This window comes from Leucopleurus acutus (genome assembly GCF_964270905.1).
Source record: "Leucopleurus acutus genome assembly, chromosome: 8".
In the NCBI taxonomy this organism is placed as follows: Eukaryota; Metazoa; Chordata; class Mammalia; order Artiodactyla; family Delphinidae; genus Leucopleurus; species Leucopleurus acutus.
In genome coordinates, this window is record NC_139151.1 from 11,401,255 (window position 1) to 11,689,612 (window position 288,358).

General features: G+C 42.0%; 1 protein-coding gene across 2 annotated transcripts; it reads left to right on the forward strand.

The window, feature by feature from the left end:
• The first annotated feature begins 12,104 nt into the window (after window positions 1–12,104).
• On the forward strand, window positions 12,105–222,943 carry LOC309965672 (uncharacterized protein). Of its 2 annotated transcripts, XR_014326404.1 has the most exons (5): window positions 12,105–12,598; window positions 97,298–97,415; window positions 177,229–177,380; window positions 197,670–197,732; window positions 222,060–222,943. XR_014326404.1 is itself a non-coding variant. In XM_082845313.1 (4 exons), the coding sequence occupies exons 1-4, from the start codon at window positions 161,074–161,076 to the stop codon at window positions 222,076–222,078; spliced, it is 378 nt and encodes a 125-aa protein (XP_082701439.1). In that variant the 5' UTR covers window positions 161,016–161,073; the 3' UTR covers window positions 222,079–222,943. The 2 variants fall into 2 exon arrangements, 1 of the variants encoding a protein (XP_082701439.1); XM_082845313.1 differs by lacking the exons at window positions 12,105–12,598; window positions 97,298–97,415 and adding an exon at window positions 161,016–161,217.
• Window positions 222,944–288,358: the final 65,415 nt, after the last annotated feature.

Genomic DNA, 288,358 nt, shown 5'->3' on the forward strand with positions numbered 1-288,358 from the left:
GAGACATACGAAATGTTTGCAGGGGGACTGACATTTTAGATGGGGGACCAGGAGAGTCTCCCTGAGAAGGTGGCCTCTGGGTGAAGGTCTGAAGGAAGTAAGGGAACAAATCCTATGAGTATCAGAGGTGAGGAGGCTTTGAGTAGAGGAAACAGAAAGGGCCAAGTCCTGAGCTAGGGGCAGACGTGGAGTCTTCGAGGGATACAAAGGAGGTCAGCATGACAAGAATGGAAGGATGGAGTGGAGGCTAGGAGGCAATGAGATGAGAGAAGTCAGGAGGAGGCGGATGATTTGGACTCTGTGGGTCACAGTAAGGACGGTGGCTTGCAGTACGAGCAGATGGAGAACGATTGGAGGAATCTGAGCAGAGCGGAAAGACGTCTGACTTAGCACTGCTCCGGCTGTTGTGTTGGGAAATGGCTGCAGGGAGTCAAGGGCGGAAACGGGGGGACTATTTAGGAGGCTATCTTGACAGGCCGGGTGAGAGATGGAATTGACTTGAACCGCAGTAGGGTAGTGGGGGTGGTGAGAAGTGGCCACTTTGTAGATTTATTATGACGGGGAGCCACAGAAGTTCACGACACTTTGGACATGAGGTGCGAGAGAAGGAAGAATCAAGAACGGCTCCAGGTTTTTAAGCCTAAGTTGCCGTAAATTGAGAAAGGAGAGGAACTGGTTTCGGGAAAAACGACAGGAGCTCAGTTTGGGGGCGTGTTAAATTGTGATATCCAAGTGGTGATATTAAATAGGCAGTTTTGGCTATATGGGGAGAGATCCAGGATTCAGGTTGAAGAAATAACATTGAGAGGCGTCATTACTAGGTAGAGAGTCACCCTAACTATATAGATGGCATTTAAAGTCATGAATCTAGAAGAGGTCATGTAGATCATAGATGACATTACATAGGCAATAAGTATAAATAGTAAGAAAGAAGACATTCTAGAACTGAGCTTTGGGGGAATCTAACGTTAAGAAGTCAGCGAGATGAGGACAAACTGGGGAAAGCAGGTAAGGAGGGGTAGCCAGGAATGAAGGAAAACAAAGATGATGTGTTGTCCTGGAAGCCAAGAATATGAAGTGTTTCAAGGAGAGCTTTCACTTGCGTCAAAAGCGGCTGATAGGTAAACAAAGATGAGGACTGAGAAATGACCTTTGGATGTAGCAGCGTGTGGGTCATTGGTAGCCTTGTGAAGAGCCATTTCAGTGCAGTGATGGGGACAGAAACTTGCGTGTGTTTAAGAAAGAATGGGAACACATAAAAAGATAGATGCTCAACATCATTAGCCATCAGGGAAATGCATCAAAACCACAGCGAGCTACCACTTTTCACCCACTAGGATGGCTATAATAAAAATGACAGATAATAACATGAATTGGCAAGGAAAGGATTTGGAGACATTGGAACCTTCATGTACTGCTGGTGAGAATGTAAAATGGTGCTGCTGCTTTGGAAAACAGTCTGGCATTTCCTCAAAAAGTTAAACATAGAGTTACCGTATGACCCAATAAAGAATTCCGTTCCTAGTATATACTCAAGTAAAAACATACATCTACACAAAAACGTGTGCCTGAATGTTCATAGCAGCTTTATTCATAATAGCCAAAAAGTAGAAATGACCCAAATGCCCATTAACTGATGAATAAGATATGGTATATCCTCACAGTGGAATACTATTTGGCAATTAAAAGGAATGACTCATTGATACATGATGCAACAGGGATGAACCTTGAAAACATTAGGCTAAGTGAAAGAATCTAGTCACAAAAGACCACGTATTAATTCCCATGTAAATGAAAAGTCCAGCATAGTCAGATCTATAGAGAAAAAGTAGACTAGTGGTTGCCTGGGTCTGGGGGTAGGAGACAGGGATGGGTAGGGAATGACCTGCTAATTGGTAGGAGGTTTCTTTGGGGGTGATAAAAATGTTCTAAAGTTATATTGCGCTAAAGACTGTGCAACTCGGAATACTAAAACCGTTGAATTGTATACTTTAAATGAGTGAATTTTATGGTATGTGAATTATATCTCAATAAAATTCTCTCAAAAAGTCATACTATGAGGGAAGGAGAAAAATAAGTAGAAGGAGAAAACTGGATTAAGGAAGGAATTTTTTTAAGATCAGAGAAATCTCAGCATATTTTATGATGTTGCTGTTGATCTAATGGAAGGGAAAAGTTTGATGATACAGGAAAGAGAGAAGAGTTGATGGAGCAAGAGAAAATAAAGATTTAGTGTATAGGTGGAGGGAGTATGGCAAACTCATTCAAAATAATAACAGAGAAAGTGGAGTATATTCACTCTGATTCTGGTAGGTGGGTAGATACGGAGTTGTAGGTATTTAAAATTCTGTTCTAATGGCTTCATATAAAAAAATTATAGTAGAAAGCAAGATTGACTAGCTGAGAGTGAAGCGGGGGAGGGAGGTGTTGGAAATCAGAGAAGAAAATCTGAAATAGTTGTCCTGGAGAGAGTTAAGAAAGAATGGATTAGGGACGAAAAGAATGATTTCTGGGGAGTGTTAAGGACCCATATCAGGTTGAGTGAGCACGAATGTAAGATGAGACTAGCTGGCATGCTTGTGTATTTTTCTCCAGCTATTTTCAGTTTCATGGGTTCAGGCATAGAGTAAGTGAAGAGTTGGATTTAGCCAGGGTTCTGATTTTGCCAGATTAGATTGGGTTTCCAGAAAACAGACTCTGAGATGGAATTTGTGTGCAGGAAGTTTATGGAGGAGTGCTCTCAGAAGCAACATCTGTGAAGAAGGGAGGGAAGGAGGGCCGGGCAGAGGAGAGGTTGAACGGTGATGCAGGTGTAACAGAGTCTCAGGGAGCCATGAGGCTGGGATACCTTCAGAGTTGTCCCAAATTGAGGCAAGGAGCGGGGGGTGGTTTGTGCCCCTTTGTAGATACTTAGATATGGGATTCCCCTGGAGAAGAGGCACTGCCTTGGGCAAGGAGCCTTCCTTTGGGTGAAGGGAATTCTTCAAGAAGGACTTAGCTGTGAGATGGAAGCCATCAATACTGCTAGGAACGGAGGTAATAAGTGCCTCAGTCCTAAGGGGAGGTAACATGTGCAAGACCACACAACCCACTACAGTTCACCCTGTGCGCTGAGTGCTTATGTACTAAGTTTACCCCTGCTAGGAAGAACTCCTCTAATCTTCTGACTGATCTCTTTTCCCAGGCAAATTTGCAAGAAGAAGATTAGTGGGACTAATCGTACCTTTGTAACTGGTTTGGACGCTGTCACTGATGTTCATTAGCTCTGTATTCCTTACCCATTCTAGATTCTCTCCTCCCTTGGCCGGCACATCTGCTTATCTGGATGGCTTACCTGGTTTTCATATATGAGGTGTCTGAGCCCCTGGTGACCAAGCCATTCCCAGGTTTTGGCTGTTGCATTTGTCCATTTACCATCCAAATTGGGCAGGGATGTACCAAGAGATGCCACATTGGATTACCTGGTTGCCAGACACAGTTTTCACTTCCCCCTTATGGAAGAATCATCCTATCTTCTAATGATGATCAGGGTCCATTTCTTCTACCAGTATGGTGACACCTTTCTTCAACTGCTGGTATTTTGGTACAAGGAGCTCAAAGTGACCAGGTGACAGGCATAGTTAAGTTTAATGGGAACATAATGTGTTTCTTGTTTGATTTCCATTTTGGGAATGAGGAGCTGTAAATCTGTGGCGACAGGAAGCACATATTCCCAAGTGGGTCACTGGGAGTGCTAGTAAGAAGGGCCACCTGGTTCCCAGACCCATGCATTATACATACTGGGGACATGGGATCATAAAGTAGTCATGGGATTAAGGTGTACACTGTGTCCTGGAGGATAGCACCTCATCCTTTCAGAGTCTCATCTCCAAGCTGGTGCCTCAGCTACACCTTTGAAAGGTCATTCTACTGCTTAATCAGTTGCATAGATTGGGATGGTGCACAGGATATGATGGGACTAGTGGATCCTGTGTTCAGGTGCCCTCTGCCACACCTACTTTTACGTAAAGTTTCGTGACGCAGTCAGCGTAATATGGCATTTCATGCCGGCGGATCAAACATTCTGAATGCTCTTGGATAGTAGTGTTGGTCAAGACCTTTTGGGCAGGAAAGGCAAACCCACACTGGGTTTGGGTTTCCTGTGAAAATGCTGTTCCTTCCAGCGTGAAAGAGATTCAACGTAATAAACTTAACCGCCAATGTCTTGTTAGTCTGTTCTAGTGACAGGGCCACTTCGGGCTGACTGTTTGTTTCTGTTGCTGTAGCAGGTTGAGCATTTGGCAGCATCAGGAGGCGGCATCAGTACCTAGATGCTGCGTGTTACCAGCATCATTGGATACCACCCACTGTTGAGTGGTATTCCATGCTTTTGGGTCCATGAATAGCCTCTAACCCTACTACCATGGCTACTCTGTTCAGAAGCCTGTTATGCTGGCCCTGGGGTGACAAATAACAGTGGCTGGATAAATTATTCTGTCCATTTGGTTGTTTAGTGCTTATTCCATGGCATAGCCACCAAGAAAGATTCTCGTACTTTGTGATTCCTCCCACACTTCCATTCACATATCCTTTCCCCTGACCTCTTGTCCACAGTCTTCCAAACTTCCTAGGTTCTGACCAAGCCACGTCCATTATCACTGCCCACGAGTCCATGTATATTTAAATCTCAGGCCATTTCTTTCTCCACACAAGTAGATGAACAGGTTTTTCACCTGAAGTCTGCCCTTTGGGAGAACGTCCTCTCACCACTGTCTTTTGGTGTCACCTTTGAGCGAGGCTGTAATACAGCAGCAGCCCTCATTTGTCTTGTAACTACGTACTGAACCAACACAGCCATGATCTGAACTTAAACTTTTTCATCCCCTGCCAGAGTGATCCTTCACCCCATGCAGTCACAGGTATGAGCTTAGAGACAGGCATTTGGTGCAACTGTGGTGGATAACACAGGGGGCGGGGCTGTCTGCCCCTGCAGCTCAATCCTGCTTATGCCTGATGCTGGTGTACCACGTCCATCTTACAGTAAGCTGCCGCTGGGCCCTCCTGACCTTACAAAACCTAGATCTCTCCATTCCTTACAGATGGCTAATAGAATCTTGCCCATGATGGGTGGTTCTTGCCATATGGCCACTTAATGTTCAGTGGTCAAATTCTTTATCTCTACCAGGGTCCAGTAGCAATGCAAGGAACATTATGCCAAATAAATTATAGTTATCTGTTAGCAAAAGCATAGCCTTGCTTCAGATGCCTAAGAGTTTGTGTTGTGATTCTTCTACCAAAGCTTGGTATAAAGTCCATATGATGGAAAGTCCATGATTCTGCTGGGTCATATGGCCCAAGTGGTTGATTTTCCCTGCATCGTGGTCTTGATTCCTGTTCGAGACCTTACTTGAAGCTGGAAGACTTTTACGTTTCTCAGTAAGTGGGCAAGGGCAGCATCCCAGGAGTGGAATAAGCTGCCTCTAGAATGTGAAGAGGTTTACCAGGCACTTCTTCCTTCTTAGTGGTGGAAGGTACAATATACAATAACGTGTGCTTTAATTTAGACGGGTGTCTCAGCATGACCCAAAACCGAACCCCGAAAAACTTCACTGATATGGTGGTCCCCTAATTCTTTGTAAGATTTATTTCCAACTGTCCTGTATGTGTGTCTCACTAATGTACTTGCCACTTCTTATTCATCCAGTCAGACTAATGAGATATCATCCGTATAGTGGAATGATGTGATGTTCTGTGAAGTGTCCAAACTGTTCAGGTCCTTTTAGACAATACTGTTAAAGAGGAAGGGTCGCCTTGGGGCAAATGTGTATATGTGTACTTTTGTCCATTGCACATGGATGCAAACTGCTTCTGGTCCTGCTTTTTGATAGGGATGGAAAAGAGCACATTTGTCAGATAAGTGGGTGCCTGAATACCATGTGCTTAAGGCTATGTGACCAGCAAAGATCACACATCTGGAAAAGTGGCTGCAACTGGGGTTACTACTTGTTCAAATTTGCTGCATATCACTGTCATCCATCACAATCCATCTGGTTTTTGTAGGGGTCAGAATGGTGCATTAAATGGGATGTGATGGGGACCATCACCCCTGCATTCTTTTGGTCTTGAGGGTGAGCTATCTCTGCCATTGCCTCCTGGGATAAAGTATTGTTTTGATTTACTATCTTAGCCAGAGGATAAGATTTAGAGGATTCCTCTTGGATTTATTTCTCAGTTGATAAATCTTATTCCACAGTCCAAGGAACCATGTGTGGCTCCTGCCAATTTTTAAGCATGTTCGTTTCAACTGTACATTTTGGGTATCAGAGAAATGACCACTGAGTGGGTCTGTGAATAAGTGGTGCCACTGTAATTTGGACCTGGGACAAGACTCCATGTATTACCTGGTTCCCGAAGCCCCCACTCCAACAGGGTGACCATGAAGATCTCAGATTTCAGTGTGTCTTCACAATACCTAGTCATTCCCCTTTTCTAAATAAATGACTGTCTTTCACTTTGCCTTTTCTGGAAGGATTGGGAAAATTATTTTCACATATGCTTTCTGTGTTCCATAAATTTTCTTCATGGGAACTCAGCCTCTCTTTCAAGTAATGGGCTCTGGATTTGTTCCAGAAACTGCTCAGAGGATTTTGACTCTTGATTGGAGTGACTGCCTTCAGTTTCCTATCATCCACGCTTGATTTCTTTCGGTTCTATGAATTACGCAACTTCCTTGTTAGCTGCCCGTCATGTTTCCCTAAGGATTAATAAGAACCATCTTTTATTAATCATCTGCATGGCAGTCCTGCAGGAAGTGGCACATATTCTTTTGCAAAGCCAAGACCTAAGAAAAGGAATAAATGTCCTTAAAAAAAGACATAAATACCAGCTTAACGAGGAGGAGTGGGCCTGGACCTGCTCAAGTTCATCAACACAGATGTCCCAGTTCTCAGGGTTTCATTTCTTCCTAATCAGGGTCCTAATCTTGGCGTAGCAGCTACCCGGGGTCTGAGAATTCAGCCTCCACTGGGATTCTGCTACACCTATCATTAAGTGGCCCTGGTCCTCGGCTTTCTGATTCTTTAGCTGCAGAAGAGGAGGTCTCTTTAAATACTGGCTTTCACACTTAACCTTTAATTGATGATTAATCACCCACAGCCTTTCATTGTCATTCCTCAATGCATCAGTAGCCCCCAACAACAGTTATTCAACTTCATAGTCTGTGTCTTTCAGGTTCCAGAGATATCCTTCCTAGTGCATTTCATTACACGCGTATCCTATCCAGTTTACCACTGGTGGAAGTTATAACAATTGTACCATGACAGCATGCCAGGAGCTACTCATTACCTCTTACCAGCCGGTGATGCAGTCCTGATTGCCAGCTAGCTGGTGTGGCTCCAAAACTTATTTTAGAGTCTGCTTCCAAGAACGCATGGTACCACTCGTCTCAGGTCAGAATTACTTTTTTTTAAAATTTTTATTTTATTTTGGAGTACAGTTGATTAACAATATTGTATTAGTTTCAGGTATACTGCAAAATGATAGTTATACGTGTATCTATTCTTTTTCAAATTCTTTTCCCATTTAGGTTATTACAGAATATTGAGCAGAATTCCCTGCACTGTACAATAGGTCCTTGTTGGTTATCTGTTTTAAATATAGCAGTGTGTACGTGTCAATCCCAAACTCCCAATCTATCCCTCCACTCAACCCTTCCCCCTGGTAACCATAAGTTTGGTCTCTAAGTCTGTGAGTCTGTTTCTGTTTTGTAAATAAGATCATTTGTATAATTTTTTCTAGATTCTTCATATAAGCAGTATCATATGATATTGGTTTTTCTCTGTCTGACTTACTTCACTTCGTATGATAATCTCCAAGTCCGTCCATGTTGCTGCAAATGGCATTATTTCATTCTTTTTTATGGCTGAGTAATATTCCATCATACATATGTACCACATCTTTATCCATTCATCTGTCGATGGACATTTAAGTTGCTTCCATGTCTTGGCAATCGTAAACAGCGCTGCAAAGAACATTGGGGTACATGTATCCTTTCGAACCATGTTTTTCTCCAGTATATGCCCAGGAATGGGATTGCAGGATCATATGGTAGCTCTGTTTTTAGTTTCTTGAAACACACTCTGAGGTAGAGATTTGCATGTAGGAAGCTTTGGGGGTTGTTCTTGTGAGAAATACCTGTAAAGGAGTGAGGGTAGCAGATTGGGCAGAGGGGAGGTAGGAGTGTGGTGCTATTGCAGTAGAACTGGCAGCACTGTTCCAAATGAAGCCAAGGGGGCTTAGCTCTTATGCCCCCCTCAGGGACCAATCAGTGGATGTGGGATGTCTCCAGGGATAGGGCATAACTTTGGTGAAGTGGCTCCCATTGGCTAAGGACAGGTCTCAGGGAGAGACTCAGCTGCGAGCCCTCAGCAGCAAATGCCCCTGGCTTGGGTATTGTACTGGGGGTCTTTGGGACTGAAGGACTCTTCCCGGCCACCACAGCATCCCCTCTGCTTGATGAGAATGATAACGTGAAAGGGGATCAGGAGAACCGAGGGTGTGCACAAAAGATAACTGATGGTTGCCCATGCCTTTAAGTTTCGTCAGGAGAAAAGTTGGGGTGAGGATAGTGAAAGAGTGGCAGGATCAACAAATTGTAGGTTCCTGAGGGGTTGAAGGATTATTGGAGTTAGAGCAAGTGGTAGAAATTAGTCTGAAAAGATAGTTAAGGGCTAGCATGTGAAAGGCCCTAAGCGTCCAGCTGAGGAATTTGGCTTGTGTCCCATAGAAAATAGGTAAGCGATAGAGATTTAAAAACACCAGTTTGTCTTAATCATATGTGATTTAGAAAGCTTAAACTTGCAGTGGCTTAGACACACATATAGTCTAGAACAAGGGCAGCCAATTAAGATGCTTTTGCAATAATCCAGGGTTAGTCCTGGCTTCACATGCTAGATATTTGTGTCAGAGACTGCCAATTGCCTATCCAATTCTATTCTCCCTTATTCCATAGGAAAGGCCTCTATATTGTCAAATGTAGTGTTGTGTGTAGCCTTCCTTACAGATAGAAGGGGCCATTGAATGTAAGAGAAAGGCACTGGATACAGCTTTTGAGAAGTCCACGTTGAGGTAGTTAAATCAGCTGCAGGCAAGTGTGGAAAGCTGACTAATGCCCCCCAAAGATGACCATGTCCTAATCCCTGGTACCTGTGAATATGTTAACTTACATGGAAGGAAGGATTAAAGTTGCAGATAGAATTAAGGTGGTTAATCGGCTGGATCCTAGATTATCCAGGTCGGCCCAATGTCATTACATGGAGAAGGATAAGTGAAAGAGGGGGAAGAGTTCAAAGTAACGCAACATAAGAAGGACTCAACCCGCTAGAGGAAGGGGCCCAAAGCCAAGGAATGCTGTGGCCTCCAGAAGATGGAAAAGACAAGGAAATAGATTCTCTCCTGTAGGCTCCAGAAGGAAATGCTGCCCTGCTGACACCTTGATTGTACCCCAGTGAGACCCAGGTCAGATTTTTAACCTGTAAAACTGTAAGGTAATATACATATATATATGTGTGTATATATGTGTGTATATATATATATATATATGTATATATATACACACACACACACACACACACACACACACACACACACACATATATATATTTTTTAAGCCACTAAGTTTGAGGTAATTTGTTACAGCAGCAATAGAAGACTAATACAGCAGTCATTTTTACTTTTTACTTCACCCTTGCTTCTTTCTAACTTCTGGAAAGCAGATGTGATGGTTGGAGTTCAGCCGCCATATTGGACTATAAAGCAAACCTGAGGATGGACAGTGTGCATTAAAGATGTTAGACCAAAAAGATAGAGAGACTTGGGTGGCCAAGTTTTGGACTATCAACCTCTGAATTTCTTTTAAATGAGAGAAGAGTACTTAAGAGACTGTAATCAGGTTCCTATTAACAGTTACCTATAATTCCTGACTAAAATAATAGTGTAGGTTGGAAATCCTTATCACCCTTACACTCAACATACTCAGTCCAGTAAGTGTTTGAGCTTACCATATGTTAGACATGATTTTCTTTCCTGATTTCTGCTAAAGGTACCACCATTCTCTTTAAACACATATTGGATTGGCTAATAAATAGTTTCCCATATATGCCTCCCATTTTCCTGATTCTGTGGCTCCGAGCCCCGGACACACCCACCCATACACACCCACACACACCATGGTTTCCGTAACTTATTCTCTCTCATCATTTCCCTTCTGTTTCCTCCCTTTCACTTACATTCACTGTTTATTCGTTTTTACATAGTTATTTATTTATTTACATTGTCACCACAATGTAAGCTCCCTGAGGATAGGAACCATGTCCATCTCAGTCACTACCCAATTTCTAGGGCCCAGATGAGTGTCAGAGTAGAGGCTCAGTAAATATTTGTTCATTGAATGGATGAGTGTGCTGTCACTGTAAAGACCCTCTTAGCTTCGCATAGAGGCGTCTTAAAATTCAGGCTGGAAAAGACAATGACTGTTTCCGTCAACACACCCTTAGATTCAGGATGAGTGCTCAACCTCATGGGAGAAGACAAACAAATCCACTGTTTCGTGATGGCAGGGAGGCCAGGCTGTCTACAGGTCAAAGCACCAGCCTTGATAGAGGGTCCCTCCCCTCTGTGTCCTGGGGCTTCTCTGATCTCTAGGCCATCTCTTCAGATCAAATGAGTAAACGTCCTTCCTATTTTACTGTACGGCAGGCTGTGAGATTATTTCGCTGTTCGAAATTCCATTTGTCCTGAGCGTCATCTAACTGCTGGAAACTTAGTTTGCTCTGTTAACAGGACAAATAAACACTTGGAATAGGGAACTAAATCTTACTCTTCCCTTAGGCAAAGCCTGAAGCAAACAAAACACACTCCCCCCCATGTCTAAACTTACCCCAGACCTCATAATTACAGGAAGGAAAATATGTCTGAGGAAATTTTATTTATTCAACAGCAGGCAAGGAAATATTTTATGCTGCAGGGGTCTTCGGTAAGGGAAGTGTGTCCTAGCAGCTCAGCAGTGGCTGCTGAAAATGTTACAGGTGTGGAGAAGCAATGGATTGACTCATAAGATACACAGAAACCCCTTTTATTAATCCAAGGAATCAATGCTGGCTAGGCAGGCTTTGTATTAGAGGCTGGACGCACCATATTCCTCTGTACACTTAGAGAATTTCTATTTTTTTCATCCTCTGTGACGTCATTTCTTTTCAAACACAGATTGGTGCGTGTGTGTCTAGGCAAATAAGTACTTTAACTCCAAATGAGTATTTAATAATATTTATAATTTGTAATTTGATAAAGAACAGAAACTTATAAATGGTATCCTGAAAATATCAGAAGGAAAACAAAAGACATTTTGTTATTATTAATTTTAATTGTAAAATGCCCTTTCATTACTATGCTGTCTATGCTAGGCCCTCTCTGTCTACCTTTCCTCCATCTCTTTTTACCCCAACCCTTTTCATTTGCAGGATAAGAATCCTGCCTTCTCAGACTGTCAGAGAAATAGTCTATTTTTAAATTTCCAGAATGTCAGTCCTCCCGTCATGAAACATGACAGAGGGATTTAAAGAAAGGGAAAGCATTGTTTGAAAAATCATTTTTTTGGTGTGACCTCGACAGCACAGCAGATTAAATCTGAATTTTGAACATATTTTCAGACTGTCTACTGGCATGTAGCAGTTCAGAGAGAGATAACATGTAAGTTATCAGAAAGGATCCATTTGGGGTAGAAATTAGAAAAAAAATTTTTTAGCCAGAAACTAAGGATCCTCATGGTGTGTTCTAATATGTAGATGACCCTTATTCTGATCTGGGTTTGGAAGCTTGATCCGGAAAGGCCTTTAAACTGGCATTTAGGACATGGTGTTCTTTAGGAAAAAAGCGAGTTTTCTTTGCTCCAGGGGAACTGCAGTTTAGGACAGACACAAAGCTGGGAACACAACTAAGGGCAGAAAAAAATTCACCCCCGTGTTCTATTTGTCAAACTGACCTGCAGGTCACAACCTGAAAGTTTATGGATCGGTGAGGCCTTGTCTCTGCATAAGCATGTTTTCTGGACTTTGGCTGGAGCTAAATTCCTGACTTCTGAAAGCGGAGTGGGTGTGGACTTCCAGCAGGAATAGCCAGTGGGAAGGAAGTAATATTCATTAAGAGTGTCTCATGCAAGCCGTGCAGGGCTAAGCATGCTCAGTGTGAATTCTCCTGTAGCCTGTCAAGCTATGTTTGAACCCGTTCCAGAATACTGGATTTACTTTTTTTTTTTTTTCCACGAGGAAGAATGCTCGATTAGACTGCATTTTGCCCTGCTTTTCTCTCTCTTTCTTCCCTTTCTTTCTTTCTCTCTTTCTTTCTCTTTCTTTTCCCTCTCATTTCTTCCTGCCAGAAGATTGGAAACAATATCCTTTTCCGATCAGTTCAGTAATACAATGTCCTTCAGTGTTCACACGAGCATTTCAGTGGAGAAGAAAAGAAACTTTGCTACCTGGGAACAGAAGACTACTTAGGTCTGTGAATGCTAATAAAGTCCTTAAGGACTTCTGGAGCCAGGAGTTAACTTTTCTCAACTGTTAAGGTAAAATCTACAGCGAATTTAATTGCCTTTTCAACTAAGTGGGTGGACATCAAAAAATTTTTTTTCCCACACAAAAAGTATGTTTTTCATATGTTGGAGTGATTTTCCAAACACAGGGAAAATATGTCTTTTGGTTAATTTGCATTTGAAAGAACCTCTTTTTGTATTAGAGGTTCTCTCTCTCTACCACAAATTATGTGTTTTTCAAACAAATATTGTGGTGAGCTGATGTAGCCATAATGGTCTGAATGTGGATGTGTTCTGTGTTATATTAATTCTTGGCGTGGGTCGGTTTGGTGAAAGTTATTGCTTTTGTTGCTGCCAAAGATGAAAGAGAGTTTGTTTTTTCATTGCTGTTGTTTTTGGAACTTTTGGTGGGCTTTGAGGCTGCACTGGGAGCCCCTTATAGAGAGGAGAGCCATCGCTTTCTACGTTTAATGTGCATTTTTCTCAATGTTCAACTTTAACTCTGAGAAAAGGGGAAAGGGATACAGATTTTATTTTAGAATCTGTGTAGGAGTGGAGTTTTTTTTTTGTGTTTTTTTTTTTTAATGTAGTTTTGGAGGGAAACAGTATTTAGAAAGGCAGAAACAAGGTTTGTAATGACGGAATTAAATCAAGACCTTCTGGGTGAAAATAAGCAGGGAATGCAAAAATATTGCCTGCTATAGACTCACTGATTTAGTTTAGGTTAATAAGTTTAGCTTTTAATTCAAAAAGTAGATCAGACTTTAAAGTGCTGTCTTTATACTGTCAATGGATAACACAGAAAACTCAGGTTAGAGAGATGTTAGGATCTCAGAAATAGCAAGTTAGCAAAGGCGGCCCCTTTAAAACATCTGAGGACTGAGGTTATGAAACCACATGGCTTCACGTAGGAACAGTGCATCCTGGGCTAAAGCAGTTTAATTTTATTCAAGAATTTTAAGAGTAAAAAGGGGATTTATTTCTTTTCAAAAAAGAACAACCAGGCGAGGATTATTGATCAGTCAGGGATTAAATATTTGCTGGAATACAAAGCGTCACATATTATCAATGTGTAAATCAGACTGGCCAGCTATTCAGGGGATGTAAATGAAAATACCATAGCTTCATACGAAATCAAATGTATCAGCACCTCTGCCCTTCATTCTCCATCTTTATGTCCCAGAAAGGAATGATAGAGGTGGGGCAGCATGTGAAATAAGACATAGCTGAGGGGCTGACCTTGCTCTTTTAACTTCTGTCCATCTGTTCTTACTGGGCAGCTGAAGCAGTGAGCAAAGTGGGAGGGAAGGGACCTCAGGGGAGACGAGGACGAAGAGGCCAGACCCCGCCAGGGCTGTGATCTGCTCCCCATACTGTGACTTAGACATGAGTAGAGGGGCTAAGTGGATGCATCTAAATCCACTTCCTTCTGCTCCCCGGGCTTTGATTTAGTACCATTGCTGCGGTTCTGCACCTGCCTCTGTTTTTCATAAGTAAAAGCTTCTCCGATGCATAGATGGTGGATTATATTTGATATAGGTCGATCCCCAAGGAAATAGCCAAAGTCATTCAGTCTTGTTTTGGTTATTCCTTTCTTCTCTAACATGTGGTGTAGATCTTGATGGGTTTAATTGAAACAACAAATCCTCTCTGGGATGGGAGAGCACAGTTCTCCATGAAAGTGTGTGTGTGTGTGTGTGTGCGTGTGCGCGCATGCACTCTGGGCTCTGGGACAGCGCTGCCCTGGGAGGCTTTGTATGGCAGAGGGCATTTTTCTGGAGTCAGGGGCCCTTTCCCTGTCTTGACTCTGTCTGTGTGTAGAGAGAGGAGACACGCATTCTGGAGCATTCTGTAACTTTTCTCTGACTCCCCTTTTCTATCGCTGCACCCCTCTCCAACCCTGTCCCCCCCCCTTCATGACCTGTGTCTTAAAGAATAGCACTGAAACCTTTTGAGGCACAAAGGAAAACCAAAGGGTATGCATAGAGGCAGAGAACAAAGACAGGCCTCTTCATGTTCACATCTGGATAAAATTTAGATTGTGACAAGGGAAAGTGAGTGGGAGGGAAAAAAAAGGCTGACATCACATTTAAAAAAATGCATATAATTGACTACCTAGAGGTTTTCTTGTCTCAAGTGTTCGAAGTGTTTTTGTATCCTGCCCACACCCTAACAACTGGGCTTGGGGAAGGCAAGCATCATATCCTTATTTCACAGTGGAGTCCAGTGGCTTGTCCAGAGCAGTGGCCGAGTTAGAACCAGCACACAGAGCCCTCAAGCTCCAGTCCAAGACTCTACCCACATAAAAATAGGAGTAATCTGGGGTCAGTTTCTGTATCTTGGACTCAGTTTCCCCATTCACTTTGAGGTTTTGGACGAGAGTTATTTTGTGCAACAGTTTCTCAGACTGACTCCATTGCTGTGATGGTTTCTTAACTTGGAGAAGTGCCTGAAACCTTTCAGGGGACTTCTACACCTTTCCTTTTATCTTACCTTGAACACCACCCACTAAAATAGATTGGGCCAGTGTTGACATTTTCCTTTGACAAATGATGAAATCGAAAGATTGAATGACTTGCGGCCTGAGGTCAGATAGAGGATGGGAATTCAGGTTGCCCAACTCAGGACTTGAAGTTCTAGACCATCCTGAATCTGGGTGGGAACCTCTGGGCTCCTGAGGAAGGGAGGATATAATAAGAGGAGTTCCATGATTCATGAAGGTGAGAAGAGTGGCAGTGCCAGGGACTTTAAATATGGAAGGAGAAAACTCAGGCTGGAAAAGTGACGTGCGTCAGCCACAGTCACGCTTGGGGTGCTGGGGAGCTGGCTTTGAGTCCTGTCTGTGGGACTCCAGGGTGTGTGCCATCCGGTGTAGTGACAAAGCACATGGACTTTTCTGGGTTGCTTTGTGTCTGTTTCCTTGCACGTAGAATGGGGATACGTAGCACAGGGTTGCTGTGAGGGTTAGATGAGATGATGCTCCGTGTAGAGTAAGCCCTCCGATGTTTTGAACAGTGCGTGCTCTTATTGTGGTTTGTGTTCTGTGTCTCCCAAGCTAACGTGTCAGCTCTTCTTACTGGGATTCCCAGTTAGCTCTTAGCTCAGCTCTCAGCTCCTCGGGACGCTTGTGATGGTGAGTTAATAACCTCATCAGATGAGCGGCACCTCGGGCATATTGATTGAAGACTTGGAAGCTGTGCTGGATGGTCTAAGGAGATAAGTGAGACAAGAGCAGGGGTCACCTTGGTCTCTGTCCAGGGAGAGGCTGGAGGGAGGCCATAGTCTGAGAGAAGTGGTACTGTTGGGTCAGCTCTAGTTATCTCTGGGGGCCTTCAAGTGCTGCAAGCAGGCTCCTTGCATGGAAGGAATCTGCATGAGGGAAGAATGGCTAGTCCGCGTTATTCCCCGACCGTGGGTCTCATGGGTCTCATAGAAAGAAGAGTGAAGGCACGTATACAGGCAAGCCATGGAATTGTCAAGAGTTTGTATTTCTTGGCCCTTCTGAACAGCACCAACTGGGCTGTTGACGTTGATGGAGTATGTGGGCTCTGAAGCTCCTGGCCTTAATGTGGCATTGTGTTATCAGGATCCCCTTAGAGAACTCGAGGGCCCAATTCTGACCAAGTCAGTGCTTACCCATTGAGTATTCTCTGGATAGAGAGGTGTAAGCCCACTGTCACAGGGCTGCAAAACGAGACGGAGGGCAGGGCCATTTCCCTCAGAGCACGTTCAGTCTCGCTGAATAAATGGTGCCTATAAAGGCACAGAGCGTTGAAGTGTAGACCAACAAAACAGGTGTGGAGAGGCAGAAGCACGAAGCACACTTCAGGAACAGTGGAGGACGAGTAAAGACTTTAAATGTTGATTTAATACTCAAACGCTTTAGAGTTCAGTGTTCTCCTTCATACGCCTCACAGTGATCTTCAGCCGCTTGTCCTTGCTGGGAAGGGAAGGTCACTCTGAGGCGATGGGGGTAGATGGGTGTTGGTTTCTTGAGTATATACTATGTACCCAACCCCAGATTTTATGCTTTACCAACGTTCTTTAAAGTTCACAATATCTCTGGGAAGTTTCAAGGGAGGAAATCTGGTCTGACGGGAGAAGTACACAGTCGGCACTCTGTATCCATGGGTTTGGCATCCGCTGATTCAGCCAACCATGGATGGCCTGTGGAGGCCAACGGGACTAACCCATTGTACATAAAACTTGAGCATGCGTGGATTTTGGTATCTGTGGGAAGGTGGGGGTTCCTGGAACCAATACCTTGTGGATACTGAGTGTCAATTGCGTATGGCAAAGAGGATTCATGTGACCCGCCCACTGGGCATACCATGTGTAATAGGGAAGTCTCCACAAAGCATCTGAGGTGGAAAACGATGGCTGTGATCCAATAGACTTGGCTATTGAGTAGTATTTCTGCAGGTTTCTTAGATGGGGGATACCCATGTCTTGTGTAATTCCGGATCCATCTACGTGTATGGTCCAGAGTTGGGCAAGTCTGGCCCCAGGAAGAGTGGTGCTCAATGCTCTGTGCACTGCCTGCCTTTGGAGAGGTGTTCCATGTGAACAACAGATTCAAATTATCTTCCTCCCCAACAATTAGATCCTTAAAAGTTTTGCAGCTTCAGAAGTGAAGACCTCAGTACTCATTAGTATCATGTAGTATCATGATAGGTAGTATCATGTAGTTTAAAAACAGTTTGGAGTGAAATGACTGGGATTTGGGTCCTGACCCTGAAATTTTCTAGCTGTGTGACTTTGAGTCAATTATTTCACTTCAGTGTGCCTGAAATTTTCATCTGAAAATTGGAATGTAAGCGAGAATTTCCTCAAGTGGTAAGAGCAAATGTTAACGTGATTTTTAAAAATGTAGCCTGCTATGCAAATACCTGTTATTACTCTTGTCCCCTGGCTGTTATCTCAGAATTCTAGTGTTTTCACCTTTTCTGTTCTCTCTCACTTACTTAGATGGAAGTTGGCATGATTAATGGAGCTGCGCAAACTGCTTTGGATCAGTGTACTAAAAACTTTTTATTTTTTCGAATGAAGTATGGTTGACATACAATGTTACTTTAATTTCAGGTGTATAACATAGTGGTTTGACATTTGTATACATTACGGTATGATCACCATGCTAAGTCTAGTTACCATCTGTCACCATTTAAAGTTACTATAATATTATTGACTATATTCGCTATTCTGTATATTACATCCCCATGAATTATTTGTTTTATAACTGGAACTTTGTGCCTCTTACTCCCTTTCACCTATTTCACCCATACCCCAACCCCTCTCTCCTCTGGAAACCACCAGTTTGTCCTCTGTATCTATGAGTCTGTTTCTGTTTTGTTCATTTTATGTTTTTTAGATTCTACATGTAAGTGAAATCATCTGGTATTTGTCTTTGTCTGACTTATTTCACTTAGTATAATACCCTCTAGATCCATCCATGTTGTCACAGATGGTGAGATTTCATTCTTTTTTATGGCTGAATAGTATTCCGTGTGTGTGTGTGTGTGTGTGTGTGTGTGTGTGTGTGTGTCTCACATTTTCTTTATCCATTCATCTATTGATGGACATTTCAGTCCTTTCTACTGAAATCTCTTTAATTGCTCAAAGTAACTTTACATTTCCTAAATTAGTGAAAGATGGAAGACTTTGAAAGGACAGGAAAACTAGATTGAAAATGTAGCCAGAGCAGAATTAGGTTGAGCATGCGAAGTTCCAAGAAGTTGCAATGAGAAATGAACAACAAACTAGGGTACCAAACAAATTGTTGACACACATATATTTCCCCCATACTCTCTGAGGAGATGAGAGAAATGCCACACCCATTAGGATGGCTACTTAAAAAAATTTACAAATGTTAGCAAGGGTGTGGAGAAATTGGAACCCTGTGCACTGTCGGTAGAAATGTAAAATGGTGCAGTTGCTATGGAAAACAGTATGGCAGTTTTCTCAAAAAGTTAAACGTTAGAATTCACCATAGGATATAGCAGTTCTGCTTCTGAGTATGTAATCAAAATAAGTGAAAGTGGGGTCTCAAAGAGATGTTTTCCCCCCCTGTTCATAGCAGTATTATTCACAGTAGCCAAACGGTGGAAGCAACCCAAGTAACTATCGACAGATGAATGGATAAGCAAAATATAGTATATACATACGATGGAATATTATTCAGTCTAAGAAAAGATGGAAATTCTGTCACATGCGACAACGTGGATGAACCTTGAGGACGATATGCTAAGTGAAACAAACCAGGCACAGAAAAACAAATATAGGTATACCTCGGAGATATTGTGGATTCGCTTCCAGACCACTGCAATAAAGTGATTATAGCAATAAAGCAAGTCACAAATTTCTGGTTTCCTAGTGCATATGAAAGTTATATTTACACTATACTATAGTATATTAACTGTGAGATAGCATTATGTCTACAATAACAATGTGCATACCTTAATTAAAAAATACTTTATTGCTAAAAAATGCTAACCGTCATCTGAGTCTCCAGTGAGCTATAATCTTTTTTGCTGGTGGAGGGTCTTGCCTCGCTGTTGACGGCTGCTGACTGATCAGGGTGGTGGTTCTGAAGATGGGGGTGGCTGTGGTAATTTCTTTTTCTTTTAATTTAAAAAATTTTTAAATTACTTTTTATGGAGTATAGTTGGTTTACAATGTTGTGTTAGTTTCTGCTGTACAGCAAAGTGAAGTAGTTATACATATACGTATCCCATTTTTTGTATTTCCTTCCCATTTAGGTCACCACAGAGCATTGATAGAGTTCCCTGTGCTATACAGTAGGTTCTCATTAGTTATCTGTTTTATACACAGTAGTGTATGTATGTCAATCCCAATCTCCCAATTCATCCCACCCCCTTGGTATCCATAAGTTTGTTCTCTACATCTGTGTCTCAGTTTCTGCTTTGCAAGTAAGTTCATCTGTAGCATTTTTCTAGATTCCACATATGAGCGATATTATATGATATTTGTTTTTCTCTTTCTGACTTAACTTCACTCTGTATGACAGTCTCTAGGTCCATCCGTGTCTCTGCAAGTGGCACAATTTCATTCCTTCTTATGGCTGAGTAATATTCCGTTGTATATATGTACCACATCTTCTTTATCCATTCCTCTGTTGGTGGACATTTAGGTTGCTTCCATGTCTTGGCTACTGTAAACAGTGCTGCAGTGAACACTGGCGTGCATGTATCTTTTTGAATTATGGTTTTCTCTGGGTATATGCCCAGGAGTGGGATTGCTGGGTCATATGGTAGTTCTATTTTTAGTTTTTTAAGGAATCTCCATACTGTTTTCCATACTGGATGTACCAATTTATATTCCCACCAACAGTGTAGGAGGGTTCCCTTTTCTCCACACCATCTGCAGCATTTATTGTTTGTAGATTTTTCGATGATGACCAATCTGACCGGTGTGAGGTGTGAGGTGATACCTCATTGTGGTTTTGATTTGCACTTCTCTAATATTAGTGATGTTGAGCATCTTTTCATGTGTTTGTTTGCCACCTGTATGTCTTTGGAGAAATGTCTATTTAGGTCTTCTGCCCATTTTTTGATTGGGTGGGTTGTTCCTTTTTGATACTGAGCTGCATGAGCTGTTTTTATATTTTGGAGTTTAATCCTTCGTCAGTTGCTTCATTTGCAACTATTTTCTCCTATTCTCAGGTTGTCTTTTCATCTTGTTTATGGTTTGGCTGTGGCAATTTCTTAAAACTAAGACAAAATGAAGTTTGCCGCACTGACTGACTCTTCCTTTCATGAACACTGCATGTAGCACGCAATGCTGTTTGATAGCATTTTACCCACAGTAGAACTACTTTCAGAATTGGAGTCAATCCTCTCAAACGCTGCTGCTGCTTTATCAACTGAGTTTATGTAATATTCTAAATACTTTGTTGTCATTTCAGCAGTCTTAACAACATCTTTACCCGGAGTAGATTCCATCTTAAGAAACCACTTTTTTTTTCCTTTTGCTTGCTCATCCATAGGAAGCAGCTCCTCATTCCTGAAAATCATATTATGATATTGTAGCGATTGTCACGTCTTCAGGCACCACTTCTAATTCTAGTTCTCCTGCTATTTCTAACACATCTGCAGTTACTTCCTTCACTGAAGTTTTGAGCCCCTCAAAGTCATCCAGGAGGGTTGGAATCAACTTCTTCTAAACTCCTGTTAGTGTTGATATTTTGATCTCTTCCCATGAATCACAGATGATCTTCATGGCATTTTTTCATTTCCAGAAGGTTTTCCATTTACTTTGCCTAGATCCATCAAAGGAGTCACTGTCTATGGCAGCTATAGCCTTATGAAATGTGTTTCTTAATATAATAAGACTCAAAAGTCAAAGTGACTCCTTGTTCCATGGTCTGCAGAATGGATATCTTATGAACAGGCATGAAAACAATATCAATCTCACTGTACAACTCCATCAGAGCTCTTGGGTGAACAGGTGCATTGTCAACGGGCAGTAATATTTTGTAAGGAATCTTCCTTTCTAAGCAGTAGGTCTCAACACTGGGCTTAAAATGTTCAGTAAATGACAATATACACAGATGTGGTGTCATCCAGGCTTTGTTGTTCTATTTAGAGAGCACAGGCAGAGCAGAATTGGCATAATTCTTAAGGGCCCTAGGATTTTCAGAATAGTAAATGAGCATTGGCTTCAACTTTAAGTCGCCAACTACATTAGCCCCTAACGAGAGAGTCAGACGCTGTCCTTTGAAGCTTTGAAGCCAGGCATTGACTTCTCCTCTGTAGCTATGAAAGTCATAAATGGCATCTTCTTCCAATAAAAAGCTCTTTTGTCTACATTGAAACTCTGTTGTTTAGTGTAGCCACCTTCATTAATTATCTTAGCTAGATCTTCTGGCTAACTTGCTCCACCTTCTGCGTCAGCACTTGCTGCTTCCTCTTGTGCTTTTATATTATGAAGATGGCTTCTTTCCTTAAACCTCATGAACCAACCTTTGCTAGCTTCAAACTTTGCTTCTTCAGCTTCCTTGCCTCTCTTAGCCTTCATAGAGTTGAAGAGAGTTAGGGCCTTGCTCTGGATGGGGCTTTGTCTTAAAGGAATGTTGTGGCTGGTTTGGTCTTCTATCCAAACCACTAAAATTTTCCCCCAATCAGCCATAAGGATGTTTCACTTTCTTATCATTTGTGTGTATGCTGGAGTAGCACTTTTAATTTCCTTCAAGGATGTTTACTTTGCATTTGCAACATGGCTAACTGGGTGTAAGCAGCTTAGCTTTTGACATGCCTTCATCAGTAAACTTAAATCAGTTCTAGCTTTTGATTTAAAGTGAGAGACATAGAGGAATGGATAAAGAAGATGTGGTACATATATACAGTGGAATATTAGCCATAAAAAGGAATGAAATTGGGTCATTTGTAGAGACATGGATGGACCTAGAGAGTGTCATACAGAATGAAGTAAGTCAGAAAGAGTAAATCAAATATCGGATATTAACGCATATATGTGGAGTCTAGAAAAATGGTATACGTGATCTTATTTGCAAAGCAGAAATAGAGACACAGATGTAGAGAACAAACGTATGGATACCAAGGGGGAAAGGAGGGGTGGTGAGATGAATTGGAGATTGGGATTGACATGTATACACTATTGATACTACGTGTAAAATAGACAACTAATGGGAACGTACTGTATAGCACAGGGAACTCTACCTAATGCGCTGTGGTAACCTAAATGGGAGGGAGTCCAAATGGGAGGGAGTCCAAAAGGGAGGGGCTATCTGTGTGTATGGCCGATTCGTTTGGTTGTACAGTGGAGGCTAAAGCAACAACACTGTAAAGCGACTATACTCCAATAAAAATTAATAAAAAATAAATAAATAGAGACATGCAACTCTTACTTGAACACTTAGAGGCCATTGTAGGGTTATTAATTGGCCTAATTTCAATCCTGCTGTGTCTCAGGGAATAGGGAGGTTCAAGGAGAGGGAGTGAGATTGGGAAACGGCTGGTCGGTGAAGCAGAATGCATAGGAGGTTTATCGATTAAGTTTGCCATCTTATTTGGGTGCAGTTTGTGGCACCCCGAAACAGTTATAATAGTAACCTCAAAGATCCCTGATCTCAGATCACTGTAACCAATGTAATAATAATGAACAAGTGAAATACTGTCAGAGTTATCAAAACGTGACACAGAGGCCCTAAGTGAACAAATGCTGTTGGAAGAATGGTGCCAACAGACTTGCTTGAAGCAGGGTTGGTGTAACCCCTCAGTGTGTAAATGACACCATATATCTGTGAGGCGCAGTTGAGTTGAAGCACAATAAAACTAAGAAAATGCAGTACGTCTCTGTTATATGACTCCACTTTCCACTTACATGAGGTACCTACAGAAGTCAAATTCATAGAGACAAAGTAAAATGGGGGTTGCTGGGAGAGGGGAGAATGGGCAGTTACTCTTTAATGGGTACAGAGTTTCAGTTGGGGAAGATGGAATATTCTGGAGATGAAGGGTGGTGATGGTTGCACAGTAATGTGGATGTGCTTAATGCGACTAAACTGTGTATTAAAAAACAGTAAAGATCGTAACTTTTTTTTACGTATATTTTAGCATAGTTACAAATGAAAAAGAATGGAGAATATAAAAAAGTCAGTATATCTGATAGTTATGAGGGCTTAGACACTGGAAGTATTTGTTTCGTTACTGAAATTGAGCTGTGTATGAGGAAGAAGATTAGGCTCAAACTGAGCGGCAAAAGAGAATAATGTCATTCAATAAATGCAGTTCGTGGGAGTGAAAAAATAAGGGAGAGAATACAGGAGAAAAATAGGCTCTTGGGACAGAGCAGAGGAAATTCCAGAATTTCTCTCCATGATGTGCTTAGGGGTAGGGTTTTGTTTCGACACTGTGTTCACATAACAAGCATGTCACTTTAATTTAGACTGTTTATTTGGGGTGGCCTTTAGTAGCGGACATGGGGAGGTACCAGAAGCCTTCTTGAGCCTCCTGTTTTTGGTAGGCCCTGACTTTGCTCTCAGATTAAATTTTTATCAGGCCTCACCTTTGTGAGCCATCCGTGGTGAGAAAATTTACAGAACTCAAGAGAAATGAAAAAGCTACTCAATGATGAGGCTCAGGGAGGGAGGAAAAGTCACTAGCATCTGCTACATGCCTATTTTGTACCAGCTCTTTATGTGTATTATCCATTTAATCCTGTCAGTTGCCTCTAAGGTAAATTTCATGTTGGCATTTGGTAAAGGTGACTTTCCTAAGATCCTTTTGCTACAGAGTGGTGAAGCCAGGACTGGAACCCAGGTCTGTGGGAGCCTAAAGCTTATTGTGTTTCATCACACTTTCGGCTTTAGGAATTACATTTCCTTAGTTAATGATCTAGGTGTTCCCTCCCTGGCTTTGCTGTTAGCAGCCGGAGAGGAGAAGATTTCCTGGAACAGATACACGTCTCACACACTCAGCTTAGAGCCGTCCGGGGGGGGCCCAGCATTAGCATTCACAATCTGAACATCATTTTTTTTTTTTTTTTTGCCGTACGCGGGCCTCTCACCGTCGCGGCCTCTCCCGTTGCAGAGCACAGGCTCGGGACGCGCAGGCTCAGCGGCCATGGCTCACGGGCCCAGCCGCTCCGCGGCATGTGGGATCTTCCCGGACCGGGGCACGAACCCGTGTCCCCTGCATCAGCAGGTGGACTCTCAACCACCCCGCCACCAGGGAAGCCCTGAACATCATTTTTAATTTTCACAAATACCCGCGGAGCAACATTTAGCCTTCCTGAGGCAAAAAGCTCCAGACGCACAGGTGTCTGGGAAAGGTCTTTTCTGCAGTGCCATCGCGGGTTCAGGTGTTGGGATGAATGAACCTGAGCGCACTGGCCCCTCCCTGGAAGGCTGTTCTCAGGCTCCTTTGTTTGGTTTATGTATAGCCATCAATGCACCATTCCTTCTGCTTCAGCTGTTTGAGAATCCCATCTTCTCTATTGATTTCCCACAGAACGTTTACTGCTCTCCAAGGTGTGACCTGTACCTCTAGCTAATTTATTTCTGTCATGGCTGTAGGATTTAGGAATGAAGGGGGAGGGGAGGGAGGGAGGGTGGCGAGAGAGCGATGTGTCCAAGATGTGGGAAATAAATTCAGCCCTGGAACCCCCGACAGGCAGGCCTGCAGCTTGGGAGGGCAGTTCTGTGCCCGCAGCAGCAAGGAGACTTTGCTTGAAAATCTGCTCAGTAAGATGGAGGCTGCAGCCACCGGGTTTCAGGAGGCCAGGAATGATAGCAGGGCCCCATGGGGATGGAAAAGCAAGGGAAGAATGTGTTTGGAAATAACACCTTGACTGTTCAGGAGCCAGTCACCATATTGAGCGGGATGTGGTAGGTTTTTTTTTCTCTTTTAATGAAACAATGGAAAACTCTTTTAGAGGCAGGGGGGCACCTCATGAAGTCCTATTCTCTTCTTCATTATGGGATTTTCAACATCAGGACATTCCTGTATCAGTCCTGGAACTGTGATTACAATGACTGACGTGTGAGATATCAAATCGAACCACGTTAACATAAACCTTCCTTTCCCTCCGTGCCTAGAACATACTGAGTTACCCTTTCCATGGTATGATTATACTAGATAACTATTTGAATGCCCACTTCATTTTTTTTTTTTCCTGTGGAAACAGCTTATATCTTCTTAGAAAATCTGGTTATCAACTTGCACAAGGAAGGATGTCGGTTATTTGTTATTTTCACCTGGACGGTGACTCACATTTGTTAAGCAAGTAGGTACGTTATATGTGAAGGGCATTTTTAAAGTTTTCAAATTTTTTTCATATACTTTATTTCATTTCCATAACAATGCTAAAAAGTAGGGGTTATGTATTATTTTTTTTTTGCGGGACGCGGGCCTCTCACTGTCGTGGCCACTCCCATTGCGGAGCACAGGCTCCGGACGCGCAGGCTCAGCGGCCATGGCTCACGGGCCCAGCCGCTCCGCCGCATGTGGGATCTTCCCGGACCGGGGCACGAACCCGTGTCCCCTGCATCGGCAGGCGGACCCCCAACCGCTGCGCCACCAGGGAAGCCCAAAAAGTAGGGGTTATTATTTTCAGTGCATAGTTAAAGAAATGCTGGCTTCTTAGCTAAGGTGATACGGCTAATAAATAGCAAATACAGGATTCAAGTCTAGGGTTTCTGGTTCCAGATTCAGATTGCGATATACGACACCCCAGGAGTGCAGGGTTTACTATATTCTACCAACATCACCCCCTGAGTAGCAGAAGCTGGAGAGTGAGAGGCCACCTGTTAGACACTGATGGAATGAATTTGAATTGAACCAAACATGCAGCCTTCTAAGCTTCTACTTGTATGATTTATGCCTCAGGTCAGTCTGTCTGAGGTGTGAAAGAGCCTTAGGAAGGAGGGTAAAACATTTACTAGTGACTGTTTTCTCCCTCCTTCCCATATACCAGCCTCCAGCCCCACCCCAACTCACATACAGATTCTTTGTCACTCTTTATAGGGAATAAAATAAGTCATCACCCCTCCATGTATTACCATCCATTGTAATGTACCCCGGGCTGGGCGTTAGAATAGCAGTTATTTGTGAGGCTGGCTCGTGCAGTTCATGCCTGTAAATCCCAGGCACTCTGAGACCCTCTCCCTTTTTCCCAGCGTGATGTACGAAGGGGCTTCTGGGAGTTAGTAGGAGAGCAAGATGATGGGGATGGTGGGATGGTGGGTCTTTCACACTTTGGACCGAGTGTACCTGGAACCGTCTAACTGTGGGGCAGAGGAACCCACTTCATCTTGGAGACGGTGGCCAAATAAACCAACTCCGTGCTACCTCAGAGGCTGACAGAGCCTCAAGAGCCTCCATAAAGAAGCCCCCGACTTGAGCTATTCCATTTTTATAAACATAGCACGATAGTGTTATGGAAAAGGTTTCTATCCTCAGTAAGTGCCTGTCATAAAAGAAGAAGGGCTCTTCTTGTAGGTAAATAAAAATGTCCAGTGTGTAGAAATGAAACATAACTGTGAATATCCCTGGAATAACTGAAATTATTTTGGTTTGAAAAGATCTGGACTTTGAAAAGAAACTTGTATGCTTTCTTTGTAGTCAGCAAATTACATTCCCATCATCTCTGAGGTAACCTTCACCTCAGGACTTAGGATTTGGGGAAGGGATGAGTAAGGTACAAAATAAGAAATGCTCAGAAAAAAAGTCATATTTGCTTCCACATCAACAGTGTGTGATGTGTTTTGCTGCTTCTCCTGCCTAGAGCAATTTTTATTTCTCCACTCCTTTGCTTTTTGCAGACTGATGTAGGATACTGGTACCTTCCTTGAGGTCAACCTGAGGTGGCATGGTGTTGCAGACAGAACTCAGGACTTGTAGATTTAAAAAGCCTGATTTTTTTGAGTCCTGTTTCCACAGATTAAATTGTGTGCTGTGTGGCTACAGGGTTTAACTGTCATGATCAATTTCTGCATCAGTAAAATGGGTATATTAATATCTATCCTAACTCACAGGGTCGTTATGAGGGCCTCAAGCAACAATGGGTGGTAGAGTGTTTCATAAACTCGAAAGCATGGCACAGGAAAGAATTTATCCTCTATTTTGAGTTCTTAAAGTGTATGTGCAATCGGTATTATCTCCACTATCCATGTGATCATAATGGCATCACGGCATCCAGAATGTTATTATTTAACATTAGAACTTATTTGGGGCTATGATTTGGAATCAGCCTACAGCTCATCACCAAATATCAAATGCACACCTTCTCCATTCTCTGCTCCACCTCTCCCCACACTTTCTAACTATCCTGCCACTTTGCTTTGGGAGTTTATTCAACCCTCATATCTGCCCCTGTTCCTCTTTGGAGGTTCACCTGGGAACCTCTTTAAGCCTCCTCATCACTAGGAGTCCATCTCACTGCTGCTGGAATTTGCACACTTACTAGAGCACAGTGGGCTGGGCTGGGCTGGACAGGGTGCAGAGAGAAGAACCAGTGCGGGGAGGGTGTGCTGAGTTTCAGACATCTCCCTTCTCAATTTGGAATGGGTTTTCTAATAAAAATAACAGGACACATGAATTTTAAATCTGATGATGCAATAATAATGGAGTTCTACCACGTGGTGGATTAGCTTGTTGGTGGGCTGATATGAGAATCTAAAAACCATTTATACAATTTTTTATTTGGGAAAATGTGAATTATAAGGACTGACTTACAAACGTATATTTAGAGCTAAACCTAGTTGTGACTTGAGGCTTTTCTTGTCCTGAATGTGAGATCCTTTCTTCCAAATTTAATTTGTATAAATACTTTATACTCAGTGTAGTGAGTAGTGACTGGGTTAGTGGGTGCAGCTGGATGAACACTGATGCTGGGAGGGATGGAAAAGGGAGGGGTCCTACCCTGGCTTTGCCGTTTGCCAGCTGTGGCACTGGACAGCTACTTAAGCTCTTTACTTCTCAATTTCCTCACCTACAAAATAAAGAAAAATGGTACAGATGAACCTGTTTGCAAGGCAGAAATAGAGACACAGACGTAGAGAACAAAGGTATGGACACCAAGGGGGGAAGGGAGGGTGGTGGGATGAATTGGGAGATTGGGATTGACATATATACAGTAAGATGTATAAAATAGGTAACTAATGAGAACCTGCTGTATACCACAGGGAACTCTACTCAATGCTCTGTGGTGACCTAAATGGGAAGGAAATCCAAAAAAGGGGATATATGTATACGTATAGCTGATTCACTTTGCTGTACAGCAGAAACTAACACAACATGGTAAAGCAACTATACCCCAATTAAAAAATAAAACCAAAGATGTTGATAATAGTACTCAATTCTCAGGGTTGTTGTTAGAAATACATCATAGACAATAACAGCTTATATGAAGAGGGTTGTTATACCGACTTAGCGCATTATTCAAACAATTCTCCATTTTGTTGAACAGGTGATGACTGGCCTCTGAGTGAGGACTTTATTTTTTTTAATATAAATTTATTTATTTATTTATGGCCGCGCTGGGTCTTCGTTGCTGTGCCTGGGCTTTCTCTAGTTGTGGTGAGCGAGAGCTACTCTTCATTGAGGTGCACAGGCTTCTCATTGCGGTGGCTTCTCTTGTTGCAGAGCATGGACTCTAGGCACGAGGGCTCAGTAGTTGTGGCACTTGGGGTCAGTAGTTGTGGCTCTTGGGCTGTAGAGCACAGGCTCAGTAGTTGTGGTGCATGGGCTTAGTTGCTCCACGGCATGTGGGATCTTCCTGGACCAGGGCTCGAACCCGTGTCCCCTGCATTGGCAGGCGGATTCTTAACCACTGCGCCACCAGGGAGGTCCTTGAGTGAGGACTCTTAAGACTGTGTTCATTGATGTTAGGGAGATCAAAAATTACCATGAATTTTTTTAGGTACACATAAGCAATTGACTAAATTGTGGTATGTACTTACAATGGAATATTATTCAACCATAAAAAGAAACGTGATAGTGATACATGCTACAGTGTGGATAAACCTTGAAAATATTGTGCTAAGTGGAAGAAGTCAGTCTCAGAAGCTTACTTACTGTATGGTCCCATATATATGAAATATCCAAAATAGGTAAATCTGCAGGAAAAGAAACAGAACAGATTTGTGGTTGCCGTGAGCTTAGGGGAGGGAGAAAATGGAGGGGGGTAACGTAATGGATATGGGGTTTTCTTTTGGGATGACAATGTTTTAGAACTAGATAGAGGTGATAGTTGCACATCATTGTGAACGTACTAAATATCACTGAATTGTTCACTTTAAAATGGTTAATTTTATGTTACGTGCAGTTTTAAAAAATGCTATGGAAGAATAAAACCACCTAAATAAGTTGACTGTGTAGAAAGCCTTCCTGACTCCTTATATGGTCTTGGTCTATATAAAGAGTTTGTGAGTTTGTCACATGGAGGCTAAACAATAAACTACTTAATAATGAAGTAATCACTGAAGAAATCAAAGGGGAAATCAAAAAATACCTAGAAACAAATGACAGTGGAGACACGACGACCCAAAACCTATGGGATGCAGCAAAAGCAGTTCTAAGAGGGAAGTTTATAGCAATACAATCCTACCTTAAGAAACAGGAAACATCTTGAATAAACAACCTAACCTTGCACCTAAAGCAATTAGAGAAAGAAGAACAAAAAACCCCCCAAAGTTAGCAGAAGGAAAGAAATCATAAAGATCAGATCAGAAATAAATGAATAAGAAATGAAGCAAAAGATAGCAAAGATCAATAAAACTAAAAGCTGGTTCTTTGCGAAGATAAACAAAATTAATAAACCATTAGCCAGACTCATCAAGAAAAAAAGGGAGAAGACTCAAATCAATAGAATTAAAAATGAAAAGGAGAAGTAACAACTGACACTGCAGAAATACAAAAGATCATGAGAGATTACTACGAGCAACCCTATGCCAATAAAATGGACAACCTGGAAGAAATGGACAAATTCTTAGAAAGGCACAACCTGCCAAGACTGAATCAGGAAGAAATAGAAAATATGAACAGACCAATCACAAGCACTGAAATTGAAATTGTGATTAAAAATCTTCCAACAAACGAAAGCCCAGGACCAGATGGCTTCACAGGCGAATTCTATCAAACATTTAGAGAAGAGCTAACACCCATCCTTCTCAAACTCTTCCAAAGTACAGCAGAGGGACGAACACTCCCAAACTCATTCTACGAGGCCACCATCAACCTGATACCAAAACCGGACAAGGATGTCACAAAGAAAGAAAACTACAGGCCAATATCACTGTTGAACATAGAGCAAAAATCCTCAACAAAATACTAGCAAACAGGATCCAACAGCACATCGAAAGGATCATACACCATGATCAAGTGGGGTTTATCCCAGGAATGCAAGGATTCTTTAATATATGCAAATCAATCAATGTGATACACCATATTAACAAATTGAAGGAGAAAAACCATATGATCATCTCAATAGATGCAGAGAAAGCTTTTGACAAAATTCAACACCCATTTATGATAAAAACCCTCCAGAAAGTAGGCATAGAGGGAACTTACCTCAACATAATGAAGGCCATATATGACAAACCCACAGCCAACATCGTCCTCCATGGTGAAAAACTGAAAGCATTTCCACTAAGATCAGGAACAAGACAAGGTTGCCCACACTCACCACTCTTATTCAACATAGTATTGGAAGTTTTAGCCACAGCAATCAGAGAAGAAAAGGAAAGAAAAGGAATCCAAATCGGAAAAGAAGAAGTAAAGCTGTCACTGTTTGCAGATGACATGATACTATACGTAGAGACTCCTAAAGATGCTACCAGAAAATTACTAGAGCTAATCAATGAATTTGATAAAGTAGCAGGATACAAAATTAATGCACAGAAATCTCTTGCATTCGTATACACTAATGATGAAAAATCTGAAAGTGAAATTAAGAAAATACTCCCACTTACCATTGCAACAAAAAGAATAAAATATCTAGGAATAAACCTACCTAAGGAGACAAAAGGCCTGTATGCAGAAAATTATAAGACACTGATGAAAGAAATTAAAGATGATACAAATAGATGGAGAGATATACCATGTTCTTGGATTGGAAGAATCAACATTGTGAAAATGACTCTACTACCCAAAGCAATCTACAGATTCAATGCAATCCCTATCAAACTACCACTGGCATTTTTCACAGAACTAGAACAAAAAATTTCACAATTTGTATGGAAACACAAAAGACCCCTAATAGCCAAAGCAATCTTGAGAACGAAAAACGGAACTGGAGGAATTATGCTACCTGACTTCAGACTATACTACAAAGCCACAGTAATCAAGACAGCATGGTGCTGGCACTAAAACAGAAATATAGATCAATGGAACAGGATAGAAAGCCCAGAGATAAACCCACGCACATATGGTCAGCTTATCTTTGATAAAGGAGGCAGGAATGTACAGTGGAGAAAGGACAGCCTTTTCAATAAGTGGTGCTGGGAAAACTGGACAGGTACATGTAAAAGTATGAGATTAGATCACTCCCTGACAGCATACACAAAAATAAGCTCAAAATGGATTAAAGACCTAAATGTAAGGCCAGAAACTATCAGACTCTTAGAGGAAAACATAGGCAGAACACTCTATGACATAAATCACAGCAAGATCCTTTTTGACCCACCTCCTAGAGAAATGGAAATAAAAATAAACAAATGGGACCTAATGAAACTTCAAAGCTTTTGCACAGCAAAGGAAACCCTAAACAAGACCAAAAGACAACCCTCAGAATGGGAGAAAATATTTGCAAATGAAGCCACTGACAAAGGATTAATCTCCAAAATTTACAAGCAGCTCATGCAGCTCAGTAACAAAAAAACAAACAACCCAATCCAAAAATGGGCAGAAGACCTAAATAGACATTTCTCCAAAGAAGATATACAGACTGCCAACAAACACGTGAAAGAATGCTCAACATCATTAATCATTAGAGAAAGGCAAATCAAAACTACAATGAGATATCATCTCACACCCGTCAGAATGGCCATCATCAAAAAATCTAGAAACAATAAATGCTGGAGAGGGTGTGGAGAAAAGGGAACACTCTTGCACTACTGGTGGGAATGTGAATTGGTACAGCCACAATGGAGAACAGTATGGAGGTTCCTTAAAAAACTACAAATAGAACTACCATATGACCCAGCAATCCCACTACTGGGCATATACCCTGAGAAAACCATAATTCAAAAAGAGTCATGTACCAAAATGTTCATTGCAGCCGTATTTACAGTAGCCTGGAGATGGAAACAACCTAAGTGTCCATCATCGGATGAATGGATAAAGAAGATGTGGCACATACATACAATGGAATATTACTTAGCCATAAAAAGAAACGAAATTGAGCTATTTGTAATGAGGTGGATGGACCTAGAGTCTGTCATACAGAGTGAAGTAAGTCAGAAAGAGAAAGGCAAATACCGTTTGCTAACACATATATATGGAATTTAAGAAAAAAAATGTCAAGAAGAAACTAGAGGTATGACAGGAATAAAGACACAGACCTACTAGAGAATGGACTTGAGGATATGGGGAGCAGGAAGGGTAAGCTGTGACAAAGTGAGAGAGTGGCGTGGACATACATACACTACCAAACGTAAAATAGATAGCTAGTTGGAAGCAGCCGCATAGCACGGGGATATCAGCTCGGTGCTTTGTGACCAGCTAGAGGGGTGCGATAGGGAGGGTGGGAGGGAGATGCAAGAGGGAGGAGATATGGGGATGTGTGTATATGTATCACTGATTCACTTTGTATAAAGCAGAAACTAACACACCATTGTAAAGCAATTATACTCCATTAAAGATGTAAAAGAAAAATAAAATAGTTTGTGAAGACAGTGTCTCTTACTTCTTCCCTACATTTTTTTTTCTACCTTTTGTAGTCCTAGCTGAACTCCTTGGTTTTCTGTCCCTCCACGAGGACTCAAGTTCTGTTTGAGTCACTTCTTTCATTCATTCCCTGATTCATTTCTTCACCTGGTGTCAAGGAGAGCGATAATTAATATGTGATCTGGGACAGAGGCTAGGCAGCCCTGCTGGGTTACTTTGCAGGCATCTTAACCTCTCTGGTCTTAGGGAGACATCAACAAGATCACTTCTTGGGTTTCTTTCAGCTTTAAAGTTCTAGATTTAAGAAATAAGAAATGCATTATTAGGTTTCCTTTAAATATTCTGCCAGCTAATTTCTCCACTTCTTTTACTTTGAATTCATTTATCAAACCTAGCTAGACAGATAGAAAAAAAATAAATTACACTTTGAATTAGCCTCTTCTTTTTCATTAGACCTCAGTAATGAGGAGAAAATTCATCTCCACGTCTGTGGTAAAACTTCTTTGACCACAGGAAACCTTTCTTCATGTTTTTTTTTAAGATAAAAATGCCCAAAGCATGAAACTGATATACTTTTAAGGTTTGAAAAGTGTAAAAAAAGATTTTTCTCTTTAATTATAATATGTAACAGAAAACAAGACACTGCAATAACTTAATAGCCCATCAAAACACTATCTTCAAGGGTAATTTAGCATTTCCATGATAAATTGCTATTTTTAGAAGCTTATGTAACCAAACAAAGAATGTGTTCTTGGCTATGGCCATGAAGACAAGTTATTATTGTGGGAGGGACAAAGGAATCTGAGAGGCTCATGAGAGACAGAGCCAATTGCAGAGAACATTTTATAGAGCACCCTTTCTCTTGAGTCTCCATTTTCTGCAATCAGGATAATGCAGTGCCTTTCAGAGCCATTTTCATTTTTGAAGTGCTCTTTCATCATTAGCTAATAAATACTCATCAATGAATTTTCCTCAGCGTCTTGCAAGTTGGAGGAAAAAGAAAATCGCTTTCTATTTCGTAAGTATTATTCCCCTTGGAGCCTCCCTTCTCGTGCTTCTAATGGAAACAAGAAATAAATTATACCTACTTATTTGAAAGGACCAAAGACCACCATTCCTTCCACACAGAGCACCTGTAAATTTGCATCAGATATTAATGACCTTCTATAACTACCTCACTGTAGTAGCAGGAGTACCTGTCTCCCATTACCAAGCTCTGTTCTGTTTAGTGTCTCATGAGGACGGTTAACTGGAAGGATGCCTTGGGGGGTCTTCTTGGGGGGTCTTCTCAGGGAGCTGAGCGTGGTGAGTCAAGCTGAGAGAAGGTGGTGTCTGTGTGAGCATGCGTGTCCAATGGACTTCATATCTCTAATTTCTAGGGTCAAAAAGTTACGGTTTTGGAATTTTCTGTTCTTTTGTATTATCCATGTTTCTTCTCCCCTATATCATCTTCTTTGCATTTGGACTTCGCTCTGACTTTCACAGTTTCTGCTGTGGTGAATTGCACTGCACATACTTAAAGCCACTCCAAGACTTTTCTAGTTGCACGTGTGTTTTGAGGAAGACCATTTGGTTCAGAGCATGAGCTATGTCTTACTGGGTTTCTGCTGCGTGTTGTCTAAAGTAATGTTATCCAACAGACATAGAATACAAACCACACCATGAGCCATTTATAATTTAAAATTTTATGGTAACCACTTAAAAAAGTGAAAATAAAGAGGTGAAATTAATTTTAATAATATATTTTATTTAACCCAGTATATCCAAAATTTTATTACCTTAATATGTAATCAATATAAAATTGTTAATGAGATATTTAACATTCTTTTAAGCCAAACTGGTGAATTCTAACGTGTATTTTACACTTACAACACATCTCAGTTTGGACTAGCCACATTTCGTATGCCTCATGGCTGCTGTATTGGACAACATGGCTCTGTAGGCATAAGTAGACAATATTTGAAAAAACATTTTAAAATTAAAAAGCATTTCTGAATTATTTATTACACAGTCGAGTTCTGATATAAATTGCTGTAAGTTTTCTCTTCAAGGCTCTCATAAAGAATGAGGGCATGTTAGAGGGTTCTGGGGTTTATCAGCAGGGAAAGGGTTAATGTGTGTTTTCTCAAACCTACCCTTCACTCTGGAATTAACATAGCATCAGTGAATTAGGATCTCTCCCTCCCCTTTTACTTTATGTTTTGCTGTACCTTGAGCTCAGATCTACCTAAGAACCGAGAAATGACAAGACTGTTGATTTTAGATAGTGATTAGGATTGGACCATTTTTTTTTTAATAAATAATTTTTTATTTATCTTAATTTTAATTTTGGCTGCGTTGGGTCTTTGTTGCTGTGAGCGGGTTTTCTCTGGTTGCAGCAAGCGGGAGCTAATCTTTGTTGCGGTGCGCGGGCTTCTCATTGTGGTGGCTTCTCTTGTGGAGCACGGGTTCTAGGCACGTGGGCTTCAGTAGTTGTGGCACTTGGGCTCAGTAGTTGTGGCTCACGGGCTCTAGAGTGCAGGCTCAGTAGTTGTGGCACGCGGGCTTAGTTGCTCTGCGGCATGTGGGATCTTCCCGGTCCAGGGCTCGAACCTGTGTCCCCTGCATTGACAGGCGGATTCTTAACCACTGTGCAACCAGGGAAGCCCAGGATTTGACCATGTTTGATGTAAGCCCAGTCTTACAGTAGCTGCACTTTAAGTGGTTTCCACACAGTGTTAGTTTTTGGTGCTATCATCCTTGAAAGTAATGTTCTGTGCTTATTTTCATGTGGTTGTGTTCTCATGAAGAAAAAGGATACTTTTTATACTTGTAGCTTCTTACCTGAACTCAACTGAAGGAATTCTCAGGGCCGATAGCCATGACCAAAGGAGCCAGAGGCACCAAAAACCACCTCTCAAAGGCTTGGCACCCCCATTCTCAGGCTAAATATCTCATTCTGGGGGAGAGCAGTATCACAGATATTTGGTGCGTCTGTCATTCCGTTGACGGGAACTTTAGTCATTGGCACTTCCACATGTTTATGAAAGAATGATGTTGATAATTATTTATCATTGAACATCAACTATGAACGAAACACTCTGGTAGGTGTGGTGAGATACAAAAAGGAGATGCCATTCTCTCTGCCCCCGAAGAGCTTAGCCTGATGGTGAAGAAGATACAGGTCCTAGTTGAGGTTTTAAAGTGTTAGAGCAGAGCTATCAGCTGGGTACCAGATGACCCTGAGGTCCTGTAAGATCCAGCGAACGAACCTTTGCCAAGGACTCTTTCATGCCAGGAGATAGACTAGGTGTCAGTGACAACTAAGGTGAAGACAGTTTCTCTTCCTACTGATATCCTAATCTACTGTGAGACATGGGTGAAACACCACCTGCAGTGCCATGTGAGATGTGACATAATGGAGAAACAGAACTCCAGAAAGGCAGAGGAAGGAGAGACTAAGACCTCCAGTCCCAGTTGGGGTCATATCTTCAGAGGCAATGATGATGCGGCTGGCTTTCAAAATAGGAGTTCACGGGGAGGAAAGGGAGATGGAAGCAGCCTGGAAAGAAAGGGGCAGGAGTGAAGGCGAAGGTGGTCCTGGGGCTGGTGAGCCCTGGAGAAGGGTCACACCTGAGCAAGTTCTCCCCAGATCATCTGATCCTGTCTTAGGGCACTTGATTCAAATACTGATTGTGTTATGTTCTCTACAGTTCATGGATGTTTAAAAAATTATTAACAGTTACTAAGAATGGATAATTTATTGTTTTCACTATTATTTAAAAAGTACCACATCAGTGACTATTTTGGTTTAGTTGCTGTGACCGTGAGGATCCGCGTCATGGTGGTGAAGAGCTGACTCTGGAAGACAAAGTGCCTAGATTCAAATCCCAGCGCTGCCACTTAAAACTGTGCTGTTTAGCCCTTCTGTACTTCAGCTTCTCCATCTGTAATGTGGAAAATAATAACAGCATCTCCCTCAAAGGTTTTTCTTAGTAATAAAATGAGTTAAGATTTGGGAAGGGCACAGAATAATGTCTGCTTCATGGTAAGTATCCTAAATGTTTGTTAAATTAAATGAAGGCGGTACACAAAATTCTAGTGCCCGGTGATGGCAAACAGCTTTCTGTGTCACTGGCATGTGATGAGGACATTGATGATTTTTTTTTTTTTTGAAAGGGTTAATTTGCTTGTTGTCCAGCTGGTCTGAAGTCATCAGTGACGCTCACTGACATGAATGAAGATTGCGTAGGCATCCCTGCAGTGGGATTGTACAAGCCTTATATTTTATTTTAGTACATGCTAGAAACACTTTTAGTTGTTCAGAATATCTAAATGATCCACGTCAAAAAACTTGCATATGAAATATCCAGAAACGCAGGTCTCAGAGAATATGTGAGAATGTGTGTACCTCATTGTTGGATCATATATGAAAATAGTACTTTTGTAAGTAAAAGCAGAACCTTGTCATATTGCAATGGATGATTGATTTGTGTTCATGTAAAATTGTTAAGAAACATTACAAATAGGCATAAAAGTAAAGAGAATAGTATAGTGACCCCTCATATACCCATCATTTAGATTTTAACAGTTTTTTTGGTTGAGGTATTTTAAAGCAAATCCCATAAATCATGGCATTTGAACCCCTAAATATTTGATTAGAAATTTAGGAAGTTTATTTTCTTGTATAACTACATTATCCCACCAGCAATAATCTCTTTTTGATACATCCCATCTATATTCAGAATGCCCCAGTGGACCCCAAATGGCTTTTAAAGAGTTTGCTTGAATCAAGACACAAACAAGGCCTACCAGTGTCCAGTGTATTTGGTTATCAAGACCCTTACGTTTCTCTTAATCTAGGATGGTCTGAATTTCAGTGTTAGTTTGAGAGGGTTTTATTGTGTGATGGGCTCCAGGTCTGAGACCTAGTTGAAACCAGGTGTTGGGTGTGGCCTCATTCACCTTAGGTAGAAACACTTTTATCAACAAAGTTAAATTATAATTATCTCCCAACCGGTTTTAATGTCAATTTTAAGTATTCTAGGCACGGAGGGCAGCACCGAAGGCCCAGAAATGAATGCGATATGATCCCTGGGCTCAGAAATCAGGCAGAGAGTTTCTGCACTTTGACCATGAAAGTTTCTGCTGTATGACCCACCAGAGGATGAGATCTTGAGGGTGAGGGAGGAGGGTGGCTGCTTCTGGGGAGCAAAGTGCAGTGCTGCAGATTCTGGGTCATGGCTTTTCTCTACATCAGACAACTGAGAATGCTGGTAATTTTATAGTCCAGCTGGAAAGGGGCCTTCCTAGTGGTTAGAGACGGGAGACTCTGAGGTCTGTCCTCCATCCTAACAGCCTCTCTCTTAGGGCCGTACTGTCTGATGTTTCCTTCCTCCGTGGGTATAAATCGTGTCGAGTCTCCACAAATAGCCAGGCCCTGGAGAGCGTTTGAGAAACGGTTAATATCCCCTAGGAAGCGTCATTCTAAAGAAAGCGCGCACAAAATACTTTCCGCCTTGGGCCTTTGCTTTATATATGTGTTCTGCCTTCTCATTTGGAAGGAAGTCCTGAAGGTCGCAAGTTTACTGAGAAGAAAGGAGAAAGTTTTTTGTTTTTTCCTTCAGGAACATGTATGTTAGGGAGAAAGCATGTTCCAAACACCTCAGGTGGACCAGGAAGGCGTGGAGAGACGTCTGTGGGAGTGCAGAAGGCCTGGGCGGAGAACGGGAAGACCTGGGCTTGAATTCCTCTCTCTTCACTCAGCAGCTATTTTAGCTTGAACAGGTCTCAGAACTTGCTTGAAATCCAATTTTTTTAATCTACAACATAGGTGTAAGCCAGTTAGAATGGGCATCGTCAGAAAATCTCCAAACAACAAAGGCTGGAGAGGGTGTGGAGAAAAGGGAACCCTCTTGCACTGTTGGTGGGAATGTAAATTGATACAGCCACTATGGAGAACAGTACGGAGCTTCCTTAAAAAACTACAAATAGAGCTATCATATGACCCAGCAATCCCACTACTGGGCTTATACAGAGAAAACCATAATTCAAAAAGACACATGCACCCCAATGTTCACTGCAGCACTATTTACAATAGCCAGGTCATGGAAGCAACCTAAATGCCCATCGACAGATGAGTGGATAAAGAATATGGAATATTACTCAGCCATAAAAAGGAATGAAATTGGGTCATTTGTTGAGATGTGGATGGATCTAGAGACTGTCATACGGAGTGAAGTAAGTCAGAAAGAGAAAAACAAATATCGTATATTAACGCATATATGTGGAACCTAGAAAAATGGTCCAGATGAACCGGTTTGCAGGGCAGAAATTGAGACACAGATGTAGAGAACAAACGTATGGACACCAAGGGGGGAAAGTGGTGGGGGATGGTGGTGGTGGGATGAATTGGGAGATTGGGATTGACATGTATACACTGATGTGTATAAAATTGATGACTAGTAAGAACCTGCTGTTTATAAAAAAAAATGGGTGTAAGGATGCCTTTTTCATATAGTCCGTAATGAAGATGAAATAAAAGATTATAGTTTTGAAATTTTCTAGGTTTTGCAGCCCCCCTTTACAGATAGGAAAGGACTACTATCACTGCCATTAGGAGGAGGAAACCTGTCTCAGTTCTTTGGAAGAACAAATAGTTGTGAGAGTGCTGTGTAGACTAGAGGACGGTCAGCCAAGGTCTTCAAAACTCAGAATGAAGAAAGGTTCAAGATCATGTATTTATTTATTTCCAGAATAAAGAATGATGGGAGGACTGAAGAATTTTTAAGAAATGATATAACTTTGTCTCTATTAGTTTAGGAGCAAGAATAAATTTAAATTGACCTTGCAGACATTGAGGTAGGCGGGATGCCTTCACTGGCAGTGTTAATTAGGAGAGCCTCTGCTTCACTATGAAACAGGGTTATAATAATGAAAGATTGGCCTTTTGAACATAGGTCTGAATTGGATAGATGACTGGCTCTTGTATAATGTAGAGAGGGCAGTGAATTTCTGGTTCGATAGTGAGTTGATGATTTGCACAGAAATCGTGACTTCAATGCTAGTGAGAAAAAGAAAGGGGAGATTAGACTCTCTGACCCTCATGCAGCTGGGAGTCAGAAAACTTCAGGAGGGTGTGACAGAAAGGCAGATTTTAGAACCAGAGGAAGGTTGGAAAACTATAAATCCTACACTCAGATATCCCGTGGTGGTTTAAATCATTTTGTTTTGTTAGCATTTTGGGTGCTCGATCTATGCCATATTACAACACGTGGTGATGTCAACCTTGTATTGATGGCAGCCCCCTTCTGTGTTCTAGGCATTCTTGGATGGTCATTAAATGAACCGAGCATATGCTGACATGCTCAAATGAGCACTTGTGGAATCTCCAGTAGAAAGCCATGGAATTGGAGGATGAAGGGGGAAGGTCAAGAAATATCAAATAAGTGGAGGGGTGAAATTCAGAGTAACAAAGGATTGCTTGTGTAACAGCACATCACACACATCTATTTTAATAGTGTTAGTGTACTGTCCAAAATAAAGGACGATTAAAAAAACTGAGCACATCACAACTACGTCACATCGCCACCATAAGAAATGACCGTTTCTATTTCTTCAGTATCATCTATTTCTGTATCACACATTATATTTGTTGAACATCTGCTGTGTGGGAGCTCACCACAGTGCTGAGTGTATGTGAAGAAATAGTCTTCATTAGCCAATGAGAGAGTAAGATCAAGCAAGATGAAAACGGAACAGTAACCAGGGCTCAGTAAATACTAAGGTGTTAGTGGCAAGATCCATTTCTGAAGAATGGGAAGAGGATTAATGCAAATAGTTTTTGTTGTGTTTCTTTTCTGGCGGTTTGGGTGTCACAGATATACTCAGACCTTGCACGGATTCCAAGTTGCAAGCATTGAGGTTGTCTAGAGAACTAGAGATGTTGAATGGGTTAGCTACCCCATCCTCTGTCTCTAGAACTTGCAGACTTTCTATCTCACTGACAGATTTGTAACAAACTGCCCTTAAGACACAATCTTAAGACTTTCTCAATAGAGTATTATCCCCATGAGTGCCGGACTGGCTCTGTCTTGGTCAACTGTAACTCTAGACCCTCCTATTGTGTTTGAAACAGAGTGGGAATTCAGTAAATAAAAAGCTTCATCATTTTTGGAGAAAGGTCTTCCCTAAAGCTAAAATGTATATCATAAAACTCTGAGGCCATTAGTTTTTAATCTGAAAAAGCGTTGGAAATAAACACTTTTAGAACCATTTACATTTCTCCCAATGGACAGGACCCTCACCATCACAGGAGCGCCCATATGCTTTCTGTCTACACACATGCATACCCACATACTTCTGTCCACTTCTTAGTCCTCTGATCTTTGTTATCTAGTTTAGAAGAAGAAGTTAGGGGAAGTGACATGAGTTGAAAGTTGTCCATTATAGGTTTTAAGCCTTAAAAGACAGTATATCATCAAAGAAATACATCCTTTCTTCTGAGATGCCTGTATGACTATTATTTTGAGGGGGGCAAGTCTTCCCTCTCCTTTGGCAACTCTACCTCTTCCTTTCAGTTTCATCCATCATCTCATTTCTTGAAATGAACTTCCTTTGGGAATGAAAATTTTGGCATAGCTGGGAGCTTTTAACGGAAATAAGAGAGAAGACGTCTCTGACATATATAATATGTTCAATATGTTTCCATATATTGCACAATCTCTGATGTGTTACCCAAGATTCATAATGACAGATGGGCCGAGGAGAAGAAGGAGCGCTCCCCAAGTGGGGATGTCTTTAGAAACCAGCACTCCTTCCAGGGTGCTTTGAGCTATTCTGAGCAATTGGGGTTCAACACATTCACCCCCAGCAGAAACAGGTTTCTGCCAGCACACTGCCTGTGCGAGGTTTGTTGCCTAGCATTTTGCTTCAATCAAGAGTCAAGCCAGACAGCACAGTCCTAGACTTAGAGCAATCTAGAGCCGGAGGATTGAGTTCCTGTTTTCAGCTGTGTGACGAGTTACTTGACTTCCTTCAACCTGTGATTCTTCAGCCATGTAATAGGGGTGAGAAGTAGCTTCTGTTCACTTCCCAACTCTGAAATAAGCGATGAGAACTTTTTGAGATAATAGTGCAGATTATGAAAGTCTCGATGTTCTTTGCAGCTATCCTTTTTACACGTCTAGAGTGGAAACAACTAGGAGGGATGTGTCTTTTCCTTTAGTTTACTCAAATCTAATGTAATCATTTGATGACTCAAAATTTCCTGAAATGCAAACCATACATTGCAGAATAATGCAAAATTTTATTTTAGGGTAAGAGGGATGAGAAGTAATGTGATTTGACCATGTATTACGGGGTTAAGAAAAATTTTAAAACATCTTTTGTTTTTAAATTTTAAAAAGTGTTTTTAAATTTGACATCTTTTGTGAAAATGTAGGGTCAGAACAATAGCTGTGCAGTCATTGGCAATGTTTCCCAGTGTAGTCACTCTAAGAACATCTTCTACCTTCTCTTATTTTATGTTTCAACCCAGTTTGACTCATGCTATAACAGATCTGAATTTATGGAATATTTTATATGCTGTCTTTCTTAACTGTGTTCTGTGAGCTTGAGTTGTTTATCAGAATCTGCTTTTTTTTTTCTGATCACTTTTTTTATTTGACTTGCACACAGTCTAATTGGTTTTTTTTCGCCACACCCATACATTGTGCTGACAGAGCCTTTTTTTTTTTTCCGGCATAGTTTTTCCATCTAGGACGTGTGCTTGTTATTGTAGTAAGATAGATAAAATACCTGCGTAAAGACAGACTTGGGCTGAACCCGAGTATATTCCCAGATTTATAGTTTGCTAGAGTAGAAGAGAACTGAGCTGTCTTTGGAATCAATGCCTTAGCTTTGCAGATGAGGCAAGGAGGACTTAAAGAAAGTACCTGGATATTACAGAATTCGTGATTCATCAGGGGAACAACTGCCTTTGGAAGGGAATAACTACCAATGACAGAAACCCTAGGATGTCTCCCTGGGTTAATTTAGGACTTTTTTTTTACTGGAAGTAACTGGGGCCATTGGAAGTACAGAAAATTAAGCATATTATCTTGTTTCTCTGAACTAAAAAGAATATTCTTCAAATTGGGAAAACATTATCCTATTGCAGATTGCAAATCAGAAGGTAACTATAACAGGCAGCTCTACTGGCTGTTCACATATCTCTGGAAAGTGTTCAGTAAAATGACGATAAATCATTTTTTTCTTTTTTGCATTCTTCACATGCCTACCATGCTGATCACTCCCTGCTTCCCACTGCATACCTTCCCTGCCTCTGCCCCTCCATCCAGCCTAAACACCCATTGCAGATGTGTCCTCATGAGTTGTTCTCAGCTGGCTTTTGTTCTGGTCTGATCTCAGCCCATCTCCAAAGGCTTGGCTTGGCAGTCTTACACTCCATTCTACCTCTGGTGTTTAGACTTGGTGTTTGGCCTTGGCCTTCATGGAGTCTGGATGTTGATCTGTTCAGTAGATGAGGAAACAGGGCTAAGTGAGAACAGCAAGCCTGAGCTCCCAGCTGGAGGCAAGAGCTCTTCCAGTTGGGGCTTCTTGATGCAGGGACGATGCCATTCATCACAGAATCACAGTGACAAGATGTGACCACAAAGGGTGGGGTGGCTCCTCTCTGTCAGGGCCAGGATGTTCTCACCAGCTTGCCTGCATTAGGGAATCCTGCAGTAACAGTGAGATGCGTGGGACTTCCCTCAAAGGAACACCCCACCATGTGTCCAGAACTTGTTATTTTAGGTCCTGAGCCACTCACCATGCCCCAGCCATTGTCTAAATCCTCTTCTCCACCGACCTTATTGTCCACACCTGTGGTGCACGTGCCTCACTCTTGAACGAGCACACTATTCGCCGTCTGTATGACTTGGGTTTTCCTCTGGCTTTACCTTTGTTTCTCCTGTTCAATGTGAGCACCAAGCTTTCAGGTAATAATCCATTCTTTTGCTTCTAGAAACTTCTTCTACAACACCTCCCATTCAGGTGACATTTAACTCCACTCCTTTTGGGTGGATTCAAGAAAGTGTATAAGTTGTTCCTTAATCAAAATGTAGATACGCTTTAGAGGGGTGTGTGACTGTGTGTGTGTGTGTGTGTATGTATGTGTAAATACAACTTCAGAATAGTCATTTAGCTCCTGATTCATACAAAATAGGCATAGAAGTCTCAGCATGAGGTAGTGGACAGAGTCCTTGACAGGGATCAGCAGACCTGAATTCTATACCTAGGTCTGCTACTAGCCATTGCTGTGTGACAGTGGACAGTCACAACCTTTATGAAATCTTAGCTGAAAACTCCAGAGTTGAATCATTTGACACTGGCTTCTTTTACAGATTATGGCCATGTGAGACAGACCAACTTAGCATAGATTTGGGGTAACACATGTATGGGAATTTATTAGAGAAGTAGATTAGATCTTTTAACCATCAACTGCAGTGGTTTTGGGATACCTGCAAGACTGATTCAGTGGAAGGGGTTGTACATGTTCATAGCTGGTAAGTAGAGGGTGATAGAGAGAATACCCAGAGGAAATACATCATTAGCTATTATTCCAGATTCTCTGCTTGCATCTGTCATACTGTTCACATGACTTTCTGAGAAAATACTCTTCCTGCAGCACTTGACCGGCATGGGCTATATTTTTGTTTAAGATATTTTGCTCTTCTCACATAAACCAATTAACTGTCATATTTTATCCTTCCAGGAGGATCCAGATACAAGGTTGGCTGACAGCCAGTTGGCTAAGTCCTAGAGGATAATAGCTTATTGTCTATAAACTGCCTTCTTTTAAAGTCTCTCTATTCAATTCTGGCAGTACTTGTGATACAGAAAATATTTATAAGGCTGTGAAGAAAGGTCATATGTTGGGTGTGAGCTGCCCTGAGTAGCCCAAGTGATTTTATTTTTCCGTTCAACAGCTCTTGTTGCGGTAGATGACCAAAACATCGACTCGCTTTTCACTGCTGAAAATTTCACCACTGTCTGAAAGCTTTGATATCGACTTGCTGAGTGGTTTGGAATGGCTCACTGCAATCTTAGGTATATCCTGAAAATACAGATAAATAATAGGAAGATGTATTTAGTCCAATTTGATAGCTCAGATTCGCAGGCAACAATATCTTGGTATATTTAGGTTTCTCTTCTGTAAAAAATGACCTTCATATTTAAGAGGAAAATCTGCTTTCAACAACTTCAATGAGAGGGTGATTTTTCTCATCTTAAAAAGCTCATTCAAACCAGCATATTAATGATTTATGAACAAATAAAGGGAGAATATAAGGGATTACATTTCTTTTGAACTGTACAAAGTTGTAAAAAGCTTAGAGAAAAAGGACTCGGTTCAAGATAAATGTTTGTTGAACTGATTTATTGAGTCTTCTAAATGCTCTTGGATGAAAAATTCAAATCTGAACTCATTTTTTTTTTATGTTGCTAAGCTTTCTAGAAGAAGGCTTTGAAATTTGAATGAGCATAGGTTTAACCATAATAGTCCTTGATAATTCCAGTTGAGGATGTGGATACTATAACTTTAGTGCAAGAAAGAATGGCAATCAGTTAAGCATCACAACACCCTAAGAAAAAAGGAAGACCCATGTGACCAGTCTTCTGTTTTGAATCCACTTTTATTATCTCACAATTCAATGAATATTTACTGAGTACCTTCTACGTGCTAGCACATGGCTGCATGTTGTAGCTACAGTAATAAAGGAGAAATGAAGTCCCTGCCTTCAAGGAGTTTACAGTCCAGTGGAAGGGTCTGGACAAGAAAACTGAAACTTATAAGGCAGTGTCGTCACCAGAGACAAACAGGGTGCTTTTGGAATTCGTGGAGCCCAGTCAGGAAGGGCAGGGTGACTTCCTGGGAGAAGGGTGGTCTGGGCTGAGCCCTGAATGATAAGTTCTTGCAGGTGAAGGGTGGCAGTGGAAGAAGATAGTTGAAAGCAGAGGGAACAGTATGCATGAAGGGCTTCGATGACAGAGGACAAATGGAACGAGAGCAGAGAGGGCAAGGGGTGAGGGATCTTTCCTCAGCTGCTTTTCATCATCCCGGAAAGAGCACATTCACTGTGGGTCAGTTGTGTGGCTCTGTGAGCTGTCATAGAGTGAGTGCTTATGAATGGTTCTCTGCTTGCAAAAAGTACCTTCATTAAAAAAATTTGCTCACATATTATCTCATTTAATTCTCACAGTAAACCTGTGAAATGGATCACAGTATCCTGATTTTGTAGATGAGGCTTAGAGATGTTGTAACTTCACCAGGATTACTTGAGTAGTGAGCTAGAATGGAGTCTCAAAGTATTCTCCATTCTCCCTGCCCCCCCATCATCATCTTCTCCATCTTCAGCTTCTCTATCATCATCTTCTCCATCTTCATCTTCATAATAATGGCCACCATTGTTGAGCTTCTACCATTGGTCACATACTACAAAGCACTCTACAGATATTCAGTCACTTAATCCTCATAACAACCAGGATCATCTGGAGAGGAGGAACCCATGTTCTTTTCACTCATCGTATCTCCTATTTTGTGAAGAACTGGGCTCACCCCTCTTCCGCCTTCTGTCACAGTTGGAAAACATTGATTTGTGGGGTGAGGGGAGATTATTTAATAACAATTCCTTTTATATGAAGACTACTGAGGTGTTTTATCTTCTGGATACTGTGAAGTGTATAAGTGATCAGATTTTCCTCTTTGACTGCAGCCAGTTTTTTTTTTTTTTAAATAAATTTATTTATTTTTGGCTGCATTGGGTCTTTGCTGTGCATGGGCTTTCTCTAGTTGCAGCGAGTGGGGGCTACTCTTTGTTGCAGTACATGGGCTTCTCTTGTTGCGGAGTATGGGCTCTAGGTGCGTGGACTTCAGTAGCTGTGGCATGCGGGCTCGGTAGTTGTGGCTCTCAGGCTGTAGAGCACAGGCTCAGTGGTTGTGGCGCATGGGCTTAGTTGCTCCACAGTGTATGAGATCTTCCTGGACCAGGGCTCAAACCCGTGTCCCCTGCATTGGCAGGTGGATTCTTAAGCACTGCACCACCAGGGAAGTCCCTGCCAGCCAGTTTTGAGCTAAATTTTTACCCGCCTCTCCACATGTCCCCTGCAAATCCATAGGTCTTTTTGGTATGTATTTTTATATTAGCTCCACTCCTGTTTCCATTTTATGGTATTATCCTTATGTTTCTCTCCCACATCTAGCTTATCTTACTGTTTCTGGAATAAAGCAGGACATAAATAATTAAAATTTCATTGTTACCTGAGCATAGCATGAAACGTCAGTGTTTTGCTTTGTTGTTTTCTGCTGCTGGAAGGTAAATTTGTCCACATAATTTCACTCATTCTTCCCTAGGACCACAGCTTTTGCTTGTGAGTTGGCAGACCCGGATTTAGGGTGCTCAGGGGGCGGAGGACAGAGACTTGCCTTGTAGTCCTCCCCACATCTCTGCCAATCACCTTAGCCTAATCAGCCTTGTGTTTCTTTCCTCTGAAGCTCACTATTCACTCACTCTTCAGGTTTGCCTTGTCTTCATAAATCACAGCAGCTTTTTTTTCTTTTTAAAGAGACGCTTAAGGAAGAAGCCAAGGCTGTGGCATCCTGTGTGCTTTCACCCCAGAAAGATGTCATTTACTGTAACTTAGAGTGAAGTGATAGAATTCAGTTTAGTAGATTTCTCCAGAAGTGGAGCATCAAAAATGTACTGTATCGGATGGAAAATAAGAAACTTATATTTCTCGGAGATGTTTCTCTAAATCAGTCAAATAATACTGTGCTTGGGGCAAAGGATAGTTTAGTATCAAGAGCCTGGGTCTTGGCGCCACGTCTGACTCTGCCACCAACTCTGTGACTTTGGGCTGATGACTTCATTGTGCGTTTTTTAAAAAATCCTTATTGGTTAAAAGAGAATAGGAACTGCTTAGTCTCGTGAAGATTAATGTGATGCCGTGGAATTGCATGGTAGAATGCCTGATGCTCAGTAAGTGTTAGTTATCATTATCCACACTTCTGCTTATCCCTTGTATCTAAGCTTAGTTGTTCCATCTCCTGGAAAGATTTTTTTTTTTATAGAAATGATAGTTATTATTATAATAACCACCATGGGGTTATTTTATTATATATATATACAGTTAGAGTATCCTATATATATTCATATATATACATGTATATATCATAAATTATATAAATAGAATACTCAATACACACTGTATATAATATGTATTGTATGTGTATATATATATATGTATAGAGGTCCAGTGTTTTTGTTATTTCTTGGTGTATTTTGCCATTTACAAGAGCTCACTTGCCCTCTGCTCTCCTGGTCCCTCTTCTGTTCTTTTTGTTTCTCTAAGCATTTCTCACTATCAAATTTACTACATATTTAACTTCTTTGTTTACTGTTTGTCCATGCCCTGCTAGAAGGTACACTGCAAAAGCTCATGGGGTGTGTGTGTGTGTGTATGTGGGTTTGTTCATACTACAATAATCCTCAACATCTAGAACATTGCCTGGCATGCAGTAGTCCCTTGAATCTTGAATCAGTGAATGATCTTCAAACATCATCAAATTTTCATTAACATGAGTTTTGATGACACTTGAAAAAGAAAAGGTACTTGTTTGGCTGAGGGCAGAAGCTCTTCCCCATGGAAGTGGGTGCTTGAAAGGCCAAGGGAAGATATGGGTTGCCTGATTCTTTAAAGTGGTTGGTAGCTCAGAATTCTGTAACAAATTAGTTCCAGTCTTTTTGTCATCAGCGAATTGAGTGCTGACTGTGAGCTAGAGAGAGACCAAATAGGAAACCTCCAACATGCCTTCAAAACACTAGCCTTTTTTCTATTTATACACAAGTGTATTTTGACAGGACCAAGACGTATAAATATCTTAGTTGGAATTCACAGATGACAAATATTTTTCTTGTGCAGTGTCTGGTCTACTGACCCATCTGGGGTTGTGGAAGTTGACCATTTTGTATCCAAATACCCTATTATTAAAAACAATCTAAGTCTTGATGAACACAAGAATTCTAAGATAAATTCAGCTCAACGAATATTCACATAGCACGTATTATGGGCAAGGATTTTTCAAGGCACAGTAGGGGACTTGGAGATATGGTACTGTGTCCACCCTTTAGGAACTGACAGTCAAGTAGAGGGAATGAAAAGAAATGCCAACACCCTGGGCCAAAAACAGTCAGAAAAGTTGTTTTCTTGTCTCTGTGCTTTGTGGAGATTTTAAATTCTTCTGATTATATTAATGAAAAACTTTCTGAAAATGCCTCTCTCTTTATGAAAAGGCTTGAGTATTGTTTGCTGCCTATCACAGGTAAAGATGAATATTTTTACATTCTGTAAAATTTTCTGTATGAAAATTTTCTGTATGTTTCTGTATGAAAGGAGAGTATTATTTACCAATACTTCCTCAGTGGCCGATAATGTGCTAGGCACTGTCCTAGCTATTATCTTATTTATTCCCTAAATTTCACTGTGAGTCAGGTCTAATTATGCCCACATCGCCAATAAGGAAGCTGAAGCAGAGAGATTAAGTGATTATCCCCAAACCGTGGAGTTAATAAATTCAGTTAGTAAATGGCAACTGGACTCCAAAAACACTTCTGTGACTCAAATCCCATGCCCCACTTTTTTTGTTTGTTTGTTTACACTATAAATCATGGGATATAGAGGCTCTTCTCTTTGAGAAATAAGTAATATTATGTCATTAATTTTCCTGGTTAGGAAAGTGAGAATATTACCATATACTATTACATACACAGAAAACCTGCGTTTTAGCCTATAGTAAATGTTACTGTGGTATATGAGATTTTTTAGGGTAAAGTTTCACTTGAATTATTCATATAAGAGCTGAGTTACTTAGAAGTTTTTCAAATATGAACTATAAATTGGTTATGAAGTAGCAAAGAGGCAAGTAGTAGCCAGCAAGGAATGTCATTCCATGACTGTTAGGACCCCCTAGATGCCAGCTGCAGAGATGGTGCCACAGAAATGAACAAGATGAGAAGAAGGAGGGTCACCATCATCAAACGGTGTTTGGTTTGCTGGTCTGTTTGTGCTCAGAGCAGCACTGAAGATAAATCTATTCTTTTGGTCAACCTGTGTTTCAAACTGCATCCTGAAAGATGTGTATGTAGTATAACAAAATCTTGTTAATTTGAATTAATTGGTGGGAACGACAGTCTAAATAAGAAAATTTGAACCCAATCAGAGATCTAAAAGAAATACATTTTTGTTATTTACAAGAAACTTGCACCAGAGAAAACTGGAGGGCTCAAGAAAGGTCTCTGGTCCTTGGGTAGCACAAGACTGAAGTGTCCTTTTACAGAGAAACCACGGAGACCAGAGAGGTCAAGTGATTTTCCCCAAACTCCCACAGCTGGATGATGGTCAGAGAAATGCCAGAATCCAGTCTTTCCAGAACAGGGCTGTCTGCTCCCATCCGTGCTGTATTTAGACTTAACAAAGTGTTGCCCTTTTCATGTAACTTTTCATGAATGGATTAAAAAATTATGATATTTATTTATATGTAAGTGGCTGCTGTTAAGGTGCTTCAAACCAATTCTGGTTTTATTTTCTTCTTGTTGGTACTAATTGACTTTTTTTAAAAAAAATTGAGATATAGTTGACAAATAACACTGTAATATATTTAAAATATACAACCTGATGATTTGATATACATAGACATTTGAAAAGATTCCTGTTGTCAAGGTAATTAACACATCATATATTTACCTTTTTTTCTGTGTGTGAGTACACAAGTTTTAATTTCTTAGCAAATTCCGATTATAACCTACAGTATTATCAACTATAGTCATGTTATACCTTAGATCCTCAGACCTTATTCCTCTTATAGCTGAAAGTTTGTACCTGTTTACCAGCCCCTCCCTTTTTCCCTCGCCTTCCTAGCAGCCACCATTCTATTCTGTTTCTGTGAGTTCGACTTCTTTTTTCCATGTATAAGTGATACTATGCAGTATTGTCCTTCTCTGTCTGGCTTACTTCTCTTAGCATAATGCCCTCCATGTTCGTTCATGTGGTTGCAAATGACAGAGTTTTCTTCTTTTTTAAGGCTGAGTAATATTTCATTGTGTATGTGTATATCACATTTTCTTTAACTGTTCATCCATCAGCAGACACTTGGATTGTTTCCATACCTTGACTATTGTGAATAATACTGTAACGAGCACGGGAGTACAGATATCTCTTTGAGATAATGATTTTGTTTCCTATGAATCTGTATTCAGACCTGAGATGGCTGGATCATGTGGGAGTTTTATTTTTAATTTTTTGAGTCATCTCCTTACTGTTTTACATAATGGCTCATTCCAGTGAACCGTGTCTAAGGGTTCCCTTTTCTCTACTTGCACTAGCATTTGCTGTCTTTTGTCTTTTTGATGAGAGCCATTCTAATGGATATGAGGTGATATTTCACTGTGGTTTTGATTTGCATTTCCCTCGTGATTAATGATGTCAAGCACCTTTTCATGTACCTGTTGGCCATTTGTGTATCTTCTTTGGAAAAACATCTATTCGGGTCATTTGCCCATTCTAAAATTGGGTTATTTGTTTTTTTGCTATTGAGTTCTATGAGTTCCTTGTATATATATTTTTAATTTATTTTGTATTTTTTACATCTTTATTGGAGTATAATTGCTTTACAATGGTGTGTTAGTTTCTGCTTTATAACAAAGTGAATCAGTTATACATATACATATGTTCCCATATGTCTTCCCTCTTGCGTCTCCCTCCCTCCCTCCCACCCTCCCCTCTAGGTGGTCACAAAGCACTGAGTTGCCTTGTATATTTTGGATATTAATTCCTTATTGGGTATATGGTTTGCAAGTATTTTTCCCAGTTCATAACTTGCTTTTTTTCTTTTGTTGATGGCTTCATTTGCTGTGCAGAAGCTTCATTTTGGTTTTTTTTTTTTAAGAGACTTGGCAGTATAGAAGTAACTTTAGCTGTCTGGTTTGAATTATCCTTAATTTGAATTGGTGTGACACCAATTAATGGGATTTTATTTTGACTCTCTTTAAAGAGGTTAGAATCACCATGAAGAAGATGTTCTGTTTGATATTATGCTGAATTCAAGGGAGGTTTCAAATAATGCTTTGATAATCAATTTTCCATGTCCCTTATAAAATTGTTCTCTTCTTTTTTATTACTTACATATCCTGTGACCTTCTGAAGAACATTCATTTAGTATTTTCTTATGGAATTGAGGATTCATTTACAGTGAATGTCTTTTTATTTATTTATTTTTAAAGCTTTTCTATTGGGTCTTATACTGTTTGCAATGTTCTGTATAAAATCAAGAAAAAATAATTGATAGCTATAAATGTAACTTTGTAACGGGACCTGTTCAATTGGGTTGAACAATCCCAAATGTGTGAACTTTTTTGGTTTACAGTATTATATAAGTTTCAAGTGTATAACGTAGTGATTCACAATTTTTAAAAATTATACTCCATTTTTAGTTATTATAAAATACTGACTATATCCCCCATGCTATACAATATATCCTCGTAGCTTATTTATTTTATATGTAGTAGTTTATACCTCTTAATCCTCTATCCCTATCTTGCCCCTCCCCACTGGTAAACACTGGTTTGTTTGCTATATCTGTGAGTCTGTTTCTTTTTTGTTACATTTGCTAGTTTTATTTTTTTGATTCCACATATAAGTGAAAACACACAGTATTTGTTTTTGTCTGTCTGATTCACTTCACTAAGCATAATACCTTCTAAGTCCACCCATGCTGTTGCAAATGGAAAAATTTCATTCTTTTTTATGGCCCAGCAGTATTGTGTGTGTGTGGGTGTGGGTGTTTAATTTAGTTATTTATTTTTGGCTGTGTTGGGTCTTTGTTGCTGCGCACAGTCTCTCCAGTTGCGGTGAGTGGGGGCCACTCCTCTCCACAGTGCGTGTGCCTCTCACTGCGGTGGCCTCTCCCGTTGTGGAGCACGGGCTCCAGGCGCGTGGGCTTCAGTAGCTGCGGCACGTGGGCTCAGTAGTTGTGGCTCACAGGCTCCAGAGCACAGGCTCAGCAGTTGTGGCACGTGGGTTTAGTTGCTCTGCAGCAGTGTGGGAACTTCCCGGACCAGGGCTCGAACCTGTGTCCCCTGCATTGGCAGGTGGACTCTCAACCACTGCACCACCAGGGAAGCCCCGAAAGTGACTTTCTTTTAATTTCACTTTGTAAAGGGCTATTAAAATGAGATTAATACTCAGCTCTTGGGCATTGCTTAAATACTATAGCAAAGTGCTGGGTGCTGACCTGGATTATTATTTTTTTTCCAGTTTTATTGAGAAATAATTGACATACATCACTGTGTAAGTTCAGGGCATACAGCATGATGGTTTGATTTACAAATACTGTGAAATGATTACTACAGTATGTTCGTCTAACACCTATCTTCTCATAAAGATACAATAAAAAGAAAAGAAAGAAGAATAAAGAAAATAATTCTCTCTTTGTGATGAAAACTTAGTATTTACTCTCTTAACACATTTTTGACTGGAGACGTATTGCGGCCGCAGGCATTAGTTTCTGCAAAAGTCCCCTGGTCAGTAATGTGTTACTAACTTGCCTGTACATCTTACAGCAGTGTTAGCTATAGTCATCACGTTGCACATTACACCCCTCATAATTATTTACCTTACAGCTGGAAGTGTGCACCTTTTGACCATTTTCAGTTCCCCCTCCCACCACCCCCACCTCTGGTAACCACAAGTCTTATCTCTTTTTTATTATTATTATTTTATTTTTTAGTTTTTTAGTCTGATATAGTCGCATTTGTTTATTTTTGATTTTCCTTGTGCTTTAAGTGTCACTGGATCATTTCCTAAAGCCTTTTCCAGCTCGAGAATTCTGTTTCTATGATCTACTGTTCCTCAGTTTCAAGGATTCTAGCATTTCAGCTGACAGCGTTGTTTGCACTTGAAATAGTCTGTCATTTGAGGGCTTAAGCCGATGGGGACTCGGTGCCAATGAGAGTACACAAAACCACAATCCTCATGAATGTAGGGAGTGCCTAAAACCTTCATGTATTCCTACCTGGATTTGAAGCCAATTGTGGCTCAACAAAACCTGGTTAACTCTCCCTGGACTCTTCCAGGGAAGATGTCAGTATGCAGTTGGGTCCCTGGGATTTTGTGCATGCACGTTTCCCCTGATATGAGGTTGCAGATGATGGAAAGCAGCCCCTTGGAGGTGATCATTTTTCTCAGTCTGTGTTTTTCTTGGCTTGGGTTTGGAACACGGAGGCCTCCAAGCCTTTGGAAGATGGGCCCCGTGCACGTACTGGTCAGCTCCCAGGCCCCCGTTGATGGAAAAAGTTCTTAAAGAAACAGATTGGAGTTGAATAAGCTCAAGTATTCACTTGTGGGTTTCCATGAAAGTTGTTTAAAAATTTTTTTCCCCTTCACTAACTTGTGGAAATGTCTCAGGGCTGCCTCATCTGAAGAGATGTGCACATTAAGCAAAAAAATTTTATAATTTATATCCCTTCCTGTTCTCCCAGGGCTTCAGCACACAGCCAGTCTTATTTGCATTCTTCAGCATTCATCTCCCTGCTTCCTGTTTGTTTCAGGACTGTCTTAGGGAGTTATAACATCCCTTCTCTCCAGCCCTGCAGCCTGGGTCTGTTGTAAGTCAGATATTTGATTGTGCTCAGAGTGGAAGGAAACTGCACTTACTCACATGGAAAGTATCTTTCTGTACATCCACTATCCTTTTTCTGTGCATTTCGAATTCTTGAATTGAGAGCCAGAAGAAATGATAGGAGGCTGAAGAATTCAGTAGCAAAGCCTTAGAACCAAGTACCATTCTTTTTTTTTTTTTTTTTTTTTTTTTTTTTTTTTTTGCAGTACGCGGGCCTCTCACTGCTGTGGCCTCTCCCGTTGCGGAGCACAGGCTCCGGACGCGCAGGCTCAGCGGCCATGGCTCACGGGCCCAGTCGCTCCACGGCATGTGGGATCTTCCCGGACCGGGGCACGAACCCGTGTCCCCTGCATCGGCAGGCAGACTCTCAACCACTGCGCCACCAGGGAAGCCCCAGAAGTTATTCTTAGCATGATGATTCTTCATAAACACTGGCCTGAGTGTACAGACAGATTCCCCCACTGTAAAAGATGTTCTTCTAAAGGAAGTTAATTTCCTTTAGAAGCAATGCTAATTCTTTCAGATCAAAGAATGTTCTTAAACATTCTCAAACATCCTAACTAGTAAGTGGAAACCTGTTACTCCGAACAGTTTTGAGGCATTGAGAGGTATTTGAGGGAATAATTTATGTCCTGGGTAAGTCTAGATAATCAAATGCTCCGCTAAGAATGATTCCTCTTTGTCTCCACATCAGTGAAGAGCCAAACATCAAGCCCTCCTCTGGTATTGTCCCAGTGAGTCCTTTACTAAGTCTGATGGTGAACATCAGTCCACATCTCGTTCAGTCTAGACATCAGGGCCAGAAGGAGAGACGATACTGCAGTCAGTTCACTAACCGTCCTTCTGTTTCTGGGTTGCTGCTATATCTCGGAAGAAGTATGGTATAGTACAGTAGTGCGTTAATTAGTCTATTCATTCATTCAATACACACTGTATAGGTGCTTATAGTATGTGGGATGCTAGGCTAAATCAATATTTAAGAGCTAAGAGTTCACTATTCAAGATAGACATGTACACAAGTAAATGGACTGAAGCATTATACATGCTATAATAGAATATATGTAGGAACAATGGGTAGAAATAGAGGACCTCTGGCTTGATGAGCGATGCTTGAGATAAGAGCACACTTAGCATTTCTCTTGGCTGGCTTCACCAAGGAATTACCATAAAAATGGAAAGTTTGGTGTTCTCTGAGAAGCAACTTGCACTTTTTCAAACATTCTTGTAGTGCTTCCTAGAAACTGTTACGAAAAGCCTACATCCAACCCAGCCTGACCTCCCAGTGCTGGTGGTTTAGGAGCACCTGATGCTGGTGAGGACTACTGGTATAAAAATATGACCTAGACAAAGTCTGGCTGCGTGTAAGAATTCATAATGAATTTTACAGCACAGATCTCAATATGAACAAATGAATCAGTGACATGGGTCCTTTTCTAGCTTTGTTGCTAACTCATTGTGTGACCTTGGGTTTTCTGTTTAACAGTTGTAAAAATCATTGCTTTGCTTTATTTCATGGGGGCTGATGTAAAAGATCAATTGAGAAAACCAAGGAAATATTTTGAAATGTGTAAAGTGCTTGAAAAAACTATGTACATGTAAGGAAATGCTATTTATCATTGTCTTTTGGGAAAAAAAACCATGACACAGTGAAGGTGGGCAGGAGAGAAGGAAGGAAGGAAGGAACAGAGGGAGGGAGGGAAGGAAAGAAGGATGGAAGGAAGCAAAGAAGGGAGAGAATAGAGGGGAAGGGAAGGAAAAGGAACAGAAGAGAAGAATAAAATGAAACACATTCTTAGACACCCGAATCCAGGCTGTGGTCTCTGCATAATGCCAAGGTGTATGTAGGAGGTATTGAGAGAAATGGAGAATATGGTCAGGAAGGATCTCATAAACCTCAAAGGCTGTAACCTGCTAGGTTTGTTTGGACTCCTATTCAATGACTGGAGTTGATCTTTGCTGCTTCTACTTCTACTGTAACAGCTGAGGAAAACATTTTTGGATAAATAAATGACATGAAACCAACCCTCAGAAGATAAAAAGATGTAAGATGTGACATCAAAAACATAAAACATGGAGGGGAGATTAAAAATGTTGAGCTTGAGAATGGGATCAAACTTAAGTTGTTACTAAAATAGACTGTTATAGATTTAAGTTGTTACCTGTAAGCCTCATGGTAACCACAGAGCAAAAACCTATAGTAAATACATCAAAGATAAAGAGAAAGGAATATAAGCATACCACTACAGAAAGTCATCAAACCACAAAGGAAGAGAGCAAGAGAAGAAGAAAGGAATAGAGAGGAACTACAAAACCAGTTAGGAAACAATTAACAAAAGAGCAATAAGCACATATCTGTCAATAATTACTTTAAATGGACTAAATTCTTCAATCAAAAGACAGAGTTGCTGAATGTATTAAAAAACAAGACCTATCTATATGCTGCCTAAAAGAGACACACTTTAGATCTAAGGAGACCCACAGACTGAATGTGAAGGGATGGAAAAAGTTCCATGCAAATGGAAACCAGAGAAAGCTGGAGTAGCTATACTTATATCAGACAAAGCGACTTTAAAACAAAGACTGTAATAAGAGACAAAGAAAGGCGTTATATAAAGATAAAGGGGTTAATCCAACAAGAAGTTATTACATTTGTACATATTAATACCCTCAACATGGGAGTACCTACATATATAAAGCAAATATTAACTGAATTAAAGGGAGAAATAGACAGGAATACAATAATAGTAAAGGACTTTAGGACCCCACTTACATCAACAGGTCAGTCATCCAAACAGAAAATCAAAACAGTAAGGAAACATTGGCCTTAAACAACACGTTAGACCAAAAGGGCTTAACATATTTATAGAATATTCCATCCAAAAGAAGCAGAATATACATTCTTTTCAAGTGCACGTGGAATATTTTTCATGATAGATCATATGTTAGGCCACAAAACAAATCCTAATAAATTTAAGAGGATTGAAATCACATCAAGCATCTTTTCCAACCACAAAGGAATAAAACTAGAAATTAATTACATGAAGAAAACTGGAATATTCACAAGTATGTGGAGATTTAAAAACATGCTATTGAATAACCAATGGGTCAAAGAAGACATGAAAAGAAAAATCAAAATACCTTGAGACAAATGAAAATGGAAATGTAGTATACCACAATTTATGGGATGCAGCAAAAGCAGCTCCAAGAGGGAAGTTCATAGCGATAAATGCCTACCTCAAGAAACAAGAAAAATTTCAAAAAAACAACCTAACTTTACACCTTGAGGAACTAGAAAAAGAATAACAAAGCCCAAAGTTAATAGAAGGAAGGAAATAACAAAGATTAGAGTAGATATAAATGAAATAGAGACCAAAAAGACAATAGGAAATATCAATAAAACTAAGAGCTGGTTCTTTGAAAACAATAAGCGAAACTGACAGACTTTTAGCTAGTCTCACCAAGAAAAAAAGAGAACTCAAATAAAATCAGAAATGACAGAAGAAATGTTGCAGCTGATACTGGAGAAATACAAAGGATTATAAGAGACTGCTATGAACAAGTATATGCCAACAAATTGGACAACCTAGGAGAAATTGATAAATTCCTAGAAGCATAAACTTACCAAGATTGAATCATAATGAAATAGAAAATATGAACAGATCAATTACTAGCAAGGAGATTGAATCAGTAATCAAAAACTTCCCAACAAACAAAAGTCTAGGACCAGACAGCTTCACTGGTGAATTCTACCAAACATTCAAAGAAGAATTAATACCAGTCCTTCTGAAGCTCTTCCAAAAAATAGAAGAGTGGGAGAACTCTTCCAAACACATTTTATGAGTCCAGCATCACCCTGATACCAGACAAAGAGGCCACAAAAAAAATTCATAGGCCAACATCCCTGATGTAGATGCAAGAAATCCTCAACAAAATATTGGCAAACTGAATTTTACCATACATTAAAGGGATCATACATCATGATCAAGTGGGATTCATTCCAGGGATGCAAGAATGGTCCACAAATAAGTCAAGTGTGATATACCACATTAACAAAATGAAGGGTAAAAATCATATGACCATCTCAATAGATGCAGAAAAAGCATTTGACAAAATTCAACATTCATTTATGGTAAAAACTCTCAACAAAGTGGGTATAGAGGGAACCTATCTCAACATAATAAATGCCATTATAACAAGCCCACATCATACTCCATGGTAAAAAGCTGAAAGCTTCTCCTCTAAGAGCAAGACAAGGGTGTCCACTTTTGCTGCTTTTATTCAACATAGTATTGGTAGTCCTAGCCAGAGCAATTAAGCAAGGAAAAAAAAAAGCACCCAAATTGGAAGGAAAGAAGTAAAACTGTCACTATTTGAAGATGACATGATAATATATATAGAAAACCCTAAAGACTCCATCAAAAAACTGTTAGAACTAATAAATTCAGTAAAATTTCAAGATAAAAAAACAATACACAATCAATAAACAAAATCTGCTGTACTTCTTTATGCTAATAATGAACTATCAGAACAAGAACTTAAGAAAACAGTTTCATTTATAATTGCATCAAAAAGAATAAAGTACCTAGGAGTAATTTAACCAAGGAAGTGAAAGCTCTAAGACACTGATGAAAGAAATTGAAGAAGACACAAATAAATGGAAAGATATTCCATGCTCATGGATTAGAAGAATTAATATTGTTAAAATGTTCATACAAAAAGCAATCTATCAGTAGATTCAATGCAGTCCCTATCAAAATTCCAGTGGTATCTTTTACAGAAATATAACAATCCTAAAATTTGTATGGAACCACAAAGGACCCCCAAATACCTAAAGCAGTCTTGAGAATGAAGAACAAAGCTGGAGGCATTTCATTCCCTGATTTCAAACTGTTTTATAAAACTGTAGTACTTAAAGCAGTATGGTATTGGCATAAAAACAGACATGTAGGTCCATGGAACAGAGTAGAGAGCCCAGAATTGAACCCACACTTATATAGCCAATTAATTACAAAGATGAGAATATACAATGGAGAAAGGACAGTCTCTTCAATAAATGGTGTTGGGAAAATTGGACAGCCACATGCAAAAGAATGAAACTAGACTACTATCTTACACCATCCACAAAAATTAACTCAAAGGGTTTAACAGACTTGAACATAAGACCTGAAATCATAAAATTACTAAAGGAAAACATAAATGGTAAGCTTCTTGATGTAGGTCTTGGTGATGATTTTTTGAATTTGAAACCAAAAGCAAAAGAAACAAAAGTGGAAGTTAACAAGTGAGACTACATCAAACTAAAAGGCTTCTGCACAGCAGAGGAAGCCATCGGCAAAATGAAAAGGTAATCTACTCAATGGAAGAAAATAATTGTAACTCATATATCTGATAAGGGGCTCGTATCCAGAATATACAAACGACACACAACTCAACAGCAAAAAGCAATCTGATTAAGAAACGGGCAGAAGATCTGAATGGACATTCTTCCAAAGAATACATACATATGATCAACAGGTACATGAAAAGATGCTCAACATTAGTAATCATCTGGGAAATGCAAATCAAAACCATAATGAGATTTCACTTCATGACTGTTAGAGTGGCTGTTATCAAAAAGATGAGAAATAACAGCTGTTGAGAGGATGTAGCGAAAAGGGAACGCTGTGCTCTGTTGATGGGAATATAAATTGGTGTAACCACTATGGAAACAGTATAGAGGTTCCTCAAAAAATTAAAAATAGAACTACATTATGATCTAGCAATTGCACTTCTGGGCATTTATCTGAAGAAAGTGAAAACTAATTCAAAAATATATCCATACCCTCAAGTTCATTGCAGCATTTTTTACAGTAGCCAAGATATGAAAACAACCTGAGTGTCCATTGATGGATGATGAATAGATTAAAAAATCATGGTATATATCTATACAATGGAATATTATTTAGCCATAAAAAAGAATAGAATCTTGCTGTTAGCAACACCATGGAATGACCTTGAGGGTATTATGCTAAATGAAATAAGTCGGACAGAGAAAGACAGATACCGTATGATCGCTCCTGTGTGTGGAACCTAAAACCGAAAAAACAACAGCAACAAAACCCCCCCACAAAACAAAACAAAAACCTAACAAGCCAAGCTCATAGATAAAAAGAATAGATTGGATGCAAGAGGTGGGGTGAGGAGCAGGGTCGATGGGTAAACTGATTTTTTTGTTTCTTTAAATAAATTGAATAAAATTTTTTAAAATGTTTGACAGGTGATTGTGTTACTTGAGCACATGCTGTGCCCTGAGAACCGTATCAGGTTATTGGGGGCTGGTGAGAGGGTTTGGGATAGGGACCAGGGACAGGAGAAACACTTTAAAGGTACAGAGAAGTCATTCTCATTCCTGGTGCAGTGTACTGTTTAGAAGGGATTCTACAGTATGCAGAGGAGGAAAAAAACAAACAGTAAATGCCACGTGATATAGTGGAAAGAAGATCTGGGAGTCGGTAGGACTCCTACTCACTGTGTGGATGTGTGCTTTTTAAATGAAGAAACAGATTCAGAAATTTACAACACTTAACCACTGCACCATAACAGTAAAAATACCAGCTGGCATCTGCATAGAGCTTGTGATGTGCCCAGCACTAGGCCAAGTATTTTGTGTATATTAACTCCTTCAGTTTTCACAACAAGCCAGTGAGGTAGCTACTGTACTATTACGATCTCTGTTAGACAGCTGAGGACAGTGAGTCACAGCAATTATAAGTCACTGGCCCAGTAAATGACAGATCTGGGGTTATATCCAGGCAGACTGGCTCCAGATATCAAGCTCCTAACCATTAAGCTATCCCATCCTTTATTCTGTACATAACTGCAGAGCAAGTGTGGCATTAATGTAATGGCATTACATTCCACACTCAAAAGTGTGTGTGTGTGTGTGTGTGTGTGTGTGTGTAGTGGGATATCATAACAAAGTCTTCCCCAGAAAAATGAGTCTTGAGTATGGCTTGGAAATCAAGGAAGAATGTGATTTTACAGACAGGAAGCAGGAGGGACAGACAGGAAGCAGGAGGGGTTGGCCATCACCACAGCAGGACATGATAATGTGTGGGGAACACGAGGTAAGAGGCTGCCGGCCATGTGCACAGACAGCAAGGTGGCAGAGGGCTTCGATAATCAGGCTCCTTGTCAATATTGAGTAGGACAGATAGTGAAAGAGCGCAAATCTTGGTCACGGTTATTCTGATAGATTTAGGAAGAAGGGAAAGATTCAGGGTGTATGAGTAGGAGGCATCCGACTGGTTAGTAGGAGATGCCATTATCCAGGGCAGATGTCCGGAGGAAGAATAAGACCCCAAAGGAAAGGCTGAATGACTGAGAATTACTCATCTTGGGAAAGAAGGCTGAGGAAGAAAATAAGAGATGGATTTCTTTTTACTAATCAAACTTGTGAGATCCTAGAATGGCTTTTTATGAGACATGTTTTTCTTGTCTGGGGGTCCTTAAAGGAAGCTCAGATTGTGTTATCTGTCTTAGTTTAGTTTAACCTTGTTCCAAGGGAAGGTGGGCTGGCAGTCAGAAATTACAAATACACAGCCCGCCTGTCACCAGCCCCCCACGTCACACCCGCAGCAGACAGTACGAAGCTGATCGCTGTGGCACTTTTTCCCCTGAAGCCAGGTCTGGCCCCAGGTATTCAGGAGAGAATTTTAGGAAAGTCTGGGAATTTTCAGATGCTTGAAGGTGACACAGAACTTAGAAGGTGTTTGTCCTCTATGGTTCGTGGATTTTGCGACTTCCCTTAAGAATAGATGATTCTTCCTCCTAAGTATCACCCAACCACTGCTGCTTCTACGGCCGTGTCTTCTCATTCACTTTTGCCTAGATGACTGATAAATGTCTCCTAACAAACTCCCTATCTCCAGCCTTGATTTCCTTCTCATCCATTCTCTACACTCTTATCAGATTTGCCTTTTTAAGACAGAATCCTGATCGTGCCATTGCCTTGCTTAGGTGCTGTGATGTCCCACTTCCTTTTCAGAAGCAACCCCAACACTTTAATGTGGGCAGGAAGGCCCCTTCTCATTGTCCTTTTCCTGCTTCTCATTTACCCAAATTTACCGTTAACACTGGATGATCTCACTTATATGTGGAAACTAAAAAAAGCCAAACTCATACAGAGTAGAAACCCTGGTGGTTGCCAGGGACTGGGTGGGTTGTAGCAGGGGAAACATGGGGATGCTGGTAAAAGGGTACAGACTTCCAGTTATAAGATGAGTAAGTTCTGGGGACCTAATGTACAGCTTGGTGACTCTACTTAACAATACTGTATTGTATACTTGAAAGTTGCCATGAGAATAGAGCTTGAATGTTCTCACCATTAAAAAAAAAAATGTAACTGTGAGGCAATGGATGTGCTAACTAACCTTACGGTGATAATCATTTCATAATATGTACGTATATCAAACCATCACAATGTACACCTTAAATTTACACAATATTATGTGTGAATTATATCTCAGTAAAGCTGGAAAAAAGCCCACAAATTCACCATTATTCTAGGCTTACCAGATTACTTGGAATTCTTAAAATTCACTGTGCTGTTTCTGCTTTAATATCCATATACTCTCTCTCTCTTTCCTTCTCAACAAAATATACTCACTCCTTTTTTCCCGCCTGCTCACGCTTCAAGACTCAGCCCAAGTTCTCAATCCTTCTATAAAACGTTCCCTGACTTTTCCCCAGGACAGCTGGTAGCTCTTTCTTCAGCTCCTCGTGGCGCTTTCAGAGGCAAGGACTTGTCTTTTTCACCTCAGTGTCTTGCTGCTTAATCTAGTGTCTGGCACATAGTTCATTCTAAAATTTGATTAATAAAAATATACATCGAATGACATGTCAGTATTAGTTTTCCCCAGCCCATCTGGGAATGAATACAGTAAAAGAGAGTTGAAACCAGGTTTTCTGACAGGCACTCCCTTTGATTTTTCTCCATTTCCATCATTAGGTCAGGCTCTTATTACGTAGACCCCTGAAATGGCCTTGGAACAGGTTTCCTAGGCCCAGAGTTTCCACCAAACGATTCTGCATCCAATCTGTAAGCAGATTAATCTTTCTAAAATTTTTATTTATACCACTTTTCTGTCTAAAATTTTAACCTCTCTTTTTCTACCCAATGAAGTTCAAACTCCTTAGCCATGTATTTAAGGTTTCAAAATCTGTCCCTGAACTTCTTCTTTTTTTTAAATATATATTTTTAATTTATTTACTTATTTATTTATTTTTGGCTGTGTTGGGTCTTTGTTTCTGTGCGAGGGCTTTCCCCAGTTGCGGTGAGCGGGGGCCACTCTTCATCGCAGTGCACGGGCCTCTCAGTATCGTGGCCTCTCTTGTTGTGGAGCACAGGCTCCAGACGCGCAGGCTCAGTAGTTGTGGCTCACGGGCCCAGTTGCTCTGCAGCATGTGGAATCCTCCCAGACCAGGGCTCAAACCCGTGTCCCCTGCATTGGCAGGCAGACTCTCAACCACTGCGCCACCAGGGAAGCCCCCCGAACTTCTTTTACTGCTTTATCTAACACGACTTCCCAAGCAGAAGCTTCTTGTTGTAGCCACCTGCACCACTTCCTGTGGCCGATACGTACCTGGCCAGTCTCTTGTTTGAAATACCTGCCTCTTCATGTCAGTCGTCACCACTACAGCTCTCTCCCCATCCTTGTGCCCGTCCTTCCTCTTCTTTTTTCACATCTACTTTGTGATTCCTTTTTGTACCACACCATTCAGAAGTAATCCCACAATTTCTAATCTTCCCCTGCAACACGTAGGTCATTTATACCACCCACTTGGAACTTGTCACATACTGCATTATCTTAAAGACCTAGAACATTTGGGTTCTAATTCTAGCTTCACTATTGGTTAACAAAAATGACTTATTCATCTTTGAAATGGGAATGGTGATGGGTACCTATCTCACCTTTGTTAGAGTATGGCAGAGATCAAGTATGAAAATGGTGTTTGTGTGAAAGTACTATAAACGGTAGGGGGCTCTTGTTATATTTTATCTTTGATATTAGGTTGCAATTCTTTTTTTTTTTTTTTTTTTTTTTGGTTGTGCCACATGGCATGTGGGATCTTAGTTCCCCGACCAGGAATCGAACCCATGCTCCCTGCAGTGGAAGCGTGGAGTCTTAACCACTGGACCACCAGGAAATTCCCTAGGTTGCAATTCTTATGAAGACCTGCATCTTATACACAGGCACTTTCCCTTTGCATCCTGAGCACTTTGAAGCCTGTGTCTTGCACATAGCGGGTGCTCAGGAAATAGCCCTCGAATGAATGATGAATCATCTCCACAGGAAAGAGAGGGAGCCAGCTCCTTGCCCTCGTAGGGTTTGTTTGTTGACAAATGAGACCAGGGATATCTAGAAATGTGAGATCATGGAGATTCTCCTTTCGAGCTTCTCTTCCCTCAAACCCCACCCCCACGGATACTCACACTCACAACTACTTATTCTCCTTTTCTCCCTGCTGTCAGTGTGCTTTAGGAAGTAAATAGCAGAACCACGAACACCTAACACCTGCTATTCATTTTACTTTGATGCTTGTGCTTAGGTGAGCCCCTGGACGCTTTGCCCAAGCAGAAGACCTAGGATGTGTTATTGGGCTGAGTGTCTTTTCTTGGTTATGATAAAAATGACAAAGGCCAATGAACTATTCCACCATGTTCTGGAGAGAGAATAATACAGTCAGAGTTGGAAACTGGATACAGATAGCTTTGTGCTTCTTGATTTTTAGTGTTTTATTAAAGTCGTGATCTAAAACCTGTCCTCGAATGGACACCGCTGCAAAGATTAAAGAACCGTTCTGAACGTTATTTTGAAAATGACTCATCCTCAGAATGAAGGGCCAGTGATGCGTCTGGTACCACTGATGCAGCTGAGGCCCCTGAATAAGAGCTTAAATTTTACCTTTGGAATAAAGGTGGAATTTTACCTTTGGAATAAAGGTGGAATGTCTGAGGCAGGTGTCTGCGTGTCACTTGAGTGCTATGCCAAGCCACATTGAAACCTAAGTCAAAAAGAAAAGTCAGTAACACTGATCCTGTCTTTAAAAAAAGGTATTGCGTTCATCATGGATTTTTTGGCACTGATCTTATTTGTACAATGCTGCATTAAATATTTATCTTGATTACTGAGATTTTTGGCTCTACCTTTAACTCTGTGCCCAAGGCAAGTGCCTCACTCATCTGACCCTAGTTCCAGCTCTAATTCATTTGATTTTAATGTGTGTGTTTGTATATGCACCGGTAACGAATGAAATAGTTTAAAAATTGTCTCAATTACAAAAACTGTGCGTGCTTCCTTAAGGAAGCATAGATTAAGAAGGTAATGAGCATAGATAGTTCATATGTATAGCCTGCAAAATCATGGAATAATCATTATCCTTATAATAACAATGATTGTTTTTAGATTTCTGCTAGGTGTTTTCCAGAAGGCTTTGGTCACATGTGATAGCTCTCTTCTTGGAATTTATAATCTAGCAACATAGATATACATGCAGGGAACATTTAGATGTGGTTGACACTTAGTGAGCACACACAATGTTCTAGATGCTCTCTGAAGCCGGTTTACATGCTTTATCTTCTTTTATCTTTTTCATAGCAGTCCTGTGTGATAACATTATACCCATTAAGAAAGAGACTTTTTTAGAGTACTTTTTGGTTCACAACAAAATTGAGCAGAAAATAACAGAAAGTTCCCATATACCGCCCCCCCCACCCCCCCCGCCAACATCTCCCACTGTCATCATCCCCCACCAGAGTGGGGCATTTGTTACAGCTGATGAACCTACACTGACGTATCAGAGTCCACAGTGTATATTAAGGTTTACTCTTGGTGTCGTTTGTTCTGTGGGTTTGGACAAATGTTTAATGACACGTATCTACCACTGTAGTATCATACAGGATATTTTCACTGCCCTAAAGATCCTCTGTGCTCTATCTCTCCATCCCTCCCCAACTCCTCACCACAACCTCTGTCAACCACTAATCTTTTTACTTTCTCCATAGTTTTGCCTTTTCCAGGATGTCATGTAAGTGGAATCATACAGTATATAGCCTTTTTCAGATTGGCTGCTTTCACCTAGAAATATGCATTTAAGGTTCTTCCGTGTCTTCTCATGGCTTAATAGTTCCTTTCTTTTTTAGCACTGAATAATATTCCATTGTCTGGATGATGATATATCCATTTTCATATGAGGAAAACGAGGCTCTACACCGAAGTCAGAGTGAGCAGAGGGCTGAGATTTGAGCTCCAAATCTCCTGATGCCAACTTGAGTGCTGTATTCACAAATCTACAGTTGCTTCAGATAAGAACGCAGAGGACATTGTCTAAATATGTATGGATGCAAAAGGAGAGTGCATTGATAGCACCTCGGATAAATGGTGAAGTCTTTGGAACTTCCTTTTTCCATAAGGCATGTTTGGGACAAGCTGCCATTCTTCCTTTGGTGGTTCCAGGAATGTTTCATGGAGTGAAGGGTCCTTAGGAGGCTTTTAAAAGGCTTCTTAATGAAAGAAAGAGACTGAGATTTGGAAATCTCCCAGGCATATGATGTAAATTGAGAAATGTAGAAGGACATGTGAGTAAGTCAACTTCTTGAGAAACTCCCATGCAAAGCACATATAGTCTTGTATACCAGTTATCAAAGTAGTACAACTAAAGGATGACAACAACAGAACTCTTTCAACAGAATCAAATTTACATTTCTCTTATTTTTATATTTTTCTTCTCTACTGAACAATGGATCTAAAGTAGGTATTAAGTTTGCATTTATTAAGTACTTACTGTGTGTCAGGCCTAGTGCTAATTGCTTTATATGTATTGATTTATTTAATTTTCATATGTTTATAAAGCAGGTTTCATTGTTCTGCCTGTTCTACAGATAAGGAAATTCTGTGTCTAAAGAGAAGAGACTTGCCCGAGATCAGACAGAAAATATTTAACGGAGTGAAGTTTGAACCCATGTTGATCTGATTTCAGAGCCAGACTCTTATTTACTATGTTTTGTAGAATCTGGCATCCAAAGTGTATTAAACTGATGTTAATTATCCTTCATCACATTTGATCATCCTCTCTAGACTTCTGAAAAGAGTCATGCAGGAGAACTTAGCATCAGTAAACAAGCACTAAATCTATCATTCAATAAGGATGTGCTAAGTACTTCAAGTTGCCCAAATGTAGCCTCGATACTCGTGGTAAGAGAAAGGAGAAACATGTTTTATGTCTTTGATATATCTGCAGTTATGTGTAGTTACACCAAACATTTCCACTTCTTAAAAGTAGAGAAGTAAAGTTATATTGTGAGTTGGCAAATTGGCCAAGTCTCATATATTACATCAACAGCCCTTAATGAATAGAAGAGAAGCCAACATTTATTGAACACCATGGCAACAATTTTATTCCCTCAGTGATGAGGCATCATTTTGTTCATTTTAGAAGCAAGAAGACCAAAGTTCAGAAAAGTGATTCATTCAATTACCAAAGAGTCAGTAAGTGGTAGAGTTAGGATTTCCACTCACGTCTGTTTGGCTCAAAAGCCTTTGCTCTCTCTAGTACATCCTAATGCTTCTTAATAAGCTCACTTTTCTGGATAAATGTTGCTTCTGTTTTTTACACGTTGGCCGTGTTGAATGTGGTACCGTTGGGTGCCTTGTAAAGACAGACACGGTTATTAAAAATGCCTACGAGGAGAAAAAATGTCAGGACCATGATGTGAGTTTAATGGTGGCTCTGAAATACTCAGGTGCTCTGTTAAGGGAACACTCAGATTTATCGGTCCTATTCTCTAAACTTCATTTTCTCTTTCTACAAGGTGAGTGGAAAAATAGTGTAATAATGACTCAGAAGTCTTGCCTTATCTATAAATTAGCTGTATGGCTTTTTGCAACCTTGGACATTGGTTTTCCTCAGTTGCAAAATGAGAAGGGATTGGACACGTCACGTTCCTCAGCCTGTGATTTTATAACACACCTCTGATTTGAAAGTGTGCTTCAGCTGAATCTTCTTCACTCAGGTGTGTAAGCCTGATCTTCATCTTGTAAGATCTTATTTTCTTATTTTTCACTCTAATCGCAAAGCATCAATTACACTTAGACAGCCTTCAGTGCTTTCCGTACTTGTGGTGACTTATGTTTGTGTAGCTCTCAGTGGTTTCTAAGGTTCCGTTACACACTGTGTCTCGTTTTCTCTCTCAGTAACCTAGATGAACAGAGGCAGCATCAAACATAGGTTTGAGTTACTTCACTTCTTCATCTGCAAAATGTGCATGATGTTAGCGTCTGTCTCCTCAACTGGCTGTAAGGAAAAAAATAAGATCACACACACAGCATGCTTAGCAGGGGGTCTGCCAGCATAATCAGTGTTGAGCATGTGTCGGCTATTTTTTTGGTGTTTTCCTCCAGATCCACATGTTCCTGATGACAGGGTTGGTCTAGAACCTCAGTGCTCAACTCAAAGAGAAGTGCTGTTACTCATACACTCCGCTGTTTTTCAAGGTCTGGGAGAGAAACTAGAAGGAAAATGTCTTCTGGGCAAAGAGTGAACCATTGGCTTTAATCTTGGGGCTGTAAGTGCTGATATATCCAGTCAATATGTCTTACAGTCTCCCCCTCTGGGTTAGGCACTGTGCTAGGGGCTGAGGATGCTAAAATATAAGGATGGCCCAGTCTTTGTCTGCAGAGAGCTCACACATCGTGTGAGAGACAGATATGTAAAAAACAAACAGTGTGCCAGGCTTTCAACAAATGTCATTTTAAATGAATAATGAAAGCAAGTGCAGGGTGCCTTGGAGTGGATAAAGAAGGAAGCACCGGGGCTTCCTTGGTGGCGCAGTGGTTGAGAGTCCGCCTGCCGATGCACGGGACACGGGTTCGTGCCCCGGTCCGGGAAGATCCCACATGCCGCGGAGCGGCTGGACCCATGAGCCATGGCCGCTGAGCCTGCGCGTCCGGAGCCTGTGCTCCGCAACGGGAGAGGCCACAACACTGAGAAGCCCGCGTACCGCAAAAACGAACAAACAAACAAACACACACACACAAAAAAGAAGGAAGCGCCTAGGTGCCAGGGGAATTTGGCAAAGTTCTGCTTGAGCTGAGAGTCCTGACTGATGAGGTGGTGTTAGCAAGACAAAAGGCTGGAGGAAGGAAGGACATTACAGATAGTGGGAATGGCGTGTATAGAGGAAAGAATGTGAGAGAGCAGGACACACTCGGGGAATGCAAGTACCTCCCTATGCCTGGAGCCTAGCAAGTATAATTTACAGCGAGAGTCTGAGGGGTTGACAGAAACTGAATCTGAGGAAGAGGGTAGGAGTCATACTGCAAAGGGGCTGTATACCATGTAAGGGGTTGGACATTTATCTTGAAAGCAATGGAGTAACATTTCATGATTTCGAACAACCGAAAAATGGCACGTTTGTTTAGTTTAAGAGAGTATTCTGTATTCTGGTGTTTATGTGGAGAAGGATTGGAGATTACAATGACTGGAAGCAGGGTTTAGATTACTGCTACCGTCTAGGCAAGAGAGACTTTGGATACAGATTAAGACTTCAGCAGAGGCCTTGGAGAATTGCCTAGGTCGATGAGCTATTTTGGAGTGATTTGGGAGGATTGGTTATTGGGAGTGGAGAGTAATTTCGAGGGAGGAAGTGGAGTTGACTCCCAGGTTTCTAGCTTGGGTGACAGACAGAGTGAATGGTTGGCCATTATTGGCAAAAGGCAAAGAATGTCGTGCATTGGGGGAGAAAAGGGTGTTGATGATAGCTCTTTTTTAGCCATGTTGAGTGCGGGTCATTGAAACAAGTCTTGGGGGACTTTGAAAATATCTCTCTGGTGTTCTGGAGAGAAACCTAGGCTAACAAAAGGAATATGAGTGAGCAGTGTCAGGAAAGTGGGTAGAGGTTGAAGCTTCAGCTATGGGATGGCCCAGGGAGAATGGGAGTGAGAAGTCGTTTTGCTTTGCCCGTGTTTGCAGAGACCAGGAAGTTTCGCTACATGAATGAGATTGTTGGAGAAAGCTCCTCTAAGAACCACAGGTCCAGGCATATCACTGGGTCAGCAGAGTAATCAGGAAGCGATGAGGCAGCCAGGAGGTGATTTAGGCTTCCTCCTCCCACCCCTACTCACCTCTGCCGTGTCACTGCTCTCCTGAGGCTGAATCAAATAAAGGTAAGGAGAAGGGAAACGAGAGAGTGCACTGGGCTACATGTGAAAGACCCATAGGTTATTAGGACTGGAGATGAACCCATTAAACTGTTGGTTGTCACGATGCTGTTGTGTTATTTTTGAGTGTGTGTTCCCATTCCCAGATGCTGTTAGGGATGGTGGCAAATTGACCATCTTAATTATGGTCAGTATTCTTTTATGTGTGAGGCATGTTTTATAAAATTTAGTTGTTTTATTAAAAAAAATTAAAGACTCTTCCCTCCCTCCCCCCACCAAGTTCCTTTCTCCAGAAAAGCTTCTCCAGAGTCGGTAGTTCTCTGCATATTTTCCTCAGAAGAACTTCTCTTTTCAGTCCAGAATTTTATCAGCAATTCTTATGCTAAGAGGGGTCAGAAGATGAGGCATTTCTCACGTTACCCTCGAAGCTACTCATGAATAATGGCCTATATCACCTCCATTGTCTGCCCCCCAAACATAAGCAAACAGACAGAAAGGCAGAGGAGAAATGAAAGATCGCTGAATGAGCCGGAGGGGCAGTCTAAGGCTGAGATCGTAGGAATAGGTGAAAAATGCAAGATGGGGCAGAGGGTGACGCAGGGGTAAATGTTTGAGTAGATTAATCAACAGATAGAGAATAAGCCAGATTCCCTGGTTTAAAAGCAAGCAAGAAGAACAACAGAAAAGTATTGTGAAATACTTCACAGTGAGATTAAGGGCATCCCTACCAAACAGTGATGTAGCTGAAATAAATGAGGCATCATTATTCCGGGCTGAATGCATAATGGATTAAGAAGTTCACAGGGCTTTTCACCGCCCCTTCATACTGGTACTGGTGGTTTATACTGCAGTTTCTGCTGGGGGGCGGGTGGTGGAATCTGTCTCTCAAAATACTTGCCTCCTTCCTCAGTGAGTTGATTTCCTTGGGCTCTACTGGGATTTTAGGTTTGTAGGGGTTGAGGAGACAGGAGAAGGTACTAAGAGGGACGACAGAAATCCAGATAGTTCCACACCGGGCTGCGGGGCCAGTAGGACCCATCCTGGGACACGCAGTTCCGTTGCTTTGTGGGAAAGCTGTGTGTATTTTTTTTTGCTGCCTACAGGTGATGCTATGTGTGAAAACGGTGCCTTTTCCTAACTTGAAAGCATCGCACCTGCCTACCAGAAAACTCACCCAGGACTCTCAAGAGAGAGGCAACATTTAAAATGAAAACTTGGCTGGGCTTCAGTGCCGTGCCGGCTGAGTCATTCTGTGGTGAGGGGAGGCAACAAAGAACACACCAACCGAGGAGGTCACGGAGTGTGACGAGGATCCGTGAGAAGGCCCGCCGTGCTGCCGCGCGAGAGAAAACCAAGCCCTTTGTGCTGGGGCTCGAGTCCAGGGGGTGATGGATGCTTTAAGTGCAGAGGAGGCTCAGACCATCCTGTCCTGTGGCCTGGCTCTTGCTGGGCCCTGTGAGATGACTGGCCAGGGGGCGGGCGTCTGGCCTTTTGTTTCAGTGTCTTCCAAGCAGTGACATCAGATTTGATGGGGTCTTGGCATCTTCCGAGAGGCAAATTTTATGCTCCTGTGTTTCTTATTTAAGCTTGTTAGAAGTAAGTAGAAAGGAGCCCTTTAATCCTAACGGGGAGCGAGAGACTGAGACTTTTGCGTGAGAGTAAGGATAAAACCACAGTCAAATCACTGCAACCCTCCAAGCCTTTCTTAAAAGGTTACCTCATGCAATAGCACCATGAAAACAGGAAGAGAGTAAAATAGCATTGCAGTCTGGCCTGAATCTTCCTTGTTTTGTTTTTAAACAAGTATTTTAAGGCAACAGTTTCTTCTCCCTAACCCCCCTTGTCAGCCCAGCACTAGCGAATGTAAACCAGTGGCTGCACTCCGGGGTCCTTTGAGAATATGCTTTGAGTTAGTGGCAGTGGTGGCAGTTATGATGGTGGTGGAGGGGATGGTCTTCCGTTCCAGAGCTGAGAGGGGTCTGATATGTGCAGAGTATCTCTCGAGTGACGTGGTTCAGGACTGTCCTAAGGACTGGCTCATACTCACATTGTGGACTCTTTGGATTAAAATGGTAACAAATCAGAATCTACCGAATCAGAATTAGATGTGGAAAGTGCTTTGTAAGGTCTTTCTTGTCCATCGCACATTGCTGGGCTGAGAAGCCCTTCAATTACCGTAGACAGATGAAAATCTCCACCATTGGACCCTATGTCCTTCCTTTAAGTAAGAACCAGTATACAGTATTAAACAGTCTCCTGAAATGACTACCTAGCCCTACCTAGCCGAATGGCTCAGTTCTGTTATACTCAGAGCACTTTCTCTCTTTTTCTTAACCTACTGAAATCTTACAGATATATGGATGAATTGAATCATTCATTTAGCCAACAGGTATTGATAGTTTAAGTGCCTAGAGTGGGTACAATGCTAAACGGAGCACTGTGGTGAATACAAAAGAAATAAAGGAATAATCCTAGTCCTTGAGGAGTGTGTCATATTGAACAGGCAAGAAAGTAATTCCTTAAGTGCCTAGAGAACAATGCAGCCCAGTGCAGTGGAAGTATGATCCTGGGGGAGAGGGAGGCGGTGAGCAGGGGCACGACACAAGCTCTGGGAAGGAAGGCAGTCTCATGGAACAAGGTCCGTCTTGGATTGGCTCTTGAGGAATGGATTTAAATTGGTAGAAGGATGAAGGTTTGGGAGAAACATCTTAACTTTTGTGTAGACTGTATAGGAATTTAAGATTCCTTTTATCCTTAGCGGCTGCTCCTATCCAAGCTGTAGGGACCATCTCATCTACTTTATAACCCATGCTCTCCATCCTTCCCCAGCCAAGGCTTCTATCATTCACACTGGTAGTGCTTTGTGCTGGTTGCTCTCCAAACAGGACCCTGTCTGTGAGATGCAGATTAGGTGCTGTAGAGGAATTGGTTCCATGGAAAAGGCTCTATGAATGCCCACCTTGCCATTCTTTCCTAGTGGTGGGTGGTACTAGACTGGTGTTTCTTTCCACCTTTATCCCTTTCAACGAAGGGCTGGTAAACTTAAGTAGTCAATTGTTCTTGCATTATAGAGCATGGGGCCCACTAATTACAGCATAATTTCTGCTGGTCAATATCAGTAATTTCTTCAACCTCATGGATTGCTTCCTTCAAGTCAACGTTCATGAAAATTTTATACTCGAAGCTGGCATTGCATCTTTTATATCATGATCATGTCAGCTTAAATACCACTTCCTCAGGGAGATCTTCCCTGCAAATCCACCTAATCTTTTTCTCTTCTCAACCATGGTACTTTATCACAGTTGGTGATGATGTATTTACCTGTGTGGTTACCAGAGTAGCGTTTGAGTCTCCCACTAGAAGGTAAGATCCGTGAGTCAGGAACATAATATGCCTTGTTCGCTACTATACACTTGGCCCCTACCCTAGGTACAGAAATAAATGTTTGATAGCTGGAGGAATGAATTTAAAAATAAAAGCGTGAGTGGGTAGAGATGCATGGTCTTGGGAATTAGGATACCTTGGGATGATTATCAGAGGCAGGGAGGTTTCTGGCTGCTGGCTCTGAAATCACCCATGGGATCTCGAAGAAAGCAGTTGAGAAAGAAGCCTGCTGTGACAGTCTAGAGAGATGTCATCCCTGTGCCCTCTGCATGAAGTCAGCAGGTCCTTGGAACTGGCATCCCAGCTGTTGTAGAGGTGTTACCTTTTCTGTGATTACAGGCTGGATGCCTCTGACATTGCCACAGGAGTCCATTTTATTGTAGTGTGGATTTTCCATTAGGGATGCGGAAATCAGCTCGGAAAAATCAGGTTTAGTTATAGCATATTTCCAGAGGAAAAGAAATTTCCTGTTATCTTATGTTTTCAGTTTCTTACGGGCTTTTGACCTGGGGAGCCCAGCCGTGCATTCTGAGTATGAAAACAATAACAATAACAGCTAATTTTTATAGACAGGCACTGTTCAAGTGCCTGTGTATATAATCTCATTGAATCTTCAAAACAGCCGTATGGAGTAGATATCGCTGTAATCAAATGCCCATTTGGTAGAGGAGGTATAGAGGGAGGCATCAGAACGAACAAGTAACAGGGCTGGCGTTTGAGCCCAGATTTAATTCTCCACGTTATGTTCCCTATCTGCCTCCTAACACAGGCTAATATTCAAATGCTACCCATGTATCAGACCCAAATATATGGACCAAGTATGTTTTCTTATTTAGTTTTATAACAACCCTACGAGGTGAATACAACTACTGTGCCCATGTTACAGGTGCAGGCACTGAGGCTCAGAGAGGCTAGGGAACTTACTCAGGATCACACAGCTAGTTTTTGGCACAGTTAGACTCAGGCTTCGATTGGCTTCCCTCTAAAGGCCATATTTCCAGCCATTGTACCTTGCTCCCTACACTGTCCCAGAAATGCCCCGTGTGGACCATTCAATGTCGTGGCATTGAGGGACTAGTTAATTGTGTGCCAGGCAAAAGCAGTAGAAAGCTGACAAGTTTTGCTACCATTATGCCACAGCCTTCCTTTCCCTGTACCTTAAAAAGGGGGAAGCATTCTTTCTTTGGACTACCCTGCACCATCAATTGACCTGTTCTCCCTAATTGGAAACCCTCACATTTCCAATACTAGCACACTTCTGGTAAATGAGCTATTTCAGTTTTCATCCTTTCCACTTGAACTGATGCTGGCGTTGCAAAGGGAGAAGGTGACCCGAGGCAGGTGTTCCTCTCCTTTTATTTCAGACCAAACTCTATCTTTGTACCTATGAAAAATAAGGAAATTTAAATGATGCAAGACAGCTGTCTATAATAAATTCATCATGTATTTCTTTGGGGAAATCTAAAGCGTAGTTAAGTTCCTGCAAACTAGATGCCCAAATGAATTTGTGCTCCTTGGCCTTGACTCAGTCTGTCATCCATGCATCGTCCATGTGCTAGCTCAGGCAGGGATTCCCGATTCCCCCACCCTCTACACCCCCATGTTCTGTCTTCTTCTCTTCAAGATGCTTTGGCTTCTGTCATCATCTGGTTCTATAAGGATGAGCTCAAGCTTGGTCTGATCTCTTCAAACTTTAATTTGTAAATGCTCTTGTCAGTACCTGGGTCTTGACTCTCTCCTGCAGAGTTTTACTTGATTAACCCCTATGACTCCTGCCTTCCCCTGTTGCCTTAAGGTAGAATCCTCTGCCTTAATCTCAACCCCTCTGAATTCAATTTCAGCCCTTTGGCCATCAAGGCCCATCCAGAGACCCAGCTAGTTTTAGCAGCTGTCTTTATCACCCCCAACATCAGCAGTACAACTTGGCCCAATCCTTAATAATAGGATATTTTTGTCTCACTGTGATAGCAGAAGTCTTTCAGTCCTAGGGATGATGAAATAGAAAAATGCTTTGACAGTTTCATTTATTAGAAAGAATTTAAATACAAACATCTGAATGGAATAGGTGGTCCTGAAACAAGTTTGAATATGTATACTTTATTATACTTAAAATATTAGTGGAGATCAGGATGAAAGGTAGGGAAATTGCCGGTTGAAGGGGAAAAGCCCCCTCAGGTTATATCCTTATCTCACAAGATGCACCAAAATAAAGGTTAGTTATATTACATGCAAAAGTTCTTCACATAAAATAACTTGAAGACAATACAGGTGAATATTTGTGAGTGAAAAGTACTTCAAAGTGTAAAACCATCTGACGATACCACAAAGGAAAATACCAATAAATTTGCATATATAGAATATAAAGGTTCTACAAACTAAAAATAAAAATCATAAACAACTTAAAAAACATAGTTCCAGTAGTTGATAAAGGGTATCTATGTAGATATGTGTGTGTATAAGATATATGCATGTATGAACCTTATGACTCAATAAGAAAAACAGTAGCAACACGGTAAGGAAATGAAAAAAGGCCAACAGGTAACTAATAAAATAAAAAAGAATAAGTGGTCAGTGAATTCTTAAAAGATCAGTCTGATCTCACTAGAATTCAAAGAAATACAAATTAAACAGCACTACTAAATATGTAGTAGGTATTAAAATAAGTAAAACAACTAGTGAGACTAGACTGCAGAGAAATAAAAATGTCCTCCAATAGTTAAGTATGTAAATTGGCAGAAACTTTCTGAAAAGCAATTTAGCAAGATGTAAAAAAAAAAAAAAAAAAAAGAAAGAAAACACTTTGATCCAATAATCCCACTTTCTATACTAAGAAAAGTAGTCAAATAGTTATATAAAAAGATGTCTTTTACAACCTTCTGTATAATACAAATCCTAAATACATCCTAAATGCCCAATATTGGGAAAATAGTTAAATAACATATCTATCGAATAGAATATTACATAATGTTTTAATATGTTTTGAAGGATATTTAAACACCACAAGTGCTTCGGTTATGGTGTTAAACTGAGAGTAGGAAGCAAAATTATTTACATTTTGATCCAAATGCTGTAAAAAAAATACCCACATATTAATACATAAACACCCACATTTGTGAAAGATAAGAGGGAACTCTATTAAAATACCCAAAGTGGTTATCTTTAATTGCTATTACCATGGGTAATTTTAATTGTCATCTTTAAATTTTTTTTTTCTAAAATTTTGGTAGCGACTGTGTTACTATTATAATCAGGAAAAGTAATAAACATTATTAAAATGTGTGTACCTTCTTTACTTGAATTTTGTTTTGAGTGTCTGTTCAATATGAGGAGAGAGAGGCAGACAGGAGGGTGTCTTCCTTCCTTCCCTTGTAGGATCTGGGCCAGAGAAGGTTGTTTGTGAAGCAGGGAGCGTCCATCTCCAGGGCAGTAGACGGGAGTCCTGGTGAGTTGCATATGTCAGCATATGTCACACAGGGCCAGAGAAAATAAAGACCGATATCAAAAAGAGTGTTGCTAGGGCTTCCCTGGTGGCGCAGTGGTTGAGAGTCCGCCTGCCGATGCAGGGGACACGGGTTCGTGCCCCGGTCTGGGAAGATCCCACATGCCGCGGAGTGACTGGGCCCGTGAGCCGTGGCCGCTGGGCCTGCACGTAAAAGAGTGTTGCTAGCGTTAAACCAGATGAAAAGACTACTGAAATCTGTTCCTCTCTGAGAAATTTCTGGATCCAGACATATCTAATCTCATGAACCTGCTCTCCTGAAAGCTGTCCTAGATACAAAACGAATATCTCGTTTTTCAATTCTAGATTTTCTAGCAAAGCACTCACCTCCCTGTATTGTAATTGTTGTGACGGCAGACTCTTACACTAGTCTGTAAACTTTTTTTCCCCGCTGCGGAGCATAGGCTCCGGACGCGCAGGCCCAGCGGCCGTGGCCCACGGGCCCAGCCGCTCCGCGGCATGTGGGATCCTCCTGGACTGGGGCACGAACCCGCGTCCCCTGCATCGGCAGGCGGACTTTCAACCACTGTGCCACCAGGGAAGCCCTAGTCTGTAAGCTTTGATGGGGGTAGGGACCCGCTGTCTGGTAGAGTCGTGCTCAGTAATATTTGCTTAACTGAATGCGTGAATGAATGGACTTGGAAACTAAACTGTAGAATAAATAGAAGGGCAGCTTTGTAGCAGCTTCACACTGTTAATATTTTCTTTCCGGCTACAAGTTTTACTTGACTATGTAGATTTTGTGTCTCTTTCTCTCACAGTTTACCCATTGCTGATTTAACCTGTTGGCCATTTGGTCCCACTTTGAACTGAAAATCAGAGTTGATAAAGATCTAAGGGGAAAAAAAAAAGGATGAGAGGCGATTGGATGTAGTGGTCAGGAGTATGGGCTCAGGCATTAAATTGCCTGGGTGTGGAAGTTGACTGTGCCATGTGCTAGCTCAGTGATCTTGGGCAGGTCGCTTGACCTCTCTGTGCTCTAGTTTCTTCATCTGTAAGGAGTGATGATGACACTAGAATGTACCTCATAGGGTTGCTGTGAGGCTTAAGTGGGTTATTATGCATGAATCATTTAGCACATTGCTTGGCCCAGTATAAATGCTATATAAGTGGTAGCTGTTATTTTTTTTTTTCTGAAAAGCAACAGACATTCTCTTCAGTTAACTACAACTATCGAATTAGTATATTTTGGTGTCTGTAAGCCTCCCAATGTTTCCTATCCAAACCATGCAAAGATAATGAACTTGATGTCTTCACAAAGCTTGCTATTTTGTAGCAATTATTTTAATCTCTCTCATCTATCGTCTCCTTTCATTAGGTAATAATTATCATGACAAAGTAATAAAAAGGGTCCTTTAAAAATAGTTCTAATATTTCAGATGTCAAACAGCAATTACCACAAAAAGTTACTCCAAGACCTGCAGTATTTTTCTCACTTAAATGCTTTGTAATTATTTGCATTTTATTGATATGATTTAAACATTTTCTTTTCTAGACTCTAAGCTCTTTGAGGACAAACATTGTCTTACTACCCCTCCTATCTGTATTACTCTTCATGAATATTTTACTGACCTACAAATATTTCTTACATGAATAATTAGGTTTTTTCTCCTTTTATTACAAACACAGGGGACTCTCAGTAGTGATATTCTTACCTCTTAGCAAAGGTGTCTCTGACACTTTAGTAGATGATTCCTTGTAATTTCATCTGGGAATTTAAAAGTTCTGTTTTCTACCCTCAAACAATGATATCTGCAACGAAGAGAAGATCCAGCGGAAGACTGGTTGGTGGTGACCATTACACTTGACACACCTCCTCCAGTAGAAATGACTGCTCTGATCTCCCCTGTAGGTCTGAAATATGTAACTGTGCACACAAGGAGGTGCTGGAGCATATTACTCATCCTCTATTTCTTTCTGTCTTTTTAAAATAAATTTATTTATTTAGTTTTGGCTACATTGGGTCTTTGTTGCTGCATGCGGGCTTTCTCTAGTTGCGGTGCGTGTGCTTCTCATTGCAGTGGCTTCTCTTGTTGTGGAGCACGGGCTCTAGGCATGCAGGCTTCAGTAGTTGTGGCTCGCGGGCTCTAGAGTGCAGGGTCAGCAGTTGTGGCGCACGGGCTTAGTTGCTCCACGGCATGTGGGATCTTCCCAGACCAGGGCTCGAACCCATGTCCCGTGCATTGGCAGGTGGATTCTTAACCACTGCGCCACCAGGGAAGCCCTCATCCTCTATGTCTTACACTAAATAACGTATTCATTTTTAAAAGCATTATTGTTATGACAGCAATAATACTCTTCTGTTATATAGTGCTGAAAAGTTTATAGAATGTCCTGTATACATTATCTGATTTAATCTGTACAGTAAGCTTGTATTTTTATTGCTAGTTTATATGTGGCAATCTGAGAATTGAGAGGAGGAGGGGTTAACTGGTGTGTGCCATGTGCTTTACATACATTATCTCATTTAACCGCGTAGCAGCCCTTGAGGTAAGCAGTAAGATCTCTGTTTTATTAATAGAAATCTAAGTTTCAGAGATGCTTAGTAGTATATAATACAACTGAGATTCAAACTCTTGTTTGTCTGGCAACAAAACCTATGCTCTTCCCACTATACCAGTGGTTGATATTGTAACCTTCATTCCATAGAATCTACTTCTTAGGACTGAAGTCACTGATTTCCTTCCCCCCCCCCCCCCCAGGTTTATTGAGGTATAACTGACAATAAAAATTGTATGTATTTAAGGTGTTCAATGTGATGATTTGTCATATGCATACACTGTAAAATGGTTACCCCAGTCAAGCTAATTAACACACCCATCACCTCACATAGTTACCATTTTTTGTGTGTAAGAGCACTTAGATCTACTCTCTTAGCAAATTTCCAGTATGCAGTACGGTATTGTTAACTATAGTCACCATGCTGTACATTAGATCCTTAGAACTTATAACTGAATACCCTTTGACCAATGTCTTCCCATTTCCCCTAACCCCCCAGGCCCTGGCAACCAGCATTCTACTTTCTGTTCCTGAGTTCAACACACTGCCCACCTGTAGTAGCACTAAGATCTGGCCATGCACATGATTCCAGAGAACATCCTGGGACAGCCTTTCTCTGCTTCCTTCTTCCCACAGAGAACTTGTACTTGGCTTTCGCAGTCTTCTGTCTCTGGTGATAAACATGGATGATTCAGACACCATGTTGCATTGTTGTCTGGCGCTGTTTGCATTGTCTTGAACCAAGGCAGTGATTTGGGAATGGGCCAACCTTCTTAGCATTCTCTTCATTCTTTCCCTGCCCCCCTCTTTCTAAACCTAATTCCTTTCTACAGAATGTCCTAGAAAACTAGGATCACAAATTTGGCGATTTGGCTGGAGTAGGAAGCAGAGAGCAATGGCTGCCCTGGCTGATCCTCTGACTTTCATTTCAAGGACGTTTGTTCCAATATTCCCCAAAATGACCGATTTAACTAGATCTGTGACGATGTGAGAATACTATAGAGAATCTTGCAAAAAAAAAGATTAAGCTTGCCCCTGACAAAGCAGTCTGATCTCTGGATCCTAGTAACTCTGGTTGGAAGGTGGAAACACCAGTGTTCATTTTTGGGTCAGGGAGTCCTTGCTCAGTATGCTAAGAATTCATTTTCCTTGAGTGTTTTTCCTTTCAAGTCACGTTTTACTGCTGGAGTTACTCAGCGAATTAATAGGTATAGAAATGCAAAGCTCTTTTCTTATTACATTCTATCGATCTGATTGCAGTGTCATTAATTGAAAGACTAGGAAAATGTGATGGATAGTTCGGCTCAGGAGTCTACATTCGTTTTGGCTCAGATCTGTTGGAAGAAAGCTGCAGGAAACTGACTGAAAGAAGCCGTTTGGTCTGACGTGAATTCTTCTTTCTTTGTCAGTCCTTGGGAGAGCATTCAGTCCTAGCGAGATTTACCATGTGTAATTATAAACTGTTTTTACTCTTAAAGGGGAATCAAAACTTAGGATGCTTATTTGTAGAGTTGGAAAGAATCCATTTTGTACCTGTCTTTTATAGGTGACATATATATGACATTAAAAAAAAACCCCAGTTCTGACAGAAACAAATTCTGACTCAAAAATAAGGACGTAGGCATTTTGCTCCTTAAGTAATTTCATTTGGAATATTGTGGTTGTGAAACATTATTTTCATTCATCACCATTTCAACCATCTCATTTTAGTGGTGTGTGAAACTTCAGAGATTGGTATGTGGTTAAGGATTGTTTTCTGGAGTTTTTTTCTTTTTGGATTGTTTGACCTATAATCCCTTGGATTTCCCCCATAAATTTAAATTAACTTGAGAATTTTGTATATGTATGGATATGCCCATATATATTTAATAAGTGTACTCTAATATGAAAAGTTTAAAGGAATCTTTTAAAATATTTTAATCCTCTATGTGAATGAAAAATTCCCAGGCTCGAACAAAACCGTGTCAGATTATGTCTAATTTGTTTGCAAAGGCCAAGCTGGACTCCTTACTTTCTGCTTATGCTTTAATGAGCTGGGCTATTTTTCTCTTGTGTTTATTATTTTAAATGTTTGAAGCTTGACGTGAATGGGAGGAATACTAAAATTCAAAATTCAAAGCACATCCATATGACAGAAGACATCATTTGTCTCTTGCTTTTAATAAACGTTGTTTGGAGACGTTTCGAAGTTTAAGACATGTTACTAATAATACATGGCCTGCCAAATATTTTTTTATCTTTAGTCTGTGGTGTTGGAATGGTCTTTCTCAAGGTGTGATTACTTCTCCTGGTTGTGCTTTTGGATGGTAGAATAAGGCATCTGTGGAAACATAGGAAGTGAGCGAATTGCCACGCGGTGTGACCTCATTTTGGAACACATCTTGAAAACGTATTTCATGCTTTCTGAGCCCAGAGACAATGGATTGTGGTTTGGGGTCCTCTTAACGGACCTTTGGCTTGGAGAGAAACGTGGGCTGCTTCCTCTGATCATCGGCTCCTCTGAGAGTGCGAAAGAGGCTGCTCCCACGTTAGGCTGTGAGCGCTGCAGCTGAGCGGACAGGCTGCCTCACCCCTGATATTATGTCTAAAAATACATCCTCGGAGAGGCAGGCATGTGCTTGCGCCTCGGTACGGAGGAGCTCTCGCCTGTGTTCCTTGCTATACCCATCTAGATGCTGGAGTGAGAGATTAAATGATCCCAGAAGCCCTGCCAGTTTTCGATTTGCCATTGTCTCTGCTTCTTCGCCGCCTGTGAATGGGGACCCTCGATGCAGGGCTTTCAGAGACCAGCCGGTGCTGATGGGGTCTGTGACTCGCCGCCTGTGCTGATGGGGTCTGTGACTCGCCGCCAGCGCCTTCTCCTTCCGTTTTGCTCTGTCCCGGGCATGCTTTTCTTGCCTTTTTTGGGAGGCAGAGAGCACGGGGCAGAGGTTGCACTTGCACATTTCAGCTCCGTTGTCACTGCCGTGGCTGTTACTCCCCTCAGCAAGAGCCAAGGAGCAAACAGGACGGTGGGTCACCTCGCCAGCTGTATAGCACCGTTCCCCTTCCCCTCTCGACATGGTTAGGATTTTTTTCTGTCTTAAGTGACAGGGTTTGAAGGGTGGCGGTGGCGTGTGTGTGTGTGTGTGGGGGGGTGGTTCCTGAGCCTCCCTCTCTACCCGGCTGTATCTTGTTAGGGACCTGTCTTCTCCTGATTTCTACCACCTCTCCTCATTTTGAAAGCTTGCTAGATTCTCCATCCCTGTCCCTGCAACTCAGTTTTTAGGGTCTGTTGTTGGAGTTTTCTCTTTGAGTGTTATCTCCAAATTTCTCAGCTTCTGTAGTTGCCTCAGAGGTTAAAAGGGGTAAAATGGTTGTTGGAATCATTTTGTCCAGGAAGAAGGAAAGCAGCATTGCTCTTCAGAGTGACAGTGCTTAAGAAGAGGGAAATAAGGTGGGTCTTTTGCAGCCCTTGCCACAGCTTGGCTGTAAATGCATGGCTTCAGGGAGACTTTCTGTCTTATTTACAGAGTTAGGAAAATATATTAACCTTCAAGATATCTCCCATACCTTATTAGAAAATAACTTCAATTCTAACAACAAGTGCTGAGGAAAGAAATGCAGCTTTTTATGCAACAGAAAAGAAGGGCAAAATCACAGATCACATCAGAAACTAAGTACACCATTCCCTTTGCAATGATCCGTATTCAAAAGTGAGTAAGATCCGCTGTTACTTATTCCTCCCTCTTTCTTTTGTATATTCAAGTTAACAGTATTTTGATGGCCTTGAAAACTGAAGGGCAAAGCCTTGTTTTTCAAAAGGATTGATTCTTTGAGGTTTCTGCGAAGTGAGATAAAAGAATTCTTTATATTGTTTCAGATGGTTTTCAGGATATATCTAGTGCAAGTTACAACAGATACATCCAGTGTAAGCTGGTATTCACAACATGTGCAATTAACAAATACACACACACACACACACACACACACACACACACGCTTAGACACACTCCAGAAGAAACCCACCTAATGTTAAATAAAATCCAGACTTGAATTTAAACCAAAATAGTTTCATCTATTGTGGAGAAGAATTAGCCTTCTATATGCTTTTCTACGGCTGAATACTTCCTTCTCCTTTCATCATTATTTTATTAGTTTCTTTCATAAGAGCCACTGAAATGGACGAAGAACTCCGTAGTTAATTTAAGTTCTGGTGGCAGTTCATTACAATGGAGCATGGATCAAATATGTCATAAACTCTTATCTGTCACCTGGTATTTCCTTTCAGTTCAGCTTAATACATTTTATTTCCACTGATGCCAAAGAAACATATATGCCTTTAGACATTCCGTACCTCATTATGCAGCTGGATACATTAACAGCCTGTAATATTACGTAGGTTTGAGCGTTAAACAGGAAAAGGCACTGTTATTCATAGCCAACAAGTTCCCAGGATCCAGCAAGATCCCGGCGCTGGAGTATTTGCTTGTCTTTCTACCTTTGATCCTTCAGAGGCGGTGAAGGTCTCAGCTATTGCTGACTAATTGATAGTTGTAGTAACCGCTATAGGCTCCTTAGATCAGAATTGCATGCAGATGGGTCTTGATTCAAACACTAAGGAATGCACACTCTCACTTACTTACATGGGCAGAAAGTCTTCATACTAACAGAGGTGTGATGGAGACTGCAGGACATAGAAGAGAGAGAGAGAGAGAGAGAAAGAGGGGGTGGGGGGAGATGGCTGGTAGCAAGTAGACCCCTGCAAATAGTTCTAAAATGCGTGTGCAGATGCAGAAGCCTTTAGAACCATCCAACAATTCAGACACCCTTTTTTACTTCTTCTCTGCGGGACACCTCCATACAGACTATTCACACAGACACACACACACACACACACACACACACACACACACACAACCAAAAAAAAAACAAAACAGGAAAAGGTGAGAGCCCTGCCATCTTAGCTCAGAATTCATCTGGTTTCCTTTTTTCCCCCCTGCCTTGTATTCCTCCATCCATTGTCCATGCATCCGATGGCAGCCGCCCTTGCTATTGAATGCAAGTGTCACAGCAGGAGCAGAAAGAGGGTCGAGGGAAGGCTTTGTCAAAGCCACTGTTGTCTACTGTTTCTTTGCTTTCACTGCTCTGCTTTTTTTTTTTTCCTGAGGCTGTCCCTTACTAGTGGCCTCTGTCCAGGAGGAGGGAGAAATTGCAAGAATTGGAAGAGTAGTAGAGGGTAGCCGTTTTTCTTGCACACTGTTTTGATAAACAGCTCAGCGATACGTTCCTGGAAATTAGGAAATACAGCAGGAGTGGGAGGTTCTGGTGGGAGAGTGAGGGGCAGGGGTCTTTGGATATTGCTCCAGCCTAGATGCCAAGGGCAGTTTCTTTGCAAGGACTTTCGTGGTTGTATTTGTTTCCTGCTGCATTTTCAGTTTTAAAAAATCATGAGAAAAGTCTCATGCCTCTCTCAGGTTTTCCATTTGTTTATTTCTTGTTCGGCTCAACAACTGGATGGAAATTTTAAGCCAGGCCAGATCTGCTGTTTGTGATTTGCTCAAATGTTGAAATCAGTTCAGCCTGAATTGGTAGTTGTCTTTTTCAGATCATTTAAGCTTGCATGTGAAATGTGTGTGGTAACTTTCCAATGTACGTTACAAAAAATGGTTTTGACTATCATTTGTATGGCTATAAATCTTAGGGTTATGCTGTTTTTCACCTAACCTAACCATAGCTGTTCTTTGGGGTGACATTTATGCACAAGTGATTCTCTTCTGTGATCAGGCCAACTTCTCTGATAAATCTCAAAGCTGTCAAAGGTTACAGAGGCACACTCTCAAAATAGATTTTTAGGAGAGTATTTCAGATGGGCATTTGACATAAGTGTGAAAATACTGGGACTTTTTCTCAGTGACTTTAACGTCATATAATTTGTATTTCTTCCAATAAATAAAAGTGATTAAAACTGATTCTATATAGAAGGAATCAGAAGGCAGATTAAATCTGAATTCCGTTTTCCAAAAATTTTGCTAAAAAACAAACACATTTGCAAATTTTCTAAGCTTTTAGCTTAGAAAAATCACATACCTATATTAGTTCTCCATAGATTTTTTGTTTTTCCTTCTAAATACTGTTCTATCTAGAAAAAAGTTACTCTAAGTTGGTAATTTTTTTCTCAAGCTGTCTAACTTCCGGCACGAGCCCAGTGCTCCTGGTTATTGTCAGAATTTGCTAAGATTCAGCATTTCAATTCCAAAATGTATTTTAAGTCAAAAGGGGGATATGTCTGCATGCAAAGGAAGAAGTTTTTCCTTTTGAGGAGCCATTCCATTTTATGACACGTGCTGTTGGGTTGATGTTCAGTATGAGCTCATGATTTCTTTCTTTTCCAAATAATGATTGTAGTCTGCATGTGAATTATAGGGGTAGAATACCTTCTCGGGTCCGTAAGAAAACACCCTAAATTGGAAGTATAAGATCTTCACTATTATGAGCGGCCACTTTGGCACCCTGCAAATACATTCTCTTCCTTTCCATTTTCATTGCCTTGATTTAGGGGACTTGGGCCCAGCCACCCTGCCTCCTTCTTTTGTGAAGAGACATTCTGAAATGTCTATAGAAAGCAAACTTCTCCAAGAAATGCAGAGCGGGCCATGGTTTGAATGCAGGTCTGAATTTAATTGTGGCCACCCTGGTAGCACACTGTTTAATTTCCAGCACACATCTACATGAACCTACAGTAACTCTAGGCCAGGAATTGTGAACAAGGAAAATTTATCTGTGATAAAGCATATCTTTTCCAAGGAGTAGTCACTCGGGGTTGATTCAAAAGTCAAATTTAAACAGATGTTTCCATGCCTTTGTGTACTGGGAAATTGGCATTGCTAATTTGTTCAGAGCATTTTGGACAGAAAGAAATGGAGAGCTCCAACTTTTGACCAATTCTTCTTTGGTAAAGGGTGAAAGGAGGGGAAAAGGAGAGATATCGCAAGGCTGGCTAGTATTTCCACTTGAAAATACTAAAGACAAAGAGGTTAATGAAAGGCTCAGTGTCTCTATGACTGAAGTAGTGTATAACCCAGTCCCTTCTGCATGGCAGAACAGTGTAATTCTCCACGGAGCTGGGAAGGATGCTCATCCCCATGGGAGGGCAGACTTGGAGGGAACCCCATCTCTCAGCCTGTGCCCCCTGCAGATAGCTAATTTCTGCTGGATCAAATTAAAAGGAACAGCTAAGCTTGTGGCCAAGGTCAGTCCCCAGACATTTTAAAGGAACAGGTTCATGTTCAACCATTAATCCAAATATTTCACAATATGGTTGTTCCAGTTGATATAAAACTTCCAGTTGATAGAAAAATCATGCAGAAGCCCCAACCTGGGCTTTTCTTGAAAATGGAAACCCTACCTCTAATATTATACGTATTGAGCACAGTGTGATCAAAATATTATTTGTGCCTTAAATCTCCTGGGCCCTAAAATACAAACATCTTTAAAAACAAAAGGGAAAAATAGCATCTTTGGCATGTTAGAAGAACAACTTAACCAAGTATGAAGCAAAAGGTCACAGGTGTGTGTGTATGGAAGGTAGGATATAGCTCTTCTACTTCTCTTCACCCATATGCCCTCAGGCTGATTTAAAATAACCACTAAAGTGGCAGGGTATGGTCCAAAATGCAAAACTCATGTTCAGTCCTCTCATTCATTGAAAACAGTTTCTTTTTCAAAAGCATATACTCCATTGAGATGCTACAATTTAGTAGCAGACATACCTTTCAAGGGTTTATTGCTTTGTAAACTCTTTTAGATTTGTATTTTCCCCTCCAAATTGGGAAAACAAAGTGGAGCTGCCCCTTTTTAAGTAAATAGCACACCTTCCCCTACCCAACTGTATGAGGCCTCCAGAGAGAAAATGCTATTTATTTATTTTTTTTAAAAAAATTTATTTATTTTTTTTGCGGTACGCGGGCCTCTCACTGCTGCGGCCTCTCCCGTTGCAGAGCACAGGCTCCGGACGCGCAGGCTCAGCGGCCATGGCCCACGGGCCCAGCCGCTCTGCGGCATGTGGGATCTTCCCGGACCGGGGCACGAACCCGTGTCCCCTGCATCGGCAGGCGGACTCTCAACCACTGTGCCACCAGGGAAGCCCGAGGAAATGCTACTTAACTTCCTTTGCAGTGTAGGGTTCCTAGTCCTCAAAAGAAATACGACACACGTTAGCACTGGAGAAAGTCTTCATTTTCCTAATCAACCAGCACAACAAACTGTCCTTTTGATATTTTGGGAGGCAAACAGAAAGCTCCTAATAGTTTGGTAAATTAGCAAAGAGGTGGCATTTGGATGTGGTGTTACATGTTCAAGGAGTTGTGTTTTAAAAGAAGCAGATCTGAAAAATGAGGATTCCATCAATAGAGGGATGCTTTGATGAAGCTCTATTTTCTCCCCAGATTTATTTTTCTAAGGCAGGGGGCATGTAGGCACTAGTCCATTTATATAAACTTGCTAGGCTAACTGTACATGTTTAGGATTTCCTTGAAAAATAATTATCTTATTTTGACAGTTGGTGTTTTAAGGATAGCATAAAACTCCCAAGAATATTCTAAGAGAAGTGATGTGATAATCCAGGGCTGGATATTTTTCCATATTCATTTAATGTAAAATTCTGTGGAAGAGAAACAGTGATGATTTGGCAACAACTCCTCCTCTACTCATTTCTCTGAGTGTAGATCTGGAAGGGTGGAAGAGGAAGTGTAAAATGCCTACCCCAGAACTGCTAACAAGAAAGTTTGTGGGAGGGTATTAAAAGGGAATCTAACAAGGAACGATATTCAATATCCTGTAATAAACCATAATGGAAAAGAAGATGAGAAAGAATATGTGTATTACTGAATCACTTTGCTGTACAGCAGAAATGAACATATTTTAAATCAACTATATACTTCAATAAAATAAATTAAAAAAATAAAAAAGAATCTAAGATTAGGTTTCCTTCAAAAAGTGAGCGATTTTGTAATGCCTCTCAAACCTTCAGTCCCTTTACCTAGAGTCCCCATCCCTTCGGGTGTTCTTATCCCCACACTTGGCCCGGCCACTGGCAAGGTGGAACTAAAATAAAGCCCAACAGGAGTCACAAGTGCCTTGACCCCAGTGAAAGCAGCTCACCGAAGCATAAATCGAGGACTCATAGAATAATTGGTCAGCATTTTGGGGGAAACAGGTTACTGTCACTGCTGCAACATCTTCTCCCAAAAAGCTAAAGTCGTTTGACCGTCACAATCTAATTCATCTTCATACCTTTGAAAAAGTTTTGTTATTTTTTTCCCCCGACATAAGGGGACACTGAGGGCCAAAGGGAGTTTTGGCTTATCCAGCGTTAAAAAACACATGGTGCTGAATCCTGAGACAAAGACCTGATCTTCCTAGCTCAGCTCCTTGGGCCAGCATGCATCACTTTTCAAGGGTACCCTTGAGATCTCAGAGGAATTCAGTGGCTGCTCTGGGTTGGTTGGTGGGACCCTAGTACCTTTCAGGAAGTTAACAATCAAAAGGAAAAGTTGTTTCAATATGATGCACCTGGCTGGAACCAATTTCCTGGTAGAGAGAATCAACCCTTTTGCCCACTTGAAACATTTTGAATAATTTAGAGCTTTCTTTACACATAAAGCATTAACCAGGTAGGACCTGTGGACATTAAGATGGTTAAGGCTAGAAGTGTTGAAACTTCTCAAAATGTTTCTTTTCACTCCTTGCAAATCTGAGAAATGATCTGAAATGGCAACTCAAGTCTGTAGCGTGGTGATCTCAACTAAGACCTATCCTTTCTATATTAGGACTAGTTATTTTGGATATTCCAGACCACTCCATCTTATACAAGTGAACTTCAGTTGTAGGGATAATCAGTCAGAATCATTCAAGCCCAGACCGATCTTTTTTTCTAGTGTCAGATTTCACAAAACTAGTCTGTACTGTTGCCTCAGTTCTTGATTTCATTTTGTTTTTCTTGAAGCCTTAAAATACTGCATTGCAGCTAATCATACAAATGACCTCACTGCAGAAGGAAAATGATCTATCCCAGATCATAGAATTTTAGAGTAATCATGATTCTGGGGACGTTTAAATACAGTGATAAAATGTGAATTAAAGTTCACTTATATCCTGTGTCAGGGTCATTATTTTCTGCCTCCAAGTAATTTCATACCTAAACCTACCTGGAAGAAACTCTAAAATTTTTTGACATCTCTGCTATTGTGATATATGATGATGGTGGCCATGCTTTGCATCCCTCCTCCTAGTTGATGTGCTATGATCAATGTTGAGCTTGTTCTTTTTATTTAACTCAAGTTAGTGTAATTTCCCAACTTCTAGGAAAACTATTTCCTCATTGGTTGCTCATTACCTGACTTAATGTTTTGGATGATGGTGTCAGCTAAGTTGTGCCCAGGCATTCAAGAATCGTTGGGTAATTTATAAACTTGTAGAAGCATATTTGTGTTGTTTTACTTAAACAGTGGAGAAAAAGAGAGCTTTTGTCATGTTTGTGCTTTCTAAAAGCATGGTAATTATTATTACTGTCTAAAATAAAACCTACGACACAGTGTCTTCCTAACTTTTATTTTAATAATAATGTGAGATTGGATTTATTTTCATAAATATCATGATATTTTAGTTTAGTTTTTAAAAACAAAATCCCAAAACCCTTCAGTTGTGGATAAAGCAGTGTTTTTCATTATCCAGTAGGCCTGTGTATTATGAATGCATTGAACAGTGATCCAACCCTCAGCTTTGTTGGACTAGAACTTATCACATAAGTAGACATTATTTTTACTCCTGGTTGAGGTTAGTATAGCACATGCCATTCTGGTGAACACATCGGGACAATTGGAGAGGAGGGAGATGGCTGGTCCAGAGAAATAAGCTGGGAATTGCAAAGTGACAGATGCAGCCTTTCTAGTGACGTGACAAACCATGCTGAAAAGCAAGATATATACAGGATGACAGTTGGAGTTGGGGGATGGCCACTGAAAGACTAAATCCCTCCTTTCCTGGAAACACAGCCGAGACGGACACTGCATTCTCTCAAGGCAGGCCTAAACTTATTCAGGAATATTCAATAAGCATGTGTTGATGGACAAATATTTTGTTGAATGTTTGCCGTCAGTCCAGGACTGGAGGAGATGTTGTTGAAATTGTCAGAGGGGTAAAAGATGTGGTGAGGGTCCTTGAAGAGCTTATCATCTGGAAAGAAACCACCAGGAAATTCAGTTCAGTTATTCCAGAACCTTGGTGGGTGGAACTATTTGTAACGCACTGTGCAGCATGCTACAGGGCAGAAAAAGATAAAGACATAGTTCCCAGCCTTAGTGTCCTCACAGTCTTAGGTGAGGATATGAACTCAGAAACAGGCTTTTGCAGTAGAAGGTGGTATTGGCAGTGTGCTGTGGTGGCAGAAGAAGTCACTGCTGCTGCTTAGAGCTGGTAAATGCTTACCGAGGGGACGAGATCTGATCTGGGTCTTTTTTTTTAAATTTTTGTTGGAGGATAGTTGATTTACAATGTTGTGTTAATTTCAGGTGTAGAGCACAGTGAATCAGTTATACATATATCCACTTTTTTTTTTTTTGGATTCTTTTCCCATACAGGTCATTACAGAGTATTGAATAGAGTTCCCTGTCCTATACAGCAGGTTCTAATTAGTTATCTGATATTTGGTAGTGTGTTTATGTCAATCCCAGTCTCCCAATTTATCCCTTCCCCCCTTATCCCCTGGTAACCATAAGTTTGTTTTTTACATCCGTGATAATCGGGATCTTGACTGAAGTGTTATTAAGTGCCAGTAAGATTCCAGACTCTTGCTTGAGGCTGCAAGAAGGATAAGATGGTGTCTGTTTTTGAGGAGTTCACGGTCTAAATTAGAAGACAAACGGGTTATGACCCCCCCCCCCACCCCGACACACACACAGAGTAGAATAGGGTGTAACTATAACAGAGGTATAAACAGTTACTTAGGGGACCACAGGAGGGACCCATATCCTATCGGAGGGAGTCAAGAAAGATGGCCTACCTGAACCGTTACTTAATAGATGAGCACTGTGAATAGAATGAGATGAAGGTGTAGAGAAGGGGATAACTAACTCTGCCTGGAAGAGGGTGAAAATTGGTGACGACTTTGTGGGGGAGATGGCATTAGTCTGGACATTGAAAGGCAAGTGGGATTTTCCCAGGTAGGGATAGACAAGAGCAGAAGGGAATCCCAAGAAGATGAGGTGGCGTGAATCAAGACCCTGGGTTGTGGAAGGGTGTGGTATGTCTAGAGGTACAAGGTCAAGTTTGGTTTGGCTGGAACCCATGGGGCATGGAAGGAACGGGGGGAAACCCAGTCAGCAAAGTGGCCTGTAGCCAGAACGTGAAAGCCAGACTAAAGAATCTCTTGTCTGTTCGCTTGTTTCTGAGAGGGAGTGAGGAGCCATTATAATTGGAAAGTAATTTGGGCAGTAGAGGGGGAAGGGACTGGAGAGGAGAAAGGTTAAAACAGTGGTTCTCAGCAGTGATGGGCAGTGTATCAGAATAACCTGGGAAGCTTTTGCAGGATACACAAGCCCAGTTTTTTCCTTAATCTTCTGTCTTTTCCTTCAACCGAGTTTCTGATGGCATATGAGGTGATGGGAAGGTAAATAGGGGTATTTTGAAAAAGCTTGAGGGGTGATACTGATACATTCTGCCCTTTGCTATTGCATTACTCTTACTCTTAAGTCAAGAGATGCTCTAGGAAGGCTGAGACAGTGGAGATGAGAAAGGCTGATTTGAGGGATGCGTGAGAGTTGGAATTAATAGGATGGATTGGAGGAGGCTGTGGTGGAGAAGAAACATGAAAAATACTTAGGTATCTAGTGCGAGCAACTGAGAAACTGTAGACTGAAGTGAGCTCACAAAGAGGAGAAGGTTTGACAAGATTGTGGACTCTACTTGAAGTATGTAGAATTTGAGGTCTCTGGAGGCATTTGGTAACATATAAGCTGGAGTTCAGGAGAGTTTAAACCACACACACCCAAGTCAATTATGCAGCAGTAGAAAACACCACATCAGTGTTTTTAAAAGGCAACAGAAAACCAGAGACAAGGGAGATTGTGTTGGCTGGAGCAGACAGGTATGTCTTTGTGGAAAAGTGGAATATGAATTGCATCTCAAGGCATTAATAGAAAATTCAGCTTCAAGCGATGAAGAGATTAAAAATGGAGATTATGTGCCAAAAGGTATGGGGTAAGAAGAAGAATGCTGTTTCAAAAGGGCAGGACAGTAATATAAATGACTTAATAATAGAACCTAATATACCCTCATTTATTTTTCACTCCTAGAACGAGCCATTATTATTCACAATTTATAGATGAAGAAATGGGTTCAGAGAGGTTAAACAAATGACCCACATGAGGCCAAGTGGAACAGTGGATCCTTTAACCTAGACTCTTGTTCTGATCCGTGAGGTTACGTGTCCTTGAAGGCAGTGTTCATTTCTTATATGTTGTTAAATACCTCCTGGCTCACGTGTAGCCTGAAAATAGAGTAGACCTGCCAAAGATATCTGTTGAATTACAGAAACGAATCAGTTCTTTTGTGCATCAGTTTATAGTTATTTGCCGTCTACACTTAAGACTAAATGTGGAATGTAACATCATAGGACTGAACAGTACCTTAGTAATTTTCCAATCCAACCAGCTCACTTTATAGAGGAGGAAATTCATTCTCAAGAAAGGAAGTGACGTACCTGAAATCTCACACCCAGTTATTAGCAGAGCTGAGCCAGTACCTTGACCTCGATTTCTGTACCCAAGGCTTTTCTCTTGTAACATTCCATACCAGGGAACCGTAACACTTCTCCCTCTTCCGAGCTCTCCAAAGCTCGATGGAAATGAAAAATGTGGATAGGACATAAGAGGTGATTTGATAGGTGAGAACTTTGTCTTTGTAGCCATCCCATCCAATCTTGTATTTAATGGCATGAATAAGAGAAGGCTGACACAGAAATCAGATGCAGGAAGTAATGAGCAATTCCGATGAGAGAAGAACAAGCGTAACAGTGACAAACGAGGGTTAAGTGAGGTAGAGACTTCTTCCACCTGTTGTCATGGAATGCTGTGGAGTCACCTGTGTTTTGTTATCTTTTAAGTGCAAAACATGGTCTCACCTACCTAGGACAGATGAGAAGAAATACCATCCCAGGCTACAGAACTGATGAGGGAGCGGTGCAAGGCATGGTGGAAAGGGTCCAGTGCTGGGAGTCAGGACCCCTGGGGATGCTCATGAGCTGTGTGATTTGGGGGACTTTGCTCTTTCAGGTTTCTTATCTGTGAACGGGAGGGTTAGATTAGGTCTGTCTAGCTTTTGTCTGTCACTGGAGCTCTCAGCTAAACCTCTGCCCACAGCTGATGAGCCCCTCCTTGCCAGCGAGTGGGTTGGGGCAGTGACTTGGGGCGGCTCTGCAGTGTCGTGGATGCGGGCTCCTAGGGGTGAGCAGAACCCCTGGGGCTGCAGGAGCATTGAGCGTCAGCCTCTGCGTTCAGTCAACACCGTGTGGGTCCCCTTGGCTCCTCTGTTACCTTCAACTTGAGCTGCTGGTGTTCAGCGGAAACCCCACCTCAACCAGTCAGCAGCGGGGAGCCCCGTCTTCTCACCGGATCCCCGGCAGCCTGTCCCCGGGGGCTCAACTCTGCTTCTGGGCCTCTGCCCTTCACCTACATTCTGGCTAAGGACCATTGCTAGATCTCACTCTTTATCTGCGTATCCCGTCCCGCCTCTCGAGTTCTACCCCTTTGACTATTTTTATGGCTCATTTTTTTTCTTTTAAAAGATTTATTTTTTTAATTAACCTACAGTGAAACTGACTTGCTTGCACAGTTCTATGGATTTTAACACACGTATCCATTCATGTAATCATCACCAAAAGCAGGGCACAGGGCAGTCCCGTCAACCGCAGGAAATTCTTTCATGCTCTTCCTTTGTAGTCATCGCCTCCCCTCGCCCCCAGTCCCTGGCGGTGCTGAGACGTTGAACGTGTTGTACAAATGGAATCAGGCAATGGAACTTTTTCTCGAGAACGTCTTCTTTCACTCAGCCTTCGAGGTTCATCAGTGTTGTTGTATGTATCCATAATTTGTCCTTTTTAAATTGCTGAGTGATTTTCCAGTGTATGGATGTAACACATTTGGTTTATCCGTTCACTGGCAGAAGGACATTGGGATGGTTCCCAGTTTGGGGTGGTTATAAATAGAGCTGCTATAAATATCCATGTACAGGTGTTTGTGTAAACATAAGCTTTCCCTTCTCCGGGGTAAACGCTGAGAAGTCACAGTGCTGGGTTGACCCCCTGAATTTTGATCACTTCCCACCTTTGAACTAGGTGTGCCCCTCCCGTCGGATTTCTGATACTGGACTCACTCTGCTGCCTTCCCTCTTCCTCAGATGAGCGGGCCCATCTACCAGTGCATTTCTGGTTCCCTCTCTTCCCTCCCATGGTCCTCCTCTTTCTGGCTAGGAGCTGCCAGCACATAATAAAACGGGAGCCCATTTTGATTAGTCTAAATCTTTTTCAGCTCTGAATTTGTGGTGATTTCATTATTGCACCAGTTTTGTAGTGCCCTCTGCTGGCTGATTCACAAAGCTGGCTTTAGGCCTATGCTAGGGGAGAACTTGTAGGTGCCACGGGAGAAAGAAAAATAATTGGGAAGGGACGTGGTTGTGGCGCACTAACGTTGTCGTGACAGCCTGACGGGGACTCTTCCTGTATTTGATGCTACACATATAGAGAAATGCTGTAATATTTTTGTGGAACCCTACAATATTGTGCCTGTCTTCTCAATTGTGGGCAAAGATGGGCTGTCTGGAAAGCTGGACTCAGCCTGGAGCCTGTTACCCACATTGCTATTTTGTGAAGATATCCGCATACAAATGACTCAGATCTAAACATTCAAAAATGCTCTTGGAGGGCCATCTGGTTCTTGTTGGTTCTAAAAGCCTCGTTCAGCCTGGTAGATGGATCCAGTACAAAAGATAGTGAGGGCTCTTCATTCAGGTTTAAATAGGTTCCACTGACCAAGAAGAGAAGCAGCCTTTATAAAATAGCTGGTACTGATGCTCCCAGAGCCGGGGGATGAGGATTCTGCCTCGTAGGTCAGCGGGAGTCTGATAAATATTTAATTGACGATCATGCACTTGCATGGAGGCTTTGGAACACACACACACACACACACACACACACACACACACACACACACAGAAACACAATTTGGTATCATCATGGAACACGTGATAATTTGTTTGGTATCTGAGACAGGCTGGGAATTAGGCTGACCCAGCATGTCAGGCAGTGAGGTCTGTCCGAACCTCGGGGTCCTCGTGATGTGTCATTTAATTCGTGAAGACAGCGCTGCCAGCCTTGCAGTTTGAATGGTGGTGCTGATGGACTTGCCATTTGCACTCGCTAGCTACTGACCTTTCTGATCAAAGGTATGGCCGTACATTCTGTGACCAAGGGGCAGGGGGTGTCTCCTCTCTGGGAGGCTGACAGGCTTGGAAAGGGAGGGAATCCTGTGCTCTCAGCCTCAGCTTTGCGCTCCGGCCACCTCCAGACAGAGACGGGGCCTCTAGGGAGGAGGATGCTGGGCACCGGGGAACACGAATTGGGGGCGGCCGCGTCAGGAAGCAAAGCGCGCGGCATGGCGCTCGCCCCTTGATTAACCTTTTGTCTCTCTGAGCTTTGCCTCCCTCATCTGGAAGTGGCACCAGGGGAGGCGTGCTGGCGCTTGTGCTTTCTTTACTTTATGCAGACAAAACCACAGTATATCCTGTACTATGACGGTGTAATTCATACTTGAAGGCTCTCTCACTCCTGAGGATGTCAAGTTATCGGAAGCAGGGATCGCATCTTCCTTCTCTCTACCCCCCAGCTCAGCACAGCACTTGGCCCAAAGAAGAGGCAAAAAGGGAGCTTGGTGAATGCTGTGGGGAGAGGTGTGGCTTTTGAAGGGCGTCCGTGAGTTTCATGAAGTCTATAAATGTTGGGACTTTGGGAAAATCATTTCACCTTTGCCTCGGGTAATCTGTCTTTCTCGTCTGCCCTCTCAGTAGAGACGCCGGTGTTCCACATCCTGTTGGACTCATCCCTCCAGGACGGTAGCACTCCGGGAAGAATTCCCTACCGAAGGGGAACCAAGAGCCTGGAGGATCTCTTAGAAAGAAACCGGTAAGTCCTTACCAGCCATTTTCTAAACAAATAACTACAAAGTTCACCTCAGTATCCGCTGTCCTCATCTGAGAACACCAAGTGAAACCTCTTAACAGTCAAGAGTAAAAGTTAATGATGTGGAACTTTTTAGTTTGTCCCACTGTGTCTCTCCTGTGGCCATGGCACTTAACATGATTTCTAACTGTTAATGGAGAAATTTTGCGTGATCGGTTTTTATAAACCATCTGGTGAGGCTTATGGTCTGCAAGGAAGACTTGGCAGGACTCTGCAGGTGACCAGCTTTCTTCCACACGGGCTCCCCTCTCCTCTCAGTGTTCCACACTGTCACAGAGTCTTCACATTTTTGTGAGTGGTTTCTATTGGACCCTAAACCTAGCCTGGTCTCTTGCGGTGTAGCTGGGGCACCGGAGACTTAAGTTACCTCCTGATGAGTTTACGGATGATGGTGACTGCAGTGCCTGTATTTTTTAAAAATTTGGTAAAATATATATAGTATAAAAATTACCACCTTAACCATTTTTAGGTGTTCAGCTCAGGGGTATTAATTGCAGTCACATTGTCACGTTACCATCACCACGGTCCGTTCACAGAACGGTTTTCATCTCACAGAAGTGAAACGCTGCACTCGTGGATCAGAAACTGCCCATTCCTCCCTCTCCTGCCATTCTACTTTCTGCCTCCGTAAATGACAGGTGCTCTAAGTACTTCATAGAACTGGAATCATATAGTATTTGGTTTTTTGGTGACTGGATTATTTCCCTTAGCATACTGTCCTCAGGGTTCATCCATATTGCAGCGTGTATCAGAACTTCCTTCTTTCTTGAGGTTCAGTAATATTCCATTGTATGTATATATCACATTTTTTTTTCAGCCATTCATCTGTTGATGGACACTTGGATCACTTCCACCTTTCGGTTATCGTGAAAAATTCTGCCATAAGCACAGATGTACAAGTATCTCTTCAAGACCCTATTTTCAATTCTTTTGGGCATGTACCCAGAAGTGAGATTGTGAAATCAAATGGTAGTTCTATTTTTAAGTTTCGGAGGCACCACCACACTGTTTCCCACACTGGCTGCATCGTTTTACATTCCGCCAACAGTGTGCAAGAGTTTTGATTTCTCCGCATCTTTTCTAACACTTCAACTTTCGGGGTTTTTGATAGTATCCATTCTAATGGGTGTGAGGTGGTATTTCATTGTGGTTTTGATTTGCATTTCCCTGATGATTAGTGATGTTGAGCATCCTTTCCTGTGCTTATCCGCCGTTTGTATGTCATCTTTAGAGAAATGCCTATTCAAGTCCTTTGCCCATTTTTGAACCGAGTTCTTTGTTTTGTGGTTGAATTGGAGGAGTTCTTTATATATTCTGGATCCCTTCTCAGATGCACAATTTGTAAATATTTTTCTCCATTCAGTGGGTTGCCTTTTCACTCTGTTAATCGTGTCATTTAATGCGTAGAAGTTTTAAATTTTGATGTAGTCCAATTTATCTCTTTTTTTCTTTTTCTGTTTGGCTTGTGATGTTACATCCAAGAAATCATTGCCAAATCCTGTTTCAAAACTTTTCCCCTACATTTTCTTCTAAGAGTTTTACAGTTTTCGGTCTTACATTTAGGTCTTTGATGTATTTTCTGCAGTGCTTGTTTTTACCCCTTCCTAGACACTGAATTTCTTGAGCACAGAGACTGTGGCTGTTCATCTTTTTCTTCTTAGCACTTAGAATATACCTGGCACATAGTAGGTGCTCAGTAAATTGTAGTTGAATGAAACAACTTTATCAGGCACGATGAGACTAAATCAAAGACTATATTTATAGTGATTTGCCATTTCCATAATAATAATTATAGCAGACTGTCTTGGGGACCCAAAAAGAAATCTCTGAAATAAAAAAATGTCATACTGGTTTCAAGGGCTTTTTGGCATTTTATTTATTTACGTTTTCCTGAGGATGTTTAATGGCATATTTGAATATTTGTCACACTAATTGTGTTCTCATCACACTTGACCCCGAGTGCCTTTCTCGTGAGCTCTGTGCACAGTGAGCCTTCATCACGATGAAAACGATTGGTCAGGGTTGTTCTACCGTGCGTGTGGGTCCCTGAAACCCTGCATCAGCCAGTGGAGGAGGTGGGCACTGGATTGCTAGCTGGCCTTGGGAAACTTATTCCACACCTCTGTGTCTCCCTTAGTTTCCTCATTTATAAAATGAGAGTGTCTACAAGTTTCCTTCTACTTCTAAAAGGATGAAAGTTTAGGTATTGGTGATTGATAGGACATTTCAAATAGGAATAGAAACTCAGCCACTTCTGGGAAGAAGTAAAGACAAGATTCACCCCCATCCGGCCTCTCCCCGAGAGCCTTCCTGCCTCAGAAACGACCTGAGAGTTGGGTAGAGAGACCGCTGTGCCACCTTTGCAGTTATGTTTCTGCTTATGCCACACGTGAAGGCAGGGAGGGCAGGGGCTGAGTCGAAAACAAAATTCCTATTATAGCTGCTGCTGTTGTTGAATCAAGGACGTCTTCTCCGCATCTCAGCGATTCCAGAGCCAGTTGTCCTGTGCCTGTATATGTGTGAGGCACAACCGGCTGGAAAGATAAGAGAGCTCTTGTTTACACTATTGGCTGAAACCAAACCCCATACATCCCACACGTTTCCTGGGTGGGTTTCTGCCATGGGAGAGGCAGTTACAAGTACAGCCTCCCTGGTGGACGCCCTTGCAGGACGTCGCCTGAGGTGTACCAGTGTCTGGCTCTGAGGCCTGCCTCTGCTGTGGCCATCATTTGACCTTTCTGAGTCTGGGTATCGGGTCATCTTTACGGTGCCAATCAAACAGCAAGGCCTGGCGAGGGCATCAGGGAAATCTGGGCTCGCACCTCTACTATTTCCACCGGAATGAGGTTCGGGAATGTGACTTACCCTCACTGGGAATGGGTTTCCACAAGTGTAGGGGTTTTACCTGCCGTTTTGCATAGAGAATTGGGTTGTCAAAAGAAGGGGCAAAACTAACTTCTACTGAGCACCTTCTGTGTGCTGGGTCCTGTGTTATATGTTTACAGAAATTATCTTGTTTAATGCTCAAATGGTTCCATGAAGGAGCCATTGTTAGGCTCCTCTTAGGATGGGAAAATTGGTGCTTGGAGCGTTGAAGTGCCTTGTTCAGAGCCACACAGCTGATACACAGCAGGAGCAGGACTCCAGCGCACATCTAAGTGATGTGGGTCTGAAGCCAGTGCCTTCCCCACATCATTAGACCTGGACGTAGAGTAAAGTGAGTGTGTTCTGCACTCATGGGGGCCCCGTCTCCCCCTCCTTCCTCTGCTCATGGTGCTAATTTGCTTCCCTTTCGGGCTCCTGAGAAGGGGAGCTCTCTCAGCCTTTGCGTCTTCTGGCCTTTACCTTTGCTGAAGAGCAGATACCCCCTATTTTCCCCAGAAGCCATGTTTTCAAGCAAATGAAGTAACTTTTGGTTAAATTTGGGGGGTGGGGCCAAAATGATCCCCAGTACAGAGATCCAAGCACAAGTAAAGTGCATCTACCCGTGCTCCTGCCTTGAAGTCATTTCCTTTCCTCCCTCTTCCTTTTCCTAAACATATTCTTCAAAACCTCGTTTTCCTTGGGGGCCCTGGTAAGTGTGATCGTGTCCAGATTTCCGCGCTGGGGCCTGGGGTTCACAAAAGGCCAAGTTGACGTCCATTCTGCGTCTGGCTTATTTGATGCCAGAGGACTGCTGGGGTCTCCTGAGAAGCCAGGAGAGATTTGCTTCCTGCAGAGGTTTGGATAAGCCCCAGCTAATCTCCATGGCTTCTTAAGGGCACACCTGCTTGTCTGCCAGCCAGCAGCCTCCTCGCTCATTTCCCGTGGGACAGCTGGGGTCAGAGGGCCTCCGGAGAGCCTTTTATCCCCCGCCGACCCACCAGGCCCCCCTTAGCAGCACCTGGGCCCACACAGAAGACTTCCTTTGAGGGGAGGTTGAGACGTCCCTCCCCGAATGGGATCTGGTGCCCTTTTCCTCCCTTCTAAAAAAGCATTTAATTCAGGCTTTATCGTGCCTGGCTCAAACTTTATCTCACTGGGGTGAAGCTGATCTGAATTAGTTTCTGGGCTGCTGAGCTGTGAACACGTAATAGGTGCTCAGTAAATAAAGATGATGATGTCTGATTATGATCTGCTTGGCATCCGGGAAAGATACACTGTCAGCTTTCCCTGTGTTTCATCCCCGGAACGTAATAGTAACACTGATAATATTAAAACGGCAGAGAATTCAAAAGTCATTTCTGTTTAGCTGTGGGAGTTAGAGGATCTCTCCTCCCTCTTTTCCCAAAGAAAATTGCAGAAAGTGAGAATCAAAACAATGGATACTTCGTTTCCTCCCAAGATGGACTCTCCCCTGGACCAGCAGTGGGCACTGTGCATGCCCTCACCCCATCTTATTCAAGCACAGTAGACAGCTGTATCAATAAACAGCTATATCAGAAGGGATTGAGAAAGAAACTGAGCTTTTCGTTTCTAAAAGTTTAAAATTTTAGTTTCTAGTTTAGTTTCTAGTGGGTATGTGTATGTGCCAAGCTTTCTGTGTAGGTCATCTCAGTTGGTCCTCACAGCACCACTTTGAGGTTGGTAGCATCATCCTGATTTTAAAGATGAAGAGACTGAGGTACAGAGAAGGGAAAAGACTTGCTCAACTTCACCCAATGGTGAAGTCATGGTTCTTGTTCAGATCTGGATGGCTCCCGGGTCCCAGCTTTTTCCCTTTCACTCTGTGTTTCCCAGGGGTGGAACAATCGTGAACGCATTACATCTGCTCATCTGAGATCCTTTCCCAAATAGCCATTATCCACAAAAAGTTCTTTGGACATGAAAAGCTTCTCACTTAAGTCTGGAAATGTGGAATCAGCTAACCCAAACCTTCAAGTAATTGGAATGATTCTTGTATATTTCAATTTTAGTTGAAAGAGAGAAGGAGTGGCGACCCACTTAGTTTAGGAGTTTAGACAAGGCGTTTACTTCTCGGATGCACATTTATTTCAGTAGGGTTTTTTTCAGCTCAATAATAATATACCTTCTGCTCTATTGAACTATGACTTCTAAAGTTTAGAAGGATGACCCAGAGGTGTGGCAAGGGCATACATCATTAAAGAGGACCGAGGAAGAGCATAGAAGGAAAGAGTACTGATTTGGAAAGTCTTAAGAACATTGGCTTGAACCCCCATGCAACCCATAGGTCCTGGCTCTAGGCAAGTCCGTCACTGGAGCCTTCAGTTCCATCAGCTGCTAGTAGGCATGTAGTGCCTTAAAAGGTTGTGAAAAGTCAACGAGATAGCGTGTGTATCAGTCACCTAGTGCAGGGAACGTGCATTGTCCCTGCTCAGGAAATGCTAGTTTTCTTCCTAAAGCAGAAAGTTAATATTTAACCACAAGTAAAACAAAATGGATATTGGTCACTTCGAATTTTTCCATTTTACTCTTTGGGTAGCATCTGTGAAATGGGTCAGGAGGGCTGGGGAGACTCAAGACCATTTCCCTTGGCAAAAGCGCCCTGGGAAGTGTGCTCCTGATGTGGAATTTATATCCTGGCAGTCAACCCTCTGGCTCCTACATTATTCCTGCTTCCGTCAGCGTAGGTCCTCACAGTGATAGGCCATATATTGAACAACAGCAAATGACAACAAAGATGTCGAGGTCTGGTAACCCACAGTAGAATTTTCCAGTTTATTGCTTTAACTCAACACCCAATTTTCTCTAAGCAGACTCAGTCACGGGAAGCAAATGGTGTAGCACTAGGCTGAGATCTCCTTGCTTTCTACATTTCTCTATAATCCATTGTTTTATGCCTCCACTCTCTGCCTAAGTATCTCACGCGCCTTCAGAGGTATTTGTTCTTGTTCCTGTGAATCCAGACAGGCCAAGTGTGCGCCAGGAACCCTGACACCATGAAGAACGTGAGGAAGAGGATGGCCTCGAAACATGTTGTATTTGCAGATGAGTCCTTAACACTGGGGTTTAGGTTACTGTCTGACTTTATAGCGAGGTCGACCTTGGTGTGAATCCTTGACTTACTGCTTACAGTCTTTGAGCTTTAGTTTCCTTATTAGTCAGATGTATCTGGCTCGTGTAATAAGTTCTCAATACATTTAAGTCATTAAATGAAATTTGCTTTCTGTTTATCCTACTGTTAATAACCTCATTTAGCTACCTCCCAGTCTCTTCTGAGACTGACGTGTAGTTTATCCCCGTCATTCTAAAAATAGTTCACATTATCAGTGTTTTCTCCTTGGATTGGCCAGATGGGCACTGCACTCTTTGGGGCTTCTCGGTTGAAGACAACACAATACTGTAACCATCCCTGGCTCCTGCTTTTTCTTTCCTTGCCTCTCCCTCATTCTCTCCCCCCAAGGAGGTGGGGGAGTCCCAGTGACAAGGTCGACATGGCAGATGTAGGGCTTCCATCAGGAGTCCTGCCCGTGGAGGACATTTTATTTAAATTTGCAATGATTTGCTTCCTACTGCAGATGCTTCTCTTTAGCGTTATTGATCTCCTCTTTCTACTGAGCCACGTCAGATGTCTTTGACCCTGGTTTGCACCAGGAGCAGTGGAGGGGCCGCCCGAGACCGTCTGGCATTGTGATTGAATTCAGTTCCTCTTTATGTTTGCATAGGCCTTTTTCATTCTGCCTTGAAATGGGTTGCGCCATTGCAGGTGGGGTCCAGAGTCTGCATCCTTTGTGTCACGCCTCTCAATATAGTAACGACTTCTCTCAGGATCAGAGTCTCTTTCCTGGATGGATCAGCCTGTCCCAGGGTGGGAAGGACTCTCAAAGCTTGGGTTTCTCCTTTAGGAAATTGGCCAATATAGTTTCTGAATAAAACTAGGAGGGGCCTGGAGGAGACATTATTTAATGAGCACATATAAACAGAAATGATAGCATGAGATGGGAAGGAAAGGGGAATAAAGACTACAAGTAGGGACGCCATCTTCTTTCTTTTTTCTTAGAGTTGAAAGTTTTCCTGAATTATCTCTAGGGCTTTAGCGAGAAAAGAAGTCAGGGGAATTGTGTCTTTACTGTTTTATATGACCCATCCAAAGAACAGCTAAAAATATTAGTCTCCCCAAATCTCTCTGGCCCATCACACTGCCCTGGTCCAGCATGTCACAGCCCGTGAACTCAAGCCCATTTCTTTTCTCTTTTATTCTGGATCCTGCATGATAACCCAGGACACCTGCCGTTTGTGCTGTCTCACGATTACTGCTTCTGGACACGTTGAAGCCTTGAGATCCCTCAGAGAGAAGAGTAATAACCCTGGGGGAGATAGAATAGCCCTGCTTGAAGCGTTTAATTTTCATAAGAGAATGATGATAACTTAAATCAGTAGCAAATATATTGCAGAGAAATAGGCCCCTGGTCCACAGAGAAGGGATCAATAAAGGCTCTGCCAACATGGTGAAGTAAATCAGGGAGTTGGGGTAATTACTTAAATTTTCTCAAGAACCTCTGCTCAGAAGGGGTTTAATTTGATTGCTTGCTTTAAATTTATTGTCCCCTCAATTCATCAACTTTATCAGATTTGACTTGTGTAGGCCCAATCTCCTCTCTCTGTCCATTTCTCTCTCTCTCTTTCTCCCCGCCCCCTTTCTGTCTCTCTCCCTCTCTCTTTTCCTCTGTGTGTGTGTGTGTGTGTGTGTGTGTGTGTGTGTGTGTATTTTTCTAGGCAGCCGGAAATTGAGTGATGATCCTCTACCAATAATCTCATCCTTAGTCTAAACTTCATTTCCTTCCAGGACTGACAATATTATCAAAATGGTTAACAAATCAGTGTGTTAAATTACGGTTCCTAGGAGGTGAAAGACACATAATTGACTATCACACCATTACCTTTAGTACAGTTCTTTCTGTATAATATAATTATTTTATGTTTTTGCTGGCATGGCTAGCACCAAGCATCCCAGTACATCACATACACTCTGTTGCTTTAATCTGTTGCCATGACAACCTCAACATTCTCCCACAGCAACAAAATTTAAATATGTATCTATGAATCTGAAGAAACAACTATAAGATTAAATAAAGTTCTACTAACATCAGTCTGTTTCATATAGCATTCAAGATGATTTCCATAACAACAATTATTGGATATAATTGCATGCGATGTAATCCATAATTAATCTTTCCTGGAAAAGTACAAAGTAATCAGGTTCTTTCATAGGCAAATGGGTGAATGCCCTATTCAGTTATTCACCATCTTTTGAATGTCTATGTATGCCACTGTGTTAGGCTCATGAAATTAGTTAGGGTACACTCCAGTGACAGCCCAAAAATATATAAAGATTTCTTTTTTAAATGGAAGTATAGTTCTTTCTCTTGTAATAATCCAGTACATTGTTTCTAGTCAGTAGTAGCTTTCTTCAGTGCAGTGATCCAGAGACCCAGGTCTTTCCATCACATAGCTCTGCCAGCCGCTGAGCCCTGTTAACTTCTGCATCTAGCTAGCGGCAGGCAGAAGAGAGCATGGAGATGTGGTGTGCTGCAAACACCTCGAAGGGACATACATCACTTCTGCTCATTTTCCATTGGCTAAAACTAGTCACATGGCCGCCCCTAGGTGTAAATGGACCTGAAAAACCTAGTCCATGGCTTGGTAGAAGCTTCTCAGCAGCAACTCTATGAGAGCAGGAGAATCATGAATTTTAGTAGATAGCTGGCTTGCTCTGTCACCGTGCAGGTAGATAGAAAGAAGAGGAAGGTGTGCTTCAAACACATGAAGGGCTCACAGCTTGCCAGGAGAAAGTCATATGGTAGTAAAGGAGTGAACTGAGTGCCACCGGGAGAGCCTGCTTCTGCTTGGCAGGACTGGGGAGGTTGGTGGTGGTGCCTTCACCGCAGTGGTACCTTGGATTGCCAAGGAGACGTACCCGATAGTAATTGTAAAATACTGGACTTGCTTAATGGCATGTGTGTAGGAGTGGGAGGCTAGAGGAGATGGGAGTGAAGAGGAATAATTAGATAATGTAGTTGTCTCTGTTGATTCTCAAGTGATAAGCCTGTATTTCTCCCTCACTCTCCACTTGCCTTATCATGAGTGGGTGACCTTGATGAGACATTTTCAATGTGGTATCTTTGGTTTCTTTTAATCTCCTGTCAGTTGCTGTCACTGTCAGCATGACCTAGCTCCAGTGAAACATTCAGCTTTCGTTTCTGCCTTAGAAGGAATGTTAAATTATGAGGAAATGTCAGGATGGGAGGAAGCCAAACACATGGTGGACACATTACTTGAGGGGGTCACTGAAGGACACTGACCTCTTCTCTCAACGTTACAAGGTTTAAGGAGGCCTGTATTTTGACCTTCCGGATTCTTCTACAGTTGGAGTTGATATAACTTGTCGCTTAAGCACCATCTGTCTCGAGTGCTGACTGCCATTGTGTTCTAGCCAGGTGAATTGTAATGGACACCTACTTGCCTGGAGTGAGAATGACCAGTTATCAGTTTACCAAGAGGCTCCAAGGCTCTGGACATAACTCTCATTGGTGGGTGAGGTGATTGTCATTGGATTTGTGGTTGTAATGTTCTTTGAGGTATGCTCAGGAAAGAAATACCAAAATGCGATGGCCACTGTAAAAATGCTTTGAAAAGTTATAATGACTTCAATACAAATGAAAGAAGGTACAGAGTAATGATTTCAAATGGAGAATTTCCCTAGTGACACTTACGTGAAGCACTGTTCAACTAATCTATCGTACCTAAGGAAAAGCAGGAGTCGGGTTTGTGTGAAGCATTTTAGTGACTCTTTGGGATGCTCGCCAACCATAGCAAGAGATTAAGATGGATAAAAGAAAAGCCTTCAAGTATTTGGAGATTGGTTTGGGAGACACAGCCAACAAGCATGAAATAATTGACAAAACGTGAATTTAAATGCACAGACAGGCAGGAGAAACAGAGGCAGTTATTTGGATAATTGGATCAAAACCCCTTATCTATGAATACTGTGCATTTTTATACATTTTGCCATATAAGAGATTAGTTTTCTCTCTTTGAAAGCCTTTTTGTGTGTGTGTGTGTGTGTACGCGGGCCTCTCACTGTTGTGGCCTCTCCCGTTGCGGAGCACAGGCTCCGGATGCGCAAGCTCAGCGGCCATGGCTCACGGGCCCAGCCGCTCCGCGGCATGTGGGATCTTCCCGGACCGGGGCACGAACCCGTGGCCCCTGCATCGGCAGGCAGACTCTCAACCACTGCGCCACCAGGGAAGCTCCTGAAAACTTTTTAAGGAAAAAAAAGAGGAGAATTTCATAGTTTAACTTGGTTTTCAGAAATTGGCCCTTAAGTTTTGGTTGTAGCTTTGCTTCTCCTTCACTCTAAAATAGTTAGTATTTTAATAAAATAAAAAAATGAAAGTCATAGACAAAAAATAATAAATACAGGCTTCCCTAAAATGATCACTTTATTTTCTGCTTTTCTAAAAAATAAAATAAAAGTCAGCCACTTAGCAGCCTGAGCCTGCGTATCTATACATCTATAAATGTATAAACATCTCATATTTTTCTAGAGGTCTTGGATTCTAAGAAACACATTAAGTGTTTCTACTTTTCATTATGGTTGCTTTTGATATACCCCACATTTGATTCGTTGAATAATGGAAGTTTTAATCATGATGTAGCCTGTCTGCTCCCCTCCACTTTTTCTCTAAGCACTGGTCTTCCTTTCACCCTATTCCTTATTTTCTCTGGACTTGAATCTCTTCAGGTTTAGTGCTTGGACTTCAATGAAGTTCTAGACCTCAAAAAGGCCAGGTGCCTCCCAACTCTTCTAATTTATATCTGCAACACTGATGACGTGTTGGTTAAACAGTTTACTCTTTTTTGTGAAGCTTTATGTTCTCTGGTGGGTTGTTGATGGGAGAGGAGACCCCAAATGGCTAAGATGTGCTGAGCTCTAAAATGTCTACATTGACTTTGGCCAGAAAAGGACACAAGCTAAGACCCACTACAGACAGGTGTGTCTGAGTGATGAGCTGGGGCCAGGGGAGTTTATCCTCAAGGCACATAGTTAGGCCCTTGGGGCCCAGGCAGCATAAAGGAACACTGCAAAGTGTTTGAGTGAGAGTAGAATTGACCATTTTCAGCAGTTTCTCCCATGTAATGCACAAGAGGGCTTTCCAGCAGGGATGGGAGGTCCCAGTGATGTCCACATTATAGAATAACCTTGGTGATCTTCTTCTGAGGTCATTGAATCATACAACTTTCCAGTTAGAGGTCGTATTTGAAGTCTTTGGCTCTAACTTTCCAACAGCTGAAAGGCTTCCACATACAGTACTCTTGACTAAAGGCCGTTCAGCCTCTGTGTGGACCCCAAAGTTATATCAGTAATAAGAAAATGCCATCATTTTTTCTCTCTCCCAAATAATTATAAGTTTCAAAAGAGCTCTGAGTGGCTAACATGAAGATCAGCTAGCTAATGTAGATCCCAACCAGAGTTTTAATCATGGTGGTAGCAAATATTCTGCATTTAATATTGGGGAGTAACTGCTGACTGTTAACTGCTTTGCTAATAAGAAAGCAGCCCGCAGTTTTAGAAAATCAAAGCATCTTCAGCATCAGGTATATAGTCATTTAAGTCCCTCCTCAAACCTGAGATGCCCCTACTCTGGCAGTGTTTGAATAAGGATTGATGACCAGTATGGGAGGGAATTGGGACCACTGACTGAAACCCACTAATACTAAACTACTAATACTTTCTGCTTCTTATCCGTCTTTCCGCTTTATGTTCTTTTCCTCCCTTCTAGTCCCATTTTTTTCCCCCTCCTGTTCTTTACAACTCGGATCTGTTCTCCAGTGTATAGATACCTTGTGATTAACTGTGACAATTAAAAATCCCAGACCACCGTTTACCCGTTTTTATCACAGGTACTGCGAACCTAGAGTGTGCATACTGGGAGGCAAACTAATTATGAATGTATCTTAAGCAAAGTCAACTTCAGAGGTAGGTTTACGTGTGTGCGTATTTGTTTATTTATGTGTGTAGAGGGGAATTATAATAATATATAAAACAGATGTTTAGAATTACCGTCTCTCTAAACTTTTCCACAGCAGTGCTCCTCTGCATGAGGACCACATCATGTCTTAGATTTCTGCAGCCTTAGAAATAACTAAAAAATATGTCAATCATAAATTTTTTTAAATCCTCAGAACACACCCATATATCAACACATCTTACTGTTCAGTGTCTATACTGTTTTTGCTCAGTTGGACTATATTGTATCACACCTTGTGCACGTGGGCTGGTGGCTGCTTCCGGGGTTTAGCACATACCTATTTATCTAGCTAACACTTGGTAAATGGCAGTGATAAATGATCATGTACTTCCCTGGAGCACAAGTGTATTTCCAAAGGTCAAGGCATTTGAGTGATCTGGTGACGCTCGGAAGGTGGAAATCGGGAGCCACAGGACAGAACAATAGGAAAGGCTGCAAGTGAAGTGGATCAGGGAGCGGAGTGGCCCCGAGCTGGGGAGCGCTGCATGGCAGGACTCTTGTGCTTTCTCACAAATACTCTTTCACAACAGTTCCCGAACTCGGTGAACACATAACCTCGGGGCCTAGTGATGCTAGGGCCTCTGAGAGGGCCCTGCGTTCTCTGTAACTGCTTGTGTTAGAGTGAAATGTGGTGGAAATCCTGGAAGGAAGCTGCTTCATTGTCTTGGAGACACATTTTTGTCATCCTTCTCCCTCAGAGGCATTTTCTGTAATCATCTGCTTTGCCACTTAAAAAGCCCTTTACTGGCATTCACTAATGAAGCTCACAGTTCCATGGACTGTGGTTCCCGTTTTTCAGAGCCTGGGTTATTAGATACAGAGCAGTTAGGGTAATTTCCCAAGAGCAGACTGTTTTGATCTGAAATGAACCTAGACATTTAGGATGCTAGTTCTAAAATGCTATTCCCCAGCCTTTCTGGATCTGAATTGCAATTCTTTTATGTATGACTTACTGAGTAATTTGTTTATTCATTCAACACACATTTACTGAATGCCATTTTGTACTAGGTTAGATGTCTGAGAAACTAAGACAAGTAAGATGTGGTGTCTACCATGGAGGGCTTCAGTCTAGAGGGGGAGAGAGACATAAACAGAAATAATTGCAGTATCACGTGGCTGAGGCATCAGAGGGGAGTAACTGAACAAGTGCAGATGACAGAGCCCCCAACTCTGCCTGGGCACATCGGAGGCTAGCGGGGGCAGTTTGAGATCTGACGAATTCGTAGGAGTTTGCCAAGCAGCCCGAAGGGGGCAGTGGTATTTTCCATTCTGACTTACCTAGGTAAGCAGCATCCTCGCTTCCTTTCCTAGAACCCTCCTTGCTAAGAAGGTTGGAACCACCTGACTGATGTGAGTTTCCTCAACTTCTTTCCATATCCAAATTTCTCCTAATCTTCGCCTTGCTTCCCTTCCCTCTCCTTGAATCAGAGGAGGAAGCCTCTTCCTCTTAGCTGACCCTAGAGCTCCCAGCAGAGCCGCACGAGCCCTCCAGATTCTCTCCGCGTTCACAGATCGGCTACAGCTCTCTCCTGCATCTTTATTCTTCCTCTACTTATAAGAGCCACTCTGATCATGAACAAGAGACAACCTCGTCTGGAAGGGGGGACAACGCCTTTGAACTAACATGCATCTCTCGCCTGCCTTCTGTTACCAGCATTTTTGAAAGGTAAGCCGGCGCTCAGTAGCCTCACTCTCTGACCATCCCTGTGACTTGGCTTCATCCTGCACCCTTCATGGGATCTGTGTGCTCCCTTTATAGCACTCCCCGCTGTGCCACCACCTAGTGGCTCTCTAGCTCACCCTCCTTTACATCCCCGGAGCGTGTGGCGCAGCAATGACTCACCTGCTTGCTTTAAAACTTCCTTTCCTCGTGCTTCCACGACACAGCATTCTGCTGCTTCTCTTTGCTGTTCCTTCTCTTTCTCACCCTTGCTACTTGTTCCTTGATTTTCCCATTTGGATTCGGTAGCGCTCCTCAGCTCTTTCTTCAATCGTTTTATGATTTTTGTTTCCCCTGAGTCTTATCATAGGCCGGCTTGCTTTATAATGTCCTTTTCAAGGACTGTATCTTACTCATGATGACAAGAAGCAGCGCTGCAGAGTGGTTGGGAGTGCAGTCGGAGCCAGGCAGCCTGGGTTTGAATCCTAGCTTTGCTGCGTGACCTGGGGTAAATGACTTAACCTCTCTGTGCTCGTCTCCTTACCTGTAAAACGAGGGTAATAAGACCTTTCTGACAATATGATTGTGAGGATCAACTGAGTTAACACATACGAAGTGCCTAGAACAGTGACAGGCACATGGTAAGAGTCTAAGAGTGTTAATTCTCTGCATTTACATCCTCCACAGCACCCAGCTCATGAGCGATATTAATATTTCTTATATACATTTATTTTAAATAAACAATTAATTATAAGTAATCAGCATTCCATAAGTTCATTATTACCATCGAGACTTACCCTTGGCAGACTTTGGCCCAATCATTTTCTTGCTGTACCGCATTTCATCCTCAGTTCAACCCTAGAAATAGATGCCATTTTATCTCCATTTTGCAGGCGAGGTAGCGCGGTCTCTGAGAGGTTAGGGGGCCTGCCCAAGTTCACACGGCTTGTGGTGGAGCCGGTCTGTGGTGGAGAGTGATGGCTCTGAACTACTGTGCTCTTAGCAGGTGTTCCCTAAGTGCCAGCTGATTGACACATTCAGGAATGTTCCTCAGCCTCCTCCTAACGGTCCAGAGCCATCAAACATTGCTCTGTGGTGAATACCCACTCTGTGTTGCTATGTGGAGTTTGAGCATTTCGGCGTTTTATAAAGTTACAAAAGCCAAACTTGGAATTGCATCGCCTTGCATTCACCTGGGTTCTCTAATTACTTTACCGATGCTTCTTTGGATTCACTGTCGCATCTTACGTTCTGAGGGCAAGGGATACTGCCTTCTACTACTTTCATGTGTCCTCTGTAGCGTCTGGGGCAGCCCTGTGTTCAAATGTTTCTTACTCTTACACGCAACAGACCAAAAGTTTTCTTTTTTTTAATACTTGAATTCATTTTGGCCGCACTGCACATCTTGCAGGATCTTAGTTCCCTGACCAGGGATCAAACCTGCGCCATCAGTAGTGAAAGCGTGGAGTCCTAACCACTGGCCTGCCAGGGAATTCCCCAGGCCAGAAGGTTTGACAGAAGCGAATTCAGCTTGAAGGACCTTAGAGACAGGATCCCTCCCCCTCACCCCTAACCAGCAGCTCCTCTGAAAAGACTTCCTGGGTCCCACCCCCTTCCACCACCCTACCTCCTTCTACCTTCAGGTCAGAACTGGTCACCCCTGGTCTGCCCAGCCCACTCCCAGCACTCGTGACACCTCCCCATTAAACGACAGAGCACCCTGGCCTCTGCAGTCTAGAGGACTTACTCCTGTTACAGGTCAGGGACCTATCAACCTGGTTCATTTTCTTTGTGCCTAGCTGTGCTCAGAAAGTAGAAGGTTCTCAGTAAATACTAATCCGATAAAGAAATGAAGGAGGCTTTTTGATGAAGCTTTCTGAGTCTCCCTAAGAATTTGCAGGTGGCAGTAGCACTTGATTCCTTGGGGGCTTCAGGTAGGAGTGGGGGAAGATTTAGTCCCTGGGAGTGTGTATTTTCTGAGCATGAAGGGCAGTAGGCACGTGGTCAGGCATTCTGCAGTTGGCTCGCTGGGCTGTCTCTGTCAGCGTTCCTTCCCTGTCTCTCTGGCTACCCCTGAAACATCACCCACATCTCCACTCCCACCCAGCTAAGGCAGTCAGGATACCAGTGTCTCTAGACCTTTCCGCCATACCCCTTGTCTGAGCTACCGCTAGAAACGAGCCCCCGTTCCCGTACCCCTTCCTTCTCTTTATTCCCCCAGAGAGTCCTGTTAAGCACAGTTATCTCCAGGGAACTTTCGGATCAAGAAATATCGTGAATTTTCCTGTGCGCCAGGTCAAGTTGTCGTAATAATTTTTTATTTGTTGGCTTTCATAAAGCCCTTTCCCTTCTTGAAGCATTGTTGCATATACTCTTTTTCATTTGGACAGAGCAACATAGGGAGTTTAATAATAATGTCGGCGAAGTAAAATGAACGATCCCTAATATTTCTCAGTGTCTGGTACCAGAATCAATACTTTATATATTATTCCATTTCATTCCTAAGTGGTGGCTAACAGCGCTCTAGAGCTTGGACTGATTAGATTTGAATCTTGGCTTCCTTACCAGCTGCATGACTCTGGATAACTTACTTCAACTCTCTACGCCTGTTTCCTGATAAGAAAAAGGGTCATTTAATAGTAACTGTTCCATGGAGTTGTTGTGGATAGGAAATCAGATAATGCGTGTCAAGTGTTATGTACAGTGTTTCGCACATAGTGAGTATGTATAAGTATTATTTCTCACAGTAAACCTCTTATAAACGATTTTAACAGATGGGTAAAGGGAGGCTTCAAGTCTAGAGTCAAGCTCCGTGGATTAACCACCACGCATCCCACCTTTTGGGTATTGACAATCCTGCATTCTTGTTAGATTGACTTGAAGACTTGGGCCAACTGGTCTTGAAAAGGAATGAAAGCTCCGACATGCCACTGTCAGATAATTTTGAATTCTCTTTTTCCCAGGTGGTAGGTGCCAGGCCCTATCATCTTTTTCCCTCATTCCTACCCCCACCAGACTATAGGAATAAACTTTTCTGTTTGCAAGGGCCGTGCAGTTCCCCGCTATGGTTCAGTGGTCACATCCCAGTCACTGACCTTCCCACCAGCTGTCACGCCCTCTACCTGCTGCCAAGTGGCCCTGGAGGAATCATCCGAGTGATTTCCTGCCCCTGGAGACATCAAAGCCGGCCCTCTCCCTGTCCCCATTCTTCTTAGTGAATGCACCGCTGCTCGATATAAATAGGGACAAGTGCTCTGCAGCCTCGATGACTTGGGGAGAATTCAGGTTCACAGGAGGGGGGCTCGAGGGCCAGGGTGGGGAGGGGAAGTCCGGAACAGCAGCCAGGGATACAGCCAGGCACTCAGGTCCTGAAAGCACCCATGAATGTACCGGCAGTTGAGGTGTATCGTCATATACCCGACACCCTGTGTGGGTTTCCAAAGAGAAGGCTGCTGCCTTGAGTTCTTATTTCTATATTGTATAATAATCGGGCCACTGTTTGGAGATCATGTCAAAGATATCAAAGCCTCAGAAGCCTCTTCTGCCACTGAAGAACCAATCAACCTAAACTAATACTTTAATGACCACTTTTCCCAACGAGGAAACAAATTCAGGCAAAAAAAAAAAAAAATTGAAGGAGGTTTGCTGAGAAGAACCTTGTCTGGTCAATGAAAAGAAGAAAGAGACGTCTGGAGCCATGGCAATGGAGTAGGGATTACTTTGATCTGGAAAATAGGTTTCTTTCTTTCTTTTTTTTTTTCCCTCCAGTGGTTTTTCTCAGGCAGCCAAGAGATGCTATTGAGTTTGATGAGGGAGGCCCTTTCAGAACGAAGGGGCACCTCGGACGAGAATTGAATGACCGCTTTCATGGGCAGCTACTTTAATAGTCTCATGTTTGAAAAATATGCAATTAAAGGAATACTATTACAAACAGCCCCTATTTGTTGCTTTAAAAATGCTATCGATTAACTGAAAAATGAGAGCGAGGTGTGCAAGATTATTACATGAAGTGTAAACTGCAGATCGTAGGAGGGAAACACAAACACACAGGCACACACGACCCATGTCTAACACCCAAGGAGCCGGAGAGAGGGCACCTGTAATGAGTCAGAAGCTCTTTATTTCTTTACGTATTGAAAATGACTTGCAGAGAAAGTCTTGCCCACCGGAGTTTTTAATCACTTTCTTCGCGTCAGTACTGTTAATAAAAATGTGTTATCGGTTAAGAATTCAATTTCTTGTAAGCGTAATCTGCAGCAATTAGGGGTCTTCATGCGTGAGAATGACGCTTTTTAATGAATGCTCCTTGAGCATTTTAAATGAAACAATGGGGATCCCTGGGCAGTTTGATCTTGCATTTTCCACTGATACTGCCTTTACCTTACAGCTCCCTGCCAAGTCCCTCTCCATCCCACCACCTGCCTGCGCACCACATCCTGACTCCTCTCAGATCTCGCCCTGCGTTAATTGGGAGATATTCAGCAAACAAGTGGATGTTTGTCTTTAGCGGAGGATAAAGGAAGACTTTGTCCTTCCCAAAATAGACAGAAACATCTCTGGTTATTCTTTTAAGAGATTTCCAAAATTTTTGTCCAGGTAACCTGCCTCGTTGTCATGGCAACTGCTGGATGGTTCCTGTCTCTGCCATCTTGTCTTTTTGCCTTCCTGGATTTACTTAACAGTTTTGTAACCGATATATAGCTGCCATTTAGGAGTGGATTTCTACTCTCCTGCATTACCGGTGGAAAATAAAAAGACTCAAAGTGTAGTTACTATTTTTAGGCATTTGATTTTTTTTTTTGTTCACCCTGGAAAAGTTGACCAGAGATTTGTGTGGCCCTATATTGTGTACAAATTAATGCAACATCCAGGTGAAATTAGTTATTTATTTTCTTTTTTAAGCTAAATTTTGATAAGCATTTATGATGAGCTAGGCACTGTGTTAAGCCTTTTAACTCTATTTAATCCTCAAAACAAATTCATGTGTTGGCCCTGTTATTGTGCCCATTTTACAGGTGGGAAGCTGAATCTCTGGAAGGTTGAGGAATTGACCTCATGTCACGTAGCTCCCAAGTGATAGAGCTGGGAGGTAAATCCTGACTCCACGGTCCAAGTGTGGCTATGTCACAGGTGTTTGAAGTCGTCTCCTCAGAGATGACCTGTTGTCCAACCACGCAAGAAGGCAGAGCTGGGGATACAGGCCTTGTTAGCATGAAGGGTTTATATCAGACCTAAGTAAGTGTGTCTTCATGGACAGGGCCATCTGACATGGAAATGGGAGACTGTGAGTCAGGGAATCTTCTTAAGAGTCTGACAGTATAGAAGAATCCTGTCTGGAAGCAGAGCGATGAATTAAAGTAGCCCTTGGGATCTTTCAGGGTCCTCTGATTTCATGGGGTGGGGGCAGGCTGGTGTTTCAGGGACAGTCTGCTTGCAGGGAGGACCTCCCCAGCCCCTGGGGCAGGTGGGCAGGGGAGACAGTAGAGTGCAGTCCCTGGGGACCCAGCACACCAAAGGCTTCTGTGTAGCAGAACTACAAGCCCCCCTTCACGGACAGGCTGGCTGCCCCAGGACTCAGTCACTATCCTACACCCCAACTGGGGAAAGTCCATCTCAGAGTAACGAGAGCGCCGCCTGGACCTTTAGAGCCCAGATTAAACTCCTTCAATTTATCTACATAGCCTGCTTGAACTCCGCACAAGTCCTTAATATCCACGGGGACTTCGACTGGACCATTCTTTCACTCCCTTTTCAACGATTCGTCTACTTGAGAGGAAGGACAGGATACTGGTGAAAGGTGTGGTCTCTGAGAGCCAGGCTGCCTGGGTCTGGTCTTCCTCTTACCATTTACTAGTAACTTGGGGCAAATTCTCCTCCGTCGGCCCCAGTTTTCTTATCCATAGAATGGAATAATGAGAGCATCTGCTCCATAGAGGGAGTGAGAGCATTAGGTGAGGTGTTCCATTCAATAGCTGTTGATAGTCATTATTACACAGTTCTTAAAATTTCACGCTAGGTACCAAACTCGCCAGATAACTGTCTCATCACCCCATAGGTCAGGGTAGCTGCTGCTGCTTTGTGCTTCTGTGGTACCTGTGCTTCTCTTAACCTAACACAGTTGCTTCTTTGTCTGCCTTCCTTGATAAACTGAGCGGATTTGGGAAGGGAGAGACCCCGCGTTGCTCACCAGCCCACAGCGTAGTGTCTGTGCGTGCTGTTTGCCGTGGAATAGTATCAGGAATGGGATAGCTAGCCTAGACTCAAGTAGGGCAGGTTTTGTTAATGTCTCCCAGCAATTATTTGAGAAGTTTTCTGTTGACCTACTACTGTCTCGGGCACTGGTGGGGAGAGAGAAGAGATGCATTTATGTATTCTGTGCCTTCACAGGAAAGCCAAGCAGTATATTATGGTTCTAAGACATGACTGACCAATGGATGCGACAGTAGAGAGCGATCAGTATGAAACGGAATCTTGTTAGAGAGACATACGTCAAAGGCAGGGCTTCCGGTGAGCCAGACAGGATGCAGACGAGTCGGTGAAGCAGAGGGGACTGATTCAGGAAGGGAGAAGAACAGGAGTAAAAGTGCAGAGCTGGAGACAAGCACTGAGCAGAGGCGGGAGGGTGGGGTGGGTGGAGGGTAGACTGAGGGGCTGGGTTCGTGAATCCGCAGCTCTGAAGGCCATCAGCTCCAGAGTGGTTGAGAGCATGGATCTTACAGTAGGCAGGGTTTGAATGCCGGCTCGGCTGCCTACTGGGGAGGTGACCATGGGCAGAGAGATTGGACTCTTTAAGCTTCGGTCATCTTTCCTGTAAAATGGGAGTAAGAGCATCTGTCATCAGGCTCCAGGGAGGAGTCCGTGAAATGATGCACGAGGGGGTCCAAGCCTGATGTATAGTGAGCGCTCAGCTGTTATTTGCTTTGTTACCAAACATACCTCTCTGAATTAAAAAAAAATTTTGTTTTTTCTCTTGACTCTGGAGGTTGATGAGACATGTTTCATTTCGAGGTCCACTAGGGAGATTTTACCTATTGTCCCAATTTTATAATCAATTGAACATGCATTCAGCTACATGAATTGAAGTTACAGTTTGCAAAAGGATGATCGTATTTCAGTAATCTGACAGCCTTGTGAGGTAGACTGGGGGACTGTGCTTACTCTCATTTTCTAGTTCAGGCACCCGAGGCATGGAAAGGTTAGAGAATTGTCCCAGGGTTGTGCAGCTAATGAGCAGGGGCACCATGGATCCACTCAGGACTCCTGACACCAGTGTAATCCTCCCCCCTCCCCCCAGACCAAATGGGCGTGTATTTCCGGTGACTGGATTTGATGAAACCCAAGACCCACTGATGTCTGCCAAACCCTTTTAGAATTTGTATCACATAATTTATAAAACTTGCTAAAGTGAGAATGTATGAAGGCATTTCAAGGGCAGCGATTTTCCATTCATTATCTCTAAAGGACTACTGAAAGAAGAATATAAAGAAGAAATCCATTTACTGGATATTAGCTTCAAAAGTATCAGAAATCTATTGTACCAAGTGGATAGAGCTGGCAGGGACCTTGTGCTCACTGCCTCTAGACAGACCATAGGCATTATATATGCCACATATGCTCTGGCTCATTGTAGAGATTGTTGTTTATTTTCAGCTCATGGAGTTGATGCTATGACATATTTTAGTTTTGGTTTGGAGTACTTGGCTCCATTAAGTGATGCTCGCAGAAAGCCTGGTCCCCATCTTCCAGCAGTCGGAAGGGAACCTTTTTAGGAGAGATTAGGGCAGGTCCTGATAGTGTAAATTCCTTCTCAGGTACTACAAGAGCAATTGAATGCTTCTTCCATCCTGGAAACCTAGTACATCCTGTGTTTGAAATGACTTCTTTGGAGACTGCTAGAGATTTCTTTAGCCTGATTTCTGGAATGCATGTGGTGATACGCTACTTTCATTTTGTCTTGAAGCAAATACAATAAAAGATCTGAAGCACAAGCATGTTTAGCTTCTGATGGTCTCTGGGATATAAGCGCATGTACCAGTGGTTATCTGTCATTGATCTTGCTTTATCTGGGACCGAGACGTTTGATAATTTGATACACTAGTGGGATTATTGAGCACTTTTAAAAAAAATCCAAGAGCCATCAGTCATTGTTCAGAGACAAATTTCACAAATGAAATCAACAGTCTAGTTAGGACATTGGTGCTCGTACTGCATAACCGAGCCATCTGTCTCAAATTGCAAATTTGGGAATTTCTTTTCCATTCTATTGTGGGGGAAAGGGTGGTATTTTTTGGATGAATCTTCAGAACACATGGTGCAAGGTGATAGAATGATAGAATGTTGGAACTGAAGGCCACAGAATAACAGATATCCCTGAGGTCCTGATTGTTTCCTACCAGAGAATAGTTTATCTACATACAGAATCATAATTCAAATTGATGAAGAACCCTTGCTTTGATTATAGGATTTAAGAAATTCCACGTATACTGTTACTGCAGTGGCTATACAGTTTATACTAATTTACAGTCCTCCTTGGGGATTTCCTTCAATGATAAGTTTTAGTATTTTAAGCACATAATCAAACTTTGCATTTGAAGACTTTGTTTAGTATGTGTCTACAGACTTGGCTCCAGGTCTAGAAATGTATCTGATATTGATGCCCTGAGTCATCAGTACCACTCCCAGGTTTTGTTGTGTTATCTATATCTAATATACATTCTCCATACTTCGGGTATGTTGCAACGTTTGGTTTTGGTACCCTTAGACTCACCTCTTCAAGTGGATAAAACTTGTGTCACATATTTAAAAGGATCTAAGATTGATTTAAAACTTCAACCAAAAAAGGGGGTAGGCAAATGAAATTCTGTGAAGAACGGAAGTTACAAGCAGTAAGAATGATTTTTATGCACCTAAAGGACGGTGGAGAAACTGCATTACTATAATATATTAGAGGGTTGTTCATCCCTACGTTGGCTGAGCTATATAGAGGCGGCTGAATGAATCCTAATGAGAGCATTAATAGATACCATGTCTATTAATGTATAACTGATTATGCCATTGAAAATATTGTCAATGAATGTAACATATTTCGAGCTATGTAGCTTATTTTACCAAAGATTGTTTTTCTGTGGGACTGAATGGAGAAACGTTTGTCAATAAGCCATATTAGTTTGTGGAATTTTTGGAATATGCTTATAGTAGGGACTCAAGATATATTTTTGGAACAATTTTGATAGACTCTCTCAAAATGGATTAAGATGCTGTTAGTTCCATTGCAAAGTCCTGCTGAAAAGTCACAAAATGGAGCTAGGGTATTAGTTTTCTGTTGCTACACTTATAGTGCAAACGGAGAAACTTTTTTTTAAGAGAAGGAATACTTTTTGGAGCAAAGCATCACTACATCCCAGGAAGAAATTATTGTGAAAATTAACATCTTTTAGGTTACTTTAGGCAATTAGACACTTGTTTTATCCCTAAGTAGTCCCCCTGGAAAATTCCAACATCTACGTATAAATATGTCAGGGCTAATTAGTCCTAAATTAACATGAAATTCTTACTAATATCTTACTGAAACCCTCTTTGTGTGTTTTGGTTTAAATCGATGTTCCCCTAGAACTATACTCAATATCTTCTAATAATCTACAAGGGAAAAGAACTGAAAAAGAATATATATGTGTGTGTGTGTGTGTGTGTGTGTATGTGTATGTATGTAACTGAATCACTTTGCTGTATGCCTGAAACTAACACAACGTTGTCAATCAACTATACTTCAATAAAAAAATTTAAAAAAATAAATCAATGTTCCCCTAATATGGACAAGGGTAGCAGCCATCATTTTTTTCCTGTATAATCAACTCTACCTTCAAAATATATCCCTAATCCTTTTATTTCTCTCTGTCTCTATTGCTACCACCCTCGTTCACGTCATCACTGTTTCTCACCTGCACCACTGTGTGAGTACTCGGTGACGATGGGACTGCTAGATGGCCTCCGAATTGGTCACCTTGCATCTTCTTTTACCATTTCATGATCCAATCTTCACATTGTAGCCAGAGTTGCATTTTTAAAGGCATGGCAAATCATGTCACTCTTTTCCTTGACATTCTCCAATCATACTTAGAATAAAATCCAAATTCCTTACTTGGTCTACACAGCTCCATGGCATTCATGTGTGTGCATTCATTTGATTGTGTGCTGCCATCTCAGATCTGCAATGACCTGCTTGAGATTGGGAAACTTGATAGGATCTCAGCGATCAACTGGCTGGGAGAGGGTAGATCAGAGCTAGAATAAACACAGCTGTAGGAATGTAGTCAGGTCACAATATCAATAGGGCATGGCAAATTTGGGTCCAGCGTAGGCTGGACTCAATATTCTTAGAAGGTCAATCTGGGAAGGGGATATTACAACGAGGTTCTCAAAGCAGTCACAGTACTCCCTAGGCTGGTGGTAACAGGTAAGGTCAGAGCACTGCCTGGCAGGGTCCAGTCCCCCTGTAACAGTTTGCAAATCACCTGAGTTCGGAATAGGACTCCGGTCCAGGAGGGGATGGGTTTATGTTCTGGAAACCAGTGGTTGGGGAACAGGAAAAAGAAAGGAAAGCTTCAGCTTGGTGGACTGAAGTACACCCAGGGTGGAATGACCCCTTGTGGGCTCCACCTGCTGTGGGCCTCCTCAGAACTCTCATTCAGGGCCACGCAGTTTCAATTTTGGGCTAAGGCTGCAGCGCTTCCCCAGTGTTCTTATCTATGATAAGCCTTTGAAGGTGACAAGAGAGTCTACATTTTCCTTTGAGCTTAGTAGGGTCATTCCCATAGTTTCTTTAAGCATCTTCTGATTGGCTCGCAGAATCACCTCTTCACATTTCTTTCTTTTTTTATTTCTTTCATAAAATACAGTAATCTTTTTTTTTTTTTTTTTTTGGTGTGTGTGTGACGCGGGCCTCTCACTGTTGCGGCCTCTCCCGTTGCGGAGCACAGGCTCCGGTCACGCAGGCTCAGCGGCCATGGCTCACCGGCCCAGCCGCTCCACGGCATGTGGGATCTTCCCGGACCGGGGCACGAACCCGCGTCCCCTGCATCTGCATCGGCAGGCGGACTCTCAACCACTGCGCCACCAGGGAAGCCCACATTAATCCTTTTAAGATCCTCACATCGTCCTTAGGGTTAATCTCCAGCCCCCTTAATACAGCATACCCATCCTAGTTTGTCTATTAATTTTGTTCTTGCTGGGCTATGGTAATGCTTTTTCTGCATTTTGATTTTCTGTTTTCTTCTTAAAAAGAAATTAAACTTTCACAAAACTCTGAGGTACCAAAGACTGTTCCTTTTTAATATCTAATTTCCTGGTGGAGAGAAAGACATGAGTGTTCCCTGGGAAGGTGCATCAGATAGCCTTCAAGAGGCAGGTCTTATTCTGGAGGCAGGCAACAATAATGAGCATAGCAGGGGGTGCAAGGTGATGCAGCGCATCTTTGAGAAATGAGAGTTTTATTGTCTTGAGGCGCTCTCTCATCTGAAAACTGGATGTCAAGGCAGAGGAGGGAAAGGTAATTAGATTGTTTCAATGGGAACATTTTCAGTTGTCAACAATAAAGACAATTTGTAAACCATCAGCAGAACATTAGCATCGGTTACCAGTTGTAAATGTGGGGTTCCTAGAAATCATTGAGGAAAAGGAGAGCCGGTTGGGCACCTGCCTAACTGGTTTTGGCAGTGTGCTACCTGCAGGTAGGTGGATGGGATGTGCTGAAGATACAGAACAAAAACGACTAACAAGAGAGGGGATTAGGTGTGGAACAGAGGCTATGCTGAGCATCTTCTGGACAGGACAATCAGTTACTGTCACCCTCCTCACCTCCCTTGCACCCATATCCAGCATGTAAAGATTTTGAAGTGTAATTTTATTTAGATTTAGTTAATCTCAATGACTCTGTGTGGCTAGGGGCTGTCATATTGGAGAGAACAGGATAATAGGTGAGCACAGTGCCTGGAACTGGAAGCTATTCCACAAATGCTCATTGACTGACAGAATACATGAAAATACAAATGAAAAAAAATAATGAAAATAATGAATGAACATGACAAAATAACTGAACACCTATCTACTTGCCTCACAGGGTTGCTGTGAGGGTTGAAGGGTTTAATAAACACCCAAGAACTTTAACAGACTTTACAAGCTGCCATTCTTCAGTAAGGTACTATTTGGAAATGCATTACTTGCAAATGCACACGTGAGTGAATTTTATTTAAAATTCTTTGCGGATGGAAATCTGAAAAATGTGGCATGTATTTTGTTATCGTCTGAAAACTTAACTCCTCTTAGATATCACTTATTTCATCCGAGTGAGGGGGGCTATAAGCAGGTTGGATTTCAAGTTGTATTACGATGGTTAACTGCCAAGAGTAGCTGTGTGCCTAATGCCAGTCCTTTTTGCCATATTATCAACTTGTACTTCCGTTGTCATCACGTTTGACGTAAAGGCCTCTTTCACCCTCCGTCTCCTTGGTTGTTTCCAATCTCTAAGTATATATCCTCTAAATAGATAAATAGATATACTCTAAACGATCAAGTAAATAAGCTGTTAAGAATTATATGCCAATGAGTGCTGGGAAGGCTCTGACTGACCCGTTGTATATGGTCAACACATACAGTGTGTGTGTCCACCGTGTCTTTACATCCAGTGGACAAAGTGGTCAGGAAGGCATTTTCTTAACAGTTAACGCAGAATTCAGATACCGTTCGACGCTTGTTTATTGCTGGGCTAAGGCTTTAACCAAAAGGCAAAGCATTGCCTTTTATAGGATTGTGATATGATTGTTTATTTGTTTTATTTCTAGGTACAATCTAAGTTAAATTCTTTCTAACTTACAGGAATCCGATGCTTTATACAGGCTCGCTCTTGCAAAAGGATGGAGGGAGGGCTAGATTAGATATTAGGCAATGTTAGCTCCATCCATGGCTTAGACAGAAACCTCTGTTTGACTTAGAATGAAGGATATACATGCTTCATTTGGCTACTTTATTGTGCCGTTAAAAAATGAAATAATTTGGACAGTCTTGTTTTATTAGCAAGAATTGCAGCCTGTAGGTTGTTCGGGAAAGGTTCTGACTGATCCATGAGAACGTACAGGCATGGTCAGAATTGGCCACTAGCCTTCAGGCTTTGAGGTGGCCAGGACAGTGGGCACCCAGCACCAGCGACACATGGGCACAGATTAGAACTCCATAAGTAACTGTTGAGTGACTGGTGAATGAATGATGGGTGAAAGAATCAACGTGTGTATGAAAGAATCAACAGCGCATATAACTTGCCATTAGCTTTTTGTGGAATGAGATATGTCCCAGCTCTTCGTTAGGCTGGGGAATTTGTGCTACCTTACTCGATTACCTGGGAAGGCTTTCCCTGGCACACTCAGACACAGCTGTCTGTTCAGATATGATCCAACAGCAGTCTGCTTTGTCAAACACCAGAAGCTGGTCAGCTTGGTCTTTTTCACATCTTTAAACAACATGAAATGAATATTACAGAGCTGTTCTGAGTCACCTGCTGGCAGTCACTGTTTCCCCAGGGCCAGCTGAGTCAGAGACAGCCACTAGCTCCAGTTCAGTTCCTCTGATGTAATTGGCAATTTTACTGGGTAGCTGGAGGGGGCTCGCCTTCACCTCCAGCAGATCTGGCTAAGTCGGACACAGCAAAGGGTCTGGACAGGACTTCTCGGGGACAGTTGGGCCCGGCTGGGCAGGCTGCAGGACTCTCCTTCTCGGCATCTCATAGAGGAGTTGTAGTGCCAATGGCGGCCCTGCAACTGGAAGGGGCAGCCCCTGCACTCTTCTTGTCCAGGGCCCCTGGTTGGTGGGGAGCAGAGAACCTTGGTCTTGGGGGTGGCCACAGCCTCTGACCCTGAGTCAGAGGCAGCCAGTGGCCAGTATTTATTTTTATTTTTGTTCTTTGAGGGATGTAGTTTTATGAAAGTAACTAAAAATAAAATCAACTGAAATAATTTTCATATCAATAAGTGACCTCGAAAGAATGGCATTTTGTTTGGACTTAATGAAACTATTCTCATGCTGGGGGAGTAGTACCTTCTTCTTCCTCTTTCCTTTCATCTCCACCCCAGTCTTTTTCCTTGTACATTTTGTAGTGGTCCAGAGCATATAAGGGCCAAGGTGACTGCGGAATCAGGGGCCTTATAAAAGAGAGCAGCTTAACAACAGTGGTTGTCAATAAATGGAATCAGCAAGTCCCAGCACAGCCAGAATGCAGGGCATGAGGCAGAGAGACTGATGAGCACCGTCGGAGGGGGCCTTGGACACGTGAGCTGTCCAGAGGCCCAGAGGTAGTCCTGGAGGAGCTGGGGTTCCAGCCAGTTTGTCAGGGGCACTCAGTGTATACCCCTCTCCCCTCTTTGAGTTTAACTCTCTGAACCTTTGAGGTCTGAGAAACAGAGTTCTGTTTAACTACTAATTCATGTGACTGCATGTCACCTGCAGAGAATACGCATCTCAACTTAACATGTTTCCTGATGCATTTGGGAGACACAGAGTACAAGATGAAAGGAAAAAACGATACACCATCACTTACTACCTTTGAGGAATTTCAGTCATGTCACAGAGGCTGTAAGTACAGTGTTGGCAGAAGTGCCAGGCACATCAATCCTAACAAAGATGATTGAATGAAAAGCTTCACCAGAAGCCTGTATGAGACCCTGATTCATATCAGCTGTTACTGGAGGAGGGCTTCTTTGTAAAGTTATGCCGTGGCACCCCTGAGGAGCATGTCTTTCAGGAACATAGACCCAAATATTCATTCGTGTGTACCTTCACATGTTTATGGCTGAATATGAAACCCCACAAGTGCCCCACAAAGAACCGTTTCCATAAGATACGGACAGAGCAGGTAGAGGTCTTACACAAATGCTCTAGGAAAAGGACAGGAGCATTAGACACCAAGAGCTGACTGAAGGAGTAATCGTGCTATTAAGCAGTCACCCTTGACTAGTTGCAAGCTGATGAATAACTGGATTAAACAAAAGAAAAAGCATTTAAATGCACACACACACACACACACACGTGCCACTTGGCTAAAAGATCCGTTAGCTTCCCCTTATTGGGAAGCCTTAACTGATCAATCCATGCCGATCAGATGGTGAAATAGATGTAAGAGAAATTGATTTCATGCATTTGACATCAGAGATAGATTGAGCAGCAGTCACCTAGGTGTTGGTACTACCGACAGGTCTTGGGATATCAAATATATGATCCTCAAACCAAGAATGAACACCATGCTTTTGGAATAGTTCCTCACATATTGGAACCATTGTTTGTTTCATGTTGACTGAAGCATTCCAGCAAAGCCAAAAACAATGCTTTTGAGACAAAAAAGCAAAGCAGAGGTTCTCTAACCAAGATGTGGGCAAAAACCACCTGGGAGTTTATTAAAATTGCAGATTCCTGGGGCTCACCAAGAGAGACTGGAATTCAGTAAGCCTCAAGTAGGGCTTGGGAATCTCATCTTTTAACAAGTCCTCAGATGTTTTGGGACCATATTCTGAGAAACACCAAACTACGGCCACCATCAAACTAATGGGAAACGTTATACTAGCCAACTTTTAAAAAAATTTTAATTCAGACTGATTAATCAGAACCTCACACATGCCAAGTACAGTGCCCGGGATCCAGAGACAAATATTAACAGTTCCTGCCCTGAAGAAGCTCAGAGGTTAGTGGAGCTTAAAAATCCTACAGGGTAGCTGAGTGCTTATCACCTCTCATCCTATGTTAAATGATATTAATACTAAAGCAAACCAGTTCATGCTCTAATCAAGTTTCTTATATGAAAAAAAGTAGGGCTTCCCAGGGTTTCCCTGGTGGTGCAGTGGTTGAGAGTCCGCCTGCCGATGCAGGGGACACGGGTTCGTGCCCCGGTCCGGGAAGATCCCACATGGTGCGGAGCAGCTGGGCCCGTGAGCCATGGCCGCTGAGCCTGCGCGTCCGGAGCCTGTGCTCCTCAACGGGAGAGGCCACAACAGTGAGAGGCCCGCGTACTGCAAAAAAAAAACAAAAAAACCCAAAAAGACTAGGAAAAGGTTATAAGCAATGTTATTGGGAATAAAGCAATCAAACGTTAACATTATATGACATAATCTGTAATCTACACCCACCGTCTAGTATAGCAATTTTTCTAAAATAATGTAGTAGCTCAGAGGTTAATCTATTTGGTTATTTATGCCAGAATCCCATTTCCAAGGAATTCCAAATCCCAGTCCTAGCCTAGGATCTGTCAGGTCTCCTTGAATTCTTTTTCAAGTGGAAAACTGCAGTTGTTGCCTGGAATGGGAAATGGAGACCTCTGACCCACCACCTACTGGAGGAGATAGTGCCTGGATCCTAGAACAGAGGTTTTGCTTAAGCTTGATGGAATCTGATAATCCAGGTAGCTACGAAAGTTACTCAGCTGTTGGGTGGACAGGCTTAAAGCCTCATCTTGGTGTCAGAGAGAGAGTTATTCTCCATTTTGGGGGTTATGGAATCCATGGCACAGATAATTTTAAGTGATCTTTGAAGGTTGTACTGAAAATGAGTTGCAAAGCTAGGAAGTGAATTTCCACTCCTGTGTCCTCTTCATTAAGAATCTGAGATATAAAGTCCTTTATGTTTCCTCTTGATCATGTTTCCTAGGGGAGGTGGGGATGACTAAGATAGATGTCTATGAAAGAATGAATATTGATGATATATTATGTAAGGCTCAGTGCTAGTTGTGAATCCACCAGATGCTTGGAAAGTCAGCAGCTTCTCTATTATGCATTTCCTTGGCCTAAGCTTGGATGTTTTCCAAAAAGCAGTTACAGAAGCAAGTGGAAGGACCTGGTGGGTGTGCTTGTGTGTGTGCATGTGTATTTGTGTGTGTTGTTAAAATGAGTAATGTGTGAGCAACTTTCCAGTCTTCCTTTAACTGAATGATGAGCTTAGATTTTATAGGAAATCAAATTAGAGGCTGAGAAAACCCTGATCCTTACTTGTAAACAAGCTGGCCTCTAGGCAGTCATTTTTACAGGAACCAGGTCCTTACCACTAAGTTTGCTTAGCAACACGTTTTCTTGATGACGGTTCTCAAAGCAGAGGAAAGTGAATGGAGGTCTGATTAACCACAGGCCATAATGGCTATATCAGTTTCTTTTGTAAGTGAAAGATTGTCTTTGCATATTCATAAGGGGGGTGTCTCAGCAGCACTGCTGGAGCTGTCAGGGCTGCTAAACTGTGCTGGATTAGTAAGTGTATGGGAGGCCTCCCAATGGGTGGCCCTGGGGACATTTTTTCATGATCGAAGAATTCAGATTGTACAGAATTTACTCACTGTAAAAGTTGTCAGGCATAGAAGGAGGTTACAGAATTTATTTTTCCCATAGATCTTCAAGGACAGAACAGAAACTCACTGAATAGGTTGGGTTCAATACAATCCTGAAGCCTTTGAAATTAACTATTACTAGGTTGGAAGAGCCAGAGGAAACATAGGAACTGAGAAGCATGAAAGTCAATCCAATTATCTCAGCAGCTGGGGGTGGAGGCTAGTATATAAATTGGACATTGTGTGGGATGAAGGATACATTTTGTATTTTAGGATAACTCAGATTTTCCTAATAATATACCACTGTAATGAGCTTGGCCAAATGGCTCTAACCTATTAAAATGCATGTATATACCAGAGTCATCTGAATTAGGAAAATAGAAGGCTTATATCATTTATACTAGAGTCAACCAATTGCTAAAGATAAGACATTATTTCATTTATATACATATATATAATATATGTACACACACACACATATATATATATATGCCTTTTGAAGTTACTTTTAAATGCATTATCTCATTTAATCCTACAGACAGGCTAAACTAAATGACGAGGATCTGGGTTAAGTTACTTACATCCTGCCTTGGAATTACTGACAAGGCTAAGATTAGAATCCAGTGCTCTTTCCACTAAAGCACATTGCTTCCTTCTGAACACTTATAATCTTGGCATTGTCCAGTTCTGCAGTTTTATAAAAGTGTCCTTATGTCAAAGATTATTCCCTTCTAGAGCCTCGAATCTAGAGGGGCGATCACAGCTACCTAAGAGTAAATCAGAAATAGATTTCCACACCACGGTTCCACTCCAGCCTACATTTCACAAAGTCTAGGAGTGAGGAACGTGTCCATGGACATTTTGTGGAAGACAAAGGCAAAGTTAAGACCTAGACTCTCACAGCAGCTTTAAAACAATTCCTACTCAAGAGGCTGACTTAGCCTAGTGAATACACACACTGAACAGTAAAGACATTTCAGGGAATGGGTGTTGCCTCTGAGCTCCTAGAGACCATTTTTGGGTCCGTAAATTCAGCTTACAGGAACCTTTAAACAAATGTAGGCTGCATTATTCTCATTATTCAATTATGACGGTCTTTCCCCCAGCATTTTAATTAGCACTCATTTACTGAGAATTAAACTGTCATTTTAGCTGAACTCAAAGGAGTACCCCAGGGACAAGCATTCCACAAGATAATAAAAGCACCGTATAATTCCGAAACTTCAACAGTTTAGACTAGAGTCACGACAGGGTTTTTCTGCCAGCCAGTTCTGATGGGACTTCGTCATGACTCTTTACAGGGGTTGGGGGATACCATCGTTCTCACCTGAAAATTTGAGGCCTAATCATCTTGGATCAAGAAAAGCTGATGTTTGATTCCTGTGTGATGATATTACACAGAAAAGTCAAAAGAAAAGCTGAGCATGTTAGTGTTAGACGTTTGGGTTCCAACCCTGGTTTTGCCCCATGACTGCTGTGTTTTCTAGGTATGAATTGGCCCTGTTTTCCCACAGGTGCCATGGGTACAGGAATAGCTGGTTAGCACATGGGGCTGTGACTGTGGCTTTAACTGCTTCCTAGATCTGTCCTCGTCTCTTCAGATCCATCGCTTTTTCTTGGCATTTACACTGTGAAATATTTCATGTCTGAGTGTAGCAGGAAACTCTGTCAAGACCATGAGATGGAGAAGCCCTGTAGAATATCCCATTGTTACGTCTGAAAAATGCCATTTCCTTTCATTTCTGGAGGTTCAAGGGAGAACCAGTGGGTTTTCTTTTAAGCTCACTTGAGACATGGGTCAACTTACAGACTTTCATGCCTTCTGTGCCAGCAGCCAGGTGCTTCACCAGCTTTGAAAAGCTGAATGACCTTAGTTCGTTAAAACAAGCGTAAATCACAGGGGGCACAATCAAAATGTACAGACTTCCAGTCATAAGATAAATAAGTCCTGGGGATGTAACATACAGCCTGAGAGCTATGGTTGACAATACTGTATTGTATATTTGAAAGTTGTTAAGAGAATAGATCTTAAAAAATTCTCATCACAAAACAATTTGTAACTGTGTGAGGTGATGGATGCTAACTAAACTTTTCGTGGTGATCATTTCACAATATATACAAATTTTGAATTATTATGTTGTACATCTTAAACTAATACAATGCTATATATCAGTATATCTCAGTAAAACTGGAAAAAATGGTCACAGAACCACAGGATTGTAGAAGAGACACGACCTTAGCAATCCAATAGCATCTGGTGTCCCCATTTTACAATTGGGAAGACTGAGGGTCAGAGAAATTAGGTGACTTTTCCAGGATCGAATAAATTAATTTGTGGGAAATGAACACTGGCACTCAAGTATCCTGGTTTCCATGTATTTGTTTTCTCTACACGTCCACGAGGCAGTGTATTGTAGCAGGGAGGACCAGGAACTCTGGAGTCCACATGCCTGGGTATGAATTCCAGGTCCATTGTTTCCTACTGGGTCACTTTAGGAAAATGTCTCGATTTTCATGCAGGTACTTCTCTCAGTGTCTAACATATAGTAAAAGCTCAAAAATAGTATCTGCTGTCATTATTGTATCTCCCTGCTTTCCACAAGTCCTTACAGCCACCTGAGAGTAGGAAGCAGGCGTCCATGTTTTGTCTGACTGTCTCCTATCCCTTACCTTCTGCCATGCCTTGTACCAGCTCTTTGTGCTTTATATCCAAACCTCACAACATCCGTGTAAGGTAAGTGTTACCCATCCATCTTTAAGAGAAGAAAAATGGACACAGAGAAATAATTTGCCCAAGGCCTGTGGCCAACAGATCAGGACTCTCATTAATTACAAAATCTAGACACCTTCCATTATGTCAGGTTGATATCCCTTGTAGTTCGAAGTCTAGGCCATTCAGATGTTGGCTGCTGTCTCTGAGTTTTCATTGCTCTTGTTGAGGGGCAGGGTGCAAGTGTATGCATCTTCTCAAAACATGTTTTGAAAGTACATTCTGTTTGCCGATGAGACGGCTTCACGTCTAAACCTCTTCCCCCTCAGCAGTAAAGATTCATCTTTTCTTACCTTGGCTGCCCTGAAAGTCAGTTAGGTGGAGAAGGAAGTTTAGGAGTCCTATGAGAAGGGAGGGTGAATTTCTAATCTAAGTGAGACTGTCTGTCTTTTTTTGTTTCTTGAGACTGTTTGCTTTTAACAAGACAGCGAAGAAAACGCCTTCTTTTAAAAACCAGAGGCAAGAATAACATGAGAGAGGAAAAAGTAAGAAAATTCTTTTTTTTCCTTCTCACAAAAATCTCTAGTAACATGCGCTCTGCTTTCATTGATGTTCTACCACATTGATGTTCCCCACACAGAAGGATGCTTAAGTCCAGAGCTCTTACAGCGGTTTCCATTAAATCCTCATTTCCTTTTAGTTCGAGTTCTCTTATTCTTGTGTGTGATGCTGAATCTTCTTGGCACACCTAAGGGGGAAGAAAAACCTATCCTGAACAGATGAGCATCTCTCCTGCTCACATCGATTTGTGAAAAGGAGCTTCTGCTGCATGCTTTCATCAGGACTGAAGAGTTCTGACATCTTCCCTACAGGTGCGAAATTGCAGGCAATAGGAAGGACTGAACGATGGTTTCCCAGAGGCCAACCTGAAGCAGGCATTGGCCAGTTATTCTCTTGAACATAGAGTAACAGTCAATCGGTCAGTCAACACTGATTTGTTCTAGGTGCTGGAGTAGTACCAGTGGACATAATGGTATTATTGTCCTTGGAGTTTTAACCTCTTAATGAGAAGAAAAGCAGGAAACACATAAATAAATTCAAGATCAGACAGTAAGTTAACAATTCTGCATATTAAATAGTAAGTTGTAATTCACTAAATGTTTGTCTGTGCGTTATTGCACTGAGTCCTCATGAGGATGGGTGGTGGTTTTCTAGGTAGACCCTAGAGTGGGAGACACGTTCTCTCTGGCTGTCTCTCCCTGTTCAGTTCCTTTCACTTTGGGATGGCCCCGTGCCTTGAATCACCCTTTCTTCCTTCCATGAAGGTAAGAGTCTCCTCCTCTATTCGAGCTCTTTGTCGTCCTCTTGTCTTTGTCACTACTTTCTGCCTAGGTGAGCTCATCCAAACCAGTGACTTCATATATCGTCATATATCGTCTGATGTATATATGTATGTATATATGATACATATATCGTCTGATGTATATCTTCATATATCGTCTGATGATGCTCCCAGATTTGTATCTTCATCCCTATCCTGTCACTTGACTTCCAGATTCTTATATTTAACCACATAACTAAGTAGATGATGCCTTTCATTAGATCCCTCATAGGAATCTCAGTGTAAAGATATCCAAGATGGAGCTTTTGATTTTCTCCTGTTCCCAAACTCCTTCTCATTGCACCCAACCGCCATCCCCGCCAGTCTTGCCTCTAAAGGAAAAGGGAATCACCAGCCACTCGTGGGATCAGGCCAGAAACTTAGGAGTTACCCGTCATTTCTGTCCTTCCATCATTCCTAACATCCAGTCTGTGCGCAAGTCCTGTTGACTGTACGTCTACAGTGTACTTCAAACTGTTTTCCTCTTCTCCTTTTAATACCATACCAACCCAAATATTCATTATGTGCTGCCCAGGTTACTGTAGTGGCTGTCTAACCTAGCTCCCTGCTGCCATTCTGCCCTTCCATCCCACCCCTGAGAAGTCATTCCCCTGCTAGGATCTAGAAGGATCTTTAAAAAACCAAACCAAACCAGCTCATGTCCTTCCCCTGCTGAAATCTTTAAATGACTTCCAATTCTACTTAGAAAACATCTCAGCTCCTTGCCCTGCCTTAAACACCATGTGGCTCTGACTCTCCTCCCAGCCTCATTCCAGGCTCCTGTCCCCTCTGTCAGCATTTCTCAGCCCTCCCTGGCTTTCTAGCACTTTCCAGAGCACTCCAAGCTCTTCCCTGCCCTATGACCTTTGCACCTATTGCTTTCTTTCCCTCTCTGGCTCTTAGCTGGGCTGCCCTTCATTTTCTGTGCTTCAGTTTAAATTGAACCTTTCCTGGACACTCCCTCCCTTTACTTCATTGTCCATCACCACAGCTGGTTGACTTTCTTCTTAGAACTTATTTTTGTCTGAAACTATTTACCTCTGGAGGTGGAGTAGTCCCTGTGTTTCAGGCTAGTTTCCCAAATTTCTCTGCCTTGGGCTTAGATGCTAAGCCATCTACAGCCTTTTTATATCAATAGCTCCCACAGTGGCATCTTCTAGAATCTGGTCTTACCCTGATTTCCAGCAAGGTTAATGGATTTATCCAAGCCACATAAGAGGCAAGTTTTCTGTTTGCCAATCAAAGCTCTTTGCACTTTACTTAAGCTTCAGGGACAGGGGAGGTTAATGGGTGGGTGGGTTTCAGAATAAGTGAAAAAGAATATGACTGGCAACTGCCAATTATTGAGGCATTTGCCCAAGTGAATTTCGAAACCACCTATCAGTGAATTTCGCTTAGCTACTATTTGTGTCTCTTCTCTCTTTAGTAAAATGGAAAGAAAACTCTGCTCACCCTCATGGAGACACAATATAAAGACTAATGAATTCTTTGAGCTCAGAAAGCACACTTGCTACCTCTCTGAGCAGTTCATTCCGGTTTTATTCCACAATGATTTTAAACCCACCAGAGGCAGCTTCTCAGAACAAACATTTTGGGTTTCCACTTGCTTTATTTCTTGCCCATAACATTGTCATCCTTGTTAGGTGCCTGCTGCAGAGTAACCTTTGCTGGAGAGAAAATAAATAAGACAAAGGAAGAAAGACATGACACTGAAAGAAAGTGGTTGGGTCAGAATGCAAGAGAGGCCAGTATGAACAATCTCCACTCCTGCCTGTTTTAATTATCTCCCAGTTTAGTTCAAGGCTAGCTTCCCGGTGGCTGTCATGAGCTGTGACTTCAGCTCATGGTATTTGAATACATTGAAATTTAACACCACCGACATCGTAATGATGCTCAGTACCACACGCTAATTAAAGCCAGCCAGCGGCAGTCATATGACTCTACGTGCAGGAGATAATGCAGTGAATCTGATGCTTAAGAGAGACAGGAGCAGAGCAAAGAGGGAATCAGGAAGAGTGAGAAATCTGAACTCTACACAAGGAAGGTAATTTCCAAGTATTGGCCGTTGTCTGCTGCTCTATCCTTGTAGCTCTTAGGAGATACCTCTGCTCTGTTTTTGATTCTTCAGAGTGAGGAGAGATGATGTGGTTCAGTTGGGAAATACTTAAAAGTGAACACACAAAAATGCTTCATTCCACAGGGAGGAAAACCAAAGCCTAGAACACGAGTCCAGTGAAAAACCCAAGCTTCAGCCAGATCATTTTTCATGCAACCACTTAAAATGTGAGGCTTAGCAAATGATCAGTGAATTGATAATTAATCTGATTAATCTGAAATATTGAAGGCCAGGCACCGGTGGCTTTTCTCTACAGACGGGCTTCTGCTGGCTATGCCATGAAGTTTGCATGAACTCTACTGATACACAGAGACACAGTTAGGGGTAATGTCATCTCTGCTGATTCTCCCCTCCTCTCCTCAGCCCCAGCTGGTCACAATAAATGGTACCATCCCACTCGGTTCCTTAAGTTGAAACCCTCGGTTTCATCCTTAGGTTCATCGTTGAGCCTCTCATTCTTTTTGTGCTGACATTCAGTCCATCAGAGGTCCTGTCCACCTGCCTTCACGACAGTCCCATTCAGCCATCTCAACCACCATCTTAGTCCAAGCCTATGCTCTCTCCCCTGGACCCTGGGCAGGACTCCTGACCAGCCACCTGCTTCCACGCATGCCGTCCTACCACCAGCCCCCTCAGAGCAGCAGAATATTGTTGTGAATGTAAATCACACCATGTCACATCCCTGCGTCAAACCCCGCAGTGGTTTCCCATTGCATTTAGAGAAAACCCAAGTCCCTCACCCTGGCCTGTAAGTCCTTACGTGAGTGCTTGGCTCCAGCGCATGTCTTTGACTTCATCTTGTCCCTCTTTCCAGTTTGCTTACCACACTCTGTTTTATTTTCTCTGTGGCACTTACCACTCTCTGAAATTATTTTATCGTACCTTGTTATTTGGATCCCTCTCTCTAGAACATAAGGCGTACGTGAGCCGAGACACTGTCTTATTACGCATTTTATTCTCGATGCTGGGAACAATACTGAGTGCCCAGAAGGGTCTTGCTCAGTAAATAGTTGTTAAATAAATGAATGAATGAAAAGATGAAGCTCGCCATTAGCGTCACCACCATGGCAGGTGTCGCTTTACGTGGACTTGTCACATGCCAGGCGCATTACCTCAATTCATCTTCACAACAACCAAATGCTAAAAGACTACTGTTGTCAGTTTACAGGTGAGGACCTGAAGCCCCGAAAGGTTACGAAACTTCCCCATGATCACAGGATATAAAGAATGAAATGAGTCTGTCTGGCTCCAAAGCCTCTGCTTTTCCAATCTCACACTGAGGTTCACTGTACGGACAGTAGAGCTTCGTGGGGCATCGGTCTGAACGCGTTCGCTTGTTCTTCTATCCCGTCAGCTACTTATTAAGTATCAGGTGTGTGTCGCGTGCCATAGGAGGTGTTGTGAGCATCGCAGTGCATGGGATAGAATCCTTGCTTTCATCTGTCTTGGACTCCAGTGGTTATTTGGTTAATGCTCATAAGAGCATTATTCTGACTATTAATCTGCTGGAGCCGCCATAACAAAAGGCAGACTGGGTGGCTTAAACAACAGACAATGATCTTCTCAGACTTCTGGGGGCTGGAAGTCCAAGATCAAGGTGCTGGCAGGGCTGGATTCCTCTGAGGCCTCTCTCACTGGCTTGCAGATGTGCACTCTCTTGCTGTGTCCTCACATGGCCTTTTCTCTGTGCACATCTATCCCTGGTGTCTTGTCCTCTTCTTATGAGGACACCAGTCATAGTGGATTAGGTCTCGACTGCTGTGACTTCATTTAATCCTAATGAACTTTTTAAAGGACCTATAGCCAAATAATATTAGGATTAGGGCTTCATCCTGTGAACTTTGGGAGGATCCAGTTCAGTCCATAAGACTGATCACCTGAAAACATAAACTCTTTCTTTAGAGGCATGAATAAAATCTGAATTTCTAACTGAATGAGTGTTGGTGTTGTCTAAGTCCTGGATTGAACTCATTGGTATTAGTATGTGCTGCCTGTGTTAATTCAAAGCCCAAGACTACGTTTTATTAAGAGGTACACAATCAGTTATTCCTAAGAGAGAAAGACCTGGAGAAATCTTACGGTAAATAAGAAGGGTACTAGCACATGTGACGTTCACAGTAGCATGGGATGGCCAGAGAGGAACAGGTTTACCTTGGATATAGTAGCAAAGGCTGTTTCTGCCACCCATGTCTTCATAAATGTGTGAGAGACTTATGTACATATTGGATTTTCATATCATGTCTTCTCCTGGCAAAAATGTACAGAGATGGTTCTGAAGGGATTGTGACTGCAGACATGAGGTGTGTTCTAGCTGGGTTTGAATAACCTCTCCTAACTGATTTTGCAGAACAGTGAGCTTAATGGTTGGCTGAGACCTGGCTATTTTATGATGCCTTGCCTGGAATACCAGCATGGGTCATTCACACGGATGAAGGGGTACAGTGGTTGAAAAAGACTTAAAAAATAGTATATAAGCAAGAATATCCTTATATTTGAGTTCAAAAATAGTTTTTGACCCTTTGCCTGTATTAAAAACATTTAAAATTTTTATTTTCCTTAGTACTTCACCAGTTAAACCGATAAAAGCTCTAAAGATCAGGGCAGAGTGTGTTTACTTCTCTTTGTCTATCCACAGAATGTAGTAGAGAGGCCCGAACAGGGTCTGCCCAAGAAATTTCAGATTTGTGGACAGATTTTTGGAAAGCCTAGTTAAACAATACAACTACAACAATAAAAAAATGTATTGCATTGTTATTAGAGAAACAGCATGGGTAATGGAAAAAAAAGTGGGTATAAACCTGTTTGAATTCTGTCTTTAAGTTGCTGTGAGGCTTAAGAACACGCCTCCCACCCTACCCCTACCCCCCATCCCCAAAAAGCTCTGGATCTTAATTTTCTCATCTGTAAAATGGGGCAGTAGGTCTGGTTCCAAGTTCTTTCTAAGATGTCCTGTTTTATGGTGATGGGTGATGATTACCAGTTGGACTAATGGCAGGGTTGCCAGACTTAGCAAATAAAAATACAGGTGTCCTGTATTTTATGTCAACCTTAATATTAGAAGTTGTACTGAGAGGCCCCTGGAGAATCCAGAGTCATCATCAGGAGTAAGTGTCGTGTGCGTGGTCTGCACGCCACCTAGTAGAGACCTGGCTGCTTATGGTAAGTTTTGGAACTTGTAGCATTTCAGAGTGGTTTTGGATTGGTGGAAAATGTTCCTCTCCCTATTAATCTAGCCCAGGATCCAGAACTTAGAGGAAGTGAGGTGACTAAGCAGAACAGACACAACTGTAATGTATCCCCAGCTCTGTGGTGGTTCCCTAGTGGGGCAGGAGCCTGCTGGTAGCACTTGCTTTGCTAGAGGCTGCCAAGTTCATGCTATGCCTCTGCCCTTTCAGACTCAGGCTTCCATTGGCATTCCGGAAGAATTTACATTCATAACTAGGTGCTTTCATGAAAGAAAATACAAACACATCAGGTTCTCTTCAATCTAGAACCAAACTCACCCCCAGCCTGGCCACATTCTTACAGGATGGGGAAGAAAAGTGTTCTGGGTCAGAGAAAACCACCTCCTTGAAGAACGTTAGAAATGTTCTGTGCACAAGAAGTCTTTATAGAAATCAGCAATTTATTTGTTCTTTATACCAGGATAGGGTTGCCCTTCCAGCATTTTCAGAACTGACGTCTCATGGTTCGGGTCAGATACTGTAAGTAAATTAGCCAAGTTATCCAACACCATGGCAAAGAAATTCTAAGTGTAGCAAAACAAGGCATGTGGGTTCTGGGTTTTGGGGTCGTAAATACAGGTTAGGAGCTTTATACCAATTACGTCTATCCCTTGACACATTTCCTTTTTAAGGTTAAGTAGGTTTAATTACACAGCTCCTTTTCCCATCTTTGCTTCTTTTTGACATTACATAAGATATTTTAGGAACAGGGAAAGGTTAATGGGCCTATGATGGGGCCTAGAATTAACTTCCTTAATTAAGCCTCCAGAAGACATCTTCTCATTTCTTTTAATGACCTGTCTTGGTTAAAAAAGACCCAAAGCTCCTGCAGTTTTGTGCGGGTCCTGTTTGTGTAAGACCTGGACGATCCAATCATGGGGTCAGAGCTTTGTCTTCGGTGGTGTTCCTGATTCAGGGAACTGCTGTCACCAGCAGGGGGGCCAAAGAGAAGAAGCATCTGGTCAGTGTTGTGACTTTGGAAAACTTGTTTTTGTGGATTTGGACATTTACTGTCCATTATCAGTTTATTTTCGTAGAATAGATGGTTAATAAGTCCTTCCTCAAATTATGCTCAGCAAGTAATGTAAATTAAATTATACTTTAAAGGTACCAGATCAGTAACAAACATCTCCATAGTTAAACACCTTGCCATGAATCTTCTCTCAAACTCATTTTCATACTCTTAATTTCTCTTGTTATTTAAGAATTGTTAGCATGTTTGTCTTAGGTGAGGGTCAGCTGTACATTCATTTCTTCCCTCGTTTTTCAAATTAGATCTCTTTGAGGAGCAGTCATCACTGGTGAGATCTTTACAGAGCCCATTTCAACATGATCGGAGTGCCCCAAATTTAAGGACACTTTCTGTATTCCTAAGTCTTTTGGATTAGTTTATCAATATCTCACTTATATTTCTTGATATCACTGGAGCAAAATATATATGCTATTAGTGTTCTTGCTTTCCCCAGGTGATAATTCTAGTGGTATTTCCTAATCAGTAATATGTATTAGGGTCTCCTTTTAAAATTATGTATCTAAATCTCTATCTACTTCTCCAGGCCATAGTGGGCAGGTTCTGATTTAGAGAGATGTAGTAGCACAATGACATCTAATCTGTGTTTTTCAGAGTGCCCCAGGGGGTATTGATATGCACCCCTCTATGTACACGTGTTTGGAAATGCAGGCTGCTTTCCAGGTCCAAGCCCAGGGACAGCTTCTGTTCCCTCTTCTGTGAATCCGCTCTCCTACCTGATCACCTAACTGTCTGAAATGGCAGTCATTGCCGAATAGCTTCTTGTGACATTGACCTCAGCGCTGAGCATGAAACAGAGAGCTGTTATTATCTGAACTATACAAACGTGAGAGTAAATGAGTGTGCAGTTCATTGAAAAGGCTTGTTAGGGACAAAAATCCCGAATCTTGTTCCAGGTGTTTCCACTGATGCCCCCTCCCTGGTAATGGAGCAGTAATGATTTGTGTCTTGTTATGCAAAGCTACTTCAGTTTGTCAGTGGACATCCTGTGTTTTGTTACAGAGAGCGCTTATGGAGCCTAGATAGATGTCTAGGGAAACGTCTGCAAAGTGATGCACTTTTTGTTTTTAACTTTTTTTTTTTTATATTGGAGTATAGTTGATTAACCATGTTGTGTTAGTTTCAGTTGAACAACAAAGTGATTCAGTTACACATATACATGTATCTGTTCTTTTTCAATTTTATTTTTGGCTGTGTTGGGTCTTCGTTGCTGCGTGCGGGCCTTCTCCAGTTGCGGTGAGCGGGGGCTACTCTTCGTTGTGGTGTGCGGGCCTCTCACTGCAGTGGCTTCTCTTGTTGCGGAGCATGGGCTCTAGGCGCCCAGGGCCTCAGTAGTTGTGGCTCGCGGGCTCTAGAGCGCAGGCTCAGGAGTTGTGGCGCACGGGCTTAGTTGCTCCACGGCATGTGGGATCTTCCCGGACCAGGGATCGAACCCGGGTTCTCTGCATTGGCAGGCGGATTCTTAACCACTGCACCACTAGGGAAGCCCTCACATTTTTTTGCCAGTTGTGTTGTTCCATAATATTGAGTAGAGTTCCCTGTGCTGTACAGTAGGTCCTTGTTGGTTATCCATTTTATTTATTTATCTATTTATTTTTGGTTATCCATTTTCAGTATAGCAGTGTGTACATGTCAATCCCAAACTCCCTAACTATCCCCCCCTTGCTTCCCCCCAGGCAACCATAAGTTCGTTCTCTGTCTGTGAGTCTGTTTCTGTTTTGTGAATAAGTTCATTTGTATCATTTTTTTTTAGATAGCACATATGAGCGATTCTCTTTCTCTGTCTGACTTACTTCACTCAGTATGACAAACTCTAGGTCCATCCATGTTGCTGCAAATGGCATTATTTCATTCTTTTTAATGGCTAATATTCCATTGTGTATATGTACCACATCTTCTTTTCACATTCCTCTGTTGATGAACATTTAGGTTGCTTCCATGTCTTGGCTATTGTAAACAGCACTTCAGTGAACATTGGGGTGCATGTATCCTTTCTGACCATGTTTTTCTCTGGGTATATGCCCAGGAGTGGGATTGCAGGGTCATATGGTAGCTCTATTTTTAGTTTCTTAAGGAACCTCCATATTGTTTTCCACAGTGGCTGCACCAGTTTACATTCCCACCAACAGTGTAGGAGGGTCCCTTCTCTCCACACCCTCTTCAGTATTTATTGTCTGTGGATTTTTTGATGATAGCCATTCTGACTGGTGTGAGGTGATATCTCATTGTAGTTTTGATTTGCATTTCTCTAATAATTAGCGATGTTGAACATTTTTCCACGTGCCTCTTAAAAACAGCACCGTGTCTTTCCTCTTTCCCTAATTCAGATATTATACAGTGCGGATGCCTGTCGTCACTCAGCGTTTTATTCATATGACACACCCTGAGTTTAATCGTATCGGCATTAAGTATCCATATTAAATAGAGTGGAAAATAAATGAGCCTATGACTGTCTTCTGCTCTCTTCTTCAGGACAGGACTAGAATTAGCAGATTAATCTGTAAAATAGGATGGCCAGACTGGGAGGTGTCAGGGGGCATGTGGCCTGGGGACGGAGGATGTGTCGATCCATCTCCAAGTTCAGAGCATATTATGTGAGGTGTAAGGAAACCCAAAGAAGTGAAATCATGGAATCTACAGTAAATAGCCCAGGATCAAGAGAAACCAAGAAGCCAGAAATAGGAGGAAACTTCTCTGGGTCTCTACTTCCGTCACCTGTAAACTAATTCAGTACCTTGTAAATCGGTTTGTCGTGAAGATTAAACTTGTTAATACACATGAAGTACCCAGACTGGTGCCTGGCACATAATTAGGTTGTATTAATGTGTGAAGTAGCATTATTATTATTGTTTTCATCAGCAGAAACTGGAGGATAAGGTGGGTTCTGGACCTCAGCAGCTGGAGGGGTAGGTGGAAGACAGGGTAGGGGTATGGCTTGAGCTCTGAGCAATAATGCTTAGCTGGAGGTCCTGAAATCTTCCCCGCTCAAGGGCCTCATTAATCTTGGAGACCAGTTGAGCTGAGCTTGAAGCAGAACATCCTGTGAACCCCAGTGTGGGCATATGGGGGAGCTCGGTCTGAGACCCAGTTTCTAGAACTGTCTTCTCCAATTGAGCTCACATCTTGTCTCTCTCCCCTTTTGGGAACTCCATCGGGCCTCAAAGAGAAGAGCTCTGTGACCACCAGAGAGAGTGGCTGGTGTCCACGTTTACTGTCAGCTCTGCTTTAGGCTGTAATTCTGCTGATCTGTAGATGACACAGGTGGTTAGGTGTTTAATAAATGATTTGAGATAGATCATTTCCCTTTAGGGTGGTGGCAGAGCTAACATAGCTATTTTCACTAATAACATCAGTTCAATCCCTTAGCATCCATCATTGGAGAATCTCAAAGATTAATCCACTGAAAATCTTTCCACAGCTCTGTGGTTGCTGTGTATTTTTCACAGTTCCCAGAGATGGGTGATAACTATTTTCCACAGCGACTGTATTCATTTAATCATGTAATTCATCAGACAGTCGTCGAGTGCCTGCTGTATGTTGACAATGGCACTTGATTCTCAAGATACAGAAGAAGGATGTGACGTGGTTCCTGGCTTCAAGGTCTCGTGGAGCAGTGCAAGGACAGAGACAAGCTGGCAAACACCGCAGTTCAGTGCAAGCGCTGATAATAGAGCAAATATGAAGTGCCGTCGGGCTCCAAGGATGATCAGCTCTCCCTTGGTGGTAGAGTCATGGTAAGGAACAGCCTCACAGGGGGGATAAAAGGAATTATTTGGTCTTAAAAGATAAGTAGTGGTTTATCTGGCAGAGAGAGAAAAACGAGTATTCCCAGTAGAGAGGCAGCTTGGGCAAAGGGAGAGGCATGGAACACGTATATTAGGAGGTGGGCATAAAAGTGGGGGAAATAGGATGGGGCAGGTACAGAAAAGCAATATCACCAAAGACCTTGCTTCAAAAACTTGGAAGTATTGACTTCATCAGAAATCGTTAGAGGACTTTAAACCAGAAGATAACATGATGAGGTTTGCCTTTGAGAACGTGCTTTCTGATGACAGTTTGGAGGATGCAATGGACGAGAGCAAACATACTACATAGGGAGTTGAGGGATGCAGTTGAGAGACTAGTTTAATGCCCATGTTATAGATGATAAGGACCTGAGCTAAAGCGGAGCAGTGGGGATGGAAGGGAGGACTCAGATGAAAAAATCTTTTAGAGATAAAATCAAAAGGACTTGGTGGCCAATTGGACGCCTAGAAGTGAAGGAGAGGCACTTTAATACCAAATATATTTACTCTTGGTTATCACAATCCACAATGCGTATTCCTCCTCCAGATGGTCCAAAGCATATCCATTTTTTGCTCTTAGAGGGAAAAAGTGGAGGTGATCTTGCTGCTGGAGCAAAAAAAAGAATTCATTTTAAGGAAGTACTGGATTTTATTGGGGTCCTTTCTCCATTTAAACGCCCAGAGAACCTGAGGTGGTCCCCTTACTGAAACCTTATAGACGGAGCTAATGGAGAAGGCAGAGAGGCAAGGTCTTCATCTCTCGAACAGTGCTTCCTGCATTTAATGTACATACAATTACCTGGAGATCTTGCTAAAATGCAGATTCTGATGCAGTGGGTCTGGGGTGGGGTTTGGGATTCCACGCATTTAACAGAGCTCCCAGGTGATGCCAGTGCACTTGACCTCAATTTGAGCAGCAAGTCTCTAGATTATTTATTATTCTCAGAAATACAACTTGTTAGTGCAATGAGACAGCCACAACCAGATTGCACCAATAGAGGAAAACAGCACACGCCCCAGATGATGCTGCCGCTGGTCTTTCAGGTCTCGTCTTGGTGGGGCCTCTTGGGAATGGGGTCTGTTCCAAGAAGAGAGCTGACAAAGTCATACACAGTCATAGATAGTCTGAGCCAATAGGTGTCCTGGTGTCTTACAAAGAGCCACTAAGAATCTTACCACCATGCTGCCCCTGGCAAGTCTCACTGAGTAATGAAGTCCTGACTCAAACCTGAAAATAACTCCAACCCACTGGCCTGCAAACAGTCCCACCTAACCAACATGGGATAACGTAAGTTTTGTTAAACTTGCCGTGGGTTGAGGAATATTTTGGGTGAAGTTATAAAAGCCTCTTTTAAGCCATTGCAGTATTTATGTCCCCGTCACCAGAGACAAACAAGACTGGAAATCTGCAAACTGGTTCCTTCTTATGAGTCAGCACTCGTCCACATTAGGCCTCTACTTGCCAGCCATGTCGTGCTTAAGTTACAGTTTGTTTGTATATGTCATATGTCGACTCTTTAATCACAAGAGCATAAGTGCTAGGGACCAGGACCAGATGCCAGGGTTGGCATGGCCTGGTGGGAGACTGGCACTGACAAATGGCCTTGGGTGGCTCAGATCCAAGCTGGCCTGCTCTGCTTGCCTGAAATAGGGAGGAAATTTTGCCGTAGAGAGACTGCAGTAGGCTCTGAAATGGAGAGGTGTGTGGTGTGAGAGAAAGGGCTGTCTTGGGAACCAGCAGTAAGCGGTAATGTGATTCTGGATGAGGCGCTTTGTCTTTCTTGGTCTTGATTTCTCTCTCTGAGAAAGGAGGAGGTGGGCTAGGTCAGTGGTCCTCCAACTTTCCTCTGCAGAGCCCTGCAGTCCTCCTGGAGGAGCCAAGAGCATCAGGCAGGACCTGCCCAAATCCTTTCCAACTCTGAGTCATGGGAGTTGGTAGGTCCCCAACATGTCTCTGCCTTTGGTTCTCGGGGTCATGGTAATCTCTTTCCAGTCCGCAGAAGTGTTCTCATTTGTGAGGCCTTTGATTTAGATTTTGGACTTCCTACAAGAGTCCTATCTATACTCAGCACTGATAAAAATTCTAGAGGATAAGAAGGCTTTGGAAAAACTTAGCTCTAATGCTGCCCTCAGGAATTCCATGAGCATGGATCACACATGTGGAAAATACTTACAAGAAGAGATATTAACAATACAAATGTGATAGCATGTATTGTATCTCCAGAGTACACCTCATCTTAAGAAAATGGATTGATTTTTGAACAACCAGCTGCAAAATTGATTTTAGTAAGCCAAACCAGAATTAACCTACTTTTTGAGAAATGCATTTATTTGGGTTCCTGGACCATGAGCTGGAGTTCCATAGCCTGTGCAACCACTAGACTTACCTTTGTCTCGGAATATTTCTTCTAAGCAGCCTAGAATCTTAGCACCTCATTTAAAAGAGATTGGCTTCTTTTCATTGTCTCCGTTGTGTTTATATACGTTTCAATTCGTTCTGTGGACTGCACTCACACGCATAGCTACTATCCTGATTTTCCCAGGGTGGTTGTCCTCTAGCAGGATGTACAGGTATGCAAGTGCTGAAGTGCCTAGAGGCAAAGTTCAAAGTGGCTCTGTAACATACAACTTGTAAATACAAGGGACCATTTCACAAAGGATTTCCCTTTGTAACACTGACAACAGCACCTTAAAGGCAGCAGGCATACTTGTTGAATGACTGAATGGCCATTCTTTGGTTTATTTGTTCCATGGAGTTGACCCCTTCACAGAGCTTTGTGTGAATTACTGTTTTCTTCTTTGGAGAACTGAAATAAAGCTCTGCTTTTCCTAATAACTGAACTCTCATTGTGATTCACTTAGCCAGATGGGGCTTCACGGTTACCTGGCTTTGATTGGTAGAAGCTATGCCCTGTCATTTTATTCTTCTGTTTCCCTGAAAGGGTCCCCCTCTTTGGCTCTTCCCCTTGAGCACAGAAGAATCACTCAACACAGAGGCTACTGACAAAAAGGGGCATTTTGGGTGTCAATAGGGGTAAGTCATGATTAGTTAATAGAAGCTTGATTCTCAAAAATCTAGGGGATTTTTATCACACTCAATATGGTTTTCTATTGGATTGTGTCAGAATATGCAAGTTCATGTGCACAGAGTTTGAATTCATAGATTTTTTTCTTACTACAAACAAAAACCTGATTGAAACATGACATTAGAAGGTTGATAAATTGGACTCTGCTTCCGATGGGCCTCAGAGCATCTCTAGAAAATAGTATTATGTTCCTAGGGAATTGGCATCTTAAAGCATGGTGTATGAGAAAGGTGGTTAATAAACTATAAAAATTATGGGATTATAGGCTCCAGGGAATCCGTTCTGGAACTCAATGGGTAAATGAGAAAAATATAGGTAAGATAGCATAAGACATGAGTGCAGACATACTGGGAGAAGGGAACAGAAGACGGGACTTTTTATCTCCTTGCTTGACCTTGAGCTTCTTTGGAATCATCATGTCCATTCATAAAGAAAGGACAGGAATATCTGCCTCTCACTTTTCAGTGATCTTTGGAGGTTTGTTGAAATGATGATGGGAATATGATAATGTCAAGTGTCGTAGCTATACATGACTCATCGCGATACGGCTATGGCAAAAGCATAGACACTGAAGCCACCCAGACCATTGTTCAAATCTCAAACCCTCCCACTTATTATGATACCTTGAGAAAGGTATTCAACGTTTCTGAGCCACAGAACTGTGACATTACCTTTAAAATGGAGAGAATAAAGTTGTTGGGGTAAAAATGTAATGTAAATGTATAAGATGCCATACTTTACACAGTAGATATTCAAATCACGGTTCTCGTTATCATCGTCATCACATCACAGGCAAGAAATAAGAAGTCCGTTTCCTAAGCATTCGTTTATTCAACAGATGTTTTGAGTGTTCACCGTGTACATTGGAAATTAGTTATGATTTAATGTCAACTTATGATGTCAGTGGAGACAAAATGAAATCATGTGAGTGCACATACAGGGAACATGCTGCCCTTAGATAAAAAGTTAATGTTCATAACTGACCAACAAGGTTTACGTTGCACACAAACTATTTGTTTGTTGTTGTGTTTGTTTTTAGATTTGTGTAATAAATCATTCCTATCCTTGCCCGTTCTTCCTTATTTGCAGTATGGTCACGTAGTAGATTAAAACTGGAGCCTAGTTAATAAACTGTGGGCTCCTTTTAGTGCCTGGGTACAGCGCATACAGACTTTAGATTTTATTCTGGAGGAGATAGAAGCCATTTGAAAATTTTGAGCAGAGGAGTAGCATGAGCTGACTATATTTGCAGAGACTTATTCTGCCTCTCCGTGGAGAAGAGATGGTTAAGGGGCAAGGGTGAAGGCAGGGACACCTTCAGGTGGTCATTGCAATGATAAAGGGGTAAACATGGTCGTGATTTGGTGTTGAGTGGCAGTAGTAGGAGGCAGTGATACACGGTCAGATTCTGAATCTGATTTGGAGGTAGAACTATAGAATTTGCTGGTGGATTGTAGTGTGATGTGAGAAAAAGAACTCAAAGACTCAAGCCTGAGTGCAGAGATTTTGGACTGAGCGATGGGAAGAATGATGTTTCCACTTAATGGAGATGAAGAAGACTAGGTGCAAGTGGGACCATTTTCGGTGAAGATGGAGAGTTGACAATTGGATGTTTGAATCTAGACTTTAGGGGAAATGTTGAAACAGGATGTAGAAATTTGACAGTCATTGGAGTTTAGATGGTATTCAGTGTCAGAGGACTAGATCACCAGAGACTGAATGTAGAGAGAAAAGAAGGTGAAGCCCCAAGACTGAGCCCTAGAGCCTGTCATTGTTTAGAGGTCAAGAAGGTGAGAAGGAACCAGCAAAGGAGAACAAAAGGCAGACTGATGGGGACATAGAAAACAAACTTATGGTTACAAAAGGGGAAGTGGGGGGAGGGATAAATTAGGAGGTTGGGATTAACAGATACACAATACTATATAAAATATAGATAACCGGGCTTCCCTGGTGGCGCAGTGGTTGGGAGTCTGCCTGCCGATGCAGGGGACGCGGGTTCGTGCCCCGGTCCGGGAAGATACCGCATGCCGCGGAGCGGCTGGGCCCGTGAGCCATGGCCGCTGAGCCTGCGCGTCCGGAGCCTGTGCTCCGCAACGGGAGAGGCCACAACAGTGAGAGGCCACAACAGTGAGAGGCCTGCGTACCGCAAAAAAAAAAAAAAAAAAAAAAAAAAAAAAAGATAACCAACAAGGACCTACTGTATAGCACAGGGAACTATACTCAATATTTTGTAATAACCTATAAAGGAAAAGAATCTGTAAAAGAATATATATATAAAACGGAATCATTTTGCTGTACACCTGAAACTAACACAACATTGTAAACCAACTCTACTTTAATTAAAAAATGCAAAACAGAAAAAAAAAAAAGGCAGATTGACGGGAAGGAGGAGAACTTGAAGAGAGATTGGTGCATCAGAAACGAGAAAGTTGGTAAAAAAGTAAGATGCATTTAAGGGGACAAAGTGGCCAACTGTGTGTCAAACGCTGCTAATAAGCTAAATAAGATGAAGACTGAGAACTGATTTTTGGATTTGGCAAAGTGAAGGTTCAGTGCTAACCTCGGCAAAAGCTGTGATGCCGGAAAGATTGGAAAGTGACCTGATTGGAATGTGTTCAGAATAAAAGAGGAAGAGAAATAGAGACAGTGAGAATAGACATCTTTGCTATGAAGGGCAAGAAGGTAACGGGGGAGGAGGGGAGAATGATTCAAAGAAAATGTAGGGTCTAAGCAGGCGTGATATGAATAAATATGACCCAGGCTCTGATGGGTCAGATTGGATGCTGGCTGCGGGTCTGGAGCAGAGCCTTGGTGGGCCTGCTGATCCAGACTTAAACCTTTTGGTTGCTGGACTACGGAATGTCCAGGAGGTCCCAGGGGAGAGGTTGGGTTGGAAAAGTAGGTGAGGGGGTACTTGGGAAGCTCAGTGTAGTGGGTGTTGATCAGCAGGTCCAGAAGCGTTTCAGTATTTTCATAATCAGGGTGGTAGTGCCAGTGTGTTCCAGCTGAACATCTGCCTTGGATCCATAAAGAATTTTTTTTCTTTATTATCTTCATTTTTCAAGTTGAGGGTATTGCAGCATATTTCCATGATGATGAGAGTGACCAAAAAAGAGGGAAAATTGGAAAATGTGGTGATGTCCGAGAGCAAGGTGAGAATTACAGGACCTCCTTGAGTTGGGGAGTGAGGATGGGGCTAGTGCATAAGCGAAAGGGTTGCTTTTGATTGAAACACATTCTCTTTGTTCCTTAGGACAGGAAGGTATACAGAGGAGAGGGCCACAGGCATACGTTAGCTGCCAAGTGGTGGTGGAGGGCGTGTGGGATTTCTTTCACGTTTGCTTCTGTTCTCTCTGTGAGAGAGGAAATTTATTGACACCCCACATTTTTCTCTTCCTCAGAATGACTGTGTACCTACACTTTATCTGAGATTTATGTAGAATTCTGGGGAATCCTGGTTATTAGACCAACTTTTGATTCAGAATCTGCATCTCCCACTAAGAGACATCAAACCGCGGAACTTTGGTCCTCTTCCAGTGGGCGATTATTAGAGCTCAGTTTCCTTTAGAGCCAGTTTGTTTGGAATGTGATGAACCCTGGCTGTCTAGTGCCCTGCTTTGCTATGGAGTGGCCCAGAAAGGAAGCATTTCTTGCCTGGCACAGTGCTGTATCCAGGGCCACCACTGAACCTGACTCAGAGCAGGTAGGTGTTCAATAAATATTTGTTGAATGACTACAGGAAGGAAGGAAGGAAGCAAGGAAGCAAGAAGATAATATTCAGTTTGCATCAAGAAAAGACACACTAATCCAGCCTAGTAACATATGTTTCTGCTCAGGAGATTTACATCTTGTTTATAACTAATTCCTCCGTCGCATGTTTGGCATTCCAAGATTTTTGCCTCGACTCAGGAATGCATCCAGAGTGGCTGAAGGATGGCAATGCTTGATTGCTTTTGCGTCTCCCTCTACCTCTGAAGTTAATCTGATGCTATCTGAGTGCAAAGACACAGACAGGGAGGAGGTTAATGCAAATTTAGCCAGGAGTCTAGTGCCACTTCACAAAATATTGATTAGGTGTCTGATTTGCTCTCCCCTGACAATGGGCCAAAGGAATGAACCAATGAGGTGGGCTCAACGCCAGCTCGTCATGGTCATTCGATAAAGCCAGGCAGCCAATGAGCAGCTGCTACCTTTTGATTGGGTGAGAGGCCAGAGAGGGGGGAAACCATCTTAGCAACAGCAGGAAGGATTGCACACGCCCTTGCACAGACCTGATGCCTTACCACCCTGCTGCAGGGAACGGTTGCCGATTGTGTCTCTTAAGGCTTTTGTTCAGCCACAGTCCTAGCTTCCAAAGGACCAGTTTCTTTTCACAGATCACACTGCTCACCTGGTCTGTCAGCTCATAATCCCTTTTTAATGGAATGAAGGGGCGACCTTCCTCTCTCTGCCCCCTCCAACGCACATCTTATTAAGAGCCAACTTTGATCTGCAGGTAAACGGCACAGGCTTTGTTCTCAAAATGGGCTGTTCTGACCCCTGTCGGGGAGCCGACCCCACCACTGCCCTTCCCGACACCACATGCAGATGGGGAGGGAGGTGGCGTGGAGGCCAGGCCCACTGCCCACCTGTTGTTTCCTGTGCTTTCTGGAAGAACCGTAGAAGGGGTTTCCCCAAGCCAGCACAGGCTTCTGTGTCGCTGTTATTTTCCGTACAGGCTTCCCCTTCATTGTTCCCTGGCCTTCACAGCCAGGGCCCAGGAAAGCTTTCCTGTTTTCAGCATGACACTTGGCAATGCCTTTCGTAGCCACTGGGTTCCCAACATTTAACACTGTCATTTGAAAGGCTCCCCTCTTCTGGTCTCCACTGGGTTTTAATGTTTTCTGAGCAGCTGCCCTTATTCCCCAGGTGCCAGGGCCTTGGGGGCTGCCTGCCAACCCTTGGTTTCCCCAGATTAGTAGCTGCCGTGGCCTCCTCGTCTCCCTTCTGTCCCCCCCCCCCCACCTCATATCCTGGCTCTGAGTTTATCTTGAGGCCAGGGGTGACGGGGTAACTGGGGGGCTGCACACGGGTTCCCAACATCTTTCTTTCCTCCAAGGACTTTGCCGCCTTGCTCTGACAGCTGCTTTCAGCATGAATCTTCGATCAGGAGCATCTGTCCATGGATTATCCAGTCCCGCTGGTGGCTCTTACTCATGTTCCCTGCTGACAGTTACAGTTCCATCTGCGTAGGGAAGCCTATGAGGTAGGGCCGACTTCACTCTAAGCGGTGTGTGGCTGTGTTTTGTACCAGAGCAAAGGAAGTTGAGATCATGTCATAGGAATTTTCCAGTCCAAGAAGGATTATTGTCTAGGAAATGGTAGCCAGCTGTTTTCCATCTTCTTGCCTAGCAAACACAGGGGAATGACCTGAAATGGAAGCAAGGGAGAATTAAGACAGACATGAAGAACTCGTCTCTGAGTATCAGGCTTAACAGAACCTGCAAGATGTTACCGAGTGAACATTTGGAATTACTTTCCGAGGGAGGTATGATCCCCGCCCACTGGAGTTTCGTTTGGGTGTCTTCTCTCACAGGTGCAGTGGGACGGACGTGATGACCTCCAGAGCAGCACAGCTGGGCTTTGGAGTTAGGCTGGCCTAGATTTAAGTTGCAGCTTTGCAGCGGCCCCAGGATGTGGTGTTAGCAAAATTTCTTAACTTCTCTGAGCCTTTTACAAACATCTGTACAAGGGAAGTCCCAACATCAACCATATCGTTTTAAATAAAACCGTATACGTAAGGCACCTCGCTTAGGGCTTGCCGTGTAATAAGCATTCAAAACTGTTGACTCTTCCTCCCAGTTCTAGAATTCCCAGAGCTTCGTTCCATCAGTGGACCTACGGATACAGTGTCATTAATCAATTTTGGAAACTGAGCATCTCCCTGGAGCCTAGCTTCACGAGATCTGCCCGTGGTTTCTGCCCATGACAATTTATGTTTTAGGCCAGAAAAGAAGCCAAACAAGTGATGTAACAGGGCATCCGTGTGGCAAGGCAAAGCTAATGCCACTTGTACAGAGTCAGTGAGTGTAATAGGAATGGGCCGTCTACCCGGGTTAGAATCATCCAAGAAAACATTGCAGGAAGGTTGGGTTTCAGTTCAGGAACTATCATTTCTGTCCTTTGACTCTGTTTTCTTAGCTGTAAAATGGACACAATAATAGGATTAAATGGTATTGGAAGCAGATGAAATGCTGCAGGCATGTTTGACTGCGAAGCTCATGCTTTCACCAACACACACACACGACCCTCATCACAGGACATCCAATCACATATTTTTAATGTGTCAGATGAATTGATAAAAGCGATAGCTGTGAATGACAGCTGGACGGAATTAATCCGGTGCTGCCGAGGAGCTCCACGACAGTGACCTTTGGTACCCTCCCTCCCCAGCAGCCGCAGAGAGACACTTCTCCCTCTGTGGACTGTGATTCACACATACGCATTTTCCCTTTTATCTCCCCATTTGCATGCTCATATTAGACATGGATTTGGTTGGACCTGCGTCTGTTGAGATGGCCAGCCAATAACAGAAGCCCCATGGGGACGAATGCCGTCTGGCTTCGGGAGTGGGTCTAGCGAGTGAGGTCGGGGTCAGAAAGCTGTTAGCCGCAGAGATGGGGAATGTATTCAGCTGTCGTCACTTTTTAATTAAAATAGCCTGGTGGCACTTGCATCCCCCCCACTCTGTCGCTCTCCACCCTCTCCCTTGCACTGGGTCCTCCCGCAGAACAGGACAAGTATCTTCTCCCTGGTCCGGGGTCTCTGGGGCTTGTTCAGAGACCATGAGAACCCTGACCTTTAGGAGGAAACAGGCACAGTCCGTGTCCTCTCCCCCCGTCCACCTTTTGTAATGGCAGGGTGGTGAGAACATGTATAGCATGGAAATCTGCAAATGCTACAAACCAGGGCTTTTCCCTCCCTGGAGAGTGACACGTTAAACATGGACCATCACACCCCTAGAAGAGACTTGGGGTAAATTCCCAGCTGGTAATTCCTGAGATTACTATCATAACATGGGATTTTCCGTACTCTAGATTTTCTTTTTCATTTTCTATCACATTAAATCCACTTGTTTCATTGCTTAGATGGAATGGAAACTTGAGAAGCAAGATGGGCTCATTTTTAGAGCCTGCTCAGCTGACCTGAGTTAATAAAGTCCCTGCTCCTTGATTGCTTGTCACATGCTTTGAACTTTTTTACTTAACTATTTTAAGCCTTGGTTTTCTCATCTGTAAAATGGGGCTAATAATAGTATCCACTACTTAAGGTCATTGTAACATTCAACGTAATCTCTCACTAAAGCACTGAGTGTGGTACCTGGCATGAAACAATTGTGCCGTAAGTGGACACTATCGTATGAGTCAGTATTTATCATTCTGGTTGGGCGACACGATAAAAAATCGATCAGGGGTAGACTAGCCATGTGTGATTAGGCTTGTCATGAATGTAGAAGTTTAATAAGGACATTATTTGACACAGTTATCTGAACCATGTCACAGAGAAGTGTATGAATAGGGTGCCACAGCGCTTAATTAAAATGTTTAACTTATTACCCTGGTGTTTTCTGCATTTAAAGATACTGTGCACAACAAAACGTAGCACAGTCCCCACTGTCTCATATTGGCATAATGCGCAGATTATATCTTCAGCACTTATAGCAATATGCAAATAAAGCATCAGCATAGTCACAGCTTCATCAACACAAAGCATTTATTTTGTGCCTGTTTTCCGTAGGTGCACCAGAACAAAATGATTTTGGACAAATCCAGCTCCTACTCTTTTGGAGTTCATGGTATAGAAGAGATGATACAGGCGAACCTTGTTTTAGCGCGCTTCACTTTATTGCGCTTCGCAGATAGATTTTTTTTTACAAATGGAAGGTTTTACAACCCTGCGTTGTCAGATGATGGTTAGCAGTTTCTAGCAAGAAAGTACTGTGTAATTAAGGGATGTACATTGCTTTTTTTAGACATAATGTTATTGCACACAACAGATTACAGGATAGTATAAGCATAACTTTTATAGGTACTGGGAAGCAAAGGCATTTTTGTGAATTACTTTATTGTGATATTGGCTTTATTGCATTGCTCTGGAATTGAACCCACAGTATCTCAGAGGCGTGCCTGATACTGAGATCTAGCATAGGTGGAAAGACAGATCGGAGATTCTGAAGGCAGAATGAAAGTTCTTGCACCAGGAGCCAACTCATAGAAAGGTGAAGTTTCTTATCTGTGTGGTGAGATAGAAATTCGTTTCAGGTGAGCGTGAGTAAGCCTCTTTGGAATCTTGTACACAGGCCAATAGGCTTTGATTAAAGTCTGTTGCCTAGGTTGACAAATTTTAAGTTGTTTTTCTTTGAAGTGCAGTTCTCTTCTTCACGGTGAGCCACGAGGGGCCAGTTGAGCGGAGACCAGTGGCAAAGCTCACCCAGCATTTACCAGTCTGTTCTCAGAAGCCACCCCACCCCCGTTGCACTGGTTCCAGTGGGAGCTCTAGATTTAGTGGTTCTCCACAAGGCTCTTCTGTGTGATGAGTCTTCACACTCTTGAGATAAGTACCCTCAAGTCACCCTGCATTAGAATCACCTGGGGTGCTTATGAAAATGAAGATTCCTAGGCCAGAGTCCAGCATGGTAAGTCATGGGGGTGGGACCTAGGAAGTTTGCGTTTGATCATGGGCCTCGGATCACTGCTCTCCACACCAAACCCATGCTCTAGATCCTGCCCTTTCAACATTCATCCTATCCCAGGCCTCCTTATTACTTCTGCTGCTGCTGCCGTAGTTCATGCGTCTAGCTTGGCTACTACAGTCCTCTCTTAATTGGTCTCCTAGTTATTCTCTTTACTAGTAATAGTAAGCTAAACACAATTCAAATCTTACAGTGTCAGATCCTGTATAAGATCCTACAATCAGCCACTGTTTTCTATAGGATGACTTTGTCTCTTTACTAGGACACGTAAGGTGCTTGCCAGCCTTGCCTCCTGCCTCATCCCCTGGCTACCCCTTATATGCTGCAGCCACGCTAGAGGCGGGTCTCTGAATACAGTCTGCGTCAGGGGCCCGGGCCCTTGCTCGTCTTCTGGCAATGACGAATGACCCCCCATCACCCCCCCCACCTTATTCCACTCCTTGCTCTCTGACAAATACCTACTTTAACACAACTGCTCAAGAATTACCTCTTCTGAGATGACTTTTCTGTCCTTTTCCCTTTTTGTGCCTGCATTCTCCCTCCCGTCTGTATTTGCTTTGACGATAGCACTTATAGCACTCCACTGCAGTATTAGTTAACAAGTCTGTCACTCCCTTGAAAGCACAGCCCATGTCTTTCTCCACTTGGTATCTCAAGGAACATATTAATGTTTTCCAGAATAAATGAATGAACCCATGAATGGTACAACATGGAACCTAAATTTATTCCCAGACTAAATTTGCAGCCTAAGAGTTGGCCACATCATCCTTCTTTTCATGATGTATATCTTATCAAGAGTTCTGAAGATCACAAGGAAAATGAAACAACTTGGAGTTTCCCACATGTGAGTGGGCTCAATCCAGTTTGACTAACACATTCTAAAGCCCACAGAGTGTTCCTTCCCTTCATGATGTGGAGATAAAAACAGGGAGAATGAAATAAATGAAACCAGTGTCTTTGTTATAGAAACCACAGGGTAAATTGGGGTAAATGAGCGATCTTTATGGCAAATGTAACTGATCTTTCTGGAGAGTTATTTCATTTAATTGGTTAATTTAATTGCCTAGCAAATGAAATCTGAAAATACTATCCCTGAGAAGACTTACTTGCTACAAATCCCTTCTCTTCTCTAAACCTCATTGATTCCAGTTAATTTCCCATCATTCCTCCCCTCTGTCTACAGTGTGATTTGAGCATTTCACGTTTTCTTTCAAGGCTGAAGTTCAAAGATCGGACATAAAGAGTTGAAGATTTTCAGTTCTACCGTCTAAGGCACTTCATGAGTCAGTGGTTGCTCTCCTGTGTTGCTGGTGGGGATGTGAAATGGAAATTGAGTATGAGACTTCTTTTCACCCCTAAGAATTTACCCAAGACAAATGAAAGGACGTGGACACGTAAAGGCTTTGTATGTGAATATGCACAGCAGCAAAACCACAATACCCCCAAAGTGGAAACAACCCAAATGTTCATGAATTGGTGAATGGAGAAACAAAATGTGATATATCATACAGTAGAATACTCGTCAACAGTAAAAAGAAATGGAATACCAATGCGTTCTACAACATAGATGAGCTAAAAAATACGCTAAGAGAAAGAAGCCAGTCACAGAGGTATTTATACTGTGTAATTCCATTTATATGAAGTGTCCAGAAAAAGCAAATTTATAGAGACAAGGAGCAGAGTGATGGCTGCATAGGACTGGCGGGGTAGGAGCAGAAGCTGCAGCTGGGAGGAGATCTGGGGGTGATTGAAATGTTCGAAAACTGGATTGCGGTTACAGTTGTCCAACGCTCTGCACTTACATATAATCATTAAACTGTACAGTTACAATGGGCGGATTCTGTGGTGTGCAGATGACACCTGGATAGAGCTGGAAAAATGGTTGACACTGGTGCTTTGTTACCTTCGTATTTTTATTATAGTGGTGGTACACTTTCAAAAACCTTTCCCAGGTCATATGTTTTAAAAGTCTTTAATCACAGCATCTAGATTTTAAGTTGGTTTCTTTCCTTTTCTATGAACCCCTGAAACCCTTCACCTTTATACCAGTGGAGACATATTCAGACTGTAAAAACTTTTTTCTCCTTCAAACTAATTAAGCTCTGATGACATCAGCTGTATTTTCAGTGCACCTGATTAAGGCCATGATACTAATTAAATTCTTGAATGATTAAAAATGCAAATTACCAGACTGGGTTGAGCAACAGGCCTTGCTTCTGGGCTCCAAGACAGTAGGGGACAACAAGCTTCATCTCAGATGATGGAGCTCTCACATCTAACTTGAGTTGAATGAGGCAGTATTAACTGTGAATGACTAAGATTTACCTACTTTTTATGGGTCAATATTTCATTTATAGACGCAACGCATTTCTAGGTGGCTCATACCTTTGTGAGTACATTGAGAAGTGCTGTATTGGGATGGAAGGAACCCCCAGCTTTGGAGTTAGAACTGAGTTCAAATGCTGCCTGTCACTTACCAGTGGTGTGATCTTTGGCTAATTATTTAACTTCTCTGAGCGTGTATATCTTTATAACAGGGAATTTGATTATCTAGCTTGAAGAACTTGGGGGCTAATTAAATGAGATCACTTATGTCACTGGGCCTAGCATATAGGGAGCATGTAATAAGTGGGACCATGGGGTAGCTTAGATAATAAGCTCTTGGTTCATTCAACAAATATTGACTGAGTGCCTACCATTCATTTACTCCTTCAATTTATTATTTTATTATTATTTTTTTATTTGGCTGCGTCGGGTCTTAGTTGCGGCACGTGGGATCTTCATTGTGGCACACGGGCTTCTCTAGTTGTGGTGCGCGGGCTCCAGAGCACGTGGGCTCAGTAGTTGCAGTGCACAGGCTCAGTAGTTGTGGCACACGGACTTAGTTGCCCTGCTTCACGTGGGATCCTAGTTCCCCGACCAGGGATCGAACCTGCGTCCCCTGCATTGGAAGGTGGATTCTTAACCACTGAACCACCAGGGAAGTCCCTAGTCCTTCAATTTAGAAAATATTTATTGAACACCTGCTATCTTTCTGGTAGTATTCTTAGTGTTCAGGATCCATAAATGAATTTAAAAAGACAAACTCACACCAGAGCAAAGCCTACTTAGAAAATATCTATAAACATAATAAATAATTAAATTCTATGATATGTTGCAAAGTGCTATGTCCTATGGCAAAAAACAGAGTAGGATGGGGGGGGGACCTAGAGTGACGGGGCTGAGGGAAAGGATGGATTGCAATTTAGGGTGATGAGGGAAGAGCTCAGTGAGTAGGTAGAAAATGAGCAAAGCCCTGGAGGAGGTGTGGGAGCTGGGCATCACCCAGCAGCTCTAGGGAAGAGCCTTGCAGGCTGAGTAAACAGCCAGTATGTAGGGCCCCAAGTGTCATGTTCCAGACACCTTCAAGGAGTACTGGGAGGCCAGTTACCATGCCAGACGCTAGATACACATGGTAACCCAGTGGTCAGAAGTGAGTTCAAACTCCGTCTCTGTCACTTGCTAGTTTGGTAATCTTTGGCTAATCTTTTAATTTGCTTGAGCTTGTATCGGTTCAGCTATAAAATGAGATTTGAATACCTGTTTCAGAGGATTATCTGTCCCAAAGGATTGGAACAGTCATTTACCCCCATCATCTCTGAAGCTACAGTTTGTAAATCGCGCTTCAGCAGAACGGGAACTATGGTTTTATTTGTGTCTGGTTCGGATCCACTTAGTTACGTATAGCATCCTGACACGGAGCCTATTCCAGTACTTTGGCGTGGTTGGTGGGGCAGCTAGCCGATGAGACCGGCTGAAATAGAAGGACCATTCTGAGATGTGAAAAGGAACGAGAGAGAGAGCATTAATTTATTCATTCAACCAATAGAGAATTGAGCTTCTGCTATGTTCCGGGCACTTCCTGCTTAGAGAAGAACAATGTGGAGTGTGGTAAAGCGTTTTAAATACTGAGGATAATACATTTTATACACATGTAAATGTGTGCCTGTGTGTGCATGTACCTGTGCAGTTTTTCTCAGAATCAACCATGTGCCAGAGGTGACGGAGACATTGATGGAACCTTTATCAGGGACTTGCAGTGAGTGAACTGTGGGTTGGGGGTTGAGAGAACAAGGAAAGGACATGGGAGCTCCTTCAACTTCGATACTGGCCTTCTTAGATGTTTCTGTCCTTCTCTCTCGCTGGCTGTGAACTGTGTCCTGGAAAGAACACCGGATTGAGTCAGAAGACCTTGGTTCCACAGTCAGCCCTTCAGGTTTTAGCTGTGTGATTTGGGCTTGTCATGTGACTCCTCTGAGCTTTATTTTTCTCATTTATGTAATGGAAATAAAACTTCTCCGTCACCTGCCACCCAAACGTCAAAGGTCAAATGAGGAAATGCATTTGAAATCATTAGATAAACTATAACATTGAACATGAGTTGAAGGAGGTGCAGGTCATTGTTGGAGAAGGAGGCTGATAGGACATGGGGATGGGCAGTTATCTGCTGTAGGAAAGAATGGTTTTGGCATTTCTCCAAAGAGTAGACATTTGGTGCTAATTTATGCACATTAGTTAATTCTGCTTTGCTGGGGGGCTCAGATGGGACTCCCTGATGGATGTACCATCCATGAAAGAATCATGAAAGCCACATGGCTCAAAACTGTGATCCTTTCGGGGGTGGAACCAGAGAGACAGGCTCTTGAGAGGCACAGGCTTGGCTGACAATTTCAAAATCGTTTGCTCAGTGAAACCCTGCTGAACCCTGGGCAGTGGGATGAGTAGAGAAAACGCTTTTGTCCTAAAAACTGTTAGGTTCATTTTCCACCCCGCTCCCCGGTTGTCTAGGTTTTATGTTCCAGGCATGTAGGGATACAGTCACCCAGTGGTAACTGGTGATGCTGGGCCCTTCTTTCCAAGCTCTGAAACCATCTGGGCTGGCTGAGAGTGAGAAGGGAAAAGGCAGCATACTTTTCAGGAGGAGGAAAACACTCTCAAGAGTCAAACTTGAGGCAAGTTCTTGGAGCAAAGAGAATTATTGAGGGGGAAGGCAGCCAGAGGCTCTGTAAAAGCATGTGTCTGGTTCTAGCATAAATTGAGGATGGGCAAGAAAGAATCACTGAATCTTCAGAATTGTTGAACCTCATCATGGGCGAGACTCAGGTGAACCACAGATGCCCTTGTATCTCTGTTTATGTGTTGGTCTCACTGTCCCCACAGTAAGCTCCCAACTAGGACCGAGTTTTTTGCATTTTTTTCTCTCTGTAGTGGTTGTGCCAGTGCTTTTGTCATTTCACAGTTGCTCCCGATATATGGTGGAGTGGGATGGTTCACTGGCCCTTTCCACACACCAAGGCTGGCTAAGGAGGGAGGGCAACCCCTGAGTCTTCTGTGGGGAACTTACCTCCGTGTTTCATAATCCTTAATACTTGGGGAAGATTCTGATTTGGTTAAAAGATAAGAATACTTCTCTTCTTCAGTACCTGTTCATTTTCACTATGCTTGTAGCACCAACAGTGGGCTGGAAATGGACCAGAATGATCTCATTTCTAAGGCAGAGCTTCCCAGGGGCGCTGTGACAGGCTTGGGGTGGCTGGGATAGTTTACAAGGCATTTATCCGAGATATGGATGGTTGAAAGTTTCTTATAGTGGGAAAGTATATAAAAGCAGTTTTGATAACTATTTAGAAATTTTTAATTCTCTTTGAACATTCATTGTATGGCTTCATCTGTAAACTTGCTGACGTCCGTAACGGCTATTTGGGTATCTAAAACTCTATGAATGCCCCCACCCTCGCTCCCCCCACCCCCCCCACACACACACCAGAGTGTCCTGGGAAGCTACATGCAATTCACTTTCCCCGGATCATCCTGTTAAAATGTCCGGGTATTAGTTTGATTATTTTTTAGTCATGATTTTTTCATCAGTGATGTTCTTTGCTTTGCCTGCCTTATAAAGTGTTAGATTATTTTCCTGATTTCATTTTCTCTAATATTTTATATTTTGTCTAATAATATAGAAGGCATATGTGATTTTAATCATTACTTTTTTTTTTTTTTTTTCGGCTGTGCCGTGTGGCTTGTGGGATCTCAGTTCCCCAACCAAGGATCGAAGCCAGGCCACGGCAGTGAAAATGCAGCGTCCTAACCACTTGACTGCCAGGGAATTCCCTAATCATTACATTTTAAAAGCAGATATTAGATGTTTCTAAATAGAAAATGATTTATTTTACTGGGAGAGTTTATACAAAGTCCGTAATTAGTATCTTCCGTAACATTTGCTAATTTAAAAAGTAAGTAATGAAATTTAATTAATTTTATTACTAAGTCTCAAATAGAATCTCCCAGCTTTTTTCCAAGGTATCCCAGTTATGCAATTGTTGTAGCTTCCTGTGTGTGATGATATAAAAAAGTTAGGGCAACATTGCCATAAATTATTCTTGTTGCGAATTTTCACGCTGGGAGTTGGGGTGTGAGTGGAAAGAATGTTAATCTTGGTGGAAAGGATTTGTTAGAGAAATCCAAGATGTTGCTATTTTCGCTTTTAAAGTTCCATTTGCTAAAATAGTGAAATAAGGAGGGCATGTGGAGCTTGAAGACATTTCACAATGCTGGACACTGTCTGTTGGGGTTGGCTGTGTTTCTGCAGGTTCATACCTTGCCAGCTGCATCTCCCTTGCTTCTTCCAGGACAGAATGGGTTGAAAGAGCCAGCAGGAACTGACAAGGTAAATGTCACTACATCCAGCTGTGGCCATACTTTGAAATTCAACATGGACTTAACAGATTTCAAAGTGTCGTAGAATTCATACAGTTCCTGAAACCACATTTAAATGAAAAGCAAGCAATAACCCTCCTATTTCAAAACATCTGAGCAAGTGTTTTTATATTGAACAAAACACTTAAACTTCATTTCTATTGAATAAATACACCCAGTACAGGAGAAAAAACACCAAATGGGTCTGAAGCTGACCTTAGCTGATTACTCGTCCAATACTCTGGAGGGGTGTGCAAGGGGTACCCCCTTTCTTCTGGAGGGCTGGCTGGGGAGACAGGTCAATGCTGAGACAGTGCATCTGCAGCTTTGAATGCATCTCCCACCCCTCGCCGCAGGGGGATGGGGAGGGGGAACAGGCGTGAACTCAGGGGTCTCAGGGTGAGGCTACCATACTTAGCAAATAAAAATACAACAACACATGGAATATCAGGGATATATTTATACTAAAAATTATTTGTTGTTTACCTGAAATTCAGTTTAACTTGGGCATTCTGTTTTCATCTGGCAACCCTACTTAGAAAGAGTTGGGGGGAGAGGGATGTGGGAAAACACGAAGAAGCGGAAGAACAGGAATCTACAATAGCGAATTTTATAGCAGGAAGATGGTGACAGCAGCATCATTCCTATGTCATGTACTTGGAATGAGATTTGCACAGGATTTCTAAGGACACACAGGGCAAGGTGCTGGTCAGGAAGGGCTTCAGACGGGATCACTACTGATTCTTGAAGAAGATGAAAAATTACCCGCAAAAGGAAGATGGTGGGAGACGAGGAAGGACATTCCAGGCAGAACGAAGCAAGTCCATGGCACGGAGGATGAAACGACTACAGTATCTGAGTCCATGAAGCCTTTCTGGTCCCACCCAGAGGAATTCCTCCTCCCTTCCTCTCTGCTCTCCTGGCCCTTTGATGGAGCCTAATCGCTGAGCTCTTACACTTTGTGCTATTGAGACGTCTGTGATGTGGGCCCACCAAGTTACAGGTGGTAGGTTATAGAACAGACTCATTTGCTGTCCTAGTTGAGCAGTAAACCCAGCAGCGAACTGAGTTGAACAGACCCTGCTTTTTTGCAGAAGATTGAGAACAAATACGTCAAATGTTTTTTCTCAAGCAATGCAACATGCTGCATATATGTACATGTACTTAAGTAAACACAGAGAATTGATTTATAAAACGTCAGACCTTAGGTATCTAGGATTGCTTCCCCACAAGAGAAATAGCAACGCGAAAGTAAACGAAATGGAAAAATAAGTAAAATTCCTTGCATTCCCTCAAATTTATCCCCAAGCCAACCTACGCTGCTTCAGTATATGAGGTAAATTCTCCATTGCGCATCTCATCAGTCTACTGCTTTGGAATGTTCTCTCTCAGAAGAGACAGATTGTCCTATATCCTGTGTGTGGCAGTTTTACCCCCCTGCTTAGAATTCCCCAATTAACGTTCTTCAAGTTACGGTGCTGTGTAAATAAATAAATAGGACCATGCTTTCTGCCCTCTGGGGCACAGAAACCGAGAAGCCTTGGGTGTCTGTGGGAGGGGAACTTTCTGCCCGTCCTATTCCCATAATGGTATGATTTGGAGGCAGCTTACCCAGAGATAAGAACATTGAGAAGGTGGCTTTGTCTAGTAGTTTTAAGATGGAGATATAATCCCTTTTTGTGTGTATGTTTGAAAATGTTGCTTTCCAGAACTTTACCAACCAGATTAAGTGCTTTTGTTGTCGTCGTTTGTTTTCATTTTGTTGTTGTTGGGGGGAAGGTTATTTGGAGAATTATACTTTGCCCATCAGCCGTCTAAGGGTTCAGAGTGGTTTGAGCCTTTCAGCTCTAGGAGTGCTTACCTTGCTCCTGAAGTTAATATTGTATGCTGTTTTTCCTTTTCTTTGCACATGTCCTAAAGATGCTGACCACGCAAGGATTTTACTCAGACCTCTTCCGACCTATCTTAGCCGACTCTTCAGCGCTCTCTGGGCAGAGGTTGAAGTTCAGGCACAAATCTTGCTTTGACTTTTTTCTTAGTAGATAGAAGCAGTGGTCACGATGCCATCTACATTACCTGAGAAATGCCCGTATCTGGCTGTATGTTCCATGGGGACAGTCTGCTGTTTTTGGCACCATGTGGAGAGCCTGGTCCCCTTTGCCTTTCTCAGCCCTAGCGCCTCTCTTTGGGGTAGAATTAATCCCATGCTTTCTTTGGGCCCCACCAAGGGTTGGTTTCTGCTCTCCTGCGCCACCTGCTGTCACCTGCTCCAACCGCAGCCTTCCCAGGCTCCAGCCCCAGGCTCCCCGCAGGAGCCCATGCCAAAACCTCAGCCCAAGCAGATGTTACTTAGGCTGCCAGGTTTCTGTCCTGGTCTTATCTGTGCTGCCTCCACTGGCTCACCCGATCAGAATCCCAAATGTCCCCAGATGACTTGCCTCAAGTCACGCAGACCCTGAGCTCCTTGGCCAGAAGAAGGGAGGCTGCCAGTGCAGGGGTTGGTGATCAGGGGCTCGTGCCAGCTTCCTGAATGTGTGGTCAGTGGAGGCCAGCCTCCTCCCAGCAGTGAAAATGCAAATAGATTTCTGTCACAACGTCAACACACCCAGGCAAGGCACTGATCCTTTCACGGGCTCATCAACGTGTCCCCAGTGCGTTCCCTGACTGGGCCACTAGTTTTCTCCCAAGTTGCGCAGAAACTGGAAACTTTGTTTTTTCAGCAGTCTGGACTTTCTTACGTTCTCACAACACTTGGTGATTCTAATCAGGGCACCACAAAGAAAGTGGAGTGCTGCTGGTTAATCGGTTAAGTACCCCCGTTTATTCCCTATTCTAGGTTAGGGATCTCTCGATGGCCGGGACTTCAGCATGTGTTTATTCTCTCACACACAGTCTGGCACATAGTAGGTGCCTCCCAGAAGCTTGTTGAAATGCACAGATTCTCTCTGGCCAAAATCCTTCTGGAAAGTCCTTTTCTATTTGTCTATTAAAAGTAAAAGCTGTCAGATCTGAGATTCTGATTGTTTGTTCCTGATTTAAGCCTGAAAGAAAGTAAGTCTGACTTGGTAGAAAGAAATGATGAGCGATAGCAGTGATTGCTTCTGCTGCTCTCATAAGAGTGAGGATGGTCACCAGCTGAGGTTAGAATAAGTAGCAACATATGTGTGCAGGGGCGGGTTGGGTTAGCTACGAGATAGAACTTCCTGAGAGCAAAGGTTACAGGATACTCTTATAAATTACAAGTGGGGGTTTATGCCAGCAACACATCCATTTAGTTCAGTAAACATTTATTAAGCTCCTCCGTCGTGCCAACACTGTGCTGGAAGCTTGATAAAATACAGTGCCCGACCACAGAGAAGACTGAGACACAGAAACGGACAATTTCAAGTCATTTCCTAAGTGCCACGAGAGAGAGGTGTGCCTGGGGCGTTGTGGGAGCATGATGAAGGGGCACTGATTTGAGCTGTGTCGTCAGAGAAGGCTTCCTGGAGGAGGTGGTACGTGTACCGAGTTTTACCACTGGATGAGAGGTATCTCAGTGAATAAATGCAGTCAGTGCATTCCAGGAAAGCTGGACAACTGGATTAATTGATGTAGAAACATCTTTAGATGATAGGAAGTCCCTTCAGTCCTACTGAGTTGAGTCATCTGCAAAATGACATTGTGCCATAGGAGATGTCTTAGAAACCTGGTGGCAAGAAGGGGCTCAGTTTTCTGTTCCACGTTTAATCTGTCAGACATCATTAAGATAGCCTTCTGTAATTTTAGGAGGAAAAAGGTGAAGGAGGGGATCTTCTTTCCTTCATGGATCATGCTCCTTTCAGCAGCCTCTCTGTTCCAAAATGGTGAGCACTGCAGAGCTGGCATGGCCTTGATGCATCGGACTTGACCTATTTGGGGGCTGCCCGCAGAGCCATGCTGATGGGAGCCCCAGACCAGGCATTCTCCATGCGTTCCGGGAGGCCACAGAGAGGAAGGCTGGGGCTGGGCCTGCCTGCTGGCTCAGAGAGAATAAACACACTGCTGCCTAGAAACTCTCTCAACCGCTTCTCTTTGAATTCCAACAGATTATTTTGCCAGGCCCCATTGTACAGGTGGGAAGACTGAGGCTGAAGGACACGAAGCCACTTCCTAGGTCCTGGGGAGTAACGGGTGGCTGCCGTGTATTAATTTAGCTTCTTGTTTGTCACTTCAGTGCCTCAGCTAGTACCTCCCCAGGGTGGGAACCTCTGAGAGGCATTTTTCCCAGAAAGAAGTGCTTTTGAAATGGCAAGCCAGTTAGTAATGGCCCGTTTCCACTGGATACCCGGCGTACTGGGCTGGCGTGGTGGGGTTGGGGGTTCCCCGCCTCCTCCAGCGAGGTCATTCAGCCCCAGCCACGGCAGCTGGTGTCTCCAGGCCCTGGACCACCACCGGAGAAAGGCATCCGAGGAAGGATAAAGAGTGCAGCCCCGGCTGCGGGCCTGAGCCCTCCATGCCCACTTGCCCGAGGCGGCCCTGGCCGGGTCGGTGCCAGGCACTGTGCTGCTTCTCCACCCCCTTCCCGGGCCCCTCTGCTCATCTGCTTGCTCTCAGCGCTCCAGCCATCCTGAATGGGTCTTTGTGTGCGCCCCAGGAGCTGGCTCGGAAGAGCCCTGATAGAAATGCTGGACAGAGATATCTCCTCTGGATCCAGGCGCCACTCGGCGCGGTGCCCATCTTGTGGAAGGCAGGTCTTTATTGTGCCGCCGGCTTGTTGCCTATCTGGGAGCGAGCTGGGGCCAGGGTGAATGGAAGAATGTTCTGCACCCTGCCCAGTGGGGTCATCACCAGGGCCAGGGGGATGGCAGTGCCTTGGTCACTTCCCGGAGCTCTCTTTCCCACTCTTTCTCTTTGCTGCTTTGCCCCCAGAGGTGACTCTACTCATATTAATACCAAGAGGTGCAATTAAATGGTCACTCCTTATGTGCCAGGCATTGTGTTAAGGGTTTTATCCCTTTGAATTAAATCTTCTCAACAATCCTATGAGATATGCTCCCATTATTATCCCCATTTTACCGGTGAAGAAACCAAGGTGGGGAATATTAAGGAACTTTCCCCAGTAATTCTGAACGCAGGTTGGATGGGTCTCTGCTCTTGCCTCCTCCTTCTAGCCTTCAGGGGGTCTCTCACCAGACATGGAAGTCCTAAGCCCCCTTTACACTTGGCCCCCTGAGAAGTCACCAGCTCTAGGGTGCTGGCCGCCTCGAGAAACCCAAAAGGAGGCAAAGCCTGGTTCTGGCAAAATGCAGAGAGCCTTCTGGCCTTCTGAAGTCCCATCTTGTTTATACTGTCAGCCCTTTGTGCTTTTTTTAAAGCACAAAGATAGAAGATAGAAGAAACTATGGATGTAGAAGGAAAAAGTTGGGGTACAACTCCATATTGAAAATTTTGCTAAAGAGCCCTACCTTCACCCCCAGGAAATAGAAAGGTTTTGCGAGGCAAACGCCACCCGAGGGCTAGAGCCCAGGATTCATCTTCGCGGTCACCCCCTGCTCTGGCCTAGCGTCCCGCTGTAATGAGAGGATAGAGGTTAATTTCCAGTAGCCGACTCTTCAGCGCTCTCTGGGCAGAGGTTGAAGTTCAGGCACGAGTCTTGCTTTGCCTTTTTTCTTAGTAGATAGAAGCAGTGGTCACGGTGGCATCTACATTCACACACATGTGGCAGGGCTGTCTAGCTTGAGGGGTGTGGTCCAGAGCTTTCTTATGGAGCCAAGCTCAATGGCCCTTTTCAGGGACAGACATTTTAACCATGGATTTGAGAACAGTCCCGTTAGCTGAGCCAAGTGGCCAGCTGGGTAGGGCTGTGAGTATTTCTCTGTTGGCAGAGAGGCTAGAGCAGTCTATGGTCAAACAAACAAACAAACAAAAACAGCAAGAGAAATGCAGGTTAGATCTTAAGAAGAACTTCCCAGCTGTGCATCACGGTGCACTGACAGGCAAAATAAGTTGTCCTTCAGAGTCTGTTCGTGTTTGCTTGTTTCTTTTCTTCATTTTCTCCTTTTTTTTTTCTTTTTAAAAGAAAAGTTAGCTCTTCACCTTTCTAGGCTGTTATCGTTGTAGTCTGTGTTACTTCTGGGGAAAGGGGAATGACTGTTATAGGCCTTATATAGAGGGAGATTATGTCCATCTTTTACACATGACAAGAAACGTTGCAGAATTGGAATCCTCAGCTTTGTGTGTGATGTGGTGTGTCTTCCCCTCTCCCCCACTCCTAGCTGCTCTTGCATTCAGCCCCAGAAGTAGCAATGCTGTAAAGATGGTCAAAGTGACTGAGTAATTTTTCTATGTGGTATCCTCCAAGTTGCTTTCTACAGTCTCTATGCATTACTCTGATTAATAGCCAAGGATCTTTACCCAAGTATGTTTCTCCATTAAACCATTCCTAGCATCATGGGGTATTATGACCGTCTAATTGTGATGATCGTGTTTTGAGTAACTGAAGCATAAGCACAGAAGAGAAATCCCCAATCAAAGTCAAAGGCTTAGTCAAGAGGCTTAATCTGTGGACGATTAAGGTCCTGAGATGCAGGGAATCGAACCAAGAAGAGTCACAAACACCCATCGGCTCCCCTTCTCCACTCAAGCTGCAGTCATTCTTTGGTGTTTTTCTTAGGAGTCACTTGTTCCTTTTTTACTTTGTTAATCTCATTTCTGAGAGTGGAACTCACTATTAAAAGAAGTAATAGTTAGGGCTTCCCTGATGGCGCAGTGGTTGAGAGTCCGCCTGCCGATGCAGGGGACGCGGGTTCGTGCCCCGGTCCGGGAAGATCCCACACGCCGCGGAGCAGCTGGGCTCGTGAGCCATGGCCGCCGAGCCTGCGCGTCCGGAACCTGTGCTCCGCGGCGGGAGAGGCCACAACAGTGAGAGGCCCGCGTACCGCAAAAAAATAAATAAATAAATAAAAAAGAAGTAATAGTTAAAGATAGCAGAATTCAAGAGCCTGAGGGATAAGTCAGGGTGGACACAGGAAAAGGACTTTTTGATTGGGACAAGGGGGATGTATAGGAGAGAAACCCACTGGGACAGGACAAGTGAAATTCACTTCCAGTACATGGGCTACTGAAGTTTGAGCAACTTTCTGCGTCTCAGTCCTTTATTCATAGGATAACGTGTGAGTCCCTGGACAATTTCCTCTTTGTGAATAAAGCTATCAATTTATTCATTGGATTTTGGTCGATAAGCAATGCAGAATCGCCACGTTTGGACTGTGAACAGCAGGCAGCAGAGTATCACCACGAGTGTTTGAACAGAAGAGTGACGTGATCGGGGAGGCATGCGTCAGGAAGACTCAACCGAGAGTCATGTGTAAAATGGATTACAGTGGTATCGGGAAACTAAATGGGAAGATAGAGCGAAAGCCCAGTGGAGGAAAAAAAACGAGAACTTCACCAAGGATGATTGCCGCAGGGATCAAAGAAGAGGACTAATTCAAGAAATGCAGCGGAGAAAGAATGGACAGAGCTTGGCAACTAAGTGGCCATGAAGGAGGGGCATGAGAGGGAGGAATTCACAATGACACAGTCGCTGTGAGATTTCCCCAGAGAGCAGTTGGGCATTTGTCCAGTGGCCAGTGGGAGTAACTGAACTTTCTGCACTTTTCTTGCTGAGAATCAAGGAGGGAGCAGCAGTGGCCTATTCACTGTGTAAACTTACCCCTATAACCTATCATTATGGGTAGACTATGGCCTTGACATAGAGTGAGTGGGATCATATGATCCCATTGCCACCGCTGTGGCCCCGCTCTTAACGGTGATGATCTCTAACCCTCAGGTTACTGTGAGTTAGTGGGGCTCTCTGCACACAGAAGCAGGGAGAATTCCCCAAAGAATTGAGAGGGAAGAATTTAACAGAAAGTCATGCAGAGCGAGGTAGGTCAGAAACAGAAAAACAAATATCGTAAAATAACACACATATGTGGAACCTAGAAAAATGGTACAGATGAACATATTTGCGGGGCAGGAATAGAGATGCAGACGTAGGGAACGGACGTGTGGTCACGGGGTGGTGGTGAATTGGGAGATTGGGACTGACGTATGTGCACTGCCTTGTGTAAAACAGATAGCTGGTGGGGACTGCTGTATAGTGCAGGGAGCTCAGCTCGCTCTGTGATGACCTAGCTGGATGGGATGGGGGGTGGGTGGGAAGGAGGTCTCAGAGGGAGGGAATATACGTATACATATAGCTAATTCACTTTGTTGTACAACAGAAACTAACACAACATTGTAAAGCAACTATACCCCAATTAAAAAAATATATCTATTAAAAAAAAAAGCCCCATGGCGATATCCTGCGTGACCTGTTTTCATATTATTGGGTGGCGTTCAGTGTTCTAAATTACTTTGCACCCGCACTCTTCTTGTCACCATTTTCCAGTTCATAATTCCAAGGCTCTGATACCAGATTTCCTTGGCGTTAAGAGTGAAATGGGAAAGGAGTGGCAACTGAGTTCTGTGTTCATTGCTGTCGTGCCGTCTGAAGACAGCAGGCCCTGGGAAGTGTAGTGAAGATGGCATCTTATTGGCCTTCAAGATGAAAGAGTTCAGTAGGGGACCACTGGGCTTGTCTCACTGGCATCTCCCTGTGGGCCTCTCAGATAACCTGGCAGCACATTCTTTTACCCTGACTCCAGGACAAGAAAGAATATTCTTTCAATAAGCAAAGCCCAGATGACTAAAAGCTCTTTCTTTAAAAGAAAGGCCCAGGGGGTTTCCTCTTATGATCCAGGTTGGTCTCTGGCCAAGGACCTATGAAATCCCCTGAAGATGAGCATCTCTGGAGGGTCCAGCTGAATTCTTAATAAAGTGCAAGAAATTTGACTCTTCTCACAACCTCACTTGGTTTCCCACATTGAGGCTGCTTTTAGCCTAAGCTATCCTTTTTTTTCTTGGTTGGAAATGCCAGTATCTTCTCTTCATCAGTTGATATAGGAAAACTAATCATCCCTGTTGTTAGGTCAGGCAAACCTCAGTTTGTAAATTTTCCTCCAAAGCATGGAGATGGGGTTACTTCTTTTTATTTTTAATTTTAATTTTTTGGCTGCTGTTGGGTCTTTGTTGCTGCGCATTGGCTTTCTCTAGTTGCGGTGAGCGGGAGCTACTCTTCGTTGCGGTGCACGGGCTTTTCATTGCGGTGGCTTCTCTTGTTGCAGAGCACGGGCTCTAGGTGTGCGGGCTTCAATAGTTGTGGTGCGTGGGCTCAGTAATTGTGGCTCACGGGCTCTAGAGCGCAGGCTCAGTAGTTGTGGTGCACGGGCTTCAGTAGTTGTGGCTCGCGGGCTCTAGAGCACAGACTCGGTAGTTGTGGTACACGGGCTTAGTTACTCCTCCGCATGTGGGATCTTCCCGGACCAGGGCTCGAACCCGTGTCTCCTGCATTGGCAGGTGGATTCTTAACCACTGCACCACCAGGGAAGCCCAAGATGGGGTTACTTCTGATTGCCAGGTCCCCACAGTGGCTGGAAACTGCTGGAGAGCTTCTGGGTCAGACGCTGCAGTGGGCTGTTGGATGAGCCCCTTCCTAGGAGGGTTCTCAGTATCAACCCTCTTGCTCTAATGCCAGGCTTTTTGATAAAGTCACTGAAGCCGGCTTAGGTCCCTAGAATGTATTTACCCATCTGCAAATGAGATTGCCCTGATTTCCGTCTTCTAAAAATGGCAGGTTTGACCCCACAACCCTTTAGTTTCCATCTGAGTAGGAAAGCTCAGTACTGAATGACTGCTCTAGGTGTTTCTGGTTACATGTGGGTCATCTTGCCATGTGAGAATGTGTTCAAATTTTACTTTGCAAGAGCCCCTGTTTCCCCCACCTGAAGAATACCCGCAGACTCGGAGCAGGAACCTGCAACTCTGTCGCCCTAGCCATGCACTGATGCCAAGAAATGAGGAAGCACTTCTGTGATCATTTTCTTGTTGTTTTTGCAAAAGGCCGTTTGGCTAATCTTGCAGGCACTTCTCAGAGGCAGTCAGTTCTCAGTGATCTGCACATGGATGACGTGCCTTGTGAATTGTTCACAGATAATTGTTAATTCCATAGTGGCTGTTTGACGGCCACTGCTTGACAGGCTCCCATGAAGATAGCTCTCAAGGTTTTCCCCTCAGCTAGGGACACCTGGGAAACATGACCACGTTCTCACGTTCGCATGATAGAAAATAAACGGGGAGGTAAACTGATTGAAGAATCGTCATATAACAGTTTCCAAATCAGAAAAACCCCACAAAACGTTGGAGTAATCCTTTATGGAATTGGATTATTTCTACCCAAACATCCCTCCATGATTATTTAAAAAAAAAAAAAATCAAGCCGTCTATAGACTGACTCCATCTTCTTCCCAAAGCCACAACTTACAAGAATGTAATTACAGTATTGAACCCTGAACTGAGTGGAAGTTCAGGAATGAGAGAGGGTATTGACACACATAAATTCTTCTGCCAACTTGGGATCCCATGGGGCTTGCACTAAAAGCTTCCCTAGCCCTTTCTCAAGACAGTCTTCAAGGGAGCAGACTCCGAGCCGTCTTATCCATCATCTAAAATGGAATGAAACCCAATCGAGCAATATAAAACCAGAGCAGAAATCAGTTGTGCTCCATCCTCTCTTGGGCCAGAGCCTCCCATGCCTCCGCCACCTTAAAAGTGGAGCATGCATTTTCCGTGTGCAGAGACTGCACGACGTGGGCCCCCTGCTCTTTTCAGGGAGGGAATGTAAGCAGATCCCCAAAGAAACCACTTGGCTCAGCGATTTTAGGGCTTGTTGTTATTGGCCTGGCCTAAAAGAATTCAGCGAGCTGCACCTTTGCCAAGGAAAATGCAAAAGCTTCCCCAAAACAGTCGTTGAGGGTCGTGGGCTCATCTGTGAACCCAAGTAGGAAAGCAAGGCAGACAGAAAATTCAGGAAATTGGAGAGGCTCCTTAGAGATGGTTTTCTCACTTGGCCGTGGGCGGAGGCCAAATGAGCCGAAGAGGTCACGCCAGGCAGGGTGAGTGGGGTCCAGAGGGGAAGGAGCTCAGGCAGAAGGCTGCCTCCTTCCATCATGAGCTCCTGATGTCCTCGAGGAGTGGAGTCAGTTTCTTACCCAGTCTGGCTCTGCGCCAGTCCCCGGCAGTCCTCTGCTGGGCTCGGCATCTGCCCCCTTGCTCTGGACCCTGAGAAGTTGTCGGGCAACGCTGTCTGCCAGTCTCAGGCCGGGAAGAAACTTGCCATGGCCTGACTCCTGCTTCTCTTGGCTTCTCACATCTCTTTTTTGTTAAAAATCACGAACCCTATTTTTGTACGTCATCTTTCTCTGAAGCACCCTATAATTCCTCGTAGCAGTTTTACATTTGGCTCTACCCCCCCCCCCATTTGTGACCTCCATGTCGATAGGCCTGGTGATCCCAACTGTATAGCTCGTGCTGACCGTGGTCCCCAGCTGTAGTAGTTCCTAAATCAACGATTGTTAATTGACTGATAGTAATTAAGATTACTACGGGACATTCTTGAGCATGACTTTTTACTAACACTTGGATTTCTATTTCTATCACATGTCTGGGCATATGGGAGGTGTTCAGTCAACGCTTGACGGATCCACATTTTTCTGATGGATTAACAATCTTTTGCAGCCAGGAAGAGACTAAGTCTTATGATGAATCTAGCTTCCTCTCTGCTTCTTTCCACTCCGGAGATCTTTCCGGGCTTTGTCTCTTGCATCCCCCTAAACATTTACCCTTATCCCCACCTCTCACCATCTCTTGAGACCCCACGATGGTTTTGGAAACATCCCAAGTATCTTGGACCTCGCCTGAGGCTCTCTCCTCACTTCTCCCTACCTCTCAATTCCCTCACTGATCTCGTGTTTCTCCCTTTTCCTCCACCCCTAAACTCTATGTCTTTTCCCTCCTCCACTTAAGCCCTCCATCCTCTCTACTCAATCAGAGGTCAATTCTTTAATGCCCCGCTTTTCTTGTCTGCCATGCCCACCAGCTCTGCACTCATTTTTATAACTCTGCCCCAGTCCCCATCATACAAGCAAGGGAAGTACATACCACGTACCAGCATCCCTCAAAGCCCCATACCTTGCTTTCCTCCTTATTAGCAACCGTCACCATTTTAATTTCTCCTGCCCCTATTCTATCTTCCCACCCGGCACTGGAAGGCTTGCACATATACGCAAAAGATAGCCTGACGAGCAACAGGGTCACCTATGCTTTCTACCGGTACCATGTGTCATTAAGTAGTGGCCACTCACACTGGAGGTGGTATTTTATTTTATTTTATTTCACTGTATTTTTTTCACTTTTTCATTGAAGTACAGTTGATTTACAATGTGTTAGCTTCAGGTGTACAGCACAGTGATTCATTTATACATATCTATCTATCTTTCTATCTATTTATTCTTGTTCAGATTCTTTTCCCTTATAGGTTATTACAAAATATTGAGTTCCCTGTGCTATATAGCAGGTCCTTGTTGGTTATCTATTTTGTATATAGTGAAGTGTGTATATGTTAATTCCAAACTCTTAATTTATCCCTCCCCCACTTCCCCTTTGGTAACCAGAAGTTTATTTTCTGTCTGTGGGTCTATTTCTATTTTGTAAATAAGTTTATTTGCTTTGGAGGTGGTGTTTTAAAAATTTACTGTAATCTGACTTTTTATAATCCTTATTAATATTAGCCTCTGTCTTTATACTCTGATACAGTGCCTATTAAAGGTACCATTTTTCTTCGCCTTTGTTTCCATGTCTTGCTGATGCATTTTACATGTGTATATTTTTGCCAATTTCCCCATTGGAATGGCCAACAATGAAATTAGCTTTGGAGGCAGCATTCAAACAGAGATCAGGCAACACTCAAACAGGGAAGATAAGGAAGGAATTCAGACATGAGGGGTGGGGGTCTTTGACCAGTTGGCTTCTAAACATCTCTTTTAAACCCTCAGATTCTCCTTAAACTGATGAGAGGGTGGGAGTGTGGCCTTCTCCTTTGTGTTTTCCACTATTCTAAAGGGCGTTTGCCTCACCTAGGAGGTACTTAAATATTGGAATTCCTGAGACAGTAAAATAAGTAATTCTGTTCAAGAGAAACAGAGGAAAAGGCGTAAGCACATTTTGCATTTAGGTGGTCATTGACTATATTAGGACATGTGATCCCTGAATAGGAGTTTATATGCTCTGTGTGAGGATTTCCTGCATTTCTCTTGTCCACTTTCTCCGCTTGGAACTCAGATCGTTCAGAGACCCCAACACGCTTAGAGCTAAAGGGATCCCCAAGGGTTATTTCAGTCCAGAAGGTCTTCCTGCCTGGGCCCGTCCTTTGACCAAAGAACTTCCAATGGCAGAGCCCTCCTGACCTTCTCCAGACAGGAAGTGATCCTTCTAGTTTTGGATTGAGCTAGCAGAGTATTTTTCTTCTGTGAGTCAAAAAGCACTCTTTGGAGTTTCTCCCCATTGGTTCCATCGTATTCCCTGAAAGCTAGAGCAAATCCCGTGCCTTTCTACCTGAGAGCCCTTTGGATATTTGAAGATAGCAGTCATTTCCTGTGCGGAGTCGTATCTTCACCTGCCTAAACGTTTCCACTTTTCCAGATTCCTCCTGAGATGAATTCTGATCCCTTCTTTCCTATGGTTGCTCTATTACAAGCATCCTCCGTTTTGCCTGGACTGGCGCAGAACGGGATGCGCCGACCAGCCCAAAGGGAAACAAGACTCTCCCTCCCACTCCACTCATTTTCCTATTCTTCCGCCCCTGAGCATGTGTCCTTCGCGTGCTCCTTCTCTCTTTTTTTTTTAATTTTATTTTTTAACATCTTTATTGGAGTATAATTGCTTTACAATGGTGTGTTAGTTTCTGCTTTACAACCAAATGAATCAGTTATATATATACATATGTTCCCTTATCTCTTCCCTCTTGCGTCTCCCTCCCTCCCAGCCTCCCTATCCCACCCCTCCAGGTGGTCACAAAGCACCCAGCTGATCTCCCTGTGCTATGCGGCTGCTTCCCACTGCTCCTTCTCTTTGAGAAGTATTCCTGGATTTTTATTCCGTCCTTCACAGCAGTCAGTCACTGAAGGTCCTCAGGTTGAGATCCAGTTACATGAAAGGAATCTTTTTTTGTTTTGTTTTTGCAGCTTTCCTTGAATTCTCCAAATCCTTGTTGCTGTTTTTAACTTGATTTCAGTTTATAACAACATGTAAGTGTCTTCAGCGTGGGTTGCCTCTTTCACATTCAGCCCAGAGCCCAGTATACATATAGTATAGAAATATTTAGTGAGTCCATATCATTACTTGACACTTCATCACATTATTTCAGCTCCTTTTGCCCAGGGTATTTCTGTGTTCGTTTTATCTTTGGTTCTGTAGCGTCGAGGTTGCTTATGGAGAAAGAGCCAATGAAGAAGCGATGGTTTTTAGTAAGTGGAGTTTTATATTTTTACTCCCAGCTCAGTCTTTCTGTGTGGTTCAGTACAGAGCTGCTACCAACATCAGGGAGGTAATGGAGTTTAAATAGAGATCAGCAGGAATTGGCTTGAGATTTGGCTTTGCTGAAATTAATATGCCGTGGCCCGAGTCCCCTGGCCAGGACAGCTAGAAGAGTCACAGAGGCAATGTGATATGGTGAGAAGAGCTCTAGGCTGAAATAGATTTAGGTTTGATCCCTATCATGGCCACTTATCTTATGGGCAATTAACCACTCTGAACTCAGTTTCTTCATCTATAAAATGGGGTTAACCCGACTCCATCTCAGAAATGGTATAAGGGTGAAATGAGATAATGTGTCACCACACACGTGGTGGCACGTGAACTCTGGCCGGGGCACTGTTGTCATTCTGCAGCTTCCTTACTAGGTTCTGGCAAATAAAGAGCATCCCATTAGGCCCACTGGTTGTTTCCCCAGCTTTTGACATAATGACACAGTCTCTCCGGCAGGCTCGCTCTGGGTCCAGATGTCTGTGTCACACCCAGCACGTGGTCTTCACAGCCACCGCGTCGATCAATACTCCTTCAGGGTGCCGCTCATCGCCCTGCACTGAGGAAGGTCCGGGAGCCCCACCTCCCCTGCTCTCCAGAGGCAGAACACAGTCTAGACACAGGAGGCACGAGGAAGTCGGGAAACCTGGGCCCTTAGCTCCACTGATGGCTTTTCTAGAGCATTGGACACCTTTCTAGGTTGCATGAGCCTCCCATTCTGTTTGCAGAAAGAGTGCTATATTTGATTTCCTACTCTACTTAACTGCCAGGGTAGGTGGGAATGAATGAGGCGGAATCTCTCCGCAGAAAGATACTATGTGAACATACAGTCTGTTTCCATCAAGTGGGGAGCAGGAAGTTGCCAGGACTCCAAAAGGATGGGTGCCCACACTGGCCAGAGTCCAAGAGCCTGGACCATCTCCCTGTCCTCAGACGGCAGAGACCACGCCTGTCTCACCAGTATAGCCCTGTGTGGATGTCCGACTTTATGATACATTTGTGCTGGTGAGGGAATTGGACGTGAAGAAGAGGCAAGTGGTTGCCAGTCACCACGTCCATACAGAGTGTAAACTGTGCAAGCTCATGACTCGTGCCATACTCACCTGGACCAGAGACCCCCAGGCATGGGGAACTCTTGTCTCTCCCCAAAGCGGTTCCCTGATTAATTACAGAGGGGCTCACACAGGGGCTGTTATTCATGGCTGGAGCGGGACTGCACAGCCCTGGGGGTGCGCACCCCTGGGGTGTGTGAGCTCCTCTCCCCCTCCTCCCGGAGGCCCCGACCCGCCTGGGTACCGCCTTGCCATGCCCTGCATCTTCCACAAGGGGGAGCCCCCGGAGGGCAGCAGAATTTGGGAAGCGCTGAAGTTTTCTCCTCCTGTCCTCTAACTGATTTTCGCGTACCCAACTGTTAGATTCCTTTGTTGCAATGTTGGGGCCTGAGCTGACACTTCTGGAAGCTTCGGGTGAGAACCACAGCTGATATGCCATCTTTTCTGGTTTGTTGTTATTTACCTAGCATCATCAACTAAGGTGGAAAAGTAACAAAGAGCTTGAAGACTTTCATGGATCCCAGGCCCTGGATGGAGGCAGGCGGCTTCAGACAGCATCAGACAGAGAACCAAGAAAGCCGAGGGGCAGCTGGAAGGTGCCTGTGGCTGCCGAGCCCAGGTAGGTACCCGGGAGAGGACGATGGAGGGGCACACGGGGCACAGAGCCCCTGATAGTGGGAAAAGTGGATGGACAGGAGAGACGGAGGGGGAGAAGTGCAGACAGGACCTGAGAGATTGAGGGAGAGTGAGGGAGGAGTCCCAAAGGGAGTGCAGAAGAAAAACTGCTCGCTCGCAGGTCGTGATGCAAAAGACTGACCACAGAGCCCGAGAGGGAGGGTTTGGGGGCTGAATCAGAGACTTAAACTTGTTTGAAGTTGGTTCCAACTCAGCTGCCCAGAAACTTCACAGGACATTGGAGGCCAGGAGTTTGAGAGCAAACGCTCAGTTGCACAAGCAAATTCAAAGTGAGTAAGTGTGCCTGGAAGTCGCTCTCGCCGTTATGGTTGTGTGTCACAGGGCCACACCTACGCCGGCCTTTTGACCTAAACGAGGAAGAACTCTGGTCTGACGGCAGTGTGTTCAGGTTCTTCCCACTCTGAACCAATGTCTCAGCTTTCCCTCCTTCCTTCCAGTTTCCCACAGTTGCTCTCAGGAATGACTAGGAGTCAAGTTCTCATTCTGCCATTTAGTGAGATTAGCTTCAGCAAGGAAACCTCTTGTCTCCGTTTTCTTTGTCTATAAAAGGGAGATAATAATATATTACTGATGAGCCTTATAGGATTTTTCTGAGGGTTGAATAAGTAAGATAATGTGAATAAATGCTCTTAATAGATTATGATTGCTAGCCAAATAAAAGATGGCATTAATAAAAATTAGTTAATATACCCTTACTACTCTCAGCAGGGTATTTTCTTACGGAGCTTTGGAGGAACCTGTGTGTGTGTGTGTGTGTGTGTGTATCTGTATAGATGCGTGTCTTTGGCAGATAAGTGGGAAACTTTGTGTTCTTTCCCTTTTAGCCATCTTCGAATGTTCTTTTTCCCAGCCTCGGCTACATTTTTCTATGTCTCAAACATGCAGATAGTGATTGATGGTGTCTGCTTTGCTCCCTGGAAGAGCGGTTTGGCTGTGTCCTGGACTCTGTGCCGCCCGAGTCAGTGTCACACCGTGTCTCAGGCACATGCTCAGACTGAATATGCTTGGAAGAAGCGAATAAGAGGCTGTGTTTTTAATCCCGTCACCATATTCCCTGCCTGGGATGTTCTTTCCAGTCCGCTTGTTACTTAACTCACTAAAACCCCTCACGTGGGAAACTTGGGTCTGCATCCTGAGTCAGGCTGGTTGAGGCGACCTGTGAAGGCTGCTGAGGTTGGCTTTGATACCTGTGGACACATTCACCCTTTCTGCGGGTTCCAGATGAGTGTGGAATACGGGGAAGGCAGTGTAGACTGGGAGCAAATCCTTGGACTTCACTGAGCCAACCCTTCCCCTTCTGTCAGGTGAAGTCCTTACTACCCTTCCTTGCTGCATGCAGATGTAGGTGTGAAGCACTCCTGAGATTATATCTGAGCACAGCAAAAGTTTGTCACTCTACAGTGTTACGTAATTATAAGGTATCATCATTGTTACTCTGCTGCAGGTTTTTTACTAGTGATTTATCCGTATTTTACAACTTGCATTATTTTAAAAGCTATCTTTCCCCAGATGTTAATGTACTCTCCTTTTCTTCTCCACCAAATGACCGATAAATATTTACAGAGATGCTAAATGATACACCTACTCACCTTCAAGAAGTCGGTATCCCATCCAAATCACGTGTATACATGCACAGTGTGTACATAGACTGTGTTTTTCCACAACCTCCAAGCACGTGTGTATCCCTTCTATTTTCAAGCACGTACTTACTCCCTTTTTAATATAAAATATATGCAAATATATATTTGAGTAAAAGACATATGCTGACATTCACACAGCATACTTACTTAGAGAACAGATTTAATGGGCAATAGGAAAGACACATCACCCTATCAGCATTCCAGCTCTTTTCGAGTCCAGAAGTGACCACAATACACAATTCGTGTGGTTAGAAAAAAATCATGGATCAATTTCTGCCCTGTTCCTAGTAATGAATATCAATATCTTACATCTTGCAGACAGACTCTCAGCAGCTTTAGATAATTTTAAATGAGTTTTTTTTTTAAATACACTTGCAAAGTCAATTATTTTGAATCTCATCTGAAGCAATTAAAAAACATCCTGACATTTAAGGTGATACTTTTTTCCCAAGTAAAATAATTATAAATAATACTAATTATGAGCAAATCATTCAGTTACTCTCAGTCTGGTTCAACCTTTAGGCTAATAAACCAATCCATTAAAATTCATCTTGCTCAAAGGACCAATTTGTTCAAAAATATAGCGACCTTTCACCGCAAGTATGATTGATATTTTCTTCAACAATAATCAGAGCTGTCTTTCCCAGAAGAGAGTGTGGTCAAGTGGTAGGTGTAGCAAACTAGGGTTCTTTTATGCCTGTCTCAGTAATACTTCTCAGGTCCAGAAGGATGTTGATGAAGGTGGTGATGGTAACACACAAAACTAAAACTCTGATTTCAAAAAGCACCTAAAAAAGATGTCTGTAAGCCTCAGGACAGTTGCTCACAAGAAGTGACAAAATCATTAGCACTGGGAAAGATTTTAGTAAGCCCTTCTGTCTGCCTCTGGGGTTTCATTTCCTCCAAAGATGCAGGGCAGGGATTTGCAAATATGGCCCATGGGCCAAATCCAGTCTGTCACCTGTTTCTATAAATAAAGTTTTATCGGAACCAAGCATATCCTGTCATTTGCATATTGTCAGTGGTTGCTCTCCTGCTATAAAGGCAGAGTTAAGTAGTTGCAGTAGACCCCATCCAGTCCACAAAGCCTAAAGTATTTCGTATTTGGCCCTTTACAGAAAAAAGTTTGCTGACTCCAGGTGTAGGGTCATGAAAACAAAAACAAAACCAGTTGTCTCTGAATTTACGCAAACAACTAATATTTAAGCAGCGCTTTACAGTTTATAAAGTCTGACCACGTTCTTTTGCAATTCAAAGGACAGAGAAATTGCAGACTTTTCCGTGGTCATTCAGCCAGTAAGTGGTGTGGGTAGGACTTAGCCTCTAGAGAGGGAGGGGCCCCGCCCTGATGGCAGCCTGGACGGAAGCGGCCTGTGGAGGTGGCTCTCAGGGGGAAGTGATGGCCGTCCATCTCTTTCATCTGCGCAGAAGTGCTCGTTGCTGAAAGACAGTTGAGGAAGCAAAACTCTTGACATTCTGTTCCCTCTGTATCTGACCTTGACATGGGTGATTTTAACCTTGTTCTGCTTCTGCCTCCCTATTCTCATAACCAGAATGGTACGAATAGACAAAAAGGAGAGGAAGGTGCTTTGCTAAGCTTTATTGCTTCAACACTCGCTTATCCGCACTGAAGGAATGTGTCCACCCTGAAATTGGCACTGGGGCACGGATATTCTGAAATAGCCAGTAAGAGCAAAGTCTTTGTGGAGTATGCCATATATATATATATATATATATATATATATTTTTTTTTTTTTTTTTTTTTTTTTTTGCGGTACGCGGGCCTCTCACTGTTGTGGCCTCTCCTGTTGCGGAGCACAGGCTCCGGACGCGCAGGCTCAGCGGCCATGGCTCACGGGCCCAGCCGCTCCGCGGCATGTGGGATCTTCCCGGACCGGGGTACGAACCCACGTCCCCTGCATCGGCAGGCGGACTCTCAACCACTGCGCCACCAGGGAAGCCCTATGCTATCTTTCTTAAAGTTTGCTTTTTGAAATGGCAATACCTCTCAAGTATGTTTTCCTTTTACTGGGTTTATGGTCAAAATTATATTTTCTCACTTGAGCTTGTTGTGTCTACTAGCAAGGTAGGCCACAGGAACTGGATATAGGAGGAAGGAAGGCTGGGATGAATACCTTGCCTTTGAGATCTATGGATATAAAGCAAGTTCTTTGCAGAGACCAAAGACTTTCTGAATCATATATTTTCTTGGAAAGGAGGTAAGGGAAAAAACGAGAGAGATGAGAATAAAAAAATTCTAAGTCAGACCTTTCCTGAAGATTCTGAGCCAAAGATAAGGATTTCAACAATTGATCTAATTCAGGTTTTCCTCTAACAATGTTTATTTGGAGTGTGCACTCTGGCACGCACCACTAGGAGTTGAAGGAGTATCACATTGACTAAGATTCAGATATTCTTCAGGAACTGATCTCTCAGAGAAATGAGCATGCGTGTACGTGTCTATAATGCAATTAGAAGTAATTAATGGAAAGGGAGCACAGATTAAAAAATCTGCGCATGCTCAAAGAGACATTATTCTTCCTTATTGGAACATCACTGATGATACTGTGGAGGAAGTGGCATTTGGTGAGACTCAAAGCGTATGTAGATTTTAGACATTGGGAAATAGTAGGAGGTGGGCATTCTAAGAGGAGACAGGGAACAAAGTCACAGAGCAAAGTATAGGATTTGTATGTGATCAGAAAATCGTTCATCTTGTTGGGAGCGTATGGTTATATAGGCATGCAGGAAGGTGTGGCAGGTGGAGAAGGTCAGAGCCAGAATCTGGAGGGAGTTGTAGATTAAAAAGTTTGGTCTGTTTTCAGTTGATGATGAGAACCATCGCATATTTTTCTGCAGGAGAATTACATGATCATACCTGTGATTTATTGGAAAAGAGTGTAACAGATGTTTGAAAAGAACTTGGATGCAAGGTCGCAGTTAGAAGCTAGAGCAGTGGTCCAGGCAAGGAGAATAACGTTAACTCCTTTGTCTTGTGCTGTGTTCGCAAGAATGCTCCTCTACAACCTGACTGTCCTAGGTTATGGCACTGGCTGGGGGCTTTCTGAGGGCATTTATTTAATGACATGTCAGTGGCATTTACTCATAAAACCAAAAAGCCATTGGGGCCAGAAATAGGGGTTTTGGTTACTTCCCCAGACAGGATGCAGTTGGGGTGATTATACTTGTGATTCATCGAGGTCGGGAAACAAGTCCTCCGCAAACAAACACCCCTCCCCTCCAAGCCCAGTGACTCACAGCTTCTTCAGTTTGGAAAGCTCTGGAGTCCAGGCAGAATGTGAGGTATGATGTTAAATCATAAATCCTCAGCGTTCATTGTTACAAGAGAAACATTTTTATTCATTCTTATGATCACTGAAGCAATAAACATCGAGTGAACTCTTACTGTTTTAGGCACAAGGACATGGAGCTATAAAAACATAGTTCCTGCCGTAAAGTGTTTTCCAGTTTACCTGGGAGAACAGATATAACATAAGTAGAGTATCCCATAAATGTTATAATAGAGAGATGCAAACAGTACTAACGGGTCAGAGGAAAGACCTGTAACTGCTCTGGGAAGGGAGGAGTGGCATTGGAGTTGGGTCCTGCACAATGACTGTTCATCATGTATTCATTCGCTCATTCAGCAAATAATTATCGCGCACTTACTATATGCCAGGCACGGTTCTAGACAAGAGATTTCATACTTTCATGGCGCTTGCTCTCCAGCAGGACAACTTGGGTATTAAATAGAGCTGGGAGCCAAACGAACAAGTTGCTACACTCAGGGAATTTACGTTCTTGTAGAGGAAGATTACGGAGAGTGGCAGCTAACACTTCGCTCCAAGAAAGAGCAACAAATGCAAAACGAAACATGAAGCCAGCCCTACTGGGAAAGAATGGAGAAAGGAACTGCAGGTTTGGGGGTATCCAGTATGACAGGAGGGCTTATTTATAGACCTGAAATCGGAGGCACAAGTCTCCATGCTGTTCTTTGGCTGGAGTTGACAGAAAATGGAGACTCTTCTCACATGGAGGCACACAGCACTGGGTCCCCAGACATTCTGATTCTGCAGTGCCTCGCAGGCTACTGGGGCCACTGATTCAGGAATCTGAGCGCTGTGGTTTGGACTCACTGATGATTCTTCCATACCTTTGTCTGACTGTCCTGCAGTGGCCTAGTGGCCATGGAGATAAAAATTTAAGACACTGGCTGCCTCCTTGCTTAAATATTCAGGTCAAATTCTGTCACAGCCAACTCTGTCTTGGAGGTCATGCTTGATCCTCGTTTTATCAGGTTGTCTAAAATAACCTGGCCATGAGGTGGTTATTGTTATGGTACTCACTGGAATGGGATCTGACCTATATAAGGAAAAGAAGTAGGACAGGAATAGCTCTTCAGCCCATCACAGACTTGGAGAAATCCAGTATAAGCAACTGCAGAATCACAGAGCTGGACGGGACTCAAGGTGACCTAAGGTGATATTGACACCTGCCTCTAGGCAGATATATGCCTGTCTGGAAATTTAATATAAATTCTAGAAGTCATTATTTTAACAATACGTAAAAATTTACCCATCGTGAATAGTATAGTTCCCTTCAGGGCAGTGATGCTGCCTAGCCTCGGGCAGAACATCTTTGAACCTCCTATTTTACAGTAGACCTCAGAACCCATAGCATATCCTTTTGGATATACTGAGTAGGAGGAAATGGTTGTCTTTGGAGGCTGTTTTGCATTTTCTAAAAACCAAGTGCCGTATCCAGTTGGTCCAGCCGAATGATACCATTTTTGATTAAAAATGAATTTAAATGCAGTTATGAAATTATGAGGTGACATTTTTGTTTGGCTCGTAACCGGTTCAGAGGAGACTTGTCAGCACTTGCAAAAGTAATAAGTACATATTCTCCCAGATGGCTCATTTGAGGGTCTGTGAGCTCTGGTAAGCTGTACAGCTTCTCATTCTACTTGGTGAAGTACTTGAGGTCAAGGAGTGTGCCTTGTCTCAAAACACCCACCTACCAGGTGCATGCCAGGGGCTCGTTATAGAATTAAGTAGAAAACAATAACATCATCACTTTACAGTCGTATCATGAATCCTTTCCCCATTGTGATTTTTTCACCAAATGTGAACCCCGTTATCACTTCTTACCTTGAGGCTAATTACCCAGCACATGGCAACAAGGGCAGCAGTCTGTGTGGATACAGCACTGTTCTGGGAAGAGAGTTCAGCTTCTGTTGTGAGTCGTATGGGTGACTTGGGGAAAAGTGCTCAAGCCTGTGTCCCCATCTTTAAATAAAGAGATTGAACTCGATGACGGGAGAAGGTCCATTTGAGGAATAAAATATCGAGTAGCTACTTGGCGCCTATCTCTGCATGTTGTGGGAGGTATTAGTAAGGTCTTAGTGTGGATCTGGAATCTTGTGTTTGCAAGTGACAGAAAACCAGCTTGACTAAGTTGAGGTAGAAAACCAAACTTCAGCAAAGGCAGGGGTCCAGCAGACTCCAGACATCACCAGAGTCAGGGACTTGAGCACTTCCGCGACACCCTTCCTCCGACTTTGTCCTCGGCTTCTCTCTCCCAGTCAGCTCTGTTCTCTCAGATGTGCCTCCTGGGTGAGCCTGAAGAAATTTTCAAAACCTCTGGGAAGTCCTCTGGGCCAGGGGAACAAGATACCGCGCATGACTTGTAGCTGCTGTTAGAACCATGAGGTTGGCTGGAGAGAGGGGCAGCTCCCCCAGAGAAGTAGAACCCCTCTAAAGCCTGCTGTCGCTCTTTGCTGCCCACTCCCACCCTTTTCTCTCAGCTCCACGCCCATTGGCTGGGGACCTTCTACTCTTCTTGAAACTTCTGCCCAACTTCACTGTCTCTGAGGGCCGAGCAGCACAATCCCTACCTGTCCACACTCCCAGAGCACCCTGAACCCGTCTCCACCCCGGAATGTCGCTTGTTGTGGTCTCTTGATCGGTCTTTCTCCCTCATGAGACTGGGAACTCCTCAAAGGCGATAACTGCCTTAATTGGTTTTGTGTTACTTTATGTATTTATTAGATTGCTTATTTATTAATCATTGACAATCTACTGTGTACTAGATTCTGGGGATTCAAAGTGAAGGAACCCAAGATTGCTGTTCTCAAGATGCCCAAGGTCAAGTGGGGACATGATAAACAGACACTTGCAGTACAGTGTGGTGGTGTGAGTCCTCCACAGACAACCGCATTGGTGCTCTAGGAGCACACGGCACACAGGAGAGTCTCCTCCCTAAGCGAGGACAGGGGTTGAGAAGTCCAGAGAGAGTTTCCGAAGGTAGGAAGGGGCCACCCCTGGTCTGTGCTGGATTCTGTTGCATAGGATTGAACCTGGTTGCATAGGGTCTAGAGGGAGGGGACATTCTTCAGGGGTCTCTGAAAGTACAGTGTAACCAAAGGCTTATGTTTGAGTGGGATAGATAAGGCAGATAAAATTAAATAATAATTGGTTATTAATTCATTAAATAATTGGTATGTAAGACAGTTTTCAATAAAGTACTAGTTTTACTAGCACTTTGCACAAGGAATACAGAAAAAATTGAGATTACCATGAACTTATGAGGGACATCCTTTGGAGCAGGTGAGCAGTGCTTCACTTCATGGGGAGTTGACAGTGCTGAAATCAGAGAGGCTGGGTTTCCATCTCACTCTGCCAGCTATTAGTTTGGTGATAATCTCTCAATCTCTAATTTCTACATCATAAAATGAAGACACTAAGTTCCACCTCTCAGAGTTATACTGAGGATAAAATAAGACACGTAAATGAAAGTACTTCATAAACTGTAAAGCACTATACAAACTTAAGTTATTCTTCAAATCCGTTTATTGTTACAACAGAGAGTTCTTGACTGACAACAATATTTGGAAATATGAAAAAGTGTATAAATACCGTTACATGGAAAGATACAGTGTTCGCATTGAGAGTTATGTTAATTTTGCTCACTGGCTAAGCATTGTGGTTAATGCCATTGCAAAATGCATCACACATTAACGAGTTGACTGACTTTTCCTGTATCTCTGACTCTGAGGATAGTGCAGTTTGACTCAGCTGGCCATGTCACAGGGTAGGAATTAAATCGTTTGGATGTAGTGATTATAAGGTGTTCTCTCCCCCAAGTGAACTGTATTTCTGTAGACAGAAGGTTCGCCTAAGGATTTCCCTCTAGCTATACTACTCTAAGAGGTGAAACTTTCCCTTCAGTGCCTCTGTTTTCTCCTCTTTGAATAATCATAAATAATGATAGTACGGTAAAGAGTCACCCTCACACAGAGGATCTGAAGAAGTGTGATCCCATTATATTCTGTGTGAATTTGTCTTAGGTTCTGCTCAGACGTGGGAGAGGGCAGGGAAGTACAGCCAGCAGATACAGAATGACCCGCTAAAGGAGTCTGAACTTTGAGTCCTTGAGTATATCTCAGAGACTAGGATGAAATACTAAATTTTAGTTGTCCCAGTGGTTTAGGCACACGGTATAAATAATCTTTCGCTCCATGTACTCCTCCAGTTTTCCAGAGTTCTTGGCCATCACCTGGGAAGGAACCCCTGCCTTGTCTCCCACGGACACCACCGAGGCCAACCTGGAGCTGCCCATTACAGGAGAGAATGACCCTACCGCTTGTTCATGTTGCTGTGAGGGTAGCCCTGAAAATCATGGAACGAGGCATTAGAGATTTGTCACTCATTCAGTGATGAACCCAGAGTCCATGGAAGTAAAGGCTTATCACTCCCAGGCATGGGGTCAAAGCCATGGCCAGTTGGTAGTTTTCTTTCTCCACCTGTTATTCAATTTACCTCAGCTTTCTAAAAGTTATGTAAGGAAAGAGAACATGGCTGCTTTTTGGAATACTAGACCTATGAGATAGTAGTACAAGTTCCACAAAATAACAGGGTATTTCTAAGGTCAAACAAGTTTGAGAAATTCTGAATATGTCCCCAGTAGAGATACAAGATGTACATGCACATGTCTAAGGCTGCAAAAAATTGAACTCAGCTTTCCCAAAGTTATTTGACTCTAGAACTGTTTTATTTAGTAATATTCATTAGCATCTAGAGTGCCTCTTTTTCTTTTTCAGTACAGTTTGGAAAATGCTATTTTCAGAGGAGCTTCAGTAAATCTTCCTATTAAAGGCTGAAGTCTATGTCTTAGATTGAAGAAAAGTTGAACATAGGTTAGATACGACCTTGTAAATAGGGAATACTTGTCTACCATCCCCAGGATTCTTTTCAACAGCCCATTCTTTATTAAGTTGGAGGTTTGCAGGCAGGGGAACTGAAATAAGCATTGGCGTTCTAGTTCATTCATCCAGTAAAGCTCTATTTTCAAGATTAATTCAGAAAAAAAGTTTTTCTTCTTTTTCATTAGACTGGCTAGATCTCATGGAAAATCCCTTGAAAATGTTGAAATCGATGCCCTTCCCTCCCCTCTGCCCTTTTGCCTTTCTTTGTAGAGAATAAGTCTGGGTTTGATTTATAACTATTATGGTTTGTATTTGATGGAACCCTGTGGAAACCTATTCGCCGAGGGAAAGAGTAATAACTAGTAGTTTTAGCTGTAATCACAGAAAAATCCTTTCCTGTCCTTCAGTCTTTTCATTGCTCTGTGATCATAAGCTATACCTTTAATGAAACCTTTCTAATAAGTACTAAGGTTGTGTTCTCTTTCCATAGGTTCTCCAAAGTATGTTTTCTTCCTACTGACAAAATAGTCAGGAAGATAGTGGAAATGGAATCAACTCCATTCATCATATGCTTTATTTTATTCCTCTTCTCAGAGTTCATTGATGAACTTTCTTCTCTAGTCACTGGTTTCCCCTGCATTGCTTCAGAATTTATTCATTTCATAGGATGTCATATTACCTGTGGTGACACAATGCTTTGCAACTGACCTCAATCCATTCATGTATGTATTTTCTCTGCCAACTAGAACTTAAAGCTTATTAGAGGTAGGTACAGTGTATTTACATCTTTCGCATCATCTTCAGAGTCTCATTCGTTGTACAGAGTAGACATTCATTTATTTGAATTGATTTAAGAATAATTTCCATGGAGTTGAATGTGAGTGAGGATAGCAGCTCCTCTTTGGGGCTTAATATCTCTGTGCCTAGAACATAAATGTTGGAGTCCACCTGGCCTGAGTTCAAATGCCAGGCCAAAGAAACATTAATGTGTGCCCTTGATCAGGTTACTTCCCTGAGCTTCCATTTCCTATACATAATGGAGAGAGTCTGTCTACCTTTTTTAAAGCACTATTGAGGATAGTAGTTAATAGTTTAAGTTCTGGTGTCAGACAGATCTGAGTTTGAATCTCATCTCTGCATCTTACTTGCTACATGACCCTGAGCAAGTTAGTGAGCCTCTCTGAGCTTCATTTCCCTCCTCCTAGAGCTGGGGTCCATCATAGAATTTATCTCATGGAGTAGTCTGAGTTAAATAAAATAATGCCTGTAAAACTTAGAACGGTACCTCATACCTAGTAAGAATTCAGTTAATGTCAACCATTACTATAGAAGAGCCCCTAGCATACCTGGCACTGGTGGGCTCAAATGACCTTTAGTCCTTTCTCCTGCTAATTCTCATCTTTAAAATAGTTGCCACCAGCAGACACACTTTTTAGACCCGTTGGCTAATGGGACTTCAGCATAACTTTTGTGTATGAGAGGTTCTCTGCCTCTTTTACCTGTCTTAAATGGCACCAAAGTCTTCTGAAGAAAAGGCTTTTATGCGGGGGAGATCATGAACATCTGGATTCAAAAGAGGTTACATTCTTAAAGGGAGGTGGGTTGGAGATATTTTTTATTAAACATAGCCATTTTGTGATTTGATTTCCCCAGGATATGAATCAGAGAGAAAAAAACTGAAGTTTTGTCCCAGAAAAAAAGGGGAGGACAGGCAGAGGATTTTTCACTGGTAAGGCAATTTACACACTTGTCCTTTTCATAGTGACTCATGGTCTGTGATACATTTCATAGCGATGTCTATGAGTTTCCAAATCTGGAAGAAGACATATCAGCCAAATAAGGGAGAGAGAAGAAAACAGCCTTTTAATCCACCTAGTTACCATTCACAGAGCTTTAGACGTAGAACTCCAACAAATGGCTATTCCAGCACCCCACGTTTAGTCACATCTTTAAACCCATTGAGAGGAAGAATTAGCTAATCACGTCCAAAATATCTTCAGCAGACCAGCAGAGGAATTCAGTCTCTAGCTCCAGTGTTCTAGAAAAAGTTCTTTCTTCCCAATCTCTTCTCTTCCCCAACCCTCCCCCTTTCTTTCTTCTTTTTTTTTTTTTTTGCTATAATTTGAGGCTAAATCTTCACTCTTTTTTAGCTTTCACATTGTCTGACCTAAGTCCATCTTAAAATGAGTTTGTAAACTTTTTAAAAAGTTATTAAAGCTTACCCCTTAGTCTTTTTATTTTACTATTTAAGCAGTCTCAACTCATTTAAAAAACTGGCTTAAGTCCAATTTTTTCCCTACTTTACGTAATTTCGGGTTACTATTCTGAGGGTGTTCCCCAGATACTCTAATAATAGAGTAAAAAACCCCAGCACTTTGTTATATCCACTTGGGTACCCCCAGGACCTACTGCACTCAGCATACACGTGCTTAAATAAATGTTGAGCGAATGCATAAATATGGCTTTGTGTTTCTATAGCTTCTAATACTTTATTGGAAAACTTTAACTTCCTTAAAAATTGGTCCGAGGTTCTCTTACTTTCACAACAAAAAAAATCTTCCTTTTAGTTTTAAACCCAGTAAGGGATAAAATGGAGACCGGACCTTAAGTCTCCAATTCTCAGTCACATAAGTTTCTTGACTTAACTTGAACATTTTCTAAAGCCAGAGCTGCTGGTGTTTTGAAAAAATACAGACCCCCAAACTCAACCTTATACTCAGATAATGGAGAGAATGATGGAAGGAGCGCATACCAGTTCTAACATGTCTTTGTTTGGAAATATATCTGAACGTCATGTTATTTTTTTCATTGTAAAATGTGATTTGTTCAATAGATAGCTTTCTGTCTCCTCTGACCCTGAGCTCCAATTCCACTGCCTTTCTGCAAGCTTATCACTTTTTTTTTTTTTTCACATAATATCTCCATATTTTGTTATGGGCATGAACTATTAGTAGGACATGACAGGGCACTTTTAAACTCTTCATCAAGATGTACATGGTGCCTTGATTAAAGGGTGCCTGATCAGTGTAAAGGTCTTAGGACACCTCACCACGTAGTCCTTGCTGGTCCAAGATTTCTTTAGTGCTGAAATCAACCAGCTTTACCATTTATTTCATTTACTTTGCTAGAACTGACAAAGGTGGGTATTAAATGATTAGGAGGACAGGGTATCTTGAGTTGAGCTCTTCAAAGTCAGGGACTGTGTCAGAAATTCTTACACTCCCTTCCCCTAATCCATGGTCTGGTAGTACAGAGCAGGTGCTTAATACATATTTCTTATATTGAATTGGCATCTATTAGCAAATCCCAGACATCTGAGACTCAGTCTTGACTTTGTACATAACAATGTGCCCTGGAATAGGTCACTGAGCTTTGTTGTGCCATCTGTAAAATGGGATATGTATCTACTCTTAAAGAACTAATGAGAGTGTGAGAATTACAGGAAGTTGGGCTTTACAGAATATTGGTTTTGGATTTCACAGACCAGGCGGAGTTCCGTTCTTTAAATAAATACTTTACAAACTGATGGTCTTTGTGTCATAATCCTCTATCAAGCAAATAATCAAAGCAAAGTGACTCTTGGTGACCTACTTGTGGATTAATATTTGTAATTAGAATGTCATTTTTGACAAATTCCTACAACCCTCAGTATCTATTTTTTCCCCTCAATTCACATTCCATTGCTATAGTCTTTATTGTTGAAATGGAATTGTCAACTTGAAGCTAATTTGAAAAATGGTTTGCTGCAATCTGGGTTCATAAATCTTAACAGGAAGAGCCAAGAGCCAAGTAGCTCAGAGCATTGTGAAATCATTAAATTAGGCTCCTGGAATATATGAGAGTCTTCTACTTTCTCGTTAATCTGAAGCAGAATGCCCAGAAAGAGTATTTCATAAATGTTAGTGTTGGGCGCTGGATGACCTACGAGCGTATTGCATTTATCAGTGAAGGCAATCTGTATCCTAATGTTGCCTTGTTAAAAAAATAAGTCATTGTAAACTTGAAAATGAACAATAATGATGATTTCTCTCATTTTGTTTCCTCAGTGTTTCTTAAACCGAATGCCTAACACAAAGTAGGCATTAGAATCACCTGGAGGACTTGTTAATTCACAGATAGTTGGATACTATCATCAGAGTTTCGGATGAGGTAGACTTGGAGTGGGATGGGTCCCAAGAATTTGCAATTCTAGCAAGTTTCCTGGTGTTGCTAATGCTTCAGGTCCAAGGACCACACACTGAGAGCAGTTACCTGATCTCCCTTATGATTGCCAAGGCTGATAAAAACAAATATTCCATGAACTGCTCCTCTTTTTCAAACTACTTTACTAAAATGGGACTTTGAAAAGCCATCAGTGGCACAAACCACAGGTGGACATCCATGGGTCAGAGTGTCTATGTAGAACTGTGATGAACACTGGAAAAAGAAAGCCAGATTTTTTTTTTTAAGTTAAACTTCTAGCTCCTTCACACTATCGTGGTCTTTTCCAAACTTCTTCTTGAGTCATCTGAAAATATGTTACCTGAATCTTTAAATGCAAAAGAAGGAAGATGTGTCTCCATTTTCCCCCAGGTTGTCATTTTTGGTTCCATACTCTCTCCCAGAAAATAGACCATGTATTCAGGTATGTATTCAGGTATCTTCTCTTCTTGCTTTAGGATAGACTTAGATCCTAGACAATAATTCTCTATCAAGCTATTTTAAGTCAAGCCCTTATTTCCTATAGGCACGATGTTATCAATTCAGGGGTTTTTTTGGGTGTATTTTTTGTGTGTGTTTTTTGGTTTTACTGGAAGCCTATTTCATTCAATTCAATTCAACACCCATTGAGTGATTTCATATGCCGAGCACTATTCAAGATGTTCAGGAAAAGGCATGACCAAGATCTACTCAAATTCCTGCCCTTGCAGAGCCTACACCCTAGCAGAGACAGACAGTAAACTTAATACATAAAGCAATATGTTCCTGGTAGTAGATGCTATGGAAAGGAGGAAAATCAAGCAGGATAATAAGGTTTAGGACTTCAGGGGCTGGCAGGAAAGGGTTGTGTGTGCATTTGCAATTTCAAATAGGGTGCCATTTGAGCAAAGACCTAAGACAGGTAGGACTGTAAGCATGTAGTTATCTAGGGAAGAGTGTCACAGGCAGAGAGAACAGCCTGTATGAAGGCCAAAGGGCAGGAGCATGGCTGGCATATTTAAGGAACAGCAAAGAGGACCGTGGGGCTGAAGCAAAGTGTGTGAAGGGGAAGTAGTGATAGATAGGAGAGGTAATATCAAGGCGAGGTCATGATCATGTAATGTTTGGTAGGTCACTGAAAAAGATGTTGGCTTTAATCTGAGTGAAAAAGGAGTCACTGCACAATGCTGACTTTTTAACAAGGACCTGTTCGAATGTTGTGTTTAGAGAATACTGAGTAGGGCAAGGATAGGAGCTAAGAGGCTAGTTACAAGGTTATGCCAGTAACCCAAGCAAGAGATGATGTGTCTTGGGCCATGTGTTGACTGATCAGTACAGGTGGTGAAAAGCAGTTAAATTCTATATATTTTGAAAGTAAAGTGCAACAGGATTTCATGAGAGATTGGATGTAGAATGTTAAAGGAATCCAGGTGTTGGCCTGAGAAGCTGCAAAGATGAAATTGCTATCAGTTGAGATGTAAAAGGCTGTAGGAAGAGCAAGTTTGTGGAGAATGTTGGGATTTTGATTTTGGGTATACTGAGTTTGAAATGACTATTAGATACCTGATGGGAGATGTAGAGTTGGTTGCTGGTCACGCACATATGGGGCTTATGAGAGTATGCGGAGTATGTTTGGGCTAAAGGTGGAGTCATCAGCTTGTCAGTATTGAAAGTTTTGAGGCTGAATGAGACGATCAAGGGAGTGGGTGTAGATAAAGCAGAGAAGAAGAAAAGGACTCAACCCTGGGATTCTCTAGCACTAAGAGGTCAAGAAGGAAAAGAGACACCACCAAGGAGAGATTGAGAAGGAGTGGACCATCCAAGGAGAAAAACTGGGAGGCTTTGGTGTCCTAAAAACCAAGAGAATGAAGTGTACCAGTTAGAGGGGAGTGAAAAATAGTGTCAGATGCTGCTGCTGGGTCAAGTAAGATGAAAACTGAAAATTTACTATTGAATTTCACAACTAGAGAACATCAGTAACCTTGACAAGAACATATCTGGTGGCATGGCGATGGTTAAGGTCTGCTCTAAATAGTGTAAGAGGGTGATAGAAGAAGACTTGGAAATGGTGAGGAAAGACAACTCTTGAAGTTCCTGCCAACGAAAGCACAGAAATGGGAGGGAAACAGGTGAGGAAAGTGGGGTCCTGCTAAGGGTGTGTTGGTGGAAGTGGTGGTGTTTGTGTTTGTTTGGGGTTGGGAGAAATAATGATACAGTTGTGCGATGATGGAAGTGATCCAGTAGAGAGGGACAGATTAATGTTTTAGGAAAGATAGGAAGGATTCCTTAAGCAATTTCATTGGGTCTGCAAATAGTGATAGTATCTAGAATCCAGGTGGAATATTCGGCATCCCAGAAATCAGGGATTTTTATCTATGGTAACAGGCATGTTTAGGGGGGAGTAATGCTGGTGGGGCAATAGGTGTAGTTGTCGAGACCATGTGTAAAATCCCTTTTGATTGTTTCAGTTTTTTCCATGAGGGAAGAGCCAACATTATCTCGTAAAATATCAAAAATGATTCAAAAGAAAATACAGCCCATATATATGCCTCTTCAAATATTTATTCAGAAAATAAAACAAAGCCAAACACAATATGAAAAATATGCAATAAATGTTTCATTTTAGGAGCTTTTCTAAATGAACTGAATTGACTGAGGTTTTTGAATAGAGATGTAATATCTTTTCAAGTAGGGACTCTTCCTGACGAATGTCTCTGTATCAAGCATAGGCATTCTTTGTTGCTCTACTGGCCTTCACATTTATTTAAAATTAGGATATTTGTATAGAAATCTTTATTTGCCAATTCAACGTGCGTGAATGTCTACGTATGACATTTTTTCATATGGTGAATGTGGGTAGAACGTCTCCATGAGAACTCTTCTACAGTGATCTCTTGCTCTCCGTTTCAACAGGATGGGTGATCACTACCGTCTTGTCAGTGGGGTCAGTTTGACATTTTGTAGCTATTGGCTGCAGTTCTTAAGCAGATATTAATAGGAGTTATAGCCATTCTTATTTATGATGAGGTCATAAACTTAATCAGAGATAGGAAGCACCTATGATTAAAACAAGAGAGATAATGGGCCCTTTAAATAGTTTCCTCTCTGGGGTAAAAAAATGTCACTTTCTGGAGGATTGAAACTGTATCTTAGTATACAGTATCAATGCTTTGTATCTTAGTGCTTTGCTTGAACAAAATTTGAAAAACATAATTCAGAAGGCATTCCGTAATGTTTTACAGTGATAATAAAAAATACTTATGTAAGATGGATGGTTAGAAAATACTCATTGGGGTTCTTCATATTGGGGAACAAGTGAGTTTGAAGCAGGAGAAAATAACCATAGTATTCAACTCATAGGGTTGTAGGGAAAGTGTAATGATATTGCCCATATAAAGTTCTTGTTACAGTAGATGGCTCATGTAAGTGTCCAGTAAATTATTATAGTAGGTATAAGGTGATGGGGTTCCATTGGAAAGATACAACAAAATTGTCAAAATTAGGGGACTGTTCTTAGTTAACTGTGGTTTTTCTTCTTTTGGGGGGTGTCAGGGGGAGGGTGGCAGAAAGTTATTAACAGCCCAACATTGCTTTATTGAGAACCAACTTTTAGCAGTAGGACCATATAGGGGCCAAGTGAACAAGAAACGATCATTCAGCTTTTATGTGCCAGGGCCTATAGTAAGCATCTAATGTATACATTTTATTTGCTCCTTACAAAAGACCTGCACAGTAAGTTGTATTAACCCAATTGTATGGATGAAGGAATTGAATTGGGGAGAAACGTTCAAGTGCTACCACAGGAAAACTCTCTGCAAAATTTTAAGTAAATTAAAAGACTGACCCCATCAACTAAGCTGCTCACAAAAGAGCAATATCCTTACCAAGATCACAATGTGATTTGATTCCTAAGCTCCCAGTCTCACTATACAGGTTATTGAATAGCTCATCTAAATCCAACTCAAATCCAAATGCCTGTTGCTGGCTTGGTCAGAATCAAGGAGTCAGCTTACTTTGCTATCTTTCATGGCATTCAGTTCATGCTTCCAAACAAGTATGTAGAAATGGTGCACACTTTGGTATTAAAAGGTTGAAGACAAAAGGAAAATCTCATCTTCTGTCACCTGAGGGAAAAAACTCTTCCCATTCCCGAAAACTACAACATAGTTTCCTTGGAACCTGGTTGCATTTCATACTCAAACTAGTAACACTCTGGTTGATGAGAAAGAGAACATTCACTCTCTCTTCCTAGAGGAATGCTGAAATTGAAAGAACAAAAAACCCAAAAAGAATATCCAACCCAGTAATTGATATCTAGTCTCATAGCCTGTCATACAGAGTGAAGTAAGTCAGAAAGAGAAAAACAAATACCGTATGCTAACACATATATATGGAATCTAAAAAAAAAAAAAAGTTCTGAAGAACGTAGGGGCAGGACAGGAATAAAGACCCAGACGTAGAGAATGGACTTGAGGACACGGGGAGGGGGAAGGGTAAGCTGTGACAAAGTGAGAGAGTGGCATGGACATCTATACACTACCAAACGTAAAATAGATAGCTAGTGGGAAGCAGCCGCCTAGCACAGGGAGATCAGCTCGGTGCTTTGTGACCACCTAGAGGGGTGGGAGGGAGACGCAAGAGGGAGGAGATATGGGAATGTATGTATACATATAGCTGATTCACTTTGTTATACAGCAGAAACTAACACAACACTGTAAAGCAACTATACTCAAATAAAGATGTTAAAAAAAAAAGAGCATTAAAAAAAAAAAGAATATCCAACCCAACTTAAAAACTTTTCTATTCAGAACAAAAGAAAATCCAGTAGAACAATAATTTCCTTTTTTCAAGGGGAACCAAATGGTGGTATCTTGGTTTTAACAACTTTCTGGAGAATTCTTCATTCATGGTAATCAATTGATTAACACTGAGCAGCTCCATTTGTGCAGGAAGCAGGAATAGTTTGGCTGGCAGAACAACTTACAAAACTCTGTTCATGAATATTACGTACATTCAGTCAATTCCCTCAATAACGAATATGTGCGATATAATATTTTACACCTGAGTTTAATCCAAAACAAAAAAAGAAAACACCAGCGTTTTGAAAAAACGTTAATGTGGAAATGTCAAATCACTAGCTCTTAACCTTCTCAATTTTTTTGTTTTTTTCTTAAGATAGGAAGGTGTAAACTCTCCACTCAGTCTGTAGCCACCTGAAATAGGAAAAATGATGCCAGGACATCAAAAAAAGGTTTTTTTCCTTTCTATAACCTGAGGTGGGGCGATGGGAAGTTCTCATCTGAGAAGGGACAGGAGAATTTCCTGGGTTTCCATGATGAGTTTAGTATGAGAATAATTACGTGCAAATATATGAAGGATGCATACTTTTCGGTGGGCAAAACCAAAATCATTCATCCATGTCCACAAAGACCAGTTTAGAGAAATTGAAGCTAGTTTCAGCACAGAACTTAATGGCTAAAAGGGTAGATAAAGACAGGAATTAGTTACTAAGAGGAATCATGATTTTCTTTTTCCCCAAAGAACTTAAAAATCTGTATAGGCTCCATCTTGGATAACCTAGGTGCCCTTCTACCTGGAGACAGGATTCAGCAGGAATGATTCTCATGGGCACAGAGGATCCTGGGAAAGTCTTCCTTCCTCCCTGTCTCAGGACTTGTGTATACAGTGTATAGGCTTTATACTACAAATGAAACTTCATTTCACTTGTTTGACAATTTCTCATTGCCCAGTGGCCAACTCACTTGTTCCTTTTGGCTGATTGCAGAAGGGCTGCAATCCCTCGAGAGGAGAAAGACAATGAGAGGGCAGAGACCCAACCCAGCTTCCTCCAGCTTTAGTCCACTTCATTTGAGGAGTCTATGACTCATCCCTGAGTCCCCCCACCCCAAGCAACTTCCATCAACTCATAGTCCCCAAATGTGTTGTTGAACGTTTTCTTTAGTGGTGCCAGCTTGTTCTGAGATTACAGGGAACGCCGATTTTATTAGAGTTCTTTCAACAAACTCGTTTAATTGTTGCTGCCCTTTGGCAAGTGCTGAGTCACTCTCAGTGCTTCATAGCATTCCAGGAACACCTCATCCTTCTAACTTTCCTTTTTTTTTTTTTTTTTTTTATGTCTTCCTTTTGTTTGGTTTAGACCAAGCCTCTCCTCTTTTTTCCCCAACAGACTTGTCTTTGGAAAAGACTCAGAAGAGCCAGTAAACTTGGCTTCTTCAGTTCTGCTTCTCATGTGAGTATAATTTACATTTCTAACTATTATGCAAGTGTCATTAAACAGCATATTTCCCCAGGTTTTTGTGGAAGAACTGCTTGTTTGATCTTTGCGACGCTAGCACTCTTTCAGAATTAACCACGGAAAAACTTGATGACACTTCCGTGCTTCTTGTAAAATTCATCTTCGGGGTAATTTTATGGTGTGTGTTTTCCCCCTTGAAAGTTTTAAAGAGCTGGATTTCTCTCTCTTTACAGAGTGTTCTAGCAGCTGTGTCTCATTTGCTTTTGCAAGGGCATTGGAAGAAATTGCTATTTTGGAAACTCCTTAACATATGGGATAATTGTGTACAGCACTTTACAGTTTGCATAGTACTTGCCCATTATTTTACCTAGTCATTTCTCATAGAAGCCCAGGACATATTATTTACATTTTCCAAAAAGAGAAATAGAGGTCCTGAATAAATAGCAGGAGCTTGGCAGGACAATTTATCTCACTCTGGAATTAATCAATAGATTAAAATCTCTTCCTTCAGATCCTTTAATACCCATGACCAGAAAGCCTCATGCTTTTAGACCAACACACCCACCGTGCATCTGAGGAATATGTGGTCCACTAGCTTTAGGTCTGCCCTAACAAAAAGCTGTCTGAGTGATGGGACGTTGGGAACTGTGCTGTTGAACTGCTTTTATTAAAAGTGATGCAGTGGATGGCTAAAAGCACTGGTTCCAGGGTCACGCTGCCTGGGTTTAAATCCAAGTTCCAACCTTTATCAGCTGTGTGACACTGGATGAATTACTTGACCTTTCTCAGCCTCATTTTTCTTATCTGTAAAGTGGGAATATTGGTTGCTCCTTCTTGGAATTATTGTGAGGCTGAATGGACCGAATTCATGTAAAGCTCTAAGCATTGCACCTAGCACAGAGTAAGCCCTCAGGAAATGTTAGCTGTTACCACGCTGTGATTCAAAAGGTGGCTCTCTGGGTCATATTTTCTGAGATTCATTTAAGTTGATTTGTTTCATGAAATTACACAAATGGCTCAGTCAAGACCGGAGATAACTGGCAGTCGTAAGAGGTGGTTGGTGGGGTAGACAGACCTTATACTAGTACTTCCTCTGCTCTTAAGAGCTGTGATCATCATAACTTCTCAGTCTCTCTGTCATTCTCTTTAAAGCACAAAGCTGCGATGCTGTTCCTCCCAAATAATATGGGATTTTGACAAAGAGTCCTATTCACTAGTACCCACTGTATTTCATCCTAGTACTTTTGAAATGGTAGCACACAAAAAAGACAACAGATGACATTGGTTTTCTTACAGTTCCAGGCAGAAGTAAGGTATAGAGGAAATAGCAGGGATCTGCCTAGTTGCAAATGTTCTCTTGTTGGAAGACAGAAGACTGAGTCCCACGTCTGCCTCAGGTTTGCTGGGTAAACTGGGCAGAGCACTTTGCTTCTCTGTGCCTCAGTTTCCCCAACTACAAAGAGGAATTATAATACCCACAGGATGATCAGCCTGTCCCCCATTTGCTGGGACTTTCCAATGGCAAGTGCCGCATCCCCAGAACCTCCTCAATCCTGGGGAGACTGGGATGGTGGGTCACCCTGAATATCTGCCTCTCATCTTACTGGGGTCACCATAAGGGCAGTGGATATGAATGTGCTTTGAAATTTCATGGGCTGAACAGTATAGGCAACCCAAATCTGAACACCTAAGTTCCCAGAATAGTGCTGTGGGTTACTGGAAGAAAAACATGGTAATACAGTATATCGTTTCTTAAGAAAGAATATCATACTTTTGGGCTTCCCCAGTGGCTCAGTGGTTGAGAGTCTGCCTGCCGATGCAGGGGACACGGGTTCGTGCCCCGGTCCAGGAAGATCCCACATGCTGCGGAGCGGCTAGGCCCATGAGCCATGGCCGCTGAGCCTGCGCGTCCGGAGCTTGTGCTCCGCAATGGGAAGAGGCCACAACAGTGAGAGGCCCGCGTACCGCAAAAAAAAAAAAAAAAAAAAAAAAAAAGAATATCATACTTTAATTCTTGGTACATATTTTATAAACTGCTTAGAAATATATGATATGACTGGCAAATTCCACTAATGTATGTATCATGTTTTACATCATTCTTAAATGTTTAAATACATGTAATTGAAAGTATACAAAGGCGTATTCATATAAAACAGGACAATCACTTTCACATCACTACAAAGATAATTTGCATTGGAAAAATCTCCTTTGAAACATCTTTACTGCCTGAAAAGTTCAGTTTTGCACCCAAGGCATATTTTTGAAAGGATTACCATTTACAATAAATGGATGAGTGATTTGTCTTCGAAAACTTCAAAGGAAAACAAGATAGTCTGGGGAAGATAATGTAACTGACCATCTATTTGGTATTTGCAAAAGAAGTACACACCAAAGGATAATAGTCTATTACTGGGAATTAACTTGAGGCAGCAGCATCAGTGTTTAAAAGATGTGCAAACAAAAAAAATTTTTTTTTTTTTTTTTGGCTGCATTGGGTCTTAGTTGCGGCAAGTGGGATCTTTGCTGAGGCACGCGGGATCTTTTGTTGCGCGGGCTCTTTGTTGTGGTGTGCGGGCTTCTCTCTAGTTGTGGCATGCGGGTTTTTCTCTTCTCTAGTTGTGGTGCACAGGCTCCAGAGAGCATGGGCTCTTTAGCCTGTGGCACATGGGCTCTAGTTGAGGCGCACGAGCTCAGTAGTTGTGGCACGCAGGCTTAGTTGCCCCGCAGCATGTGGGATCTTAGTTCCATGACCAGGGATCAAACCCATGTCCCCTGCATTGGAAGGTGGATTCTTTACCACTGGACCACCAGGGAAGTCCCAAGATGTGCAGAAATATTAACTGAAGTACACACTCAGGAATTAGAGTAGTTTCCCCAAGATGATTTATTTAGTTTTCTTTCATATCATATAGAGAGTGCACTTGAGTGGAACTTCAAAATGTACAAGTATGCATTTGTTTGGAAATTCAGAGTTTTTTTGATGGACTTTTATTTGTGTTTTACCTAGAGGCATCCAACCAGAATTCAAGCCAGTGTAAAGTCTGTAAGTGAGGCTTTTTGTAGACGTGAATAACAATATAAATAATACAATAATATGTATTAGTAAATACAGTGATGTATATTAGTAGAAGCATAAAAACAAGTTCAGTCAAACTCAGTTGCTTACATTAATAGAGAAAAGTAATATTTATCTTAAAAGTTAGACTTCTAAAATATAACAGCTTGTTTTCTGCTTGGCTTTTAAAATGGAACATGTAAACCTCTAAAAAGATATTAAGATACTTGAAGACCCTGAACGTGTCACAGAGTTTTTCTTTATCTGCCCCAGAGGACCTACTGCAGCCTTGGGTACGTGACAGATGCTCAGTAAAATCTTGTTAACTTATATTGAGTGTTCTATGTACTAATAATAATTCAAAATAACATAATGAAACCGGAGTGAAAAGGGCATGGTCTACCATTCTACGTTCAAATTTTTCCCAAGGAATGAACTACTTTGCCTCTCAGACAGAAGCAAAGAACTCATTCAAAAGCAGAGCTGAAGGCTGATGGAGTTATTGTTGTTTATATTTCCCTGGACAGAGGAGTAATTCTGTTGGCTTCAAAGGCCTTTTCTTCTACCTTCCATCACGACATGCTCGTGCAGGAAGAAGCCTTCATCCTATTCCTACATTTTACAAATGGAAACCCAGAGGAGGGAACAATGTGCCCCAGGTCAGATTCAGACCTTCCCAGATATTTGTTAACCTGAATTTAACTTTTCCAAATTTCACCAAACAGCTGTAGGGACTTTTCTTGGCCCCTTTTTAGTCCAGGAGACTCCCTCCTCCCTCTTCCTTGCCCTCCCATCCATTATTATCCCAATGCCGCTGCTCCTTAAACAACTCCACCGCCTTCTGTCACTTTCCAATGGCATTTTGTTTGCTCTCAGACGACACACTTGAACCTCCCCTCCAAGGTCTCAAGCTAAAGGAATCTTCTAGATTACCCGAAGTGGAATATAGATTGAAGGGCCATTCCTGCATTTCTTCTTAGGCCTGCAGCCTTGGAAACAGTGATGCATAGCTCCGGGCTTGTACTGATTACCCTCAAGCTTCAGTAATGCGAGTCAAGGCTTTGCTTTATGGTTAATTTAGCTGATGATGAGAGCAAGCTGAAACTTGTGAGGACAGACATAAGTTGGAACAAACCGAGGTCATAGCTTGAGCAGAACCTCCAAGAAAACAGATTGCCTATGGCTCTTAGAGAGCATCCTTTCCCCAACAGTAGTGAGCATCCTTTCCCCAACAGTAGTGAGGCAGACCGAAAGCAGAAAAATGACAGTCTCCTTTGAGGGGCATATGAGGGCACAAAGATTTTTCAAAACTCAGCCCCACAGAGAGGAAATCTGCTTGATATTTATTCAGGCCCCTTTCTTTTAAATCTTGATTACCCTTGGCTCAGCTAGGTGCTAAAATTTATGCACCAGCGACAGGTGATTCTTACGTAAGGATGGAATCTTGGGTGTGATAAATTTGGTCTTGAGACATCTCAGCTCGCTTGCTGCAGATGGCAGTGTCATGATGGCAGAGTTAGAGAGGGGTGTCCTGCTGGGCTGTGGGCTGTCTGTGAAATGGCTACTCAGTTCAGAACTGTCTGAGCCAATTCCTTGAGCCTCAAGGTCATGACCAAGGGGCTCAGCCCAACTATAGGGTTGACATTCATTCTAGCAACGTTCTTTCCTGCCCCCTTAGACACTCCTGCTGACTCACTCCTACTCAAAAGTCCAACAAGAATCAGGTAATCTGTGTTCTTTGTGAATATCTTTTTAATTTGAGGTCTTTGTCTGTTGTGATTAACCGTTGTTAGGCGTGAACTCTACGTTTGTAAGGAATTGCGTATACTCCAGAATTTGCATCAACCTGGTTGGTTTGGCCAAAGAGGTATTTTTACCCACTACATCCCTGTCGGGTCCTGCAACTTTCAGGGCACAGGTTCTTAGCCTTTGTTTTGAGGACTCTGGAAACCCCCCCAAAATGCACATAAACACACACAAATGTAAACATACGTGTCTCTTTTTAGGGAGACCAGCTTTCATAAAATTATCAGAAGTCTGAGATCCGACAAGTAGTAAGAGTCACTATTGTAGCAGAAGGAAATGTTCTGGGGCATCCTTCATCCTTTTCAAGTAGATTTCCCACTTTGAATTTTAGATGGAACTTGATCAGAGGGTGGCCACATCAGGCAAGCTTTGGAGTCACATCGCCTTGAATGTGGCTCAGACCCTGGCTCTACATTTCCTGACTGTGCGAGCTTAGACATGCCACTTCTGTATGCCTCCCATCCTCATTTAGACAACAGATAAAACGGGGACGATATCACCTACTTTGTTATGCTATTGTGGGAATTAAATGAGAATATATATAAATCTTGTGGTATACCTGGCATTTGTTTACTGTTCAATCAACTGTAGCTAGCAGTGGTAGGAGTCGCGTGGAACTCATGTCTCTAGAGCATGTGGGGTGATGCCCAATGTCATGTGTCTTCTACCTTGCTGCAGTTTAAACCTATATCCTGTCTTTATCTAATCACTGAGTCGTCAGCTGCCATTTCATGTTCTTCATAAGCATCAACACGGTTTAGCCACCACTCTTAAGAAATGTCACATTCCCGTCCTCTAGCACACCTCTTATGGGAAAAAGAGTGATACTAACTGGCATTAAACTCCTGGAATCCCATTTTACAAGTGTTACTTTCTTCAGAAAAATCACAGTTTACTAATTTTAACGATTCTTCAAAAGGGGATATATCATGTATATTTTAGCTAGGGACATTTTTTTCTTACCTTTATGTGCAATAACTTACTTCATCTTCTAGCACATAGTAAGTACTGGTCAATATTTGCTGAATGAATGAAAAAGTAAATCTTAAACTAAAAACAAGGGACGTATGCATGAGAACATTAGTTCTTTTCCTAGTCATTCTCTCGTCCATCCTTATTCCCCCATACTTCTTCTCTGAAGACCCCCACAAGCACGACTCACCTTGGAAACTACGGAAAAGGATGGCTCTATTTGAGGACATGTATCATCCTGGTATCATATGCTGCTTTTCATTGTGGGATTCGAGGCCAACAGTATCCAATCTCAGTCTCTCTTTTTAAAACTGATATTTCTGTAGCAAGTGTAAAATCATCCTAAATGGGGAACCCCATTTTTTTTTATACTAGAGATGACAGTTTTTTGAGATTGGCCAAAAGAAATTTTTGAAGAGAGACTGCACTCAGTAAAAAAGCTGTGTTTATGAAACTGTCATGCAAGCTAAATGTGATGCGCTGGAAAAACAGGATGGTAAATTTCATTCTGCACCCATGAGATCTATATCTCAACTCTATGGATAAATACTATTCAAGGGTATGTAAAAATTCCTCCTGTATATATGCATTTTTGTGGGTCTAGCTCATCGCCTAATCCACAGAAGTTACTTAATAAATATTTGTTGAATGGATGATTCATATTATAGTTTTATTATAATATAAATAACTTATTATTTATATCATTCCAATAAGGAAAGTATAGTAGTTCTCCATGTAATATCTTTATGGACATATATTTCTGAAGCTCAGCTGACTGATAAACCATTAAAACAAAGTCTCTTCTACACCTCTTTTCTATGACAGGTAGAAATTTTAGAGAAGGTGGGTGTAAGGCTGTTGAGTGAGCGTGCATTGCTGTGCAGTGTGTTAGCGGCAGAGTTTCGCCATTACACCCATTCAGATAGAACAATACTTAAGAAGCCAACAGCAGTCGTGTGGGCGTGCCGCCTTCCCTGTTTCTCTCAACCTTACATTTTTCATAAGAGAAATAACAAGCAGAATCAGAATGGCACTGGCCTGCCTGACTTAGGGCTCAGACCATGTAAGTGCGGCAGCACATTCAGCAAGAAGTCTCTGGAGCCTCTTGTCACAGGTGGGGAGACTTACCTGAGAAGTTAGGGGAAAGGTAGCTGTGTGGCCAGAAGAGCTCCCTCTAGCAGCCAGTTTCCTCGTGAGGCATAATTGCATCTGCGTCACATTGGCACCCGGAAGGCAGTGGTTATGTGGGAGAACCATAGAAATAGGGAGGTCACGAGAGTGAAAGGTAATGAAACAGAAAGACGCTATCCCCCAAAGGAACTGTATCTTTCTTTCCTCTTTCCTTTATTGCTACCCCAAGCTCTGTGTTCACCTTTGATTACTCAGAACTCTATCTCAGGTGTGTTTTCCCACATCCCCACCGATTCTGCTCTGTCATCCTCCTTGTCTTACAAAAGCACCTAAGCAAACACATGGCATCGGTCCTTCCTTACCTTACATTTTTTTAGGGATTGAGAAAAAGTAATCAACATTTATCGGGCATCTATAGGGGCCAGGTAATTTTACTCACTCTCCAACTCAGCAGGTTTTAGATGAGGAAAAATAAGTATGAGGAAGTTAAGTAACTTATCCAGAGCTGCCACCTAAGTGGTGAAACTGGGTTTGAAACCCTTGGCTGTCAAGCCTCTGCATTTCTCCATGGTCCTCAGGACAGATAGAAAATCCCGAGAAACTGAATACAAGGATATGCTTGGAGATACAGAGCATTCAGTTTGAAGATTTACGTTTTTACTTCCTTGAATTTCTTCTTTACACAGACTCACACAGAGAGGCTCTCATTTGTGAACTCGTATATGTGAGTTTAAGCCTTCTCCCATCTTCCTACTCAGACAACAGAAAAGGTTCCATTTCACAGTTGTGGAGATCAGGGTCTATGACTGCGCTTCTGGTGTCGGGCAGACCAAGACTGTCATGGGAGGTGAAAAAGTAGAAGAGGGGTGTATCGTGGTGCCAGACCAAAGACTTGTGTGTGAGCGAATACTGGAGCACTTTGGTTTTCCTCTTGCCCATGTTGGTGTTCGGAGTCATTGGGCTTGAGTTTGAATTTAACTCAGTAATATAACCCATTTGGGGGTTCCTTTCTCTTTTTCTTTCTTTTTTTTTTTTTTTTTTTTTTGCAGTACGCGGGCCTCTCACTGTTGTGGCCTCTCCCGTTGCAGAGCACAGGCTCCGGGCGCGCAGGCTCAGCGGCCACGGCTCACGGGCCCAGCCGCTCCGCGGCACGTGGGATCCTCCCGGACCGGGGCACGAACCCGCGTCCCCTCCATTGGCAGGCGGACTCTCAACCACTGCGCCACCAGGGAAGCCCTGGGGGTTCCTTTTTCAAGTAGCTTCATTCATTGTTGAAGTGCCTGTGCTCCTGTCTTGGTAATCTCTCAAATTCCTTCCTCCTCGACCTCACTCCCTGCCACTCTTCTCTACTGAGTTTGAATCCCTGGTACAGGATAGTACACTGAATGCCAGGTGTAAGTCAACAGGTATCTCTGTGAAAATCAGGAAAAACAAAAGCTTACCACTTCCCAGTACTTGTTAAAACATTCCGAAACAGGGCTTCCCTGGTGGCGCAGTGGTTGAGAGTCCACCTGCCGATGTAGGGAACACGGGTTCGTGCCCTGGTCCGGGAAGATCCCACATGCCGCGGAGCGGCTGGGCCCATGAGCCGTGGCCGCTGAGCCTGCGCGTCCGGAGCCTGTGCTCTGCAACGGGAGAGGCCACAACAGTGAGAGGCCCGCGTACCACAAAAATACAAACAAAGAAACAAACAAAAAAACATCGCGAAACAGCTTGTGGGCTGGTGCCAAGGTCAAGGAGGTGAGCCCACACTTGTGATCAGTCAAATGGGAATGTTGGGGTTTCTTGGCTGGATGTGTGTCAATATCACTGTGTATAGAAGATGTCTGTCTGCTGTACCAGCGTTTGCCATCCCACTAAACCATCAATTTAAAGACTGACTAATGTCCTGAGCACATTTGTCTTTACAAGAAGTTCCTTGCTTCAGGGGCAGATGAATTTTTGTCTACGATTCTTTGGTCTCCTGTTTCCTTTCCTGGTCTCTCCCCGATCACCTCCTGTCTCCTTCATGCCTCTCTGCACCTCTGCACGAGGAACTGTACTCTCTCCTTGCCCGTTGGCAACATCAGCATACATGCAATGCCTTGTACACCATCCGTCTTCCCTGCTAAAGTGGACATTCCACGCAGACCTGTTTTCCCACTCATATATAATTCATCTGCCAAGTACATGGCTTGCATAAACTAGGCATTCAATAAATGTTTGTTGAATGAATGCAAGGTAGAATGAATAGACACACACATTAGTTTATTTTGCTGCGTGTTTGGCTTCACTGTACCATTTGGATTTTTTTCTTTTCAGTGTCATTCATTCTTACTGCCTTTCTGCCTTCCTCAGTCAATATTTATTGAGAGTCTTTGCTGTGTCAGTCACTGGGCTGTATGTCAGCATGAGTGAGACATGGTCCCTACCTCCTTGGAAGGTCCAGAGTGTGTTGTACTGATTATGTTGGTTCTGAGTCAGGCAGCCATACTTGATGAATCACCGGCCACGGGGAGTGGAGCCTTGACGTGGCTGTTTGTGAGAGGATGCAGAGGAGGAAGACATCATCCCGACCTTGAGACTCTCACAGCTCATAGAGTAGTGAACAAATAAAGATGTGAAATATATAGGATAATATATGCCCAGCAGTAGGAAATGGTGGGGTACAATAGAAATGGCTGGGGTGTCCTGCAGAGGTAAAATCATAAATTTTTCTCCCTGGTACAAAATCTCCTTGATACCTTATACAGTACATACTTTATATAACAAATATTTTTTCTGTACTACTATGTGCTTGACATTATGCCAGGGCTGGGCACATGGCAATGCAAAGGAAAAGCGTGAAACTTGCTTCTAGGAAGGTGCAAGCCAAAACACAAAATGGAAGTAAGGATGAGTGAGCAGAAGTGAGAGTGAGAGAGAAGAAAGGAGGGATGGGGATGGGAAGAAAGAGACCAAATCTAAGAGCTCCTGGTCAGTCCCCTTCTTTTAGGTCCAAAGAATTCCAAAGATGGGGCCTTTAAACTCAGGAATGTTAGCTTTCTCCCTTAGACATTTTTTTTCGAGAAAGAGCTTGACACTTTTGAGGTGACAGAATGTGAATTTAAAAAAAAAGAAATATGAGAAATGTCTAAATAACTCCAGCAGTCTAAGTTATTGGAGGCTAGCTTATTTCCAGGTGACTTAACTCTGACCTAAGATTTCCAAAGAATTTTCAGATTTAGCCATCTCTCCTATCCATACACTATCAACCATTTAAACAAAGTTTTAAGTCTGTTTCTACTTTCACAATGACTATGATCATTAGATCTTGTGTTCATTTAGTGCATATTTGGGGTTTTTTTGTTGTTTGTTTGTTTTTTAACTTTCTATTTCATATTGGAGTATAGTTGATTAACAATGTTGTGATAGTTTCAGGTGTACAGCAAAGTGATTCAGTTATATATGTACGTGTATCTATTCTTTTTCAAATTCTTTTCCCGCTTAGGTTTTTACAGAATATTGAGCAGAGTTCCCTGTGTTGTACAGTAGGTCCTCGTTGGTTCTCCATTTTAAATGTAGCAGTGTGTACATGTCAATCCCAAACTCCCCAACTATCCATTCTCCCCACCCGTCCCTCCCTGGTAACCGTAAGTTCATTCTCTGAGTCTGTGAGTCTGTTTCTGTTTTGTAAATAAGTTCTTTTGTATCATTTCTTTTTAGATTCTGCATATAAGCGGTATCATACGATATTTCTCTTTCTCTGTCTGACTTACTTCACTCAGTATGACAATCTCTAGGTCCATCCGTGTTACAGCAAATGACATTATTTCATTCAGGTGCATATTTATTTGGTACTTACCATGTGCCAGGCAGCGTCCTAGGCCCTAGGAATCCATCAGCCCCTATTCGTTGACCCTGTGCTGGCATCAATAATTTTGACTTTCCTTTTATAAGGTATATTTCAAGGAGCCTCTGGAAGGGTCTTTAGACTATTTTTTGTTAAAAGGATTCATCATGCATGTGTGTGATTTGGTTGTAATCATTAAAGGGAATATGGAGCAGAGCTGAATAACATAGAAACTCTAAAATGAAAACAATTTGAGAATTTCCAAAAGCATGCCCTCTTGAATAATCCTAAATCAACACTCTATCAGGCTCCCGTGAGGAAGGCAAGAGAGGCTCAAGGGACCGTTACCCTCTGTACTATCACGGGAAGAAGGGTGGTTTCTTTTAAACGTTGACCTAATGCTTAATATGCCTTGGGCACAAGGCTAGACGCTTTACATGCATTATTTCATTCAGTTCTCCCAATAACCTTGTGGAATGGGTCTTCTTATTAACCCCATTTTACGGGTAAGGCAGTTGGCGCTCTGAGTGACTAAGGCAGTCACCCGAGACAATACCCCTAATAAAGAGGACAGAGAACACTTAAATCCAGATTCAGTGACTTCCAACACTTGCCTTAGGTAGAAATCTCTTTCCGAATATTCTTATTATGACTTAGAGCCATTTCTTGGTGAGTCTAAGAAGCTCTTCTCTATCTGAAGACTGAAGGAGGGATTAATTTGGTGTTGGATTTTGTCTTCTAAAAACCTTTGGGATTTCTTAGAGGATGCTATCACCGGCCATTTCTTGGCCTGCCACACATAGGACATGCTAGAGGGTCCCTCTTCAACTCAGCTGTCTCTGCTCTTGGCTTTTAATTTTCATGAAAATGACTGGACACATTCCTCTTATTCCACTCATACCCAAGGCCAGAGAGACATTCTACTGGCTTTTGTCAGTAATATTTCCTAACAGTTGTTATCAGTATCTGTTCCAGGGTCTTCATTCCACCTTCCCTTTCTTGTGTGTGTTTGTTATATTATTTCTTATAGTAATTACATTATGTTAATATATTACAATTATAACACAAATATATTAAAATTCAAAAATTGTATATTTTAATCATTAAGAACCAATGCTCAGAGAATGTCCTTACCAAGTGGTTTTAGTAATTAAAGAATATAAGACACAAGATCAAATAACAAGTAGCTTCTGAATTTGAAAAGTATCCAAATGGTAGCCCAGGGACCCAAAGGCAGCTCATACCAGGTCTGAACAGTCCATCTTATACGGCTCAGGTACAGGACTGCCTAAAGGCAGGGAACTGGATTAATCACGGTCATAGAATTTTACAAGTTAAAGGAGCATTTGCCATCCAACCTCTGCATTGTACAGAAGGAACTGAATTCTGGAAAGGTTAATGGTTTGCCCAGAGTCAAACAGGAAGGTAGAACAGCATCTAAAGCAGTGATTCTCAGACTTTTTAATCTATAGATAAAAAGGAGATTGTTACAATACAGATTCTTGAATCACAGTCCCAGAGAATCTGATTCAGATTCTCATACAGGAATCTGTATGATTCATAAGCCTCCTGGGTGATTTGGTGGCTGGTGGTCCTGACACCACACTTTTAAGGAACACTGCTCTGGAATCTAGGCCTCATGACTCTCAGTCCAGTTTCTTCCCAAAGGACTAGGCCGCCTCCCCACATTAAAAAACATTCCAGGGCTTCCTTGGTGGTGCAGTGGTTGGGAGTCCGCCTGCGGATGCAGGGGACGCGGGTTCGTGCCCCGGTCCGGGAAGATCCCACATGCCGCGGAGCGGCTGGGTTGGTGAGCCATGGCCGCTGGGTCGGTGAGCCATGGCCGCTGGGCCTGCGCGTCTGGAGCCTGTGCTCCACAACGGGAGAGGCCACAGCAGTGAGAGGCCCGCGTACCGGAAAAAAAAAAACAAGCAAAAAAAAAACCATTCCAAACAAGACATAAGACTCTTGGTGATTCACATTAGGGCTCTTCTTTCCTAACTCAACAATTAATTCCTGAAAGCATCACTCATTGAGTAGTTTTCTTTCACTCACTCCATCAGCCCCTCTGATGTGCCAGGTGCCAGAGATACAAAGATTAAAACACAACTCCACCTCCAAGGAACCCATCCACAGCAGGAGTTGTAGCTACCATTTCCTGAGCCCGTTATTTTATTTTATTTTTTGACCGGGCCACGTGGCATGTAGGATCTTAGTTCCCCAACCAGGGATCAAACTGACGTCCCCTGCATTGGAAGCAAGGCGTCTTAACCACTGGACCACCAGGGAAGTCCTGTGAGCCCATCAGTTATCCATCCTTCATAGAGCTTATCTCATTCCTTACGTTTAGGTAAGCCTGTACAGAATAACAACATGATCTGGGAGTTGTTTGTATATATAGAATCATGCATATTCTCTGAAATTTGTTCTTCACTCTTAATACATATTTGAAATATTTCTCTCTGTTCTTTACATATGCTAGTCTTCATAATGGCTACAGAGTATTTTCCAATATTGACGTATTTAACCATTCGCATATAGGCGGATATTAAATTGCTTCTATTGTCTCCTATTGCAAATAGTGCCATGATGGATTCCAAAGTAAGTCTTTTTATCCCCATTTTACAGAGGAGGAGATAGAAGCAAGTTGGTTACCTTGTCCAAGGTCTCACAATGGCAGAATTAGGATTCAAACTGAGGCTTGTCTGTCTCAAAGACCACAGAGTTACTTCCTTTTCACTATTACACCTTTTAGTAATTGCAGTAGAATGGGGTAAGTGCTGGACGAGGTGGGTACTGTTGGACTCCTAAGACCCAGCTGCTGATAGGACCTCGGGGTCTTCAGGGAAATGATGTTTGAGCAGAATTTAGGAGTCTTCTGGGCAGAGGGAGAAAGCCAGCCTAGAAGGAGATATAGGTTTATTGCAAAATAATCAGTCACACGTTATCACCTACTAAAGGAAACCTATAATACACGCTTGTGGGGAGATTCACAGCAAAAAAGACGTGATATTCGCACACTGGGACCTTACAGCATGATGGGGTGTGTGTGTGTGAGAAAATACTAGAACAACAAACTAGTGAGCATGGTATAAATAAACACCCACCTCATTTGGCAGCCTCGTCAGAGCCCTGGAAATGAGTGGGCCATGGGGTCCTGTCTGCAAGGCGTGTCAAAGAAACGTGCCCTCTTAACAACTCGGTTTCTTCCTCTGAAATGAAGGAAGTACTGTCTAGTCCCTGCCTACTTGTCAGGGATGTTGCAAAGCTTGGTTAATTTCTGTAAATGTTTTGAGCTCCTCCAAGGTGTGTGTTCTCTAAATAGGAAGTATTAGTAGCAGCCATCAGAACCCAGATGAAACTGAACTGCAGTTCTCTGAGAAGAAACCAGAAATGCCCACAGAGCCTAACGCCCACCCTGGGTCCGTCACATTGACCCTCCTTTAAAAGGGAGCCTGGGTCTCCCATAGGGCATCGCCGGAGCTCTCAAGCGCGAAAATTCAGGAGACTGGCTGGATTTTCTAACATTTAATTTCCCAGCTGATTCCTGTGATTTAAGGGCCCATCTGGCACAGCCCGTTTGTGGGGTATGTGTGTGCAGGGAAGTGGGACTCTAGTAAAGGCAGAGATCTAACAGAGAAAAAGAACATGCAGAGTGGAGCCAGGCCATGTTGGAGCCCTTGGCTAAGATGTTTAAATAGGAATTTCATCGTATTAGTGTTAGTGAGGCCAATAGGCCATATGTTGTAAGAAAGGCCGTTAGGGTGCCCGCGTTTCTCTTACTCAGGGCTTTTATGTTCTCTTAGTGAGGATTTGGTGGCGCCTTTGTCTGCCAGGGGTCTAGGGGGAGCTGTGAACAAGCTCAGGAGAAAATCCAGCTCTGGGTTTCGGCAGCAACATATGAACATCTCTACCCGCAAACTCATGGGAACCAAGCAGACGCTGGGAGACGCACACCTACACTCCCGCACAGGGATAGTGGGGATCGTTTAGGACAGGGGGTGCCCTGGAGCTCATGGTCCCCTTACTCTCATTCCCCGCAAAGAGCGGGGGATGGAGGAAGCCATATGTCAGTGCTCATATCCTCATGGCCCCTTCAGCGTAACTGCAGTTCCAAATCAAGCCACAGGCAAGTGGATCTCATAAGCACTAATAGGACTTACAGATGTGCAGAAACCGACGTTGTGATGCTCAGCTGAACTCCTGGATGGAATTTCTCGTAATTTTCCAGTACCCAGGGGATCCTATGTAAACCTGGTCCAGACAGAGTTTTTATTGTATCTTATTTCTGAGCTCCAACCGGGCCTTCCCTCTGGAGGTCAAGCCTCTCGGTCTCCTTGAAAATTCCGATCTGAAAGGTAGAGTCTCCTGATTCCTGTGGTCACCACTTCTGCTGGGGCTCCAGGTCCACAAGGAAAAGTCATCAGCGACTTGATCTTAATCCTTCGCTGCCTGTGCACAGGTCACTGAAAAACATCTGGCAGCCCCGACCCTTCGTGTCCGTTTGCCAAATGTATTGAAGCGGGGAAGAACTGGCGAGTCCATCTGTGGTCCTCCGTGGTGACGGAGGGATGGGCTAGGTAAAGGTCTGACTTCGGGAGGACCTGTGAGCCCTGTCCATGTTGCTCAGTCAGAAGGATCGCTGACCTCTCTTCCCTGGTTGGAAGATTTGCACCTTTACCGGCTGTGAGGCTGAGTTCTTGGGGCTGAGGCTAGGAAAGCGTCCTCTCTCACACCTCAGAAATGTGAAAATAAAGTTGGCGCCCCTACAGCTTGGAATCAATACCTAATTCCCTCTGGGAGATTCCCACCCTGCCTCTTGGGAAGGTGGATTCCATAGCCCACAGTGTGGAGTTTGGCAGAGAAAGATCGGTAGGAGTGAGGAAGTCTTTGATGTGGCCCCCTTACGCTTCTGCTTCTGGAAAGGGACTTTTCCTTTAATTACTTGGACCACAGACAAAAGTTTCGCCTTCTTGAAGGGATAGACATCCATTAGCGAACCTATGAAATACAGGGAGACCTCGTTTACAACGATGGAGCTTCCTCAGGGCCTAGGGATGTCTGGTGAACTCTGTGGCTGACTGCCCTGAAGAAAGGGCAAGTCTCCTGATTTCAGGTCCTGTTTCATCACAGATGTCTAACCTCCTAGCACCAGGGAGCTTGGCCAAGTCAACGAGGTAGGAGGGAAAACATCCATATCTCAACGTTGTCTTCTCCGTGCCCCTGTTTGCCCTCACCTAGCACCAGGAACCTTCCAAGCTTCCCAGGAGAAATAGTGATGCCAGTCTGGACCAGCTGCATTGCCCAGAGAGAGGTCTTTGTTATAAAGTGCATCATCGCACATAGATTCTGCGGAGAACTAAATTAGGATAAATGGATTTGGCGTCCCCGGGCTGCACAGAAATTGCTCTTTGTCATGATTTTCCTTGCCTTCAACAGAGACTTACCGGTCAGGAGGTTTGCATCTCTCAGCGATTGAGGGAAGAGGATGGGAATTGTTTTGCCATTTTTTCTACCTTATTCTAGTAACTTAGAGAGTACTCTAAAGATTGTGTGAATAAAATATGTAAGACCTATTACGTGTAAGATAAAAATTCAACCTGAATTCCTTTTTTATTAGCTAGAATGTCCAGAAATAATATAATAATAACAATTATACTTTACAGGAATTAAAAACTTTATCACATAGAGGCTGCTGAATAGCTAGCTCTTCCCATTGTCACAAGGAAGACAATGCAAGAGGATTTGGGGGTCAGTCAGGAGTGGCAAATACTTAGTATATGTTTCATCATCATCCTCCTTCTCCCAGGGCAGTGATAACTTACTAACGCTTGGAAAACTCTTTCCTACTGCGATCAGGCAGGATTTCAGAATCCTTCTCGGTTTGTACTCCAGACACCTTCTACCAGTCAGTCAGAATTGGCACAAGGGGTTTCATTCTTAAAAAATAAAGATAGAAAAAGGTGTCATCTTGAGTTTTTCATGGCATCATTAAAATGTTTCAAGAAGGGATTTTGGACTAGATCTGTGGCTTTTGCCAGGCTTTTCTGTTTACCAATCATTGGGACAGGATTCAAGACTCGACTTTCCACTTACCCCACCCATTCTTGTCTGCCACCCCAAAAATATCACACCAAAAGAAATGGGAAATATGATCGTGCTTTTATGAGCCATCCATGAGGTGATGTCTGGTCCATATTAAATGTCAGAAATAAATTATTTATGTGAGAAGAAAACACAGAGGTGTCATTATATTATGGATATTAATCCTACCCAAGGAGAGCAGCTTAACCACCTTGAGTCCCCCTGAGGGACACTAGGAGTTTTTCAGTTATCCTTTAATAACCACCCGCCTTGGGAATATATAGAAAATATGTCAACATTTTTCATAGGACACTGTACATTTGATGCCCTCTCTTCAAATCTTGAACTCATCCTCTCCTCGTTCCTGCCCCGTGTGTGAAAACAAATAAAAATTCAGCAAGCACTAACAGTTACACAGGGAAATGGATAGACTTTAGTCTGGGTGTAGATATGCTAAAAGCATTTTGTAGACTCAGGTGACCTGTTGTCTGTCACTCCCGATCAGAGCTATAGGACCACACAGTTGGATTGGCTTGACTAGAACACGCTGCTAGAGACCTTTCTCAAACTTAGTTGACCTCTGACATCAACCTCCTATAGGAGTGTTTGGTGGTTTATTCTTCAGGGTTTACCAAGATGGCAGCTGCTGGAGTACATGTGGCCTAGGTCTCCTGTATTGGGGGATTATATGTGATACAAATGCCTGACTGACAAGTAAAGCAGAGTGAGAGAAGGGGCACCATGAAATTCCTTCAGCCTGACCTAGGACCCTCTCACCAGTTTCGGGGCCCGGAGGAGAGTCTTAATTCTGACGCTGTCATTAAAATAATATATGAGCTTTGGAAAGACGCTTAACTTTCCTCTCTGTCAGCTCTCTGCCACAACATGGAGTAATAATATCAACTAGACTTACTGATGTGTAGAGTATTTTGCAATCTGAAGCATTAGCTCATATAAGATGGAGAGGCCAAACATTCTGTTCCTTACCCTGTGTGTGGAGTGTAAGACTGAATTTCAGGGTGGACTAGGGAAGGTCAGTTTACAAAATGTGAAAAAGATGTGGTCTTTGACCTCAAGGCTAGAGGTGAGAGATTTGGATGACAAGTGTGTGTGTGCGCGTGCGTGTGTGTGTATACATATATTTGTATATAGGTGTGTGTGTGTTTATATACACGCGCACAGATACGTACCTATACCCATGTTAAATTAGAAGTTGCATTACTTTATACTTTGAGAGGTGTCTCTGGGCAGCATTTTAGTTTGCCAGCCACTGTTAATATGGCTGTTTTTCTTTCTGCATCTCAAAGGACAGACTTCTTAAAGATTTTCCAATATGATGTGAAAAACCATATTTTTATCTGAATGCTATCTGAATTGACTTTGTATGCATCTGATGCAGTCTTTCTTCCAGACTAGCCTGGCTGTGTTGATCATTTGTTTACTGGTATCTTTCCTTTTTCCACAAAGGACTGGCAGGGTTGGAGGGAGGGCAGGTGGTGCTGTAATAAGAGGTATCTAACATGTTTTCTGTTCTTTGGGGCATTTGAGAAAGCAGTAAGCCAACTTATAAAGGAAAGCACTTCTTTGGCAATCTAGACGGAAGAGAATCCTTCACTGCAGGACTAGGTGTTGCGTTGATCTTGTAAATTAGTTCTTCCTGTCTTTGATGCTCTAGGATCATGCAGCGTCCTAGCAAATATGTCTTCACATTAGGGCAAGACAGTCCTCTTGTTTCCAGCAGGCAGGACAAATAGCCAACAGGCGACAAGGCAGGGTTTCCTGGGGTTTGGGCTACTGCAGCTTCCTGGACAAATGAAAAAATGCAGGTGTCACTGCCCTGCCCCCAGGCCAGGCGGGTCACAGGGCAATTGCCCAGTTGCCCGCTGGGAGAGGCCCACCCTGCTCTTTTCCCTGCAGGTTCATTTTTCATGTTGATTGAGTCATGATGCCTCTGTGGCACAGAACATCTGAGGATATGCCTTGTAGGGAAAAGGTCAGAAAGGACGCCAACGATCTGCCCTTCCCTAAAATCTAGGGCTCACTTGCATGGGGTCGTTTGTAAAGGATGGGTCAGCAGGGCTCGTTGCAGGGCTCTGTCTTTCTCTGCGAATGGCAGGAGCAAACCCTCCATCTTGCTAGCTTCAGGGTTGCCTGGCTGCCTTATTTCAACTGAGGCAGCACAGCTTGCTTTAGCTTTGAAGTGTGAAAACCAAATACAGGTTGGCAAAGGGAAGAGATGGAAGCTGCATAGCCTTCTTGGAGCATGAAGGCACACACTCAGCTCTATGCACCACATGCAGGAACTTTTCCCATCTCCTTAGAATTCCTTATCCCATGGGCACCCCTGAGAACTGTGATTGAAAACAGCAGCGGGCCTGGTTGGTTGCCCCTCACTGGGGCTCTTCGGTTGTAGCTGGTGGGCAGATGCTGTGAATTTCTCTAATTTGGGAAGGGACCCGTAGCTGTCCCCTTCCGACTCTCTGGTGTGTGTCTTCCTAATCTGCTCATGACAGTGAGGCAGGGACACACACACACACACACACACACACACACACACACAGACATACAGACACACAGACTTGACTGACTTGTCCCAGCACCCTGAGCCATGATTTGGGCTATTATCTCCCCCTTCTGTGTCCTAGAGAAGATTTTAGAAATTCTAATACACGAGGCTGAGAAAGGAAAATATTGGCTTCTACAGTACAAATATCTCTGTCCTGAAAGAAAATGTTAATTTTCCCCTAAATCAAATGTTGACATATATTGGCCGCTGCTGAAGATGTGTCACTGTGGGAGAAGGTCTCTGCTCCAGAGCATGGATATCGGGCCGGGGTCTGTCCTCTGAAACGCTAGCTGGTTTAGAATCTAAACAGGTTTGGTTCAGAGGTTTTATGAATCGTTGCAGTTAGTTTTCAAAAAGCTGATCTCTCTGGGACACCCTCCTGAGCAGGGAAGCAGGGAGCCAGGGGTCCACTCTGTGCAGCACACTCTTTTCTGCAGAAGCCTGGGCCCCTCCTGGGCGTCTGCAGTGATGCCGGCGCTGCTTACCTCTGCCCAGGGATACAGGATTTTAACCGGAGATATGGGAGGGGGGAAAAGGCCAGCAGAGTGGCGAAAGGATGGAACCCACAGGCAAAGGGAAATTTCCAGTGCTTTACCTGCCTCTTTCCCCACTGCCCCCAAAACACACAGTCTAAATATTCTTCTTTGTTCAACACCTATGTTTTTAAAATTCCAAATTAAGTTTCCCCACCCACTCTCTCCCTCCAACTAGACATACACACGCGCGCGCGCACCCTTTTCACTTGTTAAGTTTGAAAGATGATATATACAACCAGCATGCTTTGCCAGTCTGCACGGTGAAGGCCAAGATTAATGCAGAAGGTTGGTGCAACGTTGCCGCAGAGCAACGTGATCAGAATACAAGATGAAGCACAGGGGGAAAGGCCAAGAAATATGTCTGTGCTTGGAGTTTACACAAGTCTCCTTAGCAACTTGTCTGAATTTATTTTTCCCTTAATGTGTGTGGGTTTCTTCCAAACGCAGAGTGAAAGGGGAGTGAAAGAAAGAGTCCCCTCTTTCTCTTCCCTGAGGGCGGAATCCTTGAGTTGGTGAGGGAGCCTTCCTCCCCCTTACCAGCGCCTGCCCACCCCTCCCCTCCCCCATCTAGGTGGCTCTGATCCTTTGCATTGTGACTCTGTGGCCAGTTGGTGGCTTTCCAGAAATTCCCATCCCCGTGGGGGATGATGGGACCTGTTTCTGACGGCCACAGCTGTGCAGGTTTCTGCCACAGCCTCCCGCTGCTGGTGCCTGCTCTCGTGTGTGGCATCTGCGGAAAGGTGCCTGTTTACACGCCAGCGTGTTGTAAAATAAGGGAGAAACAGCATAGCTCCTTTCCTCTCAGCTGTGTCGTTTATTTTTCTGTCTTGCTCGTTTCCCGTTCTGTCTTTCATCACCTCCTGACACACACACGCACACGCACACGCGCGGTCCTGTAATTCTAATTAGAAGATGAATATAAAGCTTTTAGGAAAAAACCTGACTCTTAGGAATCTGATACGTTGGATTTTATGTGACCGGGCTTGCTTCAGGGGAGACAGCCGTAAATACTGCAGTGGTTTTCCCTACAATTGCTGTACCTGGAAATAACTCTAGGGAAGTACAGTCGCTGCCTCGTTGGAGCCGATGTTGAAGATAAATCTTAATATTTCTTCTTCTTGCCCCCTCCCCTTTCAGAGTCAGGGGAAAAAGGAAAAAGAGAAACCTAGCCAAAAAGCCGTTAAGGTTTCATTCTGGCTTCTTTACAAACAGATGTTGCTTGTCATTCTGTTGGTGTTAAGTAGGCACCAGATTGGACCAAGCGGCAGTGTGTGTGTGTGTGTGTGTGTGCGTGTGCGTGTGCGTGTGTGCGTGTGTGTGTGTGTGTGAAAGAGAGAGAAGCAGAAGAAGGAGGGAGGGTGGGAGAGAGAGAGAGAGAGGCTTGGAGGAGAGAGAAAGAGTGTGTTGGGGGTGCGTAGAGGGCTGGAAGGCAAAACCAGATCGATTTGGGGAAAAGTTGAGAGCAAGAAGTAGTAGGTAATATAGATTCATACCTGCTTTTTCTTTCCAAGCTTCAATTTGACGGAGACTTTATAAAATCATATTCCATTTGGTTGATTTTTGTTGTTCCAGAGGAAGGGGGAAATGTGGAAATCAGTAGATGTGGAGAGCCCTGGATGAGACAAGCTAAGCTCTCCTGGAGTGAAACGCAGAGAGAGGGTTGGCAGGCTCTCCCTGGGTGAACCTCTGCCCTGGAGTAAGGCAGAAGGTCTCTGTTTCAGCTGAACTTAGCTTCTTGTGTCTGATGGGTGCTTCTTTTTGTAAGTATCATTGTGGAGGCTCCAGGCTCTTTTGTACTTTTCCCAGAACAAGAATCCCGTTGTTACACAGCCAGGGTTTCAAGGAAATACAGACTCTTTACCTATTGCATATCTCCTTTCCTGCAGGATCCAAGCGATCTAATCCTCAATATTCCCCCTAGCCACCCTTGTACCCTCACTTCATTTGGAGCTTTCTAATCCAATTGTGGTAGAACAAGAGCAAAACATAGCTTTGAACATAAAAGTGTTAAAGTTGCCTGGCATATAGAAAGCTTTGTGCAGCCTATAATTCGTTTATATTCAAGAAATGACAGACATCCGATTTTTTAAAAACATGTGTCTCGTGTTTCCATACCAGAATCAGGGTCTTCTGTGTTTTTTAAAATGTTAATGCTCGTAAAAGCCTTTTTGGCTTTATTAACAATATAGCTAGAAAGGAATTTGCAGGCTGGCACCCTTGCTTGTATTTTAAAAAGCAAGAAAAATTGTCATCCTGAGCAAACTTAACTCTTTCAAAAGTGAAAGCGACCTCCTTAGCCAGTTGCGCACGAAACAACTTGTTACTGGCAGCCCCTCTCTCTTTTGTTTCCTCGGGTGTGTCAAAAGCAAATTTGCCTCCAACTTCTCACTCTTAAATAGTCGGTCCCTGTTATACATCTGTTGTAAGTGAACACTTGGTGGGTTTAAGATCGTTTTTAAATTACCCCCTCCCAAAAAAAGCACACTACTCAAATTATCTGAGGGCATCTTTTGTTTTCATCCAATCTATTTTATCCTATCACGCCATTTTTCATGTCTTTGTTCTTTAGCCGACCTAGCCACACTTTCATTTTTCATTTGACGTAAAATATTTATTTATTTTTTTAATACAGGGAGTATGTAGTAGGAAGGTTATAAATATCGGTTCCTAATTTTCCCTCTGCCCGAAAGGAACGCGAAAACCATGGCGTTGCTTTGCCAGTCTCCTCCCTCCCCTGCTCCCTTCTGGTCAGTTTTTCCTGGGGAGAGAAGAATTCCTTCTACCTAAGCTAGATGGCTCTGGTGCCGGAAGCCTCTGTCTGTCTGCACAGGGTGCTTGAGGGACACTCGCACCCTGGAGGCTGGTGTCCTGGTGGCCAGGTCGCAGGTGGAGAAAATGTGCTGTGATGCGTGGCACCCGTGAATTACTCTTGGAGGAGCACTTGCTGGATGTGCCTCTTTTGTTGAGGTGATTGGATCTTTCTACAAAGAGCAGGGGCTGCAGAGGGTGAGAGAAAAGACATCAGGAGAACTGGAAAGCCATAGGGAGACCAATACTAGCTGTTTCTCCTGCTTCGCGATGTCGGGTTAATGCCAGGGATAGATTTGAGTTCTCCCTCTGTCTCTTTCCTCCTTTCTTCCTTTCTCTCTCTCTCTCTCTCTCTCTCTCTCTCTCTCTCTCTCTCTCTCTCTCTCTCTCCCCCCCCTCTCTCCCTCTCTCTCCCTCTCTCCCTCTCTCTCTGCCGCCCCCCGCCCTTCTGCCTGCCCTTCCTCCTTCTCTTTCTTCCTTCCTCCTGTCCTCCCTCCTTCCTTCCCTCCCTCCCTCCCTTCCTTCTTTCCTTCCTCTCTCTCCATCTCTCACTTTCTGTTTAATTCTCTCTCCTTTTTCTCTCTCTGTCTCTTTGTCTCTTTCTCCTCCCTCCCTCTCTTTCTCTCTTTCTTCCTCTTTCTTTCATAACAGGTTGTTCAGTTGAATTGCTCTTTCCCCCCAGGACAAAGGAGGTGTGCTGAGATTCTGTACAAGGGATACCTCTTTTAAAGAGAAGGAGGGTGGAAGGGCAGGGGATCTGTCTGTCGGTGTCGTTCTGCTGACATCACCGTGGATTTGGTGTTCAAGTCCACAGCCAGGCAAAACTCAAGTACATTTTCCCTTTTGCGAGCAGCTGCACAGTGAGTTTTCCTTCCACTAGTAAAGGAACAATGAAGGAAAAGCAAACCCTGCATCTAAAACCTGGCCAATGAAAGACCGCTGGAATGGAAGCCAAGAAGCCCGCTGGGGTGGAGGGGGACAGACTCCTGAATCCACCACAATCAGATATTTTACTTCTATTTTAGCGGCCCCATCAGCAGAGAGAAATAATGACTCCCGAACCATTTCTGAATCAAAAAGTTAAAACAGTGTCTCAGTGATGCTACTTCATGCCAGGTAATGATTGCCCAACTTGATTATACCTTAACCCTGCTTAATTATTGATAGCCTATCTCTTAATCATGTTTAGCGAATGAGCAGTTTGATGTGAAACATTGGAATTTGGGAGGATTCCGAGACGTCGCATTCCTATTTGATCACTTTTCTGGTAAAATCGTTCTCAAGAGTCATCGGTAGCCAGGGAAATTCCAGGAAAAATGTGAAAGTGACTTATTTGCAGAACCTTTTTATCATGTGTAGTTCTGGAAATGAAGAAACCATAATGCTGCCCAGTGTTTTTCTAGAATTACTTTTATTTCCGTTTTTTTGGTGTGTTCCTTTTTACTTTCATTTTGGCATGAATTCTAGTTCAGCTTTATAAAAGAGTTGGGTGACAAAAAGAAACAAACCAAGCAAAACATCTTGATCCGTTTAAAATAATTTTATTTTCCAGACGCAGGCAAATGGTTTGAAGATGCTGGCCTAGCAAGATGGCAACAGGTTTACAAAAACAGGATTCACAAGAAGGTCCTTTTTTCAGGTAATTATATTTTCCTATAATTTCTCCAAACCTTCCATTTCCTCAAGTATTACAAGTTTTTAGGGCATGCTTGAATCATTTAATTATGAAGAATAACTACTTTAAGCTTGATTTTTTGACAATAGCAACCAGTTTTATAGTATTTGTAGCCAACGAGCAGATTATTCAGTTCTATGGAGCTCAGAAAAATATTTTGAAAGTTATTGCTTAACAGTGCTTATTTCTTTTGACAACGATTTAGGCAAACCTCATTTGAAACCATCAGGCGCCGTTCTTAAACTCTGTGGCTATCTTTAGTAATTGTACTTAGAAATATAAGTATTAGAGGATTATCTCTAAAAAGCCTAACATGTGCTCTGAATTCCTGGAAGATATGGCTTATAGGAGTTGCATAATAACTGGTGCTTTATAACATAATAATGGCATAATAGTTGATGTTTTAACTTTAGTCCTAGATTAGTACTACATACAGTATGTAGACATATTTTATACAACTATGCTTACACAGGTCCAGTGACTAGGATTTGAGCTCCGCTATCGTGATATAAGTAGCTTCCTTTCAGTGTTATTGGAGGACTTTGTGCTACGTAAATATGTTTAATAACACAAATGATATATTTGCTTGATAAATTACCTTACCCTACTTTTGCCATTGTTTATAGGTATTTGCCTACATTTTCCAAGTTAATTATTAGTGTTACTATCTAAGGTAGCCCCACAGAATCTTGCTTAAGAAAGCAGGACAAACTTTCCTCTGAAAAGAACCCTTATTATTCTACTCAACACAAAGATGGTTCTTGAAGGAGGTATTCAATTGATATTTGGGGAAAATGTCTATTCCCAAATAAACCATTCTTCTGCTAGGTCGGTATCTAACTTTCTCTTTTCTCTGCCACCTGGGCATCTTCTGATTTCTCTTTTATTTTCTAAAATTAAAACTCTGGATTGTTTGGAAATTAACACTACAAACCCTTCAGAATGAATAACTTTTCTCTGTCCTGTATTTTCCACACACACACACACACACACACACACAAAGACACAGAGAAGCCCCCAGTTGAAACACGGCATTGAGCTCCTTGTTATGGACTTGGAGGTGCAGATTTACAAAGGTGATGCTTCTTGAATGATTCAGTGTAACTCTGACTGATCTTCATCCATTGCTAACAAATATTGCATTCTGTCTTTTTAATAAATGATAACAAGAGTTCTCGTCACTTTGGGAGCCTGAGCCTATTCCTTTATACATTAATAAGAGCTCCCGTGTCACACACATTCCAGCCATCCTTAACAGTGTGCAAAGTGCCCATCCTCAAATACCTCTGGCCCTATGACCTTGTCAGGGAGATCAAAGAAAAATAAGAGGCTTGGAGTTTATTTTAAAACCTTTTGTTCTATAAAGGAAATGAACATTTTAAAATAACAGAAAGTCCAAACCATTTTGAGGTAACTGGTTTGGATCCTCCTTGCTTCCACTTGAGACTGTTGTTTCTTTGAATCTAAAAGTCCAGCCACGGAGCTGCAACGAAATTCTCGGTCTTGGCAACCTTCACAGCACCAGTGAACTCTGAGCAGTGATGCTTGTGGCTCCATCGTGATTAAACAGGCAGACAATGAAGTGTCTATGAACCATTGCCTCCTCTTCCCTATTTGTCCCACTGTTGGTTTCCTGTTCTCTCGCTTCCACCTTTTAAGTTGTATACATCGGGGCCTGCTCTTTTCTCTGAATAATTCTCAAATTCAGCAGTGTTCTTTTGTTATTAGGAGAGCCTCCCAGATTCTTGAGGTAGGAATGAATGTTCCTCTGTCACGGCAAAGATCTTTTTTTTTTTTTTTTTTTTTTTTTGAGAACCAGCATCTACGGTCATTGCTAACAAAAGTTGAAAAGGTCTCTTTTTAGGTCCTACAAAGAGATGGAGGCATATGTTTTTCCCCACATCTAGGGAGATGGATGATTTTGCTTTCCATCATTTGTCCTTGAAGTACTCACGCTTCAGACTCTGTCCTCAATAAAATTCACAAAAGGAGCCATTAATGAAAGTACATTGTCTTGGCTACTCCTTTACTTGTAGAACACTGATTATGAAGAAAGGATGTTATGCTGACAGACAAAATCCTTTTATGAGAAGTTCTTAGAAATAGAGTCATTCCCACAACCTGGGACCGTTTTGAGGGGAGTAACGATACAATTTCCTTTCTGGTTCAGATTTTATAAAATATGCCCAGACTTGCTCATTGTTGGTGTTTGGACCAAGAACAGGGGCGGAGTGAGGGTGAAATACAAACTTTTCCTCACGATGAATCTTCCAATCTAATATAACTGGAAATCTCTAGAATAATTTTCAGGAAATACTAACAAGCCCATAGGCGGTGCTTGCTAGCTTATTACAGCTGTCTGCCAGAACGCAAATAAAACAGGAAAGCTTCACCATCTTTTTTTCGTGTAATTACAGGTATTTAAAAGAATGAACTTGCACTTGGGCTCTCCGGTGCTTCTCTCTCTCTCCCTACAACTGAAAGACTCTTCTTTATTCTGCTCATTTGCCGTCACTATGCTCCGTGTGTGTTAAGGCCTGAGTCAATGAGTCTATTCTGTAATAGGAAACAGTAAAATGATGGGGTTTACCTGAAGCCCGCTGTGTCTGTGGAATAAGTGAAAACAGGGAAGTATGTGGGGGAGAACATAGAAGATGCTGCTTAACGTTTGCCCTTTTAAGAGCGGGATGAAGTCTTCCCGTTTCTGGCGTGAAATGATAGAATGGCAGAACCTTTGGTTGGACTAATGGTGTTAACGTTTCATTTTCAGACATGTCAGACACCCACACGAGAGAGATCCTAAGGCCTGTGGCCACAAACCCGTAGATCCGAACTTGTGATGATAGCCCACACAAGCTTGTGTCTATAGGTATGTGTCTGTGGGCAATCTCACAGGCCGCGGGCTTTGCCTGTCTGCCATCAAAGTCCCTTCCAATTCCTTGATTCTCCTTCTCTTCCCCTTAGTTTCCTCTAAGAGGGCTAGACAGCGAAAGAGGGGCTGGTGCGGAGGAAGGAGATCTTTTGTCCTGAAATGGATGAGGCTCTCCAATGATTAATTTATAGGCTCGCCCTCAATTCCCTTCTTTCTTCTAACTGCTCTCAGCTGTCAGACAAAGAGCCTGGGCTCACAGGTGAGGCAGCAGGAATGGGGGTGACTCAGACAACTTCCTATTGAGTGGTGAGTAAACAGATACATACACGAGGGTTTGTTTTGTTTTCTGTGAGCCTGACATTGTTTTCGAAGTTATCAGTGATCTTTTTTGGAAAGTGACAGAGACTTGTTTACAAGACCCAGTTCACCCTGGTGTGGGTTGTATCAGTACCTTGTAGTAAGTCTTCCTTTCCCATTGTTCTCCAGGTGCCGTCAAATCAGTCCTTGCCTTTAAAAATAAAATTAATGAGGGGAATGGATGTGCTTAACTAGTTATACTTCTGGACATACCCAGCAATGTAAGAAAAAGAACTTTTATAAAAAAGAAATGGCTCGTTCAGGTCCAGCTTCATATTCGGCCAGAGCTGTTTTATAACTCTTCACCATGCTTAAAAGGCTGGAATGAAAATAATTTTATCCCCTTGCCTCTTAAATGTCACCATTGTGCCAGGATTGGAAAGCCAAACTGACTCCAGATCAAAGCAAAATTGGCTATATTTGTCTCATTCCAACAATGTGAGCTGAAGAGTCTGTAAACAGAGCCCAGGGTGAAAAGTTGATCAGATCTGGATGACTCTGAAACTTTTGCATTCCCTTTTGGTCAAACATAGTACCAGGAGTTCCCTTAAGGCTTTTTTTTTTTTTTTTTTGGTGAAGCCTCTTCTAACAAAAAAGAGTCAATATGAAGTAGTTATTAACATCAGCAAAAGGTTTGAAATTCAGACGGATACATTTTTTTCACTAAATGCTGTCTCCTCATAAGAGCCGCACTGTTCACGGGTAGCTAGAGCTCTTTCTTCTATCAAGCATGTAAAAATGAAATTTTGTATGTCGGAGTTAGGAAGGCCCAGATACAGGTGACATTGTTTAAAGATGTCTTGGAGAATACCAAGCTCTGCAAATGCTACACCCTGAGGATGTTGTGTGTATGCGTTTGCTCTGCAAAGCATTGAGGAGGGTGGTCTGTAGATCTTGACTTCCAGCTTACTGAGAACTTGTTGCTTCGTTCTGGAATGATGGAACATTACATCCAGAAGAAAAAGTCTGTCCCCATTGGTGTGTATCATGTATAATTCTTTGCCTGAGGCCTTTATCTGCCCATTAAGCAAACAATCTACTCGGTTGGTTTTATACATCTCTTTGAAGTGGTCGACTTGGAATGGATAAGCTGCTAGCAAATTAAACCTGTACCTTCCCTGGATAAACACTTACGTTTGATGAAGGCAAAATCGTGTATCTACTCATCATCCCTTTAACCTGCTATTAAATGTGCTACGAGTGGGACCAACAGAGCTCATGAATCTAGGGGATGCTGAGCAGCCTGAATTCCCTACACAGGGACAACATTAAGACTGCAGGGTGACCAGTAGGTGACTTTTTTTTTTTTTTTTTTTTGCGGTACGCGGGCCTCTCACTGCTGTGGCCTCTCCCGTTGCGGAGCACAGGCTCCGGACGCGCAGGCTCAGCGGCCATGGCTCGCGGGCCCAGCCGCTTCGCGGCACGTGGGGTCCTCCCGGACCGGGGCACGAACCCGTGTCCCCTGTATCGGCAGGCAGACTCTCAACAACTGCGCCACCAGGGAAGCCCCAGATCGTCTCTTTTAAGGGTTTTTTTTAAACCCAGTCATTACCCTAAGAGAAAAGATTATGCAGAGCAGTCCATCTTTTCAAAGTTTCTAAAAGGCCTAGGACATGATTATTTGATTCACCTGGCTAGAAAATATTCTAGTGGAAAGCCCAAAGCCCCTGGACACTGGTCACAAGAAACAGCATATTAAATATTTTACAGGATGATGAAATTCAGTATTTTTCCCTTCTTCCATGTTCATGAATGAGTGGTTCTGTAGATATTAATTATTCCCTTGGGACTCCCTCAGAGTGGACCAGATATGTTACAGGAAGCTGCAGAAAGTTAAATAACTTCAGGTTTTCCTCAGAAAGACTCTAAAATATATATTCAGTAGTCATTATTGCTTGGGGGTGTAGAGAGAATGGGTATAAAACAAACTAGTTTTATTAAAATTCTCAAATTATTAAAAATATATTTATGAAGCTGTAACACGAGGTTATAATTCAGATTTGTTTTTCTTTAACAGAAAAAAATAATTATTATTCCAAGAATCGTGTTTGATAAAGCAGTTCACCCTTTATCACCAGAGTTTGGAGAGAGTAGGGGGAACTGGTGTTTAATTTTGAAAGGGTTTCTTGTTCGTATTTCAAAATTAATAAATGGATTTCTCTTCATGGGAAGAAACTGATACGTATAGGACAAAATTAACTTTGAGTTTTAAGTTAATATGATTTCTTACTTTTCAGTGTGCTTACCAGTCATTCCCCAACATTTGTTAGGTACTCTAGATCTTTGCTGACTATGTTATTTAACTTCATCAGATGTCACCTAGCCTCTCTAATTGAGATTTTAAAAGTTTCTTAGGCCTGTAATAGTGCTGAAATTTTACAGAGCAGTCAATAGGAATGACTCTCCAAATCTGCAGACTTATTAACACCTAACATGTTACTCAATAAAGTATGAGTTGGAATAAAGCCACTTTTTTATTTCGCTGGAGCCATATGGCCAGACAAATTATAGGATGCATCCACTCGTTCATTCAGCAAACCTTTATGAATGCTTACTATGTGTTCAGTACTTTGCTAGAGGGTGAAGACATTACTCTGACTTCAAAAAACTGATTATCTGGTCAGGAGTCCCTTTGCAGAATTGCTTGTTGGCCATACCAACACAGACTTCAATGAATCGTGTTTTAATCATAACGTTTGTCCAACTTCCAAACACCAAATCAATACAGAATATGTTTACTAGTGGGGAGTCCCTGCTCTTCTGTAATGTCAGACACTCATGGCATTGTTCAAGATTCACCCTCCCTTCATTTGGAAAGATTGCTGCTGGTAGCACTTAAAAACCTCAATGTTCAATAGTCTGAGGGTCTGTCTGTCTGTATTCAGAATACCTTTAAAATATGTTTTTTAAAGTTAAAAGAGTAAAATAGATTCTCTATACCTAAAGGTATGTAACTACTGTTCTCCTATAAATGCTATTTATTTTATTTTTTTACTTTCCCTTTTCAATAAGACCTTTTATGACATCACTCCATATCATAATTGCATGTTGTTATTACATGCCTACAAATATTTACACTAATTATGTAATGAGCCATAATTGCACTAATACATGATAATGGGCTAAAATCAGTGTAAATAAACAAGGAAATTCACACAACTAAAAGAGCAGGGTGTTGAAAACCATTAGTATTCTAAGAGCAACATCTTTTTATCTTTGACCCCTAGAAGAAGGAGGTACATGGAGAAAGATGAATGTTTCCATTTCCAGATATTTAAAAGCTCTGTAAGCTATATGTTTATACTCATATACTAGTGTTCTAGCACACTGAAACTTAACCTCTCTTTGTTGTAGCTTCTTTTGCTTTCTCTTACCTGCCCCTCCACTGCCTTGTTTCCCATTTATAAGAGTTATATCCTGACTGTGTTTATAGAATCAGGCAAAAGGTCAGTGCAAGGAAATGAATTATATTTTCTTTTAGTGCCCCAGTGGATATTAAATCATATGCATAAGTGAGTATCTAAAAGGCAGGGGACTTGGAGTTACTTCTTGAATTTCCATATGAGATCCAGGACTTAAGGCATACTTGTCAGGTTGAATTCAGTCATTCTACAATTTTCCCCCCTCTGGAATCTTGATAGCAAATCCACCTTCCTATGATTGAAGTTACAGTGTAAATGGAAGAACAGGGGACCTGACATAAAAATAAAAATTGCCTAGCCTTTAACTTTAGGTTCATTTACACTCCCACTTTATTCTTTCGTTCATACATGTTTGTTTTCATGAACATGTTTTTAAGTCTCTACTATGTGCCAGGTAGTAGACATGCAGGTGGTACCAGATTTGCAAAGGTGAGTAATGCAGCCTCATCTTCACATAGCTCAGGGTCTAGTGAAGGAGACAGATGAGTGATAATGCAGTGGTGTTAGGGCTAGATTAGAAATGTGTGTGTGAAATTACGAGATAATCAGAGAAAGAACTCTTTGAATTGAGGCTTGAAGGATGAGGGAGTTTGCTTGGTAAAAGTAACGTCCCAGTCTTTCCCCCAAACCAGGTAGCATTGATTGAAGAGAGGCAGCCTCCTCAAAAAAGCAGCCTTACTCCCCGATAGCTGCGTGAGGGAATAGGGTTGGAAAAATTGGGAAAATGATCCTTCGCCAAGTTAGTTGAGTAACATGAAGAAACACCAGCTCTTCAGCATTTGCATCTGTCTTTTGAACGCAGTCAGCATGATAGAATTATCACTCTTTGATTCCCTGTGCCCTCAGACACCCCTCCATCTTATACGGTTAGGCCCAGCCCCTCTGAGGAACAGCCTTTAACCAGGCAAAACCAGAGTCCACTTGAGCAATGAGGAGAGATGGCCACAGAGCGGTCCTCATGGGAAAATACAAACCTGACAACATGGGAACACACAGAGATGGGAAGCCACAAGCTTATGAGTCTGTCTGTCACTCCAGCATTGAACCGGCCCTGAAGATAAAGACCCAGTTTAAAAATGAAAAGTACAAACAGCGAAATTTAATCCCTTATAATGAAAAAAATAGAGAGTCACATTTCTATACATTGCTAAATAAACAGGGATAGACTTTGTGAAAAAAGTGCTGAAGCAGTCACCTCTGGAAAATGGGCGCTTTATAAATATGTGAATTACGTGATGTACATGATGAATACTGTTGAGCGAATGTTCACCGTAACGTCTATATTATTTGTTTATCTCTAATTTGTTCATAATCCTGTTTCCTATACCTTTTCACCATGTTTTGGCTTAAACTATTTCCTCTTGTTCACCAACCCTTTAGAGGTTCCAGTTTTCCAGGTTCACAAGGGAAACATTTGTCTTCCTATTTCTTTCTTCAGCTCCTCGAGTTTAAATATTGGTCTGCTTTCATTGTTCTGTTAACAGGTACCAGAGGACATTAGATTGATCAGAACGACAGCCATTATATAACCTTACCATAATTTTCATAGACAGATAATTTCTAGAAGACCGATCCCAAGTATTTCCTTCCTTCCAGTCTGCACAGTAATCTCATGCCAAGGTTCTTGTGTTATTTTCTTTACTGTCGGACCCTTTGATGTGCTGTCTCTTATGAATGGCCCAAATAAGTGACAGCATGAAGAACAATTATAAGACTAACTTGTAATTTCATTGCTTAAGAAATGGTAGCTTTCCAGCCATTGTGACTGCATGCTCCCAGGTTGAGGTAGTAGGTTGTATAGTTCAGAATTACATCAAGGGAGATAACTGTACAGCCTCCTAGCTTTCCTTGGGTCTTGCACAAAGCAACATGCCGAGAACGATCATGGTTCCTCCGGGCCTTTTCTTTTCCTAAGAAAGCCTATTAAAGGTAAGATTGGGTACAGTTTTTTTAGAATTCATGTTTTATTTAATTCTTGCACCCTGAAGGTCTACAGCAGAAATAGGAGCAAGACCCTCAGGCTCCTGTATGGTCTTCATTTCTTAGCTAATACATCCACCCTTTCGAAGAGCCTGTGGCCTTGCCCTAGAAGACAGTCATTACTTTGCCACATTTATTATGAGTTTGACAGGAAACACAGCTATTACCTGTGTCTGTGTTGGATAAGAGTTTGTGTATTAAACATCTGTAGCCACTTGACATATAAGGACCTACTTAGTATTGTTTATACATTTATAAAGATTTTTTTTTAAATCAAATTACCTCCCTGTGCAGGACAATAATGTCCTCTCCTTTTCAGTGGCATGAACTTGAGTGATTTCACACAGCCATGGTTTCCAAGGGCAAAGTAGTGTTTGGGGTCCTGTTTCTGAAGGCAGACTGTCATATGGTTGAATTTCTACTGACTCGGTAAGAAGGTTGTATCTACCAGAGTTTAAATCATGCCATCTTTGCTTTCAGAGTGGATGTGGTGTCTAGGAGGTCATACCCTTGTGTTTTTTGGCCAGTAGCTCGTGGTTGGACGCAGAGTTTGGGAACTGCAAGGAAAATAAATTATGGAGGCCACTTTAGATACAACTTAGTGTCAGTTTCATCAGTAATGGATGGGTAAAGCCTTCTTCAAAACAATTCATTCCTTAGTCTTCATCTTTGGTGAGTATGGGTTCTGTTTCCTCAGGGAAACTCTTCACTGAATTTTATATCTGACAATCATTCTTAGCCCCAGAAATCCCAAGTACACGATTAATACAAATTACCGTAGTTTGTCTTCTGAGAATTAATCTTAGGATTTAAAAAGAAAAAAAAAGAGTTGCAGCATGCTACATTTTAAAAATATCCTCAAGAAATTATAATAGCTATAAATGGGTGATGTAAGTGTTATTTTAACTTTTCAGAATCCAGTGATTTAAACCAGCTATTTTCTAGCACACACATAAGTTTCAAAACATAAATGTGTTGCTGGCAACTTGACCTTCTTCATCAATCAAGGAATGTTTTGCTGACACAGTTTATGGAGACTCTGGCATAGCGAGAGTATAGAAGAAGAATAGCAAGTTAATAAACTTTCTTGAAGACATGTCATCTGTACTTCTTTATTTGCACTCATCAGATTCTTTTTGACTTGGTTCGTTAGTAGAGGCATTTAACTAGTCTGTGATAACCCAGTCAACCCCCTTCTGGTCCTGGGTGATTATGCATTTCCACAGTCGTTCTTGTCAGGACAAACACTAGCCTTCTCAAAGCTGGCTTTGGCTTCTTGTCTTCCCCGAGCCTTTCTAGAAGACCCAGGGAGGAATAAGTAGGCCAAGTTTCCATTAATTCAATCAATATGTATTTTCTAAATACTTAGTGCACATTTGGATTTCAAATAGAATAATACCCCACCTCATTTCTATTCTTGCCCCACTGTACTATTTTCCCTTCATCTCTTGCCCTCCAAATTCTGACCCCACTGAAACACTTGTTTTTCTATCCTGGGACCAATCTCTGATGGTCTTTAACAGCTTGTTTCTCTAACACTTGTCCTTCCAAGTTCTATTGACTGCTTCCTTTAAATAGTGTTTAGCAAACTTGAATCCCCTAGGGATCTTGTTAAAATGCAGATTCTGATTTAGCAGGGCTGAATGGGGCCTGAAATGCGGCATTCCTACCAACTCTTAAGTGAGGTGATGCTTTCGGTGTGTGGAGCACACTCTTGGGTAGCAAAGCTTTACATAATCAGATGTTTCTAAATTCCAAGATGTCCAGACACTTAGGCTGAGGGGAAACCATTTGGAGACAGCTCCCCGTCTTTAGGTAAGTACAGCAAAATTCTCCCTAACTGCAATCACACAGCTTACCTTTTACAAATATTTTACTTTCTTTCACTAATACAGAACCCTAAGATGCAGCGCTATGAAAGTTGCATTTTGGAAATAAGGACCTTGTGACATTGAGTATGGTCCCAAAGATCTTCTTCGTGTTACACTGATCATTCAGCAGACACATCCTTAAGTAGAGCCTGTAAAGAGAATTCACCAGGGGCGTGAGTGCAGGTGCCGTACCTGGTTCTGCCCTACCCAAATCATTTAGGCCATCTGAACATCAGTGCCCGATTGTGTGAACCCACAGACTAGACCTGGACAATTTCTGAGTGACCTTTAGTATAGAATATTCTGCAATTCTGAGACTGTCATTCAGGAATTGTGGGTGGCAGTGACTAGAATCTTACTTTTTAGCCTCCGTAGCCTCCTGTCTTATAACGTGAAAACAGAAATTTCCAATTCTACGTCTATACTGTCAAAGGGACATGAGCAGAATGATAAGGAGCAATTTGCAGTAATGGTTACCGCAACAATCCGCTAACACGGAAAGCCACATTAAGGCAACGGATAAAACAGCCTAAGAAAACAGTGAATATTAATTCCCTTGTTCTTTCCATGGTTTGTAGATCATTAGGGTAATAAAGAAAAGTAAATTAATTTCTACCTAGTTAATGTCTGTGAACAGGGTTAAAAGCGCTGAATATCATTCTACAGTAGAGATTAGCTCAATGGTGAACAGGAGGGGGGCTATGTCAGACATGTGAAATTCACCACCGCCTTCCCTGGTTCCCGTTTGTGCTCTTTCTAAACAAAAATTATGTGCTTCGTGCTCTACCGCCAACAGCAGTATGGAGCACACGAGAGCTTCTGTGGCCCTTCTCAACCTTTTTACATCAGTCACAGAACTCCCACTGTTCTGTGCTAATGCAAAATGCAATAACGTTTAGCATCAGGACATCTCTGAGTCAAGAGGTTAACGGAAAACACATCTCCCATTGTGTTCCTGCAGCTCTGATACTGTTAATGGTGAAAACACCATGGAGACAAATAGATCTCTCTTTATTCAGGATGCTTTGAGTGAAGAGAAAATATATATGACATGGTTACAATGTGAGAGCCCTCTCTATATGGTGCATTAAGGAGGAATGGGGGAGAGGAGAGGTTCATGTAACATCATGCTTGATATGGCTTGAGTCTTGTCTAGAGGGAGTTTTCTGTTGCCTTCCTTTTCTTTCTGTTGCTTTAATTCTTCCAGTTCTGCTGGTGGGGGGAGTGAGATTTAACCTTTCAAGGTACAAATTCAAGGAAAGAGGACTCTGTGGATAAGCACAGTGGAAGGCTTTATGGAGTATGTTCTAAAACGTGGCGGGAAGAGATACACGATCACATAGCTGCCACTTTCTTATCCTACTCTTGTGCATCTTCCCTTTCTCTGGTGTGTGCTTCCAGTATAGAGACTGTGGACCAATATGTTTGTAAAAGGGAACCAAGGGGAAAAAATAAAAAACCCAAAACACACACATTATAATAATGCTGAGATTTTTACTTAAAAATTACCTGAAAGTGGACTGAATGTTCTTTGTGGCCAAATGAAGATCAGTGTGGTTTTATTATCCATTCACTTGAGAGTATCCCTTAGGAAAATCTTAGTCAAGGTCACTTCTTGTTCCTGTAGAACTTTAAAAAGAAATTTGTTTTACAGTTTATGAATTGTGATTAGAAGCTAAAATTGGAGTGTTCTGTTCTTTAGGACCTAAAAACTTTTCACTCTGTGGTCAAAAATTCTGGTTCAGGAATCCGTTTCGGGAGGGGTATCTGCACAGGTTTAGAGGTACCAAATAATTATCAAATTTTTAATGTTACATGTAGTTTCTGAAGCATTTGGAGGATATACATTATTGATTACCACTCAATCTGGTTAGATGACTACACTGGCTTTGGTGGGGGTGGGTGAAGGGGAAGAGTGGGGACTTGCATTCAGCTTTTACTTTGAACTGGACACTCTGAGATGTATTTTCAAACCAGGCTGATGCCCTTCGACGCTAGTATTCTAATCGTTGATTCCATTGCATCAAGGGCAGCCAGATTTCATGGATAAAATTTATCAAGTCCAGGAAGGAGGGAAAGGACTTCCAGAATGACTCATTGTTTAATGAATTAGGCCCCAAGTATTCTGTGGTTGCCATTTTAAACTTTGAGGAAAAGGCATAGACTCCAAATCATAGCTTGACTTCCAGATTGGGGCAGAGCATGCTCAACGGTGAGGCTGCAGTGTTACAGCGATATGTTGTTTCTGGTCAACTGCTAATAAGCAACTTCAGAGCATAAATGGGGCACTCATGATGTGTGTTCTGAATCCTCTGAGGGTTTAAGAGCCTTTAATCTATTTGTAGCTTTTTGTTATTGAGTAATGAAGTGCTGCTAATATTCTGGAACCAATGAGCAAAACACATATTAAATCAAGCATAATTCAAGGAGAATATATCCCCAAAGACTGAACAGAAAGGTGCAAAATGAATTTATGGGAAGTAAACTTTTGGGGGGGGGGGGTGGAGACAGTAAACTCTCTATTACCTTTCACAACCACCAAGAAGGAGAGTTTTCTGGTTAACCAATATAGTTTGTTTTTGGTTTTTTTTGTTTTTTTTTGTTTTTTTTTTATGGTACGCGGGCCTCTCACTGTTGCGGCCTCTCCCGTTGCGGAGCACAGGCTCCGGACGCGCAGGCTCAGCGGCCATGGCTCACGGGCCCAGCCGCTCCGCGGCATGTGGGACCTTCCCGGACCGCGGCACGAACCCACGTCCCCTGCATCGGCAGGCGGACTCTCAACCACTGCGCCACCAGGGAAGCCCCAACCAATACAGTTTTTAACGAAACTGCCGTATATGAGATTCATGAACGACCGGATTAAAAAATTAAAGATTATATTCTGCTTAAGGCTAAGATCATCCTAAATACAATATTTCTTTAAGATTTATAAGTTATTCAGAATCCTGTATGCTTCAAGATCAGCATCATAAAGCAAAATTTTTGTTGTATAGTTAGTTGACGTGTAGAAGTGCCCATTACAGATCTCAGCTTGATAGAATACTGGTTAAGTTAGATTTTACCGTTTATGTTCTACGGTTTAAGTTGGAAACTTGTGTTAATACTGACTGTGATCTCATCTAATGGAAAAGTGCCAAAATTCTCCGTTGCAAATGAAACACTATTAACCGGTCTACCGAAATATTTCGTTATGAATACGCATATATGTTATCCTGTGAACTTGGGCGGTTCTAAATTCAGCCAGTTCGGTTGGCTCTTCTCTGCCTCGGCAGATCTTCCCTCTACCTTCTTCCATCCTGTTCTGCGCTCTTGGAGGTTGGCCTTCCTGGGCTGTCTCAGCAATCCCTTTTCCCTTCTGACTTTTGCATGTGTTTCACCAAAGGGAGGCACCAGCAGGAGGCCCAACAGAAAGTAGAGAGAGAGGTTAGAGCTTAATCCTCCTGCCTTTCTTCCTGCAGTCCATGGAGCTGACCTGGCTTCATTCCTTACTGAAGTGGTGGTACCTCTTACAAGTCCTAATTCTCTCTCCACCTTCTGATAACCACTCCCTCTCCTTGATCTCTCAGGCCTAGGTGGGTAATGACTTCCTCTCTTGTCAGTCCTCAGATACCTTACCATTTCTTTTTAATCTCTCTTAACTCTGCCCAATCTTTGTAAATAATCCTTACACTAAACTTCCCTTTGCTTCCCCATCAGAGTCTGCCATTTTCCTGTCCGGACTCTGATTTTCTAGCTAAGTCAATACAAGCTAAATAACAGAAATGAGTCACTCACTTTTCATCCTGCATGGGAGGTGAGGGATGGGCGAGTAGATATTTATCTTTTCCGTAATACTGTGAGCTCTGGAAGGGCAGGGACCATGTCTAATGTCCTTTATAATCCTCGACAGCACCTGCAGAGGGCTCAGTCCACGGTGCATGCAGCTCAGTGAACATGGAGAGTCTTACTGAGTTCCTCTGGAATCCTCAAATTTGTCATTGGCTTAAATGGATTGTAAGCTCTTGACTTAGGATGTAGACTTCAAAAAATCAAGGACCACGCTTTTTTCAACAACATTTTTAGTATAATTTCATGTGACACAAATATCATACCCACACTGGAAATACTAACTCAATAAAAGTAGAAGATTTACTTCATAGGTTAGGTTGATTTGTGTTCAGTAGATGAGAAATAATTATGTTCAAAATGTTTAGATCTAACTTCCCTTTTACGTTACCAACTCATCTCCTGTTTGTTAGTTTTACCTGTTTGTGCTGTTTTTGTATATTTGTTTATCTGGCTTTTACCTCTTCAGTTGTAATGACAATCTTCTGAATATAATCTGGGTAGAGGGAACATACCTGGCGTGGTTAAAATAGGACTTAAGCACTGCGGAATAAAAAGAATTGTTACCAGAAGAGGTAGCTTCACTGTTTCTTTGTGGTTCACATTTGCTGATTCACTATTTGACTTTTACCACAGTGCCAAAGCTCTCCATACTTTTAAGTTTCAAAATTAATCCCAATTCTATGAAATGTAGCAAATGGAAATGGAAAACACTTTGATTCATAAAGTAGTAACTGTTACTGTATTCACTTCCTGCTTTGCTCAAATCAATGTTTTAACATCTAATTGCTCCAAAATTTGGGAAAATAGATTAGGAAAATCAGTTAGGAAGAACTTGCCTTTTGACTTCCTGTACTGAAGGGAAACTGCCTGGTTAGTTCAAAGAGCAGATTCCTCACTGTTCATATTTGTAAAACAAGATCATTTCTTCAACAAATGGAGGTGGTTGAAACACTATCAACTCAGATAAATTAAACTTTGTGTCTCCCTGATAAGTGAAACTGTTTAATGATAATTTTACTAGTGCACTTGGGAAGTGACCAAAGCACTATTAGATAAGTTAAAACCAAAAAAACACGGAAAATATTTTTGCCAACTGTTTCTTCTTGGCCTCTTGGCAAAGATCAACAATTACGTTCCCTATCTAGGGACTATCTCTTGTGGGCCAGACCGGATGATCTAAGAGGTCTTTATAATCTCTAAATACTGTGACTTTTATCCCCAAGTGAACTACATAGTTTATTTACATAGAAACACGCTCACAGGCTTAAGGAAATGCAGTATGACTAATGGTAAGAAGAGTGAGCCAGGATGACTCAAGTGACTTTTTTTTCTAAATAGGATAAGTAAATTAAAATCATAGACATTCTCTGTAGTTCTCCTCTAGCCTCTCAAGATATAGATCTTAGATGTCAGGATTTCCCAGTAGTGAGTTAGATTCCTGTCACCAGCAAATTATAAATGTATTACCCTGTTAAATCAGCAAACCTTTGCTGTACTTATCAAGAAAGCTCTTTAGTGGATATTCGGTTTAATTGTTTTAATTTCACATTCTGTCCTGGGCACATGGGAAATTAAAAATGTTAGGAATGATAGAAAAATTAAAATTGCTAGAAAAATACAAGCATGATAAAGAAAGCATACTCACTGTGCATTTCAGCTTTATTAAGATTGTGTTTTTGTAGTCCTGAGCTACATTTATCTAGACAAATGATGCATTGGGAGGAATCTCATTTTTAATTAAAAAAAATTGTTTCCTCAGGACTTTGTTGGCAAAGAGAACATTTTTGAGGTCTCTTTTCTTTCTCTATGTTATACAAACAGTTCATGTTCTCTCCATAAGGTAATACTTTGAATAGTCTAGCTGGGACTAAAAATCAAAATTGTTGTCACTGCTGTTGTTGATGCTTTAAAATTTTTTTAATCAAATCTCCTCCATACTCGACATAGGGCCCCCTTAAAAATAAATATAGGGACAGTCAAGAGATCTTACTCCCAGAAGGCTTCGAGTTTCTCAGCTGATTACTTGCCCAACTTACTCTGGGGGATACACAGGGTAGAAGAATGTGGTTAAGATACACCAATTGTACAAAACCCTAGTATTACCTATGGATTGTGTCCCTGCGACAACTGGACAAACTTCAGGCCATTCTTTTTCTTCGTTGTTAAAGATTTTTTGATGTGGACACTTTTTTAAAGTCTTTACTGAATCTGTTACAATATTGCTTCTGTTTTATGTTTTGGTTTTTTGGCCCTGAAGCATGTGGGGTCTCAGCTCCCCGACCAGGGATTGAACCCACACCCCCTGCACTGGAAGGTGAAGTTTTAACCACTGGACCACCAGGGAAATCCCCCAGGCCATTATTTATTTTCAGAGGAGGTGTCCAGGTACTGATCCTTTCTGATGAAAATGGTGGTGGTGGGGAATTCTGTCTGGGGGCTTGATGAGCGATCCATCTATTCTCTTGTGTTTTCTGCTTTCACAGTCCTGATTTATCATTTGGAAATCCCTTTTATTTCAGCCCTGAAGAGCAGGGCCATATAAATATCATGCATTGTTTTCTGACACCCTATAGCTTATTGCACAACTGATTTTATTGCTTATCCTTAAACTAAAGCGTTTCTTAAGAGATGATACTTTTTCTACAGGTTCTTTTATAGTATATGCTGAAAGCCCCAGTAAGTCACTCTCAACCTCCTCTGTGTCATGGGAAGACAGCTCTCAGAGTCACTTCCCATGATAAATTCAATACAGAATGGAGCATATATTCCTCATCCTGCAGTCTCACGGTTTAAGTGAGAATATCACCCTCATGAACATAGCTCATTTCACTAATTTATCTCAGTTTATTATCTCATCCCACATTCTACCTATGATTTATCTTTGGTCTCAATTACTTTCATAGCTCATGCTTTGAAATTACCCTAAAACTTAGGTTTCTGCCAAGGGCTCTGTTCATGGTTGAGGATACCTTTGTTTTGATGGTTTGTGTCTTCCCAGGTCTAGCTGAAAGGTCATCATCTCTCTTTCTGTTTCCCTCTCACCTCCCTCAGGCAGCTCCTTCTTTTGTGTTCACTTAATACTTTGTTCAAACAGCTACCCCATCATATGATGTGAGCGTTACACATGTCTGTCTTACTGATAGTTTTTGTGAATTCTTTGATGGAATGGACACCATTTTAATCATCCTTCTCTTCCCAGGCTGACACATAATAGTTATTTAATAAGTGTTGGTTCAGTTGAATCACATTTTCTTTCAGTAAACAATTTTTGACAGGTGTGTGATTTAGGAAATATTAAACTTGGATAACCCACCTATGTGGGTTCTGTATTTAAGTTCAATATTGTAGTATTCTGTGGCATCTATAGAGTTTTTTCCTTTCATTCTGCTATTGTTTCAGTGCACAAGATTGAATCTGAAATCAGGTCAGTAGCCAAGCCAAAACAGGGTGCAACTGAAGCTTGGCTTTTAAAAAGTTTCCTTAGGATGTTGGGAGTTGCCAGAAATTAAAGGCTTTATTAAGCTACAGGAACAAAGAATAAGCCCCAAAGAGAAGTATTCGCATGCTTATCAGAACAAAATCGACTAAGTTTCATGACTTAATTTTTATTTCAGAGTAATCACATGCAATTTCCCTGCAATGGGACAGAAGTACTGGGGACGCAATCTCTCTTGATGTTGTACCCTTTTCTGCGTTGTTCATTGAGTGTAAATAGAACCATCATGGTCATGAAGATGATGAATGGTTGTCTTTGATGTTACTAAGCTTCCACAGTTGTTGTAGCTTCCTACTGGGCTACATTCTAGTAGAGTTTTTGAAGTGTTTTTTAACTAAGGAATAGATTTTATGATGCTGGTGGTAGTGATGGTAATGATGGTGATTTGTTTCATTCGACAATAAATACCAAGTTACTTTTTAAAGTTAATCAGAATTTAAAAGTCCTTCAAATTAAGTGATGTGCCATTACAGTAACATCTATATCCAATTTAAGAATTCATTGAGTACAATTAGCCTTATGTTATCTTTTAGTTTTTAATCCCAGGAATGAAATAAATAAACCTTGCTATCTGGAAGGATTTCAATACAACCTAAAGAGTTAATGTTACCATAGTTAACCACTCATCAGTTTCTCCAATCAATTTCTTGTCACTTTATCAAATAACCTTTAACTTACTACTGTTTTGTTCTCTTTTCCCCTATGTCTATTTCAAGTTTTACTGTATCAGTAATAGGGGCCATTAACAATGTTTTCAATCTTCTCTGTTATACATAGATCATATTATATAGACATATATACATTATATATATTATGTCCATACCCATATTGCATACCTATCTCACATTCATTCATTTATTAAATAGTACTTTACTGAGCATTTGTGCTAGGTGTCAGGAATGCAAGATAGATATGATATTTCCTGCCCTCAAAGATCTTGAAATGTAGTGAGGAGAATAAAATAATTACTTCACAAATACAAATGCATTAAGCGCTGTTACAAAATGCCATGGTGAGTCAGAGAAAGAGAATATGTCCGAAGGTTGAATCAGAGAAGGCTTCATAGAAGAGATGTATTTTGAGCTGGGGCTTGAAGAATGGGTAAGATTTTGAGGGATAGAGATTAGGGGTAAAATATTTCTGATAAAGGGAAAATATAAATAAGGGGCTGATTAGAGAGAAGTAGGAACTATTTGGGAATGGAAATAGTCCATTTGGGCTTAGACATAGTATAAAAATGGATTTAATAGAAGAAAAATCTTTACAAGTAATCTGAAATCAGTTCTTAAAGGGACTTTAATGCCATGTAAAGGTGTTTGGAATTTCGCCAGGTAGCTGTAGGGAGCATGTAGGGTGATTAACTGTCTACTTTAAGGTGATTAATTAGCTTATAAAGTGGACAAGACGGGATAGGGGGAGACTAGTTAAGAACTTATTACCACAGACAGGTGATCTATGTATCAGTCTGAACTAGGGTCTTGGCAGTATGTGTAGAAAGGAGGGAATACTTGCCAGATCCTGTCTGTGCAATTGGGATTCAACAGTAGATGGGTAAGAATGGTAAAGATTTGTTGAAGGTTGACTGGGTAAATTAATTCATTTTGGATTTTAACAGTATGGTATTGTGAATTTTTGCAGAAATATTTTGCAGGCCAGGAATGAAAGCAGAGGAAACAAATGGTGATTACTCATATCATAATTTGGAAAATGAAAAGTTGTAAAAGGTCAAAAGATAATAGATCCTGGGGTGCTAGTGAAAGCATCATTGAAATGACTTCGCAAGCTTTATTGACTAAAGTAGAGCTAGATAAGAATGATTGGCTTGGGGGATTCTTTGGAATTTTGGAGTTTCTGTGTCACAAATTGAAATTGAATAGATTCAGTAGAAGTGAGGAGTGGATATGTGATAATTAAGAGAGGCTTTCCTGAGGTTGAAACAGTTCCAGCTTTTGATGAATTTCAGGTTGTGGCCATGTGTACTGATGACTAAAATGGAAAGGAAGTAAATATCATTGGACTTGATGAGGCCAAGGTACTCAAAAGACCCTCAGTGTAGCCAGGGTGGGAGAAAAGACCATAAACTGAGAACAAAATTATAGAATTAAAGTACCCCCAAACTGACTGAAAGTTCAGAGACAAATGTCCATGCACTGTCTCCATCTCTAAGAAAAGTGTGATACTGAAATTGGGCAAGTCTTAGTGAAGAAGCCCCACTCTTTCTGCCGGGTTCTAATAAGTGAAGAATTCTCAGTTACTTTCTAATTTTCTGAGAATTCATCTTTTCAAGTGCAAATATTATACTTATTCACTAAAGGCAAGAACATAACTTCACAGTCATTGGACATGTTTAAAGGTATGATCAGTCCTCATTATTTATGAATCTCATATTTGCAAATTCACCCACTCACTAAAAGTTATTTATTTGTAAACCCAAATTAATACTGGTGGTGCTTTTGTGGTCAGTTGGAGACATGTGCAAGGCAGTGAAAATTTGTTTTGCTGGTACACACAACCTCCTAGCTGGGGTTGAACAAGGCGACTCTGCCTTCTTATTGAAGCTCTCTTACTGTGTCCTTTTTGGGATTTATTTAGTGCCATGTTTTTTGCATTTTTGCACATTTTGTCAAAGATTTCACTGTTTAAAATGGCCCCCAGGGGCAATGCTGCAGTGCTGTCGAGTGTTCCTAGACACAGAAAGCTGTCGTGCGCCTTATGGAGAAAATAACGTGTGTTAGATACGCTTCATTCACACATATGAGTTATGGTGCCGATGGCCATGAGTTCAATGTTAATGAATCTACAATATATATTAAATAAGGTGTCTCTAAACAGAAACACACATAAAACAAAATTATGTACTGATTAGTTGATGAAAACATGACCAGAGGCTTGCAGGAAACTAACCTGGTATTTCCCCTAGGAGGAATTCTTCAGTATTCACTAATTCAGTGTTCACAGCAGCTCTACAGAAGATAACTGCCACGAATAATGGAAATCAACTGTGGCTTGTTTTTGTTAAAGGTAGCTGTCTTCGTTGTTTGGATCCCCACTCAAGTTCTTTATCCCTCATGACCGTTCCCTCTGAGAAGTGTATGAACTTTGCATAGACACTATTCTCTTGTTAATTTGTTGATGAAATGAAAATATGATTTATTTAAATGGTATTTTGAAGTAATTTTAGACCTATGGACAAGTTGCAAAATAGTACCGTGTTCTTCTAGAGTCCCCTAATGTTAACATTTTTACAACCACAGTACAATTATCATAACTAAGTAATTAACATTGTTACAGTGCTACTGACTAATTACAGACCTTATTAGAATTTCTCCCCATTTCCCTTTAATGTCATTTTACTGGTCCAGGGACCAATTTGGTATCCCACATTGCATTTAGTGTGTTGTTCCTCGGTCTCTTTCAGTCTGGGACACTTTTTTAGTCTTTCTTTGTCTTCTGTGGCCCCACCATTATTAAAGAGTACTACTGCTCAGGTATTCTGTAGACTGTCCCTTAGTTTGGATTTATATGATGTTTTTTCATGATTAGATTGAGGTTATCCATTTCTGGCAAAGATGCCACCAAAGATGCCATCATATCAGGGTCAATGATGTCTATATGCTATCTTACTGGTGATGTTAATTTTGATCACTTTGTTAAGGTAGTGTCTGCCGTGTTTTTCCACTATAAAGTTACTATTTTTCTCTTTGTGATTAATAAGTGGAGGAAGTTTTTTTTAACGTTAAAATTTTCTAGGAGATTACTTTTCAATCAGCAAGCACATTAGCACTAATCAGTTCCATTCTGAGCACAGTGATAAGTAGGTGGCATAATTTTTAAATGGTATTCTTTTCTTCAGTGAGGACTAACAGTCTAGTTGGGAAGATAGAAATAGCACACACTAAACAACATTATACAAGGAAAGATAAAGAGAACTACATTGTGGCAAGTTGTGTGACACAAAATATAAAAGCTATAGGATTGATTAGGGAAGGCTTCCTGTGGAAAGCGGGAACTCCTATTGTACTCTGAAGAGTGGGTAGGCTTTTTCTAGGTAGAACTTTATAATTCAGTGAAGTATATTGAGTACTTCAACTCCTTGGGAACTGTGCTATGATCCAGGAATGTATAGATAAAAAAAACAGAATCCTTACCTTCAAGAAGCTCCCAGTCTAGAGCATCCTCCAGAGCAAGATGTCACCACAGGAATTCCTACTACAGGCTGTCTGAGGGAATGCTGAGCTACTGCGTCCACCGCTAGGTTCCAGCCGTGTGGCTGACAGGGTCTTGGTGCTCCAGCTGGGTGTCAGGCCTGAGCCTCTGAGGTGGGAGAGCCGAGTTCAGGACATTGGTTCACCAGAGACCTCCCGCCCCACATACTAGCTGATGGTGAAAGCTCTCCCAGAGATCTCCATCTCAATGCTAAGACCCAGCTCCACTCAATGACCAGCAAGCTACAGTGCTGGACACCCTATGCTAAACAACTAGCAAGACAGGAACACAGCCCCACCCATTAGCAGAGAGGCTGCCTAAAATCATAATAAGGTCACAGACACCCCAAAATATACCACCAGATGCGGTCCAGCCCACCAGAAAGACAAGATCCAGCCTCATCCACCAGAACACAGGCACCAGTCCCCTCCATGAGGAAGCCTACAAAACCCACTGGACCAACCTTACCCACTGGGGGCAGACACCAAAAACAATGGGAGCTAGGAACCTGCAGCCTGCGAAAAGGAGACCCCAAACACAGTAAGTTAAGCCAAATGAGAAGACAGAGAAACACACAGCAGATGAAGGAGCAAGGTAAAAACCCACCAGACCTAATAAATGAAGAGGATATAGGCAGTCTACCTGAAAAAGAATTCAGAGTAATGATAGTAGAGATGAATCAAAATCTTGGAAATAGAATGGAGAAAATACAAAAAACGTCTAACAAGGACCTAGAAGAACTAAAGAGCAAACAAACAGTGATGAACAACACAATAAATGAAATTAAAAATTCTCTAGAAGGAATCAGTAGCAGAATAACTGAGGCAGAAGGATGGATAAGTGACCTGGAAGATAAAATAGTGGAAATAACTACCATAGAGCAGAATAAAGAAAAAAGAATGAAAAGGATTGAGGACAGTCTCAGAGACCTCTGGGACAACATTGAATGCACCAACATTCGAATTATATGGGTCGCAGAAGAAGAAGAGAAAAAGAAAGGGACTGAGAAAATATTTGAAGAGATTATAGGTGAAAACTTCCCTAAGTTTTCCTTATGGGAAAGGAAATAGTTAATCAAGTCCAGGAAGTGCAGAGAGTCCCATACAGGATAAATCCAAGGAGAACCATGCCAAGACACATATTAATCAAACTATCAAAAATTAAATACAAAGAAAAATTATTAAAAGCAGCAAGGGAAATGCAATGAATAACATGTACGGGAATCCCCATAATGTTAATAGCTGATCTTTCAACAGAAACTCTGCAAGCCAGAAGGGAGTGTCAGGACATATTTAAAGTGATGAAAGGGAAAAACCTACAACCAAGATTACTCTACCCAGCAAGGATCTCATATTCAACAGAGATTCGACAGAGAAATTACAAGCTTTACAGACAAGCAAAAGCTAAGAGAATTAAACACCACCAAACCAGCTTTACAACAAATGCTAAAGGCATTTCTCTAGGCAGGAAACACAAAAGAAGGAAAAGACCTACAATGACAAAGCCAAAACAATTAAGAAAATGGTAATAGGAACATACATATTGATAACTACCTTAAATGTAAATGTATTAAATGCTCCAACCAAAAGACATAGACTGGCTGAATGGATATAAAAACAAGACCCATATATATGCTGTCTACAAGAGACCCACTTCAGACCTAGGGACACATACAGACTGAACGTGAGGGAATGGAAAAAGATATTCCATGCCAATGGAAATCAAAAGAAAGCTGGAGTAGCAATTCTCGTAACAGACAAAATAGACTTTAAAATAAAGACTATTACAAGAGACAAAGAAGGACACTACATAATGATCAAGGGATCAATCCAAGAAGAAGATATAACAATTGTAGATATTTATGCACCCAACATAGGAGCACCTCAATGCAGAAGGCAAATGCTAACAGCCATAAAAGGGGAAAGCGACAGTAACACAATCACAGTAGGGGACTTTAACACCCCACTTTCACTGATGGACAGATCATCCAGTCCCACTACTGGGCATATACGCTGAGAAAACCATAATTCAAAAAGAGTCATGTACCGCAGTGTTCATTGCAGTTATGTTTACAATAGCCAGGACATGGAAGCAACCTAAGTGTCCATCGACAGATGAATGGATAAAGAAGATGTGGCACATACATACAATGGAATATTACTCAGCTGTAAAAAGAAATGAAATTGAGTTATTTGTAGTGAGGCGGATGGACCTAGAGTCTGTCATACATAGTGAAGTAAGTCAGAAAGAGAAAAACAAATACTGTATGCTAACAGATATATATGGAATCTAAAAAAAACAAAAAACAAAAAACTGAAGAACCCAGGGGCAGGACAGGAAAAAGATGCACACATAAAGAATGGACTTGACATGCAAAGGGAGAAGGGTAAGCTGGGATGAAGTGAGAGAGTGGCAGGCACATATATACACTACCAAATGTGAAATAGATAGCTCGTGGGAAGAAGCCACATAGCACAGGGAGATCAGCTCAGTGCTTTGTGTCTACCTAGAGGGGTGGGATAGGGAGGGTGGAAGGGAGATGCAAGAGGGAGGAGATATGGGGATATATGTATATGTATAGCTGATTCACTTTGTTATAAAGCAGAAACTAACACACAATTGTAAAGCAATTGTACTCCAAGAAAGGTGTTTAAAAAAAATGAAGATAAATAAGGAAACACTTTAAATGATACATTAAGCAAGATGGACTTAATTTATATTTATAGGACATTCCATCCAAGAACAACAGAATACACTTTCTTCTCAAGTGCTCATGGAACATTCTCCAGGATAGATCATATCTTGGGTCACAAAGCAAGCCTTGGAAAATTTAAGAAAACTGAAATCGTATCAAGTATCTTTTCCAACCACAACGCTATGAGACTAGGTATCAATTACAGCAAAAAATCTGTAAAAAATACAGACACGTGGAAGCTAAACAACACACTACTAAATAACCAAGAGATCACTGAAGAAATCAAAGAGGAAATCAAAAAATACCTAGAAACAAATGACAATGAAAACATGATGACCCAAGACCTATGGGATGCATCAAAAGCAGTTCTAAGAGAGAAGTTTATAGCAATACATTCCTACCTCAAGAAACAAGAAACAACCTAACCTTAAACCTAAAGCAATTAGAGAAAGAAGAACAAAAAACCCCCAAAGTTAGCAGAAGGAAAGAAATCATAAAGATCAGATCAGAAATAAATGAAAAAGAAATGAAGGAAACAGTAGCAAAAATCAATAAAACCGAAAGCTGGTTCTTTGAGAAGATAAACAAAATTGATAAACCATTAGCCAGACTCATCCAGAAAAAAAGGGAGAAGACTCAAATCAACAGAATTAGAAATGAAAAAGGAGAAGTAACAATTGACACTGCAGAAATACAAAGGATCATGAGAGATTACTACAAGCAACTATATGCCAATAAAATGGACAACCTGGAAGAAATGGACACACATTCTTAGAAAAACACAACCTTCTGACACTGAACCAGGAAGAAATAGAAAATATAAACAGACCAATCACAAGCACTGAAGTTTAGAATGTGATTAAAAATCTTCCAGCAAACAAAAGCCCAGGACCAGATGGCTTCACAGGCGAATTCTATCAAGCATGTAGAGAAGAGCTAACACCTATACTTCTCAAACTCTTCCAAAATATAGCAGACGGAGGAACACTCCCAAACTCATTCTACAAGGCCACCATTACCCTGATACCAAAACCAGACAAAGATGTCACAGAGAAAGAAAACTATAGGCCAATATCAGTGATGAACATAGATGCAGAAATCCTCAACAAAATACCATCAAACAGAATCCAACAGCACATACACCATGTGTAAAAGGATCATACACCATGATCAAGTGGGGTTTATCCCAGGAATGCAAGGATTCTTCAATGTATGCAAAAAATCAATGTGATAAACCATATTAACAAATTGAAGGAGAAAAACTATATGATCATTTTAATAGATGCAGAAAAGGCTTTGGACAAAATTCAACCCCTGTTTATGATAAAAACCCTCCAGAAAGTAGCATAGAGGGAACTACCTCAACATAATAAAGGCCATATATGACAAACTCACAGCCAACATTGTTCTCCGTGGTAAAAAACTGAAACCATTGCCTCTAAGATCAGGAACAAGACAAGATTGTCCACTCTCACCACTATTATTCAATATAGTTTTGGAATTTATAGCCACAGCAATCAGAGAAGAAAAAGAAATAAAAGGAATCCAAATTGGAAAAGAAGGAAAACTGTCACTGTTTGCAGATGGCTTGATACTATATGTAGAGAATCCTAAAGACGCTACCAGAAAACTACTAGAGCTAATCAATGAATTTGGTAAAGTAGCAGGATACAAAACTAATGCACAGAAATCTCTTGCATTCCTATACACTAATGATGAATAATCTGAAAGAGAAATTAAGGAAACACTCCCATTTGCCATTGCAAAAAAAGAATAAAATATCTAGGAATAAACCTACCTAAGGAGACAAAAAACCCGTATGCAGAAAACTATAAGACACTGATTAAAGAAATTAAAGAGAATACCCACAGATGGAGAGGTATACCATTTTCTTGAATTGGAAAAATCAACATCATGAATATGACTGCACTCCCCAAAGCAATCTACAGATACAGTGCAATCCCTATCAAACTACCAATGGAATTTTTCACAGAACTAGAACAAAAAATTTCACAATTTGTGTGGAAACACAAAAGACCCCGAATAGCCAAAGCAATCTTGAGAAAGAAAAACAGAGCTGGAGGAATCAGGCTCCCTGACTTCAGACTATACTACAAAGCTTCAGTAATCAAGACAGTATGGTGCTGGCACAAAAACAGAAATATAGATCAATGGAACAGAATAGAAACCCCAGAGATAAACCCATGCACATATGGCCACCTTATCTTTGATAAAGGAGGCAAGAACATACAATGGAGAAAAGGAAGCCTCTTCAATAAGTGCTGGGAAAACTGGACAGCTACATGTAAAAGAATGAAATTAGAACACTCCCTAACACCATACACAAAAATAAACTCGAAATGGACTAAGGACCTAAATATAAGGCCATACACTATAAAACACTTAGAGGAAAGCATAGGCAGAACACTCTGTGACATAAATCACAGCAAGATCCTTTCTGACCCACCTCCTAGAGAAATGGAAGTAAAAGCAAAAATAAACAAACGGTACCTAATGAAACTTAAAAGCTTTAGCACAGCAAAGGAAAACATAAACAAGACGAAAAGACAACCCTCAGAATGGGAGAAAGTATTTGCAAATGAACCAACTGAGAAAGGATTAATCTCCAAAATACACAAGCAGCTTATGCAGCTCAATATCAAAAAACAAACAACCCAATCCAAAAATGGGCAGAAGACCTAAGTAGACATTTCTCCAACGAAGATGTACAGATGGCCAAGAAACACATCAAAGGATGCTCAACATCACTAATCATTAGAGAAATGCAAATCAAAACCAAATGGGGTGTCACCTCACACCAGCCAGAATGGGCACCATCAAAACATCTCCAAACAACAAATGCTGGAGAGGGTGTGGAGGAAAGGGAACCCTCTTGCTCTGTTGGTGGGAATGTAAATTGATACAGCCACTATGGAGAACAGTATGGGGGTTCCTTAAAAAACTAAAAATAGAACTACCATATGACCCAGCAGTCCCACTACTGGGCATGTAGAAAACCATAATTCAAAAAGAGTCATGTACCGCAACGTTCATTGCAGCTCTGTTTACAATAACCAGGACATGGAAGCAACCTAAGTGTCCATCGACAGATGAATGGGTAAAGAAAATCTGGCACATATAAAGAGAAAAACAAATATTATATGCTAACAGATATATATGGAATCTTTAAAAAAAGGTCAGAAAGAGAAAAACAAATACTATATGCTAACACATATATACAGAACCTTTAAAACAAATGGTTCTGAAGAAACTAGGGGCAGGACAGCAATAAAGATGCAGACATAGAGAATGCACTTGAGGACACGGGGAGGGCGAAGGGTAAGCTGGGATGAAGTGAGAGAGTGGCATGGACATATATACACCATCGAATGTAAAATAACTAGCTAGTGGGAAGCAGCCACATAGCACAGGGAGATCAGCTCGGTGCTTTGTGTCCATCTAGAGGGGTGGAATAGGAGGGTGGGAGGGAGGTGCAAGAAGGAGGGGATATGGCAATACGTGTATACATATACCTGATTCACTTTGTTATACAGCAGCAACTAATACAACATTGTAAAGCAATTATACTCCAATAAAGATGTTAAAAAACAAAAAAAGCTCCCATTCTAGTGAGAAGGACATAGATGTCTATAAATGGAGAGCAGATATGATCACTGTTGTGTGGAGATGGGAGAGGAGAGGGTATTACAGGTGTGGCAGAGTGATACCACATCTTGGAGATGAAAAGAACATAACCTTCATGTTATCTAGCCTAAATCTCTGCGCTCTAAGAATGCCAGAAAAGTTCCTGTGATGATGTCACTCAATCTATATTTAAACTCTTCTAAGTCACAAGAAGTTTATTTCTCAAAGCATCTTATCCCACAGATTTATGTCTTTTACTGATAGAAAAAGTTTTTTTGTTCCTTTTTCTGTTGACCTAAAATTTACCTCCTCCAACCTTTCACCCATGAGTCTAGCTCTCCCCTCCTTTGCTATGAGGGAACGTTTCTACTCTCTCTTCTTGGGAGACAGTCCTTGAAAGTACATATTAAATCCTTTCTTAATGTCCTCCTTTCACATTAAACATGAGTAAATCTATATACAGATCTTTTGCAAGTCTTCATGTATTTGTTTGTCAATTGATATGGCAACCAGAATTGAAAATATTCTGCGGCTTTCCAACCAGTAGAGAACACCATGTAACTAGTCTCTCCCTTATTCTAGACAACATAATTCTATTAATACAGCCTGTGTGTGCTTTGGTTATTTTGGAGGCAAAACTGTTGGCTTGGTTTGTATTTTCCTTATAAATAATCCATGCCCCCTTGAATGCCCTCACACTTATTCTGATCTCCTCCCCTGGAAATATTTTAGAATAATTATTATATAAACTCTCTCCCACACAATTCAGTTGGAGTTTTGAGCCTAGCGTTCAAAACTTATTTATTCCTGTCATATTTTGTGCTCTTTATTTTGACTTCCTGTTGGAGTTCTCTTTGAACTTTGATCTTGTCATCTGGCACAGCTTTTATTTTCCCCCACTTTCAATATCTACAGATTTCATAAGAATCGAATCTATTTTTATCCAAGGCTTTAATGAAATAAACAAGACAGGATCAAGAACAGAGCTCTTCGGCAGACCATATATGTCTGGTCATTTCACAATATAAAAAGCTCCCAGTTGGACTGTCATTCAGCCTCCCTGTCTCTCTCTGCAGGGTACGGGTATGGGGGAGAGCAGGGCATGCTCTTTGACAATGATGAGTCTGACCTAACCAGAGCCCAAGGTGGCATGTTGGCCAGCAGTTTCAAATCAGGTTATACTTCACGGAAGGCGGGTTACTTGGTGTCGTATCCTAAAAGCCAGGAAGAACCATAATTGCTAAAGACAAGAATTCTATAATGTTTTACTGCTTGTGGAGTTTTCACACATGCACGGTCTTGTCAAATATGAAACGGTATCAGTTGCCAATGAAGATTTGGGGCTAGGGAATGGCAAAAGAAGAACAGAATTTAAAGCAGAGTGTTCTGTTAATGGAACTCCAGGTAGACCAGAGGAGGGAGAAACTGGAGGACGGGAGGCTAGCAAGGAAGCTGCCGGGCGTACCCAGGAGGTGAAGAGGTGAAGAAGTTACACACACAGTAGTGAAAAGTGAAGAGGGAGGAGAAGATCAAAGACATATGTTCCACAGAAGAGCAATAGGACTTTGTAACTAAAAATGGGTTTGGGGAGGGAGGGGGAGGGACAAATAAAAGACCATTCCCACATTTTATATCTCGAAGAATGACGGCCCAGTTGGCGGAAACAAAGGAGCTGGTAAAGGGAATCCTTTAGGGTGAGGTTGGGTTTTCTTGTTTTAGTTTAACACTTCGGTAAGAACCTAAGACTGAAGAGTCATCATTCACATTAGCAAAGAGAGAAGGTTTCTGAGGAATTGTTATTCTCAAGTCAAAACTTAAATGGCCCCCTTCGTGGCATGACAGCATTGTAGCATCACCGTGGCTGTCAGCGCCTTTTGGTTTCCTGGTGCATTGGTGGACTACTGTAAAAGTAGTAAATATTGTTTCCGGTTGAACCAAGGATCTCTTAAGCTTGCAGGTCCATTTAAGATGTTGCCAATGGTAAATGTGGTTGTGAAAATCTTGGAAATGGAGGTTAGCTAGGATAAATGATGTCCAAATCATAGGATGAATCATGGGAATAAAATCTTGGCTATCTCATTCTTTAACCATCAGCAGATATTTTGACAAAGCTATCTACCTACTCCTGATGGAACATTCTACTTGTTTCTTTCAATGAATGTTCAATTTTTAGTCTCTTTACACCCACATGCACACACACAAATGAGCACTAAAGAGAGAGTGAAAAGATATTAACTCGAAGCCCCATTAATCAGCCTTCAGAAATGACCCTGTTATTAAGCTCTTGATCATCATCATCACCAGCTATTCATTAAGCAACTGATTGTGCTTATGCTAAGGAGGTGCACACTGGGCAAAAGTCACAGGGGGGTGCCCTCTCCGGGCATATAGACGCTGCATACAAGAGCAAGAGAGAAAATAATGTAAAATGGACAAACAAAAATGCTAAGTGAACAGTGATTCAGTTTATCATATTCTGGAGAAAGGGAAATTGGGCAAGACATTTTTGCTTGATGTGGTAGGGTACCTCCTCTCTCGTTTTCACAAGCTTCCCTTTAATCAGTCTCCCTAAAGATTTTGGCTCCAATGGGATTGTATAATACGGGGTGGTTTGAAGACCCAAGAGCTAAATATATTTGACTCTCTCTTTGTTCTTTTTTGTTATTGATTCCTATTATTGAACATGGATGTTTTTCTTTTAAGTCCAAGGTGTCATTCTTTTTCTTGTAAGCAAACCTCCCCTATTCCTGACATGGCATCAGTACAGGTATCCCCATGTCTGCATCTAACTTTGTATTATCTAGAAGAGGGGACCATCCAACTTTATCTATAAAGGTCCAGAGAGGAAATATTACAGTGTGGACTTTGCAGGTCATATGATCTTTGTTACAACCACTCAACTCTCTCGTAGTGACAAAGAAGCCATAGACGAGAGAAAACAAATGGGCGTGACTAGATTCCAATAAAACAGGGAGTCGACGGGATTTGACTCCAGAGCTGTAGTTTGCTGACCCCTAAACTGAAAGAAGTTTGTTTACTAAGAAAAATGTGTTAAAAACCAACCCACATCTCCCTATATGTGATGAAGAATTCTTCACCCTTAGACAGAGGAATATGAAGAAATGACGAAGCTCGTCGAGGTCTTCAATCACAGAATTTCTCAACAAATATAACTGCTCTCATCTATAATTTGCTATTTCAGTCAGCCATTCCTATGAAGTAGTCTTTGGAAGTTTGATTATATTATCCATTTTATTTCTGGGAGAAGGGATGCCTGTGTTCAATTTACTAAATGTGTCTGGTAACTTTTTTTTTTTTTTGCGGTACGCGGGCCTCTCACTGTTGTGGCCTCTCCCGCTGCGGAGCACAGGCTCCGGACGGGCAGGCTCAGCGGCCATGGCTCACGGGCCTAGCCGCTCCGCGGCATGTGGGATCTTCCCAGACCGTGGCACGAACCCGTGACCCCTGCATCGGCAGGCGGACTCTCAACCACTGTGCCACCGGGGAAGCCCTGGTAACTTCTTAAAAACGATCTCCTAGAAATTTTCCTAAACGTGCATTTCATCTTCTTAGCAGCTGCATTAAGCAGTCTCCTCCTGCCTTGACTTTCTGTAGTCAGTGCCCTTGCTGTACCCATTATTCCCCTTTCTCCTTGAAATCTTCACACTGGAACCACGTATACTGACCATTTGTTTTTTGGTTGGTTTATTCTTTGTTTAGTCTACTCTCCACTGACTGCACCAATAGAGAGCAGTGACGTAGGTAATCTAGAAACAATGGATAATCCCCAGATCACTCCAGCTTCGGAATGCTTTTTATGATTTTTGTGGGGACAGATTTACCTTGGCAATTGTATTCTGCCCAACCTAATATTAAAATCAACTCTCATTTCTAGAGCACCTCATTGACCGAAGTGATTGAAAAGTGTGTCTCTGATTAAGAAAATCATTTGATACGGATAACACTTAGGCAGATAATAAGAGATTTGAGTATATGAATAGCTAGATGACAACTGACATGCCAATCAGCAAATATGTTTAAAAGCACTACTATTTGTCATGGACATGTAGCATCTATTAAATATTACTAAGTCCTTTTATATGCATTATTTTAACCCTTAGGACAACTGTATTGTGGGGAGATTATCAGCTTCATTTTTGTTTTTTTTTTAAGATTTATTCATTATTACTTTATTTTTGGCTGCATCGGGTCTTAGTTGCAGCACACGGGATCTTCATTGAGGCATGTGGGATCTTTCGTTGCAGCGCGTGGGCTGTTTGTTGTGGTGCGCGGGCTTCTATCTAGCTGTGGTATGCGGGTTTTCTCTTCTCTAGTTGTGGCGTGCAGGCTCCAGAGCACGTGGGCTGTGTAGTTGAGGCACACGGGCTTAGGTGCCCCGCAGCATGTGCAATCTTAGTTCCCCAACCAGGGATGGAACCCGTGTCCCCTGCATTGGAAGGCAGATTCTTTACCACTGGACCACCAGGGAAGTCCCTCAGCTTCAGTCTGAAGATTAGGCTTTGAGAGGTAAAATGACTTCCTGCAGGTCTCAGCAGGATAAAGAAAGGGTTGGGATTTGTGCTCAGTCCTCCAATAGTAGTAGATCCAGCACTCTTTAGACAGCTACCTGTGGGTATGGTGAACAGATTCCCTGCAATTCAGAAACACCATTGCCCTGCTTTTTTCGGGACACTGAGAGGACTGTATACATAATAAAAGACAGTGTTGTTACTTGGAGGGAATTTGAAAGCTATTCTCAGATATTAAGATATACAGGCGTTCACAGTTCAGTGCCTTTGTTCATGGGCTTCTCTTGACAGTCCCCATCTTTATGTTTAGCAAATTTACTTAGTTTATGTGCAACAGAGTGCATCCATTTAAAATATATAATTGATGAGTCTCTACAGGCTTACATCCATAAAATAGCCACGACAGTCAAGTTATGGAACATCTTCATTACCTCCAAAAGTTTCCTTGTGCCCCTTGGCAATCCATCTCTCCTTCTGGCCCTGGCCCTAGGCAAGCACTGATCTGCTTTGGGTCTCTATAGATTAGTTTGTATTTTCTGCAGTTTTATATAAATAGAATCATACAGTATGTACTCTTTTGTGTTGGTTTCTTTCATTCAGGATAAAGATTTTGAGACTCATCCATGTTGCATGTGTGAGTAGTTTGTTCCTTTTTACTACTGAGTAGTAGTTTATGGCAGTGTGGATATATCACAATTTGTTTATTCATTCTCCAGTTGATAGACATTTGGGTTATTTCCAGTTTGGGGCTGCTCTGAACATTTGTGTGTAAGTTTTGGTGTGGACGTATGTTTTTATTTCCCAGTAGAATTGCTGGCTCGTATGGTAGATATATATTTAACTGCCAGTTGTCTTCCGTGGCTTACCATTTTACATTCCCACTAAGAGCATGTGTGAGTTCCAGTTTCTCAATATTCTTGTCACAACTTGTTATTGTCAGTCTTTAATTTTTATTTTTATACAATTTTAAAGGTTACACTCCATTTACAGTTATTACAAAATAGTGGCTGTATTCCCCGTGTTGTACAGTACATCCTTGTAGCCTACCTTAGGTAGCTGTTCTAATGAGCATGTAGTGGCTCGGTATCTGCTTGTGGTTTTAACTTGCATTTCCCTGATGACTAAGGACTTTGAACATCTTTTCACGTCCTTATTTGTATATCTTCTTTTATGAAGAGTTTGTTTAAATTTTTACCTCTTTTATTAGGTTATCATTATTATCATTATTATATATACTATACTATATATTATATAAACTATAATATACTTTATATACTATAAAGTATATTATATATACTATATTATAATAATAATATATATTATTATTATATATTACTATATATACAAACTAGATACCAATCTGTCATATTATATGCATGGCAAATATTTTCTCTCCATTTATTGTGTGTATTTTCATTTTGTTAATCGTGTCTTTTAAAGAGCAGAAGATTTACGTTTTGATCAAGTCCAATTCATTGAATTTTTTCTCTTACAGTTCTTTTATTCCTGGAATAAATTCTAATTGGTAATGATGTGGTTTTTTTTATGTTGTGAGATTTGATTTATTAAAATTTTATTAAGGATTTTTACATCTGTGTTCAGTCTATGTTCATGAAAGGTATTGGTCTGTAATTGCCTTGTCATTTATCCAATTTTAGTAAAAATTCAGTTTGAAAGTGTTCTCTTTCTTATCTTTGCCTACCCCCAAAGTTTCAGAGGGTTTCTCCTATATTTTCTTCTAAAAGATGAACAGTTTTAGCTTTTATATTCAAGTCTGTTGTTTACTGTGAGATAATTTTTGTATGTGTTATGAAATAAGGGTCAATGTTCTTTCTTTTCTAGGCAGTTAACTTATTCTAGCGTCATTTGTTGAAATGACTCCACCCCCTCCGTTGAGTTGCCTTGGCACTTTTGTCAGAAAACCAGTTGACCATATAAAGTGTAGATCTATTTTGGATTCTATTCTGTTCCATTGGTTTGTAGGTCTATTCTATCCTCCAGTACCACACTGTCTTTATTATTATACCTCTATAGTAAATCTTGAAATAAAGTAGTATAAAACTTCTGTTCTTTAAAAATTACTTTGAAAATTCTGGAAACTTTGTGTTTGGATATTAATTTTAGGGTAAGCTTGTCAATTTTTGCAGGAGAAAAAGGAGGGGTGACTTGCTGAGATTACTTTGAATCTCTAGCTAGGTTTGCGTAGAATTGACATGTTAATGATATTGGCATCTTCCAGTCTATGAACCTGGTATGTCTCTGCACTTCTTTAGGTCTTTAACTTCTCCCAGCGGTATTTTGCCATTTTCACTGTAAGCTCTTACACATTGTATTAGTTTCCCAGAGCTACTGTTATAAATTATCACTAACTGCTTGGCTGAAAATAACAAATTTATTTTCACTGTTCAGGAGGCCAAAAGTCCAAAATCAGGGTATTGGCAGGTTGGTTCTTTCTGGACACTCTGCGGGAGAGACCATTCCATACCTAGCTTCTGGCGTCTGCCAGACATCCTTGGCATTCCTTGGCCAGTTTCTTGCCTCTGTTTCTCCTGGTGTTCTCCTTCTGTGTCTCAGTGTCTTCTCCTTTTCTCTCTCTTGTAAGGATACTGTTGTTGGATTTAGGGACCACCCTAATCCAGGATGATCTCATCTCAATAGTTTTACCTTACTCACAACTGCAAAGACGCTTTTTCCCCCGAAAAGACTACATTCTGAAGTTCCAGGTGGGCGTATCTTTAAGGAGCCACAATCCAACTCACTACACACATATTTTTGAAAATTTATTCCTGAGTAGTTGATGTTTTATGCTGCTCTTATAAATGGATTTTTAAAATTTCTTTTCCAGTGATTTGTTGCTAGTGTATAAAAATATAATTGACTTGTATGTGTTAATCTTGTATCTTGTGATTTTCCTAAATGCAGCTATTAGTTCTGGTCATTGCTATGTAGATGCCTTTAGGATTTTTTACATCAACGAGCATGCCCCTTAAAATAGAGGCAATTTTACTTCTTTTTCTATCTATGCCTTTTATCTTTCTTGCTTTATTATAAATTGCTAGGATGTCCAGTGAAATGCTGATGAGAAGTGGTAAGCACAGGCATCTTTACCTTGTTCCCAATCTTAGGGGAAAATAATTCTATAATTAACTATCAAGGATGATGCTGACAATAGGTTTTTTATAGAATGCCCCTCATCGGATTGAGAAAATTTATTTCTATTCCTAATATGCTGAAAGATTTTTCTTTTTTTTTTTTTTGTCATGAATGGGTGTTGAATTTTGTCAGATGATTTTTCTGCACCTGTTGAAATAATAATATGCTTTTCTCCATTTATCCTATTACTATGGTGAATTACATTGATTGAATTTTAAATGTATCAATAAAACCAATATTACATTCCTGGAATAAGTTCTAATGGTACTGATGTATTCTTATGTTGTTAGATTTGTTTTATTAAAATTTTATTAAGGATTTTTACATCTGTGTTCAATCTATGTTCATGAAGGATTTTGGTCTGTAATTGCCTTGTAATTTATTTATCCAATTTTGGTAAAAATTCAGTTTGGAAGTGTTCTCTTTTTCTCTATTTTCTGGAAGAATTTTCTAAGATTAATTTTATTTCTTACTTGAATATTTGATAGAAATCACCAGTGATACCATTTGGGTCTGGCATTTTCTCTATGGAGAGGTTTACATAGTGAATTTAATTGCTGTAATAGATATAAGGCTATTGAGATTTTCTGTTTCACCTGTGTCAGTTTTGGTAAGTTGTATTTTTCAGTGAATTTTTCAATTTTATTTACGTTCTAACCTACTTACTTTTATTTATCTAACCTAGATATTTTCTCTTCTGTGAAACCTTCCCTGATACCTCCAATAGAAGTGATTTCTCATCCTTTGTGCCACTACTTTATCTAGTATCATTTGTCCTCTCCACCTTCCTTTGAGGTTGTCTGTTCATATATCTCTTCCTATACTAAATTAAGAGCCCTGAAGTTCGATGATTGCATCCTATATATCTTTGAGTCTTTGCCACCTTTTATGGTGCTTGGCACATAATAGATGACCCTCCATCCCAATTTCACTTATCAAATTATTCCATCTGTTGTTGTCTAATTTATAGTTACACAAGCATGTGTCTAATTTCCCTAGTAGACAATGAGCATCTTTTGCAAAAATGGCAAGTATTATTCAATGTTCATATTCCTTCTATGTCTTATATTTAGAATAATTTTTTAAACTATTAAATTGAATAGACGCTGCACAGTGTAGAAAAATCAGTGTTCTGTGAACTCAGAGAAGAGAGGTTAAATGGAAACTTGGAAAGCTCGCATTAATAAAGGAAGAGAAATAAAGGAACTAACGTTTTTGAGCACTTACTATGTGCCAGACATTGTGATCAACAGTTTATATTCCTTATCTCATTTAACCTTAAAATAATTAGGGATAGAAGATATTATCATCCTCATTTTACACATCAGGAATCTGAAGTTCAGAAAAGTTAAGTACTTGGCCCTGGCCCACAGAGTTATTAACTGGCAGATCTGGGTTTCAGACCCAAGTCTGAGTGATCCCATCATCCGTGTTCTTGGTTTCAATCGTACTTTTGCCCATTTGGTTTTCAGCAAGACACTTGATGGATTTTCCCAAGTTCCCTTTAAACTTTGCTAGAGTAGAATATTCTGTGGTCCCCCTAAATGAGCATTGGAATCATTGTAAGTTTAGAAGAACTACAAAATATTCCCTGGGTACATGTTCCACCTATAGCATGAAATAGACAGAAGAAGCATAGAAGATCCAAAAGAGACTTATCTCAAAGGATGCTGCATAACTCCCTGTGGTCTTCCCGCTACTCTTCATCAGCCTTTTTTCTACAACCCTGTCGTTCTTTCGATGATATCAGTTACCACCATTCTGGCTAATTGGAGGCATCCTTGGTTCCTGAGTCCCTACCCATTAGCATAAGGGAAATTAGGAGGCCAAGACCATGATAACTCAAACAATTTCCACGTCTTGATGTGAAAGAAGAGGATCTTTCCTGACAGCTGATCTTACCTTTATGGATGTTTCATATTGGTTCTGTGTAGAAAGATCTGTGGGCTATTTTGTGCAATGCAGTCCTTCTCCTTATGCCTTGGTAGAAGATAGGTCAAACACCAGATCCAATCGTATAGCATCTCTGCTGCTGCCAACTGAGATGTTTCTATCTTCAGTCTATTTTCTCTCTCAACACAACAGTACTCTGTAAGTCACCTAGATCTGGATTGCCTATGATAACGCAGCTCTTCCCAAGTAGAAAAATGAATAATGCACCATTTTACCAATACATCTTAGCCAAAGAACTGGGACGGGAAGGAGTTTTTCTGTGATTTCAGCCTGTCAATTGAAACAGGATGTTTCTGAGGTCTTCCCAATGTGAAAAGAATAAAAAATAACAATAATAGCATTTGTTTATTTATTTGCATACGATACTGTGGTCAGGAACTTGCTGCTTCTCTAGGGAAACTGTTTGCAGCGCATCATTGAGGTGACAACTTAGCAATTCACACTGATCATTCCCTGTGGTCTGCCATGGTGAGGGTGATGCTTTCATGTATTATAAGCACCAGACAAGGGAGCTGGATCAATTCTCTCTCTTGAAATTCTAGTCTTGGTTGGAATAACTCCCTTAGGCACCCACAGCTCTAGGTTTTTTCTGACTAAAAAGTGTAGCAAATCTCTCGGAGCTGTTCACATTAGGAGAAAAAAGAATCTAAAAAGCATCCCTGCCTTTTAAATGTCAGAGATCAACATGGGTATCTTTCTTGCTTTAAGGAGTAGATAATGGCTTCTTTGTGGTCTGAGCTTCAAATTTGTTGAGGAGAGTATGTTGTTGAGACTTAGAATTAATAATGTTTTTCATGAAAACCTGAAGCAGATGATATTCCACATGGAGGTAAGAAAGAAGAAAATGACATTAAAAACGTGACCCCTTGGAAGCTGTTTTCAGTTGAGATTTTTGAGTGGGCAGTTGAAATCAAGGGAAATATAGGCAGAGTAGGAGCTGGGAAGAAAAGAAGGGCAGAATGTAACCGCTTTTTCCGTCCCACCTAACACTATGCTTAGGCAAAGCACAGTCCATAGGAGAGAGTGTTTTCTAAAATCTTGCTGAATAAATGAAAGAAATGGATGGATAGATGGATGGATGGATGGATGTGAAGTTCTGAACTTTCTTACATGGTAGCTTCAAATTGTGGTGGTTTTGTTGTGTTCTATCTGGGTGCTGCCGAAGCCCAAGAAAGACCTTCCTATTTATTAGATCCTAGAAACTGAACATGCACTCTTCACTGCCTGGACAGGACCAACTTCTGCAGTTCTCTTTATCCAGAGACAGAAGGGACCCTCTTGCCTGCAGCTGGAGTGCTGTTGCCAGTTTCAACAAAGAACCTATAATATATCGCCTAAGGAAACAGCGTTTCCTCTTGCAATGTTCAGTCTTGGCTCCTTTGCCATGAGGGGGGCTGTTCTTAGAAATGTCCTCCAGAGACTTTCCTATTAAACCAGGATGCAAGTTGCATTGCTATGTAATTCCCCTGCTGAGGCCCTATGAAAGGAATGAGTCGGGACAGATACAGCAAGATGTTAGGACACATTTCCCCATCCTTCATCCTGCACGACACAGAGGTGAACTTGATTTCAACAAGATAACCCAATTCTCAGCATGCTTTTCTACCCACTTTTACCCATAACACTTCCAAATTACTGTCTTTAATTCAAACTGTGCAGAGCAACGAGAAAATGAAAAGAAGATAAACTGGTTAGTCAAAAGTAAAATGGCATTTAATTAAAACTTAAGCTTGCAAATTCATGGAAAATAAAAGCATTTTGCTCAAAAAAAAAAAAAAAAAAGGTCGTGTGATTAAAACTCAGGGCAGCATCACTGTCCTTTTGTGGTTTTGAGTGTATTTCATTTGTACATTGGAAGTAGATATTTGTCATATTGTTAATAATCGCTCTACTAAATTGTTCACTCAGCGTTGCCGTCATTTTAACTTTTTTTAGTCCCAGGCTTTCATCTTCTTTCCGTACTTACGTTTCTGAGTGACGGTTTGTTCTCATAAACTTTCAATTAAAAAAAAATTATTGAAGTATAGTTGATTTACAATGCTGTGTTAATTTCTGCTATACAGCAAAGTGATTCAGTTATACATATATTTATATTCTTCTTTATGTTCTTTTCCATTATGGTTTATCTCAGCATATTGAACATAGTTCCCTGTGCTGTACAGTAAGGACCTTGTTGTTTATCCATCCTGTGTGTAACAGTTTGCATCTGCTAACCCCAAACTCCCTGTCCATCTCTTCCCCAACCCCCTCCCCCTTGGCAACCAACAAGTCTGTTCCCCGTGCCTGTGAGTCTGCCTCTGTTTCCTAGATAGGTTCATTTGTGTCACAGTCCACTTACTTCACTAGGTATCTTTATTCACTTAAAGTGAAGAATCAGATTGTGATTGTGTTGTAAATAAGTCAGCTCTTTCCTTCACTTTCACGGAAAAGCTGTGGATGCTGAAAAAGAATGGAAAGAAAGAAAAATTTAGCTAGTCTCTTATGAACTCAGCCATTAGAGTAAGTAGAGCTAACTCTGAGGGGAAAAAGAGAAGAAAATGGAAAAGGTGTTTCTAGAGCTTTTAATTGAAGCCCCCCAGTGTCCCCCTTCTCTGTTTCTTTCTACTACCTTTACCCGACCCCTGTCCCACAGTCAGAATCCAGGGCACAGGCCAGCTCAGAAGCTGAAAGGAGAATAAGAGGCAGGCTCTGGATTATCCTTCCCCAGCAATCTTGAAAGATCGAGGCCGAAAGACTCTGCCCGGAGGAACTCCTCTTTACATTTCTAAAACTGCATCAGGGAAACTTCTAAATTGCATCAACGATCCTAAAACCTTTATAAGTAAAGAATTTTCTACACTTACAAAACTTAATCTTGTTGGGATCTTTTGCGGTAGAGCATGATGAGGAGAAGTAAACATCCCCTGTATTCTGATGTATTGGGCATGCTCTTTGAAACGCTGGAGGGACTGTTTGCCAGAAAGTCTTGGCAGTTTTCAAAGATGGCTGGCCAAGTCATAAGAGAATGAGGAGAAGAAGAGGTTTATGTAGAACTGAGTCCAGCATTGTGTGTAAAACACAGGTTTCAGTGTAAAGAAATCTGTTGCCTAAAAACCTTGGGAAATATATCATCCTGACTTGTCTTTACTACATAGATACCGCACACAAGTAGCCTGTTCTTTAAAAAAAAATTTTTTTAGAAGATAAGAATATAAGAAGATAAAGATGGTCCTAAAGAAACAAATCTCTTTATTTTAATTTTCTTTTCCTTTTCCTTTTGCATTTAAGAGTTAAGACAACATTTCAGCAGAGAAATGTGGAGAAGGGTAAAGGGAAATCAATAAAGTTATTCTGTGACTTTTCCAGGAGGGAGGTGTGTTAATTGAGAATGGCTTGCTTGGCTATATATCAAGTCCAAGGAGAGCAGGAGTTGATTTTGAAACAGATTTCCAAGCTAGACTGAAAAAAAAAAATATATATATATATATATACACACACACATAAATACGTATATATGTATATGTAAGTATGTATATATGTATATATACACATGTACATATATACATACATAGATACATAATTCTATAAGAGTGGTGTATTGTGTGTGTTAATACTATTATATATATTTTAATATATATTTAAAATGTGTGTGTAAGTATATATGCACACATTTAAAATATATATGTGTCTGTGTGTATATGTATATATACACACACATTTAAAAAGTAGATAAGGGTAGTTTCTTTAGATAACTAGTAATACCAGACAAAAAATTCTTGTCACAGTGTTTCATATACATTGATTTGGGTCATTTTACACTTTATAAGTTTCTCTTATAAGTCTTTTGACTCCTAAGGAAGGCAATTGGTTACAAGATCCTAAAATGAGAGAAAAAGGAATGTAAACCAGATTTCCTAACCCCAGGCCAGTGGAAGTGTCTGTGACCACAAGAAATCTTCGGAAGAGTATCTGTATCACTTGTGTGGTCACTTTCTGTAGTGACCACATTACAGGAATTTTTAGCAGGTGTGATTTTAGCATGAAAGTCAAGGTGGCCAGGAGACAGTCCTGCTGGGCTGGGGCGCCATGTTCTCATGTTTTATCGGAAGCAGTGGTGGTTTCTTCATGGACAACATAATTGGGTGGAGACAGGATACCTGGGAGTCAGGTGTGACTTCCCCTTCACAGTGTGATCTTGAGTGAGTTATCCATCCTTTCTGAACTTCAGTTTCTTTGACTATGAAATGGAATGGATACTGATTCTTGCCCCTTTCCAACAACGTGCTTTCTTATTGCCCAAGGATCTTGTCAAAATTTCTTTGTTCCACTCAATGATCAGGAGATTTTGGAGACAAGTCAATGGGCATCCCCTTTTCTCGACCCAGTCTAGTATGGTGAATCCCCCCATACTGAGACTCTTAACATTTTTCTTCTCTTGTTTTGTATATTCAGACTTTAAATTGTTTTTAACATCAGCTAAGATATTCCCTTTCTTTTCTAAATCCAAATCCCATGTATATCATAACCATTAAGACAATATTCTTATAAGGTAATAGAATCTAGACAGAGAGAGGGACTAGGCAATTCTAGAATTTCCCCGGAGGGAACTTCAGAATTCATCTAATCCAATCCTCTCATTTTATAGTTGTGGGAGCTAATGATCTGAGAGGTGAAATGTCTTGTCCGAGGTGACTGTGACAAAGGTAAGCAGAGAACTCATGTGTCTTTAAATTTCAATTCTATACTCTTTCCGTTGGTTCAACTGTCTCAGGACCACTATAACCAGAAATAGAACCTGAAGTTCAAGAAAGCAGACCAGACAAGGATGTGTAAGTCTTTGATTTCCCCCAGGGCCAGATTCCAACTCTGTGTGCACATCTTGGCCAGCAGGGCTTTAATATCCTCACGGAGGATGGAGGATTCATGGTTGCCAGAGCCTCTTCTTTGCCCCTTCTTGTCCCATAAGACCCAGCCCAGAAACTGGATCCAATTGAACTCCCGCCTTTCCGTGTTTATTATGGCTGTGGTTGCATGTGCACTTTATCCTATAGTTCTTAAATTTTATCTTCTAGTTGACTTTCCTCATTTTATATTCAGTACTTACTGAGAGTTTGCCTTGTGACAGTCATGGTACAGTGGGATAGATACACACAGTATACACCACAATCACAGTGCAACAGGTCCTGAGTAAGACCTTCTCACAGTGCTGGGGGCCACTGGGGAAAGAGAGACTGAAGTCATCCAAAGGAGGCAAGGAAGACAGCAGACGGGGTGTTAATTCTCCTTTCTCATCAGCACAGAAAAGTTCATTCTCTGCAGTGGTATTTTCCAGACTAATCTCTCCCTTGTTTTCAATAGAAGAGGAGGAATATGTGGGATTTTTCCCCCACCTTCAGGTCCACTCAGGTCTTACCTTGCTTGTTCTCTGTGAATTGTCTGAACAGAGCTGTTTCCTATTTCCTGATCCTTCAATCATTTCTTACTGCACAGTCAAAAATAGTCATCAGGGCTCCGAGATTTTATATATATATATATATATATATATATATATATATATATAGAGAGAGAGAGAGAGAGAGAGAGAGAGAGAGAGAGAGAGAGAGAGAGAGGAGAGAGAGATGGTATATGGTTGGAGGGAAGATACTGTTCACCAAGTATGTCCTCCCCTACTTTAGTTTTCTGATCTGTTTTCTCTGTTTACTTTGCTTTTAAAAAGACATTGACAACTAGATACCTAGATGTTTCCGAGAAACACCCAAAGCATTATTAACATTTTAAATAGAATCTAAACACCAGCCAGATTTTTTGGTTAATTTTTGAAATTCTTTTTCTCCTTCCTTACCTTAGAACGTTTTTCTCTTTTCCATACATTTTAAGGTATGGATTTTGAGTCACTAAGCTCATGGCAGGAGAGGAAAATCATCAACTAGAGGTTGCTTGTCTCTGTATCACTAGTTGATAGGTCTGTGTTACATGACGTTATGGCCCTAGACTATATTAAATTCCCAGAAACGTACAGAATGAGCGGTAATTTGTAAAGCACCAGTTACATGGCAGGCAGAGTTCTAAGCATAGTAGAAACAAAATCAGCACATGTGCAGGTAAATCCCTTGCAGAGGCGGCCATGTAGACCCCAAGGCCCATAAACTGAACAGTCCAGCAGTCTTGGGGTAGATAGTCAAAATATCACAGTGAATCTTTAAAGACCTAGGAAGGCCGAAAGAATCTACTGAACCTCCCCTAGTTTGGGAATGCAGGTTGGCCTCAAATTGTAGTTGGTTTGCTCTGGGCCAGCCTGCATTGGAGGCACCATCCAACATTCCTGGAGGGCGAAGCATCAGACCGCAGAAGGCGAGCCGGCTCCCTCTGACTTAGTTTTCTGTGGTCCTCATGTCATTGCTCGTTGTAGCATGGAGAGACTCCTTGAGAAGTGTTGGACGTGCCAAGTTTAAAATCTCTGAGGTAGCAGTTTCCACCCTTAAATTATTCCTCGGCTTCTTCCCAGAGCACTCCCTATTCATCGCTCTCTGTTTTCATCTCAGCAGGAATTCTGATACTGCCGCTGCCCCTCAGTCCCCAAAACGTGTTCCAAAGTGTTTCTGTATTTAGTTTTACTAATTCTGCACGCTCAGTGCTTTTGAAACTCATCTATTTTACAAATGCTCAAGTAGACATAATCGTATCTTTTGGAAGCCCTTCCCGACTGCGCTGTCGTTAGTTAATAGTGGGGGAAACCAAGGTGCACAGGGCATGATAATTCTTAACGATACCTTGGATTTACACAAACTCACTCTGACTGAACTTGCGGTGGTTCATTCTCAACAGCTGGGTTGAGAGACCTAGATTCTATTCTTGGTGCTCTGAGCACCTTCTTGGGGAAATGTACTGAGCCACGAATGGCCTTGGTTCCCAACTATGAAAGGGGAATAATGACATGAGGATATTTGCTTCCCCCTCTCCTTGTCCTAAATCTTTAGAACTTAAACAGCTTTAAAAGATCCGAAAAGTCTGAACGTGAAGAAGGAGTGTGTCTTAACTTTATGACTATTAATGGAAAGGTGAGGGGGGCAGTACTAGGAGCTTGACTGGAAACCTTGAAATCTGAATCGTAGTTCAATCTCTTCCTCATGATGGGTCATTGCCCTGGATGGATACCTCTCTCCTTTATAGGGAGAAAGTACTGTATAGTACAAAATAGTATACTGGAAAGTGCTGAGAGATCCAGAACACAATAAAAGGGGCCCAATCTTCTAAAGAGCATGACTTTGGTCAGCAAAGATGCCTCTAAGAACCATGGCATCCTTAGGACCGAATGTGAGATAAGAACTCTTGACTTCCAAAGCTTTACCCTTCCCCCACCTCTCTCCTTTCCCTCACAACCTCCAGGCTTTGTAGCAGTTTCAAAAAATATACAAACTCAAGACCAAGTCCCTAGCCTGTATCATTGGTTGCATATCATCTCTAGACTCTCAGCCTAGCAATCTCAATCTTCCAAAGTCTCAGCGGGTGGAAATATGCCTCTTTTCTTGCCAGCCTAAACCTAATGACTGAATAGCAGGAAGCCTAGACCAAAATAGAACTTGGCTCTTAGATGACACACAGAAGCCAAGAATAATGATCTTTATAATGTTGGGTTCGATTCTCTTACTGCACAGGTAATAGGGATCTCGCCTTTTAGAAGGGTCTTGATCCTCTCCCTCTCTCTCTTTCTCAGTTTACCCACTATTAACAGGAATGAAAGATTTTCTCTTCTGTTCTTCTAGACCCTAAAGACTAGTGAAACGTACTTCCTACAAATTGGGAGAGTCGGGCCACAAGGCAATGGACAGTAGCTTACCTTTCAGAGAACTTCACAAACCACGTGGGTCCATCAGATAAACTCCCTTCTGTGGAGTTAAGCTAGAAACCTGGAAAAGTCCTCTGAAACTCACCTGATGAGGCATAAGGAGACAAGAGAATTATTTTATATATTTATATCAAACAATGTTGGTAAATATATATACTGAAGGATTATCTCACCATTGATTTCCCCTAATATCCTAAAAGGCTAAAGGAAAGCAAAACAAAATTTTTTTTTCACTGAGCCCAAATCCAACTCTTTAGCTTGACATTACTCAGTCTGAGACCCTTGGAGCTGGTGTGGGTTTAAGGTATAAAATCTGCCAGATGACTCCTTTTGAGACCACGTGAACTACAGATTGCCTGCAGCAGACACTACTCCCTACCAGTTCAAAGTGTCATTGCTTTAGGAAAAGGGCATTGCTAACCAAACAGTGCATAACTAAGCTTCCTCTTCCTCACCTTCCTAGGAGGAACAGTAAGGCGTGTTTTTGTCAATTGACGAGGGACTCATGCCAACAGAAGTTAGATAGTTCACATCTAAAGCACATTTAGAGTTTATGGGCTGGAGTAGACAAACTCCATCCAGCTCTCCCGTGAGAGGTGCCTCAGGCCCCCAAGGATGCATCTTTAGAAACTGTGTTCTGGGTTAATATAATGGAAATGACCCCAGCCTAGTGAAGATTGTAACTGAATCAGTGGTGCCTAAACCCTGAACATGCATGGACGCCTGTCGAAGGACAGATTGAACGCCATCCTATTCCCCTTGCCCTCTATTCAGAGACAGGGATTCCGCACAGATGAAGACCAGCAGAGAAGCTAACCTGCCTGGGATACCACTTATACATACTTAAATATTCTTTCCTTAGGCAAAAGAAGGAATTGTCGAATCTTTCTGTCAGAAGACACATTATGAAAAACCCTGGAGCCTTTAGGTCCAATGGTCATGAACCACTTCGAGCTTCTCAACCTCTTTTTCTGAAATGAGGGCATCTGAACTGGGTTGCCAGTCTCAGATCTAGACTTACCCACACCCTCTGAAGTGTAAGAGATGTCTCTCTGCACGTAGCTCAGAAGAGTCCTTTACGACCATGTCATCCTGGATGCTTTATCAGTTGATGGTACCTCCTAATCCCCAGAGCAGTGAGATTTCAGACAAAGTACATCTGGCTTCCAACAGCATACCTTTGGAACTTTTAGAATAGATGAAACAGACCAATTTGCTCTTTTCCGGAAACACAGACATGAATATAGGTGGGACCTCTGCCAGAGTATCGTCATGGACAATAAGGCTGCAATTCACCATTTATTAAACGCTACTTTTCTGTAGCATTTTACTAAGCATTATTCCCAGGGTTATTCAGACATGAATCCCCCCTCTCCAAAAGTTACAATCAAAATCACATTTACGTGAGTGTGGAAGTTTATTCAAAAACTGGCGAGCTCCTGCTGTGTGCCAGGTGCTGTATACTGGGAATACAAACGTGACCATGTCACAGCCCCTGTCTTCATTCACCTTCGAGTTTGGAGGTGGAGATAGCATAGTATTTAGGCAGTGCCAATACCACAGCATCTTCTTCTCTCCTCTAGCTAAGGAAAGCACACTGCCCAGCACAGGGCCTGACATATAGCCAAGTCAGTAAATATTTATTGAATAAAATGAACTAAATGAAAAAGAATGAATAAATGCTAAGATAAAGTGTAGGGTGCTATGCAAACTACATAGAAGGAGAAACTAGGCTAGTTTGAGAGGGTTACCTGCAGAAAGTGTCACCTACTCTGAGACAGGCCATAAAAGAGTGTACTGATGCAAAGGAAAAGATCATGCTTATGGAGTTAGACCTGGGTTCAAATCCTAGGGGCAATTCCAGACCTTACCCTTTGCATCTGTAAAACACTGGTGATGGCTTTCAAGGCTGTTTTGAGGATTAAATGAGATACTAGTTATCCGTGAGTGTCTGGCACATTGAAGAACCCCAGTAACAGCTTAGAGGGGTCACAGAGCACAGAATTGCAACAGTAAAGCAAAAGTACCTAAGTAGTAAGGTTAAGAGCACAAGTATTTTGAGGGTCAGAGAGCAATACTAAGCTTAAAATCATGGTGGAAGCAAGGGAGAGGTGCTACCTCTTTTAGCCTCCCAGCCCACGCAAGGGTGGAGGGGGCAGGTGACTTGTAGAGGTTTGTCTTCCTCCTCAGAGCCATCCCAGAAGGCTTTCATGTTCAGCTTTTAGCTACAGGACCGGGTATCACCTTCCTGTCACTGTTCACAGTATGGTAAATACCCTTGCAGGTAATCACATGGTCTTAGGATATTGTGATGTGTGGAAGTAATTTGTGTGTGTGTTTGTGTGCACACACATGCATACATACATAAAACTATAATTTTTACCTTATGTTCTCGTAATAATTAGCTTCTGTTGCTTTTATCCTCAATATCACAAATATACCAGACTCCCTTCCTCTGTTCTTTCCCCCACCCATGTCCATCAGACCCTTTCCCACTACATTCATGTAGTTAGATCAATTAACACACACACACACACACCCTATTCTCTACTGGCTTCAGCTCTTTTTAGGTGACCTTTTGGGAAGTGCCCTGAGATGCGTTGGCTTGTTGGCCATGTGAATGTGGTTGGGGAAAGACTGGGTTGGGGGAGATGCCAGCAGCCGACTTCTGGTTTGAGTTTTCAGTCCAAGACATGAGATAGGACTGAATTTTAATATGACAAAAAAAAAAAAAGTCCGACAAGAGAGTGAGAGAGGCCAAAGAAAGGAAATGGTGGTGGCCAGAGATGAAAGAAACCCTAAGACATAAAAAGATTTTAGACCTAAAAATTTGGGGAGGGGAGAAGTAGAAGTGTTTAAAATGATGATGGGGGAGGGGAGGCAGTTGATTGGGCCTTTGAAACCATGCCAGGAACCAAGAGCCAGGGGCAGTGGCAGAGGAGAAGGCCAGGTAGGACAATTAAAGTGGAAATCTGGCTCCCTACAGGGCGGCATGGAGCAGGGCTACAGAATTTGCTGCAGTGGGAGGTGGGGCCAGTCTGGCACAGTCTGTGGGTTTGAAAGGAGCTGGGCGGGTTGGAGAATGCCAGTCGGCCTTTGTAGTTCTGAGCTCAGGGAGGGGGTGACAAATACTGGGCTTCAGGTCAGAAGCCTGGCTTGGGTGGCTTCTGGAGATATTTTCCCTCTGCTCCCAAACTCTTAAAATGAGCTCATCACACCACTGGCTTCCAATCACAGCATAAACACGTGTCCTGGAGGCCACCCTCCAAGCAGAGATTTCAGCAGTGGTACCTGTTGGCCGACTAATGGGGCCCTTTCCCTTTCCTATTCCCTAGAGACCGTAAACTGGGCTGAATACAATATCCTTGCATATTTCCCATCACCCTCCCAACATGCTTCACATCTCCCAGACTCCTAGGGTTAATCCCCAAGACAACCTTGCTTTGAAAGAAAAAATGTGGTGAGCCTACTTGAAGAGTTGGATCCCAGAGGCCTCTTGTCTGTCCTGCCTCAGCCAGACACCGGGCTCAAGGAGATGGACGTTTACAGAGAAAGAAGCAGTAAGTTCTTGTTGTTTGTTTTCAAGGCTTGATTGTTCTCCAGATTTAGGGTCCCTGAAAGCAATGGGTTTTTCTTTTTCTTTTCCTTTCCTCTTCATTTATTCTTCTTCCTTTCTCTGCAGAAATTAATAATATCCTATCCTGCAGATGATTCATAAAAGCAGTGGCATTAGAAAGTGCTTCTTCGTTGCTGTTTGTAGCTCGGGTTAAAGATACCTAAAGTTGGTCTGTGTGTGCCTGTTCTCAACACTCTAATATTTGGAACTATATCTGCATTTGTGAAAAGAATCTGCACTGCTGGTTCTTCTCCAGAATAAATACTACATAACCGGCTGATTGATTGTAATTGTGATGAATTTGTCCCAGGACTGGCATGGACGTCTTCTTTGGGGATTTTTGTGCCTATTTGCTGCTCATCAAAAGGGACGGCTAGACAGACTTTGGAGTGAGGGTGTGGTCCCCGGCTGATTCAGCTTCCTTCCCGGCCCATCTCTGACTCCTGCCTTCTGCCCCTCCCCTCCCAGCCTGGCTTCTCCGATCCATATGAAATGGCAGGGACTTTCCTGGTGGTCCAGTGGTGAAGACTTCGCCTTCCAAGGCAGGGGGGTGTGGGTTCGAGCCCTGGTCAGGGAGCTCAGGTCCCACATGCCTCCGGCCAAATAAACCAAAATATAAAACAAATGAAATGGCATCTACCTTTCTTTTCTCTTACCGCCTGTGTTCCCCTCAGTCAGGTCGGAGACCACTCCCCGTAATCAAACTCATCACGTTTGTGATCTCAGCATATTTTCAATCCAGTTGAAATCTACTCCCTCAGCTTCTCCCGTCCTGGGATTATTCATCAACGTAGTAAGAGCAATAATAATACTGTATTTAGAAGTTCCTTAGCACATTGCATCTCTGAGAGTCTTACAGATGTTATCTAATTAATCTTCACAACACCCTATACAGGAGCAGTAAATATTATTAACCGTAACAGTATACACACACACACACACACACACACACACACACACACACATATGTGCTAAGAACAGCAAAATAGTTCACTTATTTATCATGGTTCACTTGATATAGTAACTGGTATTTTTGAAACACCCATCATAGATACAATAATTAGAAATGTGCTTTTGTTAACAAAACCACTACCCACTTCTAGCATACCCTTGGGTACTAAATAATTACCCACTTTGTGTGGTTATCTAGCTCACTAATTACCCACAGAAATTGGGGTCAGGTGTTAACTGCTTGAAATAAGTATCCTCCAAAGACATGGCTGAGTTGTATAGAGAAAATGATGTGTTCATAGCAAAACTTTCATAAGTTACATATTTGTATATCTTGATAACCTGAGTGAATACAGACAGGGACAAATTAGCTCAGTGTGTGAAAATCATGCCGAACCATTGTTGCAAATATCTAGAGGTTTCAGAGAATCTCAGGAAACGTCATTCTCCGTCTATCTTTCCATCTTGAGGATGAGTACAACCATGATTCCCATAATCTGGACTTCGTATACCAGGACACTGAGACAATTGATGATTCTCCTTAGGAACGATTCATTTTGGCGTTACAGGGAGGCACCCAGTGAGTCAAAGATTTTTTTTTTTGACAGCTCCACCCTTTATGATTATTCTAGCATGTTTCTTTTTCTCCATCAGTCTAGTGCAAACACCCTTTTAGCCAAATCTGAAAAAGATTCTAACCCAGTCTCCAACCCCTGCCAACCATCTCTTTCTCCTTCCCAATAATGAGAAAGAGGAAAAAAAAAAGGTATTGAAGGAAACCCAACACCATGATTGTAGGTCTTTCTCTTTTTGCCTCAATTTGTTCTCCTTTCCTCTCTCCTCTTCTCCTCCCTCTCCCTTGTTCTTCTCTCTGCATCTCCTTCTCGTTTGTGCTTTTTCTTCTCCTTTTCCTTGGCATCCAGCCGTGCTTCTGCAGGTCTCACAGTCAGAGACAAAGCACAATATCTGAGTTGAGCACAAAGAAACTACCTTTTAAAAACATCGACTTGGAAGAAACCTGCATCCTCAGCTACCTCCCTCCCTTCCTTGCTCTTTACAGAGCCCAGCATTATATTTAACACAGCACTGCCTGTTGTCTGCATGATTCTAGCCACGAAAATTGGGTGAAGATGGCAGTATACCCACTGTGTGTACAGATAGGTAGAGACCCTAATTTTCGAGAGCTACCTGCTTTACAAAATCCTCCTGTAGCCGAGCTTTTAAGATGTGTACCCACAGAAATGGTAGGATATGCTCCCTTGGTCAATTCAGGATGTCTTTCATTTTTTTTCTTGTGCCACTTTTTTTTTTTTTTTTTTTTTTGTCATCTGAATGATTACTTATGATCAAGGGACTTTAGGCTGATCAATGAAGTGTGCACAGAACTGATGGACGTTCGAGGAGAAATGCTTCAGGGATAAGGAAAAATGTCTGCAGTAGAAGCGAAGCGTTGGGATGAGCTACAGTCACTGATAAGTTCATTTCCAAATCCAAGGGAATGTAAGTGGTAAATTAGTACACACAGCAAACAGAGTCAATGCGTAAAACCCAGCCATTGAAAAGAAAGAGATTTTTAGCATTGTAGTCATCACATGCCTTAATAGAGTGTCTGCGTACTTTAAATATAGATTTGAATCACTGCTCTTTTATCCCTCTAAATGCCGATTTCAAAGAAGTCTTTGGGCATTGTTGACTTTCTGTCCATAAAGAAAACCCACCCAGCTTCCCCAAGTTACATCACCTGCACTCACACATGCATGCGTGTTTTAAATGCCCATGGGATGTGGAACAATTAGGCAGAGATCTGCACTGTGGTCTCTCATTTTCACTCCACCCCACCCACCCCCTTTTTTCTTCCCTTTTAGAAAATGTGATACCTGATCTCTGGGTCTAGCAGGGCTGAGGATTTTTTTTTGTATTTGTATAACACAGTGTCTGGCCTTCCCCCTGACCTGCTGGTGTATTTTTGGTCTCATTAGTAGTCAGGCAGAAGCCTTAGTGCATCCGGTGCTGGGAGTCAGGGATGAGACACACGACAGCAGAGAGAAGGAGCGGGCGAGAGGATATTAGAAGAGAGGCTTGCCTCCAAGATATGGAAGGAAGTGAGAAATGACAGGACGACGGCAAGCTTTGTATGGAGGAGCCTGGCAGGGCGGGGGAGCCGTGAGGAGCGCGAAGTGGGTTCTCAGAAGCCCTAGAAGAGCTAAAGGTGATTAGAGGGGGATATTGATTCCTTACTCTGCCAGAGATTTAAGCAGGCATGCGAGGAATCTGCACCATGGTTGGCAAAAGGAGACCCATCGCCTCCTGTAACCAGACACTCGGGCTTTCCAGGAGCCCAGGGAGAGAACCGAGAAGAAAGGGGGCAGTGTGGTCTAGGAAAATTCAACTTGTCGCTGATTTGTGCCTGACGCTTGCTGTCCGTCAGCAGCCTCCCTTACAATCTTTTTTTCCTCTCTCTCCCTTTTTTTCTTGCCTTCTCCTTCTTCACTGAAGCCTAGGGGAGCCAGTAAAGATTAAATGTGCTTTCTCAAAGGCAGCCACTTCATGCTGCTATGTCGAAAGGGCCATTATTATTATGTTTTTAACAGTAAAAGAAAAAGGGAGAGAGGTTGAGAGAGAGAGAGAGAGAGAGAGAGAGAGAGAGAAGAGCTAGGTAGGATGATGACGGACTAGCTTTTCTGAGAGGAAAAGGAAAAGGGAAGGGAGAGAAAAAGGAGAGACCCTGAACTGAACAGAGGATTGTGCCTGCGAAGAACATACAGAGGTGAGAAAAAAAAGTTGTCTTGAAGATGGGGTGGAGGGGGGGTGGGATGTTGAATAACCCTGTACAGAGGGAAAAGAGACATAATATAGCTGTCTTGCTCCTAGGATTCTATTTTGTAAGGTGGGGGGAGGGGGCAGAGGGGGTAGATCCTGGAACTTTAACGGTTTTTAGTTGCATATGGAAATATATACAAAATATTTAGCATTTTTCCTAAGTGCCCGAGGCCCCCTCCAGTGCCTTCCTTTGCAGGGGCTGCTTTGTCATTCTCTTTGACTAGCCATCCATCCACCTTGCTCAGGCTGGAATAAAAGAAGAAAAAGAAGGAGGAAAGGAAAGGAAACAGAAGGAAAGAAAAAAAGGGGAAGAAAAAATTTTTAAAGAGTCATCTTCCCACCCACTTCCCCTCCCTTTCGTTTCATTTTTGGAGGCGGCACTAGGAGCCATCTCCGCAGAGGAAAGCCCAGCTTCCAGGCAGACGCGGGGAAGCGACGATCTAGCAGGTACCGAGCCCGTAGCTGTCTGCGAAGATGGAGGGGAATTGTGCTTCGGATTCCTCCGAAATATTGGCAAACGGCTTCAAAGGATCCGCGGCGGGAGTGGGGCGGGGGAGATGCGCCTCCCCGGCTCGCGCCCACCCCTTCCCACTCGCCTCGACCAAGTGACAGCCTGGTGCTGGCTCGGGGTGATTTGGCCTTGGCTCCAGCCAAGCAGCTGATGTACAGGAGGCCCTTCGCAGGACTGGCAAAGTGCACGCTAAAGAAAGAAGGAGGAAATTTTGAAAAGCAGCCCTGGGGAGGGTTCTCATTCTTCGAAAAACATTTTTTTTTTTTTGAATTTTTAACCGAATATTCTCAAAATTTGATCAGCCCCATTCCCTCCCTCCACTCCCACCGAATCGCCCTTTTTAACCCCCTCTCTCGTCAAAGCATAAACTACAGAGTTACAGTCTCTAGATTTGGTGTATCGCTTCCTGCCCCCGCCTCCCCCTCCCTGCCCAGCTCTCAGTCCTCTATTGAAACACCTCGCCCAGGCAAGCGCCCTGCAGCTCACATTCCCCCCCCTGGCCCGGACGGTGCTACTGGAGGCTGCAGCCCGACTCCACTTCCAATGGGTGAGTTTCAAACGCTCTTCGTATGTATACTTTCCAAGCCTCCAAATCCTCCTGCTTGGTCTTCTCCTTCTCGAAACCTGATTTGGATGGTTTTGCATGCGGCATGCTCGCCCAGGGGGGAAGAGATGCCTCGGATTTTCTTTACCGTCATTGGTGCTAGTTGTAAATTAAAGCTTTGACGTTTAATCTTGATTGTAGACCGTGGTTTGAAAAACGTGGGCATTTCTGAGTCTATTCATATTGTTTTCCATTTTAGTAAACTCTTTTGCCCAAAGCTTCAAAGAGTTTTCTCTGATAGACTGGCGATTGTATGTTCAGGTATGTATATGCGCCCACAGACGCTGCGTACGTTTGTATGTATCTACTATACTTACGTGGAATCCAAATTTTGTGAAGGAAGGCAGCTTAGAGAGCGAGGGAATATCCTGCCACCTGTTTGTTGTCTTTTAGTCGTGAACCTCGAACAGAAATCGCTTGTCATTCCTGTTTTGCTTTGTTTTGTCTCAAGAAAGAACAATTTAGTGCGCTCCTCTCAATCCCTGAGACCCTAACTTGTGATGTTTACCGTTTCAATCCACGGGTTAGGCTCTTGGGAGCTGCGAGCCGTGCCTTTGCATCCTGGAAATTTGGTGGAACTTTTTTTTTCTCTGAAGCAAAAACAAAAGAAAAGAAAGTTTGTCTGAAGTGCTTGAGTGCACCTCTGAGGTTTTCATTGTTAGGTGGGATCAGGTGACCAGAAAAGTGGCAGCTCCTGGATTTCTGTTAAAGGTTAAAGTAGGTATATATTGTGTGATAATAGCGTGTTGGCTGCGATGTGTACGCATGTTTATTATTGATGCCTGAGGCTTGTGGAACTCACCTACCCTGGTCTATTCCTTGAGAGCAACACGCAGTACTATCCGAGCGTAACAAGAACAGCTCAGTACCTGGTGGTTGACCTCAGAACCTATCAGCTGAAGTCCCAGCATGCCCCATGCCTCCAACTTTTCAACTCAACAGTTAATCTTAAAATTGTGCCCAATTAAAATGGGCATGTGGGTAGAGTATATATTCAGTGCCCACATATGTGTATCATATATGGCTGGACAGTGAACACACAGACACAAATAGGGACGAGCCAGTAGTGTGAGCTAAAATATCAGTAGGCTAAAAATTCCACTCTTGCTAGACTTACAAGAAGGATGGAATTTATGGTGTTAACAAAGATTAAATTTGTATTACTTGGCAAGACTTTAAAAAATAAAATAAAAGGAGAGGTTATAGCTTCCTTGCCCGACATGTATTTTAAAATGTTATACGCAATGAGTTTAAAAGTAATAAGGATTGGAAATGTATTTTCTAAACATATAAAAGGAAAGAAATAAAAGGAAATATATATTTTTAAACATACAAAAGGAAACAGCACACGCACACAATTATTGTATCACTTAGAAGTTATCGATACCTATTTTTTATTTAAAAATTAGAAAAAATTGATCAGGATTTATATAATCCAACGAAGTTATTTATAACACCAAACTGTGCAGTTAAAATTATCTTCTCTTAAGGTAATTGTTAGCATTACCTAGTTTGCAGTTTTCTAAAAATGTAACTTTTGATACCACAAGAATCTCGGTGATTTAGATCTATCTCATAGTTAGAGAAGAGAAACAGTAACTTACCTTTTCTTTGTTGTGAAAAATTCCAGTATACAATTTCATCTAAACCATTTTAGTATTCTTGAGCCAACATTTATCTTCTATTTTTGGAAAATACCTAAGTCAACCCTGACTTCAAATGCTTTCTTCTTCTAAAGACTTTATGTCGGTTATAACCTTGTTTTATACGTTGCCGAAGGTTAAGGAAACTGTTCTTTTCCTGCTTTTCTTTTTTTAAGTGTTTATTGCCATTTTAGTCATTGACTCCAAATCGTAGTCAAGAAACCATTTTGTATCAGAAAACTGAATTGAGAAAACGAATTGTGCAACAATTGCATTGTGCTTTTTGTCGAAACGTCCTAGTAGTTGTAATGTTTAAATATTACTTTCAAGCCTTTGATAGCCTGAATATGCGTCAGAGAAAAGAGCTATTTGATTTTCAAGTTATCTTTTGGTTTCTATACAATGGATTAATGATCTTCCCCCATCTTAGCTGATGTGCATGCATAGGCATTTGGAAATTATGGAAAGGCATATATTTAACTTATGGATATATAATTACCACTTGATTCATATCAAGTATTTGCCAAACATTTGGTGCTTTTTGAGGTCAAAATATAGCTGCATCTTATTCTATGAAACTGTATGCAGGGATCCATAAAAGCATGCTGGATGTAATTCTTCTGTGATTTTTAAATGATAACAGCATAGTAATTTAATACAAGTGATACAGTTTATATTGCAAGGCACTCTTTTGGGTTTTTTTACATGTTTTCACCTGGATTGCTCATGTCCTAAGGTTGCTATCATAGGATTGATCATACAGGCATTTAGGAGTGCGTAACGACACACGAGATTTTATATTTCAGCAGGGAAGTGCTTCAGTATAAGGGCAGATTTCTCAACACCCCTTCTTCCTCACCAAGCCCATCAGTGAAGTTCAGTGAAATGAATAACATAATTGGTGGTTGGTTCAATCACTACCAGTCTAGACTAGCCCAGACGCATCAATTAGAGGGGGCTGTCTTTTAAAGGGAGAGTGCCACCGAAACAAGCAGGGCATTATTGATACTGATCTTTAAAAGTGCAAATCCAGCTTGGCAGATAAAAAAAAAAAAATAAGGCAGGGAAATTGGGGGGGGGGGGGTGCATTGCAGGAAGAAAAGAGAGAGAAGTGAACTGGAGCTTTCGGACACAGAAGGACAGGAAGCTTGAGAGAAAAGGAGAGGGGTCAGGAGTGAAATGCAATGCAGCACTTCCTTGCAGCACACAGTTACAATTCAGTTCACAGGGCACACTGGTTCACCGTATTTTTAACTAGATTCCCCCCCGCCCCACCTTTTTTTTTCATTCCTTTTTTGCCTCTGTTTCCAAAGAACTGCCAGCTTAAAACCCATGCAGTTGGAAATTTAACAGCTCTAGGAAGCTCTAGAGAGAATAAAGCTAAGAGTAAGACGAACCAGCCAAAACTCCTTTTGCAACATTTTTCCCCAAAAGAAAAACACAGAAGATGTTTATTTTTCAAGTCTCTAATTCAACCTTAAAAAAAAAAAAATCAACTGTACAAGTGAACAGGACTCATTTTAAACCCAGCACCTGGGAACTAATTTTATGGGCAAGACACCTTTAGGTAAACAGCTTATAGTCTTCTGCTGAATACAGTAAAATTATGAAGAATGTAACAAAAGGCTTTAGTAATTTGGTGGTTGGTTTTTCCTTTTTTCTTTTTTCTTTTTTTGGATGTATAAAGCACAGATGATTTAGAAAGCGTTAGGAGCACCTCAAGCCCCAGGGAAAGAAAATGTTTGATTGGTATTAATTAAAACACTGCTAATATATTCTAATAAAATCAAATTTAACATTCTAAACTAATCCGCTTGGTATGTCAAAGGAAAAGAAAAGTATTATCTTATTTGCATCTCTGCAATCCAAATGCATTTGCTCATTCAGCAGAATTAATTTTTATCACCAGTCTGTTTAATCTCCTCACAGATTTAGCCAAACTTATTCTTTCAAACTAAAAAGGATCAGGGTAGGGAATCCATAAAGGTATTCGGAAGACTAGTGACTGTATTTAGTACCGGCTTTATTTTATGATTTTTTTTTTTTTTTTCTCTTCATTCGCTGTAATGGGGTGTGGAGGAAAACGGTGAGTCTGCAGCGAGAATGATGAATGGTTAATTCTCCCTCTTTCTCTCCTACCTACCGGGTTATTTAGGAATTCCAGTTGCCAAATTATGTGAGTGGCGTTTATTTACAGGAGTGATGTTGGTCTGTTGATTAATACCTCACTTATTTCTAATTTCAGAATCCTATTTTTTACAAATTCCTAATGAAAAAAAGGATCTTAAACCAGAGACCAATTTGCCTTTTCTCAATTATTTTCAACCGTAGGCCTCCTAAGAGAAAGTGGGAGGTGAATGTAAAATTTTTGTCACTAAGAACTGAGTTCTTTGTTTCCTTTTTAAGTCAAAATTCATACTTTTATGAAACGGCGAGTTTTACGCTCTTTACTGTTAAACTCTCACAATGGATAAAATTGTCCCAAAATGACATCATAGCCAAAATGTTTCTCCTCTCATTAGTCTCCCATGACTATGATATCATATGTAAATATGTGCCTCACACACGAAATGAATGGGCCATAAATACCAAGGACCACATTTGTATATTTCCAAAAAAAAAAAAAACCAGAAAACGAGGAATTCTGCACACTCTCAAGGAGATGTAAACCCACTGACTCAACCACTGATGATACTGCCTCTTGCTCCACTGCCTTTTCCAGTTCTTGGATGTAAAAGAGCAATCGCAGTTCGGTTTCACATGTATTGTTCTATAATCCAGGCAATAAATGCTAATTAGTAATGCTCAAGGATCCGACCATTCAGAGTAATTATCATAATTTACTTCTTCCTTGTTAAAGACATTCCTTGCTGATTAAAAAAAAAAAAAAAATGAAGTCGTCGTTTTACCACTGCACTGCAGTGGAAATACACTGGAGAGGTGTTCAAGGTATAGGAATATCGCTCTGACTGCATTTGAAGTCACCGACATGTGCCTCTTAGCTTATTCCAAATGGAATTGCAACTTGATTTTGAAAAAGAAATTCATGTCAATGCACAAAGTTTTGCATGTGCACCAGGAATGTATGATTGTATTTTACAAACCCCAAGGCTCCTCCTTCCCCGCCCACCCCCTTTTCTAAAACCACTTACTGAGCAGAACAAAGGAAACTGCTAACTATAGAGGCATCATTAAATATGAACAGCAAGAGCGTGATAAAGTATGTGATATGACAACATATTTCATTGCACAAAAGTGCAGATAATTAAATAATTCAATAGTAACCCTGGTTAATTAGCAGAAAGTTCTTTAAGGAGGAATCAAGAAAATGGATCCAATCAACTTGAATAATATGCTCCATTCTCCAAGATCACAAATATGTATTTGGTTATTTGATGATTGATTGGTTGATACAGAAAGATGAGGACAAAAGCCTATTCTTCAAAACGGAGCTTTGACCTGGTGTCGTCTTTAGGACAAATTAGTCATATGTTTTAACAGAGCAGGATTGAATGTAGGGCAGTCTCTGTTTTCAGTCCAAGGTATAATTTGCCATTCTCTTGCACACTTCTCTTTTAGCAGTGGATCTAAAAAATCATCAGTCCCTTAGCTTTTCATGTCATTGCCTCAGAATACGTATGGAGCCTTCCCCACATTTTCTAATGAGGCTCTTGTTTAAGTATTTTTCTCATTGCTTGAAGCAAATAAGGATCCTCCGCACAGAAGGGACAGAATAAATAACCATATGCTGAACATTATCTTTGGTGGACCCCTCCCCTCTCGCTTTATCCATCAAGGTAATATTCCCAATGTTCATTGTTCATTGGTCCTTTAAGGAAGAGCTTCAGCCTTTATATGAGGGCTGTAAGCACATTAGAGGAATAATTCCCTTTGGATACTATACAGAAGGAGCCACCTGCAAAATGTTGATGCTGTTATTGAAATCTCAAGTGGAATCAGCTTTCAAAAAATTAGATATTAGATACATCCGATATAATTTGCAATGTGTAATTATACTAATGTGCATATAGTTGTGTGTTGCTTTACACGTTGCCTACTTGAGATTCCCCCCCCCCCCTTGGGCATTTCTCCTCATTTGAAACGGCTCCTGAGTAGAATGTTTTTAAAGTCAGCTTTTATTTTTTTTAACTCCTTGTTAATTAATATAAGAAGCAAAGAACTCTGTGTTCTCACGCAAGAATGGACGTGTCTGACCTAGATGTTGGAAACTCACGCTTACTAAAAGGGTCAGCATTGTGGATACTTGCATTGTGCGTAAGATATTTGCTGCTCTTTACTGATTTCGTCTTCATCCCGACTTTGGCAACTTGAAGTACTGGAGAGTGTTAGAACAGTAAATCGTATTCATAAGATATCTATTTCCTTTATTAGAATAATGAGATAAAATGCCAGGGAAATGGCCTTAGGCAGAGATAATAATCTTAATTTAATCAAAGTAATCAAAATAATAACAAACAACTTCTTTCCTATTTTTCCTCCACTTTTCGTGACACATGATGAATAACTGAAACTCTGCCTCAGGTCATTTATGCACTCACGTCACTTTCCCTTTTGGTGTCTCAATATGGTGTCTCCTGGACTGGAGACCCCACCACACCAAGGAGCTGACCCTGAAGATCTAGCCGTTAAGGCACGATCCAGGCAGAGCAACAGTGAGGGGATTGGTCAGCCTGGCACTTGGCACTTGCTGTGTGCTCAGTGGGTGGAGATGCTTCTGATATAAATGTGGAGAATCATCCCCATCAGATCACAGAGGGACCTCGAGCAAGGCAATGCCAGGGTCCCAATTTATGCTTATACGTTCAGGAGGACAAAGAGGATTCCAAGACAGGCTCATGTTAAGATGATACAAGATATAACTCATTCCAATTAAGTAGTCACAGCCCCCAAAGAAAGCTGATTTGTTAAACTTTTGACTCATAATAGACACCTGGGGTATGGTGCTTTGCATGTTTATACTATTTATTCCTCAAAATTCATTTTGCTGACGGGGTCCAGGGACATTATGCATGGGCCATATCTATGCAACACCAAAACAATACGTTGATTTACTTTTCATCTGCTGATGTATGCAAGAGCTTTGCATTATTAGCTACCCAAAGGAGTCACACAAGAATTTTGTGACACGTCCTTCCTTGTTGCAGTGGCATTTTAGTTGATGCACAAATGAGTCTCACACACATGTATCAAAAGCTTAGCACCCCACCCTCCCATTCTGTGTTCACAAAATGATAAATTCTAAAATCTGTAAGATGTATATTTAATTACTCATCCAGGATCAGTTTTGCGTGCTTGATCAGAACAGAAAAATATCTATTAACGATATTTAACACTAGGGTATTTTACCGGTTTTCGGAAATATATATATATTATACCTGCCATCTAGAAAGAGAACCAACATTTTCAGTGTGTCCAAAGCGTTTAGTGCAGAAAGAGGGGTGTGTGGTAGTAAATCCCTTTTGATGTACCTAACTCATTATGCATCTTCATTGTGCTAGCATAATGAAGAAGCTGACAGTAAAGGCTTTAGTTAATTTCAGGTCCACCTGCAAAGTATACTGCATTCATAACAACTTTTGTAGAAGGAAAGAAACATTAATACAGCTCTTCCCAAATATCCTTGTCTGTAAAATAAGTGGGTTGGATTAGTTGGTCTCTAAACTCTTCTCCGGCAGGGAATTTTTGAAGCGATTCTTATAGAGGTATAAGAACAATTTCAGGACCCTTGAATCCGCAGTCTATTTGCACCAACAGCTGCCCTTTAAAGTTATATTTGATCCCACCTCCAGGCGCTGTACTTACTAACATATTTTGCCTTGATGCTAAAACAGTGAAGACTGAAGTTTCAGGAAGGGCAGGGACAGAAAAGAGGAACAGGCGAAGAATGAGAAAAGCTACACAGTGGGAGAAGGAATTTCTTGATCTGAGATCTAAGCCCATTTCCTTCAACATTAACATAGAAGAAACCCAGAGGAGCACCTGCCTTTCTATTTTAAGACCATATTCTTTAGTCCTTCTGCCTTCATTAATTGCTTGCAGTATCCTTTGGTTTTTTTCCATTGGGTTGACATCTTTGAGTTTCAGTTTCCCCTTTCTACTTGATGCATTTATATCATGTTAATATCCCCTTCAAAAGCCTACAGTTGTTACACCCTTCCCAAATTAAATCTTAACGTGTTCAAAACCTCCTGAAAATTGCCCCGCCCATTTTCTCAAACCACGCGTAACCTCTTCTTGAATTAAGGGAGCCTGCTCTTCCAGGCTTCCAGATCTTTGAATACGCTCTCACCCAAGCTTTTCCTCTCTGCACGCTCTGCCTCTCCAGCTCTTCTACATTTCAGAAACCTTTCTTTTCTTTCTCGCTTTCTCTTCCTCCCTCCTCTTTCATCCTTTCTCTGTCTCTCCCTTCCCTTTCTCCCTTCCTTCCTTCTCTGCCTCTTTCTTTTTCTCCTTTCCTTCCTCCCTCTCTCCCTTGTTCCCTCCCCTTCCTCCTTCCCTTCCTCCCTCCCTCCTTCCTTCCTCCCTCTCTCCCTCCCTCCCTTCCTCTTTCCCTCCCTCCCTTTTGTGGTTCCTCTCATTCTTTCTTTCGGGGGGCACCATGTGTCATCCTCTGAGCCAGGCACTAGAAATACAAAGACACGTACAAGGAATTGACATCGACTCCTAACCATTCTAGTGACTCCGTTCACTCCTACATCGCTAAGCGCTGATGTGCCCTTACTTATTTGATTTTGCATGTAGTCTTTAGATTTAGTTGAATGTGTCCTTAATGTCCTGTGTTCTTTTGTTGTTTTCCTCCGTGTCCTATTTCAGTAATTGCCTGTTGGATAAACCTGAAGTTATTCTTACGGAGCGCACTCTCCCAGAGCGAGGATCGTGGTGCTCTCACACACTCTCAAGCAATCCTGTTGCTTGACTGATTCCTGAACAAGATGAACAATGAGCAAGCTCCGTTTTTCTGGTGATGCAGCATTTCACTCCTAGTTAGAAATAGCATGGCTCTCAAAGTATCCTAACATTCCTCTATTTGTATTAAAGAGTCAATGTGATAACCTTCTGTGATGTGTTCTGTTATTTTTTTAGTCGTGTTGATGTCCTTTCAGCTGGTCCTATAGTCCCCCCTCCTCAGGAATGTCTCCCCAGTGAAAGGACACAGACCACAGAGACTGCTGTCCTGATGGACGCTCAAGCCGACTGTGAAGTTGAAACAAAGAAAGCGATCACCTGAAGACACCTCTCCTGCCAAGTGACACACCCACATGCTGCACCTTCAGCCAATAGAATCTCAGAACAAGAACAAGGCAAGCTTTTCAAGAAACAGAAACACTTAAGAATGACGTCTAGATTTCGAAGGAGCCAAGGACTTTTCCCTTCGTCATGTGTATTCCTGTTTGTATTTAAATTCTGTGTGACATTCATTTTTAAAAAACGTTTTTTCTAGTATGAATGAATATGCTTATTAATGCACCGATTTTTAAAATAGAAAGTTGTTCATGCCGGAAGTAAATTGAATGTTAGCCACACACCGAGTTTGACCTTCAGAGTGACTTAAAGAATATAAAGTTCTTTTGAAATAACGAAATAGTGGGAGGCAATCCAAAGGATAAAATAATGGTGAGAACTCAGACTGTGGCATAGAAATACAAGATCCCGCTGACGCCAGCCAACCAACCAACCATTCTTTTTATCGGGCAAGCTAGGTTCTGTGAGATGTGGTCAGTGCCTCTGACGAGTTTAAATCTAGTGAGGCAGAGGCACATAAACTTTTGAAAAGATAAGTAACAAAGCAGGTCAACTGATAAGAGCAAAACGAAAACAAAGCCAAAGATATAAACAAGGAGCTCAGAGGCCACCTTAAGCGGGCAAACTGGTCTGTTTAGGGAAGAAAGTTCCCAGAGGAGGAAAATACAAGATGAATCTTAAAGGCTGTTCAAGATTTAGATAAGTGGAAAGGAAGGAGAAAATAGAGGCCTTTAGGTGGATGCAATACTGTGAGAAAAGTCAGAGAGGAAAGCATCTACGTGGTGGTTTTAGGGAATTATGAATATACATGTCTTCTGCACTGCATCCCAGACTTTCAGTGCCAATGTATAGATATATATACGGTGAAGACTTTGCACACACACACTTGCCCCCTCCCTCCCTAGGGGTAGCGTAGAATTATAGTCATATTTCTTCCATTAAAGCAACTGATAGGAAGAGTTGTGATTTTTCTGTTAGCCTAGTAACTGGATATTTATTGAGTTCTCACTACATGTTAAGCATTTTCTATGTTAACTCTCTTAAGCCTCACAACAACCTTGCCACATAGATGTTGTTTTTTATTCCCATTTTACACAAAGAAAACTGACTTTTAATGAGGTTAAGTAACTTGCCAAACTGCCACATACAGAGTTCACAATCAGAATTGCGGCTGCAGAGCTCATGATCTAATGCGCTAAGTCACAATATCACTACCAACGTTGTAATATTACCGCTTCTATATTCCTCGATATTTTTCTGTGGTGAATAAATAGCTATTTCCCTTAATTAGCTTCTCAAATTTTTCAGTTTTCTGGTTAAACTCACATGATGGAATGTATTTTCATGAAAGAAATTGAAAAAAATTGGGCAATAGAGTCTATCAGCATTTTAGACCTTTTTTTGGGAGGGGGCCAGACTCTGATGAAACTGTTCACTTCGGTCAGCATGAAATCTCAACTACTTGAGAATAAAAATAGGAGGTGGGCAGAGCTTAAAGGTCCTTTTCTACAGATGTGATAAATCCATAAAGTTTGAGTGACTTACGGAAGATCACACGTTGAAGTGTAGCAGAGCTCGGTCCGGAAACCATGCCGCCCTCAGAGGCTCTTGAACTTCTCCACCCTGTCTAAATGAAGTGTGAGCTTGAATTTGATCAGTGAAAACATTCTATCTGGGTGATCAGGGAGCATTGTACCTAGTAGATTGCTTCAATTTTGCACCTCTTTGGCTTCTCACCTCAATGTGAAAATTAGCTAGCTACAAACTGACATCTTTAGTTCCAGAAATTGTCAATGGTCCATCCACAAAGAACACACAATGGCCCAAGTTACGTGTGCAACGTCTTCAATGATATTCTTAAGTTATTTGGCATTCTTAGTTCACCTAAACAAACCAGATCTTCTAATGAGCATTTTCTTAACCAGTTTTATGGACAGTATATATTTGTAAGAGCTTCTGCATGAGTACTTAAGCACGACTGTTTCAATAGTCCTTATGTTTTTTGCATATATCAATGGTTATTTGCTATTTTAATTGTTACTAACTCAAGAGTACTTCAGCCATAAAAAACTAGAACTGAGGAGACCTCACCCTTCTTTACCAGCCCCTTTGCCTTCAGTTGGCATTTAGTAATGATTAATAAAGTGGTCAGGGGCTTCGCTGGTGGCGCAGTGGTTGAGAGTCCGCCTGCCGATGCAGGGGACACGGGTTCGTGCCCCGGTCCAGGAAGATCCCACATGCCGCGGAGCGGCTGGGCCCGTGAGCCGTGGCCGCTGAGCCTGCACGTCCGGAGCCTCTGCTCCGCAACGGGAGAGGCCACAAAAGTGAGAGGCCCGCGTACCGCAAAAAAAAAAGAAAAAGTGATCAGCTGGAGAACACAGAAGTTCAAAACGTAATTTTGTCTTGAAGGAGTCAGTTAATCTGTGTCTACTTAAGGGCGAGCTTCTAGATGTTTGGAAGGACCTGAATATTTGACTGCTGTAAACTTGCGCTTAGATATCTGGCATTGTCACACTTAGACCTCCTGGTGGCTCAGGTCGTCCTGTTTTCAAAATGATGGTCATTGGCCATATCTCACACAGTTCTCATTAAGTGAACTCATAAATAAACAGGTTTTTTTTTTTTTAAAGCGTAGCCAAGCACAAAATGTGACTTTGTTGACATTTTATGAGACTTTGTCATATGTCCCCTGAACCCCCAATAAAAGCAGTGATGCATCAGCTGTGAACTCGTGTTGATTTCTTGGAAGAGTATGCTCTCATAATTTGGGTGTTTTCACTAGTGTGTATCAAAGCTAGTTTCAGGATCTATGAGGAGCAAATGATCTGATGTGGTGGGGAAATTTCAATTTAGAGGCAATTTCTAAATGATCCCATGTTGCCTTTAATAAGCAGCACGATCATTTACTCAAGTCAGAAACCAAGGTGTGATCCTTG

Coding starts and splice junctions, on each gene's coding strand:
- LOC309965672 (XM_082845313.1), top strand. CDS start 161,074: ATGTGGAGCTTGAAGACATTTCACAATGCTGGACACTGTCTGTTGGGG. Junction 161,218..177,228: donor AGCCAGCAGGAACTGACAAG/GTAAATGTCACT, acceptor TTATTTACCTAG/CATCATCAACTAAGGTGGAA. Junction 177,381..197,669: donor CCTGTGGCTGCCGAGCCCAG/GTAGGTACCCGG, acceptor TTTCCCCAACAG/ACTTGTCTTTGGAAAAGACT.